At 28.8% G+C, this 288,358-nt stretch overlaps 3 protein-coding genes and 2 long non-coding RNA genes across 9 annotated transcripts; 4 read left to right on the top strand and 1 right to left on the bottom strand.

Annotated features, from left to right (window-relative positions):
* Positions 1-113,769: 113,769 nt before the first annotated feature.
* LOC147812734 (uncharacterized) lies at positions 113,770-130,635 on the top strand. Its single transcript, XM_087158517.1, has 8 exons — positions 113,770-113,795; positions 114,608-114,668; positions 114,763-114,843; positions 121,232-121,294; positions 126,496-126,613; positions 127,098-127,173; positions 128,651-128,713; positions 130,565-130,635. Exons 1-6 carry the CDS (start codon positions 113,770-113,772, stop codon positions 127,148-127,150), a joined length of 402 nt encoding a protein of 133 aa, XP_087014643.1. The 3' UTR covers positions 127,151-127,173; positions 128,651-128,713; positions 130,565-130,635.
* Positions 130,636-144,921: 14,286 nt separating this feature from the next.
* LOC122268433 (uncharacterized) lies at positions 144,922-163,915 on the top strand. Of its 3 annotated transcripts, none has more exons than XM_087158694.1 (6): positions 144,922-144,985; positions 147,850-148,042; positions 156,157-156,375; positions 159,530-159,671; positions 160,541-160,665; positions 163,545-163,915. In XM_087158694.1, exons 1-6 carry the CDS (start codon positions 144,930-144,932, stop codon positions 163,887-163,889), a joined length of 1,080 nt encoding a protein of 359 aa, XP_087014820.1. In that variant the 5' UTR covers positions 144,922-144,929; the 3' UTR covers positions 163,890-163,915. The 3 variants fall into 3 exon arrangements, with proteins under 3 accessions (XP_087014820.1, XP_087014821.1, XP_087014822.1); XM_087158695.1 differs by lacking the exon at positions 144,922-144,985 and adding an exon at positions 145,086-145,336; XM_087158696.1 differs by lacking the exons at positions 144,922-144,985; positions 147,850-148,042 and adding an exon at positions 154,308-154,423.
* Positions 163,916-163,965: 50 nt separating this feature from the next.
* Positions 163,966-257,014, top strand: LOC107451974 (ubiquitin carboxyl-terminal hydrolase 34). Of its 3 annotated transcripts, XR_015432388.1 has the most exons (20): positions 164,154-164,294; positions 171,502-171,630; positions 171,719-171,800; positions 174,568-174,657; positions 179,518-179,600; positions 181,584-181,738; positions 183,241-183,357; positions 185,099-185,198; positions 187,379-187,464; positions 190,342-190,416; positions 191,987-192,049; positions 195,533-195,650; positions 197,493-197,581; positions 200,222-200,320; positions 207,022-207,157; positions 216,335-216,509; positions 226,228-226,439; positions 237,396-237,524; positions 242,639-242,853; positions 256,788-257,014. It is a non-coding gene; the product is annotated as a ubiquitin carboxyl-terminal hydrolase 34 (long non-coding RNA). The 3 variants fall into 3 exon arrangements; XR_015432387.1 differs by lacking the exons at positions 171,502-171,630; positions 171,719-171,800 and adding an exon at positions 254,627-254,734 and having other exon boundaries at positions 163,966-164,294; XR_015432386.1 differs by lacking the exons at positions 171,502-171,630; positions 171,719-171,800 and having other exon boundaries at positions 163,966-164,294.
* Positions 208,557-209,590, bottom strand: LOC147812733 (uncharacterized). The gene has a single exon (XM_087158456.1). It carries the CDS (start codon positions 209,588-209,590, stop codon positions 208,829-208,831), a length of 762 nt encoding a protein of 253 aa, XP_087014582.1. The 3' UTR covers positions 208,557-208,828.
* Positions 257,015-261,838: 4,824 nt separating the features above from the next.
* Positions 261,839-262,057, top strand: LOC147812732 (uncharacterized). The gene is made up of 2 exons (XR_015432256.1): positions 261,839-261,938; positions 261,978-262,057. It is a non-coding gene; the product is annotated as an uncharacterized LOC147812732 (long non-coding RNA).
* Positions 262,058-288,358: the final 26,301 nt, after the last annotated feature.

Raw genomic sequence — 288,358 nt, 5'->3', positions numbered from 1 at the left:
GCCATTTTATTTTAATTTTTATTCCATTATGCGTTCTTTCACCAAGAAAGACACTTGAATTTAAGCATGGAACACATTTCGAATGCCAAACTATCGTGAAAATAATGTAAAAGGAGTTTAAAAAAATAATATAATAAAAATAAACTATTTTTACAGGATTTTTCCTGTTTTTAAGCATTATTTGAAATTTCCCGAATAAAAAAAAATATTTTTTACATATAGGATCCTTTATTATATCGAAAAACACATTAAATAAATAGTATAATGCAAAAAAAAGAAAAGAAAAAAATATAAAAAATTTTAAAAATTGACCTCTGCCGGGGTTCGAACCTGCACCCCCTCGCTTAAGGCGTATGTCACTAGCACGTGGTCTTAGCCGTTGAACCACGTTTATACGGTGATCGGGCTACTACATAGATTCAAGTACCTTCTCCCGGTAAGCTAAGCAAAAACCTTAATGGGCGTTTGCAGCCCCCCTAATAGGTCTATAAAAATTTTTCTTTGCAGGGTCGTTCGACTCATAGAGGCGAACTTTCCGTCCGAGTTTGAAAATTATAACTTAATATTAGAGGGAGTTAGACGGACTTCAAATTTGAACCTTTTTCCCGCCATTTTATTTTATTTTTTATTCCATTATGCGCTCTTTCACCAAGAAAGACACTTGAATTTAAGCATGGAACACATTTCGAATGCTAAACTATCGTGAAAATAATGTAAAAGGAGTTTAAAAAAATAAAATAACAAAAATAAACTATTTTTACAGGATTTTTCCTGTTTTTAAGCATTATTTGAAATTTCCCGAATAAAAAAAATTAATTTTTACATATAGGATCCTTTAATATATCGAAAACACATTAAATAAATAGTATAATGTAAAAAAAAGAAAAGAAAAAAATATAAAAAATTTTAAAAATTGTTCCAGCCGGGGTTCGAACCTGCACCCCCTCGCTTAAGGCGTATGTCACTAGCACGTGGTCATAGCCGTTGAACCACGTTTATACGGAGATCGGGCTACTACATAGATTCAAGTACCTTCTCCCGGTAAGCTAAGCTGAAAACTTAAGGGGCGTTTGCAGCCCCCCTAATAGGTCTATAAAAATTTTTCTTTGCAGGGTCGCTCGACTCATACAGGCAAACTTTCCGTCCGAGTTTGAAAATTATAACTTAATATTAGAGGGAGTTAGACGGACTTCAAATTTGAACCTTTTTCCCGCCATTTTATTTTATTTTTTATTCCATTATGCGTTCTTTTACCAAGAAAGACACTTGAATTTAAGCATGGAACACATTTCGAATGCTAAACTATCGTGAAAATAATGTAAAAGGAGTTTAAAAAAATAATATAATAAAAATAAACTATTTTTACAGGATTTTTCCTGTTTTTAAGCATTATTTGAAATTTCCCGAATAATAAAAATAATTTTTTACATATAGGATCCTTTAATATATCGAAAAACACATTAAATAAATAGTATAATGTAAAAAAAGGAAAAGAAAAAAATATAAAAAATTTTGAAAATTGACCTCAGCCGGGGTTCGAACCTACACCCCCTCGCTTAAGGCGTATGTCACTAGCACGCGGTCTTAGCCGTTGAACCACGTTTATACGGTGATCGGGCTACTACATAGATTCAAATACCTTCTCCCGGTAAGCTAAGCAAAAAACTTAAGGGGCGTTTGCTGCCCCCCTAATAGGTCTATAAAAATGTTTCTTTGCAGGGTCGTTCGACTCATAGAGGCAAACTTTCTGTCCGAGCTTTAAAATTATAACTTAATATTCGAGGGAGTTAGATGGGCTTGAAATTTGAACCTTTTTCCCGCCATTTTATTTTATTTTTTATTCCATTATGCGTTCTTTCACCAAGAAAGACACTTGAATTTAAGCATGGAACACATTTCGAATGCTAAACTATCGTGAAAATAATGTAAAAGGAGTTTAAAAAAATAATATAACAAAAATAAACTAATTTTACAGGATTTTTCCTGATTTTAAGCATTATTTGAAATTTCCCGAATAAAAAAAATTATTTATTACATATAGGATCCTTTAATATATCGAAAAACACATTAAATAAATAGTATAAAGTAAAAAAAAAGAAAATAAAAAAATATAAAAAATTTTAAAAATTGACCTCAGCCGGGGTTCGAACCTGCACCCCCTCGCTTAAGGCGATTGTCACTAGCACGTGGTCTTAGGCGTTGAACCACGTTTATACGGTAATCGGGCTACTTCATAGATTCAAGTACCTTCTCCCGGTAAGCAAAGCAAAAAACTTAAGGGGCGTTTGCAGCCCCCTAATAGGTCTATAAAAATTTTTCTTTGCAGGGTTGTTCGACTCATAGAGGCAAACTTTCCGTCCGAGTTTGAAAATTATAACTTAATATTAGAAGGAGTTAGACGGACTTCAAATTTGAACCTTTTTCCCGCCATTTTATTTTATTTTTTATTCCATTATGCGTTCTTTCACCAAGAAAGACACTTGAATTTAAGCATGGAACACATTTCGAATGCCAAACTATCGTGAAAATAATGTAAAAGGAGTTTAAAAAAATAATATAATAAAAATAAACTATTTTTACAGGATTTTTCCTGTTTTTAAGCATTATTTGAAATTTCCCGAATAAAAAAAAATATTTTTTACATATAGGATCCTTTATTATATCGAAAAACACATTAAATAAATAGTATAATGCAAAAAAAAGAAAAGAAAAAAATATAAAAAATTTTAAAAATTGACCTCTGCCGGGGTTCGAACCTGCACCCCCTCGCTTAAGGCGTATGTCACTAGCACGTGGTCTTAGCCGTTGAACCACGTTTATACGGTGATCGGGCTACTACATAGATTCAAGTACCTTCTCCCGGTAAGCTAAGCAAAAACCTTAAGGGGCGTTTGCAGCCCCCCTAATAGGTCTATAAAAATTTTTCTTTGCAGGGTCGTTCGACTCATAGAGGCGAACTTTCCGTCCGAGTTTGAAAATTATAACTTAATATTAGAGGGAGTTAGACGGACTTCAAATTTGAACCTTTTTCCCGCCATTTTATTTTATTTTTTATTCCATTATGCGCTCTTTCACCAAGAAAGACACTTGAATTTAAGCATGGAACACATTTCGAATGCTAAACTATCGTGAAAATAATGTAAAAGGAGTTTAAAAAAATAAAATAACAAAAATAAACTATTTTTACAGGATTTTTCCTGTTTTTAAGCATTATTTGAAATTTCCCGAATAAAAAAAATTAATTTTTACATATAGGATCCTTTAATATATCGAAAACACATTAAATAAATAGTATAATGTAAAAAAAAGAAAAGAAAAAAATATAAAAAATTTTAAAAATTGTTCCAGCCGGGGTTCGAACCTGCACCCCCTCGCTTAAGGCGTATGTCACTAGCACGTGGTCATAGCCGTTGAACCACGTTTATACGGAGATCGGGCTACTACATAGATTCAAGTACCTTCTCCCGGTAAGCTAAGCTGAAAACTTAAGGGGCGTTTGCAGCCCCCCTAATAGGTCTATAAAAATTTTTCTTTGCAGGGTCGCTCGACTCATACAGGCAAACTTTCCGTCCGAGTTTGAAAATTATAACTTAATATTAGAGGGAGTTAGACGGACTTCAAATTTGAACCTTTTTCCCGCCATTTTATTTTATTTTTTATTCCATTATGCGTTCTTTTACCAAGAAAGACACTTGAATTTAAGCATGGAACACATTTCGAATGCTAAACTATCGTGAAAATAATGTAAAAGGAGTTTAAAAAAATAATATAATAAAAATAAACTATTTTTACAGGATTTTTCCTGTTTTTAAGCATTATTTGAAATTTCCCGAATAATAAAAATAATTTTTTACATATAGGATCCTTTAATATATCGAAAAACACATTAAATAAATAGTATAATGTAAAAAAAGGAAAAGAAAAAAATATAAAAAATTTTGAAAATTGACCTCAGCCGGGGTTCGAACCTACACCCCCTCGCTTAAGGCGTATGTCACTAGCACGCGGTCTTAGCCGTTGAACCACGTTTATACGGTGATCGGGCTACTACATAGATTCAAATACCTTCTCCCGGTAAGCTAAGCAAAAAACTTAAGGGGCGTTTGCTGCCCCCCTAATAGGTCTATAAAAATGTTTCTTTGCAGGGTCGTTCGACTCATAGAGGCAAACTTTCTGTCCGAGCTTGAAAATTATAACTTAATATTCGAGGGAGTTAGATGGGCTTGAAATTTGAACCTTTTTCCCGCCATTTTATTTTATTTTTTATTCCATTATGCGTTCTTTCACCAAGAAAGACACTTGAATTTAAGCATGGAACACATTTCGAATGCTAAACTATCGTGAAAATAATGTAAAAGGAGTTTAAAAAAATAATATAATAAAAATAAACTATTTTTACAGGATTTTTCCTGTTTTTAAGCATTATTTGAAATTTCCCGAATAAAAAAAAATATTTTTTACATATAGGATCCTTTAATATATCGAAAAACACATTAAATAAATAGTATAATGTAAAAAAAGGAAAAGAAAAAAATATAAAAAATTTTGAAAATTGACCTCAGCCGGGGTTCGAACCTGCTCCCCCTCGCTTAAGGCGTATGTCACTAGCACGTGGTCTTAGCCGTTGAACCACGTTTATACGGTGATCGGGCTACTACATAGATTCAAGTACCTTCTCCCGGTAAGCTAAGCAAAAAACTTAAGGGGCGTTTGCAGCCCCCCTAATAGGTTTATAAAAAATTTTCTTTGCAGGGTCGTTCGACTCATAGAGGCAAACTTTCCGCCCGAGTTTGAAAATTATAACTTAATATTAGAGGGAGTTAGACGGACTTCACATTTGACCCTTTTCCGGCAATTTCTTTTATTTTTTATTCCATTATGCGTTCTTTCACCAAGAAAGACACTTGAATTTAAGCATGGAACACATTTCGAATGCCAAACTATCGTGAAAATAATGTAAAAGGAGTTTAAAAAAAATATATAATAAAAATAAACTCTTTTTACAGGATTTTTCCTGTTTTTAAGCATTATTTGAAATTTCCCGAATAAAAAAAATTATTTATTACATATAGGATCCTTTAATATATCGAAAAACACATTAAATAAATAGTATAAAGTAAAAAAAAAGAAAAGAAAAAAATATAAAAAATTTTAAAAATTGACCTCAGCCGGGGTTCGAACCTGCACCCCCTCGCTTAAGGCGATTGTCACTAGCACGTGGTCTTAGGCGTTGAACCACGTTTATACGGTAATCGGGCTACTACATAGATTCAAGTACCTTCTCCCGGTAAGCAAAGCAAAAAACTTAAGGGGCGTTTGCAGCCCCCTAATAGGTCTATAAAAATTTTTCTTTGCAGGGTTGTTCGACTCATAGAGGCAAACTTTCCGTCCGAGTTTGAAAATTATAACTTAATATTAGAAGGAGTTAGACGGACTTCAAATTTGAACCTTTTTCCCGCCATTTTATTTTATTTTTTATTCCATTATGCGTTCTTTCACCAAGAAAGACACTTGAATTTAAGCATGGAACACATTTCGAATGCTAAACTATCGTGAAAATAATGTAAAAGGAGTTTGAAAAAATAATATAATAAAAATAAACTATTTTTACAGGATTTTTCCTGTTTTTAAGCATTATTTGAAATTTCCCGAATAAAAAAAATTATTTTTAACATATAGGATCCTTTAATATATCGAAAAACACATTAAATAAATAGTATAATGTAAAAAAAGGAAAAGAAAAAAATATAAAAAATTTTGAAAATTGACCTCAGCCGGGGTTCGAACCTGCACCCCCTCGCTTAAGGCGTATGTTACTAGCACGTGGTCCTAGCCGTTGAACCACGTTTATACGGTGATCGGGCTACTACATAGATTCAAGTACCTTCTCCCGGTAAGCTAAGCAAAAAACTTAAGGGGCGTTTGCAGCCCCCCTAATAGGTCTATAAAAAATTTTCTTTGCAGGGTCGTTCGACTCATAGAGGCAAACTTTCCGCCCGAGTTTGAAAACTATAACTTAATATTAGAGGGAGTTAGACGGACTTCAAATTTGACCCTTTTCCGGCAATTTCTTTTATTTTTTATTCCATTATGCGTTCTTTCACCAAGAAAGACACTTGAATTTAAGCATGGAACACATTTCGAATGCTAAACTATCGTGAAAATAATGTAAAAGGAGTTTAAAAAAATAATATAATAAAAATAAACTATTTTTACAGGATTTTTCCTGTTTTTAAGCATTATTTGAAATTTCCCGAATAAAAAAAAATATTTTTTACATATAGGATCCTTTATTATATCGAAAAACACATTAAATAAATAGTATAATGTAAAAAAAAGAAAAGAAAAAAATATAAAAAATTTTAAAAATTGACCTCTGCCGGGGTTCGAACCTGCACCCCCTCGCTTAAGGCGTATGTCACTAGCACGTGGTCTTAGCCGTTGAACCACGTTTATACGGTGATCGGGCTACTACATAGATTCAAGTACCTTCTCCCGGTAAGCTAAGCAAAAACCTTAAGGGGCGTTTGCAGCCCCCCTAATAGGTCTATAAAAATTTTTCTTTGCAGGGTCGTTCGACTCATAGAGGCAAACTTTCCTTCCGAGTTTGAAAATTATAACTTAATATTAGAGGGAGTTAGACGGACTTCAAATTTGAACCTTTTTCCCGCCATTTTATTTTATTTTTTATTCCATTATGCGCTCTTTCACCAAGAAAGACACTTGAATTTAAGCATGGAACACATTTCGAATGCTAAACTATCGTGAAAATAATGTAAAAGGAGTTTAAAAAAATAAAATAACAAAAATAAACTATTTTTACAGGATTTTTCCTGTTTTTAAGCATTATTTGAAATTTCCCGAATAAAAAAAATTAATTTTTACATATAGGATCCTTTAATATATCGAAAACACATTAAATAAATAGTATAATGTAAAAAAAAGAAAAGAAAAAAATATAAAAAATTTTAAAAATTGACCTCAGCCGGGGTTCGAACCTGCACCCCCTCGCTTAAGGCGTATGTCACTAGCACGTGGTCATAGCCGTTGAACCACGTTTATACGGTGATCGGGCTACTACATAGATTCAAGTACCTTCTCCCGGTAAGCTAAGCAGAAAACTTAAGGGGCGTTTGCAGCCCCCCTAATAGGTCTATAAAAATTTTTCTTTGCAGGGTCGTTCGACTCATAGAGGCAAACTTTCCGTCCGAGTTTGAAAATTATAACTTAATATTAGAGGGAGTTAGACGGACTTCAAATTTGAACCTTTTTCCCGCCATTTTATTTTATTTTTTATTCCATTATGCGTTCTTTTACCAAGAAAGACACTTGAATTTAAGCATGGAACACATTTCGAATGCTAAACTATCGTGAAAATAATGTAAAAGGAGTTTAAAAAAATAATATAATAAAAATAAACTATTTTTGCAGGATTTTTCCTGTTTTTAAGCATTATTTGAAATTTCCCGAATAAAAAAAATAATTTTTTTCATATAGGATCCTTTAATATATCGAAAAACACATTAAATAAATAATATAATGTAAAAAAAGGAAAGAAAAAAATATAAAAAATTTTAAAAATAGACCTCAGCTGGGGTTCGAACCTGCACCCCCTCGCTTAAGGCGTACGTCACTAGCACGCGGTCTTAGCCGTTGAACCACGTTTATACGGTGATCGGGCTACTACATAGATTCAAGTACCTTCTCCCGGTAAGCTAAGCAAAAAACTTAAGGGGCGTTTGCAGCCCCCCTAATAGGTCTATAAAAATTTTTCTTTGCAGGGTCGTTCGACTCATAGAGGCGAACTTTCCGTCCGAGTTTGAAAATTATAACTTAATATTAGAGGGAGTTAGACGGACTTCAAATTTGAACCTTTTTCCCGCCATTTTATTTTATTTTTTATTCCATTATGCGTTCTTTCACCAAGAAAGTCACTTGAATTTAAGCATGGAACACATTTCGAATGCTAAACTATCGTGAAAATAATGTAAAAGGAGTTTAAAAAAATCAAATAACAAAAATAAACTATTTTTACAAGATTTTTCCTGTTTTTAAGCATTATTTGAAATTTCCCGAATAAAAAAATTATTTTTAACATATAGGATCCTTTAATATATCGAAAAACACATTAAATAAATAGTATAAAGTAAAAAAAAAGAAAAGAAAAAAATATAAAAAATTTTAAAAATTGACCTCAGCCGGGGTTCGAACCTGCACCCCCTCGCTTAAGGCGTATGTCACTAGCACGCGGTCTTAGCCGTTGAACCACGTTTATACGGTGATCGGGCTACTACATAGATTCAAATACCTTCTCCCGGTAAGCTAAGCAAAAAACTTAAGGGGCGTTTGCTGCCCCCCTAATAGGTCTATAAAAATGTTTCTTTGCAGGGTCGTTCGACTCATAGAGGCAAACTTTCTGTCCGAGCTTGAAAATTATAACTTAATATTCGAGGGAGTTAGATGGGCTTGAAATTTGAACCTTTTTCCCGCCATTTTATTTTATTTTTTATTCCATTATGCGTTCTTTCACCAAGAAAGACACTTGAATTTAAGCATGGAACACTTTTCGAATGCCAAACTATCGTGAAAATAATGTAAAAGGAGTTTAAAAAAATAATATAATAAAAATAAACTATTTTTACAGGATTTTTCCTGTTTTTAAGCATTATTTGAAATTTCCCGAATAAAAAAAAATATTTTTTACATATAGGATCCTTTATTATATCGAAAAACACATTAAATAAATAGTATAATGTAAAAAAAAGAAAATAAAAAAAATATAAAAAATTTTAAAAATTGACCTCTGCCGGGGTTCGAACCTGCAACCCCTCGCTTAAGGCGTATGTCACTAGCACGTGGTCTTAGCCGTTGAACCACGTTTATACGGTGATCGGGCTACTACATAGATTCAAGTACCTTCTCCCGGTAAGCTAAGCAAAAACCTTAAGGGGCGTTTGCAGCCCCCCTAATAGGTCTATAAAAATTTTTCTTTGCAGGGTCGTTCGACTCATAGAGGCAAACTTTCCGTCCGAGTTTGAAAATTATAACTTAATATTAGAGGGAGTTAGACGGACTTCAAATTTGAACCTTTTTCCCGCCATTTTATTTTATTTTTTATTCCATTATGCGTTCTTTTACCAAGAAAGACACTTGAATTTAAGCATGGAACACATTTCGAATGCTAAACTATCGTGAAAATAATGTAAAAGGAGTTTAAAATAATAATATAATAAAAATAAACTATTTTTACAGGAATTTTCCTGTTTTTAAGCATTATTTGAAATTTCCCGAATAATAAAAATAATTTTTTACATATAGGATCCTTTAATATATCGAAAAACACATTAAATAAATAGTATAATGTAAAAAAAGGAAAAGAAAAAAATATAAAAAATTTTGAAAATTGACCTCAGCCGGGGTTCGAACCTGCACCCCCTCGCTTAAGGCGTATGTCACTAGCACGCGGTCTTAGCCGTTGAACCACGTTTATACGGTGATCGGGCTACTACATAGATTCAAATACCTTCTCCCGGTAAGCTAAGCAAAAAACTTAAGGGGCGTTTGCTGCCAACCTAATAGGTCTATAAAAATCTTTCTTTGCAGGGTCGTTCGACTCATAGAGGCAAACTTTCTGTCCGAGCTTGAAAATTATAACTTAATATTCGAGGGAGTTAGATGGGCTTGAAATTTGAACCTTTTTCCCGCCATTTTATTTTATTTTTTATTCCATTATGCGTTCTTTCACCAAGAAAGACACTTGATTTTAAGCATGGAACACATTTCGAATGCTAAACTATCGTGAAAATATTGTAAAAGGAGTATAAAAAAATAATATAATAAAATTAAACTAATTTTCCTGGATTTTTCCTGTTTTTAAGCATTATTTGAAATTTCCCGAATAAAATTTTTTTTTTTTACATATGGGATCCTTTAATATATCGATAATTACATTAAATATATAATATAATGTACAATAAAGCAAAAGAAAAAAATTAAAAATTTTAAACTTTAACCTTAGCCGGGGTTCGAACCCGCACCCATTCGCTTTATGCGTAAGTTGCTAACACGCAGTCTTAACCGTTGAACCACGCTTATACGGTGATAGGGCTACTACATAGATTCAAGTACCTTCTCCCGGTAAGCTAAGCAAAGAACTTAAGGGGCGCTTGCAGCCCCCCTGATAGGTCTATAAAAATTTTTCTTTGCAGGGTCGTTCGACTCATAGAGGCGAACTTTCCGTCCGAGTTTGAAAATTATAACTTAATATTAGAGGGAGTTAGACGGACTTCAAATTTGAACCTTTTTCCCGCCATTTTATTTTATTTTTTATTCCATTATGCGTTCTTTCACCAAGAAAGACACTTGAATTTAAGCATGGAACACATTTCGAATGCAAAACTATCGTGAAAATAATGTAAAAGGAGTTTAAAAAAATAATATAATAAAAATAAACTATTTTTACAGGATTTTTCCTGTTTTTAAGCATTATTTGAAATTTCCCGAATAAAAACAATAATTTTTTTCATATAGGATCCTTTAATATATCGAAAAACACATTAAATAAATAATATAATGTAAAAAAAGGAAAGAAAAAAATATAAAAAATTTTAAAAATTGACCTCAGCTGGGGTTCGAACCTGCACCCCCTCGCTTAAGGCGTACGTCACTAGCACGCGGTCTTAGCCGTTGAACCACGTTTATACGGTGATCGGGCTACTACATAGATTCAAGTACCTTCTCCCGGTAAGCTAAGCAAAAAACTTAAGGGGCGTTTGCAGCCCCCCTAATAGGTCTATAAAAATTTTTCTTTGCAGGGTCGTTCGACTCATAGAGGCGAACTTTCCGTCCGAGTTTGAAAATTATAACTTAATATTAGAGGGAGTTAGACGGACTTCAAATTTGAACCTTTTTCCAGCCATTTTATTTTATTTTTTATTCCATTATGCGTTCTTTCATCAAGAAAGACACTTGAATTTTAGCATGGAACACATTTCGAATGCTAAACTATCGTGAAAATAATGTAAAAGGAGTTTAAAAAAATAAAATAACAAAAATAAACTATTTTTACAAGATTTTTCCTGTTTTTAAGCATTATTTGAAATTTCCCGAATAAAAAAATTATTTTTAACATATAGGATCCTTTAATATATCGAAAAACACATTAAATAAATAGTATAAAGTAAAAAAAAAGAAAAGAAAAAAATATAAAAAATTTTAAAAATTGACCTCAGCCGGGGTTCGAACCTGCACCCCCTCGCTTAAGGCGCATGTCACTAGCACGCGGTCTTAGCCGTTGAACCACGTTTATACGGTGATCGGGTTACTAGATTCAAGTACCTTCTCCCGGTAAGCTAAGCAAAAAACTTAAGGGGCGTTTTCAGCCCCCCTAATAGGTCTATAAAAATTTATCTTTGCAGGGTCGTTCGACTCATAAAGGCGAACTTTGCGTCCGAGTTTGAAAATTATAGCTTAATATTTGAGGGAGTTAGACGGACTACAAATTTGAACCTTTTCCCGCCATTTTATTTTATTTTTTATTCCATTATGCGCTCTTTCACCAAGAAAGACACTTGAATTTAAGCATGGAACACATTTCGAATGCTAAACTATCGTGAAAATAATGTAAAAGGAGTTTAAAAAAATAATATAATAAAAATAAACTATTTTTACAGGATTTTTCCTGTTTTTAAGCATTATTTGAAATTTCCCGAATAAAAAAAATTATTTTTTACATATAGGATCCTTTAATGTATCGAAAAACACATTAAATAAATACTATAATGTAAAAAAAAGAAAAGAAAAAAATATATAAAATTTTAAAAATTGACCTCAGCCGGGGTTCGAACCTGCACCCCCTCGCTTGAGGCGTATGTCACTAGCACGTGGTCTTAGCCGTTGAACCACGCTTATACGGTGATAGGGCTACTACATAGATTCAAGTACCTTCTCCCGGTAAGCTAAGCAAAGAACTTAAGGGGCGTTTGCAGCCCCCCTGATAGGTCTATAAAAATTTTTCTTTGCAGGGTCGTTCGACTCATAGAGGCGAACTTTCCGTCCGAGTTTGAAAATTATAACTTAATATTAGAGGGAGTTAGACGGACTTCAAATTTGAACCTTTTTCCCGCCATTTTATTTTATTTTTTATACCATTATGCGTTCTTTCACCAAGAAAGACACTTGAATTTAAGCATGGAACACATTTCGAATGCTAAACTATCGTGAAAATAATGTAAAAGGAGTTTAAAAAAATAAAATAACAAAAATAAACTATTTTTACAGGATTTTTCCTGTTTTTAAGCATTATTTGAAATTTCCCGAATAAAAAAAATTAATTTTTACATATAGGATCCTTTAATATATCGAAAACACATTAAATAAATAGTATAATGTAAAAAAAAGAAAAGAAAAAAATATAAAAAATTTTAAAAATTGACCTCAGCCGGGGTTCGAACCTGCACCCCCTCGCTTAAGGCGTATGTCACTAGCACGTGGTCATAGCCGTTGAACCACGTTTATACGGTGATCGGGCTACTACATAGATTCAAGTACCTTCTCCCGGTAAGCTAAGCAGAAAACTTAAGGGGCGTTTGCAGCCCCCCTAATAGGTCTATAAAAATTTTTCTTTGCAGGGTCGTTCGACTCATAGAGGCAAACTTTCCGTCCGAGTTTGAATATTATAACTTAATATTAGAGGGAGTTAGACGGACTTCAAATTTGAACCTTTTTCCCGCCATTTTATTTTATTTTTTATTCCATTATGCGTTCTTTTACCAAGAAAGACACTTGAATTTAAGCATGGAACACATTTCGAATGCTAAACTATCGTGAAAATAATGTAAAAGGAGTTTAAAAAAATAATATAATAAAAATAAACTATTTTTACAGGATTTTTCCTGTTTTTAAGCATTATTTGAAATTTCCCGAATAATAAAAATAATTTTTTACATATAGGATCCTTTAATATATCGAAAAACACATTAAATAAATAGTATAATGTAAAAAAAAGAAAAGAAAAAAATATATAAAATTTTAAAATTTGACCTCAGCCGGGGTTCGAACCTGCACCCCCTCGCTTGAGGCGTATGTCACTAGCACGTGGTCTTAGCCGTTGAACCACGCTTATACGGTGATAGGGCTACTACATAGATTCAAGTACCTTCTCCCGGTAAGCTAAGCAAAGAACTTAAGGGGCGTTTGCAGCCCCCCTGATAGGTCTATAAAAATTTTTCTTTGCAGGGTCGTTCGACTCATAGAGGCGAACTTTCCGTCCGAGTTTGAAAATTATAACTTAATATTAGAGGGAGTTAGACGGACTTCAAATTTGAACCTTTTTCCCGCCATTTTATTTTATTTTTTATTCCATTATGCGTTCTTTCACCAAGAAAGACACTTGAATTTAAGCATGGAACACATTTCGAATGCTAAACTATCGTGAAAATAATGTAAAAGGAGTTTAAAAAAATAAAATAACAAAAATAAACTATTTTTACAGGATTTTTCCTGTTTTTAAGCATTATTTGAAATTTCCCGAATAAAAAAAATTAATTTTTACATATAGGATCCTTTAATATATCGAAAACACATTAAATAAATAGTATAATGTAAAAAAAAGAAAAGAAAAAAATATAAAAAATTTTAAAAATTGACCTCAGCCGGGGTTCGAACCTGCACCCCCTCGCTTAAGGCGTATGTCACTAGCACGTGGTCATAGCCGTTGAACCACGTTTATACGGTGATCGGGCTACTACATAGATTCAAGTACCTTCTCCCGGTAAGCTAAGCAGAAAACTTAAGGGGCGTTTGCAGCCCCCCTAATAGGTCTATAAAAATTTTTCTTTGCAGGGTCGTTCGACTCATAGAGGCAAACTTTCCGTCCGAGTTTGAATATTATAACTTAATATTAGAGGGAGTTAGACGGACTTCAAATTTGAACCTTTTTCCCGCCATTTTATTTTATTTTTTATTCCATTATGCGTTCTTTTACCAAGAAAGACACTTGAATTTAAGCATGGAACACATTTCGAATGCTAAACTATCGTGAAAATAATGTAAAAGGAGTTTAAAAAAATAATATAATAAAAATAAACTATTTTTACTGGAATTTTCCTGTTTTTAAGCATTATTTGAAATTTCCCGAATAATAAAAATAATTTTTTACATATAGGATCCTTTAATATATCGAAAAACACATTAAATAAATAGTATAATGTAAAAAAAGGAAAAGAAAAAAATATAAAAAATTTTGAAAATTGACCTCAGCCGGGGTTCGAACCTGCACCCCCTCGCTTAAGGCGTATGTCACTAGCACGCGGTCTTAGCCGTTGAACCACGTTTATACGGTGCGGTGATCGGGCTACTACATAGATTCAAATACCTTCTCCCGGTAAGCTAAGCAAAAAACTTAAGGGGCGTTTGCTGCCCCCCTAATAGGTCTATAAAAATGTTTCTTTGCAGGGTCGTTCGACTCATAGAGGCAAACTTTCTGTCCGAGCTTGAAAATTATAACTTAATATTCGAGGGAGTTAGATGGGCTTGAAATTTGAACCTTTTTCCCGCCATTTTATTTTATTTTTTATTCCATTATGCGTTCTTTCACCAAGAAAGACACTTGATTTTAAGCATGGAACACATTTCGAATGCTAAACTATCGTGAAAATATTGTAAAAGGAGTATAAAAAAATAATATAATAAAATTAAACTAATTTTCCTGGATTTTTCCTGTTTTTAAGCATTATTTGAAATTTCCCGAATAAAATTTTTTTTTTTTTACATATGGGATCCTTTAATATATCGATAATTACATTAAATATATAATATAATGTACAATAAAGCAAAAGAAAAAAATTAAAAATTTTAAACTTTAACCTTAGCCGGGGTTCGAACCCGCACCCATTCGCTTTATGCGTAAGTCGCTAACACGCAGTCTTAACCGTTGAACCACGCTTATACGGTGATAGGGCTACTACATAGATTCAAGTACCTTCTCCCGGTAAGCTAAGCAAAGAACTTAAGGGGCGTTTGCAGCCCCCCTGATAGGTCTATAAAAATTTTTCTTTGCAGGGTCGTTCGACTCATAGAGGCGAACTTTTCGTCCGAGTTTGAAAATTATAACTTAATATTAGAGGGAGTTAGACGGACTTCAAATTTGAACCTTTTTCCCGCCATTTTATTTTATTTTTTATTCCATTATGCGTTCTTTCACCAAGAAAGACACTTGAATTTAAGCATGGAACACATTTCGAATGCTAAACTATCGTGAAAATAATGTAAAAGGAGTTTAAAAAAATAAAATAACAAAAATAAACTATTTTTACAGGATTTTTCCTGTTTTTAAGCATTATTTGAAATTTCCCGAATAAAAAAAATTAATTTTTACATATAGGATCCTTTAATATATCGAAAACACATTAAATAAATAGTATAATGTAAAAAAAAGAAAAGAAAAAAATATAAAAAATTTTAAAAATTCACCTCAGCCGGGGTTCGAACCTGCACCCCCTCGCTTAAGGCGTATGTCACTAGCACGTTTTCTTTGCAGGGTCGTTCGACTCATAGAGGCAAACTTTCCGTCCGAGTTTGAATATTATAACTTAATATTAGAGGGAGTTAGACGGACTTCAAATTTGAACCTTTTTCCCGCCATTTTATTTTATTTTTTATTCCATTATGCGTTCTTTTACCAAGAAAGACACTTGAATTTAAGCATGGAACACATTTCGAATGCTAAACTATCGTGAAAATAATGTAAAAGGAGTTTAAAAAAATAATATAATAAAAATAAACTATTTTTACAGGAATTTTCCTGTTTTTAAGCATTATTTGAAATTTCCCGAATAATAAAAATAATTTTTTACATATAGGATCCTTTAATATATCGAAAAACACATTAAATAAATAGTATAATGTAAAAAAAGGAAAAGAAAAAAATATAAAAAATTTTGAAAATTGACCTCAGCCGGGGTTCGAACCTGCACCCCCTCGCTTAAGGCGTATGTCACTAGCACGCGGTCTTAGCCGTTGAACCACGTTTATACGGTGATCGGGCTACTACATAGATTCAAATACCTTCTCCCGGTAAGCTAAGCAAAAAACTTAAGGGGCGTTTGCTGCCCCCCTAATAGGTCTATAAAAATGTTTCTTTGCAGGGTCGTTTGACTCATAGAGGCAAACTTTCTGTCCGAGCTTGAAAATTATAACTTAATATTCGAGGGAGTTAGATGGGCTTGAAATTTGAACCTTTTTCCCGCCATTTTATTTTATTTTTTATTCCATTATGCGTTCTTTCACCAAGAAAGACACTTGATTTTAAGCATAGAACACATTTCGAATGCTAAACTATCGTGAAAATATTGTAAAAGGAGTATAAAAAAATAATATAATAAAATTAAACTAATTTTCCTGGATTTTTCCTGTTTTTAAGCATTATTTGAAATTTTCCGAATAAAATTTTTTTTTTTTTACATATGGGATCCTTTAATATATCGATAATTACATTAAATATATAATATAATGTACAATAAAGCAAAAGAAAAAAATTAAAAATTTTAAACTTTAACCTTAGCCGGGGTTCGAACCCGCACCCATTCGCTTTATGCGTAAGTCGCTAACACGCAGTCTTAACCGTTGAACCACGCTTATACGGTGATAGGGCTACTACATAGATTCAAGTACCTTCTCCCGGTAAGCTAAGCAAAGAACTTAAGGGGCGTTTGCAGCCCCCCTGATAGGTCTATAAAAATTTTTCTTTGCAGGGTCGTTCGACTCATAGAGGCGAACTTTTCGTCCGAGTTTGAAAATTATAACTTAATATTAGAGGGAGTTAGACGGACTTCAAATTTGAACCTTTTTCCCGCCATTTTATTTTATTTTTTATTCCATTATGCGTTCTTTCACCAAGAAAGACACTTGAATTTAAGCATGGAACACATTTCGAATGCTAAACTATCGTGAAAATAATGTAAAAGGAGTTTAAAAAAATAAAATAACAAAAATAAACTATTTTTACAGGATTTTTCCTGTTTTTAAGCATTATTTGAAATTTCCCGAATAAAAAAAATTAATTTTTACATATAGGATCCTTTAATATATCGAAAACACATTAAATAAATAGTATAATGTAAAAAAAAGAAAAGAAAAAAATATAAAAAATTTTAAAAATTGACCTCAGCCGGGGTTCGAACCTGCACCCCCTCGCTTAAGGCGTATGTCACTAGCACGTGGTCATAGCCGTTGAACCACGTTTATACGGTGATCGGGCTACTACATAGATTCAAGTACCTTCTCCCGGTAAGCTAAGCAGAAAACTTAAGGGGCGTTTGCAGCCCCCCTAATAGGTCTATAAAAATTTTTCTTTCCAGGGTCGTTCGACTCATAGAGGCAAACTTTCCGTCCGAGTTTGAATATTATAACTTAATATTAGAGGGAGTTAGACGGACTTCAAATTTGAACCTTTTTCCCGCCATTTTATTTTATTTTTTATTCCATTATGCGTTCTTTTACCAAGAAAGACACTTGAATTTAAGCATGGAACACATTTCGAATGCTAAACTATCGTGAAAATAATGTAAAAGGAGTTTAAAAAAATAATATAATAAAAATAAACTATTTTTACAGGATTTTTCCTGTTTTTAAGCATTATTTGAAATTTCCCGAATAATAAAAATAATTTTTTACATATAGGATCCTTTAATATATCGAAAAACACATTAAATAAATAGTATAATGTAAAAAAAGGAAAAGAAAAAAATATAAAAAATTTTGAAAATTGACCTCAGCCGGGGTTCGAACCTGCACCCCCTCGCTTAAGGCGTATGTCACTAGCACGCGGTCTTAGCCGTTGAACCACGTTTATACGGTGATCGGGCTACTACATAGATTCAAATACCTTCTCCCGGTAAGCTAAGCAAAAAACTTAAGGGGCGTTTGCTGCCCCCCTAATAGGTCTATAAAAATGTTTCTTTGCAGGGTCGTTCGACTCATAGAGGCAAACTTTCTGTCCGAGCTTGAAAATTATAACTTAATATTCGAGGGAGTTAGATGGGCTTGACATTTGAACCTTTTTCCCGCCATTTTATTTTATTTTTTATTCCATTATGCGTTCTTTCACCAAGAAAGACACTTGATTTTAAGCATGGAACACATTTCGAATGCTAAACTATCGTGAAAATATTGTAAAAGGAGTATAAAAAAATAATATAATAAAATTAAACTAATTTTCCTGGATTTTTCCTGTTTTTAAGCATTATTTGAAATTTCCCGAATAAAATTTTTTTTTTTACATATGGTATCCTTTAATATATCGATAATTACATTAAATATATAATATAATGTACAATAAAGCAAAAGAAAAAAATTAAAAATTTTAAACTTTAACCTTAGCCGGGGTTCGAACCCGCACCCATTCGCTTTATGCGTAAGTCGCTAACACGCAGTCTTAACCGTTGAGCCACGTTTATACGGTGATCGGGCTACTACATATATTCAAGTACCTTCTCCCGGTAAGCTAAACAAAATACTTAAGGGGCGTTTGCAGCCCCCCTAATAGGTCTATAAAACTTTTTCTTTGTAGGGTCGTTCGGCTCATAGAGGCCAACTTTCCGTCCGAGTTTGAAATTTATAACTTAATAATAAAGGGAGTTAGATGGGCTTGAAATTTGAACCTTTTTCCCGCCATTTTATTTTATTTTTTATTCCATTATGCGTTCTTTCACCTAGAAAGACACTTGATTTTAACCATGGAATACATTTCGAATGCTAATCTTTCTAATAGATTATCTTTAGTTAATATATTTTTATCTTTAGTTAATAAATATATTTTTAGATTATTCTTTACCTTCAGTCATATACTTATTTTAAATTATTCAAATAAATTACCTTTAAGTTTTTCATATATTTAATAACATAATATAGCTTTTTGCAATTTACATTTAATATGTATATTTTACAACGGAGAAAACGAAATTTAATATAAAAGTAAAAATAAACAGAAATAATAAAATTTAGGAGTTTGATAATTTTTTGCACCAAATTAATGCAATTACAATTATTTTTTTTATGTTGACTTTAAGTCTTTGAAAAATTATTAGAATAGTTCTTTAGAGTTCGATAAGTATTATTATATATAACTTTAGTGAAATACTCTAGTTTGAAAAAAATTGTGCTATTTATAAAAAATTAAAAGTTTATGTGAAGCTGAATTTAAAAAAAATAGAAAGCTATTAAACGGCACTATTTTGTTTAACATGAATAACACAAACTATTTAAAACTTAGGAAAAACAGGAACTGATAAAAGTGAACAATTTATTCCAAAAGAAATGTAAAAGCAGTTTCGATTAAATTTTTATGAGCTCTTAAATGATGTTTCCTGTGGTGGCGAAATGTTACATTCCAAATGTTCTCATTTTTCTTCAAGAGCTCAATAATTTCCATGCTTCATTTAAAAGTTTCCCCAACAGGAGCTTGTTCAAAATTTTGACTCATCTTTGCTGCAATAAAAGTAAAAAATTTTATTAAGAAAGGTGAACAAGTGTATTTAAGGCAAGAGACAATAAGGAACAGTCATTAAAAATAAAATAATACCAACCAATTAATTCTGCAGCATATTGTTAAGGTATGAGTAAGTCTTTTATAATCAGTAAAAACTGAAATAAATTTTTAATGATCTTCCATGTTTTTATAAGATTAATAGAAAGTGAAATTAAAATTATGCATAATTACATGGAGTATCAGTGTTACTTGTCCCATTTTTTCAAATATTTAACCTTAAGAAAAAGACTTCATTTTTAGATAAATAATTTGAACTTTTCCTTTAATTTCAAAAAATAAATTAATCTATTAAATTATGAAAAAAGCAGATATAAAAAGTACCTACATATTAGTATATTTAAAGTTAAACGTGAGTTAATACTTTTTTATTAAAAATATTACCTTGAAAAAACTTGTTAAGTGCTTTAACAACAACAACAACATTTTAGTAATAAAATAAAGATTAATTCTACTTATTACGGCAAACGATTAAAACAGTAAATGCAAACGATTGTATATGCAATGGATAGGCAAACGATTCAAACTAGTATATTAAAAATTGGATTTATTATGTTTAATACAAAAGCAAGGTTTTAAAAATTGACAATATAGTAGTATTTATTTAGAAAATCGTGATGTATGTAAAAGTATCTGTTATAATAAAATGCATTAATTTTTTTCATCAATGTGATTAAAATGAGTAATTAAGTATTTCGTTCTCGAATCTAGGTAATCGAATTCATGTTTAATAAAACATTTCACAACTTTGTTTTAAACATACTTGAAGAAAATTTATAGTTAAAAACTCCATGTAAAATTTAGTTGAAACCTTTTTAATCAGTGAATTTTGAATTGGCGACTTACTAGGAAGCCAACTAGGAAGAAATAAAATCAGATTATAGCAACCTTTGAAAACCTAACTAGTATTCTCTTTCTTCGAGCGCAGTAATAGCGTGTTTTAAATTGTTTCTTGTAGTAACTCAATATATTGTCTGTCAAATCCGTGTTATTTTTAATAAGACTGAAAATCGAGTTGCGATCTATCAAGTAAGTTTCCACTTTCTTTGCCGCATTTATTGCAGATTTATATATATTTATAATGTATAATCCTTTATTTTATAGCTGTTTAAGTTGATAATTGTGATTGCATTGATTTTTTTTTTAAAATTTATATTAACTTATTGTTGAAGTTAAAGTATTGAATGTTAGTATTATCAAGTTTTTATAAGTATATTTAAGGAAATATAGATGATTAAACATACATGTTTAAATTTCATAAATACATCATAAACTCAAATCGAAAATGCTGTGAACAAAATTGTTTTGTGTTTCAAATACAGGATCATAAAAATGTTATAGGGGCTAGTTCTAATTTTGCCTGAGTAATAATTCCGAGTAATCAATTTAGACTTGTTTTTTTAATGTAATCAGTCGGACTTCTATTTAACAAACTTCCATTTGGCGAATTTTTTCGGGGAACCAAGAACATTTGGAAATTTCTTCGTAAAATAACTTCCAAATAGCGAATCGAATTTTCTATTTAACGAACTTTTTTTTGAGATCCACTTTCCCTATTTCCCAAATTATTTCAGAACATTTTAGATTTGTTAACCCATTTTATGGGGGGATATGACCGAGAATTGATTTTCAAAGCCACTTAATTTTTAGAGAAAGCAGTAAAATCCCTTTCCTTTTTTGTTTGCATTTCAAACGAAGAACTCAGACAAAATGAGTGGATTTTATCAGTAGAAATTAAACTTAAGAACGCATGTGGTAATGTATGTTTAAAATTACTTTTATAATAAATGCAGCTATAATTTTATGCATAAATTTAGCTTTCGTTAGTACAAAATATATGTAGCATGATAGTGTAACACTGGATAATGTTTTGCTCTATTATTGCTTTTCACGCAAATTTCTTTTATGGTTAAGATTTAAAAAATAAATCGTAGATACTACTTTGCAAGATAAAGGTGTATCAATTGATATTTTAATTATGTCTAGTGTTCATGAATTTAAAACTTGCTTGTGTTAAGTATTTCAAAAGGCTATTTTCTTTTTAACGAATTTTCCATATAACGAAGTTATTATCGGGATTTAGAGACTTCGTTAACTGGAGGTCCGACTTCTTTCAGTGTATATTAATTTTTAACTTAATACCTTTAATTCTTTATTGAATAGCAAATTTTTGATCTAATCTATTAATATTGTATACCAATATAGATTTAAGTATAATGTGCCTTAAAATTACACTATTTTGAATTTTGTAAACGTTTACTGTATAGTGTATACATTTTTATGTTATTGTTGTTAATTCTATTTAACTGTGATTATCGATTGCTAGTTCGGATAGTTGGTGCCGCTGCTTACGTAAGAATTTTTCAGGGGTTTTGTTTAGTATTCAAATTCTAGGATTAAATTCAAATACAAGATTTAACTTTGTTAAAAACGAAATATATTTTAGTTCATTTTTTAAAATTTTGAGTTTAATATTTCTTCATGTTTAATATTTCTTTATTTTTTGTGTATTTCTTTTGTGTTCATTCTTCTTGAAACTGAAACTTTACGCAAAAATTCTTTTCCAATTTTTTCTCTACCCAAATTCAAATTTAATGCCAAATTTGAAAGTTTTCCATACGTAATTTTTTGTTACAGTTTTTATTTTGCTTTTCAATTTTTTTTAAAGTAACAGAATTTTAACACCTGAAATATTTATTAAAAACAAATTATAACGAATTTCTTTACACAGATGTTTTACTATAAAATGAATTTACCGGTGATTTTAATTTCAAAATTTATAGCCTTCGGTATGTGAAGAGCAATTTGGCGATTAAGCAAGTTTAAATTTGTTCGCTGCGTTGCTATGGCGACCACTGATGTTTTTCTCTTCATTTTCACTAGCAGGCATTTTTAATGTATTTACATAATAATAATTTAGAGTATTTTTATATTCTTTTTATTATTAAAGTATAATTAATGACTTGACTGTGATTTCAATATAAATATGAATACTGAAGAAGGAAAAATATTTTGTGACATCTTGAAACGCGTACATAGGCAGGATTTGAAAACCAATCCAACGACAAACATCGAGACAGTTTTTGCAACCCATGATTTGAAATATTGTGGCATTTAACGGAGTCAATCCAGAAAGAAAAACCATTTAATAACTGTTTTTTTTTTAATTTTTCTTACCACTCATATTTAAAACATGTTCAGATTATATGCTACGCAAAGAAATGCTTTTTTAATATCGTCGCATCTTAATGAAACCACCCCTTATTCTACACGAACTGCTTCCAAATTTGAAACTAAATTCGAAATATTTTCCGTAAATTTTTTGATTTCCTTCTTTCATGAAACAAAGAAATTGAAAATTAGACTTCAACTTGTAAAATCCAGCTTGAATGGTAGCTTTGCGTATTAAGCTATAAAACGAATAGAAAGAACTAGAACGAATTAAAAAAATATCGCAACCAAATGCAAAAATTTTAATATTTTTTTTCATCTAGTTTAACTGTGACTTAAAATCTAAATATACTTTATACATTTTTTGGAATAGTATGTTATTTCGTGTGTCGAAATCTAAGTTTTAATAAATTGTTATTAAATTGTTATTAAATTATTATTAAATTAATATTAACTGTTATTAATTTTATTAAATTATTTTGATCACTATTGATGAAGTAAATGAATTAAGCATTAATTTAGTGTAATTTATCTTTTCATTAAAAGAAAAATGCTTAATATATTAAAAATCGATTTTGTTACAACAATTGACTACCCAGCTATTGTAATTAGTTAATCGATGGAATTAACTAGGCTAACAGTACCTTATTTTTTATTAGAAAATATTACCCTGATTTCTGTAGACACACCTAAGTATCTCTTAAAAAAAGTGATTTGATTCAACAACAAAATGTAGTTTAAGATTGTTATGGAAGAAATATAAAACTGCTGTTTTATAAATTTGCTTGATTTGAAAACTAATGGAGGACTTTTGGCTTTTGCATATTAAACTATAAAACTAATAAAAAAACAGAAAAAATTAAAAAAATATTATCACCGATTAAAACATTAATTTGCATCTAAATTTAATTTAGAGTCAAAAAATTAAATTTTTTTCCACTCTAGTTTAACTATGATTGAAAATCCAAATAAATTTATAAATTTTTTTACAGTAGTATGTGATTTTGAGTGCCGAAATCTAAATTTTAAATAAGTTGATTCCAGAAAAATGCATGAACTTTTTATTTTATTTCTCAAGTTCTGTCGATATTGTGGTTTTTTTCATTTAAAATTCATTACCGAAGCATTTTAATTATTTTGATTACTATTACTGAAATATATGAATTAAACATTAACTTATTTGATAAAAATTATCATTTTGTAAAAAATCGAATTTTTTTTAAACAATTGATTACCTATTGGTTAATCGATGGCAATAACTAGGGTAACATTATTTTTTTTAATAAGAAAATGTTATTTAGACTTGTCAACAGAAATAGTGTATCTCTTAAAAGTGTGATTTAATTCAACAACAAAACGAAGTTTAAGAATGTTATGGACGGAATACAAAACTGTGATTTTATAAATTTGCTTGATTTGAAAAGTAATATAACTTTTTAATCATATAAAGAGCCCTATTTTGGGTATAAATTATTTTTGAATTTGCAAATTTCGAAAATGTTTGAAGTATGATTGTTTTAGTAACTTATATCAAAACGTTAATTTAAAATTGACTTTTTTTTATCATTGTTATAAAGATTAATCTTCTTAAAAATCAACTGAAAAATCCTGAAATTAAGTTGAAAGCACTCAAATGTTACAACACATAGTTTACGTAGAAGTAGCGACCCGCAAATTAGAAAAAAAAAATTCTAGTTTTATTTTTCATTTCAAATGTTCCGTTGAAGATCGGCAAATTGATGCACGTGAGTTTATTTTTATTCACTTCGGAAAACTCAAAACGGCGTTTGTGAATTTTCCTCTTTCTTTTTTTCTTTCTTCATAGCTATTTTGTTTATTTGCTTTTTTACTTCAATACGAATTTAAAGTTTTAAATTAAGTATGTTATTTATTTCAGATGTAGTATGCGTGTTTTTAATAAATTACGTACTTATTTGCTGTAGCATTGCAAGAATACCAATTTGATTTTTCATTACCGTCAGTTTCACGTTGCTTTCGATTATTTTAAATGTATCCGTTTAATTTTACAGTAAATGCTTTGTTGAGTTTCTTACATAATTATAAAACATTGTAAATAATTCCTGAATACAATAAATGTTTTCATATGAGCTGAAGTAATTATGCTCTATCGATAGCTTGATTTGGAAAGAAATTAAAAAATGTTCAGTCTAGCACAATCTCTAGCCAAATTATTAGACGGATTATAAGATTTTATATAAAATCGTAATTATCAGGTTGATAACATACAGCTTTATTGTTTTTTGCGTGACTGAAACTGGTTTGCATTTGTTAATATTCGTGTATCAGTTGGTTACGCTAAAAATAAATACAAGTAGGAAGTATATAAAAAATCTCCTTAATAAAACCAATTACATGTATATTTAAGTATAAAAGTATTGCAAGCTCCTTGTGTAAAAAAGTATTACATACAAACATATTGGGTCTAATTATTATAATATACTAATATAATGCTTAATATAATGAATATTCTATATTTATATAATATATCGTCTAATTTATCTAATCGTCGAATATCTTATTTATTTTTTAATTTAACCAATTGATACACAAAGGTAAACAAGTGCAAACCGGTTTCGGTCACGTAAGGACAATAAAACTGCTGATAATTAAGATTTCACATAGAATCTTATAGTGCGTCTAATAATTCGACCAGGGAGTGGTATAACAATCACTTTATTTTTCAGTTATGATTAATACAAGACAATTACAATTTGTTGCAGATGTACTAGAAGAATATATGCAGATTCTTATAACTTCAATGGACGATTAAGATATGCTAAATATATTATTTTTTTAACAAAATAGTTTGTAATTTTTAATTGATGCCGTTTTAATTTAAAACTAAAACTAATTTCAGTTTGCAATTTTAGCTAATTAAATTCACTCTAAGCTTTTTTAAAAGCTTTTTTTAACTTAAATATTTCAGGAAATATGAACATTTTTATTTAAAAAAAAACTAATTTTTTTTATCTTATGTTTTTTTGCTGTGACGTTGAAAATATTCAGTAAAATTAAGCAAATCATTTGGAGCGACTTAAAATTAATGGCAAAATTATTGTTCCAAAATTTGAAGAGAAAGTTCTGGAAAATGTGCAAAGTATTTAAAGCAGATTTTTTAAACTGCACATGCGTGTAAAAAAATTAAAATTATTGTTTCATAATTTAGTAATTAGAACCATACTTGGCAACTAATGGAAAAAATATTGATTTAAATATCTTACAATTGTAAAAAGTTTCAAGCCATTTTCTAAAAAGTTTTTGTATTTTTTAAGAGAAATCTCAAAATAGTAAGGGTTTTTTCACATATTAAATTTGGTTCATGTTGTCCAGTAATTCCAATGTAGTTTAATTTGCAATACTGCACAGTAAAATTTGCGAAAACTCCCTGATCATTTAGAGCTTTCTTTTAAAAAGTACAAAATAAGCTTAGAAAATTATTTGAAACGTTTTAAGTCTTTAAGAGAGTTAAATCAGATTTTTCCATTAGTTTTCAAATATGATTCACTACAAAATTATGAAAAAATAATTTAAAATTTTTTCCACGCATTCGCAGTTTAAAAAAAACTACTTTTAATACTTATATCTTGCTCACTTTCCTTCAATTTCTTTTCTAACTGTAAAACAGTATTTTTGTAATTAATTTTAAATCGCTTCAAAAGTTTTGTTTAATTTCGCAGATTTCAAAGTTATAGCAACAAAAAAAAAGCATAAGACAAGACAAAAAAATGAATTTTTTATAAAAACGTTCTTATTTTCTTAAATATATAAACTAGATTTACTAAATGTTATGCAGTTATTACAAACAAGAACCAAAGTAGTATATATCTACGCTGCAAGTTACTTGCTTGATTTTTTGCTTTAGGGCGTTCAAAAATACTTATTTTCTTTTGTCAAGCATTGCCAGTCCATCAAATTTCTGAAAGATTTAAAATGTACTGCAAAGTATGAATCAAAGTACTGACGTAAAATAACCTTAGTGGTAGACAGATCATGGGTTAGTTCCCTTGCAGTTAGGCTAATCACGGGAGACTTTCGTGGTTTTCCTCGCCATGTAACTCAAATGCGGATTGGTTGTTTCCCAAAGTGCTCCACGAAGGCAAAATTTTTCCAGGCAAAAATTTTTCCACGAAGACATTGAAATTTGAACACTTTAGCTAGATGAAAAGTGGTCGCAATTTTGTTTCGTAATAATTTTTTTTTGGCAATATAATTGTAGTGATATTTATTTATCGCTTTCAGGAAGCTATTTAACACATGTGTTGTCTTTTTTTGCACAAAACTCAAGTTGAGATTTGTATGCTCTGGCTTGTCGGAAAGTTTGTCTAAATTTCGATTGACGATAAATGCTGCTTTTAGCGATCAGAAAAAAATTATAGAAACTTTGCCATTCCGATCCATTGTGATGGCTTAAGGGATAGAGCCTTTGCCTTTAAATGATTTGAACCTGGTTCGAATCCCAGGGAGGGCTGGTCGATACGAATTCCGCATCTGGCTTGCACCGACCACAGTGCTGACGTAAAATATTATCAGAGGTAGACGGATCATGGGTTAGAGTCCCCTTGCTGTTAGGCTAACAGTGGGAGGTTTTCGGGGTTTTCCTCTCCACGTAACGCAAATGTAGGTTAGCTCCATCACAAAGTCAAATTTCTTCCGATACTTGATCCAGGAGTTCTCTTGTCTTCTGGATTGGGTTCAAAATTGCAAGGCTATGGAGTGGAACATTGGTAGCAATAAACTGAAAATTCAGTCTGCTGTTCAGCGACAGTTATAAAAAAAATCAATAAAAAAATCGCATGAACACTTTCAAAGTAATCCTCTAAGTATTTCTTGAGAAATCATAAAAAAAATATGAAAAACTGAAAGTGTCATTTTCTTTATTGTAAGATAGTGTAGATTTTGATTTTGGCTTAATCAAGCAGTAAATAATCACTGATATCCTATGTTTCAATTGTGAAAACGTTTTGATATTTTTGTAGAAATTAAAAGCCTTTGCTGCAACTAGCTGTGTGTCTTGACGGAACTTGGTGTAGCGTCCTAAAGAACTTGCCATGGCGCTTTACGTAACTAGCCATGACGTCGGGTGGAGCTTGTCATGGCATCAAATGGAACTTGTCATGCCATCTGGTGAAACTTGTCATACCGTCGGATTGAAACTTGTCATGTCACTTGGTAAAACCCACCTTCGGCACCAGATTGAACTTGCTACGGAGTATGCTGGGCACTGCATGTAAGTACTCATATTGATTTATTAATTATCATTGTTTCCTTTTTTAAATAAAAATATTGGTAGATAGGTTTTAAATCTAAGTGTAAAAATGGCATTATTATTCTATATTGTGGTTTTTATTACCTTTTTTGTCAAAATTAACTTTTTTAACCAATTTTTTAAAAATTGAAAAAAAAAATTTAAAAAAAATTGTGATCGCCATATTACGATCACTGGTTACCCATTGGTCAAATGCTTTTTTCCTTCTCAACTGACTCCGTTAAACGCCACTACATATCAAATCATGGGTTGCAGAAACTGTCTCAATTGATGTTTGTCGTCGGATTAGTTTTCAAATTCTGCCTATGTACAGTCCGCAAAAAAAAAAAAGATATCACCTTGAATAACTTTCGTTCTAATGATCGGATTTTCACGAACTAAGTGTCAATCTTAATGGTTCCTGGGGGTGACCTCAAATATGCTAATTAATTCATGCTAACTATTAATTAAGTTACGAAATCAGACACAAAAACGTACTTTCTCTGATAAAACATATATTTTTTTTTACATATTTGGATTTTTAATCTTCAAAATATAGGGGGTAGCCGCAATCTGGGAAATGTAGTTCCCATAGTTTGGCCAGGAGAGCGATTCAAAGCTCGAGCCCCTTTATGTTAATTTCGCTTTTTGCGTTTTCAGTCACATTTTCAAAACTAATGAAGCAATTCAAAAAAAAATTGCACCCACTCATAAAACTCATTTACCCAAAGATAATTTCATGAAGAAAATAATTTTTAATAATTATTTATTATTTTTTATTATTTAATTAAAGTGAGGATAAAAAAAAGTTGAATTATAAGGTATGAATTTTTTTATACCATTTTAATCAACATATTTTATTGAAAATCTAAAGTTTCAACTGTTTTTATTTATTAGAAGATGAGAAAAATTAAAATTAATTATTTAAAAAAAATAATTTGGCGACAATGAAGAAATGATTAAGTGGGGCGATAAATATTAAAATGTGAAAAAATTACGAGGAAATTAACTTAGCGTGCGTAGCGAAAATTTCATTCATATCTTTTTCGCTAATAATCGTTTGCAAATCTTTTTATTTTTATTTTTTTAAAACTATAAAATACGATGTTTTTTTTTTAATAGTCTAAAATTCTATTTGCAATTTAGTAAAGAAATTTGAATAAAACATCTTATTGAATAAAAAACATTTTATTCAACGAATGTCGAGTTTTATAAAAGCATGCTTCTGATAGAATATGATTATACACCAGATTGTGCTTATTTAATGTGATTATTTTTCAGTTTTTAGTTTTTTCTTCTCAATAACTGATACAATTTCAATAATATACATACGTATGAATAGATTTGGAATGAAATATTTATCAATTTCTTGAACATATTTTTTATAAATATTATAAAAAATATAAAATATTTTTTATAAAAAATATTTTATATTTTTTATAAATACGTAGTAAACATATTTAAGCATACTTCACATCATCCCAAATTTCTCAACATCTTATATATCGTTATATAATTTTTTAATCAACTGTCCGGAAGTGTTTCGCAGAACTATTTTACCAACTATTTAATTAAATTTTAACATTTTTAAAAATCTTATTCTTTACCCTACTACGTTTATTATTTCCTCATTAATATACTAATCAATTTTTTAGTACTTTAATTTAGGTTTTCTTTGAAGTGAAGTTTCTTTTTAAATTATCTGACCACGCGTGATTGAATAATTATTTCATTATCTTTTACTCTTTCTTTATGATTACATGTAGATTTTTTTTCCGGATAATATGCTAAACTATTTTGTTTAATTTTTTTCTTTAGCACGATTCCCAAAATATTGTTGTAGTATAATTTGTTATCAGGAGAAATGCCTTATTTTGTTAAACAGGAAATAATAAAAATTGAAATTTGTAATAAGATTCCGAAGCCGTGCCAATTTTAGAACCATCTGATTTTTAAAAAAAAATTTCATTGAAAATACGCAATTTCCGATCTTATTTTGATTAAAAATAAAAAAAAAATTAAAATAAAAAAAAACGTGGCAAGGAAGCTAACATACTTTTTACAGAAACTGTGAAAACCAATTTTTCTTATATTTCGTCAAAAGAGGATAAGAATGATATTGCTCCAAGGGACCTACTCAATAATTTCGCTATTTCCAGAATGAAATCTGTTTGATCGAAACATATTTCCTTGAAAATTAAAACGAGAAAACAATTTTATTATTTATCTAAGCTCATTCCATTTATTTAATGATAGCGATATCAAGGTTAAGGATATGCGATGGAAGCCCCGTTTACTATTATACTATAAATGCATTAAATCACGTAGCTTGAATATTTTATTTTAAGCAAATTATTTAATAATTTTAAGCAAATAAGGGTGTAAAAATAAACTCGATCAAAATACTCCGAAAGTATACCCTAAAATATATGTAGAATAAACTTTGGAATCTATATATAAAAAATACCTTTTCAAACAACTTCGAGTACGACGGAAACGCAAACTTTTTTGAAATAGTTGTCCTTGATATTATTTAATTTCGATTCCTGGTGCTAGGGGACATTCTATTTTCACATTAGACTTTTAAAATTTAAGGCTTGCAGCAAAAAAAAAGAAGAAAAAAATGCATTGATTTTTTTACAAAGTAGTGAATTATTATTTTTTTCAATCAAAGAACCTGTGCCTATAGCTTATTTTAATATCGAGTGAAATAATTTAATATGATGTGTAACTAAATAGATAATCGTAAGAAACTGAATCGAAAATATAAAAACTTCATTGATTTAAAAAAACATCTCCGAGGGTCTAATGAGAGGGTTGATTGAGAAGGCCAGGGCCCACCCGGGCTGCCGTGCCATTGAGGAAGGAAGGATTGATTTAAAAAATAATAGATGATAATAAAAATAGACATGTTTTGAGTGTCCAATAATAAAAGTCACAAGTTATTCAAGCTTGACAAGTTTTGAGAATGGGCGATTATATTTGAACATTCAGAAATTCCTTGAGTTATAGAAAAAAGAAATATCGTAAATTATAGAAAACCTTGTGAATGTGTATTAGAATTACTATACAATCTACATTTTATTTTTCAAGCATTTTTTGTTTCTTCAAACTTTCTTGCCTAGAAGACTCGATTAAATCTGTAAAGATGATTATCCCTAAAATTTTGTATATAGCTATAATAAGTTATGTCAATTTGATTTTAGTAAGAAATCCTCGAATAAATATAGCAAAAACAACATATCTAAATAATATCAGATAAAAAGTTCATGTATTTAAATTCTAAAATCTTAAAAAAATCATAAATAATTTATAAATCAATTCAAATTTTCTTTTCAAAGGAGATTTTTAAAAAAAAATTTTTTTTTTTTGCTTTTTGGACAGAAATCAGCTTAAAAATTGTCTATTGCCTAGAAACTTCGAGATATTTTCTATTAACAATTAATTAAACCTCTCCCAGCAATCACAGAACATTATTTGATTTTTTTTTTACATTCAGAGATCTTTTACTAGGTTGCCTAGCAACCTAGTAAAATTAAGCATTAGGTTTTTGAATTAGTCAATGGGTTATCTTAAAATATTCATTTGCGCTGGCGACTTTTTTTGGCGGCTTTCTGGACTATCACTAAATATATAAACCTATTTTGCTACCCAATTTACGACCCAATTTTTTCAAACTTTTGCCTAATTCAAGTGTCTAGATTCCAAATACGTAAAAAAAATATATATGTTTTATCAGAGAAAGTACGTTTTGTGTCTGATTTCGTAACTTAATTAATAGTTAGCACTAATTAATTAGCATATTTGAGTTCACCCCCGGGAACCATTAAGATTGACACTTAGTTCGTGAAAATCCGATCATTAGAACGAAAGTTATTCAGGGTGATATCTTTTTTTTTTTGCGGACTGTACGTGTTTCAAATACTTTTCTTTCTTCAGCATTCATATTGAAATCACCGTCAAGCCAGTAATGATACGTTAATAATAAAAAGAATGTAAAAATATATTAAATTATTATTATGTAAATACATCGAAAATGCCTGCTAGTGAAAATAAAAAGGAAGATAACAACGGTCGCCTTAGCAACGCATGCAATGACGACGCATGCGCACGGTTTACTATTACTCTTGAACGCAGTTTAAAAGCGTGTGGACGCCATTAAATCCAAATCAGAACTCAATTTGCCAATGGCGTTTAACACTAAAAATACCAACACTTAATTCATATCTACTTCTACCATAGCCGGTCAAAATAAAGGATTTTATGTTTCTTAATTGAATGAATGAAATATGGATGTGAGTAAGAAAATAAACAAAAAAAGAATTCATTATAATGAAACAAAATTGTATATTGCCAATTTTTATGCATTACAAACACAAGGAATAAGAATTTTTAATTTATTGCTCAACGCATTTTTTACTTCTACAGTCCTCAAAAAAAAAAAAAAAAAAAAAAAAAAAAGCGAATCACCTTGGATTTTCACGAATTAAGTGTCAATCTTAATGGTTTCTGGGGGTGACCTCAAATATGCTAATTAATTAGTGCTAACTATTAATTAAGTTACGAAAACGGACACAAAAACGTACTTTCTCTGAATAAACATATATTTCTTTTTACATATTTGGAATCCTGACCCTTAAAATAGGGGGGTAGACAAAATTTCGAAAAATTTGGATTGTAAATTGGGTCGCAATAAAGATTTATATATATTTGGCGATAGTCCCTGAAAACAACCAAGTAAAGTCGCCACCGCAAATGATTATTTTAAGATAACCCATAGTCCCATGATATAACCCATGGTTCAAGAGTGGAATACTTAATTTTACTCGGTTGCTAAGCAACGAATTTTAATGTTTTGTGATAAAATAATGTTCTGTGATTACTCTGAGAGATTTAATTAATTATAGTTAATAGAAAATATCTCGAAGTTTCTAGGCAATAGAAAATTTTTAAGCTGATTTCTGTCCGAGAAGTAAAGATTTCTTTTCTTTTTTATCACCTTTGAAAGGAAAATTTGAATAGATGTATAAATTATTTATGATTTTCTAAGTTTTAGAATTTGAATACATAAATTTTTTATGACTTTATTTGGTTTTTTTTAATGCTGTTTTTACTTTATTTATACTAGGATTTCAGACTATAATCAAATTTGCATAACTTATTATAACTAAATACAAAATTTTAGGGATAATCATTTTTACTGTTCGAGTCTTCTAGGCAAGAAAGTTTGAAGAAACAAAAAAAAAGTGCCTGAAAAGTAAAATGTAGATTGTATAGTAATTCTAATGCACATTCACAAAGTTTTATATAATTTACGATATTTCTTTTTTTTCTATAACTGAAGGAATTGTTGAATGTTAAGTGGCATTTTAAAAACAGTGAAATATGCTATGTTTAAGAATAACATATTGAAATACTATGTTGCAAATTGTATGAGTAATTGCTTAAAAAAATCGTTTCATTCTGCCTGATATTTAGGTTACGTGGCTTTCTTTAGATAAAGATGATTTGCAAATAACATTCGATATATTTTGATTAGCATCACATTCTTCTCGATACATTTTGAAACTTATTTTCGCAAATTCACCATAAAATGTCTCACAACATGTTCTTCAATTACGATAAGCTTCATTCATCACCAAATGCCGCTACTGTGATTTCTTTGTTTTCTTATAAATATATCTCATATGATACTCTCTTTTTAAACAGAATTCGTAAGGTTCTTAAGATACTGAAATGGAGGCACAAAAACTTAAAAGATAAAATATTCAATTTCCTTAACTCAAAATTTCTGATCTCAAAATTTTAAAGTTAAAGATAACTTTTATAGTTACAATATGGGTGCTACGGTTCTCTTACATTTTTAGAGACCACCTGTTAAAATATTAAAATGCATATGTTTACTTTCACGAGCATAAAATCCTTAGCAAAATAATAATAAAGACCCAAATGTAAAACAGTATAATTGATGAAAAAAAACTGTTTCAAAATATATGGAGTAAATATATGGACTGGTTTCAAAATATATGGAGAGGGAAATAAAAGTTGACATGTTTCAAGAGTTCAAATATAAGCGCCCATTCTCAAGACTCGTCGGGTGTGAATGACTTGTGACTTTAGTTATTGGACTCTCAAAACATGTCTATTTTTATTATCATCAATTAAGTTTTATATCAATGAAGAATTTTTATCTTTCCGATTCAGTTTCTTGGGATTATTAATTTAGTAACACAGTATATTAAATTACTTCACTCGATATTAAAAACGTTTTATGTAAATAAGCATTGATTCTTAGATTAAAAAAATAATAATTGGTCACCAATTTCTAAAAAAATCAATGGCGTATTTTTTTTATTTATTTTTGAATTTGTTTTGAAATTGTTTAAAGAGCTATTTTTTATTTATCGAGTCCAAAGTTTATTCTACATATATTTTAGGGTAGATTTTAGGCGTATTTCGTACGATTTTATTTTCACACCTTTATTTGCTGAAAAGCATCAAATAATTTATCTAAAATAAATTATTCAAGATATATGATTTAATGCATTTATAGTAAACGGGGTTTTCATCGCATATCCTTCACCTTGTTACCACTAATGAGTTAAATGAATGGAATAAGCTTAGATAAATAATAATAAATAAAAAATTTACTCGTTTTAATTTTCAAGGAATAATATGTTTTATCCAATCAGATTTTGGAATTTCAACTCTGGAAAAAATGAAATTTATTGAGTAGGTTTCTTGGAGCAATGTTACTCTTATCCTCTTATGACAAAATATATAGGAAAAAAATTGGTTTTCACAGTTTCTGTAAAAAGTATACTAACCTTCTCTCCGCGTATTTGTTATTATTTTTTTTATCAAAATAAGTTTGGAAATCGTGTATTCCTTATTGCAATTTTTTAAAAAATCAGATGAGGATTCTAAAATTGGCATGCTTTCAGAATCTTTTTACAAATTTCAATATTTAATATTCGCTGTTTAACAAAAGAAGGCATTTTTCCTAATAACAAATTATGCTATAATAACATCTTGGAAATCGTACTTGGGTTGAAAAATAATTTTAATAGAAGTAAATTTTTTCAACATATTTTTTCAAAAGAGCAACTTTCTTAAAATTAACTGCTTAATATATAAGTTTAAGCGTCAAAAAAAAATTGCAGTCCAAATTTGTTTGCTTAAAAAATAAAGCAAAATGTTGTGGTTTTTGGAGTTGCACTAATATGTATTTACTTCTTACAAACTAAACAAATAAGAAACAATAAAGTAAATAATTTGTTTGTTCAATCTTAAAGAAAGGTGTGCACTTCTTTACTGCGATCAGTCAGACGTTTTGCACTGACTAATTTTAACATAGAAATTGTTTTTAAAATCTTATTAGCTAACTGGCTACAGTTCAGATATAAAAAAAGCTTAGCAAGCGCTTACAACGAGTAATAATTTAAAGAAAACCTTTAATTAGCAATAAAAATTAAACAAAATAATTTAGTATATTATCAAGGAAAATACAGGGTGTTTATAAAGTCCCGAACCCATTTTGATGTTTAATAACTCATAAAATAATAAAGATGGATTAAAATTAATAACATAAATGGTTAGATAGACTCAAAAAGTTTCATGACCCTTGTCAATGAACTTCCACGTGTGCCCCCTTCGTCGAACGGAAAATATCAAGTCGGTAGTCAATTTCACGCCAGGTAGCGGCAAGCATGTCGGCATCCACAGAGGCTGTTGCGGTTCTAATTCTGACTTTTAGGTCATCAATGTTCGACACGATCCTCCAGTAAACATTGTCCTTTATAAATCCCCAGAGAAAAAAGTCCAGCGGCGCTATATCAGGTGATCTGGGTGGCCAAGGAATTGGACCTCCTCGCCCAATCCATCTTCCTGGAAAATGGTCATTCAAAGAACTACGATACCACAATAAGGTGGTGCACCATCTTGTTACAAAAAGACATGTGGCTGAAGCTCTTCTAGTTGTGAAAATACGAAGTTTTCCAACATGTCTAAGTATACGACTGAAGAGACCGTCTTTTGTGTAAAAAAGAAAGGCCCAATGACTCAGTCGTGCATTAGTCCACACCACACATTAACCATTGGGGAATCCCTTTGTGTCTCAAGGTATTCATAGGGGTTTTTTCAGATCTCCATATGCGCACATTATGGCGATTAACAATGCCAGAAATATGAAAGGATGATTCGTCGTTGAACATTATGCACTTCAGAAAACCGCAATAGCCTCTGAGGATGCCGACATGCTTGCCGCTACTTGGCGTGAAATTGACTATCGACTTGATATTCTCCGTACGACGAAGGGGGCACACGTGGAAGTTCATTGACAAGGGTCATGAAACTTATTGAGTCTATCTAACCATTTATGTTATTAATTTTAATTTATCTTCATTATTTTATAAGTTATTAAACATCAAAATGGGCCCGGGACTTAATAAACACCCTGTATTTGCGTGGTAGCATATTATCAAGGAAAATATATACGTGGTAGCATAAAGAAAAAGTAAAAGGTATAATGAAAAATAAATAATTAGTTGGATAGTTCTGTAAATCACACGCGGCTAAGAAATTAAAAACTTAATTTCACAATTAAGATGTTAGTACGACATTTGAGAAACTGAGATATTTTAACAGGCTTAAAAATTTTGGCTACACATTCGACAACTTTTTTTGTTCGGTATATTTATACTATTTGTAGTGACTTATAAAACATCAGAACTATTTTAGATAACCTATATTGTAGTCACCAGAAGAAAAAAATCAACAATTTATCTTTATTTTTCGAAAAAATAGTAGGGGAGAGTGGGGTCAATTGTAACAGGGTACGATTGTAACAGAGCAAAAATTTCGAGTGTCGGGTTCTAAATTTGGTTCCTAGGTGGCGCACAAGGTGTATTTAATAAATCTACATGTACACACCTGCTGGCAACCATTTTTATGTAATTTTGAAAGAGTTAGATCACAAAAGATATTTTCACGCTACGTAAGTACTTTTTTTGGTATTAGAATATTATATTGTAACAAAGTAATTTTGTTTAAACAAATAAAAATTATTAACCGAATATGTAAGTGGACACCTTAATTAACATTTCAAAAAAAATTATTAGCTTTGTTAATTAACTAGCATTGTTTTTAACAAATGAAGCTGAAATGGCGCCTTGGGGACGATTGTAACAATAAGTAAAGGGGCGATTGAAACAGCTGAAAATAAAATTCATAATTTCAATTGCAATTGTTTAACCCCTTAGGCCCCATTTCTTATGTTTACAAACCATTACTTAACTCTTTAAGAACCACCAATAGTTTCCTGTATCATTTATATTATGTTGCATGTGCATTATTTTATTTGTCACCTTTCACAGCATAAATTGAAATTTTTAACCCCTGAAAGTAAAAAGTTTAACCCATTAGGTCTCTGCTCATTATTATTTTTACTCCTAAAATATCACTGATCAATAAAAAAATATATCACAACTATGATAATATGTATAATTAACTATGTTTTACTTGAATTTATGAACTGTTACAATTGACCCCGTAAGTGGGGACAATTGTAACAAGTGCACGACTGTCAAAAATTGTTAATAACTAATATAATAACATTTAAAATAAGGTTTTTATTATTTTCTTCTAGTAGAGGATAGTCTACTTTACTCGTCTGTCAATTAATACTAATAATATATTGGATTTTTTGTTAGTTAAAAATAGCTAAGTAAAAAGTGTTACAATTGACCCCACTCTCCCCTATACTTAGTAAATGGTCAGCTGTTTTGCATCAAATAAATTTAAACAGGAGAATGTTTTTAATCTTTTAACAAGATTTTATTCTTAGCTAGCAGGCAAGTTTTCTTTGAATCTAAACTTGACAATAATTTAAAAAGGAACTTTAATTTTAATGAAAACCTAAATTAAAGTATTAAAAAAATTTATTAGTATATTAATTAAAAATTAATATGCGTGATATCGTAAAGAATATGATTTTTTAAACTGTTAAAATTTAATTAAATAGTTGGTAAAACAGTTATGCGCGGGTGATTAAAAAATTTATTTTAAGACTAAGACGATATATTAGATGATGAGAAATTTTAAGATGCTTAAAAACGTGTACTACGTATTCGTATTAATAACTATAAAATGTATATTGAAGAAATTGATAAATACTAGTGGGCTGCTCCCCCTGCTCGCTAACGCTCGCCAACCCCCGAAAATTGCCACGCAATCTTATATGATTTGCTTTGCAAACCAAGCTCGCTTCGCTCGCTATTAACTTGAGTACATTGCAAATTCACAAAATTCTAAAAATTCAAAACAATCATTCAAATCCATATAAAAACTTTAAAAAAAAAAAATTACATCTTTTAAGTAAATACTAAGTCATTAAAATAAATTTGAATTCAAATAAATGACATGTAATTCGTTTAACCTATTAGAAATGTGCTATAGTATAATTCGTGATATGAATCAAAAATCGTCCAAAAAATTCGTAATATATAAATTCGTGTAAAAAAAGCGCTTTCGACAAAATACTAAAATAGAGATCTATCGATAAAGACTACTCACTTCTGCCTAGCTTATTAGTATGAGATTGCCGCAGCTGATGCTCTTTGGTTATTTCAGTTTCAGTTTTTGAAAGCGCTATATGTTGAGTCACCTCAGCTAGATTTGGCATGTGACATTTTTAGCTGTAATCATTGGTCGATTTGCGTGTAAGAGAAATAGTAACGTAAACAAAACAAAGCAAAGGTTGCCACCGGCGGAAAAGAAATACAGCCAAAATTTTGGAGCCACGTAAGAGAATTATATATATTAGATATTATTCCAAATCTATGCATACGTATGTATTGAAACTGTATCAATTATTGAAAAAAAAGGTTAAAAGATTAAATATAATCACATAAAAATATAAGCGCAATCTGATGTATAATCATATTCTATATCAGAAGCATGCTTTTATAAAACTAGTCAATAAATAAAATGTTTTATTCAAATAATAAAATGTTTGAATGTTTAAATGTTGAATAAAATGTTTTATTCAAATTTCTTTACTAAATTGCGAATAAAATTTTAGACGACTAAAAAAGAAACATCGTATTTTAGAATTAAAAAATAAATTTTAAAAAAATAAGCAATCGGTTACTAGCAAAAAAAATATGAATGAAATTTTACCCTACCCGCGTGAAGTCAAGTTCCTCATAAGTTAACCACATTTTAGTATTAATCGCCCCATTTAAATATATCTTCATTGTCGCCAAATTAATTTTTTAAAAATAATAAATTTTAATTTTCTCAGCTTCTACTGAATATAAAAAAGTTGAATCTTAAGATTTCTCAATAGAAAAAAATGTAGATTAATATGGCATTACAAAATCCACACCTCATAATTCAAAATGTTTTCATCTCTAATTAAATTAAATGATAAAAAATGATAATTATTAAAAATTATTTTTTATATGAAATTATCTTTGGGTGAAAGAGTTTTATTAGTGGGTGGAATTTTTTTTGAATTGCTTAATTAGTTTTGAAAATATGACTGAAAACACAAAAAGTGAAATTAACATTAAGGGGTCCGAACTTAGGATCGCTCTTCTCACCAAACTATGGGGACCATGTTTCTCAGATTGCGGCTACCCCCTATATTTTGAAGGTTAAAAATCCAAATATGTAAAAAAAATATATGTTTATTCAGAGCGTTTTTGTGTCTGATTTCGTAACTTAATTAATAGTTACCACTAATATAAATTAGCATATTTGAGGTCACCCCCAGGAACCATTAAGATTGACATTTAGTTCGCGAAAATTCGATCATTAGAACGAAAATTATTCAGGGTGATTCTATTTTTTAAGACTGTACATTGTGTTCCAATTGTACATTTTCCGCAAACATATTTCGTTTGATTATTATTATTTCTATAATTCTTATGATTATTCCTATAATTATAAATATTAATTATAAGGATTTTATTTTATTAATTATAAGGATAATTATAAGAATTATAAGTATTATAATTCTTATAATTATCCTTATAATTGATATTGTTTCTTCAAAGAACTTGTGTTGTCTTGATTGTTTCGACATTTTTCTGGGTAAAAACTATCAGTTAGTTAGAAATGAAGTAAAGCTATCAAAATTAAATAGAAGCTACTTATCAAAACATTTAGTTTTTGTCGCTTTTTTTTACATAAAAATGCCAATCTAAAATTTTAGGTGCTTACTTGAAATTTGAATTCACAGTTATTCTGATTGAACTAACTACGCAACAGTTTTGCAAAAATGTGCAACTAATCGAATGCAATACGTTGAACACGCATTACATAGTAATATCTGATCCGATCGCCTTATAAAGCAATAAATTGTTCTTCCTGTCAAATTATCGGCTGTTTAACGACGATTATAAAATAATGTAAGAAAGCATAATTAAACTTTAGTTTTAAAATATTTTTGCTTTCAGATTCTTTTTTTTTTTTTTTTTTTTTTTTTTTTTTTGAAGCATGAGTTTTAATGCTTACTCTACATTAATAGTACCTACTGTTACATAAGTTTAAAATTAAGGCAATCTTAGCTATAAGTTTTTTTATTGAATACTATAAAATTAATATTACAATCTAGCAGTTTATTTTATATAACGTAGATATTGTATTTTCTTTTTTTAGAATTTTTCACTTTGTAAGTAAACGTAGAAAAGAAGAAAAAAAATATGGAAAACAATAAAGAACATGATTCAAACTTTCATTTAAAATAAATTATGGCTAGGAGTATTTCAATTTTATGAAGCAATGATAAAATTACTTTTTCCTGTGAAAGCTGTTAGATTCAAAAGTACATACTCAGGTTGATGTGCCATGTTTTGCTTTTTTTACTCGTGATTCAGCTCTTTTTTTCCTTTAAAAAAATTCACGGAATTCAGGCAATTTAAATCACGATTTTCTTAACAAAATTATAATGACAGAAATTTCTAGGTAAAAAAGTAGAAGTTTCTTTTATCACTTATTACTTTTTGAATTCAAATCAATAAAAAATTATAGCTACGCATAACTGAGATTTTATTTACCTTTCATGTATTTAACTTTACTTAACTCCAAATAGATATATTTAGAATTCTTTTTTTCATTTTAATTTTTGCTACGCATCAAGTTGTTGAGTTTATTTTTGAGGTATGGAACCAAGGAGATTCTATGAACTGTTTCTTGTGTTGTGAATAAAAGAGAATTTCATCAATTGAACGATGTTTTCGTTTTGCATTGTTTTAATTAAGGATCAGAAACTCTAACCTACAGTTCAATCTGTTTTAAATCTTTTTTTTTTCGTTTAATATCCAAGAGTTATGAAATTTTGTTGTGCTCAACTAATCAACGATAATTTTTTTTACTCTTTAAACAATTCGGAAAACAATAAATAAAAAAGGATATCACAGAAAGAAGAAATAAAATAAGCAAAGAAAAAAGTTTTTTTAAAAGTTATATTTTGAGTTGGGTTAGAATCCAAGCTTAGCTTGAAATTAAAGATGTCAAAATTTATATGAACTTGAAAAAAAATTGTTTTCTCTTATACAATCTTATCTCTATGTTCATGAGAAATACATGTCAGTTATTCTATCTAGATATTATACGTTTGCATTACCTTTAAAAATACTTTATACTTATAAAAGAAAAATATGCTGATTAGACAACTGTTTAACTTTAAGTATTGTTTGCTACATGTATCTGGCATACACGCCTTTGTATGTATTTGGCTGGAATCATGAAAACTTTCAAACCTATCTTTGACGATCTAGAGGACTAAAATTTTAGCTGGAACTGTTATATAACAGTCGTTGAACTGCCAACCCATTTTTCGGGTTTACGACTACTTATATTAAACTCAGTAGTCTTGTAATTTTAAACCATATCCAGAAGACAAGGGAACTCCCGGATCAAGCATTGGGAGAAATTTTGCTTTCGCGGAGGACTTTTTTATGGAACTATAACTGGCATTAGCGTTACACGGGGAAGAAAACTTCGAAAACTTTCCACGATTAGCCTGACGGCAAGGAGACTCTAACCCATGATACGTCTACTACTGGGGATATTTTACGTCAGTATTGTGGTCGGTCACCTCATTTAAAGGAAAAAGCTCTATCCCTTGAGCCATCACGGCTCAGTTGGAACTATTGGCGGAATGACAAATTTCTATTATTTTTCTGATCTCTAAAAGCAGCATTTATCGTCAATCGAAATTTCCACAAATTTCCGACTAGCCAGAGCATTCAAATCTCAACTTCAGCTTTCTGCAAGAAAAGACAGTACATGTGTTAAAAGCTTCCTAAAAGCGATAAATAAATATCATTACACTTATATTGCCAAACGAATTTTATTACCGAAAAAATAGCGACCTCTTTTTGTCTAGCTAGAGTGTTCAAATTTCAAATGGTGCTTTGACCTTGGCTACAACAAGTTACTATTGTTTTTGTAAAAGTTCAAAGCTAAAATTTGTTTCCATTTTTAATTCCAATCGAAAATCAGACCACTTTCTGGCTTAAACTTAGACAATAACAAAAAAGAAAATAATAAAATGAAATAACATTTTTTAAAAGCTTTTTTATTTCGATGAAAAGGAGAAAATAATCCTATCTGTAATGGCTGATAATACCGACCATCTTTCAAACGTATTTATCGTATACCGTTTACCTTACCTTTATCATTTTTTATGACAAAAAAAAATTATGTCTACTTTACTGTTTACTTGTACTTAAAAAAGTTGTATTTAAAATTTTAATTTATGTTAAATTCATTTTCTATGTGTCCAAGCATAGTACATTTGTCTAAAAATGCTGCTATATATTTTTAAATATTGTTCCCATTGTAGTACTCAAATTTAAAACATAAATTCTTTACTTTTCCTATCTGCTTAATTTATGTTTTTTCTCTTCTGACGCATAGAAAATTTTCTTTTGGTAATACATTGTTTTGAGAAATTTAGATTTTTTTAAATATAAATAGCATAATAAATAAATACAAAAGGACAAAAAAAACCGAAGAAAATTAAGAAAGGCAAGATAGATAGATAGATAGATAGATAGATAGATAAATAGATAAATAAATAAATAAAAGCTTGGAGCATTCCACTGATTTCTTGCAGAAAATATAACTTCTAAGTTTTCATATCCTTTTGTTGTGATTAGCATGTTCTTTAGTTCTGATTTTCGCAATCTGTACGCTGCGTGACGTCATGAGGTGTGGATTCGTAGACCTTATTCTGCCAGAACTGTTTCCAAATCTAAAACTTAATCTGAAATATTTTCTGTAAAGATTTTGATTTAGATTTCTTTTTTTTAATGAAACAAAGAAAGTGATGAATCTGCTTCCAACATGTGGAATCTAGCTTGAAAGTTAGTGGCAGGAGGAAGTGTATGAAAGATTTTTTACTTCTGCGTATTAAACTATAAAACTAATATCTAAAAATAGAACGAATTAAAAAATGTGAAACATTAATGTACATCGAAATTTAATGCAAAAAAATTTTTTTTTCTCACTCTAGTTTAACTCTGATTGAAAATCAAAATATAATTTATATATTTTTTTAGAGTAGTATGTGATTTTGAATGCCGAAATTAAAATGTTAAATAAGTTGATTCCAGAACAATACATGAAATTTTTAATAATTAAGTTTTTTTCGATATAGTGGATTTTTCATTTAAAATACTTTACCGAAGCATTTTTATTATTTTGATTCTTATTACTAAAATATATAAATTGAACATAAACTTATTTGATGAAAATTATCTTTTTGTTAAAAATTGATTTTGTTATAACAATCGATTACCTAGCTATCGGTTAATCGATGGCAATAACTAGCCTAACATTATTTTATTTTTTATAAGAAGATGTTATTTAGATTAGTCGACAAAAATCAGCTAATCTCTTAAAAAAATAATTTGATTCAGCAACAAAAAATAGTTTAAGACTGTTATAGACGGAATACAAGACTGCGATTTTATAAATTTGCCTGATTTAATTACTTATTGAAATCTTTAATTTCATAAATAATCTTTTTTATGATTAATTTATTTTTAGTTTTGTAAATTTTGAAATGTTTGAAATATGATTATTTTAAGTTACTTATACCAAAACGTTAATGTAAAATCCATTTTTTTTATTATTGTTATAAATATTAAGCTTCTTAAATATCATCTGAAAAAATCCAGAAATTAAGAGCACACATAGAGATTACAACGCTTAGTTTACACAGATATAGCAATCCGCTAATTCGAAGAGTTGAAGAAAAATTTTAGTTATATTTTTCATTTCAAATGCTCAGTTGAAGAACGGGTAGTTCCAGGTGAATTTTTTTCGTCACATCGGAAAACTCAAAACTGCTTTTGTATATTTGTTTCTTTACTTAAATGGCAATTTAAAGTTTTAAATTAACTATGTTATTTATTTCTAATGTTCTTTTTCAGCTAATGTTTTTGTTATTTTTAATAATAAGTTACGTATATATTTTCTGTAACACTACAAGCTTACCAACTTAATTTTTCATTACAGTCAATTTCACGCTCTTATTTACTTTTTTCCCTTTTAGTTTTACAGTAAATATTTGTTGAATTTCTTACATTATTATAAAACATTTGAAAAGATTTTCTGAATTTAAAGAATGTTTTCGTTGAAGTAATTACGTTCTATTGACAACTAAATTCAGAAATAAGCTAAAAATGTTGAGTCCAATATTACAATTAGTTTATTTTTCGGAAATGGTTAATATGTGAATTTGTTTGCTATAAATGTACTTTACAAATATGCAGATTAATATTCTTATAATACCAATGACGATTAAGATGTGCCAAACATGTTATTTTTTTAACAGTAGAGTTTGTAATTTTTAATTGCTGCCGTTATTATTTAAAACTAAAACTAATTTTTAATACTCCCTCTTCTTTGAGTACTCTTTGATTATGATGTTGACCATTTTCGCCAAACCCGATAGTATCACCAAAAGGTAGCTTCTGCGCCAATAAACTCTAATTTTATCTTTTTTACTGTCTAATCCTTGACTGCGTTAGTTTTCTTTAGCGGGGAAAAATAGAGGTTTTTATTTTGTTCTTATTCTTTTTTTATACTTTTTTCTAACGTATTTGTGCACTAAGTTTTTGTTATTATTTTATCATTTGATAAATTTAATGTGCTTTGAATGTTTGGAAATTGCTTTTCATTATGATGGCGCCAAGGGACTTTGCGCATTCCTGTTGACAGGTAGACGAGTTAATCCCAAAGAATATTTTTAATTTACAATTTAATCTAATTAAATTCAATATAAGCTTTATAAATTTAAAATTGATATTTAGCTCATTATCGATAAAAGCAATCGAAGTTTTACTTAAATTTTTCTCCATGTGTTTAGATCTAAAATAAGATTGTGTCTGACACTATAAATATCTTTTTTGTTTCCTGTAACAAATAGCAAAATAAAATTGTACCAAACCATCTTTAGTTGACTAACCTAGATTTATGATAAAAAAAAAAGCTTCATTTTGACCTTTTAATATTTCCAAAGAAAAAGACATTTTTAAAACAGTTATTCAAAGTCTCAACAAATCAAGATCGAGAATTGAAAAAAAATTGCTTTATTACAACTTCATATTTGTTACTACTGAATTATTTAAATTAAATGAACATAAAACGATTGAAATTGAACTCTTTATCTTGCAATCAATTTAAAAAAAAACAACTTACAACAACTTGAATTTTGTTCACTTCAAGTGGAAAAACGTGGTTTTTGTGTTTTAAATTAGACTGTGTGAACTTTGTCTTTATTGATGTTTTTTCAAGAATGATTTTATAACTGTTTCCAGATTACAGGGATGTAACAGATTATGTCTATTTATGTTTTTACAAATATAACGACAGCCCAGAGTGGGTCAACGCCTACAGTTGAGGATTTTGCCCGGGAAACTTATTCTTTGACCCTGGACTGCCAATTGTTTACCCCTATCACTCTAAAATATGATTCCACAGAATCAAGCCACCGTTGTTTTAGGTCTTCTTCTTATATATTTCCATATATGTAGTTTATTTAGAAACCCTTCGCCCTTTAAATGACTTGTATATTCCCTTATATTTTGAGTTAGTTTTATCATGGATTAAATAATCGCTGATATCTTACGTTTCAATTGTAACGATGCTTTATTTTTATATTTATTTATTATTATTTTTTTAGAAATTAACACCTTTGTTGGAACTCGGTGTGGGGCCTGATGGAAGTAGCAGGGGCCATTGAACCCTGATTGAACTATCAATAATATCTGGGATTAGTTCACTGGGCACTGTAAGTACTCGTATTGATTTATTAATCATTATTGTGGTCTTTTTTTAATTTTATTTGATCTCATTTTTTAAATTTTGTTTTATCTCACCGAATTTTTGGGTTAACGACTACTAATGTTTAACTCCGCAGACTTGTAATTTTGTACCCAATACGGAAGACAAGAGAACTGAATCAAATATTGGGAGAAATTTTCTTTTGTGGAGGAGTTTCTGATGGAACTAAGTCGCATTTGCCTCTCAAGGAGTGAAAAACTACGAAAAACTCCAACGGTTAGCTTGACAGCAAAGGGACTTTAACCCATGATCCGTCTACCACTGAGGATATTTTACATCAGCTCTGTGATAGGTGTGGTTGCTCTATCCCGTGAACCATCACTGCTAAGTCTTTTCTAATTAAAAATATTCGTATATAGAGTTTTTAATCTAAGTCTAAATATTATAATTTTTTTTACCCTATTTGTCAAATTTGCCTTTTTTCAGCCCATTTTTTCTAAAAAAAGTAATATTTCAAAATAAAAGTTAGAAAATGAAAAGCATCTTGCGTTTTAAGAATGTTCCTGTACTATATTTTTTCTCTCTCTCTAACGTTATAACCCTTAATTACTATTACTAACTCGCTTAATCTTATGTTTTTTAGTCCCGCAGTGGACTGATTGTAAAGACACGGTTTGCAATAGAACACCGAAGCCTTACTGGTCGTGGGTGGGTGGCCATTTTGATCAACCAGCGTAGAGACCGAGAGTGCACGGTATCGGTTTCGTTAAGCTGTTCTATCATAAAATGCTCGACTTCACGCGCAGGTTATCAGGCTACCAAAGCGAAGGAGCCATCCCCACTGCAGAAGTTTCAAATTAAGATGGCAAATCTTGGGATGCTCTTTAGGGATGTTTCCCAGACCGTTATCTGTTGCCCATTGTGCAGAGCTCTAATGTGAAGCAAATAAAGTACCTTGTGTTTTTCAATACTTTTTTCTCATAAACTTTAATTTCATGTTAGTTTAAAAGAATTAAAAAAAACATTCGTTTTTATTTATATAAGTGGAAAATAGCTTTCCTTTGAGCTATCCCAGCTAAAAATGAACTGCAGTTTTTCTACAGAACTAAAGTAATTTTGTAGTTTTTTTAGAGTTAACTCCAGATTTTCTGTAGTACAATCTTAGCTCTAAAAACACTACAGTTATTTTGCAGCTAATGGGAAGTAATTTATTTCGAAAAAACTTTTAGCTATTGTCAACAAAATTACTGTAGTTTAAGTGAGGTCACTTTAAAATCACAAACTTACGAAAAACTGAAACTTTAAATCCATGGTTATTCTGCAGTAAATTTGAATTAATTATGCAGTCATTGTTTCAGAAGTATACTTCTGAATCTGCAGAAAAACTGCAGTTACTTTGTATTGATGTAAAATTGAAAGAGTTTGATATCTTCAATCTTGCTTTCCTGGTTGGTACATCAACTTTTTATAATGCTTATGTCTTTTTTTTTTTCCCTTCTTTTTTTTTGATTATATATTAATTTCTTATAATTAGGTAAAAATTCTAAACATGCATATTGATAACGGAAATAACGAACACTGTCTATATTCAAAAAAATTAAAATTCATAAAATACACACTTGTTTTAATTGTAATTATTTATAATTTAGAAGTGTCAAAAACTTTTATGTAAGATTCTGACACAATTTAATTGGTTTAAAATATGCCTAAAATTAAGTATTTAAATATTTCTGTATTTTAGTAATTTTATCACAAATTTTATTTTTATTAATTTTTATTATTTGTTTCCTTTTGACTTAAGAACACTATGTTTGCGCAAAGTTTATGGTAAAAACAATATTAAAGTAAAGGCAAGTAGTTAATGTTAATTAGTTATTTTTTTTGTCTCGAATTCATACAATGCTAGGATTATTGCTAAACAAAAATTATGCATATTTTGTCGAATCAAAACAAAACTTCAGTTTGGATTTTAAGCAAATTTATATCAAAAGAGTTTACAGAATTGTATTTGAAAATGGATATTTAATCCAGATTTTTTAGCTTCAAACCTCTCCATCAAAAATTTATTAATTTGACCCTGTGTCAGAAATTTATCTTGAATAAATTTAGACAATTTGAAACAATATACCTTTTTTATTGCTTGAAAATAAAGCTTTATAATTTGAAAAAAAAAAAAAAATAGTGCGTGCAGTCCCTCCGCGCGGAAGAAGTGAAACTTCGTAATGTGGAAATGAAAATAGGAAGGGGTAGAAATTGATTTTTAGTGAAATCATACTGTTTCTTTTAGACAAACTTCATTAGCATTGCTTACAATTCACAATTGATCGCATCTTTTAATTATCATTTTCGAGTGAAGAAATATCCAAATCTATAACATTTGCAATGGGATTATGATAACTGAAGTAAGATACGAAATGTTTGAGTTCTATTTTTTCAATATTTCTTGCAAAAACTGCATCAATGGTAGTTACCCCTTTGGCTGTTGGATCATTCCTACCACTTATCATTTTCAATCCAAATTTGTCTTTAAGGAAGGTTAATAATGTTTCAGCTTCAGGTAACGAGAAATTCACATCAAAATCTCCTGCAAGGATCACAGGCCGCTCACAATAATAAATTTCTTCACCGTCTGCCAGAGCTTGTGAACCTGCAGTGGATAGTGGCAATAAAGATTTTGCAATAAATAATTTAATATCCCTCATGGCTGCATTTGGTGAAATATAAATGACAATTAGATTCAATTTCTTCGGATTATTTTCGCTGTGGTTGACTATGCACTCTACAGCACATATGTCTCCAATTCTTTTTGACGTTGAAATTGTCACATGAGGGTTACCTGAGTAAGGAGCTTTTATATCTAAATGCGGAGTCACAATATGACATCTATTTTTCTGATTGTGATAGATAGCAACCCCTGCATTCCGAATTTCGTTACGTTGAAATCTTACAATGAAATCAAAATTTGGTATGAGAACAGGAGGTTCATTATCGCCCATAAACGTTTCTGATAACACTAAAATGTTCGATTTTTCAAAAACTCTATCCGTCAAATCATTGGCGTGTGCACGAACACCTTGACAATTGAATGCTACGATTGATAAGTTTCTTTTCCAGTTGATAAATTTACATAGTTCTTCATCCAAGGTGGAAAGTGGATTTTGACGCAATTTCATCATCTCATTCCGTTAAGCGACACACGAGCGGTCGTTACTCCCGTTCCCATGGTAAAATTTCTTATGTTTGTTGACTGGGATAATACACAAGCCCTCAATTGAAACCGCTCTCGACATGGCAACGTAAACCAGCTGTTGAGATTGAAATTTTTTCATAATAATAAACCACCTCATTGAAAGTTCCCCCTTTGCGACTTATGAATCGTCAATCCACAGGCTGGTGGAAAATGATTTCTCTTAGCTGAGATACTTCTTTGTCTATTAAGATAGATTGTAGCATTTCGTCGACCGACGGGACAGCTAAAAGATTAAGATTATTAGCGATTGTTATTGAGATTATTATTTCTTCGATGTTACTGAGCCTGCGACGTTAATTGTAGAAGAATCAGCAGCAGTAGAAGGATCACTAGTTCTATTCAACGACTCTTTTTCCTGTTCCTCTCGCTTCCGTGCTCTGTAATCCCGGTAATATTGTGAATTTTTCCCTCGTGGACCTCTTGAACCAGTGGAAGTGCTTGTGGTTGCCTCATCGTCTCACCCTGGAAAATGTATTTGTATTAATAATGTGTGTGAATGCGTCATAATGTAATTTCAAAAGAGAAAACCTAACAATCAATTGATATTCACAAGAGACGTACCTTGACATAACCTTAAATCCGTCGCATTGTCCATAGGATTGTCTTCACTCATTTTTTACAATTGTTATCCACTGAATTTGAAAATAAAAAATACTACCCTATTAAATTATGTGTATCAAATCAAACTAAAAAAAAACAAGTAAATGAAATAATTAATATTATAAATTAAAATAGAACAATAATATAGATCAACAAGTACGTATTTCAGCTAATTTCACGACGCTCACACTGTTTACTTCGTTGCATAGCAAGAATACCACGCGCATGTGCTTGTGATCTACCGACTCACTCTCTTTCTCTCTCCTACTTTCTACCTTTCTTTCTCTCTCTCCCTCTTGCGTTGGAATATCGGACGCTACTCGTTGCTAACGCTCGCGCTCTGGTCTGTAACAGGTATACGACGCGCATGCGTTCGAGTGCCACGCATTCACTCTCGCTCTGTCTCTTTCTATTCCCCCTCCCCAGGAGCGTTGAACGTTAAACGCAACAGTGCTTTCATACCCCCTCCATGGTAGCGTTAAACGCTTTACGCAACCTTGTTGGAAGTTGCATTAGAAGTTTCACTTCAACAAATAACTTTATTTGAAAAAGAAATAACTCACAGTATTTTCAATTGAACCTAAATGAGCATAAGATTTATAAAACTGTCTATTTTGAAAATTCGTTTAGAACTCCTTGCTTTTAAAAATTAAACTTAAAAGAAAATTAACAAAACTTAGGGGGGGGGGGGGAACCAAATCTACACTGTTAGGAATTTTTCATGAAAAACACTCTTAAGTAATAATTCATTTAATTGTTACCGAATACAATCAAAATAATTAAATAACCATAAAATGACGCTATCTTTCAGAGAATTTATTAACTGTGTTTTATGGTTTGACAAACAAAAACTTTATCCTTGGCAACAAGACCTAGCTCATGAAATTATTTAGTTCGTTGCAGCCGTGTTGACACAGGGCTATAGCCGAGAGGGCTAATCGGTCAACTTCACGCCAGGCGTGATGGGAGTTCGAACAACACCTCCTAGAAGAAGGAAGGCCTCGGCACGAATGAATTTAGTAGTCCGATCAAACGAAGTTAACTGCGCAGTAGATGAAAAATAAGAAAGATGTCATTTCGTTAAGGGTACTAGGCTGCGCAGTGGTTGAAAATACGAAATATGTTATTACGTTTGGACTACTAAAGGATATATAGGGTAACCCGTTTTGAGGCCTGCTCTTATCTAGGAGGTGTTGGTTCGAATCCCAGGCTATAATGTATCGACATATTCACAACGAAAAATTTCGCAAGTACTATACTCCCTAATTAGAGAATTAAATAGAGAATAGATAAAATTTAAAAAAAAAATTTTTTTTTATCAAAAACTTTTTTTTAAAGGGAATTTTTTTAACAGAAACATTTTTTAACAAAAAAAAAAATTTAACGGAAATTTTTCGGTTTTTTATTTTGTATACTAACAGTAAAAATTTTAAAGTTGGTACTACTAAATTAAAGCAGTTTACTAACTGCAGTAATTTTGTAGTGTTTCGACTTCGAAAATTCTGTAGCGGAATTGGCCAAATCACCACAGTCTTCAAACTGCATTTTTTTTTTGTAGATTTTCTGCAGTTTATTTTTAGCTGGGATATCTTGTAAAATATTGGTTCAATAGAAAATTATACGATTTTTATATTGTTTTGCATAAATGTTTTAATACCCGGCTGAGTAACCGGAACTTACGAGATGATAAATCCGAATTTGCCTGGTTACCCGGAATCGCCTGGGTAGCAGATAAAATCTTTGCCGATTACCTGGAAGGGTGGAAGATTCAATGTAACAGGTAACCCAGACCCATCAAAATTTTAGTGACCCTCAGTACATCTCTAGAAAAAAGTAGCATTAACTTCTACAAGTTTGTCCTTTTTGTTGATAACTTCAGTTTTTCACAAGTTTATTGTTCACAGTTTTCAAGCTTAACTATCCAAATTATTTCATAATGTGTGTTCAAATCCCCCAAATTTAATTAAAATCGAGGGGGGGGGAACTAAAAGTGATCGTTATAACGCGGAATTATTCTGTTTATTGTTTGCGATTTATTCTATTGTATATGAAAATTGTTTATTCAAAAAATTACGAAAGGCTTTTCTGAATTCCTTTTTCAACGATTTAGATATTTAAGTTCAGGACAGAAAATGTTATTTAATCCCTAGTCTTAAATATCCCAAATGGAAACCCTACTTTAAAAAAATGGATTTCGTTATTTTTTTTCTGTAAAGTTAATATTTTTGTTGTTATATTTGATTTTTTGTCTTTCAGACAAGAACGGCAAGACTGACTTTAAGACGTTGCGGACAGGGCCGGAAATGGATAAGTACATTTTCAAACTATTTTTTAAAAATTATTTTATGATTGATTCCCGTATGTATGTATCATGTCGAAATGATCGTAGCTCATGTGTCCACTCAACCCTGCCTAATCTGATCAATATGTCTTGATCCATGTATTCGATCATCTTGGTTGCTCCCATTTTGCCAAACAGGCATCATCAAGACCATGATCACATATATCTCCCTTTTACGACCTACGGTATTTTTTTTTAAAATATATATAATGTTATGGCTTTAAAGGCTAGATGATTTAAGAGACTTAGACCGCTACAGATAAAGAGGCATTTTATTACGTGATATTGAGTATTGAAAACAGTGTTTGTTGGCTATGTACAAGGATGTTTCCCCATTGCAGGGATTGTATGCAGTTGGCCCAGATTTATTTAGCCATAGAAATATGAAGAAAAAAAACACGCATTTTTGCCTGTCCCTAGCTTTTAAAGTGAGGTTCTGAAAGGGAGTGGTTGCAAGAATCGACTTATCTTCATGCAACGTCATTCAATTGATAAAATTTAGTGATTTTGATTCGCTAAAAGGATATCGCCACTCTGACGGTGGGAAATTTTTAGGACTATCTGAATGCGTACTTTATCTACGAATTATTGCCCATTAACTTCAGAAAATAATCTTCTATCTTGCCTTATCTGGTTCATCTTGACTTTTTATGGCTCTTTGTGAGAGACCGACTTCTACATCGTAAACTTGATAAGAAACTTATGTTTTAAGCTTATCAGTTAATACAGAAAGACTCGCATGAGAAATATATATATATCGGGTTGAGTAAAAAGTTTTCCGCCACGGGGAAATACCTCCGTGCCATCAGCAGCCATTAACCTTTTCTGAAACGGGCTTTTACATTTTAAAGCTGAAAGTTGAAACTACACAACTGTGTAATTTGTTTGTCAAAACTTTATCATCTTGTGCACCAAAAAAGTGTTTAAAATGGAGCTATCACGTAAGCAGATCAGAACGATTATGTACTATGAGTTTCGAAATAAACACAGTGTTACTGAATGCCACAAGAAAATCTGTGAAAGTTTAGGTTTCAATACTGTTTCTTATAATACGGTAGAAGTTTGGTTTCGACAGTTTAATAGTGGGAATTTCAACATTGAAGATGAACCACGTTCTGGCCGCCCTATTGAGGTTGATAGTGACTAGGACTGGGCGATATAAGAAATTTTATATCGTGATGCATCGTCAGTTTTGCATAGCGATGTATCGCAATATAGTATTTTTGAAATTCATTTACTTGTAAGGAGCAGAAAATCTGATTTCTATCAAAACTTCATACTCTGATTGATTTAAATCAATTTATGAATTTGATTGTATGTTTTGCTTAAGGAAGATATTAATGTTATATTTTCTAAAAATGATTGCGCAAATAACGAAAGATTTCTTAGTTTAAAGATAAATGATAAAAAAATAAATAAAATTGAAATTTATCAATATATTTACCTAACAATATGGAAAGAAAATTTAAAAAATAAGTTTGATAAAAATTATTTGTATGCTTAAAACAAAGTGCTAAATAAATTAATCAACAACAACAAAAAAACACTTTTAAAACAACACTATTTTTTATCATTATTATTTCACATAAATAATAAAGTTAAATTGAATAATTACCGAATTCTGAACGAAAAAACAAAGTAAGGTTTAATTTCTTAAAAATAAAAACAAAAGAATTATGATATTCGATAATATATTCAACTGACAATATTGAAAGAAAATTAAAAAACACGATTATACTCTTTAATAAAACGAAGTGCCTAATGATTTTAAAAAAAAGAAGTCGCAATCACAAACCAGGGTTGTGTTTTTGCCGTCAAAAACTGGTTTTTGACATTATAGTGGTAAAAACCATGTTTTTACCGGTAAAAACCGTCAAAAACCTACTGTTTTCTTTAATTTATGGCATATAGCGGACAATATATTATTTTCACTTAATTGCCTTTATAAATGAATGTTGTAAATGATTGCTATTGATTTTGCACCTATATACATGTATTCTTATAGAAGGATATACATTCATACAGAAATATTGTAATATACTTATTGAAAATAGTAATACTTAACTTTTATCATAATAGCTTGATTTGCAAAGGATTCAAAATTTTGCACTTCTTAATTATTAGAAATAAACAAACAAACAAAAAAACTTGGAACTATTAATAAATTCAAGAACTAAAAAGAAGAATTTAAAATTTGGCATTTCTTAAATATTAGAAATAAGCTAAACGAAACTTTCAAAACTTGTAACTACTAACAAACTCTAAGTCAGGAATGACTTGACATTCTTCAGTAATGTAATATGCCAAACAAAATTATGCTTGGAAATGTTGAAAATTTTGTTAAGTATCCTAATATTTTACTTCAAATAGTATGATTTGATATAATCATGTTGGCAAAGTGTAAAATTCTGTTCTTAAATATCCTTTAACAACTTTTTTTCTAATTTTATTGCCTAAAAAAGAATTAATTTTAAATCACAACCAGTTAAACTCAAATTAAAATACAGTTTTATCAAAACTATGGGTTTTTGACAGTTTCTGACGTTTTTGACAGAGGGGTTTTCGGCATGACGGTAAAAACCATGGTATAAAGCCGTAAAAACCGTCATGTGTCAAAAACGTGCCAACCCTGTCGCAAACATTACTAATTTTTTTGAATAAACAAAGTTGATTGATTTATGTCCAAATCCAAAAGAGGAAAAATAAGTTTTGTTATAATTTTATTTATAAAAATGAAACCAACTAAAGATTTATAAATTTAAAATCAGTAATTAGAACCCATTAAATTATTATTTTATCCAAAAAGTTTTTAATAAATTAAAATAAAGTAAAAAATAGCCTAACAAATTTAATTACTTTTTAATTTAATTCTTTATGGGCACCTTAAGTTAGATTTCCTTCTGCAATAAATTCAATAAAGTAAAATAATATTTAAACATATAATATCAAAATTTATTTTCACATTTAAAAATAAAGAAAGTTTTGTCTCAAATTTTTTTTTACCTAATTAAGAAACACTTCCTTATAAATTCTTTTCAATAATAGAACAGCGTTCAGAACAAGGTAACGACGACGATCACAAAGTCAGTCCCACTGAAAATAATCTACAAGAAACGATATCAAGTCGCGACAAAGAAGTAAAAAAAAACTAAGAGATGCGGAAACGAACATGCGAGATCACGATATACGTTCCCAAAACTGATTCTGATTCTGCCTCTCATCAATCAAGGCCGTTTCAATATAACGATACGAACATATTCTTCCCCAGCGCGAGTTGGCATCGGAATGTAAGAGATCCTTGCGTGTCTTGTATCCGATACAGGCGTTAAATCGATATGTCGCGATTTATCAATTTGTAGCCCAATCCTAATTGTGACCAATTAAAGCAAATTATTGATCAAGACAGAAATGTTTCTACACAAACCATTGCATTAGAGCTTGACGTTTGCCAAAAAAATAGGACGTTTGTCCTATGTATTTATCATTTTTACAGGATTGTTTTTTTTGGCGGGAAACTTTTTACTCAACCCGTTATATATATATATATATATATATATATATATATATATATATATATATATATATATATATATATATATATATGAAACGAGCCTTTTTGACTCCAGCGGCTCAAGATCAAACAGACGTGATACTAATTCCTTACTCTCGTATAAAAAATAACTATCGAGAAAACTATCGCCAAATGACGTGACATTTCGCATTGCAAACTAAAATTAACCGTTCATTGTGAGTAATTATTCATTGTTATATTTGAAGGGATAACTTTTCATATATTGCTCAAATTCGGTTAAATAATATGAGGGTAAAGATTCAATTTTGGGGTACCTTCTGATAGTTGAAGGTTGTCGGAAGATCTTTCTCCACACTCTAACTGTAGTTCTTCATTTGGAATTTACTATTCATATGAAAAAGTTATCCCAGAAGTGTGACTTTATTTTGTCTTTATTTTTTTTAAATCTTATTATACACTACCTTTCATGATTTTCAATACATCTCCATTCATTAACAAGAAAAATGGGGTACTTTCAATACCGTATTATGTCCTGTAGCTTACGTATTAAGACAAAGCCCATTTCCCGTAAAGTCCGCTAGCCACACATTTCTGGGCTTTTACAGTGCACAAAATGAAAGATATCACCCGGAATAACTTTTGTTCTAATGATCAGATTTTCGCGAATTAAGTGCCGATTTTATTGGATGAAAGGAACTACCTCAAGGAACTATCTCAAATATCTAATTAAGAATAAGAATCAGACATAAAAATGCACTTTCTCTGAATAAACATGTGAGAAATAATTACTGAGAAACGTTGTTTATAACGAACTTATTAAAATAAGAATGATTAGAATTTGAAATTACTTGTGTATTTTTTGTAAATGTTGGAAGAGTAATTAAATCAAATTAATCGAAACTAATAGTAATTATAAGTATTACTTTAATTAGTAACGTGGATAAAATAGAAGTAAGGCATAAGTTTACACTTTTTTCATGGCATAACCCAGCCAATCCATCGCAATCAGTCAATTGATCTACTGCGTTAAGAAAAAACTAATTAATGACTCCCCAAAGTTTTAGATAATACGACCATGGATATGTATTATTTTTAATTCGACCACGTAATACTCTCGAGAAACCTAATAAAATGGATACAAAGCTACTCATTTCATTTCCAAAAGTAGTCGACGTCTGGAGAAGCTGATTAATAGTAAATTTATGACAACCAAAATAAAATAATTTATCTCTCTGCAAAATTTATTTTAAAAAAAACTGATAAAATAACGCCAAAAGCATCGTTTTGTACGAAATTCAAAACAAGAAAAATTAGCATTTAAATTTTGTTGCAAATTTATCCAGATTACAAAATAAGCGAAGAAGGAAAAGTTATTTTTAAGTAACAAAATGTATTGAAAATTTTACAGTTTAAGTATGTTTTAAAATAAAATAAGTTGATCGTAAAGAAAATTACAAACAAATTTCGAAGTCTGGGAAAGGCACCAAGAACATACATTAAATTGGCTCATAACTTATAACAAATTACATCAATTAATAAATTTAAGTAAAGGCGAATATAAAACTTTGTGTATCCGCGAGTTATAATGCAAAATTCAATATTTAAGAAATATTTGAATAACTGTTTTTATTTGTATTCATAATTTGTCCTTTATTCCGGTTAATTCTACCATTTACTGAAAATCAGAAAATTGCTAGTATTAATAATTATTTTCCCCAATGATTTTCAGACATAAGACATATTTTACAGTCCACATCAAATTTATTTAAATCAATACAATAATTATTCAAATGACCTGATTTCTTATACCAGGCATTTCTCTTTATAAACATTAACTAAAGTTTATTTCCGAATAATAATAGGATTGAATATTACCCATAATCATCCTGAACTAAATCTCTCAGATCAAAATATTTACCCATCTTGAATAGAACAAGCTTTTAGTTTTCGACGAAAACTTATTCGATTATTACATAAGAAAAAAGGTGGAACAGTTGGCAGAATTAATTTAAATATCTTTGAATGATCGATGCCAAACTTTAAGGATTAATATTCTAAATGGAAAGCAATGTATTTTAAAATGAAATAAAATTTACCTAATAAAGATCCCTGCCCCAATTTTGAGGGTCAGAAATCTAAATTCATTTTAAAAGTATGCTTATTCAGAGACATAGTGTTTTTGTGTTTGATTCTGTAACTTAATAATTAGCTGTAACTTGTTAGCTTACTTGAAATCACATCATTGAACCTCGTTCTTGGAGCTTAGGTTTTGAACATCCGATTAAAAAAAAGTTATTCCATGTGATAAAATAGGCAAAACTTTACTTTTTATGAACATGCCCTGAAATGAAAATTTCAAAAGAAAAGTGTATTTGATAACTGAAACATATGCAGAATTGTTGTGGTAAGTTATTTGACGTAAGGTTTTTAGAATGTCCTTCGGTTGTTTAGGTTTGAAATGATAATAGTAGTATTTAATTTACGTCGGAAAACTAGATAGTAATAGTACTTTTACATACGTCGCACTAGGACTGCACAATGAGATATTGGAGACGAACTAAATATTACTATTATCTAGTAGTATTAATATTACTATAACATAATCTCAAGGATATAACTAGATATTAGTATGGACTGCGTTTGAAAATTTGCAGTAAATAGAATTTGTTCTTTTTTAAAAGAAGATTTTTCGTTCCTGTGAAGTTGAATTAATTTAAAACTGACATCAATAGAATGGAGTTACGTAATTAGATTGATTCTCAAATCGATTTCGACAGCGCCTTCAATAGAGAAGTGTGCAGGCTATAGGATGTTTCTATGTTAAGTGTTGTCATCAATTGGAAATTCAGGAATCATGTAAAGTGTATCTTATTAAAAAAGTCAAGTTTGGGGAAAAAAGCGAATATAAATATTGCATCAAGCAATACAAGCATTGTATGAATAAATCTTACTGATTATTGCTTCTTGAAAGAAGTTTTCCGATATTCTCTTAAAAGAACTATCAAGAGCCATTAACTGCCGGAACATTAACATCTTCCGCAAAACCTCACACCAGGAAAATGTTTATAAGAGGGATATCCAAAAGAAATGGATTCAGAACGTCCCCATATGACAAGGTTGAAGCCAAGGTGGAAGCGATGGAAACTGTAGTGTATCGATATATACAGTCGAAAGTCGCCACTGAACCTTGAGGTTTCAGGTCTGTGTGTCAGCAAGAAAATTGCTTCTAATACAGACGAATAAAAGGAAACCCCTTCGTTATGATCCACGCGCCCACGTGTGTACGGTAGCCGTAATTAGCAGTCGTGATACCGTTTGGTAACAGTCTCAATCTGCTAACATTGAACCTATTTATTGGCAATATTCCTTTAAACTATATAGGATTAATACCATTAACCTATACATATTGAGTTCGCTTAGCTAAATATTATAAGAAATTATAACATGCAGCACGTCACACCATTTAGTGTTGTTACCTCAGCAAAGTGGAATGCCGTAACGTTAGGGTTATCTGGACTAATGAATACATGGATATTGCACCAGAGATCTGCTGGAGAAAGCTACACTGACGAATAATATCTGGTTCTGAAAAGGTTTAGTTTGTGCTATAGACCATTTCATCAGCTGGTATCCAACCTACTATCAAGCATTTAGAGGATTTTATTATAATAATAGAAGAAGCAGCTTTTCTCTAGAACTAGGTGGGATCGTGGATGCCAGATTATTTTTTACTATTGATCTGTGGTTCAATCTACTGATAAACTTCATTCTTTTAGTGCAACTGATATGTGAAGAAAGTTAGGAATGTGAAGAAAAATGTTTCAAAGAATTCAGAAGAATGAAGACGAGCGAGATCTCAAAGTATGATTTGGTCTCCTCCTACGTTCACACTACTGCTCTCTTGGGCGACTTTAAAAAAATTTGAATAGTCGCTTCAAAATTATAAAGATTGAAACTTAAATCGTGTAGGTGTAAACTCAATGTAATTGGAATAATATAAAATTTTTTAAAAGCTAATGAACTACGGTAGTGACCAATGACAGAAACCGCTACTTTAATAAAGGAAGATTCAAGAGAAATTTCCATTGAGCATATTATATTATGTAATTCTTTCATTTTTGAATAAAATATTATATTTATAATTTTTTGTTCTTTGTATTTCGAAAAAAAAGGAAACACAAAAATAAAGAGATGTATTGAAATATTATGAGTGGTAGTGATATATTTGTGTGACAGTTTATAACAAGTAAAAAGTAGACACTTTAGTAAAAGAGTTTTACATTTTGAATAAAAATTCATTTTTTAACTAAAAGTGAAATAACTTCTTAATCTGTTATATGCATTTTCAATTGTATTTCCATTCCTCACAATCTTTAATCTTATACTGTCCTGTGATTTATTTTCTCCAACCATGAATTTTTTTAAATTGCATTTACGCTCGCGCTTAGGGCAATTTACGTAGTATTCAATGTCTAAATAAATTTTTTTTTTTGATAGTAATTGCAAGATTGAGAAATTCCATCTCATCATTCAAAAAGAAATGGAATTTTTCAGGGAATGAGGAGGAAAAAGGTTACCCCTTCATCTCTGGTTGAAAAAAATTTTGTAGGGAGAAAAAGTGATGCGTATTGCACCCACACAAAATAAAATTTTTTAAAAATGTTTCGTCTCTGAGCCACAAATACTTCATTTCCAAACTTATATGAAGCTTGATAAATGTCTGTAAAATACTATTCTTTCAAGGTTAAAGGGTTGCATATATTTCCCAAACAAAAAACAAAGTGTTTTGAAAAATGCGGCAAACATATTTTATGAAACAAAATCGTTGAAACAAAAGTAAGATGCATCTATTAGGACGAATGGTACTTAAAATTATGTTCCGCTGCATGCAACAACTTATGGTCCCAGGAAAATGACCTAATATCCATATTTCAAATGGCACAATTATTAATATATTCTATTAGAAAAAAAATATTAGTAAGCAAATTCTACCGAATTTTGGGCTAAATTTTCAACCCAAAAAAATTAGCTTTCTATTAATTGTGAAATATCGAATTTAAACTTAAAGGAAAAGTAATTAAGTACGAAATAAGACATTTCTAAACAAAATAAATAAACATAAATCGGACTATGGAAGCTGAAAAAAGTTCATCACAGATTTGTTTTAAAACATGTTTTGGTTGAAATTGAATTAATCAGTATCACGTACTATAGTATTTATTCTAAGCTGCATTAGTGCCCATTATTTTTTGACAAATGGCCTCCCTAAAATAGCACAAATTATCAGAAATTAAGTTTTGGCATTAATTCTTTTTAGCAATTTTTTCTTCACATTTTACAATTTTATCAATGAGAAACGGCGGATAAAGCTACTGACAGAGATGGACTTTCAAATTGTCTGTTCATTAGAAGTTAAATTGTCGTAATTAAATATCAAAATACTAATGATTAATAAAAATAACAAAACCATTTAAATACTACCTTATCAAAAAAAGATATACATGAAAAAATGAAAGTGTTAAATTATAAATATATAATTTTCAGAAATTTCTATTCTAATTTGTTGAAATTCTGAGTAACAGCTTATGGAATAATTTATTTTTTATATCTTTCTTAATTTTATTTCATTTCGACAACTGGTAAAGCTCTTTAATGTAATGGATTTTTCAAATAAAACACAGTTTTCCGCACAGATCCTTTCAGACTAAATTTTCAAACGATTTTAGGACATCTAATGTATATCAAATGTTATTTGGAAATTGCAACTAAATCGTAAATGAATTATGGTGGAACAAATTCAATACGCATCACTTCATCTATGAAATTATACTTAATCTCAATAAAATACAATTTTTTTGCAATAAAGTGTCAGAATAGTGAAATAGTTAAATGAATAATTTAGAAATAAATGGACACTACGCAATGGAGCTTACATTTTTGAAGCAGATATTTATATTTTCAGCTTTACATTTATTCTGTAATTTATGTCACTTTGATCTTTCCCTGCACCTATAATAAGGTTATAAAGAATTTTAAACGTCCATTTACTTCTGGGTTGTATTTAAAAAAAATATGAAACTGGAGTATTGCAGGCATATGTTCTGGGGATGCTGAAAAGGGTTAAGGAGAAGGCAGAAAGAGTTAAAACAAGGAAGGGGTTCCGAACCACGTGTTATAAACCCTAATTGTAAGGCTTATTGTGAAACAAAGAAAACGAAAAAAAGAGAATTTTTTTTTAACCCTTAACGGACAGTCATTTAAACGGCACTTTTACTTATAGGGAGTCTGCAATCTCTTTATTATTTTTATCACACTTATTGTTGTCATGATTGCAACAATTTAACTCCAATTAATTACATAACTATGATTAATTATAATTACTATGATTAATTATATGGTAGGAAGTAAACTTCATATACTTCCAGACCGTTAAGGGTTAAAAAATTAAAAAATAACTTCTGTAGATTTCACATTTTTCTTGATTTCTGTTTAAGTACTATAATCATTTTGAATTATATTCAATAAAATTACTTAAAGGGCCTCAATTTTTTTTGTGAAAATGTGGCTTTATACATTAGAACTACTAAAAATCTATTTCTCATTGGAATTTAAGTTATCTTCTTGTGACAGCGTTTCACAATAAGTTCCTACAATGACATCACGCAACTCGTAGAGCGATTTTGCCACAGTCCAAAATAGTGTTTTTATCTTAAAGTTTTTAACTTGCAAATTTTGAAGTTGGAAATTCATTTAAAAACAAAGTACACTTCTACCATTTAGTAGTCAAAACCTTTTTGTGGTGTATTGGTTGCGGACATGCTGAGAGTGTGGTGCCCTACGAGTGTGATGCCTTATTTTTTCTATTCGAAGCAAGCTCAGCAGGAGAAGATAAATGGAGTAACAGTTCTTTGTAGCTTTGTTTTGAGTCTATGTCCATTAAAGCAGAGGTGCCATCAATTACAATTTGTCCTCAATCATTACGCTTTAATTGTCAAGATTACTATTTACTTTCAAATAATAAAAATTATACTTTTTAAGAATTTCCGTAATAAGCTGTTTAAAATAAGTTTATTTTCCTCTCCATTACCAAGAGTTACGAAATTTGGTGGGCTGCAACTAATCTGAGATTTTTTTTCTACTCCTCAAACAATTCTAGAAATTAAAAAACAATGTTTTGATAGAAACAAATAAAAAAAGGAAAGAAACTTTATATATTTTTCCTTCCAGCAAACTAATCTTCTCTCCTTATGGAAGAGCATATTAGAATATTAACTAAAACTGATGCTGTGAGCATAAGTCTTTTGAGGTTCAAGTGCAAGATGACAAAAAAAGCCATGAAGGCTAGTTTTTGACTAAGACCTTGAAAATTCATTCCATTTAATTTTATCATCTTATAAAGTTTCAACGTTGTATAATTTTTAAATTAAATGCTACTTTTATGCTTAATAGTAAATCCGTGTATATTTTTATTAAAATTATATACCTATATCAAATTAGGTTGTATATACACCTTAAAATTGCTCTAATTTATATTCCGTTTATATTTTGGTGCTCTGATTTCTGATAGCTAAATAGGAAAGTTGGCACCTCTGCTAAAGTCAGCATTTTGAAATATGAAACTCTAGGGTAAAGTCTTGATTAGAATATTAAAAAGGCACGGAAGAAAATTGAGATTTCGGAGGTGGAATATAATATTTAAATTTTAAAAAACAAAATTAAGTCAAAAATAAGCTATCGATGTTTTGTGATAGATGAAACAATTTGGTGAGAAAACAATTTGATTTAATAGAAAGCTCCTCTATACTTATGCCAAAATGAATAACTAACTTTAACAAATCCATTTACATATGTTTAAAAATGGTTACTTTTTTTCAAAAAAAGAAAAGTTTTTTGTGTGTACGACCAGAATGTGAGTGTTGAAAAGTTTCAGGCACACAATTGTGTGTTATTTTACATCTACAAATTCCTTAAATTTCCCCCTACAGATATGAACTGCAAGATTAAAAGCTCTCTTGCTATTTGAGTAAAAAGTTCGTTTTAATGCAATTTAATTTTGCAAGCTCTTGGGTGCGTAATGCCATATGAGTTTGCTACTGTGTAGTCGCTTTTGAATCTTTTAACTATATGGTCGGTATTAAATTTGATTATAAGATGAAAATGGTGAAAATGATGAAAATGGTGTCCTCTAAGGCTTAACCGCCTTCCTGAGAAAATTTGAAAAATATTTACTTAAAAACTAAACATTGAAGAAAAATATTTTAGAATTTTTATTGGTAGCTTCATTTACACGTGATTAAATATTTCATGGTAGTATCTGTTATCAAATAAAAATCTTGTTTTAAGCTCTTCATATGCTTCAGACGCGTATAAATGTTTACGATTTATGGAACATTTAATAATTTTTTCTTATTTAAAACAAAATTGCTTTTTAATTTTGAATTTTATTTATAAAGCTAGAAACAAAATATTTTTAAGGCTTTTGAATGATTATATTTAAAAAAAACTTTCGATATCAAAACTAAACTTTAGTTTAACCTATTAACTACTACTGCAATTGGCATTTTGAACTACTGCTGCAAACTGGCATGAAGACATTTTCGTTATGCAAATTGCTTGAGGTGTGATTATATCATTTATAACTATGACGAAGATAATCTTCATTGTGAAATGAATTGAACAAAAGTTTATTCCTCTTTTAACAGAGCTTTCTTGTCCATGGTTAGACTTTATCCAAGTTAGATAACTTACCCTGAAAAGTAGGTTATATACAGCTAAGCTTATGTCGTTTATATAAAAAATAGGAACGACACTACAGGTGAATACTATTCAGCTTCAAAGTTAAAAGCATTGTGCATTAATTTGGTAGTAAATGTCGCGGATGAATGTTATCGGAAAAATTATCAAATAAAGCATATTTTATGTTCACTTTCTCTCCTCCGGACGAATATTGTGGATACCGGCCTGGTACGTTTTCTGGTAAAATATTGATAGATTTCGAAGAAATATTTTTTCCACTATACATTAAAAAAATTTAATCTTCGAAGAAGGGTTTCATAATGTAATCAAACTTAAGAGATATTTTACTTTCTAATATGACCTCTAATAATAAGAATAAAAGTTTATGGCTAACAGCAGAAATATTTTGCATTAAGAAATTTTTTTTTAAACAGAAGTTTCTGATTTGTACAGTTTGCTGACAATGTCTTTAGAAGAAAATGTTCTCATTGCTTAATTAATAACTTGTCAGCCTTTTTTTTTGTTTTCTATGAAACGAAAAATTAATAATGAATTACAGTAAACTGTAATAATTAGAACACACATTTATACTTGTCACTGAATTTTGTTTCTATAATATATTTTACTAGAAAGACAAATAGAATTAAATGATGAGCAACCAAAAATTTGTTTAGAAATGTTAAAATTTTTATTATTTTTTGATGTAACTAGATATATTTTCTATCTGTCATTTATCTCCTGAATATTATTTGCTGCGCGATACAGAAAATAATGCCCTCAATTTTATGGCGCTGATTACTTTTGAAAACTCTTAAATATTTCAAATTTTTAATTCGTCAAATTCTCGAAATATGAAGGCCTTGAATTTCTGAAAGCGTTTCGCCAAGAAGTGCACAATTAAAAAAAAATGGAACATTAATTTTTATAAAAACTTGCATCCAGCTGTAATTGGGGAAAAATTAAAAATTTTAGGATTTAATTTTATCTAAGAATTCGAAATAGCATTCTTAATTGAGACTAATGATAGAAGCCTTGTTATTAATATTATCTTTAGACGCTAAAGACAGTAGCTTTCTCAGGAAAAAAAACACCCTTTTAGTTTAATCTTAGTCATAGTCAGCTATCCGCAAGCACAGCAAAGAACCAAAGTGATGTAAGAGTATTGAACAATTATTCATTTAGCTTGATAGGCTTTGGAAATATCTGAGAGTTAAAATTATTTACAAATTGCGTTTGAAGTGTGATCACGTTTATAAGGTTTTTTTTTTATATTTATTGTTCAAACATTAAATTTATTCAACGAAAACTAATTCCGACCAGTATGACAAAATCTAATACATGAATCGTGAATATAATACATGAAACGTGTCAGTTTAAGTAAAACGTTTTCTTTTAAACATGCCCTGTTTATTTTATTATACATTCTTTCCAGAATGTAATCATAAGCCCTTAAGAAATATTTCATTATAAAAGCTCTATCAGAACGTAATAAATAGCTGAAAACAAATTTGTTATTTTCTATTGCACAATTTCATACAATTTAATAAGCTACAATTTTATGGGCTCAGACGTAGAATAGTAATCGTTCTCAACTTTTTTTGGTGTTCAAGACTTGGTTTTTAAGACTGTTTGATTTTGTTGCATTGATAACTTAATAAGGTTTGCGATAAACTCAGTAGCTGCTTCCTCGCGCCGTTTGCTATTAAACTATACATTCAATTTATCAATCCATTCACTTAATGGATTTGTAGTGATGTCAACTCCTTATCTTTTGATATCTTGAACTCAGTTTACAATGTTGGGACTCCTGATAGATACTCATATAAGCACACGTTTATGGGATAGTTTTTAATTATTAATCCACACTTGGCTACATATAAAAGAAAACTAAGAGACTCTGTGGCTGTTAGCCCGATATTAATTCTGTTGGTTTTTTATTAAAAAAAAGTGGAAAAAATTTTCAAGCTTGTTGGAAAATATTATTAAAATGTGAAACGTAATTCTTTTGTAGGTGTCATTGTTTATAGTTTCTGCAGAAATTAGTATTCATGATTGTAAATTCGTTAGCAAATATTACAAATAATGATGGTTGCAGATTTGACCAGGTCTTAATTAGTAAAAAGTGTTAGCTACCTTATTGTCTTTAAAAAATATAGAATTTCGTTTAGACATCGTGGTGAAAGTATAGTTGTTAAAAAAGAAAAAAACAAACACAAGTCTTCACTTTGATGCGAACTTGAGAGTTTGTTTCAGAAGTGATGAATTTAAACATCAAATACTTTATGCTGGTGTTTTTGTTTCATTAGAATTATATTTGTATTATATTCATTTTACATTTATATTTGTGGTTATTTCATTCAACGGAATGTCATAAAATTAGTTTAAGCACTGAAAAATTACTTCAAAACTAAAAAGGCGGCTGAAAAAATCTCTTGAAAATTATTTTTTTGTTAAAAAAAAATAAATGTCTCCAGTTATTTAATAAATTACTAAATGTTTTCAAACTTTATTTAAAAAATGCATTTCTATAACATAATGGCAGTTTCCACTAGTTCATTATTTGCTATTAGTCATCATATAAAATGCAGCATAAGCTTTACAAAAAGTTTTTTGATAATTATATTAAATGAAGGTCACAGTTTATAGTAGTTTTAGCGGCTTTAGTTTGTCGAACGAAGGTTCTTGAAAACACAAATGGTTTTAATTATTGCAGAAAAAGTTCTAGATAGTGTTATATTTTTTCTTTCCACTTGATAATTTTCTTATTTTTATGCTTATTTTGATTTAAATTAAAAAAATTTCTTTCACCGTAATCTAAATTTTCTATGATTGAAATCTGTTGCATTTTTTTCTTTAAAATTTACATTGCCATACAACATGTGGTAGTATAAACTTTTTCTATTACTATTTTTATAATTCCAGAAAGGCAAACTCTTTATTTTCATTTATTCTTCGGTGCTCATCAAATTCGCATCGTGTTTTCAAGTTAACATTGGTACCACAATCAACTAGGTGTGCCCTAGGTGGTGCTTTCTCCCCCTCCCTCCCCAAAAAATTATAAATAATTAGTTAATTATTAATTATAAAAACTGGTTTCTCGATCACGAAATATCTTAGTTTCATTTCATTTCGCTTTGTTTTCTGTCCCATTTACTGTTGCGTCAGGTCTATTTTTCCACACCATTTGAAATTATTAACTTGTATTTCTTCTGGGTCTGCTGTATAAGTTTATTGCACCGGATCCTAAGTATATTTCACCCTACCATAAAATTCCTAAATCATTCTCTTTATGTTAATAGTTTTGAGACATGTATGGATTTCTCTCTAATGCATCATAAAAAGTAATTTTTTTAAAAAATCAATTGAAATTATAAATTAAGCAAGAATGAAGCAAAAATTGAAATGGAACAATTTCCATATTTTTGAGTCATCATTAAACACTTTCTATATTTAAAGTATTTTTCTGCTAATTAAGAAATTTATATCTAAAATTCTGATTTTAAAAAAATGTATGTTTAGAAAATTTCAATTCTTATGCATAATTTTTTTGTCATATTGGTTTCTTTTTGAAGTACTAAAAATATTCACTTGATTTTAGATTATTGATCAAAGCAAGGTTTCTGTTCTCAAATAAAAACATGAATGTTCAAGTATAAATATTGATTTTCTGAGTTGCATTCTAAAATTTCAAAAATATGGATAGATGTTTGAGGAATCCGCCGGTGCCGTTTTGTAATTTTGACTAATTAAAATATATATATTTTTTAAGAGGGGTATATTATATATATTAAACAGGGGAAGAATGTTTGCTATCTAAAATGACTAGGCATTTTATGTATGAAACTTGTATTACTAAAAAATGAACTAAGTGTTTAACAAATATTTCAGAAATAAGTTTAAAAAATTAATAAATTGTTCCTATAGTCGATTACTGTGCATATCAAAGTTGTGATCTTAGTACATCTTTGCACTGTATTTATTTTGTTTTTCACTTCAAATCAGCATTAGTTATTAATGCCAGTGTTCTTGATTATACCGTTAACAACTTACAACACACAAAATTATTTATTTCACAGTTATGTTTACAAAAAATATAAAATACTAGCTTCCTCAATAAAACTTGAAACAAAATGGCGTAAATATAAATATATTAATGCTAAAAAATAAATATATATAAACTAAAGTTGATTTTGTTTCTTCTACACAAAAAAGAACAAACAAGCTTAAAAAAAGCAAAACAAACCGTTAATATAGAAACCTCCTTTTATGAATTACATCAAAATTAAAGATTAAACGAACGATAATTCATAACAGTATTGCTTTATTTTTTACCTGTTGCACAAAATTATTCTAATATCAGTGCTTCTTTCTATCATGAAAGCTAACTTTTTATCAAACAAATAACTGTTTAGTTAGCATTAATAATACCTACATACAACCTAATACAGCTTCCTACAGCCATGAATTATAACTTATCTAAACACTGTATTGATATTTAAGCATTACTTTTGCATGAATAGTTAAGATGAATTTTTAAAAGCAAGGAAAAAATGAATAACTAATAACATTGAGATTCCGAATACTTTACATTGTGTCAATTAGAAATTTTTTGTTTCTGGTGGTTCTCAGCAAAAAGCAGTTCTTTACACGCCTTAACTTTCTACGTTAGATAGAGAATAACCAAGTAGTTTTAAACTCTATTGGGAAAAACTATGAATTGATTTAAACAATCAGTAAATGATTAGTCGTCTCGGAATGGAAAAACGTCATAAGTGTAAAGATGATTTGGGAAATAAATCAGGCAATGATTTCTAAAAAATTGCTGTTACCTTTCTTTAGTTTTTAATATTTTTTTTAATTAAATACTTTTGTGGAAAAAACCGAAACACGAATTAAATAAATTTCGTGAAAGCATCAATTCGACAACCATAAGCTTCGAAAGAAGTATTAGTTATTTTTTCTATTTGTTTTAAAAGATGGAAAATATGTGGATAACTCTATGTTCTGTGCAACTAATGCTAAAAAAGGTAACAAATGAAATGTTTCAAAAAGTAATTTAGTTTATTATCTTAGACGTGTAGCTATGTCTCAAAATATTTCCTAACTCATGCATAAAATTTAACAATTTCAATATCTTCCTGTTCATCACACATATGCGTTTCTTCAGGACATGAATTTCATCATAGAAAAATGAAACTAATCAAACTTTAATAATTTAGTATGTTTTTTCCCTTGTAAAATTAACTTAGATTCCTTATATCGTAAGAAATATGAAAATTTAGCTGCTTTAAATATTTTTTTATCAAACTTACTCAATAATGAAGCAAAACTATTTTGAATAATATTAATTGTACCAAAAAGTGATTAACAAGGTAAATGTCATTTCCAGAAGAATTTTGAAATTAGAATTATGGCTTTTGGAAAGAAATAAGTAGCATGGTATTATATTAAGTAATTATTAATGCTCCCAGCTATATCTTCAGTTCCAATTGATCATATATTAAATGTTTGAAACTATGCGGAAAACTTCATAGACGTCAATAATTCTTAATTTCTTTTTCATTTGGTTTGTAAAACAGTAATTGCGCACGGATGCACAATATAACATTTATTTACATATTCATGAGAAATGCTGTTTAAAGCTCCATAATAAAAATTTCTGGCAAAATTATTTCGGAATTTCAAGATAACAAAAGAGACGAAAACATTTTCTGCCCTAAGGAGATTTCTTTAGCTTCTAATTCACAGCAACAGGCTGTTTTTGTCAGATAAAATTTTCTATTATAGGATGATATTTGTATAGTACGAGTTCTCTGTTATTTAATATGAGTTTTAAACTTTAGTAGCGTATCATTAGTAGTTATAAAAATAAAATATAAAAAATTTCAAATGGCAAAGCTTATGAAAATGTGCAATTTTGTTGTACATTTTAGCAATCCTTTGAACCAAACTAATTACTTTATTATAAAATTTGCTATTTTTCTGTTGCGCACAATACCAACTCTTCTAAATGGTTACCTTAATATTAAAACGATCGTTAATGAAAAACCTCCTTTCCTGACACAAAATAATTTTCAAATATGTGTAAACTTTTAAAACTTATTAGCCTGTCATGTGTCTTCATGCGTTGAAAAAATTTTCCTATGGCTCGTGATAAAAGATGTCATATCTAACCATACTCAATTTATGTATTAGTTTGAGTATTTTTATGCATCTCCTTGCGATATCTTTGCAATTATGTATTTTTCTTCCGAGTTATTTTTTATTTTAAGTAAATGTATATTTTTAAGGAATAGATTGGATTTTAATGGTTCCGCTGCTCTTTTTAAATTGCGATCTTATCACGTTTTAAGATGTTTTCTTAAAATAAAAACGAAGTATCACTTTGTAGTGAGTAGTTGGAAAGTTTTGGATATTCATAATTTTTCATCGACTTCCCGTTTGTGAATGTTTGTATCGATCGAGGTATATAAATTTTTTATTGAATTTGATATTTTTACAAGACTTTGAAAGTTTTGTAAACCTGCTTCTTATTTTAAAAAAGCATAACTCTTTTTAAGAATTGTTTTTTTTAAACTTATTTTGTTTCCGTTGTTTTTTCTGAACGGAATGTTTCGCCCCGAGTAATTCTTTTAAGTTAAAAATAATTCGAAAATATTTATTTTTTGAAAGGTTTATAATAAATTTCAACTGTATCCACGTAATTTCCTCTTAATATAATGACGGCACTGTTGATAAAGTGGTGGCATTTTTTTTTTTAAAATTTTGAAATGAATTTGCTTAGAGGTGTTAATTTGTCTCAAAAATAGTTCAGTGAAATTATTAGCGCATTAAATTACATTAAGTAACTTGTAACTTATTACTTGAATTTTAGTACTTGTTGATTGAAGTACAAAAAAAAAATTTTAGGAAAAAAGTGACTCATGCAAAGGTTTATTAAACAGAAAAAAATTCGAATATAAGGCAAACATTTTTTTAAAATCCTAGAGCGATTTTTCTAAATAAATATTACAGATAATATTGGAAAATTGTCAAATGTTGAGCAGTTTTAAAAAAAAAGTTTTAATGTTACTTTTCTCTTTACTTTTTGTTTAACGACACTTTTTTAATTAAAAAAATTACTATTTTGAAACAGTTTTATAAAACTAAATATTCTTTGAATGTATCAGTACATGATTAGTCGTCTCAAAACTTGAAGAAATGGAGAAAAATAAAAGTTTACGGAAATGTGATATCAAAGTTAAATCTCTAGAGGAAACTAAGAAATCCTCGTAACCTTTCTATTAATTAAAAGTATCAATAAATCATTTCATTAAAAAACTGATAATTTACTTAAACCTAAATCATCTTAATCTTATGAAAAAAAATCTAACATTTCTACAACTATGAACTACCATAGAAGTAATAAGGTAGCGAGCGACTCCTTGTAATCTGCAACCAAATTTGTTGATGTTATCAATAATTATAAATGCATTGTTTAAAAATATAAATAAATTTGTATCTAGATTGCTGTTCCCAAAATGTTATTTCTTAATTTGATGCTTAAAATTGAACAATCTTCGTAGCTATCCGTGTGCATAACACACAAATTAAGAATTTCTAAGCCCTTGCTTGCTTGTTTTTTAAATGCTTGAAATTCATCTTAGTATTTCAGATTTGTGGGAAAATCAATTTATTTTAGTGATTTCATATATTTCAAATATTTTTTTTATTTTACAAAAAAAAGGAACTGGTGTTGTCAAACGTTAATGAAGTTTGATACAAGGGATTTAATTTATTTTATTAAATAGAAATTTATAGAAATAGAAATAAAAATCTTTTCCAGTAAGATAACGTTAATAAAGCTCCGCAATAAAAAGTTCTTTTGACGTTTTACTGTGTAAGGTTGTTTAACAAAAAGCAAAAACATTTTCTGCCAATTTCTAATGGACAGCAGCAGTCCGTTTAAAAATGACTGTTCTCAGTTACATCAATCATCTATGATCAAAGTCTTTGTCGGGAAACGTTTTATTATACACAATCAGTAAGACTTTTATTTTACTCGATATGTGTTTTAAACTTAGTAGCTTGTTAATTATAAGAAAAAGTTATAGAACGGCAATACGCAGTTTAAAATGGCAAATCTTTGTAAATTTCAGTTTTGCTTCATAGTTTGAAAATATTTTATGCCTCTGAAACTTCTCAAAAACCCCTTTTTTTAAAACACACAATACTCATAGTACCTAATGGTTGCATTAATATTTAAACGATCGCTAACGTAAAACCTTCTTTCATACCACAATCTGTTCCATGATGACGAATGCTAACTGAATGAGTGGCGTAAATTCTCAACATTTATTTCCCTGTCCATGTGTTGAACAAGTTTTTCGATTACTCGTGATAAGACTGGTATGCCTAACTACATTAATCTTATGCAGGAATTTGAGTGTACATTCATCACCCCCCAACCCTTTTTTTTTAAGGAAAGATACTATCTTAACATTTTTTCAAAAAAAAAAAACGAAGTATCAATTTGTAGTAGGTAAATTATGGATATTTTTTGATGGCTTCTCGTTCGTAAACGTGTGTATCGATCGAGGTATAAGGAAAATTTTAAAAAAATGCAATTATTTTTACAAGACTTTGAAAGTTTTGTAAATTTGCTTTTTACTTTAAAAAGCAAACTCTTTTAATAATTTCCATTTTAATTAAGATGCTTTATATGAATCTTCGCCCCGAGTAATTCTTTTTAGATAAAAAATAATTGGAAAATAATTATTTTTTGTTAGGGTTAGATAGGGTTTTAACTGTATCCTCATAACGTCCTCTGAATACAATGTATGATGCTGCAGAGTATAGAAATACCGACAAAGCATGTCAGCGTTGCCGACATGTATATCAAAACTCTATTTTAAAATTTGAGAAGTATTGTCACTCAATATTTAGAACTCTAGTTTCATTTCTTGTTTGTTTAATATATAAAAATGTTGCAAAAGTAAAATCACCTATGCAAAGATTTATTATTATCTAAATGTTTTTTTTTTTAATTTTTGTTTTTTAAATAGTTTTAAGCATATTGCATCTTCTTAAAAATTACAAAGACGTAGTTTGAGTTTATAGATAAATAAAAATGAACTGTTCTCTTATAAGATTTTAATAATATTTATCTTTTGCTAGCTCTAAACCTTTTTAACTTTAATTTTTTGCCCAAATAAAAATTAATGAATTTCTTGTTTTAACGATGAGTTGTTTTGCATGTTTAAAAGCTTTTTTTGATTATTTTAAACATTTTCAAATTCAGAATGATTTTTATTTAATTTACTTGAAAATTTCTCTAGAAAATTCATTTTTTCAAAGTAACTTTTTCATTTCTAAGATTAGACCTTAGCTTTATGAGCTTAACGAATTATTATTATTAAACAATGCCTGAAGTTTGAAAAATATAACAAGCTTTAAAATCGTGTTAATTTTTGTTTCAAATGTATTTGTTTATACTGGTTATTAGTAATTTTTTGATCTCTAAAACTTTTTTCTTTATGATATTATTTTAAAAGCTAATTTTATTTACGTGTGTATATTTGAATGTAGTTATAATTATTTTAGTTGAAAGAGCATATATTTTAATTGTATTGTGTATTATAAGTAAAAGATTACTAAACGTTAAACAAAACTAGATGCAATAGAAAATATTTGAAGCAGACATTTTCAGAAAAAATGATCACCCCCCCCCCTCACACTGATTAAAAAGTTAAATACACTGAGTTGGATCAATAAGCTGGATTTTATTACGAAACAAACTATTTTTAGTGTTTTTTAAAACTGCTACAAACTTCGATCAAACGTTTGGAATTCCAAGAATAGTGCAAACTCTGTTCGTAAACTCGCTGAATGAGAGCTCGAAATTGAGTAGCTTCTTGAACAGTGTGTTAAAAGATATGCAGAATCAACTGGAAATATTGAATCTCTGAGAACTGAATTGACGTAAAAATAAAAGAAATCGAAAATCCAAACGTTCTGGAATATAAACAGCTAGAAAGTAACTTAGTTAAATAAGTTTTAGAGGAAAGATTTGAAAGCTTCAAATATAGAATTCACCATTTTAAACACAACATTTAGACTTTTAATTCGAAAATCGAGAAGTGTTACAAAAACTGTAAGCATGTTATATGGATTGTAATTATTTGACAACCTAAATCTATTAGGCCATCTAAATTGTCAGATAAATGCCTGAATAGTCACGTGCGACAAGCTCAATGATTGCGCTTACAAAAAAGCAGTTTACTCAAATTGCTTAAATTGAGCTTTGAACACTTCAGAGAACACTTCTCAATTCTTAGGAATGGCTCAAAAATCTGGGCTTGTGATTCGTTTTAAAATAACGAGTGATATCAACAAAAGTTTAAAGCTTATGAGGAAGCCTGATAGAAATTATCAAAAATCTTATTTATAAGAAGTTAAACTGATTAGCTTAAACGATCAGTTCATTAGGATTAAAGAAACCATTTTTTAGTAACCAGTTCAAATTTATGCATTTTGGCTCATAAAAAGCAAAACTGATGAGACAAACTTCAATTTCAAGGCTCTAATGATAGTGGTCGATGTCAAAAAATTGTTGACCAACTTACTTTTGAAGAAAAAATACAACATTCGCACAGAATTTGCCCTGAAAATTGAAACTTCAATCTCAAATGTCAAGCATATGTGCCAGTAACTGACTCGCAAAAAAAAATTGAAAGCGAAATTATTAGTAAATACAGGTTAAATGAAACAAAATGAAGTAACTGATTATTTGAAGTTTCAGAAGCTTGTATGGTAAAATTATTCTTTAAGCGGTATCTACCAGAGCTCAAATTTTCGTTACACATGGATTTTTTTAAAAAAAAAAAATAAAAATTAAGCGAAAATGGTAGGAAAATTCCTTTTTATCTTTTAAAGAAAGTGGATGGGCATTGATTTTAAATAAAAAAAGGAGGAGAGTATCTAAAGTGTTGATGTTGCTTTAATCTGCACATAACCAATTTGGAAGAGTGTTGTACTACTCTTCACTGATTGACGACATTTTGATTTATGTTTTGGCTATCGAACTTACATTTCGAGATGGTCTGGCCTGTCTGTAAAAATAATACAAGTAAGAGTCAATTAAGAAGATATTAGATTATAATAGTTGCGAAGATATAAATGGATTAGTACATAGTCAACATTGCCAGTAATTAAGGAACCAGAATTGATCTGGGCAATCCAAGATATATGCAGGATAAGGGAATTGGAACAGATGCCGACAGGGAGATCGACTCAAGCCTTTGACTAGTGAGGACGTGTTTTTTCTCTGATCGACCAATGCCGTATCACAGAACAGCGCGCGGCGGAAAGGTTTTCCCTTCCGGCCGCTCCCAAGTACTGCCATTTGATAAGTCATCGTTAGATGATATGCTTGCTAACTGCGGGATTCCCCCGCAATATAATTCATCTGGAAACTTAGAGAAGTCTGAAATTGAAGCCTTCTACCTACAATTTCCCCTAGAGGAACTGTACAAAATTGATGACTCTTTCCGATATTTCTACAGAAAGTATCCTACTTTTGATGGATCTCATCGACTTTACATCACTCAAAGGAGTGAAATTGCCCACTACATCATGCACAGAATAAGCAGACAGAAACGGGAGGAGATGGAATTAGCAAAGAAAGAAGGCCCAGTTCCCGCTCCAGTTCCCATAGCTCAAACAACTGAGAAATTGGTCACAACCAATACTACTGAACCTGACCAATATTTGGAACCTAGTGAGGAGCCTTCGGTCTCTGAGACAAAACCCCAGACAGAAAATCCTAAGGAACCACCTATCAGAAAGAGAAAGAGGAATAATAAGAAGAACTCAACTAATGTAGACTCAAAAAAGCCTACTAACTGTTCTTCTGACCCTCTAAATTCGCCACCGAAACCGACTCCAGTCCCGATGGAAACTCCGAAGGAGAGCACAGAAAAAGCCCCAGAGCCATTCACAAATGTTCATAAAGCTCAACCACCCAAGAACCTAAAAGTTCTCATCCGAGGGCTTCCTTTGCACGGACTTTAGTACGGATAATATTTCCTTTGAAATAGGGAAACAGAATTTAGAAATACTGAAAGTTGTTCAGTTCAAAAAGAAAGTGGGCGGGGCCTATAGGCCACTCCCACTGTTCCTCATCATCATACCAGAGATAGAGAGCTACATGAAGATCTGCCATATCGAATTCATTAAGGACTTTCCGATTTGTGTAGAGAAATTTCATGGCGGCCGGGGGCCGATACAGTGTTTTAGATGTCAAGGCTTCGGACACTCTCAGCGTACCTGCACTTCCGATCCAAGATGTATGAAGTGTGCCGGAGGGCACTACTCTTTCCAATGCAAAAAAAGCAAGGACATACCGCCTACCTGCTGTTGCAGTAAGGATTGCAATTGCAATTGCAGTAAGGATCATACCTCGGACTTTTCTGGGTGCGAGGTCAGGCCCCAGGAGAAAAAGATTCAACAACAAAGCCTCAACTACAGCTACCTTAGCTCATCGTTTGGTTACTCTAATGAAAGAGTTACAAGAACTTTTGAAAAATCAGGAGCCACTCAGCGTTCTTCAGACACTTCTTCAGGGTAATACCCCATCCTAATGATGATTTTCTTCAGTGCAACGCAGGCCCAACATCTGCAATGAACTTATATTGTGTCCATTATTTGTATCTTACGAATATCTTGTGAACTTAGGACATTATAATTTAGGACTTACTAGATTCGATGAATCGGTTAGAAGCGTTTCGTGCTTAATGCCGAGATAACACCTATTTCCAGCATTCCAGCATGGAACAGATGCCCATTGAATGGGATGATGGTTTTATCTGCCTAATCAACAAAAAAGGAGATTTGATGGATTGTAAAAGTTATAAGGGGATCACCTTCTTGAATACAGCATACAAGATTTTCTCCAATGTATTATATAAAAGACTTTTACCACACGTGGAGAAGTTGGTGTGGTTTACAAAGAGAAAAATCTACAACCGATTTAATACAAGTTTTAAGACAAATTATTGAGAAGACAAACGAATTTAATGTTGAGACTTTTCCTATTTTTATTGACTTTAAGGCAGCATACCACAGTATCAAGAGAAATAAGTTGTATGAAGCAATGGAGGAATTTGGTATTCCCCTTATTAACTTGACAGAGGCAACACTCAGAAGAGTCAAGTGCAGAGGTAAATTGCAAAGTTAACTCTCCGAGCTCTTCTACACTGATGGTGGTCTGAGGCAGGGCATACACTTGCCTGCCTTTTATTTAACATCGCACTTGAAAAAGTAAATCAGAGCATCTGAAATAAATGTAAGAGGCAGTATCTTTCAAAGATCTACACAAATTCTTGCTTATGCAGATGATCTTGATATTATAGGAAGATCTAGACAATCAGTAGTGGAGAACTCCAAAGCTCTTGAAGTAGCAGCCAGTGAAATGGGACTACTAATCATTAATGCTGACAGAACTAAATACATGGAGATAAACAGAGGGCTCACTAAGGCAATGAATGCCCTTTCATGTGAATGATTATGACTTTGAAGCTGTTGATGAATTTAAATATCTTGGGACTACTGTTACCTGCAAAAATGACACAAATACTGAAATCAATAGCCGTTTAGCAATGGCAAACAAGTGCTACTTTGGTTTAAAACGCCAACTAAAAAGTGAATTTCTTAAAAGACAAAAACTAACATATACAAAACACTCTTACGGCCTGTGATCCTATATGGTAGTGAGTGCTGGACTCTTAATAAAAAAGAGAACAAATTGCTGATATTTGAGAGAGGGATACTAAGAAGATTATTTGGTCCAGTCTATGAGAATAACAAATGGTGCACCCTTCACAATCATGAGTTATATAAAAAGTATAAACAACTAGACATAGTTCGTGTTATTCAGGCCAGTCGTATTCGATGTCTGGGACACCTTTATAGATCTAAAGACCAAAACCCCGCAAAAAAGTTTAAAAAAACTTTTTTAACCATATTTACCAACCTTTTTTTAACCTGGTTTAAAAAAGAAACTTTTTTTAAATTAGAAGGTACAAGAAAAAGGGGTCGTCCACCGACTAGGTGGCTGGAACCAGTTGAGAGGGACCTAAAGATAAAAGGAATAACTAACTGGAAGACCATGGCACAGAATATATTAAGATGCCAAAACTTATTGGGACAGCCTTGGCCTGCCATAGGCTGTAGTGCCCAAGAAAAAGAAGACGAATCAACTTGGTGTGAAAACTGGGAAGTATATGAAAAAAGTGGACTAATGGGAAACAAGATCACATATCTGTTTAGTAACTGGACTATTTCTTCATTTAAATTTGATGTATCCCAACAGTAAAATGACACTCAGTTCTGATGCATACATTACACCATATCAACAAGTGTATGGACAGCTGCTTAACAATTCCGTAGAGAAAATAACTGTCAAGAATTAATACTGAAACTGTGCATACTGTGCACAAAATATACACAAAAACCTTTCGATTGTCTGATAAAAGCAGCTTTGACACAACTAACATATAACTTTAGTTTTTCTTCTATTTAAGCTAAATAATAGTGTAGAACATCGAACAACAGAAACAAGGAAATGGGGGTGATTGAAAATAAACAAACGTACTGAAGAAAGATGTTTAAGTTTATTTATTACGTTCCTATTTGTTTTAAAAGCTTGTGATTATTTGCTAATTTTTCTTGAAGTATTTTTGTGTAAGTGTCATGAAAACTTTGTTAAACTTGCTGTTTTTATGGAGGCTTGAGCTAAAAGTGTTTTATTGTCAATTTACATGCATACTTCATCTATAATATTCTTATTTTGATAAATAATATATTAACATTATTCTTTTAGCTGCAAAATAACTTTATTATTTAAAGTAAAATATATTGATAGATAAACATTTTAAGAAATGTATATAGTTCAATCTTTACTTAGTTCAAAATCTGCAGTCAGTTACGTCATTATGTAGGTCAAATGTTTCATAGTTTTAATAATTTTAAAAAAAATAAAATCCATTTCCCCCCATCGTAACCAATTACTTGAAAAATCCAATTTGACATTATATATAACATACATCCAACCAATTTAAGCCTCCATGAAACACTTGCAAATCCAATGCTTACTTGATTCTAATCTTTTGAACCTATGTATTATGTAAATAATCTTAACAGTTTGCTAAAAAAAAAAAAAAAAAAAAAAAGACATTAAAAAGTATAGAGAGTAAGAAATATTAAAAAAAAAATATTTAAAAAAATATAAAATAAAAAAATATCAAAAAATTTAAAAAATATATAAAAAAAGAAAATACAGAAAAAAGAAAAAATATAAAAAAAGAAAAAAAAAGGAGAAAAAAAGAAAAAATATAATATTAAAAATATGAAAAAAGAAAAAAAAAAGAAAATGGAAATATAAAAAAAAAATTAAAGAAAGCAAACTGTGGTAATAGTATTTAATATAATATTTTTGTGCAAATGTATGTTTTATGTTTTGTGTAATATGTACTTAAAATTTTTAGTACTATTTATCTAGAAAAGTTAAAAAATTAATATTATGTATGCTTTTTTGTTTTTAGTGTTCTATTTATTGAAAAATTGTTCTCATCATTTTATTTATCTATAAACATAGACAATTTTTTTTAATTACATTAATTTCATTCCTTGCATTTAAAGTTTCCATTTTTCAATATCTTTCTTTTTTTTTGTTTAATTATAGGCTATTTGTAAAATATAATAATTTTTTAAAAACTTTTTTAACTGAATCATTTTATTAAATTAAAGAAAATTAAATCTTTGCATCAGTGCTTCATACTTTTTCATGCATTACTTTTTTATAACTTGAGTGAATTGATATTATATTTTAATTTCGGAATTGTTGAAATCCTCCAGTAAAAAGTTATATTTTTACAAATTAAATTTTAAATACAGAGTAGAGTTTGTAAGAATGAATCTAAATCATTCGAAAGAAGCAAAATTTTTTTCAATTTTTGAGTATCTTTAAAGTAATAGATTCGAATCAATTAATAGAATCCTCAAAAACATTGAATCAAACCAAAGACTCGTGAATATTTCTACTCGGAGCTTCGACTCAATATTTAACTATAATCGGCAGCATCATAAGTTGATATTTAAAGGACGTTTTTACAAAGTTGAGCCTGTTATTTTCTTGTCTTAAATATTTACTATGAAATCAATAAAAAATTTTATGAAACAGGGCGAAGCTACCTCTCGTTGCAACTATCGTTCTAACGACTTGAAGCCAGTCAAAGAATTATCAAATCCCTTCAAGTGTAAAGTCTATTAAAATAATTATGTAACTTCTATTTGTTGAGCTGAACTTAAATGAAATTTTGAACTATTTCTATTGAAATTTTTTAACTAAAAGAATCATTTACTAAAAATTTTCAAATTTTTGTTTCGATTTTTATGTGTGCAAAATTTTCATAATATTAAAAAAATGCATTAAAATTTTTTAATTGCATTTTTATTTCTTTCCGTCTAAAAATTAAGGTCTGAAAATAAATAAAAGGTTAAAAACCAAAACAGTACGATGATTAAAATACACATTGACTTTTTAGCCCTAATAAGTTATGGAAGTCATGGAAGTGAATCATTTTTAGTAGAATTTTTCAATTGTATTTGTAGTGGTCTTTAATCCAATTAAAAGTTCAACCTTTAACTTTACGCTTTGTGATAAATCCGCCCTACAATTTTACTATTGAATATTGAATATATTCAATACTTAGTATTCAATGGTTTACCTATTGAATATTTAAAATTTCTGTCTTCGCAGAAAAATTTCTTCACCGATGCAAAGCAATTTGTACAAGGTATGGCAGGAAATGTTTTGTCGCTTTCTGTATATCAGCCGCAACTGTGATTAATGATTTTTTGCAAACTGAAGAGCAGTAAATTGCTATAAATATAAAACTTAACATATTCTATGTCAGTTATTAAGAACTCAACAAAGGAGACTAGGGCAGTTACGAAGTTAAATAGCTAGCTACATTTACCTGTGTCTTCGATGGAGATAGTTTTTTTTTAAAAAAAAAAACATTTTGCTGTTAGCGTGAGAATTATGGAACTGTAAAATAATGATCCATATATCCTCTGGGGAAATTTTATTCCTGCCCTGTATTCTGTGTGGGTTAGGATAAGAAATTTAATTAAATACTGCTATGGAACCGAGACTTGCATTTAGATTCTATTAACGGATCGAAATATGTAGCAGCGTTTTCTTATTACTACTAAAATATCAATTAAAGGAAGCAAAGTGTCATTTTTAATGAATCAATTTCAAGCATATATAAATAAGTTCATTTATTAAAAATTGAATTTACGGAGTTGTTAATAATTTCAAATTCTAATGAATAAGAAATATCAGTTTCAAAATATTTATACATGTACTTAAATCGTTTATCTAAAATGTTTTCAAATTGTGACAAATTATGTGCGTCTATTGGTAAATGCAAAAAAAAAATAAAAAAAAAAAATAAATAAAAAAAATAAGTGAAAAAAAAAGTACTTTATACTTTACTTTTATTTATTAACGTATCATTTCCACTTTTCATGCATGCCTTTTTTATGATTTTAATGACAAAGGATATATTCAATATAAGTAAAATAAAACCATATGCTTAAAAAAATTTTACAAAAATGCAACTTGCGCATAGTTGTTAAGAAGCCTTATTATTAACTCTGAAACTTTTTAGTCAGAAAACAGGGATTTTCATATCAACAAATTATTTTTCTGATTGTTTAATTGCAAACTAGTCATGTACTGTTAGATTCGTCAAGTTTACTGTTACTTGAAGAGTTTTATTGGTAAATAATTGTCTGTGAATATTTATGTTAACTTCAGTAATTAATTTTAATATATAATTAGATTTTTTTAATCTTATTAAAAAACTTGCTTTTTTAAGAAAATATGTTAATTACTTTACCACGAACGATATTTTATAAGCATTATTTAAAAAAATTCAAACTTTAAAGCACTTTTTTTCTAGATTTTAACTTTCTTCTGTACATTGTCAGGCTTTTAAGCCCGTGTTTATGCTTCAAATTTAAGAAAAAATTTATTTGATTGCATTGGTTGTCAGATCACTAAACATATTTTTTAAGATATATTATTTTAAAAAGCTAACTTTTTTGTAACTGTATATTTGAGAATGGAAATATTTTCTGAATTGAAAATAATATAAAAAAAATTATTGTATTTTAAATGTTATAGTTAAAAATAGTCTCACTGATTTTTATTATAAAGCACAATCTATATTTTTTCTTTTCTGTAAACTTTTGTGAAAAACAAAATTGTATGAAATTCAGGATCACCCACTTGCAAATATGGCAATTTTTTAAATTAATAGCAGTTTAGCTGGGCCATTGAGTTATGGATATTAAATAAAAATGTAACTTTGTACAGAGGATGTCAACCTACGATTCGTATGACGAGGAATTATTAGGAGAACTAAAATCCAGCCATGAGTGATAATCAAAAATGTAATAAATTATAAATAGTGTGACTTTAAAATATTTCGAATCAAAATATGTAGAATTTAGGAAGGGAGCATGAAATTGAGCAACTTCTTGAAAAAGATGATCTCAAGGTCAAACATGTCTGAACAGGAAATTCTGAAATGCAAGAACAAAAGCAGGTTGCAAAAAAAAAAAAAAAATTCTAATTGTCAGGAAACGTTATAATTTGAAAGAAGTTTAATTAAACAAGATACAACGAAAATATTTAAGTTTCAAAGATATTATTCCTAATGCAGAATATTTACCTGTATTTATAAAAATAAATACTATCATATTCCAGAAGATTAGGATGATGCCGATTACAAATTAGCTGAAAACTGATGAAAAATAAAGAATTGAACTGATATGCTTAAAAACTGGTTTCCGAGAACTTTACAGACAATGTTGCTGCCAACTAGCAAATGTTTACAGTTTCTTGTGTTTTTCTGATAAAATGCGAAGTTGTTTGAATAAACTACAAGTTCAAGTCTTGAATGATAAATTTAAAAAGGTAGACGAATCTTACAAAAATTAACCAAAAGAATATGCCAAAATATTTTTGAAGACCAATTTATTTTTACAGAATATGGACTCAAAAGTACTGGGAATTTCCCTATTGATGATAAGTAATTTTAAAAGAGTTTATAAGGCAGAAAACCATTTCCAAAATGAAGTTTTGACAACTAAGACATTAGCATTTTCAGTTTAAATTAGAAGGAAACAAAATGAAGTAATTGATAATCAGAAGATAGAAAAAGCTGAGTGGTAAAAAATTTCTTAAAAAAAAAAAAAAAAAACTCTTAAACAAACTAGTCGACTCCAAACAAACTAGACGAATCCAAATTTCAGTTATGCATGAAGAAGTTGACGAATTTGATTCCACAAAAAAACGAAGATATTTGCTAAATGATTTTTGTGCACGTAAGCAACTTGAAAAAGTTTTTGAGCCATCCTTTGGTGTACTGTGAATAAAAAAAAATAATTTCAGACGACGTTTTGAATCGTTCCATTTTATTAGCTTTTGAACTTTATCAAAAAGATATCCTATATTTAGAAATGATGCAACTAAGAATCTGCTAAGAAAATTTTTTATTTTAATTTTATAAAAAATAGATAAAAGTAGTATCCACACAACCAGTAATACCGCCTGAGAGCGAGCAAAGAATTTTATCATATATTTTTAAAGGGAAAAAAATAACATCAAGAATTTATGTCTCCTTTTTATTAATGATAAGGACTGAAATAGACTTGTTACTCATAAGATCAGAGCAATCCCATGAAAGTTGTTAACGAGACAAAATAACATTGACTGATAGACATGAACATTCCCTGCCTTTTTAATGGTTTGTTAAATAATTCAAATTTGATGCATGCATCTTAGTAAAGTGCTACGCAGTTCTACACATATTACACGATACCAACAAGTATATGGACAGTTAATTGTTCTATAAGGCAATAAATGCCAAAAATTCATTCTTCTTTTGATCAATAATAAAGACTGAAATAGATACATTGTGTGAAAGATGCAATATTAAATGAAACTACGAAAATCGCCTACCTGTTCTATGATTGAACTTTGCATCATCCTTATTCATCTTGCAATTTTTATAGTTATATATTGCCAATAACTATATAAACTATTATCTAAAATTCCTATAAAAAATTATAATTTTTGCTAAAAATTATTCCTATTTTGTGAAATATTTTTCCCCTTACATGTCTGATGATAAAGAATCTCTTCGAAAACGATTTGGAAACAGATAAAAGCGGACAATTAGTGGAACTTATACTGAGTTTGACCATTCAGATATTATCTCACTTCCTTTTTGAACCATGATCTAAATAGTGTGACATCTCCCCGTGTATAGTAGTGTGACATCTCTCCGTTTATAGTAGTGTGACTTCTCGCCGTGGAGCACAGTGAGACAGTTCCTAGTATGACATAGTGAGAAAAATCTCCCAGTGACATTTGTTCTACTCATACGCAGAAATTTTATTCAGGACTAACATGCATGAGATCTCGACATTATTGTTCTATATTGCAACAATCAACATTACTTGAGCTTTATCAAGTGGTGGAGCTAAAATTTACTCTGCAGGATAGACATTTTGGTGAAACAACAGATATGCGTGTTCTGGTTTATGTTTGGTACTGCTTGATAAAAAGAGCTTTGACTCTACTCCCGCGCAACGTTTTCACATAATAACTATATTATTATTGTTGAACTATTTATTCAAAGAGTGTTAATTTCTATGATATTTATGCCTATAAACAAAGGCAACAAACTAAATAAAATGGGGGTGACTGAAGAAATAAGTGTTTTGATAATCTTAATAAACATTTATAATCTTAATTAACATTATAGTATTAAATGCAGGTTTACATATTTTAAGCTATCTGTACAACCTCTATGAAAAATTCGCAAATTCATTTTTAATTTATGTAATGCTTACCAGACTGTAATTTATTGTAAAGTATAATGTAAACCACCACACAGTTTGCTTTTAAAAAAAAATAATAATAAATAAAAAAAAAATACAGAAAAAAAAAAGAAAAAAATATTAAAAAAAATGCAAAAAAAAATATATAAAACATACTTAAAAAAAAAAAAAAAAAAAAAACATATTAAAAAAAATGAAGAAATAAATAAATAAAAAGAATAAAAAAATGTTAAAAAAAAAAGAAGAAAATAAAAAGAATGAAAAAATGTAAAAAAAAAATGAAGAAATAAATAAATAAAAAGAATAAAAAAATGTTAAAAAAAAAAAAAGAAAAAAAAGAAGAAAATAAAAAGAATGAAAAAATGTAAAAAAAAAAAAAAAAAAAAAAATATTAGGAAAAGCAAACTGTGGATATATTTTATGTATCATTATTTTATATATTTATCTTTTAAATTGCATGTAAAATTATTTTTGTATTATTCTACTGAAAAAATGAACAAATTAATGTTTCGTATGCTTTTTTTAATTTTAGTGGTTTGTGTATTAAATTGCTCTTACTATTTTATTTAATTATGAATATTGACAATTTTCCATAATTATAGTAATTTAATCTATTACTTCAAGAATTTAACATTCAGTTATATTAAAATTTTGTATTTTTTGAAACCTTTTAAAATTTTTCTTTTTCTAATTATAGGCTAATTGTGAAATAAATTAATTGTGTTGAACTCTTAGAACTGAAAAAAAGTTAAGTATTATAAATTAGAAATATTTGCATCAGTGTTTTACTCTTTTCCCCCCAATATTCCTTTTAAAATGGGTAAGATACATTGTTTTATACATTGTGAAAACCTTCAGTACGAGAATTAAAATTTTAAACGATGAACAGAATTAAGTATTCCGAACTAAAAAATTTATTTTCAATTTTTGAATATCTTGAAGCTAATAGATTTGAATCGATTAATGAAATCCTCAAAAGCATTAAATCAAATGGACGATTCATCAACTGTTTCTATTCAGATCATCAACTTAATGTTTCACTCCAATCAGCAGTACTATAAATTGATATTAAGAGGATGTTTTTCAAAAGTTGAACCTGTTATTTTAAATATTAACAATGAAATAAAAAAAATATTTTTAAAACAGGGCGAAGCCATACCTCTAATTTTACTTATCATTCGAATTACTGGAAGCCGGAAATTATGAAATTAAGAGTATTTTTAAAAGCAGAGCGAAGCAAAATCGTTCGTTTTGAACTGTTCGTTCCATTCACAGAAAATTAATAAGATTTTGCGCACACTTTCTTAACTTACGTCCGTGAAATATAATTCGTAAGTGCAAACTTTTTTTTAAAAAAGTTAGAAGATTTCGTTTAGCTTAAACCTAATCTTTTTTTTTTCTAGTTTTTTTTCATTGTGGTGATATTTATATTCATGCTTAAATGATTGTATGTAAGTGAATGGCAAGCTTTATTACGATACCCTCTTACATGAATTCCAGATGTTCTTAGAGTAAATAAATAATAATTTAATTACTCTTTCCAGATTTCAATTAAAAATCTTGTTTTATTTTCATTGTAACATTTCATCTGAAGCACCAATTTGCTAAAAAAAAAATTTCTAAAAAAAATTTTTTTATAGAAAATTTTTATGTGCGAAACTTTTATGCTATGCAGCAAAAACCTGAATTTTGTACAAATATTTTAATTAAAATTATAATTTTTTGTCATACAAATTAAAATAATACAGAAATCAACAGTTTAAAATTGTTATGCCATTGTGTTTAGCCATAAACAAAAATATAGTAACTTGAAAGATTTTTTTAATAATTTAGCAAATTTTGGTATTGTGCATGTAGTTACCTCTAATCGAATTAATAAAGCCAACATTTATAAATGTTTCAATAGTTCTTTGCTTTAAATTTTTTTCTGTCATAGCAAAGAGATTTCTTCTATTTTATGCAATGTTATTAGTACGAGACACTGGCAGAAAATGTTACGTTTCTTTCTGTTTATCAGCCAAAATACAGGGAATTATTATTAAAAAAAAATTTTATTATACAAAAAAGCCACGATAATCATGTTGAGTAAGTAAATATTTATTAGTAGTTATTATGTACCTTTGTTATTTTTTAAAAAATAATTTTCGTTTTTAATTGGTGTTTATGACTTTCTGTAAAAGGCCAATAGACTTATTGATCTACAACATTTAGGCGACCATCTTATTTTAGTTTCGATTTCTTTTTATTGAAATGGGGCATGATTAAAGGAAATGGAACAAATAACTAGCTGTATATACAAGTAGCATCGAAGAAGATTCTTTTAGAGAAACCTTTCACTCTTTGCGTGAGAGTACTTTTAAAATAATGATCCATATACCCAGGAGGGAATTTTATTCATGCCCTATTTTTCGTGTGGGTCAGGATAAGGAATCTTAGCGAAATCTACTATGGAACCAGGAATTGCATTTCGATTCTATTAATGGATTGAGATAGTTTAGGTATTTTTTTATCACTACCAAATTATTAATTAAGAGGACATAGTTTTGTTTGATGTATTTCAAAAATACTTGCATTTATTATTTTTTTATTTTAAAAGTTTATTTCAATTTGAGATGAACAGGAAGCATTAAAAGATCTGTGCAGTAATAAAGTGTTAACAGTTTCTCTAATGTGCTTTGAATTTGTTTCAGTTATACGAATAAATTTACAAAAATGGGTGAAACGTTTACATTCTAAAACTGTGTTTTTGGTTTACTTTATTTATGAAATGTTTTTAGTATTATTGAGACAGACATTTTCATTACTTTAACGAGGAAAAATATGTTCAATATAAATAAAAAATGATGTTCGTAATGTTTAAAAAAAGTACTTCAACATAAAACTATTGTAATTTTTTAAAATTTTTAAAGGTCTTTAGTCAGTCATAAGCTTTCAGAAACAAAATATTTTTTATAAAAAAAAATAACTAATCATGCACTGTTATTTTTGTAACTTATTTTGTACTTTGTAACTAAATAGTTGGCGGTAAATGTATAAATTATCTGCAGTAATTAATAACTACACTTAGCTTGCATTTTTTAAAAAACAATGTCACACAGTTTTATTTTTGAAGTACATTTTTAAAAATTTTGTTAATGAGCTTTACTTCTCGATGAAAGATATTTTTATGATTTTTTATGTTTAGTGCAAATTTTAAAACTCAGTTTTCGAAATATTTATTTGGAAAATAATTTTGGTTAAAGAAATATATTTTCTTAAAATTATGTGACTGAAATATCTATGCACATACTACTAACTCTGCATAGAAGGAATTCACTTGGAAGGAGTGGTTAAGTGCGATGCGTAAAAAAAATTTAAATACAAAAAGCAATTTATTCTCAGTTTGGCAATTGGTATATTACAAATTTATTATTAATGGGTTAACTTATAATTTCTAAATATTTTTAATTACATGACTCGTCAATTTTAAAAGTCACGTATCTTAAAGTGAATCAGTTTCTAAATATAACTTTTTACTTGTTTAAACGTGCTTCCCCTGTTTGATTTTTATCAATTGCCCGTTCGTTTCCAATATTAATTTTTTAACTATTTTCAAACTAGAAAAACTGCCAGAAAAAAAGAACAAGTATCCTGAATTTTTAATGTTAATGTGCCCATTGCTTTCTTTTGAATATTTAACCAGTGATTATAATAGTAATTAATTTTCTATGCAAAACATTGGCATTAATTACCACTTAAAAATATATATACACTGTAACATTTTTAGTTTAAACAAAAATATTATCCCTATTGTTTTGTATTTTACCAATATATAAACTGCAGCGATGAACACGCATTCTTTCTTAAACTTCTGCAAATTTGGTAGAGTTTCAAGTCTTTGGTAGGTTAATTATAATGTCAAAAAGAAGCCAATATATCATGGAAGAAATTTTTTATGTTTAAATTTATGGTGCAAAATCCTTTTTATGCTCTTAATAGTATTTAAATCAGTATTTTTGCAGTTTAAATGCAGTAAAAACTGATTGCATTAAAAAAAAAAAAACGAACTTAAAATTCTCGCTCAACTTTAGTCTTGTAAGTCAGTTATGTTGTCAAAAATTATCTTGCATACATCCGTTTTTTTAAAGAAAATTTTATTATGCTTTTGTTCCTTTATGGTCAACAGTTGACAGCGAAACTGTGAATTAGCTTTTTTTTCCTTTATAGTTCAGCCCTGAGATAAGAGATGTACTCAGGTTTTTTTAAAATAAAAATAGAGAATCAAAGAAATTGCCAATATGTTTTTTTAACCATTAGATTTTACTAAGCCTGTTGTAAGAAAGAAATATTTAAAGAAAAACATATAATTATTAATATTGATATTTTTTCTAATTAATATTTTTAATGATATTAATATTAATGTTCTTAATATTTTTTCCTATTCAAAAATGTATAAAACCACTTATATATTTGTATTACAGAATATACTCAAATTTAATAACTTTTTTTTAAAAATTCATTTTGAGGTTGTGAGTATTTTTCTCTGCTGGTGGCGTGATCGAATGAACTCACTTTTCTGACTGACCTTTCAAAGTTCTTTGATTTTGTTTGAGATTTTGGATATTTAAGATTTAATGAAATGTCGGTTGAAAGCGGAAATCTTCCCTGTTTTATTTGTATTTCAATACTTTATCTTTTATCTACTTTAGTATAATAACCGTATTAAGAAGTCTCAAATAGTAACTAATAGGTCAAACTAGACAAATGTTATAATCCCCCTTTTTTTTAAAAAAAATTTATTACAATCTTAAAATAAAATAATTTTATTTAAATTCATTTTTGTTTCATAAACTTAAATGTTTCATGACAGTTTATTTTAAGATTTTCTACATAAAAATTGTGATTAGAAACTATAAAATAGCTTAGAGGAAATGTTACTTTATTAAAGGATTTTTAATTACATTAAGATATGCCTGTTTTCAAACATTATTTTTTTATTCAACAAATTGCAATTATTAAAATAGTTTTCTGAATAAAGTTGAAATTTGCCAAATTGCATTTGAAAAGGAAAATGATATTAAGAGGTGAAATGTATGAGGAAGAATATGCTAGAAAATTATATTTATTTTATTTATACTGTTAATTTATATTTTTGATAAAACAGTGTAGTTTATATGATTATTTATTTTTAAAATATTCGATCTAGTTTGAAATTTAATTCGGTGCGTTGTCTAATAGCCAATCTCAAAGCAGTATCATAGACGCAATTGCTTTCCGCAGTTTCATACGCACTATAGATATGCCCTTTTCTTTATTTTCTCGTCATGAAATGCATAAAAGAAATTAAATTGAATAAATGATTAAGAGATTTAATTTCTTTAAAAGAATTAATAGTATAACATTGATCGGCCAAGCTCTCTGTTTTCCAAAATACAGTATTATATGTATCAACTGATAAGAACTGTGCGCTGTTATTTTGAATATTTTATTTAGCCGTACTTTAATAATTTTTATTTTATTTTAGCAGTTACTAAACTTTTTTCTTCCTTAAAAGTTGAAATGATATTTTCCCCACTAATGATTAATTAAATGTTGCCTATCATTAATTAATCAATTCTTTGCTGTTGAATGTAGTGTTTAAGAGCACAGCAGACTCCTTTACTGCTCCAAGCATCGCTAACACCTATTCAATTTAATGAAATCAAACAGTGATATAAAACCAGTTTGATGCAAAAATAAGAGGGATAAAATAATTTGTAATTATGCTTCTTTTGAGTAAAAAATATAAGTTTGAATTTGTTATTCAATGTATATATTTTTTTTTAATTTTCCTCCATATAAAATAAACTCTAATTCTTCTAAATCAAATAATCTTGGACCTGCATTCACTACATTTTTTAATTATTAGAATTTTTTTAATTTAAAGCTATGGTCTTGGTCAATGTTTAAATTTGCATCTTAACAGATCTTTAATAGCTTTTAAATAACAAGAAACTGAATAGTTTTTTTTAACGTTAATAGTTTTTTTTTGAAAAAGAATAAAGCAAAGATTGAATTTTTAAGAGCTTATAAAGGACAATAACGTCCTTCCTTAGATAATAATTAATGACAAGTGCTCTATCAAGCAAGGTATGGATTAAAATTTTAATTAAAATTTAAGCATTAAAAATTTATTTATTGTTATTAAAAGGAATTACATGTAAAGTAAAAAGATATTCTCAAAATTAAAATAATGTTTTCAAAATATTACCGAAAAAGAAAATTTTATTAATTGTATTTAACTTACAATTTCTTTCAAAGATTTTTTATAAAATAATATAGAAAACTAAATAAAAAGTAATTTCATTTAATAAAAAAACAACTTAACTATTTAACAAATTAAGATTTTATTATTAAATTACTTACACAAATTTAAATTTGTGATCACAATATTCTGTAAAAACTTCAGATTGATGGGATAAAAATAGTACTATTTTGTATTTTAAATGACCATTGTCCACTTCCATACCATTTACTTAATCACTTTGCTTTATGCGTATACGAAAAAGATAAACATTAAAAACACCCTATCACAGAAACCAAAGACTTTGTGCACTTTTATGTGCTATTATCATTTTTAAAAAAATAAAAATAAAATATCCTCTGACACTTATTTTACTGGTCCACCTAATTAGTAAAAAAACATTTATGTTGAGATTCATATTTTTTTTAAGATAAACAGTTTTACTAAATTTCTAGATTATTAAAATAATTTTTCGACTGTTTGCATTTATCTCTTGTCCAAAACTATATAGTTGTTTCTTAAAAGGCAAACATTTATTAATGAAAAAAATTGTCATTTTTTCATTCAAGTTTTTTTTAACCTATCGGTTTTCAGAAAGGTTGTCTTATTACATAAAATCGTCAACTGAATAAAACAACGATGGCTAAAATTAATAATGGCAGTGTTTGCTGACAGTTTTGATACTTTAAAAATATCAGTACTTTTTTTAAAAAATTTGATTTTTCGAAATTTTTGTTCTAAAATTATCATTGAAATAATAACAAACCAAAGTTTAAAATTTTGAATGGTTGCTCATCTATTTCTCTAAAGTAGATATTTTGTGATTTACGGTGAAGTAGAATATTTTGGATTTTTATATTTTTCAAATTGTTACTGCTTCTTATTAAAGTGGTCACAAAATATGTTTAAAAAGTTTCAATGATAACGAATTGCACGAAATAAAATTCAGTTATACGAAAGTATAGTTCATTATGTAAACTTAAACATTATTTTGATATTCATCTTTACTTAGTCCTGTTGAAAAGAATATAATTCAAAAGAGTACAAAAAAATCTAAATTCCATATACATACTAAAAAATCATTGATTAAAATTACATCATATAAAATATTTGAAATATTGAAATAGAGGTTAAAATGACAAATTTAGATTTCGATATAGCTGGATCAATATTTTCTAATTTATCTTCTTTTCAATAGTTTCATCCATCTTCACAATTGATACTAATTCCCACGTTTAGTGGGGGAAAATGCACCTTAAAGTTCTTTCTAATTGCTCTAGTTAATTTTTTTCTATTAACAGTTTATTAATTGATACATGAACAGAAATTTATATCTAATGTTTGTACACACGTATCAGTATCCGTATCAGTAACTACACACTGGCTTTGTTGCGTGTCTTTCTTTTAAATATAATTTACTAAAGACAGTTAAATATTTCATAAGTATAAATTGTAATTATATTTGGCCTCGGAAACTTTAATTTTTTTTTTAAATTAAAAATAAATCTGCTAAATTTTTTAAATAAAAGTTTAAAGTATAAAAAGTCAGTTTTGATAAGCAATATTGATTTCGAAAATAAAAAAGCAAAATAAAACAGTTCTGAAATTTTCTACATTTATTGATAAATTATTTTGATTTTGAGATCCTTTAACAGTACTAAATAGTACTTGCGTTTTTGTTGGTAAAATCAGTTACCTCTATTCGTTGAATGGTAGGATTTCCATATAGGTAATTACATTAAAATAATCTTGAAGGTTTTTGCTACTTCTGCACAATGGTCCACGAGAAACTTCAAAATAAATAATTAGCAGCAGATAATCACCTCGTATAACTGCAGAAAAACGTAAGAGTTGGACTAATGTCATATCACCACCAATTCTTTTGTTTTTACTTGTTCAATTGCTGAATTATTGACGTACCTTTGGCATGAAATGAAGCACTTTTTAATTAATCTGCAAGTGATCTAGCTTGGATAAATTCTCAATAGTTAACAGTCAATTACGATACATTTTAATTTCTTTCCGTGGTTCATGATATTATATAGTAGATAAAAATCAAGCTTTAATTCTCGAAACAAGCTTAAAAGTTCTTACAAACCTTCTGTTTCAAAATAAATGCGCAAATATAAGTAAATTGTTTCAAAAGCTATTTCCTAGTAAACTTGGCAGCAGAAACAATGCAGCATGGTCAAGGGCTCTGCAGATTTTTTTTATTATTTCTTGGGTGAAATAGAAAAAAAAATTTGAAGATAAAACTTTCAACATAAAATTGTCAAGCTAAGCATTTATATATATATATATATATATATATATATATATATATATATATATATATATATATATATATATATATATATATATATATATATATATATATATATATATATATATATATATATATATATATATATATATATATATATATATATATATATATATATATATATATATATATATATATATATATATATATATATATATATATATATATATATATATATATATATATATATATATATATATATATATATATATATATATATATATATATATATATATATATATATATATATATATATATATATATATATATATATATATATATATATATATATATATATATATATATATATATATATATATATATATATATATATATATATATATATATATATATATATATATATATATATATATATATATATATATATATATATATATATATATATATATATATATATATATATATATATATATATATATATATATATATATATATATATATATATATATATATATATATATATATATATATATATATATATATATATTGCTTTAATACTAATTTTGCTTTCAATGGGCTTGGCGTAAACATCTACTAGACCAGAGTTATTCATTTTTGACTATGCCATATTTTAAAAACATCTTTAAACTTATTTTCAATCAAAAATATATAGCTGAATAGACAGAACATCAAGAATAAATTCTTTGTTAAAGTAAAACTAAAGACAAACATTCGAGATAATTTTGCATATCTTAAAATGTTTAGAAACTTCAATTTTATATGTTGGAAAATAAAGAAAAAATAATTGTAGGAAAATGGGAAACGATTAAGTGCAGCAGATGGAGAAAGAATTACAATTACTCCCTTCGTGTATTCAAAATATTCTTGCTTATTTTCCATTTATTATTGATAAATAAAAGGTATCCATTCTGTTGAGGAAATAAAACATCAAATAATTTATGAACATCTATCAATCTCAATAACATAAATAATTCATTAATCATATATCAACTACTGTAAACATTTAAAAGTTTGCTTATTGCAGCTGATGAATATTACTGAAAAGCTGTTATGAAAATCTTTTGCTTATTAATTATACAGTAAATCATTTTATCATTCATAGCTTATATATTCTCCAATCTCACACTTACGGAGTGTGTTAATATGAATATAGTAAACACCATTTTCATTTTTATTCAGTTCAAATCAGTAAATGATAGAAATCAGAATCGAATTTTTTCAACAAATTTTTTATTTTATAACCGTTGTTAAACAGCCGACCCAATTTTTGGTTTTCGACTGCTAATGTTCCACTCAGTAGCTTTGAAACTTTGAGCCCAATCACGAACACAAGGGAACTCCTGGATCAAGTATTGGGTGAAATGATCCCGCGTGGAAATTTTTTTGATGGAAGTAACACACATTTGCGTTTCATGGAGAGGAAAACCATAAAAAACTCCCACCAATAGCCTGACTGCATGGGGTTTCTAACTTGTGATCCGTCTACCACTGAGGATATTTCACGTCAGCACTGTAGTCGGTGCGAGCCGGGTGCGGAATTCATGTCACCTAGCCGTCACTGGGATTCGAACCCGGTACACCTCATTGAAAGGTGAACTCTATATCCTCTGAGCTACCGCGGCTCTTTCAACAAGTACTGTTATTAATAATATTTTTACCACAATTATTGCATTGGATATTTACCTTCTTGTGCAATATAATACAAAAGAGTGTCACCAACGCAAGCGCTCATGTTAAGGTTTCTTACATTATCCAAGAGAAAGAATTTTAAAGTTCGACATTATTCCTGACTTTATGTTGGATATGTAATGGATTGTTGTTTAAATTTATGATAAATTTTTATGGTTAAAATCTAAAATTATATTTTGTTACGATGTTTTAGGATATAATGAGAGAGAAAAAAAAATTGTAGTAAAAGAGCTAAATCTAGAAGAGTTTAACCCTTTCTCACCAAATTGTTTTCGTTTTGAAACGTTGGTAAAATAGAGAGAAAAAAAAGAAACCTTGAAAATGTAAGGAAATTCCATAAATTTGAGGACAACTAAGAAAATTCAGGGAAAAATATTTTCACCTTCAATATTTATTATCATAAGGATAAAAATTTTCTCGCTTATTTATCCCCTTCTCTGTTATACATATAAGGTAGTTTCCTACTACCGTATATGTATCATACATGAATATCTAGTTTCCGACTACAAATTATTTGGAACAGTTGACTGTGCTCGAATGGTGACCCCTATACATAAAAAGACTGACTAAGGTCTTAAAGTCTGGGCCCGTGTGAAAATCAAATTGTGAGTACAAAGGAAAGTATTTTGAATAAAGATGGAATCTTTTTGGATTGCTTGAAATTTATTGTAAGAAATAACTAGACTTCTTAATTTAATTATTTTGTATAGTTTTAATATGTAAAATTAATATATTCTTATCACTTGCTAAATAAGTTACACTTGGTGTATGCTAATAATCAAATTTTAGATGTCAATTCCTGCCTTCCTTCATTTGTTTAGCAGTGAAAAGCTTAAGAATTGATATGATAAAGTGGTTGGCATAAAACAGTGGGTCTAAAAAAGGAAAAAGTAAGATGTTGCAACAGGGGATAAAAAAATGATAGAAACCAATTGAAGTGTTTTTGTCTTTGATGGTGTAAGGGATAATCGAAATAAAAATGTTTGATGGAGAATTATAGCTTGCTTTGAATGACTAGAAAAAATAAGGAGGGTTTCTAACACGAATTTAAAACGTGCCCCTGAAAAATTCCATTTTTCCAACAATGAATGATGTTATGGATTTTCTCGGTCTTCGCAATGAACTCGAAAAAAAAAATATTTAGACATTAAATACAATGTGAATTCCCCTTTTTGTTGTTTTTTCCCCTTGAAATTGGATTTAAAATTCATGGTTTGCAAAAAGGAAGTAAACAAAAATAAATCAAAAAGTAAGGACAATTTCGTATTTTTGCATTATTGTGTTATCTGAAGTCACCACATATATGCTCTGAGTGAAGTTGGAATATCCATTCATCTAATGGAATGTCGGAGACAAATTTATGGATGTACTACTCCATGAGTGCATCATTGAGTATCCCTTCGATTTATAGGATGTAACACTACATCACAGTTTACTCGATGGTACTTTCATTGAGCAGTGCTTTCATACGTATGACCTTCGACATTCCATTGGTACATGGGCTGTAATAGATATATCAACCACACTCATAGCTTATATGTTAGGACAACAGTGTTTTTTTTTTACACTTTTTTTTCCTTGCAAAAATACGAAATTTAACTTTTTGAGTTATTTTTATATTAATGCGTAATTCAAAATGGGAGGGTGGGCCAAATTTTAAATATATATTCTTAAATTTCCTGCACATTTACTTCTTTTTGCATATTTCATTTACATTTAATGTTTTCCTCCTTTTGCATGTTTTTTTAAACTCCTTTTCCTTTAATCTTTTAATTTATTTTTCTGCTTTTATTTTCATGTTATTCCATATTATTTCCTTAAATGTTTTTTTTTTAATTTTATTTTTAATAATCATTATTTTTCCTCCCTTTACCTTTAACCCATAATTGCCTTTTACCTTTTTGTTCCTAGATTTTGTTTGCTTCTAATAACTAAATTCTATGTGTGCATTATAATACTACCAATCTTACTTTTTATTTTTTATGTACGATTTAACAATTTATTATTTCTCTTGAGTTATCAAGGCAGTGCTTGAAATTTTGTTGAAAATGCATAATTACTTTATAGTCTATTTTGAAATTTGATATTAAAAATAATTTTGGAAAATAAATTACAAACTGATTGAAAATTTTCAATTAATTGTTTTTGTGAATTGTTAATGTTTTAATGTAGTTTTTAGTTTAAAGCTTGCGTCTTACAAAACAGTTCCAAAGTTCAATTCTGAAATTTGCATGATTTATTGAAAATTAAAAATGCGAGCTTGTGACAAATTACACACGCAACGAATTGCATTCACAATACTTTTTACGACATGCAATCTCACATAGCGACCTATATAGATTTTTACGTATTGTGTATAAGTCCTCGTGATTTTGAACTGAACTCAGAAGGCAAAGAAACTTTATATCAAAAAAGGAATATGAAAGAGACAATAGAAAAATCTAGATAAGATTTTAATTCATGATGTGGTTTTTTTATTATTGACATTTTTTTTAATTAAACGGCTGACAATTAAACATAATGCTATCGCAGCTCCCAAAATCGGAATGCAAACATCAGAACAAGAGTTCAATGTTCAATTCTTGATTTTTTTTTTACTGAAAGTTTTGGTTGATTCGGATAATTGATATTTTTTCTCTTTAACTGAATTGAAATTTCCCCCCAGGGGGTTTGCTTAACCCTACAATAAGAATTTACTTTATCCTTAATTCTGACTATTTTTAAATTCATATTTTGTATAGCTTTTATTCGTGTATATTTCTTTTGGAAAAAAAATCGCATATAAAAGTTTAACTATTTTTTTTTATAAAAATTAAAAGTAAGCATTTCTATTTCTTTAAATGTAATTTTTAAAAATGCATTTTTTTAGACTTTTAACGTTTTAAAAATTTTTCAATTTTAATAGTCAAAAAAACGTATGTGAAAGGGAAAATGGAAAATCAATAGTGAAGAACGGCTTATATCAATTTGTTAACAGAAATGACGATTGGTTCGTAAATTTTGAGAGTTGCTAAGTTTTGAAAAATCATTAACGTAAAAAATCTTTTTGAAATTTTGTTGAAAATGCATAGTTACTTTATAGTCTATTTTGAAATTCTGTAAGTTTAACGTGAAAAATCTCCTAAAAATCTTCTTTTACACAATTATGATAGGCAGTGCCTGAAATGGTTCCTGTCCAATCATCGATACTAAGAAAAGTATAGCGAATAGGACAATACTTGTAAGGGAACATTTATGGGAAAAAAGTTTTGAGGGAAAAAAGTCTATTTTCCAATCAGATTTTCAAGTTTATAATTTCCTGAACAGCCAGCTATTTAAATACAATTATCAATATCAAGAATTATAAATTTCGTTTTGAAATTCTAAGGGACGCAGATAAATGCTTGTGATATTCGTATACATTTTTTACTTTTACGATTACAATGATCCTGAAAACTCTCAAACCCAGAACCAGCTTTCACGAATATAAATCTCCCCTCTTGATTTTCAGTTGTTATTTCATCAAATTGTAGGGTTTAGCAAATACGGGTTTCACTTACCCGGGGCCCCAGTGACGTCCATCTTCATTTACATCCTGTAATTTTTGGCTTAAATCATGCTTGATGCATTTTTTTAATATTAACTTCTAATGACTGGAATCTTATTTCCTAAAAGAATGATTTTCATATAAGTAACCGCAAAACAAAATTTTAAGACTCACTTGCTAAAATTATGCATTTTAAATAGTTAAAAAATTGTTTGGAATAAATTCAATCATGTCTAATATCTCTACAATAAATTCGCATTTTCTCCAGAAAAATGAAGATGGACGGTCGGATAGAGTATTTTCGTTTTAGGTAATTTTTCAACATTGTTCTAGGCGTTTTTTTTAGATATTATGATTTAATAGAATTACAAAATGTTTCCTCCTAAAATTTAAGAGTATCAATCGGACTTGTTCACAGAAATTTATACATCTTATTGTTTAACGGAAAAATATTTTTCATTTTGGACAGATAGAAAATAATAGGAATTAAGAGAATTGTTTCATTATCCAGTTTTACTTATAAAGAAAAGAATATTTAATTAGTATTGATTAAAATACTTTTTAGAAAAAATAAAGTTTCAAGTGACTTAACAGAAAGGAATTCTGTAAGTTTAAATAGAAGTAAGCTTGCTTATAATAGTAAGTTTGAATAGAAAAAGAGAGGAATTCTATAAGCTGAATTCATAGGTTTGAAATTCTAGAGCTTTCTATTTACTTTTAACTAAACTGTTAGATTTAAGATATTTTTAATGCATGGAAAAACAAATGCTCCCAGAGGGAAATATTTTCAAAAAAGTTTCAATATTAACAATTTGAGTGCTTGTTTTTAATGGATTTTCTTAATGATAATTGGTTTTTAAACCAAACATCCCACGTGTAATCAATTCATCTAAAAAAAATTACACCGCTTTTAATTCTTTTCTATGATTGTGATTAAAGAATAAAATGGGATATTCTCCTAATTCAAATACATTTGTTTTTCCAAATAGAAAAGTTTCTGTTCTAATTTTAAAGAAGTGTTGCAAATGTTTTAAATCACAACTAATAAAAACCTATTTGTTCAAAAAATTGTATTTTGATTCCTAGAAAGATTATAAAACTCGCATTTATTAAAACTATAAATCCCACTATCACATACATTATTACATATGATTAAAACTATGAATAAATATTTAACGATATTAATAAACTTTTTTTGAAGAAAGAAAAGGTAAAAAACATGTCTGTTTTCCGGAAAGCAAAACTTTTTCTGGGAACCGATCCAATGAAAATAGCTTCTTTAAGTACAGAAACTTTTCATTTATCATTTTTGATTGCATGTATTTTACATAGTTCTATACTTTGAAGTTCTTGATAAATCTTTTCTGTACTGTTGTAATTTTTCAGGAAAAAAAAAAAAAGATCAATTAATAGAACAAAATTTCTTAAAAAAACTTAAATGCAAATTAGTTTTTATAAAAAAAAGTAGATTATCCATTTCAAATAATCTCTATATTAAATTCATTCACAATGCTCATTGTTTTCCTATTGGGGGGGGGTAAAAAAATTTTAGTCATTTGTTTTTTTAAGGCATGGGATTCTCTAAAAATAATAAAGTTTTTATTTTGTGAAGTATGAAAGTTGAATAGGTATTCAATTATCGCACTTGAGCTCAGAATTGCTTGATTCAGATAACTCCAGTAAAACCTCTCGGGAGCGACCACTCTTCTGTTCCACATTAAAATGGAAGTTGGTTGTTCTTAGAGGTTACCTCCATTGACTTCAAACTTGGAATGGAAGGTTCATGATTTTTTCGCAAGCGTTTTTAATTTTTTTTCTGAGTCATTTTCTTGGTGCGGAAGTACCACTTCTGTTGATGTCATAAAAAGACGTCTGGATGAATAAAATGTAGCGTTCATAAAAATGATCCCAACTGATATTATTAAGTATAAAAAAAAGTTTTCCAAATATGAATGATAAAGATATTTTAAATAAATGAACAATAATGCTTTTTTTTTCTTTAATTTTAAATTTAATTTCATATCACAAAAATCAGTTAGCTTTAAAAGATGAGAAAAGATTTGTTTGTGTGAAATGTTTTTTTTTTCCAAAGTAACTTTTTCTCTCACATTTAACTATCAAATCTATAAGATAATGATTGACAGCATCTTCTTTAGTGTACTCTGACTGCAACATGAGGTTGTATCGTCAAAAGAGCTTTAGCCAAAATAAGCATGAAAAGTATTTTATATGAAAAAAAATATAAGAGCTGCTGCTTTCCTAGATTTTAAAGCTACAGCCAAGCATTAAAAAGTAAAGGTTTTCACATTTTGTTTATTGTTAAATTCTTGTATATACATTATGATGATTTGGATAAATTTTTTTTATTTCATTTACTATATTGCATGCGTCTTACTAAGTTTAGGACACTTTAATAGGAAATTTTTTAATAATTGAATGAATTTTTTAGGTGAACACAGTTTAGTTAGCCAAACTGTGGTTACTTGAACCAACCCTTTTTGTAATTCGTGTATTTATAATATTTATACATAAATGTTTGAGTGTATTTGATGGAGAAAAATATTCTCTTGTATTAAAATGTTATTTTTAAATAGAAAGTTTCATAATTTAAAAAATCGGAAAAGGAAAAACAAAGTGGTAGTTTGATATTTAACCTATATTTGTTTAACGTAATGTTTTGTTGTTTTAGTTAGTAATTATTTCAATAAGAAAATATATATATAAATGATATTTTTTCAGTTCTAAACATAGATTTTTAAGTTATCAATTTATGGGTAGCATATTTTTTCAGTTAAATGAAATGCAATTATACTTCTTAACATTTTCAGTATTTACGATTTTTCCTATTTTATTTAATTTAATTAGACAAAAATGAAATATTTTTAAGATTTTCTGACAATTAAGAAGTCTACATTTTGTTTTCAGAATGTAAAAAAATTCTTTGATTCATTAGTGATGCGAACTTGCTTTATATTTTGAAACTTTCTATTTATTCTTCTTTTTAAAGAGGTGCCAACTGTTACGGTTTGTCTGTAATTTTCAGTTTATTATTTAATAATAAATTCCTTCACAGTAATAGTGAACATATAAGCATATATTTTAATATTAGTATTACTGTATATAATTATATATTATTAGACATAGACTATATAAAATTAAGTAGATTATTTGGAAATTTCTATATATTATATATGTTACAGTGAAAGATTGAAATAAAGAGAATGTCGACTTTCTCTGGTGAATGTCCGAAATATTTCTTATATCCTATTTGATATTAATTTATACATTATTCGATTATTACATTTATTCGATATTTTAATATCTGATAAGAATAGATTAAAAGAAACATCAGTGTTCGGAGTTCCATTCTGGGAAGTGGCACTTGACCTTAAAAAACATTAGTGTAGGGTATACCGGGCAAATGTACACCAAGCACTTAACTATACCTAGTATATATTTCGGACATTTACCGAAGCGACTATTTGATTGTCAAAATTCCCCGGTGTAAGTCAACAACCTAAAATTTCGGTCATTCACAGAAACATATATATTATTGTGATACTTCTAATTACTGATATCTAGTTAGGAAAGTTGGCGCCCCTCTTCTATAGATTTTAAGTTTTCTTTACTCTATTCAAAAATATTAATTTATTTTTACTTTGTTTTATTTCTTATAAATGTGTTCTGGTTTTTAATATTATGGCTCTTGATACTATGGATTTTTTAAAGTGTTTTCTTGAGATCAAAGCTATGCAAATCAGGATTAATAATTGTTAATCTATTATTATTGAGCTATTATTATATTCTTGCAGTGTTTATAATTTATATTATATTTACATTATAGTTATCTTCTCAAATACGTTTGTAATATTTATTAATTTTTTTTAAATAGAAAGCTTCTAGAAAATGTGATTGTTGGCTAAACATTCAAATTAAGAGTTCATTACTACTCATAGACTAATAAAATCGGATTAGACTGTTACCCTAATCGTAAAACCCACTTCCTACTCTTGAAATTAACTTCCCTTAAGAACTCACTTCCCCCCTGATCACATTAAATTAATCAAAACTGATTCCTTAAAGAATTAATTATAAGAGTGATTTATTGGTTTTCAATTGGTTTGGTGAAAATGCTAAAAACAATAGTTTTATGTAGGCTACATTAACACAGTTTTATGCAGCATAAAAAATATGGAAAAGCTGAAGTACATAAAGAAAGAAATAATTGCCAACTATTTTTCACAATTTAAAGATTTTATTACGTTATTATATTTTTTCTTGTGCAACTAGCCAACTTACATAGTTCTAAACTAAGTTCTAATTGAGCATATATAGTTCTAATTGAAAGAGTTGAGTAGAGTAAACTTCCTGCGCAACAAATGAAATTATATAGTTTTCAATTAAGTTTTGAAAGAGTTTAGTAAACTTGCTACCCACGATGATAAGTTTACTTAAGCTAAAATGTCGAAATTTTCTGGCAGAAAAATGTCAAGTTGTGAATAAGGAAATTTACGCAGAACAAAATATAATTTACACATTGAAAAACAAATATACAACTTCAAAGAGTTTGTTCCAAGTGTTTTTTCTAATCAATAATTCAAAAAATTTAATGTCAATCGAATTTGAATTTAATTGTAAAATATTTTTAGGATAAAATCATTTTCTTGTTACAGTTACGTGTTTTTTAAAATAAATTTTAAATTGACGTTTCATGTCTTGAAAGTTTGAATGAATATTTGTTTACATTCATCTACATCTCTAATCAGTAAATTTTTAATTATAACAACATTTAACGAAATCAAGCAAAGCTAACAAAAGTTTTCATCCATTAGCAAACAAATGAATTGATATATAAATTCGTTATCTGTCTTTAATTAAAACAAAATATTGATCTAAAATTTACAAGTTAGCACAATAATTTTGTACAAATATTTCTAATTAATTCAAGAACAAAATTATTAAAAATTTAGGTCTTATTCAACTTTAACATTTTTAAATTCTTATTCTTTATTGTTCTTAAGGAAAGAATCAACAAAATTATTTTGGGCTCAATGAAATGATTATTAAAAATACATTGAAAAATAAATTTAAATCACTAATCATTTATTTTATAGACGCACAATTAAACATTCATTAAATTTTTCAATCATAAATAAGTTTGCGAAATATCATTAAAGTTAATTTGATTTATTTAGTGATTATTTTAGATAAAGTATTGCAACCTAAAAAATTTTTTAAGAAGAAAATACTGCTCTTTTTTTAAATTTTGCTCTTGTGTTGAGTTCAATTAACAATGTGTAATCAAAGAATTGGTAAAGAACAGTAATAAGTCCAGACATAACATGCAGGAAAGGTAAAATAGACAAATATTTTTTCTAGAATTTTATACGAAATCAAAAATGAATTTTTTGCCTTTTTTATTTGGCGTTCCTTTGCGATTGCCTGGGTTCCCCAAATGATAAGTCCAGCCCTGTTCAAATACAGCAAGGATTTGCCATTTTGCTCATAAGATTCTTCCTAGCTGCCTATTGGCAATCATAGATGAGCAGTCTACCTATATTATTAGTCTACGAAAGAACTCTTCTGTATGTATAGCTAACTTAATTTATTCTGTTTTGTGCCATACATAAAACAGAAGGTAAGGTAGAAGGTAATATTTTAAGTAAATAATGGATAATGGAAAAATTTTAGTGCCTTCTGAGTTTGGAATTCAAAAAATAAAAATAATAGAACACGCAATAAGTAGATAAGCTGATTATCAAAGGTTATTAAAAAATAAACATTTAATCGCATACGTTTAGCAAAATCGAATTAAAGAATAGCGATTTGTCTTCGAAATTTGAATTTATTTTTACAAATATGTTATATTTAATTTGCAGTGTTATCAACTGCCACAGACAACGCTTAGAAATACTTAATTGAATGAATTTCTTATTCTCAAAATTTAAGGTAGAATAATTGTTGTTGACTATCATATTCACGACGCCGGTAGTCATACGTCTACTTTTTACTCTTTAAAAAACTGTTGCGCAATATTTACTATGTAGATTTGTTTTTAATCAACTATTTCTTTTCAGGTGAAACTAATACGTATTTTAGATTTTTTAGTATAGAAGTTTATTGTCTTGTGTTCTCCGATTTTATTCGACTGGATGAATGACTTTTTGTATGCATACACAAAGATGAAGACAGCAGGAAATATTTAGAAAATTTTGCAAGATCGTCTTTTTGGGTAAGTTTAACAATTATATTATAATGAATTTATAATGATTTGAAAATATTTTCCTTGAAAGTTGATGATGGCCTAGAGGACAGAGCGTTTGCATTCCAATGAGATGAACCGAGTTCGAACAACAGCGATGGCTGGTCGATGAGAATTCCTCATCTGGCTAGCATCGACCACAGTTCTGACGTAAAATATCCTCAGTGGTAGACGGATCATGGGTTAGAGTCCCCTTGCCGTCAACGCTAACTGTGGAAGGTTCTCGTGGTCTTCCCTTCCATGCAACGCAAATGCGGGTTAGTTCCGCCTGAAAAATTCTTTACGAAGGCAATTTTTTCCTAATACTTGATCCAGGAGTTTCCTTGTCTTCTGGGTTGGGTTTAAAATTACAAGACTACGGAGTTGAACATCAGTAGTTGTGAACCCAAAAATTTTGGATCGGCTGTTCAAGGGCGGTGATAAAATAAAATAACTAAGAGGAATTTTTATTTACTATTCGAATAAAATCTGTGTTTTAAAGCATTCTCTGGATAGACGTGAAGCACAATGCGAAAAATAAATTTAGACTTAACCTTCTGAATAAGTTTAGAGTTTATGATCGGTTTTTCACATTGTGCGACTCAGTCTTAAAGCATGGTGCGTAGCGTTTTTAAAAAGTGCTTAATTTTTCCTTTTCAAAAATGAGATTTTTTTTCTTAACTATGTCGATTTTTGCCACGTATTATGCAAAATCGTGCTTTTCACATTATTCTATTCAACGTTTTCACAATTCATTCAACCACAATCTATTTTGGCGCACCGTCGGTCCATAGTGTATGAAAGCGCTAATCATTTTGCAGGTTTGAAAAAATACTTCCGCATGTGCGTCTAGTGAGCAGGATTTGATGATATTATTGCACCCTCATGAGCAACTCTGTTGCATTTTGCAAAATATTATCATTTTCTGGCTTGATTTTCCACTCTCCGATGTCAAACCGAAAAAATCTCCCGATCATTCTATAATGGTTAATATAATCAAGAAAATAGTTATTTGTCAGAAACTAGTTATTTTATCATGATCATGTAAAGTCTTTGAAAATTATTTTGCATTTCGCTAATGTATGTAGTGATTAAAAAAAACTGCTTAAAAAGTACTTAAAAGGTGCTTCTTTTTTGTTATAAAATATCGCTACGCACCCTGTAATGGTTCGAGAATAAAACTACATATATATATATATATGCTAAGTAATTAATGCAAATGATATATTAGTTACGAATGAAATACGAAAACGTATTTTCTTTGAATAAAAATGCCTTTTTTTCATTACGGATTTGGATTTCTGACTCTCAAAATAGAGTGGGGGGGGCAAGAGAAACCAACCTTAAAGAACACAGGGACTAACCATACTTGTGTTCATAGACTAAAGCCCTGATAGAGTTATCCAAATGAATATCTTCCACAGGACATCTGAAGAAAAAAAAAGACTGCTAGCCGCTGTTCTCAAGGAGGTGTTTTATGACCATTACTTTGGAGTCGGGCATTAAACAGCCTAATAAAACATTTCAGCTACTTTACTCAGGGATATGCAAATGACATTGTCATACTCATCAAGTCGAAATTTTTGATGGTTTCCCATTGATGGACCGACATAATCTTGATAGTAACCATCAATAATTCCATCATGAACCATTATATTTTTGATGTTAACCAACATAAGTGATCATCACTTATGTTGGTTAATTTGGACCAACATAAGTGGTTTTGGATCAGGAATTTGGACTGATTTATGATGATCCAACATAAGAATAGCAACTTGTTTTGATGGTTTGTTCAGGTTGAACCATCGGAAATTTCGAACATAGTTGTTGGAACGATCATGAAGCACAATCACCTCAATGTAGGAATTTGGACTGACTTATGATCGGCCAACATGGAAGAAAAAAAAACAAATGGTATATTCCTAAGAACTAACACGAATTTCCATTTAACGATCATAGAAATGTATAGTTGGAACTATTATGGACCATCACGGTTCATCATGGATGTTGATTCATGAGAATTAAACTTCTCTTCATGATTAACCATCATAGTATGAAAGTAATATTTTCCATCATGAAATGATGGAAGTTTGTTTTCATATCAAACACAGAATGGAACACGTTGGATGATGGTGACCTTCAAATGATTTTGGACCATCATGAATCGCACTGAAACCAACATAAATCATCGAAACTCTTCAAATTGGTCATCAATTAATATTTTTCAAGTAAGGTAAAGATTTTCACATAACTTGCAAAATGCTATGTAAGCAAACGGTGCATTGAAAGGAATCTTGAGTATAAATCCACAGTTGACCACTCTCGTACCATGCACTCACAAAATAAAAAGGGATTGTTTTTTCACCTAAAAAACTGCCAAAAGTCCAAATCAACATTGCCTCTACAGGGAAATTTTTTTTGCCTAATCCTTGACCAAAATTCAACCTAGAACAAACCTGTTGGTTACAAAATTAATCAAACCAAAGAATGTATCTTGATGTGTCAGGAGCGTGCTTATAACTGAAACAACAGCGGTTTATAACCGAAAATTATGAAGCAAAAAAAATAAACGAACCATCCCGAATAGTTTTTAAGAAATCGAATTAAAAAAGAGTCGTATTTTAAAAATTTGATTTCTCGGGAACTATTTGACCTATTTCATTCAAGTTTTGTATTTTGCCGTGTAAAATTATATTTTCTTTATAATAATGTAAAAAATGTTTGCAATATAAATTTTCTTCGACTAATATTAAATAAATAATAAAATATAATAAATATTTATTATAAGTTATATTTTGCATAGAATTATCTTTGTATAAATGAATTTTATAATTGTTTGGTAAAGATTTCTAATTGTCTTTTAAATTTCTCGAGATATGGATAAACGCTCAAAAAGTAAAATAAACATTAAGGGGTCTAAATTTTGGAGCACTCTCCTGGCCGAACTATTGGGACCCTATTCCTAGATTGCGACTATCCCCGTTAGCTGAGACGCGATGGCTCAGGAAATAGAGCGTTCGCCTTCCAATGAGGTGAACCAGGTTCTAATCCCAGCGATGGTAGGAAGGTACGAATTCATATCCGGCTTGAAACCGACCACAGTGCTGATCTGAAATATCCTCAGTGGTAAACGGATTATGGGTTAGAGTCCCTTTGCCGTCAGGCTAACTGTGGGAGGTTCTCGTGGTCTTCCTCTCCATGTACCGCGAATGCGGCTTAGTTCCATCAAAATGTCCTCCACGAAGGTAAATTTCTCCCAATACTTGGTCCAGGAGTTCCCTTGTCTTCTGGATTGGGTTCAACATTACAAGGCTACGGAGTTGACACCAGTAGTCGTAAACCCAAAAATAGGGCCTGCTGTTCAATGACGTTTATAAAATAATATAAAATAAAATTATCCCCGCTAATTTGGAGGTCAGAATTTCAGGGGGAAAAAATATGTTTCTTCAGCGAAAGTAGGTTTTTGTGTCTAATTTCTTATCTTAAAATATCGTCTGCACTAATTAATTAGCATGTTTGAGATAACACCCTCGAACCATTAAGATTGAGTCCTAGAATGCGATGATCCGATCATTTGATCAGAAGTTATTCAGGATGGTCCGTTTTTTTATTTTGCGCACTGTACACATCAATAGTCAGGCCTACTATCACTTGCGCTTCTGTGATTCGGTGGTGCAAAGTGGAGCAGAACTAAATTTGTAGTGGTGCCTGAATACAAGTGGTTTTTTAAATATACACTGAGTGGCCAAATTATTATGACCACCCCTTCAGTCGCCTGCTTCCATACCCTATACGGCGCAATGTGCGTCGAACAGTACGTTCAGAGACGTTCACAGTTGCTCCTTGATTAAGATCACTTGCAATTTGTCGCACTGTTGCTCTCCTGTTGCGCTGCACAACCCTGGCCAGCCTTCTCTCTGATCGAGCATTCAGTACCCTGTGACGACCACAAGTCTGACGTTGAGATCCGGTTTTTTGCTTGATTGTCCATTCTTTGTACACATTAACAACTGCTGCTCTAGAACACTTCACAAGTGCAGCCGTTTTGCTGATACTCGTTCCGACACATCTCGCACCCACAATCATTCCACGATGAAATTCAGTTAAATCACTTTTCTTTCCCATATCTGAGCAAGCAACCCAGTATAACTGATGACTCACTTGTCCAGCATTCCCGTGTTATGGTTATCTTGCCCTCTAGCGACAATGCTGTGACGCAATAACTCATTTGCATAAAACTCTGAGGTGGTCATAATAATTTGGCCACTCAGTGTAAATGTTTTTCTTCAGTTCTATATTTTATCAACAAGATGGTACTCTTTTCTTTGGTTAAACTATGTTGGCAGCTCTGCTATGAGAATATAGTTGAAGATAAATGATTTCTTTGGATATATTTAACAATTAAAATTTAAGACAATGGAAGCTTATTTAAAGATTTTATTTTGCACTTCAGTATTAAGGTTCCAACTCAAAACACTAAAGTACTGAATAGTTTCACAACTATGATAATACATAGCAATAGACTACATTTTTCAACTTATTGTAAGTGTGTCTACCACTACAAAAATACAATAGCAATTCAATAGTATATAAGACATTTAAACCCAATTCTATGTTGGGGTACCTTTACATACATGAAGGCTGACATTGTTGGTAACTCCTTTCCCCACATTGGTGACCTTCGGGTTTGATTTGAACATGCCTACCTTGACAGTAACGGCCACTTCGATCTGAACACGCCTTCTTCGATGGATGGTTCACATTGAACAGTTGGACTTGTTAGTTATGACTCTCTCCATTGCTACTCAGTCTCAATCGCTCACACCGTATACACTCGACTGCTAAAGGCGACACAGGAGCGACCACTACAGTCAACTTAATACAGCTCTCATGATCAGCTCAAAAGTACTGTGATCTTAATACAGCTCTCCCGGCCTTTCACAAAACAGCGATAAATCAACTAGTGGTATCCATTCATTGAATTCTATCACAGCTATAATTCTGGTGGGGGAGTTCTGCAGTGTGTCTATCACTACAAAAATACAATTCACTAATATATAAGACATGTTAACTCGATTATATGTTGGGGTACCCTTTCGTAGATGAAGGTTGACATTGTCGATAACTCCTCTCCACACAGTATGTTTTAAAACAATCTGATTGCTTTTCTCTTTAATTTTTAAATAAAGAATGTTCTGAATAAGGAACTATTTTTCTTAAAGATCGAAAAAGGAACGAATATTAATGTATGAAAGCAGTGCAATCTTTCTATTTCCCATTACGAATTGAGTTTAATTTTCTTTTCTTTCTAGAATCTGAAGAAAAAGATTACCAGTAAGTACTCATCTGACATTCATGAATGAAATCAGTGAAGAGTTAGTGAGTATTGTAGGTAAGTTTTAATTAAATTGAAGAGATATTTTACGTGACGATCACAAAATGGCTGCGTACTTTTCTACATTAATAGGTAAGCTCACTCTTGTAAGGTAAGGCACTTATTTATTTTACATGGTACAATACTGGAAGTAAACTCATTTATTACTGAAAAGAGGTAATGCATTTTTTCTTTGAATAGAAAAAACAAATTTAATTAAAATGTTTTTTTTTCTTCGTCGGTTTGCCGTCGGCTCGCAACATGCGCTCGAGGTTTTCCCGCTTTTAAATCACGCGCGACGAATTTCGATCGGTCGGTTTTATCATTATTTCATCATAAAGCGTTTTCCGCCTCTTTTTTTGCTTTTAACTAATTATAATTTTTTTCATTGTAGTTTTTAGTTTAAATTTTTTTTTCTTTTGATTTTTATTTCGTATGTTTGTTTCAAACTTTTTCTTCATATGTTTATGTTCCAAATTTTTTTTATCCAGTATTTATGTTCGTACATTTTTTGTTCTATGTTCCTGTTGCGAAATTTTTCGTTCTGTCTTTGTTTTCCAAATTTTTTCATTCTGTATTGGCGTTACAAGTTTTTCCACCTTGTGTTAGTGTTCCTAATTTGTTAATTCAGTGTTTGTGTTCCGCATATTTTTCAGCCATTGTTTGTGATCCTTATTTTTTCACGATGTGTTAGTGATCCAAATTTATTCATCCCACTATTTTATATTTCTGTATTGTATTCTATATTTTTTTGTGTACTATTTGTGTTCCAATTAATTCCTTCCAATATGTGTTTTTTAATTTTTCCCTGAGTGCTTTATGTGATGTTTAAATGTTTTGAATGTTTTCTGTGGTATTTTCAAAGTGTTATTCGATTGGTAAATTTTTTGTTCTAGTACATTCAATCCAATTTTTTTTTCAGAGGGACCATCTTTATGTATTTTTACGTGCTCAATTCTATTTCATATTTTCAATTTTGTTTACATTTGATGTTTAATTTTTCCAACTTTTGTTTTTGATTTTTTTCCAGTTTTTAATTCTGTTTTCATGTTTTCGATTATTTTTTTAATTGGCTTTCTATTTTATTCATTGCGTACCAACTTTTTATTCTTTTTTTTAAATGTAGATACTATTTTATTCTACATGATTTGTTTTTATTTCCAGCATGTGTTGTTTTTTTTTATTTTCATTTCGTGTAAGTTTTTATTTACAATGTATTTTTCAAATTTCCCTTTCCAATGTTGTTCTAACTTTCATTTTTAAGTGTGCAGTTCAAATTTTTTCTCTCAATATGTATTTCAATTTTTCTGTTTTCAATACTCGGTCCTAATTTTATTTTCCAGTGTGTCCAAAAATTTTTTTCCCCTTGCTTATGTTCCAAATTTTTTCATCCCGTGTTTGTGTTCCAAATACTTTCGTTTTGTTTTTGTGTTCCTAATTTTTTGAACCTATGTTCATGTTCCAAATTTTTTTGTCATGTGTTTCTTCCAAACTTTTCCTTCAGTGTTGTGTTTAAATTAGTTTCTAGTGTGTGTTAAATTTTTTTTCGCTGTATGCTTTAAGTGTGCTTTGCATTTTTTCAATGTTTTTCTGCATTGTTTTGAGGGTGTTTTTTGATTAGTATAATTTTTGTTCAAGTATTTTCTTTTTTAATATGTGTTCCACTTTTCAGTTTTAATATGCATTTAATTTATTTTTCTTTCAATGTGGGTTTCATTTTTTTTTCTTTCAATGTGTTTTAAATTTTTTTTTCTTTCAACGTGTGTGTCATATTGTTTGCTCAACGTGTTTGTGTTCCAAATTTTTTCATCCAATGTTTATGTTTCAAAATTTTTCGTTCCAATCTTTGTATTTGAAATTTTTTCGTACTTCTTTTGTTCTTCAATTTTTATCGTTCTGTGTTTGTGTTCCAACTTTTTTCGTCCTGTTCCAAATAATTTCGTACAGTGTTTGTGCTCCAATTTGCTTGTCCTGTGTTCCTGTTTCGATTTTTTTCAAACTGTGTTCGTTTTTTAAATTGCTTCATCTAATGTTTGTGTTTACTATTTTTTCATCAGGCATTATGTTTTGATTTTTTTTATCCTGTAGTAGAGTTTCAAAATTTTTCATCTTATTTTTGTTTTCCAAATTTTTTCGTTCAGTGTTTGTGTTTCAATTCATTTTTTCCAATGTACGTGTTTTTTAAGTGTATTTTGTATTTTTCAAATGTTTTCCTGTGTTTTTTTCAGAGTGTTTTTCAAAGGGTAATATTTTCGGGATGATCAAATAAATTCATCTCTGTTTTTGGCACTTTTTTCGTTGCGTCCATTATCTTTTTGTACAAATCGTTTTGTTTTCAGAGTTTTGTATTTTTCGCTTCAGTTTTTTTTTTTTCCTTTTTTTTTCGTAATTATCATTTCTAATTTTGATTTCTTCATATTTTTCCACTGTTTTCAAATGCTTTCCACTCTTATTCTTCATAGTGTTCCAGCTTTTCATCTTTTTTCTAATGCACCCTCTGTTTCTTTTCAATGTGTAATATTATATATATATATATATATATATATATATATATATATATATATATATATTTAATATATATATATATATTAATATATATATATATATATATATATATAATAAATATATATATATATATATTTATTATTAAATCTGTGTTTTCTTATCCTATGTGTGTTCTATTTTCGTTTCCTATGTATGTGTGTATATCCTTTTTTGGAGTTTTTTTTTCTCGATGTTTTTTTCCGTTTATCTTCCAATGGCTTTTTTTTCAGTGCTTTTGTTTCATATTTTTGAATGGATGTTTTTCGTATTGGTGCACCACTTTTGTTCCATGTCTCTTCTATTTTTTTGCAATGCGGGCTCTAATTTTTTTTGCTTTATAAAATTTTCGTTTATGTACATCTGATCAAATCCATTCTTGTTCATCGCCTTATTTCATTTTTCATATTATCCATCTTTGTTTACGGTGCGATATTATTCTTATACAGATTTAACTTTATTTATTATTCATTATTTAATCTGAGTATATCCATTTTTATCCCTTTTTTCAAGATTTTCATTATTTTAATTATTTTATTCTTATGTTTTTCTCATTTTATGATTTGACCAATTTTTTTAAATGATTTAAAAAAAATGTTCTTGTTTTGTTTTTTTGTAAGGTTCCAGATTTTAATATGCATTTTTTTTTTTTTTTTTCTTTTTAACAATTTTGTTCCTCGTTTCTTTTCAAGTGTGTCTGATAGATGTAATGTGATCAGATGTAAATTAGTGTTTCATTTTAAGTACTTTTTAGCTTTTTTTTTTTCTCTCTGTTTGTAAGTATATTGATTGTTTCCGGCCATTTTCCTTGTGGTGTGTTTCCATTGCTTTTAATATCGTTAACTTAAACTTTTTTTTAATAAAAATTTTTTTAATGTTTTCTTGAGACCTTTAATTCTTTTGGTAATAATCCTGTCTCTCTAACAGAATGTAATTTAGCTTTGTAGGATATTTTCTGCTTAATAGGGTGACAAATAAGGAGCAACCGGACAAAGTGGGATCTGTTTTGCTGATTGCAACTTCATCTGTAAGTATAGTTTAATATACTTAGTAAACTATTTCAAATCTTGTAATTAATTTCAAATTGCAATTGTTTTTATTAAATTCAACAATGTTTGTAGGATATATTTCAGCTAAGTTGTGCGACAAATAAGGAACAACTAGATAAAGTGGAATCTATTTTGCTGATTGCAACTTCATCTGTAAGTAAAATTCAATCTACTTTGTAAACTATTTCAAATCTTGTAATTATTTTCAAACACACTTCTTGCTAAAGTTTTTTTTCCTTCGTTAACAGGCAATTTCTGGCTGTTTAAGCAAAGAGTTATAAATTATATAATATGTGATTTCAATACAAATTCTAGTACAAGGAATAATACAATATATTAAGATACATATGTATGGTGCTCAGTATAGAAAATGGTCCACCCTGAATTACTTTTAGTCCAATGATCATATATTCAAAATCTTAGTAGTGAAAGGGGGTGACCCAAAATATGTTATAATTAAATGCAGACGATATTTTAAGTTACGAAGTCAAACGCAAAAACATACTTTCTCTGAATACGCGTAGCTTTTTTCCTCCGGGGAATTCGGTTTTCTGACCGCCAAAATCTAAGAGGAATAATTTTGGGAAAAAACATAATTTTATTTTATAAACTCCCTAGCTTTTTAATTTTGAACCCAATCCAGAAGACAAAGGAGCTTCTGGATCAAGTATTGGAAGAAATTTGCCTTAGTAGAGGATTTTTTTGACAGAACTAACCCGTATTTGCATTACATGGAGGGGAAAACCATGAAAACCTCCCACGGTAAGCCTGACGGCAAGGGCTCCCGTGATCCATCTACCACAGAGGATATTTTACGTCAGCACTGTAGTCAGCTCAAGTTGTAGAATCGACCAGCCATCGCTGGGATTCTAACCCTATTCAACTCATTGGAAGGCGAGAAATATGGTCCCAATAGTTTGATCACGAAAGTGGTATTATTTAATAATAGTCGAAATAATTTCGATTTGTAAGGTATAAAAATTTTTACATCTTTTTAAAGAATGTAATTTTACAAAGCAAAATATGACATTTAAGAGAAATCGGTCAACTAGTTCTTGAGAAATAGAATTTTAAAATAGTTGTATTTTTAAAACTCGCTTTTTCAGGAACTATTCTACTACTTCTCTCAAATTTTGCCTTTTGATATGTGAAATTGCATTCTTTATAATGATGTAAAAAAATTATACCTTACAATTTAAAATTTTTTGACTATTAATAACCAAAATAAGAAATAATAAATATTTACTAAAATTTATTTTTTTGTATCTTTAGACAAAAGAATTTTATTATCATGTGCAATTTTTTTTTCAATTTACTTAAAAATTTCTCTAGACACTGCAAAATATGCTTAAAGTAAATTAATAATTGCTTCAAACTGTGTACCGTTCTCTTGGCCAAACTATCAGGACAAATTTTTTTCCAGATTGCAGCTAATCCCTATATTTTAGGAAATAGATATCCGATTCCGTTGTTCATTCAGAAAAATTACTTTTTTTGTCTCTTGTCTGATTTCCTAATATAAAATATCGTCTGCACTAATTAGTAAAAATCCGATGATTAGATCAAAAGTTATTAAGAGTGGCGCTCTTTTTCTTTGGTCACTGTACCTGCGCTCACAAAAATAAGCGAGTTCTAATACGACAAAAAGTTAAAACTAGTTTTAAGCCATTTATGATCTAGAACTTAACCTCCTTTCCCCTTTTAACTGGTTGAATCATCCGGATTGAGCCATGGTGGCTCAGAGGATAGAACGCTCGCTTCCAATGAAGTGACTCTGGTTTAATCCCAGTGATAACTGGTCGATTCGAATTCTGCTTAGTCGGCACGCACAAACGTCAGGGCTGCCGGAAAATATCCTCAGTGGTAGACGGATCATAGGTTAGAGTTTCCTGCTGTCAAGCAAACCGTGGAATGTTTTTGCGTTTTTCCTTTCCATGTAACGCAAATGTGGATTAGTTGCATCAAAAAGTCCTCCACAAAGACAAATTTCTCCAAATACTTGATCCAAGAGTTCCCTTGTCTTCTGATTCAGGTTCAAGATTACAAGGCTACGGAGTTGAAGATTAGTAGCAGAAACCCTTAATTGGGTTGGCTGCTTAACGACGGTTATAAAATCATTCGGACTGGCCATAGACCTGAAAAAGCACCCGGGGCCCCAGCCAAGGTCTTCCTTTAAAGAGGGGCCGTTTGACTCCCTGCTCTTAAGAACAAAAAAACAACAACAACAAAATGAAGCTTTTTAAATATTCAGTATAATTTTAAAACACATTTTGTCGTAATTTTTTTTGATATTATGAATATAATATTTAAAATATTATTATTTAAAAAATGAAATACTTTTTTAGAATTTTACTTAATAACTAAGTTGAAGGCTACGTTGTGCGTCACTGTTTTAATAAATATAGGGAATTTCATCTTCAGCCTAATGCACGTGCATGAAATTCTGAGTTAACAATCATTTGAGTGTACAAACCGGGGTCTCACGTACAAAAGTTTGAAACCAAAGTTAGTAAATATCCGTAGAAATCAAAGCAATAAACTATTACGTAGTTCTTCCTCCCTTTCTTACGATTCAAAACTTTCCTCACTTGTTCCTTTTTGGTCAATGCCAAGGTTGTTAACGCCTTTTCAAAAAAGATAATGAAATTGGGGAGTTGTCACTGTGAATCTTGGAATTATGGTCCCCTTAGATTAATACATTATCTGATCAGATCAAATTCCAAAATCTGTTTAATTCGAACTTGCAATGTTTTATTAATATTATTGAATTTTCTCACACAAAGTGTGCACTTACTTTGAAGATAAAATGCATGGAATATGTTGGGGGCTCCACAGATTTCCTGGACTTATTGTCATTAATTATGACACCTGTACAGCTAAAAATTATATTTTAGTTGAGAACTGTTTTCATTTAAGACTTTAGACAACGTCGGTTTAAACTCATAACAATGTATGTCTTACTGTGAATGACAGAGATTGGTGGTCGTTGACTTAAATTAGTGAATGTTGACAATCACCTAGTCCAGGGATGGCGAACCAATGGCACGCGTGCCATTTGTGGCGCGCGACACAATATTTTGGGCACGCCACCGATCACAAAGTTCACTATGAAGCATATTAACAATTAAATTAAAATTCACAAAAAATTAACAGAAAAATGAACAATTCCAAAAAAGCAATTAATAACCATAAAAAAACAAGCTAACAATAAATAACTAGCAAAAAATTAACAGTTCTGCTTAAACTAACATCTTATAACCCTAATATAAGTTATTTGTCATCTAATCTGCAACAACAGAAATCACACTGATGTTATTTTAAGTTGAATTATGCGTTTAATTGAGACATTGCAAAAAAAAATTTTTTTTTTCGTTGTAAATAAAGAGTTTTGAGTTGATAGTATTTAGTATTATTATTTACCCAATAATCATGAAGTCAAAACTATTTGTCGGCACGTCTATGACCTCATTAAAAAAATTTGTAGAAAAAATGGCACGTTGGTGCATAAAGGTTCGCCACCCCTGACCTAGTCTATCTTGTTAAATGATACTACCCGGTATACATTTGCCCGCTTTATATCCTACAATCCTACATCAATGTTTTTTTTTTTAAGTTTCAATGTCACGGTCCGGTATACATTTACCCGATATACCCTACACTCATGTTTTCTTAAGTTTCAGTGTCACTGTTCGATATGTATTTTACCGGTAATCCGAACACTGATGTTTCTCCTTATCTATCTTCAAAAGATGTTAAAATATCGTATAAATATAATAATATCAAAGAATAAATATAAAATAGGATGTAATTAATATTTCGGCCATTCTCCAATGTGACTAAGTGATTGTTGACATTCACCGTTGAAAGTTGACATTCTCATCATTACGACGGTAACAACTTGATTTCGACGATTTTTCATTCATGGTAACAACTACATTTCGAAAATACTTTGTAAAAAAAGTAGTTGCAGTTAACTATAATTTATTTTATAACCATCGCTGAAAAGCTGACCCGATTTTTGGATTTACTATTACTATTGTTCAACTGCGTAACCTTGTAATTTTTTAATCCAATACAGAAGACAAGGGAGCTCCTGTATCTAGAACTGGGGGAAATTTGATCTCGTGGAGGATGTTTTGATGGAACTAACCCGCATTTGCATTACATGGTGAGGAAGACCACGAGAACCTTCCACGGTTAGCCTTTCGGCAAGGGGATCTGTCTACCACTAAGGTAGGTTGACAGTCACCGGTGAAAGATGACATTTTCCTCATTTCGGTGACTAACAGTAATATATGCATTTCAATTTTTTTTTCTGATTCAGAAGATCATTGATTTTATTGAGCTATAAATTTTTAAAAAAAATTTCTTTCCCGCATCAGTTTCTAAATGTTAAAATGCATCACTCAGTGGAAAATTTATGATATACGTTTTTGTTTCATTTGTTGCCTAACAATATAGGCAAACATTTTGTTTTTCTGTAAAGTTGGCATATTGATTGAGTAAAAATGCGTTAAGAAATTCTTTGGTTTACAATAGTTTAGGTTGTTCAAACAGTTTTAAATGTCACTTAAAGTTGAGAAAAAATAAAAAATAATTTTGAAATCAAAATAAACTATGTAGTTATTGGTACTAGTTAAATTCAGGACTAAAAAATTTCATATATTTTAATTTTCTTACAATAAATTCTAAAATCAACTATGTTGACTGATAAGTAAGTGCTTGAAATTTAAATATAAAATATTTAGCTCCCTAAAGAGTGTTTAATATTTCTTATAAAATTTGAAATTGAGTTACGAAGCGGAAGTAATAAGGCAGTATTAACTAACTGTGAGAGGTCTTCTTCTCCATGTAACACAAATGCTGGTTAGCTCCATCAAAAAGTCCTCCACGAAATCAAGTTTCTCCCAGTACATTATCCAGGATTTCCCTTGTCTTCTGGATTGGGTTCAAAATTACAAGGCTAAGGAGTTGAACATTAGTAGTCGTAAACCCGAAAATTGGGACAGTTATTTAAAAAAAAAGAAAGTGTAGTACTAAATCACTGTTTAATACTGTAATTTTATACTTTAATTTCTTTATATTTGTTATTTTTTTACTGTTTATTTGTCTGTCTTGAGATTTTCTAAAATTTATTTTAATTTTGTCTGCAAAATTCGCAGTGGATGCAGCTTAAAATTTCTTGTAACCTTAATCATGCAATAATGTAAATATTTTTCACAACCTAAAAGTGGACAAAGGTATAGTATTAAATTACTTTAAGAAAATGCTGCTCACAGTTAATTAGCTTAGGTCTACGTATTGATGTAATTTTTTCAGAAAAATGCATTGACCTTCTAGAATATTGACTGTAAAATGTCTCCTTTTTATAATTTAGTGTAGTTTTGGAAGAAAAATTTTATATTAGTCAGGATGATTATTGATAATTATTTAGATTTTATTTAAAACCGATTGACAAAAATTGGAGTGGAAGGTTTTGTTTTTGATTTTCATTCAATTATATTTTCTATGTAAGGACTTTAAGTTTGAAAAGAAAGCACGTCAATCATCTTCAGGTTGGCCAAGTTGTTGTTTATTAGTTTGCTTTATTGAATTAAAGGATGTAAAATATTTTATTAGCTATACCATGCAGAGTAGAATAAGAAAATACTTTAAAGTTCTATTTCAGTTTGTTTTATAAGTTCGTTTTTGCATTTTATTAAAAGTTTTGAGTTCTTATTTTCTGCAGTAAACTATATTTTTCTTTCTTATTTTTTAAATTTGTGAAACACTAATTGAAAGATATTGTTGCACATTTTTTTTTAAATTTTCTAGTCACAAATTTTTAAGGTTTTATTGCAATGTTTTACTCTAAATTATGCAATACATATGACAAATTAAAAATTGAATTAAAATTGCTTTGTGGATTGTGGATTAAAATTCCTTTGCCAAAATTTTATTAGCTACGCGTTATAAAATTTTTTTACCCTACAAAGCGGTAGGATGTGTAATTATTGAATAATAAAAAATTCAAGTACGTTACTCTTTGAAATCGATTTATTGTTCTGAGAACTTCCTTTTAAAGATTACTCCTCTTTAGTTAAAAAAAAAAAAATTCAAAAAGCTCTAAAATTATAATTTTAGGTAATATTAGTTCACTATAATATTCCTAGTACTTTGTTTTTATTGTAACAATGCTTAACTTTCCCTTTTTTTTTAATAAACTCATCTGTTACTTAAACTCTTAAAATAGTTTTAGCATTTATTATTATTATTATTATTTTTAGCAAATGGAAAAGTTATATTATTGTTAATTGGAGTTTGACTTAAACATTTTAATGTGTTAACTGTTCCAAATAAAAAACAACTAATTTCATGTAAAAATTAATAATTTTTTAAGTAAAAATTAAAGAAGGCAGAAAATAGTGGATATTCAGCAAAATGAAGTATTGAGGAAAGTGCATGCTATATCACAGAGTTATTTAAAAGCATTTCTTGTTTATTTATTTAGTTTTTTTCCTTGCACCAATAAGTTAAATTTAGCTGAATTTTTCATTTGTAGAACTTGAAGAATGAAGTGTTTGTTGATGTTATTGAAAAAATAGTTTTCCATCTTTCCAAAGAGGTAATAAATTATTCGATTGCAAAACATAGTTAGGTTTAAAAATGTCTTAGCTAATTTATCCATTTTATATGCTATATATATATATATATATATATATATATATAATTTTTCTTTGTTTTATTCTTCATTTTGAACTATATATATATATATATATATATATATATATATATATATATACTAAATAATGCATTTTTATTTTTTTGCAGATTCTTAAAATACAGTTCTTTCTTTAAAAAATGGCTTTTAAATTTTTATTCTATCCAAATTAAAAGTATTTTTAAAAATTTTTTAAAAATAGTAAACAAGCTTTCAAATCGAAACTGCCATGCCCGCCCAAACCGAAACTAAAACTTGGATTCTTCTCATTTCCTTGAAAATAAGTTTAGGTCAGCTTTAAACTCAAATAGAATTAAATTTATTATTTTATTGATCGATTGATTGCTTCTTTTCACGAGGTTCGAAATTTTGTTTTCTGAAATTTGCTTCTAACTGCAATTTTTTCAGATTATTTTCGTATTAATTTCAACTTTTTGCATTCATATTTATCTTATTTATTAACTATTTAGTTATAAACATGAAGCGGCCAACGAGTGTTTAAAAAAATGAAAGCGTTTTGGTATTCATTGCAAAACAGCTTGTTCATCTACAAGCATTGAGTTGAATGAATCGGCGTTAAAAATCAAACTGGATAAACATGTAAATGATTATGAATCATTTCTGAATAATATTTATGCAAATGAAATAATTAATTTAAATTTATTATCTTATTGTTTGAATGATTCTGTGTTATGCTCCACTTGCAAAAACAAAAGCATAAAACTGAAGTTTTCCATTCAAGTTTTCCATCAAAATTCAAAGACATGCATCTGAGCATGTCTTTGAATTTTTTAAAATTCCAATTAAAAATTCAAATTGAAAAGTATCTGGTTAAAATGTTAGAAATATTGCATGAAATAATTATAAAAAAATATGAAAAGTTAAATAGGTTTTTGTAAAGATGTATCAAAGTGAAGATCTTACTTACATTTGAACCGTAACGACTGCCTGTAATGTGTTCATTTAAGACCAGATAATTGAATTTTTTAAAAAAAACTAGAAAAGATAGAGTTTTCAAATACCAGATATATATTATTCAAAACGCATTCTTGTTGCTTATTTTTAAAATCTAATATAAATTGATGTCAGGAGTTAAATATTAATACTTTTTTTACTAAATGTTGTTTTTCTCAAAACCATGATTTTTCGCATATAATGTACCTTTTCTCAAAAACTACTCATCCTAATGTGATTAAATTTTACACACTGTTTCTCCATGTATATATAAACATTTTAACCAAGGGAATTTTGATTATATACATTAACTTATATTTTGTGGTTGCATGTGTAGTAAAATTTTTATGAAAATCCTGTATGAATGTGGATTTTATTTTTTTAAAAAATAATGAAAACTTTAAATTACAAAAGCTCTGGTTAAAGTGTGTAGAAGAGTGCATATAATGAATAGAAAAAAAATTATTTTAAAAATGTTTAATAGTTTTTTAGAAAAGGTACATCTAAATTGGGTAATTTTAACATTATTGAGATAGGATTTCTTCTACATGCACCTACCCCCTTAACATAAAAAAATTTACATGTTCCCCATTCTATGTAATGAAATGATAGTAGAAAAAATTTTTTGCATGAAACATTTTTTTATGTATGTATTAAAATTGTTTCCTTATTAAGAGTGTAGAAAATTTTACTTTAAAGCCCATTTAGTTTAGAAACATAAAAATTTATTATTTCGTAAGAGCTTTGAATATTGTTACAAATTTTGTTGCTTCAGTAACCCTAAAAATAGTCTTATTTTTCTTTCTACAATTTTTTTCCTTCTACAAATACTTTGAATAAGAGAAATATAGAAAGAATAGTCTTATTTTTATTTCTACAAATACTTTTTTTTAATGCAAGGAATATTCGTGCGTATTTTATTTTTTCATGTATGTATTAAAATTGTTTTTATTTACAATGTAAAAAATAATTATTTTAAAGCACATTTTCTTTAAAAACATAAAAATATATTATTTTGTTAGAGCTTTGAACATTGTTACAAGTTTCATTGCTTTAGCAACCCCAAAAATAGTCTTATTTTTCTTTCTACAAAAAAACCTTGCTGGAATTTTTTTTAAAATTCTGCAAGCGAGCGTTAAACTGCATGTGACTTTGCTAGAAACACTTTTTTTTATCAATATCTTTTTGATAAGCTAAATAAATTGCCAATTTAGTTTCAGTCGCTATAAGCAACCAAGTTGTTTTAAACTTATGATTTTTATACTAAAGATAAAGTTGATTCTCTGACTTAGAATTTTCTATGTTAAGTTTTGGACATTAACAGAGAATGTTTTAAAAAACATGCTTAAAATAAGTGTTTTGTTTAATGTAAAAAGCAAGTGCCTTAAAGGGATAGTCTGGTTATCAGTGTGCAGGACTCTTGTTTGTGAAAACTGGGTCTGGGTGTGGCAGAAGTCAAATTCTTGGTCATAGACAGTGCCACTGGAAAACAATAGCAATCACACCCTAATGGCCAACAACAACAATAAGTGTTTTAAACATAACTCTGATTTTTAAAAACACCAATTATCACCAAGCCAATTCCTACCAATTCTTTAAGAAGTGGTGGCTATGGGGATAGAGCGCTCGCCTCTCGATGAGGTGAGCTAGGTTCGGTCCTAGTGTTGACTGATTGATTCGAATTCTACCAGCGGCTACGGAGTTGAACGCTAGTAGTCATAAATCCAAAAATTGGGTCGGCTGTTCAATGATGGTTATGAAATATAAAAAATTCTTGATGAAAATATAAAGTTTTTATAAATATATAGTTATAATAATAATTATTATTATTTATATAATTATTATATATAATTTCATATTGAATTTTTTTCTTCCTTTTACGATACTTGTGGCTAATTTTAAGAATTACATTTATTTTGAATTACATTCTATGTGCATAGAATTTCAAGCAACTTAAATTTTAAATTACAAAAATTATGGATTAAATTATTTATGATTTTTAATTTTAAAAAAAGTAATTGTTTAATAGTTTATGGATTGGTATATCAGTTCATGATAAAAATATGTGCTAACTAGAGAACATATTTTTTTTTTTGTTCAAAGATTTAGAGATTTAGATTAGATTTTAGTTAGTCGAGAAAATGCATGTGAGTACAGTACCACTCCCAAATTGAAAATTTTTAAAAGCATACTTTATTTCTTAACTACATAATCCTTGCATAATTGTTTTAACATTATGTATCTAAATTTATACTTAAGTGCTGTTTATGGCTGCATAGTTTTTAAAATTATATTAGGAGACCTTGGAACTTATTGCTTCCTTTATTGGAATGCGACCAAATTCAAAACCTCTTGATTTGGTATTTTTACATAAATTATTCCTTACCTAGAAATTTTCTGAATGTCATTTCTTCATCTATTTTCCTGAAAGTGCAATTCCATCAATTTTTAGATAGTCATAAAACATTGTTAAGTAATTTCAAAATGTTTTGTGGTAAAGGGAGATAGCTCAAACAATTTGAGGCTATTTTCTTTTTAATTCAAAATTATTTTTTGTTCAATTTATTGTTTTGTTTTCCATTCCATGTAGTTTTCTTTGCGGAAAATAACTATTTAAATATTTTTTTATTAAAAAGATTGAGAATTACCTCTGTAAATACCGTCTGAAATAACATTTTGCACTGATAAGTAAATTTTTTTTGTAGTTAACTATTTTCCTTAAAAAAATTTTTCAGGATGTGCTCTGTAAGATCAGTATTTCTTTAAATTTATTTCTCTCTAAGCAGAAAACTTTCAAGAATAAAGAAAATTTGAAGATTATTGCTTAAGACTAAAGTGACAAAGAATTATCAATCTAAATGGCTAGCAGCTCTTTGTCAATTCTTTGGGTGCTCTAATTAATAAAGTTTTGATATATTGCATATTTTGTTAAGTTATATCTATACAGTCGACCATTATTTAGGGATGGCACTAAATCCCGGTAATAAATTCGATATATGGAAAATTCGTTAAAAAGAGAACACCTTTTTAAATACTTAAACAACACAAAGCAGGTTTTAAATTCATAAACCCTAGACATAATTAAAAGTCGCAATTGACACACCTTTATCTTGTAAACTAGTATCTACTTTTTATTTTATAAATCTTAACCCTAAAATAAATCTTAACCCTAAAATAAACCAAGAATAGAGCAAAACATTATTTAGTGTTACACTATCATTACATACATTTTCAACTAAAAATTATAGCTGCTTTTATTATTAAAGTAATTTTAAACATACATTTCCACATGCGTTCTTAAGTTTATTTGCTACACTTAAAATCTATTCATTTTGTATGAGTTTTTCGTTTGAAATACAAGCAAAAAAGGAAAGGGATTTTAACTGCTTTCACTAAAAGTGGCTTCGAAAATCAATATAAAGTCATTTCCCCCATAACATGCATCCACAAGTTTGAAATATTTTGGGAAATAGGGAAAGTGCATCTCAACGAAAAATACATTAATTAGAAATTTTACTTCGCTATTTGAAAGTTATTTTACGAAGAAATTTCCAAAATGTTCTTGGTTCCTTGAAAAGAATTGCAAAATAGAAAAATTCGCAAAGTGGAAGTTCGTTAAATAGTAGCTGTATAAAATATTAAACAGCTTTTTTTAAAAAATGGTTTATATTTTGTAATTTTTGCTTAAAAATTATTTCTTCTTAGGAAAATAGTTTGAAAGACAGATAAAGTCTAAAACAATATTGCATGACATTTTATAAGACTAAAAAGGATATTTTTGAAGTAGCTTCTTCAGTATCTGCGCCATATCAGATGAGTTCTATAAAATTGTCTTTGTAAAGTTCAAAAGTTAGTTAATTTAATATGAAAATTTTCTTTCTTTCTAAAAAAAAAAATTGTGCGCTGCTTCTGTAGAAATTTTTTTTCTGACCTTGGATCAACTATTTTAAGTAAGATATCATCTCTTAACTTTATAAATGCAATTTAATTTGAGTTAATCTGGAAACTTTTCATTTTTTTGGATATAATGTTTGTAGTTTTAATTTAAAAAAAAGTAATTTTGATTTATTTTACTTATTGTTAAATATGATTCGTTTTTTTAAGGACAGCTTGATGAATTTCTTACCATTTTGAAATTTATTAATTTTCAGGGAATAATTCAAAAGTGCCAACTGCATGGAATGATACTCATGAAAAGCTTCTTACCTATGAGTCATAAAATAATTGTGAATTCAGAAGATAATTTAAAACAAGATGACGTAATGAAAGGTAATTTTTATTTTTAGCAAAATTTTTTAATTTGAAATTTTTTTATTTTTTAAAAATTTTGGAAGGTTGATTATTTTTATTGACTGATATTCTTATTTATTTACTGTTTTATTACTTATAAGTAACAAATTTTTAAAAAAATAAATAAATGTGTAATATCTTATTTTCATAGTTCGTATCTGTATCAAGTTATAAATAACAATAATTAATTCCTTAACATTAACATTTGTTTTAGATTAATTTAAGGTGAGAAGTAAGTTAGTAATGGCAGTATAAATCAAATTCTAAGCAATTTATTCAATAGTTCAAGATCAAGTGCTAATTTAGGAAGTTCTTACCTTATTGAAATTGATAATTTGCTAAGAATGAATTGTAAAACATAAAATTATCAAGGTACTCAGTTTATTAACATGTTAAATTATCATAGTTTGGTAAATGAAAGAAATAAAAATTCATATTCAAATTTATTCTTTCTTTTTTTTAGTTTGGGCTGGAAAAAAAATTTTCTTCCTAATCTGGCTGCAGGAAGACCATTAGTAAAATCTAGATCTGAGCTGGTGGTATTTTTTGTTTTATGTATATTTTTATATTAGATTCTTTATTAAATAAATATAATTTACGCAATCTTTAAAGAAAGAAACATCAGTTAAGGCGTGATTTTTTTTATGCAAATCTACTTATTAAGTACAGTGCATCAAGTTCAAAAAGGGCATACGCAAGAAGTAAAATTAACATTAAAGAACCAAACATTCAACTGCTTTCTATTGAGATCAAATTTAAGAGATGTCCTCCTTGAGTGTTAAGATAGAAAGATTATTTAAAGACGTTTTCGTGACTGAATTTTCTGTTTAAATATCGTCTATACAAATTTCTTAGAATAATTTAGATCGTTAATAATGTTAGTTATTCTAAAGTTATTAACATTTTATGTTAGTACTGAAAATCCAATCATTAGGTCAAACATTTTTTAGCTGTTACTTTCTTTCTTGGGCCCATTAAAACTTTTAGCGCTGTAACTTTTGTTTTAGATTTGTTATATTTGTTTACAGTGAATAAATAAGATTTTGAAAATAGAAAAGTATTTAGTTAAAATTTCAAATTAATCGTTTTCTAGTTTTTGAATAATTTGTTTTATTTGTTTATAACAGGCATAATAAAGTAAGAAAAAGTAATAGTAAAATAAGAATCTATTTCAGTTTGTTTTATAAATTTGTTTTTACATTTTATTAAAACTTTAAACTCTTATTATCTGCTGTAAACTATATTTTTCAGTCTTATCTTTTAGATTTGTAAAAAACGCACTTTTATTGATAGATATTTTTACTCAATTATCTGCTGACAAATTTGTAAGGTGTTATTGCACTGCTTCAGTCTATATCATGCAATATATACGACAGATTAAAACTTGAATCAAACTCACTTTCTGAATTATGGATTAAAATTCATTTACAAAAATTTTATTAGAAAGACCTTGTAAAAAAGTTTTACGCAACAAAACTGTAGGATGTGTAATTATTGAATAATAAAAAATTCAAGTACATAAACTATTTGAAAATGAGTAATTGTTCTGTGAACTTCTTTTTAAAGATTATTCCACTTTAGTTGAAAACAAGTTCAGAAAGCTCTAAAATTATAATACAAGTAATATTAATTCACTATAGTATTCCTAGCATTTTATTTTTCTAATAACTTAAATTTCCTTCTTTTTTTTAATAAACTCATGAACTCTTAAAACAGTTTTGGCATTCATAATTTTTTTTAGCAAATAGAAAAGTTATTTTATACTTAAGAAAAATTAACTAGAAAATTTTAATGTTTTAACTGATCAAAACAAAATACAACTAATTTCATGTAAAAATTAATCATTTTTCATATAAACATTAAAGAAGACCGAAATCAGTGGATAGGAAACAATTTTAAGTATCGAAGAAAGTGCATACTGTATCACAGAGTTATTTAAAAGCATTTCTTGTTTATTTATTTAGTTTTTTTTCCTTGCACCAAAAAGATAAATTTAGCTGAATTTTTCCTTTATAGAACCTGAAGACTGAAGTGTTTGTTGATGTTATTGAAAAAGTAGTGGTCCATATTTCTAAAGAGGTAATAAATTATTCTATAACAAAAGTAGTTAGTTTAAAATTTTACAACATGTTAGTTAATTTATCAATTTTATATGAAGTAGCATTAAAAAAATTAATAGAAGATCTATGAACTTATTACTTTCTTTATTATAATGTTACCACCTTTAAAACCTTTTGATTTGTTGAATTTGATATTTTTACAATTTTACAAATTATTCCTTTCCTGGACATTTTCTGAATATCATTTCCTAAAAGTGCAATGCCATCATTTCTTAGATATTCATAAAACAATGTTGAGTTATTTCAAAATATTTTGTTGTACTGGGGGATTGTTGAAACAAATTGAGGCTCTATTCTTTTTAATTCAAAATTATTTTCTGCCCAATTTATGGTTTTGTTTTCCCTTCAAGTGTACATATAAATTTTTTGAAAATAATTATTTAAATCTTTTTTTATTAAAAAAATTGAAAATTACCACTGTAAATAATGTCTGAAGAATATTTTAAACTGATAGGTAAATTTTTTTGTAGTTGACTGCTTTCTTAAAGAAATGCTTCAGGGTGTGTTTTGTTAGATTGGTAATTCTTTAAATGTATTTCTGTCTAAAAGGAAAACTTTCAAGAATGAAGAAAAATTTGAAGATTATTACTTAAGACTGAAGTGACTAAGAATTATCAATCTAAATAATCTTTTTGTTAATTAAGTTTGGGTGCTCCAGTTAATAAAGTTTTGTTATATTGTAAAGTTACACACGCACACACACACACATATATATAGCACAATAAATAAAAAGGAGAAAAACAAGGGAAATTAAGAAAATCAGTAAGTTTTATTTACTGAGCCTAATCTGCAAGTACATACAACTCATAAAATAAGTTCAAAATGTAGAGAAAACATGGAAAAAAATTACAGAATAAAGAAAAAAATATTTAAAAGAAATTAATAAAAGTTCAGGGGAATCAAGATATAATCTCTTCATCAGCTACGACGATTATATCCACGAAAAGGAGTGTTTTCTAATATTGTATCAATATAGTCTATGCAAATACATCAATACAGTAGTGTGAGGAGCACTAAAGAAATAGCGGATATAGTCATGTGACTGTATCTGTCATTCTATACTTCATTTTTTTACCCCCTGATTTTTATTAATTTTTTTCTAATTTTTTCTTTAAAGTAATTTTCTTTTTTCATTATTCTGTAATCTTTTCCATGTTTTCTCTATATTTTGAACTTTGAGCAAAAATTACTAAATGTAAACTAATTTTTAAGAATAGCTCTTAATATATATATATGTATATATACACACATATATTAATTGGTATATATTGGTTTATATTTTGTAATTTGTCAAAATCAAAATATGTCAAATCAATTAATCAAAATATAAACCAAAATTGGTTTATATTTTGTAATTTTTAGATTACAGTTATTCTTCTTAGAAAAATAATATGAATCGCAGATAAAGTCTTAAAAAATATTGCATGATATTTCATACGGGGGAAATCATCATTGCAAGTAGTTTCTTTTGTAACTGCACCATATCAGTTGAGTTCTATAAAGTTGTCTTTTTATAGTTCAAAATTTAGTACATATAATATTAAATCCTCCTGTTTTTAAAATTGTGTTCTATTTTTTATATAACCTTGGATCAGCTATTTTAAGTAAAATATGATCTTTTAACTTTATAAATTTAATTTATTTTGAGTTAATTTGGAAACTTTTCATCGTATTTTTTCTTTTTTCTGAAATAATGTTTGTAGTAGTTTTTAATTTAAAAAAGTATTATAGCTTTATTTTACTTATTATTAAATGTATCATTCGTTCTTAAGCATAACATTATATGATTTTAAAACTTATTTATTTTCAGGGAATAATTCAAAAATGCAAACTGCATGGAATGATACTCATGAAAAGCTTCTTACCAGTGAGTCATAAAATAATTGCGAATTCAGACGTAATGAAAGGTAATTTTTATTTTAGCAAAGTGTTTTTAACTGGTTGTTTCTTTATTTTTAAAAATTTAGAAGATTGATTATTTTTATTGACTGATATTCTTATTTGTTTAATACTTTATTATTTCTAAGTAAAAACCCCTAAAAGAGAAGCCGTGTGTAGCATCTTATTTTCTTAGTTTGTATCTGTATGAAGTTATAAATAACAATAATTAATTCCTTAACTGTTTTATATTTGTTTCAGGTTAATTTAAGTGTTTTTTATGAATGAATAATTATTTTCCCCATGGTGTGTAGTTTTCTTAAGAAGTACTTATTTTCAATTTACGCTTTTTAAATTTTTAAAAACCTTTAAAGATGATTTTTTTATTGGGTGTTTTTAAAAAGTGCTTCATTTTCCTTTTTAAAATGAGATTTTTTTCTTTGCCTTGTTGATTTTCATCACTTGATATGCAAAAGAGTGGTTTTCACGTTCTTTTCGACGTTTTCACTATTCGTTCAAACGCAATGCATTTTGCCGTACCGTTGGTCAGTGGTGTATGAAAGCGCCAATCATTTTACATACTTGACGAAATAGTTGCAGGTCCACATGTGCATATACTGAGCTTGGGTTTGGTGAGATTCTTTGACTCTCATGTGCAACTCTTTGCCAGATATTCTTAATTTCAGTCTTCATTTTTCACCCCTGAAATGAAACTGAAAAATCCCTCTATCTTTTTATGGTGGCTAATATAATTAAAAAAAAGAAAGAGTTCTTTGTCAGAAACTGGTTATTTTATCATGATCATTTAAAGTATTTGAAAATTATTTTGCATTATTATATTACTGTACATAGTGCTTAAAAAGTACTTAAAGATGCTTATTTTTTGTTGAAAGATTTGGCTACACACCCTGTTTCCTCATCACTTTAATCTTTTTAGTGTTTCTGATGTTTAGTTAGTTATAGTTGAGGCTTTTGATAGAATATGTAAAATAGGTTACTTTTGTTTTGTTTTTTATTTCTTTCTAATTTTATTCTTTGACCCTATACATTTTATCAAGAGTAGCTCTATAAGTTTGAATCTCTATCTATTTACCAGGTCTTTTATCTATAGTGTCTTTTTTCTTTTTAAAATTCATTCTCCTAAATTTTTTTTTTCGTCTTTTTGTGTAGAAGCATTTTATACGTTTTATATAAATGTTAGGCTCGGTATTGTTATGTTTTCACATGGCTAATTACCTTTAACTTCTTCATAAAGATGGACTCTGGTCATTAGATCTATGGATAAAGCAAGAAAATGTTTATTGTTCTCCATAGATCTGTGCTAAAATTATTAAATAAAAAATTATCTGTTCTATTATTTAATTAAATGTATATAAATTTCATTTTAATTTTTATATTCAAATAATATTTTTCTGTTAATTTTTTCTCTCTTGGAAATTTTAATGGAAATACATGAAAAATTAAGTCTGATTTTATTTGGGATTTCTTATTATTAACCTATTATTATTTTTTTTTTTATCTACATGGGCTCATCTTTTCATTGATTCATAGTTTTATTCAGAGCCACGAAACTGTGGATCAGATTCACCATTCTCTATTTCATTATTTTTTTATTAACTTTTTTTCCCTATTTATTCTTAGTTTCTCTTCTTAGTTTCTATAGTTTCCTTCTTGATGCTAAGGCCGCTGACCAGACTTAGATCAAATTGATATTTATTTTAAAGTCTTACTTAAATGTAATATTAAAAAGCTAAATCAGTTTATCGACATTAAAACTTCCTCAATATTTAATCAAAAATAGCAATAATTTTGTTTTTAAGATACTGAAATTATGAATTAAAATGGTAGTTAACATTAAAACAAAATTTTAATGAAGAGTAAATATTGATACTACATGCATTTAAATCGTATTGTTAAATGTAGAGAAAAAGTATTTCTTTACTCAAACTTTTTCTGTTATTATTATTTCCCTATTTATTTTTTTCCTATTTATTCTTCGTTTCTATTTAGTTTCATTCTTGATACTGAGGCCACTGTACAGATCAGAATTAGATCAAATTGATTAAATGTATTTGAAAATTTTACTTTGATGTATTTTTTAAAAGCTCAATATTTAATTAAAAAAAGTACTGATTGTATTTTAATGATACTCAAATTATGAATTAAAATAAGAGTAAACATTAAAACTAAATTTTAAGGAAGAATAAATAATAATACTACATGTATTTATTTTTATAGTTAAAAAGTATTAGCACATTAGTTAATAGCAAAGAAAACATATTTTTTTAAAATTCAATTTGTTTTTAATTTCATATATATATGTATGTATGTATGTATATGTATGTATATGTATATGTATGTATATATATATGTATGTATATATATATGTATGTATATATATATGTATGTATATATATATGTATGTATATATATATGTATGTATGTATGTATATATGTATGTATGTATATATGTATGTATATATGTATGTATATATGTATGTATGTATATATATATGTATGTATATATGTATGTATGTATATATATATGTATGTATATATATGTATGTATATATATATATATATATGTATATATATGTATATATATATGTATGTATATATATGTATGTATATATATATATATATGTATATATGTATATATATGTATATGTATATATATATGTGTATATGTATATATGTATATATATATATATGTATATAAAAAATGCTAAGGCTAATGAAACAATAATGAACAAAGATGAAATAATGAAAAAAGAGAAGAAAAAAATAATTGAAAATAATATAAAAAATTAATGAAAATCCGAAAAGAAAAGATATAAGCTTTTCATTAGCTCACAAGTATATACAATACAATATTAGAAAGCACTCCGTTTTTGCTGATATAATCGTGTGAGCTGATGAAAAGATTATATCTTGTATTTTCCGGATTTTAACCCCTTAACTGCCGCGGGCGTATATATACGTCTCGGCCAGACGATGTGTTAACTGCCGCAGGCGTATATATACGCTTTCCCGAAGTACGATGCTTTGCATTGCGCTGCTATAAATAGAACTACACCCCTACTTCAGAATGCAGTAAAATGACCTTGAAAGTGTTTGCTTTGCAAATACGTATATTACTAATTTCGGAGGAGGGGGAATGGGAAAAGGATGTTATGGAAAAGTGATATCGTATTAATCGTTTGCTTGTCTCTTTTTGAGTAAGGTCGGGTTTATTCTTTTTTCGATTTCATTTCCCGTGTGTATTTGGTGCTTTTTATTCTTTCCATCAACGTCTTCAAATGCATCGCGAAAATGTGCTGTTTGTTCAAGAAAAAAATTCGTCGTGAATCCCGCTATCAGTGCAATGAATGTGATGTTGGTTTATGCGTACAACCATGTTTCAGGATTTATCATAGAACAGCTAAATTTTAACATCTTTTATATTGTATTTTCATTATTTAATTTAAATTTTGTATTTTCTTTCTTTCCTTTTTCTTGTCTTTTAAAAGTAAACTGTTTTTGAATTGCAACGCGTGCATCATTTTACCCCACCAAAACACAGCGTAAGAAAGTTCACTTGAGCGAAAAACGGTGGCACTGGGGAGTGAATCACGTAAATTTTACTCGGCAGTTAAGGGGTTAATAAATATTTTCTCCTTTATTTCGGATTTTTTATTTATTCTTAATTATTTTTTTTTATTTTTTCGTTATTCTCTCTATATATATTTAAATTTTGTTGTAGCACTGATTTTTGGGCAACATCATTTTAGCAGTTGCGTCAATGACAAAAACTTTGAGAAACACTGATCTTTTGTTGTAACACAGTCCCAAGGTGAGGTTAGTAAGTTTTATGTTCTATATTGTTTTTAATTATTTTTGTTACTGTGTGCAAACTATTATTATATTCTTTGTTTTAACTAATATTCTTCTAAATAAGGAAGAATATTGAAGCTGTTTACTTCATTATTTCTTTTGATAGAACATTTTTGTTTGGTTTTTATTTAAAAGCTTTAGTTTATTTACCATTTTTTTAATATTCGTATATCCCACTTTTCATCAAAGTGATTTTTAACCCAACACATGCAACTTTTTAGTGTTCACGTTTCGCAATTTTTGCAAACACTCTTAAACTTTTTTCGCATTGAACATGTTATCAAGAATGTAGAAAGGTAAATAAAATAAATAAATAAGTGGTTCCCCTATTGATGCTGTTTTACATAACATTTTTAGTGTTCCAAAGCAGACAAAAATCCCCAAGTTTATTCTATCTAACACATTCTTTCTCTTCATGTGTTTCCATTTTTGCAAAAAGACAAAATTATTTTTTGAGCTTTAGAATACCACACCTGTTTTCCCCTTATTGACAGTTCGGGTGAGACAATGGTTGAATCACTAATATTAATACAAATGTACTCCTGATTGTGCTTCCGGAAAAATAAGAATTTCCGTATTTTTTGCTAATTGCGAGAAATCCATGGCCCAGAAGTTTTAGGAAATCATCGATTACATTTATGCATAAAAACTCTTGTATATTTTATTTAGAAATATTAAAACTAGAATTTATGCTTGACCTATTTTTCTTTTGTAAAAATTTTTTCTGGTAGAATAATAAATGTGATTAGAGATAAAAATAAATTTATACATAATTATTTATTTAAATTGTGCTACATGTAATTTACTTAGAATTTCATGTTTTGAAAATATCAGTCGCTTAAATTTATAGAGACATTAATTTTTTGAATTGTGTCAATGATTTTACTCAAGAAATTTTCAGGATTTTTGAGTTGGGCTCGTGATCACCACTGATGTACTTCTGATTGTTTTCCTATAACTTCTGCTTGATCCGGATTAAAAAATATTAGGAAATATTGACATTCATTATTTCATTAGTTTGTACGTTGCAGTGCGTCTACCACTACAAAAATACAATTCCAATTCACTAATATATGACATGTTAACGTGATTCTATGGTGGGGTACATTTTCATAGATAAAGGTTGACATTGTCGACAACTCCTCTCCTCACTTTGGTGACCTTTGGACGCGATGAGAACATGCCGACCTTGGCAGAAACTTCCACTTTGATTTGAACACGCCTACTTTTATGGATTCCTCATTAAACAGTTGACTTGCCACTTGTGACTGAGACATTAATCACCTCCTCCTGTTGTTACTTCTCAGTCTCGATCACACATAACGTTGGCCTGAACTGCTGATGGCAACACATGAGCGACCTCGATCGTGAACTAAATGGAGCTCTCACAGTCAACACCCCAAAAGTATGGTGATCTTAATACAGCTCTCCTGACTTCTCACAAAACAGCATTGAATCTACCAGTGGTATCCATTTATTGAATTCTATCTCAGATAAAATTCTGGTGGGGGTGTACTGTAGTGTATCTACCACTACAAAAGATACAATTCCAATTCACTAATATATGACATGTTAACTCTATACTATGTTGGGGTACCTTTTCATAAATGAAAGTTGGCATTGTCGATAACTGCTATCCCCACATACATTTTTTTTATTTAAAATTCTTAGTTTATTTACCATTTTCATAATATTAATTTTTATAATAATAAATTCCTAATTATATATGTACAACTCCTGTTTATACTTGATTCAAGATGTTAGATTAGGAAATATTGACATCCATTACTTGCTATTTCTTATGATAGTTTTTAATTTTTTCTCATTTAAAGGTTTCTACTTTATTTACTGTTTTCATAACTTGAATATACTGTAAATTCTTGGGGCCCTACCAGGGAATTTGTGGAGTCAAAGTTGAATTTCCTGAAAAAAACCTAAATCTAGAATAGGAGATTCCTCAAGCTTTAGAAATCTAGTTTCCGAAGAAACATGGATTTACCGCTAAACAAAAGATAAGATATTTAAAAGTGGGTGGAGTTTCAGATTTAACCAATCATCAACAGGTTTTAGTGTGTAGTGCGTGGCCAGAAGGAATAGATTCTAATACAAAATACAGAGTGTTAATATTGATCAATTTTGATATTTTCCAGATTTTTTTTAACGGAAATTTGAAAGCGCAATAATGAAATTCATTTTGAAAGTAATATTTGTTTCAGAAATATAATTATTTTAATATATATGTCGTTATATTAATATATCATAAAGATTAATTTTACTTTAATTACCGAATTTATTTAAATGTAAAACGTATTGTATTTTTTATGTTGGAGAATAGAATATTAAAGACTGCTAAAGCATACTGTGTATTTTTAAATGATGATGATATGATTCAATCTAATTTAATACTTGTGGCTTCCAAAATTTTATGTTTACTCTTTGTTTTGTGTTATAACTCATCCATAAAATATGATTAATCAAGGAGCCAATGATACATACTAGTGTATTTAAAGAAGAAAGTTTCGGCTGAAATTGTTATTTTTTTTCTTCAGTAGAAAATCAGTTTGAATTTAATATTGGTTTTATTTTTGTTACATTATGTGTATGAAACTAAAAATATTCCAATGTAAACTTTAAATTGAAATATAAAAATTTTGATATGATTTTAATATTCTCTGTTAGAAATAATATTCTCTGCTAAGAGTTGTATTTAATTTGAATTAAGCTGTTTTTATACTAGGAATGTGACGTGAGGAATAATAAGATAGATTTAATTTTATTTTCACATCTAATAAATTAAATGTTAAGAAATAAAGTATATTTAAGATTAATAACAAATAATATTTCTACAGACAATGAATAATATTTAAATGTACTAAAATGCTGAAGCTTTCATGAAATTCAAAATTTAGCATTCAGCTACATAAACTATTAAATATATTTGAGAATACCATTTATAGTTTCAACTTATTTTTAGTTTCTTTGATTATACAATTGATGGTTTCTACATCAGTGTGTTATAAATCAATTTTACTTAAGGAATATTTTTTAGAAAAAAATTTCTATCTATTTATGTATTTTCTTCTATGTTTTATATATTTTTTTTCCTTAAAATTTCTATATTTTATAATATATTTCTTCTATTTTTTACTGGATTTTGAGTCCCTACCCCTTGCTTGCACCGATTCACAGTCATAATTCTTTTTCTTTGCTTAAAAGTCGGTATACATTATTACTTTTCATTATCAAAGGAAAAAAGATCATCTCTGTTTATAAAATATATAGTTATTGCAATGATATGTATTAATATAATAATATCTCAATCGTAACAATTAGCTGCATTTGAAAATTTCAACTGTACTAGACAAAAATATTTAATCTTAATAATACTAAATGATCAACACAATCAAAAACAGGAAAATATAAGTTATTTTACTTATTAACATAATGTAATGATAACCTTCAGTTCAAATTGAAAAAAACATTTTATGTCTCTTGAATCTTTAATATTTTTAAAAAATTTTAATATCAAACGTTAAGATTTATTTCTGGCAACATCTAACCTTAGTTTTTTTTATGTATTCAATTTTATTTTATTTTTTGTTTATGATATCAGGCACGGTGCAAGCTATAATAAGATAAATATAATTTTTACAATAATGAATAAATAATTATTAATAAAAAATAATAACTGAAAAAAAAAATTTTTTTTTTAAAAATATCCATTTATTTCAAACTTAAATATAATGTTACCTCTATGGTAAAGACACTTTACAAATAACTTAAAAATAAAATGAATCTCAAGGAAATGTGAGTTTAGATTTATTAAGATTCACTCTAAAATTAATGAAATGGTTTGTTCAATTGTTTGTTGAAATTGTTATCAGGCTTTCACCGACCACAGTGCTATAGGTAAATATCCTTAGTGGTAGAGGGATCATGGGTTACAGTTCCTTTGCCGTTAGGCTAACCGTGGGAGGTTCTCGAACTCTTCTCCATGTAATGCAAATGTAGTAAAATTCCGTCAAAATGTCCTCCGCGAAGGCAAATTTCTCTTAATTCTTGATCCGGGAGTTCCCTTGTCTTCTTGATTGGGTTCAAAATTACAAGGCTACGGAGTTGAACATTAGAAGTCGTAAACCAGAAAATTGGATCGGCTATTTAAAGACGGTTATGAAATAAAGTATGCCAATAACATAAAATTTGTATTAAAATGTTTATGGAGTCACATTAACTTAACTGTATGTAATTAGTAAATTATTTGTATGTTATTTTAATAATTTTTTTGCTCCCTTTGATCTTTTTATTACATCGCTGATAATTCTCAACTTTCAATTCCTTATTGTTCCTTTCATTTTTCCAAAGGATTTGATTAACAGCCCGTTTACTTCAGATTTTTTATGTTAATGTGATAGATACCTAACTTACTGCTTTTTTTTAGCTTTCTTTAATATTTTTTTTATTGTTTTTAAGATTTTGTATAAAAATTTTAGTTTTGAAATTTCACAAAAAAACATGGAGATTTCTTGGTATTTTTTTGTTAGAGTCAATAGATGGATATTTAGGTATCAAAGAAAAGTAAGTGAAATTTGATTTTGCTAACATTAAATTTTTTAGACATCTGTATAACCAAAATAATTATTTCTTTCTTAATAAAAAGAGAGATTGAAAATTATGTACAAAGTAGTTAAATACTACAATTCCAAAGGATAGTTGTGAAGTGCAGCAGAAATTCCATAAGAATTTTGAAACCAATAGAAAATTTTAAAAAAAAAACAATAAAAATTTAATTGATGAAAAATTTAAAAATGTCATGTTTATATTTTTCATTGTTTTCTTCTTTTAAATTTTCTATTTATTTCTAATTCCCTTTTGGTCTTAACCCAATTTTGTCAATTTAGTTTTGTAAAAAAGAGTTTGATCTATAATACTATCTTTCCTTAAAAGATTATTCATTCTACCTTTTATGTTATAAACATGTAGCTAATTGTGATTTTACTTTTTATATTTTACTTCTTTGAAGGTTCTTTAATCGACTTAAATTATAATCTTAGAAATTACGGTATTTTCTAGTTATATTGCATTTTTTAGATATCCTGTCTTTTATGTGATGATAATATGTAATGGTATATATATGTTTGAAAACGTTAATGATTATTAATTTTTTTTAAGGTCAACGAAATGACTTATTATTCCACGACTAGTGCATCATTTGTGCCATTTAGACTGCATTCGATTGTTGAAGATGTGGATAAAAACAGGTGACTTTCTTTTTTCTTAACTGCTGAGTATTATTAAATTTGTTATTTAAAAGAGTTTTTTTTTTTTTTTTTTTTTTTTTTTTTTTTTTTTTTTTTTTTTTTGAAATATCAGTTTTTATAATTAATTTTAATTTAAAATTCGGTTTGTAATAACATTGCTTTTTTTATAATAATTATGATCTAAACTGTTTATTAATTTTAAATCCAAAGAAAGAACATGCATTTTATAGCTATTTTTGTTTTTTTCAAGTAAAATTTTTTATTAACTTGTATTGACTATTCATTTTTTATTAACTTGTAAGCTGACTTTAAAAACTTCAGGCTATTTTAGAGCTTAGCAAATATGCCAATTGTAGCATAATTTACAATGCATGTCAATTTGTTTTAAAAATTTATTTTAATAATTAATATTATGGATGTGAGAATAGTCTATTCACAGAGTTTGATATTTTTCTTAATACAAGTATGCAGAATATAAATTGATTTTATGATCTTTTAATTCTTTTTCATATTATTCTGTTGTTACTACTATATTGCAATGAAATGCAATGCAAAAAAACTATTGTTTTTTTGCAAAATTAAATAAAGTAAAATAAGGATTTTTTTAAAGAAATATTTATAAAAATAGCTGTATTTTTTATTAATGTATTTTACTTGCAATAGGTAGGATAAATAATTTATTATTGATAATTCTTCTAATAAGTGATTTATATGTATAAAAAAATGACTGCCTGGTTTCCAAATTCTTCTAAATATTTAAAGTAGCCAAATCGAATCTCATAAAATTCAAGATCAAATATTCCTTAAAACATCCATTACTTAAAACATTCCTTAAACAACAACAACATTTCAATAACATCACAGTTAACTCCCTGAGTAAAATATTATTAATTTTATTAATGGCAGATAAGTTTTTACCTTACAAAAAAAATGAAATTAGTAAGAACAAGCAAAATACAATTGTATTTTGCAGAAGCTTTTCCTCAACTCAGGGTTACAAATTTCAATCAACCTGTAGTTACTTATATTGTTATTGCCTGAAAGATATTTATTAATGTACATGATTGCAATAAATAATATTTATTCTAAAATCTATTAACAATAAGAAATTCTTTTCAATTCATTACTTTGGTTTCATCACAAGTTTTCGTTGCAATATTTTTTAAATACAGTCAGACTTCTTTTTAAAGAACTTATTTTGCGAATTTCTCTATTTTGCGATTTTTTTTCTTCTTCAAGAAAATAAGAACATTTTACAAATTTCATGGTAAAATAACTTTCTAATATAAGTGAATTTTCTATTTAACGAACTTTTCTTTGAGATCCACATGGTTGAAATGTTCTGAAATATTTCCCAAAATATTACAGAACATTTCAAACTTGTTGACTCATTTTGGGAAGGAAATGACCTTGAATTGATTTTTTAAGCCACTCAACTTTTAAAGAAAGCAGTAAGATCCCTTTCCCTTTTTGCTACCATTTCAAAGAAAACTGAGATGAAATTAACTGATTTTATCAGTAGCAATTAAACTTAAGAACGCATGTGGTGATGTATGTTTAAAATTACTTTTATGCTAAATGCAGCTATAATTTTATGCATAAATTTAGCATTTTTTTAGTTGAAAATGTATGTAGCATGTACTGGATAATGTTTTGCTCTATTCTTGCTTTCCATGCAGATTTCTTTTATGCTTAAGATTTATAAAATAAATAGTAGATGCTAGTTTACAAGATAAAGGTGTAGCCATTGGTATTTTAATTATGTCTAGCGTTATTGAATTTGTAACCTGTTTTGTGTTTAACTATTTCAAAAGGTGATTTTCTATTTAGGTAATTTTCCTTGTAACAAATTTATTCTCGGGATTTAGTGACTTTGTTAAATGGAGGGCCAACTGCAATGTAATGATAGTACATACTGATTATGCTTGTCAACCCTTTCAGATTACTTCGCTATTTGAGCTGATTTTACTCGCTCATTAAATACTAGTTCCTTAGAGTACTTTTTTTAAAGTGTAAATTCTTTCTTAGAAATTTTGTAAAACCTTTGATTTCAAACTACTTGGTATACTACTAAGTAATACTGAAATACTACCAAGTGGTTTTTAGAAAAACTACTACTTGGAAATTAGATTTAGACTGGATAATTCATTGAATTTTTCTATGTGACAAAAATATAAATTCAGAGTTTGGAGTTGCAACAGTTTAATATATTGGACACCATATGGCATTGATGAATGCCTCAGCTCATAAATTAAATAAGACAGTGTGACTCTTGTGTGCTACACTGCAATGGTGCCATTGCCTGTGCGAACTATTCATAATAACTTCATTAATAAAATTGCTCTATACTTGTACTTGACGTATTACAGTCCTGTATCCCGACATAAACTTGCTAAATGTAGTATTAATAAAATCCAAAGAAAAATGCTTGAAAAGTTTTAAAATATATATATATGTATACATAGATGATTGATTTATGAGGTTTTTGTTCTTTTGCTATTTTATTAGAATACTTCTCTTTCGTGTACAAACTATTAAGTGATTTGCATAAATTATGGAGCATCATGAAAACAAAAAGAATAGTCTTAATTACAGTGTATCCTGTGTAGATTAAAAAACATAATCAAATACAAAATATAGCTCAACTTGTTGGTTTACATGAACAGTTAGTTTTTAACTTCTGCCTAACTCATAGATCAGTTTTTTTTTTCAGCGTTTCATTGTCAATGCGAAAAAATAAGTCTCATAAACTTAGTGATAACATACATATAGTGTTTTAAATAAATTCTTTCTGTTACACAAGAAAAATTACTTTTGATAATTAAAAAAGCATTAATTTTTTAAAATTGGTTAATCTGATGTTTATTCAATTCATTTTAAATTAATTAATGCTGAAAAAATATATTTGAAATTGTCAGCATACTAATAATTTTTTTTTATAGGGATTGTGATTCAACTTTACAATCGTCTTGTAATTTGCCATCTAACATAGAAGCATTGAATGTTGTACTACATATACCTGTGCCATCTACTACTAGAAAGTACTTATTTGTTAAATATTATAATCTAGACTTTATTTTATAATCCAATAACATCAATTGTACTTTCAAAAGGAACATATATCTTTGTTTTTCCTCCTGATTATTTTATTTTCCTGATTAAGTTAAAATAATTTATTTTTCCACCATCCTAAAGTTTTTTTTTGTTTGCAAAAATTTCAATAATTTACTCTTTTAAGTTACTTATATGCAATATGCTTTAGATTTGTAATTGTTTTCATGAATTAAGATTTTTTTTTTTTTTACTCCAATAGTTTCAATTGTAATTTCAAACTGAACATATATCTTTGTTTTTGTTCCTGATTATATTATTTTTCTAATTGATTAAGTTAAAGTAATTTATTTTACAACTATCCTACTAAAAAAAAAATTTTTTTTAAATCAGTAATTTATATTACAATATGCTTCTGATTTGTATTTATTTTAAAGAATTAAGAACTAAAAATAGAAAAGGTCTCAGAATTGTTTTTAAAATTTTAAAGTATCTATCTTAAACTGCTGTGTTAAAAAAAGAAAAAGAAAAACAATTTGAAAATATTAGAAGTGGCAACTATAGTAGTAACCGCTGAAATAGAGATCGAAAATTCTAATCTATTCTCTTGGTTAGACTTTCCTTTAAATTAATGCATTTTCTATTGTTAGTCATCAATTTTCGAAAAGTGCTAGACATTGATTTACACATTTTGGTTAAAAACATGAAATAGGTCAATGTTATAACAAAATTTCTACATTTTTAAATTATGAGTGTCAAATGAAAGACTGTGCTGGCATCATATCTCTTTTTTTGTAAGGACTACTTGTATGTGTGTTAATTTTGTTTACTTCCCCGTGGCAGAATCGTGGTGACAAGGCGACACTGTTGCTGGACACAAAATTTTTCCTTTGGGAAGTAAAAAATTTTGGTTTTCTTTCCTGCAAAAGTTTTCGATCTATTTTTTTAATGTAGTTATTACTATTGATTTCCACAGTTATTAAGATCCTATATTTTTAATACAATATTATTTATTATAATAACTGAATCTCAAAATGAAAACTCACATTTATTAATCTCTTTTGGAAAAGTCCGATTCGAGTGATTTTGTCGTCAAATTTTTTTTTTTTTTTTTGGTAGTTACTGCAACTGATTTCAGGATTTTTTCTAATGCCATGATTTACAAAATGGGAAGAAGGAAATAATTAGTGTGTTTTCCACCTATAAAATACTAGAATATCAGCAAAAATATTATAAATGTTCAAATAAAGAAGTTATATAATTAAATTTTTAATGGAAGTTTTTTTTTTTGAAGTTTATGATTTTGTTACTTTAAATTAGTAACAGGTATAATTTTTATTTTCAAAACTATCTTGCAGAAAGATATTAGTATGAAGGAGGCATGTTGCAGAAAGCCCCCAAAAAATTTCTGCTACAGGGGTTTACTTATTGATGAAGACATTTATTTTTTATATGTGGTGGGCTTATAAGTTATTTTTAAAAACTTGATTATAAATTTACAACGGAATTTTACTTTCTGAGGCAATTTTAGTATTTAAAGTAAACAATATTTGGTTATTGGTGCTTTTGCACATTTCTTAAAAATGTTTAGTCAGTGCTTAAAAAGTACATAAAAGGTGCTTATTTTTTGTTGAAAGATTTAGCTTTGTACCCTAAATTTATGTTTGAAACAAAAGTAACTGTGATAGAAAAATGTGTTCCTCACTTTCAAAGAGCTATTATTGCACATCTCTTACTTTAGGAAAACTTTTTTTTAAAAAACTATAATGTTAAATTTTGTGATATCACAACGTTACAATAATGTATGTTGTGATTGCAAACCACAATGTTGTTAGAAATAACATTAAAAAGATCTATTTATGTATGAAATTTTTCAGCTTAAATCTTTTCTAGTGCAATCGATAATACTCTTATTGAAATGCCAGCATTGTTTCAGAAACTTTTTACCAAGCTCATTTTCACTGTCATTGAGTAAAAACTTTTAGATGAGATGTTAGTAAAATTTGAATTTAAAGTAAAATATTTAAAGAACATTCCAATAGGAAAATGATATTGTTAGTGTTTTATTTTTCATAATAGACCTATAATGTCTCTTTCTTATAGTTAAAGCTGTGGATGAACATAGGCACCATAATGCAACCTCTAATGCTTGCTCGTTCAGGAGTGATACGGTAAAATATATATATATATTTTAATTGTCTATGTCCAGATGTTTTAATATTTATTTTGTTCTGTTATGAGTAATATAATATTTTACAATGTTAAAATTTTTTAATGTTCATCCCAGTTAGCTGTTGCCTGGGTGGAAGTACTTTGGTTACAGTTTTAACTGTGATATTGCCAAAATTCTCTGAGTATTGATTTTTTTAATAATTAAAAATCAATCTGGTAGCCACACAGTCCACCATAAGTATGAGACATTGTCGACAGCAGAAATATTATTTCCTTCCTTACATATCTCTTGAGCCATAACTTAAGTACAGTATAACAAGGAGCGTAGCATTTTTAAAATGTTTTTAAAGGTGCTTGTTTTTGATATTCTTTTTTTAAAAGCCCTTAAAGGTGCTTTTTTCAGTGACTGTTTTTAAAAACTGTAATTTCCTCCTTTTCCAAAAGGAGATTTTTTTTCTTTGCCATGTCGATTTTCGGCACGTGTTATGCAAAATTATGCTTTTCACATTGTACTACTACTAAACGTTTTCACCAGTCATTCAACTACAATCCATTTCAGTATAGGGTCGGTCATTAGCGTATGAAAGCGCCGTTCATTTTACATGTTTGATGAAATACTTGCAAGTCGGCTTGTGCATCTACTAAGTTGGGTTAGGTGAGATTATTGCACTCCGCTGCATTTTGCAAGATATTTTCAATTTCAGGCTTCATTTTCCACCCTCTGATATTGAACCAAAAAATCTTTTGATCATTTTATAATGGCTAATATAATCAAGAAAAGAGTTCTTTGTCTGAAACTAGTTATTTTATCATGACCATGTAAAATGTTTGAAAATTATTTTATATTTTGTTAATGTATGTAATACTTAAAAATATTCTTTGGGTGCTTTAGAAGTACTAAAAGGTGCTTACTTTTTGTTGAAAGATTTGGCTATGCACCCTGTATAAATATGCTACTGCTCAAAAAAGGCAAGCTCCATTAATAATTAGTATGTCAGTTTGCAACCATTTATGTTTAAAAAATTTCTACTGTATTTTTTGAATGAAGGATTAAAAATAATTCTAAATAATTACTTCATAGCTAAGTTTTTATTTCTATAAAAATACCTAATTATTCTAAATAAATACTTAACATATAATTAAATGTTTAACTCTACTTAAACTATCACTTAACACTACTTAAACTATAACAAAATGAATATAAAGAAATACCTAGTGTATAACTAGTTATTTAACAATACTTAAAGTATTACAATCTATCAAAATGAATTATTATTGTAGATAACTGTAAAGACAATCTATCAAAATGAATTATTGTAGATAACTGTAATGTTTCCAATCTAGATGACAAAATACTTGCATTTTCGGTGCCAAGTAAGCGAAACAAATGTGTAAATTTTCATTTATTTTTTTCACATTATTTTGTACATAAACATTGCGAAGATTAGATAACGCTCTTTGAATGCACATAAATGTACTTTTTCTTTAAAATTTTAATACAATCCTACTGTAATGTTTTACGTAATATTGTCTATAATTTTTTTTGGTCTTAATTCAGGGATGATTGTATTTCAGGTTTTTCTTATCCTTCTGGATCTAAAAAACTATATGCAAGGCATGTGATTTTTCAGTGAATTTCACAGAATTTTCTGAAGTTTTTTGAGTGAATGATAACATAATCAGTAGAGAGGTTGTATAACAATTTACAAGCTAAAGCAGAATTTTTTTTTGTTGCCACTTACCCAGTTTTTACTACTTCAAGCTAAACAGCATAAAAAAAAATTTACCTCATAAAATATCTTTTTTTCCTTTAAAAAAAGTCCTTGTTTTTCAATACAATCTGTTGTTAGAACACATTTGTATTTATTTATACTGTGGTTACTAAAATTTATTTTAAAGATAACATTTAAAAGATACGTTTCCGAGCTATTCACAGTGTTTCTCTGTAATATCTATGGTCAACTACTATAATTGTATGTTGTCAAATTAAAAGAAATTTCTTTTTCTATATGTTAATGTTATTTTACTATTCTCTGAGTTCTATTATTGCCATGGTTAGATATAGACACACAATGTGCATGAATATATTAGTGGTGATTCCCCAATTTTGCAATTACTTTTTCACTATTAATTGTAATATTAAGAAAAAAGTATCCGCATACTCAAAAAAAAGTTTGCAGTGGAAGGGAATATGACGCAGACGGCATGACGATGTGCATGAATATATTGGTGGTGATTCCCCAATTTTGCAATTACTTTTTCACTATTAATTGTAATATTAAGAAAAAAGTATCCGCATACTCAAAAAAAAGTTTGCAGTGGAAGGGAATATGACGCAGACGGCATAACCATGATTTATGCAAGGTAGCAGAAAGTCTGCATTCAGTTGTACGCATGCTGTTTCCAAAGAGAAAAGATGTAACTGCCACTTTAGTCCAAGGATTAGCAGTCAAGCCTGCAACCATTAACAGTCGATATTACAATTTTGTACAACTCAACTTGACTATCGCTTTACAACGGAAATGGACAATTTCAGTGAAAGTAGGAAATCTTTTAATGTTTTTTCGTTTGGAGCAAAATTACTAATATCACTTATTATGATAATTATTTTATATGAATGTAGTTCTATGTATAACTACTAATATTAATTTGCATGTATACATATATATATTTTGTCAAGAATAAATAAAAATATGAAATAGTTAACTGCTTATGTACATTTATTAAAATTATTCTATTATCAAAAATATTATGAGCTTGCAGCTACTTTTGAATTGTCTGCACAGATATTTTATGTTCTTATCTTACTATGATTATTGCCTTTGCTCCCAAAATGTAATCTTTTCACACCATTATTTTACAGATATTTATGTCAAATCAAAGATAGTCATTTAAGAGCAGCTGGCAATCGTAATTTATTTGAATTTATGTGGGCTACAGTGAAGGATCCTCTGGATAACCATACTACTTCTGACAAGGAAGGCATGGACCTTGCTTTCAAGTATTTTAACTGCTGCACTTTGACCATGAGACTTGCTGGGATTGCTCAAATTAATGTATGTATTCTGTTTCTAACTCTTCTCCCTATATAAAAACACATTTTGAGATAACAGGGTGCATAGTGTCTTTAAAAAATACTTAAAGGTGCTTTTTTTTTGCTTTTTTTAGTTTTTTAAAAGCCTTTTCAAGGTGCTTTTTTCATTGGGTATTTTTAAAATTTCCTTAATGTTCCTTTTTCCAAATTATTTTATTATTATTATGTCGGTTTTTGCCACGAATTGTGCAAAAAGTGTTCCATTCTCGCTCCATTCAATGTTTTCGCAATTCATTCAACCACAGTAATAGTATAATTAGGATATATATATTCAAATTATTTTTTTAAGATAATATATTAAAAACTAGCATTTTTAATAAAATACTTAATAATATTGACATTTTTCTGGTACCCATCCTACACTTAATGAGAAAAAATTACAGACTGATCTAAAAATTTTAAGATTTATATCTGGAAAAATCAGGGAAATCTGAAACCTGATTTGAGTGGCCACCCAGATTTTGTTATCCAACCTACCCTTTCACCTCATTAGACAGGGTGGCCACCCACCTTGAAAACCTGGAATTATCAGGGAATTTTTTTATACTGGAAAAATCAGGGAATTTTGAAGAAAAGCTGGAATTTTTTTTCTTAGATATTTTTTTTAATTTCACTTATTTAAATTACTTACTAATTTTCTTAATTTAAATTATTTCATCACATACCCACATTTTTTAGACGGAAATGTGTCTCCAAACAGTTAAAATGTTATCAACTTAGCTATACTTTGCTTGCATCAAAATTTACTCTTTTTTAACCCTGTTAAACTAGAATGCCACATAAAATTCTCCCATAGTTGCTAAACAAATTTAGAAATCTTTGATATCTATGGAGACTATGCGACTGGCAATTCAGGAAACGCAAAGATTGTGGTGGACGTGGAAGAAGGGGTTAGGATATTTGCTTCCATTTTTAAATTCTGTCCGTGGGCAAACCTGAGCCATTTATGGCTCAAGTTTGTTTCGATGCTTTAGTGGTAATTTTTTTCTATTTTGACAAAATGAGTCAAAATGTTTTTGCATTTTTAACTTTATAAAAATATCCAAAAATTAGTTGGGTATAATTAATAATAGATTTTATATTGCACTCTTTCTCTGAAAGCTTTTGTACTCCCATTCAAAGAAATCTGTAAATTAATTTTTTTCACCAAACCAACAAATCAGTTTTTTTACAATTGCTAACATCAATGTTTGTCTACAAATTGTTGCATTATTGCTAATTTTTTCTATTTCATTTTTACCTTTATGACATATTTTAATTTAAAAAAGAAAGATTTTTTTAGAACTAACTATATATTAATATTTAATTTTACTGCTTGTTGATAAATATTTGATTTTTAATTCAAAATTCGAACTGTATACTTATCAGTAAAAAGCTGACAAAGACTAAGAAATGTATAGGAATCATAAAAAATGATGTATAAACATAAAATATAATTTTTTTTATTCATATGTGTTTAGTCGGAAGAAGGAAAACGAAACTTATGTGTTTTAGTTCTGTGCTGTACAAGATTCTTGTTGTTAAAACATAAACAATTAACCATACTAAACTAAAAAACTGTGTGTTTAGATTAGAATTCTTTAAATGTTTTAATTTCAAGTGAGGAAAAAAAATAATAGAAGTGTAAAATTTAAGGAATTTTATCTATTTTCTTTCTTTAGAGTATAGAACAGAAAATTAGACAATTTTGCATTTGTGACATTTATTTTTGTATTTTGAATCTCTGGAAATAAAAATGCTAATTCAGAACAACATTATTAAAAAATTTGTCTTGAGATATTGGTTTAAAGAAAATGTTATCAATGATTTTTTTTGAAATACTGGTAAGATAAAATACAGTATAATGTAGTATACAGTACAGCTTTATATTGAAATGTAATTACAGTGACTCACAAACAAAAGTGTTCGTACACTTATGACTTTCAATGAAATAAGACTATCCATTAATTAAAATGAATATTTCAGAATGATTATTTAATAATAAAAAATGTATTCTAATCTTAACAAAACTGTATGGAATATTTTAAAAACAAAGGAAGAGTTTATTTTGAAGAAATCAATCATCAAAAAGTGACAAAAACTTTATCCCACAAAAGCCATAGTCCACTTTCAAAAAAAAAATCTGTTTTTGTAAATATTCTAATTTTTCATTAAATTAACATTTAGTAGCTACCTTTCGCATCTACTATAGCTTTTATAAGTTTGTAAATATAAACTAGTTTTTTTTTTTGTCGGGAGAATATTTTTTAAAAAATTTTACAGAAATTTTTGCATCACTCTATTGCGAATTTATGAATTTTTCCACAAATTTTATAATTTTAATCTCTGATATGAAGTCCTCCTTTAATGCATTTTATCATATATTGCACAGTGCATACCTCTTATGATGACAAATAATCAAATTTGGTCTATTGTTTTATTAGGACCACGAGCTGTTTTCAAATAATTAAATATTACGAAGTTAGTAAGCAGAAATTAAAATATAATTTTGCTATCGTAAATTTGATACTAAATTGCAAAAAAATAAATAAAAAGTTAAATGAATAATAATTAAATAAAAAAATTAAAGCAATTGAAGATAATTTTAATTCTGAAATCCGAAAACATTTAACTGACCGATGGTTTTCGTCGGGTAAAATGTTTGTTGCTATTTGATTATTGATATCTTAAAAATTAACTTTTGCTTTGTTTTTAAAATATTCCATGCAGTTTTGCTAATAATAGATTACACTTTTTATTATCAAATACCCATTGTTAAGTATTCATTATAATAAATGAATTTTTATTTCCTATTTCAATAAAAGTTATAACTAAGGGAACACTTTTGGGAGCCACAGTAATTATAAAAATTTATTGATATATAATCACCTGAAACGGTTTTCCTTTACTTAATGAAAATATATTAAACAATACTTAAACATGGTTTTATTGGTCATTCTGTTCTTGCCATTTTGTAGGTACACTTTGAGCAAATACTACTTAAAGTAAAACATTAAAAAAAATTTATTCAATAAAAGCTATATATCCTACAAGCTAAGCATATTATTTTCTCCACATGTCTCAATTTTTTTAAAAATTAATGTTGAACCAAAACATTAAAAAACAAAATCTTGTCAAAAAAAAAATTTTTTTTTCAAGATATGTTAAAAAAATGACTTTTTGAATGAAATATTTTATAATAACGACATTTTTCTTGTACATGTCCTATACTTTATAAGCAAAAAAACATGGACCTGGAAATTTTTAAATTTTTACCTGGAAAACCTGGAAATATCAGGGAAATTTGAAATCTGATTTGAGTGGCCACCCTGTTAGAGCATATAGTTGACTGTAATAAGTATTTGATGTTAGAACCGACTATAATACCACTGACCTTAATTTCTACCCATGATGTTGATTAAATATTTAAGTCTGGCAACAGAAAAGCTTCAGAGTGACAAGAAGTACATAGTTTTATCTTTAGTAAAAAATTAAAGACTATAAAAGTTAACGAAATTTTTTGTTCTAAAATTTTTTACGAACTATAAGATTTTGACTTTAAAGAAAGAAAAATATTTACTATTATTTTATTATTATTGTAATAATTGTGATATTTATGGGATATATTATTCCTTGAAACTGTCCTAAATTTAATTTAATTCTCATTAAATTAAATTTAGGACATAAGAGTGTTGTAAACCTTGTAAAAATTTTATTTTTTGAATGTGGTTACATAAATACAGAGCAATATCTTTACTTATATGAAAGCAAAAATCAAATGTCAAATGACAGCCCTTTGTAAATATCTTACATCACAATTTAAATTTGAGTAATATTTATAACAATGAGTAATATTTATTACTGTAAAATTTTAGCAGAAAAAAGGTTATCATGGAAAAAAAACTTCTTGAGAAGGCCAAGACCCACGCTGGGCTGTCGAGCCATTAATAATTATGATGAATATTTATTACTTATTTAATCGCAAACAAGATCGAAAAACGAAGTTCTTACTAGACATTTCTTTGTTAAGAGAAGTGTATAAGAAGTATTTGTTTTATTCAAAACTTTGTTAATGCATTTTTCTCTTGTTTATCAAATTCGTTCATAAAATAATTTGTTCTTAGTTATAATTCATTTTCTTTTTGTAATCTTTTATTTATGGTTTCCATTTTGTAAAAACTAATCCATAATTCAAAATTCTTAGAGTTTTACATCCGTTACACTAGATGTTTCATCCGCAACAAATGAATTTGCATTTTTCAGAAAAATTAAAAGTCTCAATCTTTGAAACTTGAATGTTTTTGAAAATTTTATAATCTTTTGAATTGGAATTAAAAAACTTTTTTTTAAAAATAATTCATGAAATATGCAAACTAATTTCTCTCTATGACATTTGTGTAAGTGATGTCCCTAACAGTCAGTTTTTTTTTTTTTTTTTTTGAAATTCATGAAATCAAAAAGTTTTAGAACAAGTGGAAAGGGCCCAAGAATTATTCCTACAAAATAAAAAATTAAAAGTATTTGAGGAATTTTAATTAAGTTATACAGAAAATAGAGATGTAGCATTTTTGGGCAAATTTATTAAAATTTAAAGTAGTTTTTGTGCTTTTTTTTATGAAAATTGTTGCACACTTTATAAAAGTTTTAGAACAAGTATAGAGGGCCCTAGAATTATTACTCCAAAAAATATTAAAAGTAATTGAAGATTTTTAATTAAGTTATATAAAGTTAAATCGAGATGATTGTGAACCAGAACAAGTCCAGATTTTTTGTTAAAGTTTCAAGAAATCATTGATCACATTTATGTATAAAAAGTCTTGTATATTTTATTTGAAAGTATTAGAACTAGAATTTATACTTGGCATCTCTTTCATTTGTAAATATTTTTTCTGGTAGAATAATAAATGTGATTAGAGATAAAAGTAAACTTAAACATAATTTTTCATTTAAATAATGCTGCATATAATTGATTTAGAATTTCATGTTTTGAAAATTATCAATGATTTAAATTTATAAATACATTAATTTTTTTGAAATGCATCATTAATGATTTTACTCAAGAAAATTTTCCGGATATTTGGGTTCGGCTAACAATTATCCCTGTTTTTATGAAAACTGTTGTACACTTCATTGGGGGTTCGGAGAATTCAGGATACCTGCAAGCATGGGTCTGCAAGAATTCAATATTTATAGGGGCCGATATGTTATGAAATAGAAGGCAGTGTTAAACCTTTTTACTTTTATCCTAAATTTTACATAAGTCTTTGTTATCAGTTTGGATTTTTTTTTTTTTTTTTGGTGTGTTCAGACTGTCTGGAATTTTTAGACATCTGTCAAAGAAAGTAAAATAACCAATATTTTTGTAAAAGAATTTTATAAATGCTTCTAGTTTTAAGCTATTTTTTGTTACTAATCTATAAAAACTTTTTATATTTTCTAATTATAGTCTTTTTTACAGAACCATATCAACATGTTTAATGAACTTCGTCAAAATGAAAGCTTAAGTGATGCTAAAAATATTGGAAGCTCTTTAGCTAACTAGCTTATAGAAAATAAAATTATTGAATGTATATTTGGTCCAAATCTTCATGTTGAGGTGAGTTGTCTTGGGATCATATTTTTTAATTCATTTTAACAGTTACTTTTATTTGATTCAAAAGATTTTTAAAAATTACTAAAACTTCAGTAGACTAAATTTAAAAAGATCATGTATTGTTCACTAAAATGAATAATATGAAATTTGTGTTTAAAGTATTGTTTGTACCAGCATTTATTTTAGATTTTTTATTTAATTTTCTAGAATTTAAAATCTTTAAGGATTTGTAAGGAATTTGTTCGCATGATCCCTTTAAGGGGATCCTATTAATATTTTTAAATTAAAAGAGCAGTATATCAGAGATAAATAATTTTTCCATTGATTCCTTTTTCTTTAAATTTTATTTCAAGTAATGTTTATTTCGAATAATATTTATTTCAAAAAATTCATTATTTGAAATAAATAATATTTATTTCATAATAATATTTATTATTAAATAATATTAATATTATCAAATTTATTTGAATAAATAATATTTATTTCAAATAATGAATAAAATATTTTATTCTTATTTTTTGACGTTTGTTCTGATATTTGTGTGTGCTCAGAATTTTTTATTTTCTATGAATACCAATGTGAATTTTAAAAGAATTGTTGTATGGTATTGAAATATTTGGTTTCTTTGACCGATTATCTTTTATATAATAATGATCAAGGGGTGATAGTATTCCGGGTTTTATGTATCATTCTTCTGGGTCTAAAAGCTACAGAGATGACACTTTGCTTTTGAAAAAATCGGGATTACCGTATTTTTCGCCATCGCAATCTGTAAGTATCTGGAAATCCAAGGTTCAGAAGTTTCAAGAAATCATTGATCACATTTATGTATAAAATTTCTTGTATATTTTATAGAAAAATATTAGAACTAGAATTTATACTTGGCATCTCTTTCATTTGTAAAAATTTTTTTTGGTGGAAAAATAAATGTGATTAGAGATAAAAGTAAACTTATACATTATTATTCATTTAAATTATGCTGTATATAATTTATTTAGAATTTCATGTTTTGAAAATATTAATGATTTAAATTTATAAACAAATTTTATTTTTTTAAAATGGGTCATTAATGATTTTACTCAAGAAATCTTACTTCCTTCAATCTTTACTTTTTGAGTTGAGCTCACTATCGCGTCTGGTAGAGTACTTTTTAAAAAGATCATGTATTTTTCACTATAGTGAATAATAAAAAAAATTTTTCAAGTAGTGTTTATACCAACATTTATTTTAGATTTTTTATTTAATTTTCTAGAATTTAAAATCTTTTAGGATTTATATGGAATTTGGCACGATCACTTTAAGATCCTATTCATATTTTTAAATTAAAAGAGCAGTATATCAAATGGATAAATAATTTTTCCATTGATTCTTTTTTTCTTTAAATTTTATTTGATATTTATTTCAAATGATGAATAAAATAATTTTTTAAAGAATTTCTAAGGTGATTTTTTTCCCTGATTTTTGCCTTTTGTTTTGATATTTGTGTGTGCCTAGTTTTTGTTTTCTATGAATACCAATACGAATCTTAAAAGAATTCTTGTATGGTATCGAAAGATTTATTTATTTTTCTGACCCATTATATTTTATGTAATGATGATCGTGAATATGGTGATTTGATAGTTCTAATTAACGGATTGTCCTCTAATTGTATACATGATTCAGACATTAGCAAGATTTCCCTTTTCATTTTGTTAGAAAAAAGAACTCAATTTTATGTTATTAAATTTTTATGGTGGCATTTATTTAATAATTTCTGCAAATGAGTAAAAAATTTTGTGGGAGAGAGTTTTGTTATCATTAATTACCCATATTTTTTTCCTGTTACTTTAAAAGAGATCTGTCATAATCAGCAATCATAGAATTTTGAAATAAAGTGAGGGTAAACAATTGCTTTTGTACGAAAATGTTTTAAGCAGCATATTCATTGTGTTTTCAGTTTGAGATTATAAAAAGCTTATTCGTAGCTGCCAACTCTACTCGATTTGGCGAGTTTCTCCCGGTTTAATAGAAAGTCTTCTGATTTTTGTACATTTTAGAAAAGTCCTTAAAATTTAGTAAGTTTCCTTTAAAAAATCCTATTGAAATAAATTTTTGCTTGGTTGAATATTTAAGTAAGTGTGACTAATACATAATGACACGGTCCCCATTTATAGAAATCAGTTAACTATCTTTGATGAATTAAATGCCTATTACTGTTCAGAATTACAAATAAACATAATACATAACATTTCAAGTTCATTTATATGTTAATCATAACTGGAAAATATTGAAGTTTTTCTATTTTGATGAGTATAAAAATCCCTGAAATTCCCTGTACATAAAATATTTAGTACCTTCTGCAACAATTGTTATAAAATTTATATTGTTTCATAAAATTTACTGGATTTTTTAATATTATCCATGTTAGCAGCTATGCCTATTATTAATTGAGCTTTAAGGCATTGATTTTGATGTAGCTGTGTTTTTATTATGAGTTAAAGTATTTCTATTTATCTTTGTTATAGTTAATAAAACAGAGCCACATTATTTTAAATTTTCTGGCGATGGAAGGACGCATAACTAATGAACACATCGATACAATTTGGTGTGCTGCTCAGTTGAAACACTGTTCTCAGCAAGTTCTTGATTTGTTACCTCCTCTCATCAAAAATTTGGAAGTTTCTCCTGTTCTCCATTTATACAAATTACTGTGCAATATTGAAACAAAGGAACAAGCAGAACAGGTACTCTGCATTTTATTTCTTTAGGTAAAATTTTAGCTGACATTAAGAAAACACCTATAATAAACTGCTTTTTGCTCTATACTCCTTGAATTTGAAATATTTCATTGTTTTTTCGCATAATTTTTAAAATAATGTGTTTCTAAATCTATAATTATAATAGCTTGACATAGCTCTGTCATTAATTAATTGTTTGCTAATTAAATTTGTGTTATTTTTTATATCTTGAGCTAACTAAAAAATCTGTCATTTTGTAATACATCAGGCAAATTGGAAAAGTCTCCATTATTTTACTCTCAGTCTGAGATTTATTACACTCAATTAGTATGTCTTTAGGCTAATTAAAAATGACTCAATTCAAAGAGTTGCTCAATCAGGCAGACATTGGTGACCCGGACGTGATGTGAACACACCTACCTTGACAGTAACGCCCACTTCGATGGATGGTCCGCATTAAACAGTTGACTTACTACTCGTGACTGCGACATTATCCCCCTCCTTGCGCTGTTGCTACTTAATTTCGATCACACACTACGTAATCACTCGACTACTAAAAGCAACACAAAAGCGACCACGACCGTGAACTTAATATCCCACGACCCTGATAAGTTCTAAAAAACTGCTTAATTTTTCTTTTGGAAAATAAGGGCCCTTAGAAGTACTTTATTTTTGTACAAGGTTTTTAAAAGTCTTTAATTTCAGAAATACTTTTAAATTTTTATTCCTGAGTACTAAATAAGAATGCATGATTTGCTTCTAACAAGAAAGTCAAATCTTTGTTTACTATTTAAAACTTGTTTTATTACAAAATAAATTTTTTTTTAAAGTCTTAGATTGTTACGCTTTTACTTTTTAACTATAAGCAGATTGTTACATAAAATTTTTTATCTACTCAATTAAAAGATCCAAACTTTTTGTTATTATTCTCTATTAGAATAAAATTCAAACTTGGATTTTAATAATCATTTTATTCAGTTAACATTGCAACTTAATATACTGTTTCTTCTTTTTATTCAACTTTTGATTGCTTTAAAATTAGTTCATGTTTTTTGCCAGATTGTTTAGTAATATTATGTAAAGCTCATCATAAAATTAAATGTAACATATTTGCTGTTTAGTAATAATTTCAAAGTGGTTAAGTTACTTCGCATTTTCGATATGTTTTTCATAAACTGTTTCAATATTTTTTATAAAACCTTACCCAATAACAGGGATGTAATTCTTTCGCGGATTTCCGTTTTTTTTTTTTTTTTTTTTCCTTAAGATTTTTCCATTTCATCCGCTAATTTCTGCGGAAAAAAATTTCTGCACAAGGAATTTAATTTTCCGCCGAGCGAAAGTATTGAAGTCCTCATTCCTCCCTCTGAAGTTTCCCTAAAAATCAATTCCTTGGGATAAAACTGGTTGACTTTTATAATCAGGGACGAGATTTTTCCGCTTTTTAGAGGATTTTCGGTTTTGTCTCTCGAATTTCAGCCTTTTTTTTTTTAATCAAAAACTCCAATTCTCTAAAAAAAAAAAATTTTATAAATATCTCGCTTTTTTGTGAAAATTCAGTCATTGAAAAATAAAACAATTATATTTATTTACGATTTTCAAAGATAAACAGAAAATTCAGACTACATCCTAGCTGCTAACCCTTCCACCTTCTACTTATTTTAGCTATTTTCTCCGATTTTACTCACAGAAAATAAGATTTTCCATTTTTTTATCCATTGCATCTTTATTTTCTTTATTTTCCATTGCAAAAGATATCGAGCAAACACTTTTGTTTCAAAGAACATGCTCTTTTTTGTGCAGCCATATCCCTTATTCTTTTTAAATAAATCAACTGAATTGGATCAACATCATTTTGACGTTCTAGGCAATTCATTGCAATATCTAATGAATTGCATGCTTCTTATGAGGAGGTCCACTATCTTGAACTTGATCAAGTACGTCTTTCTCTTAATCTGAGGAGTCCCGATTTTCATTCAAAATTTCAGAAACAATTTCATGATCATTTAAAATTTGAAATCCTGAGTCGTTTTCAGTGTCTCGACACCAGTCTTCTGTTTCTTCTGCTGTATAACCTGGCATATTTTCACACGAAAGATCTACCGATTCACATACTGCAGTTTCGTTTGTTTTTCTGATAAGAATTTTATTCCTAGATTTAAGATTCCAAGCACTGTAATCACTAATCATTAACCGTAAGTGACAACTACCCATCCCCCAGTTGAATTTCAGCACTTATCTATTCATAAACACATTCCGCTTTCCAACAATTGTAGATTGTCAGATTGTCAAAATGAAGCTCGCATTCTTTGATGATAATTTTCAGTTGAAGAGGGCTGAAGGGGTTTGTAGGTTTAACTGTATAACAATACATGTATGTATGGCTACTATAAGAATAAGAAAACTGCTGAAAAAGGTTGCAAATTAAATATGGTCTTCAGATGTAGTGGATATTATCTATTCCTCTAAATTTAGAAAAATTGTCGATAAGTTTAAAAAAAATCTAAATTTAAAAAAGAGAGGAAAAAAGCGAATTCGAACATAGTTCGGATAATAAGGGTTCGGATAATCGGCGCTCTACTGTAATAATAGATAATGATGTTAAGAATGAATTAAGTTAAGCCTATAGAAAAAAAGTAGAATGATTTAAGGTGCTTAGATATTAGTATGGCCTGTTTTTATTTAAAATAGAGCTTAATTTAACATGACATAGTTAAGAAAACTACTATAATAACTTTAATTCAACTTTTTAGTATTAATTTTTTTAATATATGCTCTTATAAATTAAACATTTTATTAATAGAAAAGAAAATTTTTTTCAAGATCGGCCCACAACGTAATATGTTATGCATGCCTAGTAGCTAAATGTAAGAACTTGTAATAATACTTTTTAAATGTTTTTACCACCTTTTTTTTATTTACTCTTTTTTTTAATACATGAAAAATATAGCAAATCCTCCACAGTAACATCTCTCTTGCTATCTTGGATTTAATAATTTCATAATTAGTGTGTAAATGAAGGAATTTTTTTCTTTAAATATTTGTGTTCATATTTTTACCTGCGAAATGTACATAACTTTTTGCCCAACTGACACAGTTTTAATGAAAATGAGCAATTGAGATGCGTTATGTAATGAAATATAAAAATTGTTTGTTTCAGACACTTCTTCTTGCTTCTGCTCTAATCAAATTTATATGGTTGCATGGAAATAGTTCATCTTCTACGATGGCATCAGAATTGAGAGATCATCAAAACGCCAATAGTCCATTCTCAGTTCTTGTAAAGGGATCATTACATATGGGTGAGTTACATGCAGGCTGTTCTGTAATATATTTGCCTCAAAATCAGTTTTAATTTTTACTTGTGGTCTTAAATCACATTTAGGAATATGAAATGTTTTTAACAGTAAAGATAATCTTTTTGTTTCAAAAATGAATGTGAATATTAAACATGGTGCTTAACCTTTATAAAAGGTGCTAAGGTACTTGTTTTCGATTTTCTTTTTTTTTAAATCCTTATAGGTGCTATATTTATTGGGTGTTTTTAAAAAGTGCTTAATTTTCCCCTTTCGAAAATGATAATTTTATTCTTTACCATGTATTTTGCAAAAGCGTACTTTTCACGTTATATTCAAAGTTTTAACAGTTAACCGCAATCCATTTTTGCTTATATTTTGTCTGTAGCATAAAAGCGCCAATCATTTTACATGTTTGATGAAATAATTAGGAGTCCGCATGCACGTAAACTGAGCTGGGTTCTGTAAGATTATTGCACTCGCATGTGTAACTCTGCTGCATTTTGCAAGATATTCTCCATTTCAGGCTTCATTTCCCACCCTCTGATATTGTACCAAATAATCTCTCGGATCATTTTATAATGGCTAATATAATCAAGAAAAGAGTTCTTTGTCAGAAACTAGTTGTTTTATCATGATCACGTAAAGTCTTTGAAAAATTAGTTTGCATTTTATCAACAGTATCTAGCTTACCCTGTATCTAGCTTACATTTAAATTTTCAGAAGCTCATTGTTTTTTCTGGATCCACAATAATTGTAGTGATGAAAATTCATAAATATTTGGTGCTAAAATCTTAACGAACTTTTATATCCATTAAAGTTTTTTCTAAAAATAATTTTATTTAAAGCTTAATTCTGGTTTTATCTGTTTTTAGGTGTAAATAGTGGAGATTTAACAAGGAAACGTGAGCCTAGTAGTAGTGAAAGGAGTGTAAGTATCGAAGCAAGCAATTGTGAAGATGAGCGTAGTGATATCAGACATGTTCGTGTTGTTAATGAGGTCAGTAATAAAATAATAAATCTTGAAATATTCTCCTAATTATTATTAATATTTAATCGAGCACTGGATGTGCTTCTATAAATATAGAAAAATGACCAGTCTTCATAGCTGCCAATTCTACTGGAATTTGCCAGTTTCACATGGTCTACTGGTTTAATAAAAATTCTCCTGGTTTTTGCATACTTTAGTAAATTCCCTAAATCTGAGTAAGTTTCCTTTTAAAAAGAAAAAAACCTTTTGAAACAGAATTTTTACACAATTTATTGCTTGCTTGAATATTTAAACAAATACTACTAATACATGGTGAAACAAGCCTCATTTATAGAAAGCATTTATTAATTTTTATTTTTAGTTTATTTTTATTATTATTTTATTTTATTTTCAATTTATTTTATTCTGAATTCCCTTTCTAAACTAATTAAAAAAAACTTGCAACTAGCAATAAATTGCTTGTTTATTACTATTCAAAATTATGAGCTAAACATAATGGAAAATATTGCAGACCATTTATAGTGTTTAGTGTAATAAACTTCTTGTATTTAGATTGCAATAAAATTCCCTATATGTAAAATATTTAGTGTATATTGCAATAGTTGTCAGGAAATTAGTATTTCGTAAAATCTGCTGGATTTTTTCCTATCCAAGTTGGCAGCTATGGTTCTTAAACTTAACAATAATAGGTAGTTAATCTAGAAAAAAGGATCTTACAAGTCTTTTTTGGCAGAGAGTGCAGTCTCTAAAGAAGAACAAATACAAAGATTTACGAAACTTATGTGGATATAATAGTAATAAATTTATGAAGTTTAACAGAATAAGCTATGCAGAAAATATTTACTATTCAGGTACAATTAGCACAACACATAAGATTTTCAACCATAAACCACTTGCTATAACATTAAAAAAAAAGCATTAATCAATTTGGTATTTGTTTAAAACTTAAAGAAGTGATCTAGAGAAGGCCAGAGTCTATGATGATAAAGTAGACAATGTGGTTTACGTTAAAAATTGATCTACCTGTTCCAATTATTTCTTAAGTACATTTGTCTTAGATGTGGTCAATTTATTATATGAATTATTATATGTGGTTAAATTTATAATTAAATGTATTATTTTATATATATATATATGAAATATTATTTTGCCGTATCACATGAAGCTTTTTAAGCAAATGTGCCTATCAAAAGGTAATTAAAAACAAATTATTAGGAGTTGCTTTTGTAATGAATGTATTCATAAAGGTGTAACTAAAGTGAAATTCTCTTATCCTGTATTCACACTTTCAACCCCTTTATATAGAGCTTAAATACAATTTTTAATAATGTGCTTGCAGACCTATATAAAAGTATCTTTGATTTTAATTAGCTAAATAAGGTTCAAGTGTATGTTTCAATTTGTTTGAGTTCATTCTGAAATGCAACATACCATTTTCAAGACTGGAGTGAGGCCTTGATATCTCCTGATTAAGAGGATGCTTTACCACTTGAGAAACTTTTCGTGACAGATTCTGTTCCATTTTAAATTTAAATTATGAACAAAGTGTGTTCAGTTAAAACCAGAGTTAGCTGTATAAAGTTTCACAAGCACTGATTTTTTTTTCTTTCCCCTTTCAAACTATGAAGATGCGAATAAATCGTGGCAGAATTACTCCTCAATATGCAATCTTGAGTAGTAATTCTATCATAATTTGTTTGCGTTTTGATATTTAGAATTTTTGTTCTTCCACAATTTATAACATGGTTTATTCTGGGTTTATCTGAATTCACTCTTCCTATATACTTTAAGTTTCTAATTATTGTGAAAGAGATTTCACCCACAGTATAGCTACTGCATAGCTGCCAACTCTACAGGATTTTTACAATTTCTCCTGGTCTTCTGGTTTAATTAAAATTCTCCTGGTTTATTTAGATTTTTGCAAATTCCCTAAAATTGAGTAAATTTCCTTAAAAAATCCCATTTAGAATAAAATTTTTGTATAGATTATTGCTTGAATATTTAAATAGGTAATACTAGGGCTGCAGGTCTGTCGTGGCACGAATTTCCGCGAAATTGTCATCTTTTTTCCTAAAATCCGCGAATTTCTCAATATGTCATGACTTGCGCGAAAATTGCTTAAAATTTGATTCTTTTTTTTTTTTTATTATTTTTATAAAACAGAATTTTTTATTTTCCTGAACCTTAAATTTAACATATAAAATTGATTAGATATTTAGGGGAGTGAATCAATAGCAAAGTAACATGAAAATAGTTCAGAGATAAGAATAATCACAATCTTGTCAAGTAAGGTGGTCTTTCTACACTTAGGGAGGGTAATTACCTCCCTGAAGTCAGTAAGAGTACAAAAGAAATTGGAATCACAAAAGAAGGAAAATGTTATAAATCAAATCTTTGACAAAAAAATTGTTATGCATGCTATTGCACTGGGCAATGAAATTTCTACTGTCTTTCTACATGTCCAGTTAATTTTTCCTAGGCGGCTTCTTGTGATTTCTTAAATATGGATCAGTTTCTTAGATGAGGGGGGGGACTAGTAGTTATTAGGGACTTGTAACTAGTAGTTTGAATGTAGAATGTTTGAGTTTTTACGGCAATTACTTCTTACAAAGCAACAGTCAAGGAATTTAGCGTTGGTGAAGGAAAATTGATCGAGTTTTGGAAATCAAAGACCGAACGTTCCGAAAGTGGCAATTCGAAGTTTGTCGGTGTCTAAGAGCAGCATTGGCGCAGAAAGATCGTTCTGGAAAATCTACTGGATTTTTTCCTATCCATGGTCTCAGCTATGCTATTGTATTTCTTATTATTTCATTATAGATCTTATAAACTGTATTTATCCTTGTTTGAAAAAAGGTAATGCTTTAAATGTTTTACATGTGTCTTACTAGATGAATTCTCAAGTAAGTGATCACCCTCGAAGCAGCATTGAAGGCAGTGGAGGCAGTCCACCTAGTAGTCCTTGTGATATTGAGCAGTGCAAACAATCTTCAAACAAGCCATGCCACAGGCATCAGAACGGCAGGAAGTGGCATCCGGTGTGTCCCGGTCACGTTCGACCACCCGTGGTCGTCGCAGGTGCCGTCGGGAACAGTTCGAGCAGTGAGTTGAGCAGCGTAACTGATGATAGCTTGCACAGCGATACGGACGCCGGGGATTGCTCAGAGGATCCCGCCGAGATAGGTAGACCCCCGCTGATGGAGAACTCTGAGGATTCGGGCCGAGAGTGCAAATAAATTGTGCATTATTTGGAGTCAAAAAATAATTAGGAGAAAAGGAGCCAGACTAGTGGCAAGTAAAAAGCAACACATCATGAATAAAAGAGTGACAAAAGCTGAACTTTCCGAGGACAAAAGTGTGGAGAACCCTCATAAGAACCCTGCTATGAAGTGTGTTTCTCCCTCGAAGGATATCGAGGGAGAAAATAAGACATTTATAAATTCTAGGAATCATAAACAAATAAATTCTTTACCTGGAAAGAAATCCATTCATCGGCAGCAAGCACCGGAAATTCTGCCGCAACTTGTTAAAGTTGCTTTGGAGAGGGAAGAAAATGTTGCCGGATTCAGTGACAATATCGATAACAACATGTACGAGTGTGGACAGTACCTTGCTACTCAACGCCATGCTCCACCTTCGGGGTGAGTTTTTCATTCCTTTTACCTTGAAAATTTTTTTTCTTTTTATTGGTGCATATTATAATAGTTAGTTAAATTAATATAAACTTACAGTTTGCATGCTGAGATCAAAAAAGTACTGTATTGAGTGCTAAAGATTTCAGAAATTTGCAGGTTTTAACATGGTGCATAGCATTCCTAAAAAGTGCTTAAAGGTGCTTATTTTCGATTTTTAAAAACCCTTGAAAGTGCTTTTTTCATGGGGTGTATGTAAAAAGTGCTTTTTTTTCTTTACCATGTTGTTTTTTGCCACATATTATGCTAAAGCATGCTTTTCACATTCAATTCGTTCTATTTAACGTTTTCACAATCCATTTCGGTGTAGCGTTGGTCCATAGCGTATGAAAGCAGCAATCATTTTACATGTTTGATGAAATACTTGCGAGTCCGCATGTGCGTCTACTGGGCTGAGTTTGGTGAGATTATTGCATTCTCATGTGCAGCTCTTGCATTTTGCCACATAATCTCAATTTCAGGCTTCATTTTTCCACCTTCTGTTATCGAACCGAAAAATCTCTTGATCATTTTATGATGTCTGATATAATCAAGAAAAGAGTTCTTTGTCAGAAACTAGTTATTTTATCTTGATCATGCAAAGTCTTTGAAAATTAGTTTACATTTTGTTAATGTATGTATACTATTAAAAAATATTTTTTAATGCTTGAAAAGTACTTAAAAGGTGCTTAGTTTTAGTTTAAAGATTTGGCTACGCACCCTGTTATAGTTTGCATGCTAAAAGCGCAAAAGTACATTATTGAGTGCCAAAGAAATCTGCAGGTTTTCAAATGAGCAAACAACATATTTATTAATTTTCTTGCACTATTTTGATTTCCCCTCATGTTTTCTTAGGTTTTATACTACCATCTTCTTTTTTTTTCTGCTAGCAGTAGGGAACAAATATTATTTCTTTAATTTGTTAAGAATTATTGATTGTTTAATTATTGCTTTTGTGATAATTGATTTCCAAGATGTTGGTTTCTTCTAAAAGATCTTTTTTTACTTAATTTTTTTTATTCTGTTCATTTGACAGTCTGTTTTAAGAATTTTTTCCCCCATTAGATCAAACAAAACTAATTTGCACAGTCATTTTAATTTGTTTTCATTATGATAATGAACTAATTCTTTATAAGATGGTCCAGTAAATTTCAGGATTCGTTGATTTAAATCACAATTTCAATCATGATGATTGAAATCAAGTGATTTTTTAAAAAAAAATCATTGATTTAAATCAACTGCTTTTTATGTATGTATATATATTGATTTAAAAAGTTAAAAAACAGTGTTTTAAATTATGGATACTTTTATTATTTCTTTTCTTAGTTTCAAAATTTATTTTAAGTAAATTGCTGCATTAATTAATTTTAACTAATGATATTACTTCCTTTCTTGGTATGTGTTAAATTCCAACACATTTGAAATTACATTTTTAACTATCTTTCAATTCTTACGTACATCAAGTACAGATTAAAGTAAACATTTTAGTATTTTTTTTTCGTAATATATTAACAGTATTTCTGACATAATCAGATTTTTTATGAAAAAAAAAATATATTTTTATAAATTTTTGTTAGCTTTACTTATCTATTTTGATATAGGATTAAAAATGAATATTTTAATATAAAAATATATGCATTAAATATTTATTTATTTTTTGGTGAATGACTGCATTTATAAACCAATCTGTTACATTTATTTTGTCATTTTGAAAATCAAGAGAGAAAAAAAGAAATCACAATTTTAAATTAAAATTATGCTTTTATAACTGAAACTTAGTTTTAATAATTAAAGTATTCTTCAAATTCTCTATTTCATCTAGTCTTTAAATTTCAGTCATGCATTTGTTTCAAAATGGTTGCTATGCATTCAAAGCTATTATAATGAAAAATTGTTTTGCTTCTAAAATATTCTTATAATATAGTTTTAATCTTAATTTAATTTTGATTAAACATTTAAAAAGTTTTTTTAGTCATAAATCAAAGTTTTTACAGTGTGTTTGAATAAAATAAAATCTGATTTAAATCAAATAAGTCTGATTTTTTATTTTTTATTATTTTATTTTTTTTCTTAATTAAAAAAAATTATGAACCCTGGTAAAAATTTACAATACAAAGACAGATCCAGCTTTTCCAACTGTTGGATTAACTGTTACATTTATATAAATTGTCTCTTAATGTCCTTTATTTTTTTATCATTTTGCCCCAAAAGTCCATATTTTGAATTAAATATGTCATTTAATTTCTTGTATTATATTTTTTTTCTCCTTCTGGAAATTACCCTTTAATTTTAAAATTTTTTTTCTTTAAATTTTAAGATTTCCCTCTCAACCAAGAAAATTTATTTTCAAAATTTAGATATTTTTTCAAGATTTTCTTTATTAGTAAGGAACTTTCTCCACTTTTTCTTTAGCTTTAAGTACTTGTATGACAGAAAATGCATGTCCATGGAATAAGAATTTTCCCTTATTTTAATTATCCCTTTTTTTTTCTTCTTTGCAATGGAAAAGTAGGCTCTTTTTTTGTTAATTGTAATGTATGGCTTACAAGGAATGAAGGAAAAATGGATTGAAATAACCTTATTTTTATTAGCAAGGAGTGAAAATTCTGTTTCATAAAATTTTCAGAAATTTCCCATATTAATGTTATAATGGTGTAAAAAAAAATTATTTTTGCCTTTTTCTTTAAAAATTATTTTATTATTTTTTCTATATATTTCTAAATATTTATTTATTCTATTTACAATTTTTTCCTGTTATTTTTAAAATAAATAGACTGTAAGCTCTTTTTATTATTTCATTGTATTAAATAATATAATGCTTTGTGTAAACATTTTTACTCTTTTATCAGGGTGGCCACCCACCTTGAAAACCTGGAATTATCAGGGAATTTTTTTATACTGGAAAAAACCTGGAAAAGTCAGGGAAATTTGGATAAAAACCTGAAAAAAATCAGGGAATTTCAAAGAAAAGCTGGAATTTTTCTCTTAATTTGAATTATTTTACCATCTGTTATATCCACTTTTATTTAGACGTAAATTTATCGTTAAAAAGTTGAAATATCATCAACTCAGCAATAGTTTTCTTGCATTTCTGACACTTAAGTGAAAAATTTCAAATTAATTATGTATCATTTTTCACAAACAATTGCTAAGAATTTTTTATTCAAATGTCAGCTTCAAAATTCAGTCAAGGTTGCATTTAAATTACAAACAAACTCACAGAGTTTAGACAGTTTGTAAATTAGTAATCATTTTTTGCTTTCGTGCGATTAACATCGACAGCAACAATTTAATCCATTTAATTTTAACTTATAATAATCAGTTTTTATAAAACAAATTGTTTTTCAATTGGTTTATTATATGCTAAATTTTTAATGTAAAAATTTGATGATTACAAACTTTTGTTTTATAAGATAGTTTTTCAAAGAAATTAATGTTCATTTTTTTTCCGACAACATGGAATTCTCCAGATGTAAAAACAATTAACTCATCTAAACTAGGAAATCATGATTGGAATTCTTAATATATTCTAATTTCTAATAAGAAAAAAAAATTAAATTTAAAGAATTTTATCTAGCTTTTTTTCTTCTGTGGAGTATGGAACAAGAAATTTGAAAATTTTTCCTTTATGAATACTGAATATCTCTTAAAATAATAGTGCTAATTTGAAACAAACAACATTATTTAAACATTTGACTTATGATATTGGTTTAAAGAAAATTATTTCAATGAATTTTATAAATAGTCTTGTTTGGATAAAATACAGTATGAAATGGCTCTATATTGAAATGTAAATAAATATGAAAATTTATTGGTTTCTAATCACCTGGAATTATTTTCTTTTGCTTATACTATAAATATATTAAAAAGTACTTATCCAAGATTGTTTTGAATCATTGCTATTTGGTACATTTTGTGCAAAAACTATTTAACATTTTTAAAAAAATTTTGTTCATTAAAATCGTTATTTTCTGCAAGCTAAACATATTGTATCCTCCACATCTATTCAAAATGATATATTAAAAAAATAACATTTTAAATGAAATACTACACTATTGACTAATACACTAATATTGACACTTTTCTTGTACCTATGCTACACTTTACCAGAGAGAGAAAGCATGCTGACCTGGAAATTTTCAGATTTTTACTGGAAAAATCAGGGAAATTTGAAACCTGATTTGAGTGGCCACCCTGTTTATATAAATGTCCCTAATTTCTTACTTTTTTAATCCTTTTATTTTTCAGGGGTCTAAGCCGCTATTAACCTTGCTATAAAGCCTTTTAATCTCAATTCAATGATCTAGTACTTGTTTACGCGATGTTACTTTTAATTGTCCACTTATTATTTACACAGTTTTAATAAAATGTTGCATCAATTTCTACACAATTTTAAAATATTTCTATATTTTTGGTAGGCTGATAGTTTTATTCTAGTTATTGTGTTATGATTATCAGTATTTTTGTGCCATCACATGGTGCGTAGAGTTTTTTAAAGGTGCTTATTTTCGTTTTTTAAAAGCCCTTAAATGTGCTTTTTTTAATTCAGGGTTTGTGAAAAGTGCTTCATTTTTTATCTTTTAGATCTTGAAAGATATTTCTTTGCGGTGTCGTCATAAATTACAATGATTTTCACAATTTACTCGGCAATATTTATCAGAAACTAGTTCTTTTATCTAATTATGTAAAGTTTTTGAATTTTATTGATTTTATGTTTATAAATTAAGAACTTTAAAAATATAGGGAAAAAAATAATTTTTATTACCATTACCACACAGATCCTAATTATAAAATTTTTTTCTTTTTGGAAAGTCATTAAAAATATTTTTGAGTGCTTAAAAAATACTTAAAAGGTGCTTATTTTTTGTTAAAAATTCTGGCTAGACTACATTAATTTTTATATTTGCTTGTGGTACTCAAAAAAATATTACAAAACTGCATGATTTATGTTTATCTTAGAAGTGAAATTGTGATACAATTCCTATACACAAGCCTCAAATGTTTATCTGCTTCTGTTTACTTACATCTTAGTATTTCCCTGTGAATTATATCAAAACTGAGCGTATCAGGCTCAATTAATTTTGTAAAAATTATTGGATTTTTCATAAAAGTGGTTTGCATTGGAAAAATGAATTTTTTAAAAACTTAGTTTCAAATGTTATCTTTTCATACATCTCTTATTACTGATTACATTAAATAGCAACTAAATTTATGCTTAACTAACGCTACATAAAATAATGTACTGGATTTTTTAAATTTATAAATAAAAATTTTGTAAAAATAGCATGTTAGGTCTGTTGTTGTAATATCTATATGGTCCCTGTGGCAGAGTTGTGGCGACATTATTGCAGACAGTTACCGAGTTCTCGCGGAAAGATTTTTCCTTTGAAGTTGACACTTCTGTTTCTTTAAATTTGTAGCATGTATATTTGTTATTTTTAAAAGTATCTTGCAGAGAGGTATGTCACAGAAAGCCTGGAAAAATTCTGCCACTGGGTATATGATGTGCTTTTTTTATAGTATAAGACCGATATTTTTTGCATATGATTTTGCCTTCCTATGGTGGGTAAAAGTGTTTTGTAATATACCTGAGAAACATTTATTATGAAATTTTTATCATCATGGAAATTTGATGAAGTCACAGACTGGTATAAATATTTTAATTTAAATCTTCCAGAGACTTTGTTGAGGACATCTTAAGCCCAGACGATGGCAGCTGCAAATGTTCACACGTCAGTAACAAATCTGAGAAGAATCTTGCTGTCTTTGATGGAGAAGAGTCAGGCTGTGAGGATGAACTAGCACAGCTTGCTCAAGTTCAACTTCATCCAATGGCTCAGAGACTCAATAACATGGCCTGCGTGGACTCTCCCCAGATTCATGGTGGGAAATATATTTTAGGTCATTCTTCAAGAGACAACTTGGGAAATCATTTCCAACTGGAGTCTGTGTGTGAATCAGGCCAAACGCTTTTATGGGACATTTTGCAAGACGACAAAATTGTAATTACTCCTTTATTATTATTTTGGATTTTCGTGAAAAGCAAAATAATTGTTGTGATAAAATGCTATGTATTCAAAGTAACAATAGGGAAAGTTATCTTTAGCTTATGATGTTTAACATGCTAAAGCCTGTTATTAGGGTCAACTGCTTGAACTAGTTGTGAACAAAAGATTAAAAGAATTTTTTTTATCTCAAGAGCATAGCTGCTAACTCTACTGCATTTTCCAGTAGACTACTGGATTTTGCTAGTTTCTCCTGGATTTTGTACATTTTAAAAAATTCGCTAAAGTGATTGAGTTTCCTAAAAAAATCCCTATTTATTGAGTTTCCTAAAAATCCCTATTAAAGTAAAAAATTTGCACTAATTTTTGCTTGCTTGAATATTTAAATAAGTATTGCTTATATATAACGAATCTAGCCTCATTTATCGATATCAGTTTTAAACTTATTTTTTGTTCTAAATTGTTCAGTTTAATTTTATTCAGAACTTTTTTGAATTAATTAAAAAAATTCTTTTAACTATATTTGATCTTTTAGCTATAATTCCTATTAATATTCAAAATTATGAGTAAACATAATACAAAGCATTTCAAGCATATTTAATGCCAATCATGACTGCAAAATGTTGCATGTTTTATACTTTTGATGACCATAAAAATCCCTAAAATTCCCTATCTGTAAAATATTTAGTATATTATGCAACAATTATCATTAAAAAAAATTTATTTCGTAAAATCTACTGGATTTTTTCCTATCTATGTTGTTAGCTATGAAAAAGATACATTATTAATTTCGTAAGTGTTAAGTTCAAAGTACTTTTTGAAGTAAAAAATTTTTTGTAGCAAAAGTTTTTAATTGCCATAAAATTTTGAAGCTACTTTTCAATTATTTTTTGTTATCAGTTGAATGAGAATATACACAAATTAAAACAGTCTTTTGCAAATTACACAACTCTTCTTTTAGACAAACATATGTGGAATTCAAACGTATATTTATATAAAAATTGCCGTTATAGGTTAAAATTTTTGAACAATTTCGAGAACTCAAAAAAACTTTTTTCATAAATATTTCCTAATTTAAAAATTCAGTTTCTTTGAATATTTAAATTTCAAGTACCTTTCTAAGTTTCACATGATTTTGAGTTCACCCAGACTTAAATTCTTTTTTTTCTTAGGGTCAGCTAAGTGAGGGTCTTGCAGTTGAAGCAGAAAAAATTAATATGCAATCTCGTTTGTTGGTGTACTGACAAAATGATAAGAATGAAATTCATAGAAGGCTGCCTACAAAATATAGCAAATAATAGGTAAAAATTTATTCAGTTGATAGTTCATAAAATGAATGATAAGTTTTTTCAACCATAACTTTCCTTAACATTTTTATTTTCTCATTAGATCAGTCATCATGTCTATGTGTTTATTACCTAAGCTGTTCTCATCCTTCCAGCAATTCAGAGGATACTCATTCAGTGACATTGTAAGCTTCTTAAACATTTAATAAATTTTGCTATGTAAATTGATTTTTCACAAATATTCAAATTTGATGTATATTGATTATAGAAATTCATTCAACACTTATCCTTTCACTCCATGGCAGAATCACAATGACATTGTCGCAGAACGTTACAGAGTTTCTTGCAGAAAGATTTTTCGTTTGTATTTTTATTATGAGAAATATTAAAAATAAAAGAATTTCAGATTTCTTTTCAGTTGAAATTTACACGTGATATTTGAATCATGCATTTAGATAATCCCTTTTTGGCACGCGATTCGCACCGTTAGTATCGTAAATCGATGTATTGTTTCCATTGTATTTTCGGCAGTTATTGATAATGATTTTCACGTGATTTTTAAATATCGCGATATATTTCAAGCAATATGAAAGATTAGAATCGTGCGTTTGAGTATTTACTTTTTAAGACAATGATTCTATCCCATTTTTGACAGTTATTGCTATTGATTTCTCCATAGTTTCTAAATCAGATATTTTTATACGATTTTATTTATTACAACAACCTAATCTCGAAACAAAACACTCATCTGAGTTACCCTTTTTTGAGGAGTCCGATTCACATGATTTTGTCGCCGACCTTTTTCGGCAATTACTTCATGATTTTTTATTGTAATAATTATTTACAAAACGTGGAGAAGGAAATGATTTGTGCTTCCCCCCGCCCCCAACAATATGCGAGAGTATCACCCATAATATCAGAATGAAAAAATTGTTACATGTTTAATTTTGAAAAAATTATATAGTTTTTCTTTTGTTATTTTAAGTTAGTGACATATATGTTTGTTATTATTAAAAGTATCTTGCAGAAAGATATTAGTGCTAGATAGTCGCAGATAGCTGGAAAAAATTCTGTCACACTGTCCTTTCAGGGGTCATAAAATACCTATTATCATAGCACATATAATTACCGCAATACCCATAGTACATACATAGATCTTTATAAAATAAACCTTGAAATGCAAGAGCATCTTATAGAGTTTTGACTTGTACAAATCATTTAATATATCTTCAAACTTACCAGTTGAACATGGCTGCAATAGTAAAACAGATAAGTCATAAAATGATTTAAATAAATACTTAAAGACATAAAAATTTGCCTTTAAGTATTAGGGTGTGCCGTTATACAATGTTAAAAAATATCCAAAATAAAATAAAGCAATAGTTTAAAAAGTTGCTCTTATATTGCACAAATAAAATGGTATAAAGCCTTTTCTAATTAAAAGAAATCTTGGATGCTGTACTAGAGATTGAAAAATGGAAATCAGGTAGAAAAAAGAACATATTTACAGCTGTATGTAAAGAAGTATATGTACACCCTTGTGCAAATTAATTGAAACAAACTCAATAAATTCAGAAAACTAAGAGAAAATGCTATTTTATTTAAATTTATACAAATTCAAAAATTTTTAGTACATAATATGATCTCCACGACACTTCATTAACATTTGGACACGATTCGGCATGGATTCCACTAATTTTTTACAGTCATTTATAATATTTGTGTCCTTGTACCACACATAAATTAACACCGTGATTAGCTTCTCCATAGTTGTACAGTCCATATTTAATAGGCCATTCTTGCATATGGCCCAGAGATTCTCAATTGGGTTGATATCCGGAGAGTTCCCTGGCCATTCCAATGTCTCAATTTGATTCTCAGGCATGAATTTCTTGACAATTTTGGACGTATGGCAAGGAGCTAAATCCTGTTGAAAAATCCCTGTTCCATCAGGGTATCGTTTCTTCTACTCTGGAACAACTTTTTTACCCAGAATAGTAATGTACTGCTCAGAACGCATCATACCGTCAATAGGCTGCAAAGGTCCAACCCCATTGTAACCTAAACAACCCCAAAACATCTTCTTTAAAAAACACGAAAAAAAGTTTGTTTCAATTAATTTGCACAAGGGTGTATATACACTGATGTAAAGAAAATATCTGCACAGAGAAAAATTGTTTTGTAGAGTAATGAAATTATGGCAATGCGTTTGTCATAGTAACATTTAATTTATCCAAGTTTCAAGATCACAAGTTTAGGCAATCTAGAGAAAAACCATTTTAAATATGAAATAGTGGTACATTAATAACCGATGTAACCACCAAAATTTTGAATGCAAGCAAACGCGCATGTATTCCGGCATATAGATTCCTTATGTCATCAGTCAATACAGGTATAGTTAATGTTGGTTGTGGATGACAACTACCTTTAAATTGTACTTGCAGGGTTGCCACTCCACGAGGAGAGCAGAGACAACCTGCAAAATACAGGGAATTTAAAAATCACCTAAAATAACGGAAAATGCAGGGAATTTTGTTTTTTATTTTTGTCTTTTAAAAAATGGTGACCACTCAAAGCGTAATCTATGGGACATTTAACCATGATATTTCAGCTATACTAAACTTTAATTTACTATAACTTTATGTTCAGCTGTTTTTCTAGCGATTAAAGCTAATAAATATAGTTAGCCAAATATATCTCACACAAGAGCGCAGTAATTGTTGTTTCCTCTTAATATATTGTGTATAGTATGTACATGGAAAACACAAGGAATTTTTTTTTTCAGATTTGACTGGAAACCCTGACTTGGTAACTTTGCACTATTTTTATTTGACTTTTTGTTCTTTAATGTATGAAAAATTTTGATTGATTTAAGAAAAAAGTTTAACCACTGTGTTTTCCAATTTCTGTATTTCGAACTTCAAAACTTTAATCAAATTTTGTTTTCTTTAGGTGGGCAGAGAAAGAACATAAAATGCTGAAGCACTTTTTCAACTATCTCATGACTTATACTTCAAATAGGCATAATAATAAAAACCCAATGTAAGTCAGTTTAACAATTTGTTATTATAATAATGAAAAAAAGGGAATGTAGATGTACTTGCTTTGTTTGTTTTATTCACCCAGGTTTTATACTTTGTATTTTTTCTACTCTATTCTAAATATCCTCACAGTCTTCCTCTCTCTAAGTTCACAATTCTAACAAAATGAACTCTCTTTCTAGGAAATCAGTTTAGGCAATTTCATGGTTACTTGTATTGTTGTGTTGCACATCGATTTGTTTTTACTAATGAGTGTTTTATTTCAAATTGAATAAATTTTTTTTTAGTTGAATAACATGACCTGTAGCATTTTTAAAAAGTGCTTATTTTCATATTTTAAAAGCCCTTGAAGGTGCTTTTTTCCATGGGGTGTTTTTTAAGAATGCTTAATTTTCCCTTTTCAAAAATACTTTTTTTCTTTACCATGTCAATTTTTGCTGCGTATTGTGCAAAAGCATGGTTTTCACATTGTTCTATTAACACTAGATCGCCCAGGAAAATCATTTTGACTGCTTTTTTATTTCAATTAGAAAATCAATGATGTATATAATGACACAATTTCTTAGAATTTTGTGACTTTTTGTACAACATATAATTTTTCTAGTGTTAATATTTACTAATAACTTGTTATATAACTGTAAATAATATTTAAAAAAATATTTAAAATTAATTTTAAACAAATTTCTTTACACACTAGTTATTCTTTCACAATGCAGTTACTTAGACTGCTTTTGGGCACTATAGGTATATACTAAGTTTCAGTCTTTCTAGTATTAAACTTTTTCACAATTCATTCAATCACAAACCATTTTGGCTTACCATCTTGTACTCTCATGTGCAACTTTGCTGCATTTTGCTAGATATTCTCCCTTTCAGGCTTCATTTTCCACCCTCTGAAATCGTACCAAAAAATCTCTCAAATTTTTTATGGTTCCTAATATAATGAAGAAAAGTAATTATTTTATCATAATCATGTAAAGTCTTTGAATATTAGTTTGCATTTTGTTAATGTATATAGTGCTTGCAAATATTTTTTGAGTGCTTAAAAAGTACTTTAAATGTGGTTATTTTTTGTTGAGAGATTTGGCTATGCACCCTGAATAACAATGAACAAACATTCATATTTGTGCTAGAAAACTTGATGAATTTTAATAGTTTTATGCAATGAGGAATCTGAACTATATAATAAAATCTTATTGTAAATAATATCAAGAAAGAAAGGTTAACTTATTAAATTACAGTCATGAAAAAGTTATAAATACAAACAAATTATTTTTTAAGAGAAAAATTCCTGGTTTCTCTTATTACAAAAAAAAATGTTACTCTTCTTACATTCTCTTTAAAAGATTTGATAAGAAATTTATGAAACACATAATAAGTATAAATAAATTTTTATATGTTTGGTGCATTTATTCAATTTCTTTGAAGCAAACTTGATTTTAAGAATTAACAACATATGAAGACTCAAAGTATTTTTACAGTTTTATCTTTTTTATAAAATATTTTATCTCAATTTTTTGGCCATTTCCTGTTTCCCTACTAGAATCATTACATTTATACTGTTATCAAATTTTCAAAGAATTTTCTGTTTCAAATTTGTTTTCTCAAGAACAAATCAACCGATTTTGTCTTAATGTCTTATTTTCCAAATTTCGCACCATGTAAAATTACATTCTTTGAAGTAACATAAAAATTAGTATACTCTACAGTGAAAAAATTTTCAGGTATTTTTAAATAAAGTAACAGAAAATAATATATGTATCAAAAATTATTTTTTGCTTCGGGTAAATGATGCAAAAAATTTTCATTTAGCATTAAGTCTCAAGAAAAGTGTTACTAACATTAAGGATTCCTAAATTAATTGACTGCCTTAAGTTACAACTAACTAAAATAATGCAATTTTTAATTTAATTAGACAGCTTAACAGACCACTTAATTCAATTTATTAAGCGGCCTGTTTGCCCATGTTAATCCTCTGAGGAAAAATAAATGTGAGTTTGCACCGGTAACTGCTGGGTATTAATAAGTAATTAATTAAAAGACAACTGATAAAAACATTTAAAAAAAAAAAGGAATAATGGCCGGGTAAAACGATATAGGTGTACATTTTTAGCGTTGTGCTGCAATTTGCAACCCAGAAGAAAATCAATTTTAAAATTCAAGAGAAGAATACATTTTACAAAAAAGACATACCTCTTCTTCTCCATCACGTTATCTTTCACCTAGAAAAGCAATCCATCAGTATAAATAAAGGAATCCAATTTTGGCACTAACATTTTTTTTTATTGAAGATTTTTAAAACTCTTTAGTACAACATCTTACTATTAGTACAAGAGGCACAGCGTCAAAAATATTGGTACTAGTGGGTAGCTGGAGCAGGAGACTGAACGTTCAGAAAAATCTTGTTATCTAAAAGATCATATAAAATCTAAAAGAACACGGATACGATCTGTGGGTTCCCTAACTCGATGTCAGCAAATCCACATACCACGGTAGGTGTCGACAATCACTCATCATGCTCTTGCATCATGGTGAAGAGGAATAAAAAAAACTACTGGAAAAGGTTCAAACAAAACCATCTTCAAAAAGGAACAGCTGCAAATATTTTTGGAATTTTCTTTAAATTAAGCCAAGAAAAAAAAGGCTAAAAAAATAGCCGTGAAGGAGTCCATCAATGGCGGTGTTGGACGCCATGTAAAATTTTAAACCCTTTCCTCAATTGAGGAGGGAGGTGAAAAAACATGCTCCACGAGGGAGTCCGTACCCTAAGAAGTAACTGAATTCGAATGTGCAGATCGCCTTTCATGCTCTCATTTTTATCTTCTTGCTCAAAGTTAAATTACCTATTTTCAAAAAGTTGAGTTGTTATCTCTATTATTTTACCAGCGTTACGGTTGTGACAAACTAACACTCGTCGAATCCTCATGGACGATGAAAAGAAACCGCAAACAGCTGTTTTCCGAGAAAGGGCAGGGCTAAGGAATGTGAAAGGAATTTCTTGGGGAGGATGTCTTCATTGTGCTAGCGCATTAAGGGGTGAGAAGAATGGGATCAACAACTACAGGAATGGATCAGGAAATACTTAAATGGTATTGGAAATTAACAAATTTGGATAAAGATTCTAAATAAGACTTGTGATTTTAATAAAAAAAACTGTGACTCGCTGTCACAGAGTTATTAGTTAAGCTTTTATTTATTATACAAAAACATCATTATGAGAAAAAGTAAGAAAATAAATATTTTAAACTTTAATTACTCCAAAGCTAATTCAAACTTTAGCAAGATCCTTTTGTCTTTAGACCTAACAGTTTTGCTGCAATTAGTTTGCCCTTTAAATAAAAAATTTTAATTACACCGAAACTATTTTAAGGTAAAACAGACGTTGCTCAACTTTAGGCATTAGTAGTACATGGTTGTGAAAAATCACCATTCTTTTGCTTGTGATAAAATAACTAACCAACTGGAAAAAACCTTAAAACTTGAAATAACTGTAAAACTAATCTACACATGTATAACATTTTCATATTAGAATGTAAATATGAGACATATGCATTCTGTAAAACTTCTTGATTCATCATAAACATATCATTTACTGATTTATGTATGTTATGATTTAATTTGTATGCATTGAAAATCATACTTGAAACAAATAATTCCTTGAATTTCCCTTTAAACACAATTTAGAAATTTCAACATTTTGTGTTCCATTATTTTAAGGCTGATCTTTAGTAGGATGCATCTCTCCTGAGTTAATGAAGTATCTCTGAAATTAAAATATAGCTCTTAATTATTATTGACCCCACTATAACATTTTAACAGAATTTAAAAAAAAAAAGTCAATAGAACAATTTATTTACATGAATTGATTGCTTTTTATTTCTCCAAAGTTTATAGCTCAGTTTGTGTAGTAAGTTAATTGTTTCTCTGGAGAGAAAAGAAATTTCATTCACAAATATGTAATCGTGTGCCTTTAAGCCTTCATACTTGCGACAGCTCACTCGCTTGATACTGTAAAACCTTTGTACAATAATCCCAACAATATTTTGGGGATCAAATAAATATATTGTTGTTGAGAGATATATTGTTATATTGAGGGCCTGCGTACTTTAGGGACACAATAAGACTTTTTTTAATGTTATATATACTAACTATAAATATTTTCATATATTATAAAAAATTAATTTGCAGAGTGTTAATTATGGTTAAATATTAAAAACATTTGAAATAAATTCAGAAAATAAGATCGTAAACATACCTGAAAACCGTTTTTGTTGAAAATAGTCTGATATTTTTGTTTGATTATTATTTCTTTATTGTTAAATCAACCAACAAAGTTATGCCTTGAGTCCAGAATACCAAAATGATTTTCATTTGTGAATGGTGCCCCACAGCTTTTAACATGAAGGAAATGAAATCAGATAAGAATGTTACTTCTGTGATTTCTTAAGAGATAAGTAAAGGCAATTCTAAGAAAGAAAGCTATTGTGCTGGTCAGCAGTGAGTCTTCTCTTTTCAGGAAAAATGGCAAAAGATGATTTAATAAGATTTTTTACATTATTTGAGAACCAATAATAAATAGTAAGGTTAAAGTTTGGAGAAAAAAATTTACAGGGGTTTATTTCTCCAGAGAATATCGTAATATTGAGAGGAGGATAACATTAATTCATATGCAAGTTTGTCGGAACCACTAAACATTATCGTAATAGAGGGAGTTATTGTTGTATCGGATATTGTAGTAGCGAGACTTCACTGTATTTCAGTTCATTGTTAATACAAAGAAACATTTTCATCTGTTTTTTAATCAATATATATATGTTAGTGTTTTATATGTGATATAGATTTTTTTACTCTTTATGCATAGGTATTCTCATAAGGATGCAATTCAGGTTCACTTGCATTTTCTTACAAATGTGTTCTCTACAGCTGGTTCTCCTGAAATATTTCGTAAGTATCAATTGACCTAATTTACCTTCTGAAATTTAAATTAACTAATTATTTTCCTGAAAAGTATGAAAATCAGAACTTTTAGGTGTTTCCTTCGCATCAAATTTTACAGCACTAAATGGTTAGTCAAAAAAAGTGAAGACAAAAATCTAGTGAAACCATTTGGGTCAGTTATCTGAGCAATAAGTGAAGTACTGAGCAATAAGTATAATAAACATCGTTGATTTCATGTATCATTTTAGAGTACCTGTAACATTTTAGTTTTCTAATAATCTTTAATTCTACTCTCTCTCTAATGATCTTCTGTCATGGGCTATTGGTTTTAGTTATTTTTTTTCTTTCTTCTTCATGGTGCATAGCATTATTAAAAGGTGCTTGATTTCGTTTTTTAAATGCCCTTAAAGGGGCTTTTTTTCATGGGGTGTTTTTGCTTATTTTCCCTTTTCAAAAATGAGAATTTTTTTTTCTTTACCATATCGATATTTGCTCTGTATTATGCAAACGCATGGTTTTCACATTATTCTATTCAACGTTTTCACAATTCATTCAACCGCAATCCATTTTGCCATACCGTCGGTCTGTAACGTATGATAGCGCTAATCATGATACATATTTGATTAAATATTTCTACTGAACTGAATTCGATGAGATTCTTACACTCTCATGTGCAACTCTGCTGCATTTTGCAAGATATTCTCAATTTCAGATTTCATTTTCCACCCTCTGAAATTGAACTGAAAAATCTCTTGATCTTTTTATGGTGGCTAATATAATTTAAAAAAAAGAGAGTTCTTTGTCCAAAACTAGTTATTATATCATGATCATGTAAAGTATAAGTGAAAGTTTTGATGTTTCACATATTGACAAAAAGTAAATTTCCTTTCTTGTCTTAGTTATATCACTCATAATTTTAAATTCTTTAGATTCAATTTATACTACTAGTTTAGAGCAAAGGTGTTGACATAGTAAAATTTTTCTTTTTCAATCTTATGTTAAATAAAAAAATTTATTTATTTATCTTGTTTGTTCAGTTATTACCCCTGTGGCAGATTTTTTTTTTTGTGCTTTCTGCAACAAACTTCCCTAGCACTAATATTTTGTTTTTAAATACTTTAAATTATAACAATTACTAATTTAAAGTAGTAGAAACTTTGTTTATTGAAGAAAGTATAGAATAAAATGTATAAAAATTTTAAATTGTGAAAGTAATATTTTTTAATTCTAAAATTGTTGGCGATATTCACAAATTTTGTTAGCATATGATGCAATTTCAAAGTTTGGAAATCATTGCACATATAAAATTCGTAAATAAATTAAAATTCGTATATAAATTAAAATTCGTATATAAATTAAAAATATTAAAATCCGTGCAGAACTCCCAAAATAAAGATGACTTAAATAAGACTCTTTAAAAAAGACATACCCAAATAAGTGTAAGTAAAATATGGTTGCTCTTTAAGAGAAAAAAAAATGGAAGAACATCATTTCTAGACGGAACTATCTTTTAAACTGTCGTGATTTCTGAATTTTTTTATTTTACATTATTAATTTGAAATTTCAGCTAAAGCCAGTTACCAATTTTTTTTTTTTTTTAAAAATCTCAAATGAGAATAGAAAAATCATGATTATTTCTTCCCTCTCTGATGCAAAAGAAAAACATCTTTGAAAAAAATTCTGTAGAAAAAGAAGAAAAACCAAACATTTTCCCTTCTCAAAGGAAAAATCTTTCTGCAAAAATGTGTAACATCGTGCGACAATGTCGCCGCAATTCTGCCCCGGGGGTCGTTACTTATGTTTTCTTTGCATGGAATTAAATGAAATTTATTATTTACATGTGTCTTAATTGTTCGCTAAAGGACTCAAATATAGGAATTGCACATATTTTATTAGGTGACCACATTAAGTTTAAATTATGATGCATAATTGTATAAATTCAATGATTAAAAAATGTTATAATTATTTTTTATGTATATTCATTTCTAGAATTAAGTCATGAACAAGTTGATATATTATGGCAGTGTTTAGCTCAAGATACAGAGTGTGCAGATGAACTTTTTGGTTGGTTTCTCAATCAGGCAAAAGGAAAAGATCAACATGCTGTGAATATTTCTTTGTTTAAGCATGTTCTCCTTGAAAAGGTATGTTATAACACCTTTGTTGCGTAGAGATGGTTAGTACTACTGCAAGGAAGTAACATTGTCATACTATTGTAATGTTAATTAAGTTTAATAGCGTTCTTAAAAAGTGCCAAACGGTGCTTAATTTCAAATTTTTATTTTTTTAAAGCCTTTAAGGAAGCTTTTTCATTGGGTGTTTTAAAAAAGTGCTTAATTTTCCATTTCTAAAATGAGATATTTTTTCTTTACCATGTCTTTTTTTGACACAAATTTTGCAAAAAGACAGTGTTCTATTCAACGTTTTCAGATTTCATTTTCCTCTAATCTATTTTAGTGTACCGTATGTCCGTATGAAAATGCTTTAAGTGTTTGATGAAATACTTGCAGGTCCGTATTTTCATATATAGAGCTGTATTCAGTGGGAAGGATTCTTCGCCTCTCATGTGCAACTCTACTGCATTTTGCTGGAGATTCTCAATTTCAGGCTTCATTTCCATCCTCTGTAATGGAGTCGAAAAATCTTTCAAATTTTCGCTAATTACGGAAACTAACTAAACGTAAAAAAAAAATTCCTGATAGTGATTGAAAATTTTATTTCTCTTGTTAATTTCTGCATTGGAGAAGTGCCATCGTCTTCGTCACTGACAAACTAATGGTCTTCTTGTGATATTCTATTTATAGATCAGTACTATAATCTTCGTACTTGACTTGGGGATCATTCACTAATTCTGTATTTTTATGTAGATCAATACAAATAGGGAATCATTAGGGAAGTGTTACAAATTTTGCATCATAATTTTTATTTCCGTTTCCATGGCTTATTTTTTTGCAGAGCATCTTCTATCTTTTCAGAAATATATAGGAGGAAAAAGTGGAATTTTTTTTTTTAATAATTTTTTTTCTTTTCTACGATTTTTCTCTCCTAATAATTATGTATAAGAAATCTGTTATGTAACAGAATAATTATATAAGAGTGACTTAAAATTAGTTATCCAACTTTTATGCTAAAAAATACTTAATTTAAAAAAACTGCAGAGAAGTATTGTTAATTGTACAAAGTAATAAATGTCAAAGAAAATGACATGAAACATTTAAATTATCTCTTTCTACTAGCTGTAAATAAAATATTGCATTGTTTGATTTAAATTTATTTATTTGATATCAAACCGACAAATTTTGTCTCATTCTTTACAAAGTAATTTAAAATATTTTTCTTGAATATAGCTGCTGAGATTTAATTTCTTCAGTGTCTAGTCTGTAGTAATTCTATTATTGTTTTGAAATAATATGAAGTGTTGTCAACATGTTTCATCAAAGCTTTGATTTGTGTACGAAAAAAAATTTCTAACGAGAATCTAAATTTAAACAATGAAAGTTCAGTTTTATTTGATTTGGGATTTGCCAACCCTGCTGTAAATGATGAATAAAATTTATCATGTTTATTTTATTGGTGATGTATATTTTTGAAAAGTAAACAAACTGTAAATATGAATGTATTAAAACACTTTCTTTTTGTTTTCAAGATGCCTCAGTTGCCACCTGAGTCTACTAGCATGATGGCTTTAAATCTTTTGCAACAACTTAGTAGTCTAGCACATTTAGCAACCGCTTCCTACGACACTCCATCTTCTGCTGCTGATGTAATTATATTCTGATATTATCACATATTTCACTTACAAAAACATCTAACTCGAAAATATTGCTGTATAATCTCAGAAATCGTGATTTCTCTAGAGTTTAGGAAATTCCGTATTTTAGATATTTCATTTAAACTAATAGCAACTTTTGACAACTAAAATTTCTTGGTGAAAAAATTGTCCCACTATATGAAAATTTTTGAAATGAGCTCATATTATTGAAACCACATTTCAAAATTTGATATTTACAAGAAATACAATTACATCATAATTGAGCTTGCGTTTAAATATTTTATAAATTTACTTTTGCAGTTAAATATCACGAGGTTAATACAAAAGCACTTTTATGCTGGTACAAAAAAAAATTTGTAATGCAGAATTAATCCAATAATTTATTGCACAGAATTAATCTTATATCTAAAAATCAAATGTCGCAATTTGTATTTACGAATTTTTTAAAAAATGTTTTTGCTATTTGTATTCACATGTTTTTGAAATTCCATATTTCGATTTGTATTCACACGTATGTTATATCAATTATTGATTTTTGTATTTTTACGTTATTTAAAAGCTACACATTGCGATTCGTATTTACGTGTTTTTAAAATACAATTTCACAATTTGTTTTTACACTTTTTTTAAAATAATTTGCTATTCATTTTCACACGATTTTAAAATCCAATATTGTGGTTCTTATTTACACAATTTTAAAAATCCAACGTCCAGATTCTTGTAAAAAGTAAGATTTTCTTAAATTAATTACTATAAAAGTTTAACATTCTTCGTTGGTAGGTAATTTAATTATAAATCTTATTTTTTTTTTAAAAAAAATATGTTACATACAGGGTATTTGTGCCCCTGGAAAGTCATGAATTTCGGTATTGAACAAAATTTTTCATGATTATGACTATTTTTTTTTAAAAAAAATCATGGTAAGTCATGGATTTAGGTCACTGAAGAATTTTATTTTTAAAATGGAATCCCCCCCCCCCTCAATTTCATGATGTTCTGAATTTGTAACAAAATCCCCACTCAGGGTCATATTTTATTAAAATATAAAATATTTTTATCATGTTCTTTAAAAATTATGGTGTTCTTTAAAAAAATTAAAGAAAAAGCATCGTTTCTGGAGTGAAGCAAGTATCTTTTAAACTTCTGTGATTTCAGAATTATTATTATTTATTTATTTTTGTTTTATCAATAAAAAATTTAGTTGAAGCAAACCAGTCATTGGCAAATTTTTTTATATTCTGAAATGAGAACAGAAAAATCAGGAGTATTTCTTTTCTTTCCGATGAACATAAAAAGTATCTTTAGAATATAATTCTGCAGAAAAAAAGAAGAAAAAATTATTTGCTCAGCTATTTTATTGCTTCAACTCTTTCTTTACTCTGTTTTTTAAAATTTCTAATCAATATATGAAGATGCTGAGTATAACAGTTTTGGTTATACCTATCATTTCAATTAATGTTATTATAATGCCTTTTAAATTTTTTATTCTGTTTTTGTCGGAGAAAATAGTAACTTCGTTAAGTCATGAAAAGTTCTTGGAATTAGTCATGAATTTCAAAATATAAAATGTAGCAGATACCCTGTGCATACGAAACATGTATGACATATGAATTGATATCGATTTTTTGCACATAAAATTTTATCACTCCTGTGTATTAGTATTTCCATTTCACCTGGTATTGAGTGTGTTTCTTTTGTTTTGAATTTTATTCATGGTTTTATTTTTCATCAGGTGAACAGAATGCAACAGCTGTGGGGAATCGCTCTCCGTGCATTGAATACTGATGTGAGTATGGCAGCCATCCAATATCTGAATAACTATTACATTAATGGTAATTTTTGTAGGAATAATTTTCTTTTTTTAATTCCTACTATTAGTTCACACTCTCCCTACACATATCTTGTTCAAATAATTCTATTTCTTTTGAACATGTAGTGGAGGACACTTGATGTTAATGCAGTTTTTTCAAATATTGATTCATTCATTAAATAGGGATGAGCGAAAAACAAAATGGTATTTTCTCATTAGTTAAACCTTAGTCATTGTTTTAAATTTTACTATAAGCAATTCAGTTTTTCACATATTTTAAAGATAACATCGGTAATAATTTCTAACTTACAGCTCTATTTGAACAAAAAAAAATAGTTTATTGCCCACACTTAATTATTTTATATTCGCTGTGTCGGATAAATTCAATAAAGAACATTAGGTGGTAGCACATGTGGTTCACGATGCCAAATTTATACTTTTATAGTTGTGTTTTTTTCTTTCCAAAACCTATTATTAGTTCGCACTCTCCCTGTACATATTTATATATCTTGTACAAATTTCCAATTGTTTAATAAAATAACGGGTGTCTATAAAAGAACTCCGGGGTTTTAAAAATTCATATCTCACTAACTATAAAAGATGGCAAAATTTAGTCGATTTCTCTGAAAAGAGTAGCTCAAAAAGTTTTACTCATACCAATTGGGAATGTTTGTATCAACTGTTGGCGGCGCTGCAGGGTGTTGACCTTGAAATGACGTCACAAAATTTGAAATGATGGCGACTCCGCAACAAAAGGCTCAATGTGTTATTTGGCTCATAGAAACGAAGTCTTTAGTTACCGTACAAAGAAACTTTCGACGTAACTATGGTGTTAACCCGCCTTCTAACAAAACCATTCGTCAATGGTTCAGTGCATTTAAGGAAACAGGAAGTGTTTTGAAGCAAAAGTCGCCGGGTAGGCTGAGTGTGTCTCAAGAGAAAGTGGACAGAATCCGAGCTTCATGCTTTCGAAGCCCTAAGAAATCGTTGACAAGACGCAGCCTGGAGTTGGGGTTACCAAGATCAACTGTCGGTAAGGTACTTCATGAAAGGCTATGTTTAACAGCTTACAAGATTCAACTTGTACACCACATCAAACCAGCAGACAAGGTTAAGAGATGCGACTTTGCTGTTTCAATGCTAGATAAAATTGATGACAATAATGGTTTTTTAAAAAGTGACGAAGCTTCTTTTCATGTGAATGGTCACGTAAACCGGCATAATTGCAGAATTTGGGGTTCTGAGCCGCCCCATGAGTTCGTCGAGTACGAACGCGACACGCCCAAAGTAAATGTTTGGTGTGCGCTTATGCATGACAGATTCATAGGTCCGTTTATTTTTATTGAGAGAAATATCAATGGTGATGTCTACTGTGATATGTTGGAGGAGTATCTTTTTCCTCAGTTAGATGATATTGAGGCGGAGAAGGGTTTAGTTTACTTTCAACAAGATGGGGCCCCGCCACACTTCAGTTTACGTGTGCTTGAGACATTGGACGCTCGGCAACAGGTGGATCGGAAGGGAGGGACCTATTCCATGGCCTCCAAGGAGCCCTGATCTGACTCCGTTGGATTTTTTCTTCTGGGGGCATATCAAGAATCTTGTGTATGCAGAGAAAATTCGTGATGTTCAACATCTCAGGGAACGAATAGTCAATTGTGTGGCAACCGTTCCCCCAGACATGCTCGCCAGGACATGGGAAGAGGTAGAATACCGTTTAGACGTCTGCCGTTCCACTAATGGGGCTCATATAGAACTTTACTAAGTGTGAAAAAAAACTTGAAAATGTAAGCTTTTCAGTCATGTATAAAACATGTATGTATGTTTTTTATTTCATTAAAATATTTTGCCTCAAAACCCCGGAGTTCTTTTATAGACACCCTGTACTTTTTATCCATCCACTCAAGTTCAAATACATTTTTTTAAACTTGTAGTGTATGACACTTTACGTTAATACAGTTTTTTCACATATTAATTCATTTACTGAATTTAATTAATTTTAAATTAGATTTAAAAATAATTTTAGAGAAAACTTTATTATTTAATAAAAAGTAAGTAAAATAAAAAAAAATTTTGTTGACCTTTGTTTGTACTTTGTTTTCTTTGTTAAAGTAGGAATTGACTTTAAAAAACTTTTCTTTTTTATATTATTTATTTTTTCATGCAATTTTGATTGCTAAATAAATTTAATTTCTTCCACAGTTCATCATGGGACACTTGAAAGAGAAGAAGAATTCATTCAACATTGTATGGATAATCTAATGAAGGCATCTGAACAAACTAAAGAAGTAATATATTTTTAAAAAAATATTTTTTTCCTTTGTCCACGCCACTGAAGCATAGTCAAGCACAGAGTACAATTTTTTGAAGCTCTTTATTGAAATATTCATGGTAGGAATGGTATGTAATTTTCATCCCAGTGCAGCACCTGAGCTGGCACCTCTTTCTCTTATAGTTTGTCTAAGGTAAGAACTCCTCTAGACATTCGTCTGGACCCATAGCGGTGACTATGGTAATGAGGTATTACTATTTCAAGTATGGTTGCAGGATCATTGCTTAGGACATGTTTTTGCTCCAGCCGGCAAGAAGAAGGAAATCTTTTTCATCTGTCTATTGCGTTAGACATAGAGTGAAGAGAAGATACCCTCTCTAAAATCTGCTATTCTTATTTCCATAACAGCAGACAGCCTCAGACTTTGTAGCAGGGGGAGTTCTTACCGTAGACAAACTATAACTTCCATACCACAACCCAGAAGATTTTCAGCCTCGATGGGTGTAATCTGCAACTTACTGCAACCACACTGGTCGCTTACTTGACTGCTAGGATTGAACTCACAACCACCAGCAGAGTGAGCGACAGCCTCACAGAAGCTCTTTATGTTTGCCTTTATAATGACTTACAATAGTTTATGATAACTTTTAATTTTAAGCATCTTTTAAAAATTCTGCTGAAATGCGAAATACTTTGCTCTTCATATATTGGTTTATTGAAACAAGATTGCAATTTATATTTTAAAAAAGCATAAAAATTATGTTGAGCTAGTACCATAAAATTTGGATAACTCAAATTATTATCAAAATTGAAAAATCCTGGTGAGTTAACAGTTAATCTGTAACTCAACTTGAACTGTAAGGTATCATAATGATACCTTACAGTTATGATATCTTACTTACTCTCATGTGCAACTGCTGCATTTTGCAAGATATTCTCCATTTCAGGCTTCATTTTCTACCCTCTGATATGGAATCAAAAAATCTCTTGTTTGTTTTATAATGGCTAATATGATCAAGGAAAGAATTCTTTGTCAGAAACTAGTTATTTCATCATGATCGTTTAAATCTTGAAAATATTTTTTTAGTGCTTAAAAAGTACTTAAAAGGTAATTATTTTTTATTGAAAGATTTGGCTATTTGACCTAAAACAGCATTTTATTCGTTAAAAGGCATCATTTCTCTTATTGGAAACAGTTTTTATTCTACACTTTTAAAAATGGCAGGGTGCTAGAAACAGAAAAGGATAGTATTTCCTTCTCAAAAAGGAGCACCTATCACAAAAAAGAATATTGTTCACATATATTTACCAAGCTTTTAGGACTTCCAAAATATCCAAAGCTCTTAATTTTATCATGAAAAAAAAAAATTTTTTTTTAAGAGAATTAGTTTGAACAAAATTAGTTCCTTCTGCTAAATTCATACATTTTATACACATTATTTTTTTATTGACTCATAGTTTTATATTGAACGTAATTCTGGAATTTTGAAAATGGAGTGTGTCAGAAATATGGGTATTTTTAAAAATGTCAAAACGATTGAAAAAATAAGTAATTGTAATAAATGCCGCAATAGAAAATTAATGTGAACTAGTAATGGAATCATTGAGGGAAAAAATAAAAATTGCTACCTGTAATATCCTATTAATTGCATCGGATGCAAATATTTAAGAAACGACAAACAACTACCAAAAAATCGATCCATCCATGACCTGGATTTATGATAGAATTGATCTTAACTGTGCATTTCAAAAATTGACTTTTTAAATCAAATAAAAATGATCAAAATGAGAATAAAACTAGTGGAAATGTCCGAAAATAGCATGGATTTAGGGAGTCATTGCGAATTGAATGTGCCAAAGTGACAACTCAAATTTGAAATTCACATGGCCTAATTATGCATTAAAAATATCAGAGTTTGAAGAACCATGTGAAAAGGACCAAAAATATGATACATAACTATTGAAATAGTATAACTAAATTATGTAAATTTTGGTGGAATCATCACGCATCAAACACCTCAAAAAGTGATAACTCAAATTCCAAATGTGAACGTTATAATAAATTTTTCAAAAATACCATAAAAGTATAAAGATTCATGTATCGCACATCACAATTTGTATTCACGTGATTTATAATTTACGCATCGTGATTTATATTTGTCCGATTTAAAAAATGACTCATGGCGATCTGCATTCAAGTGGTTTTTAAAAAAATCACGCATCACATCTATCTTGGTGCGATTTAAAAATTGCATATCATGATTTGAATTCACTTGAATTTAAAATCACAAAGTGCAATCCGTATTCGTGCAATTTAAAGATTCCTACAATGAGATCCATTTGTGCAATTTAAAAATTGTTAATCATGAAACACATTAGCATGTTTTTAAAAAATTATACGTTATAATCTATATTGGTATGATCAATGTTCGGGTGATTTAAAAATCACATGCGATCCGCATTCGTGTAAATTAAAGAATCACAGAACATGATCAGATTTCATTAGATTTGAAAGTCCCACATCAATATTTTTAATCACGACGTGATTTATATCACAGGATTTAAATATCAAAGTTTGTGCTTTGTATTTAAAGGAATAAATAAATCTCAAATTGGATGTGATTTAAAAATCATATTCACTTGATTTTTTAAAATCTCTCATCATGGTCTATTATAAACAATTCATTATCCTATGTGAAAGTGAAATGTTTAAAACTGTAAAATTTTCTTATTTTTGACTATGCTGATTTTGGTTTAAAAAATTTTCATGTTAATATTTTTTTTCTGTTTAAGAACATAAGTTCAAATATTTTATTTTCTAACAACTTCAATAGAAATAATTTTCTGTTTGATTTTCTGAAACTTATGTTGCTGAAACTTGTGTTGTTTTTAGTTTGATCTGGGAAAAAATTTTATTCTTAATCTGGCTGCAGGAAGACCATTAGTAAAATCTAGATCTCAGCTGATGGTATGTTTTGTTTTATGTATATTTTTATATTAGATTCTTTATTAAATAAATATAATTTATGTAATCTTTAAAAAAAGAAGCATCAGTTAATGCGTGATTTTTTATGCAAAACTACTTATTAAGTACAGTGCATCAAGTTCAAAAAAATACTTTAATAATTTTTGATGCAACTAAATAATAAATAATAGAACAAGAAATAATTTCACAAAATTATGATCTGTATGAAACTCTTTAGATAAACGAGTTTTGTGCAATTTTGTTTTATTTTCTAAAATAGTTCTTAAGACATATGCAAAAAGTAAAATTAACATTAAAGAACCAAACATTTGACTGGTTTCTATTGGGATCAGATTTAAGAGATGTCCTCCTTGAGTGTTAAGATAGACAGGTTATTTGAAAACGTTTTCGTGACTGATTTTTATGTTTAAAATATTGTCTATACAAATTTCTTTGCATAATTTAGACCGTTAATAATTCTAAAGTTATTAACATTTTATATTAGTACTGAAAATCTAATCATTAAGTCAAACATTTTTCAGCTGTTACTTTCTTTCTTTGACTCATTAAAACTTTTAGTATTGTAACTTTTGTTTTAGATTTGTTATATTTGTTTACAGTAAGTAAATAAGATTTTGAGTATTGAAAAGTATTTAGTTAAAATCTTCAAATTCATCATTTTCTAGTTATCATCTTCTGGATAATTTGTTTTATTTGTTTATACCAAGCATAATAAAGTAAGAAAAAATAATAATAAAATAAGAATCTATTTCAGTTTGCTTGATAAATTCGTTTTTTCATTTTATTAAAACTTTAAATTCTGCAGTAAACTATATTTCTCATTCTTATCTTTTAGATTTGTAACCAATGCACTTTTATTGATAGATATTTTTACTAAATTATCTGCTGACAAATTTGTAAGGTGTTATTGCACTGCTTCAGTCTATATCATGCAATATATATGACAGATTAAAACTTGAATCAAAATCGCTTTTTGAATTATTAATTAAAATTCCTTTACTAATATTTTATTAGAAAGACTTTGTAAAAACTTTTCACGCAACAAAACTGTAGGATGTGTAGTTATTGAATAATAAAAAATTCAAGTACGTAAACTATTTGAAAATGAGTTATTGTTCTGTGAACTTTTTTTAAAAGATTATTCCACTTTAGTTGAAAACAAATTCAGAAAGATCTAAATTTATAATGCAAGTAATATTAGTTCACTGTAATTTTCCTTGCATTTTGTTTTTCTAAAAACTTAAATTTCCTTTTTTTAATAAATCATGAACTCTTAAACAGTTTTGGCATTTATAATTTGTTTTCAGCAAAAGGAAATGCTATTTTATTGTTAAAAAAATTTAACTAGAAAATTTTAATATTTTAACTGATACAAATAAAATACAACTAATTTCATGCAAAAATTAGAGAAACTAGTGGATATTAAACAATTTAAAGTATCGAAGAAAGTGCATACTGTATCAGAGAGTGATTTAAAAGCATTGCTTGTTTATTTATTTAGTTTTTTTCCTTGCACCAAAAAGTTAAATTTAACTGAATTTTTCATTTATAGAACTTGGAGAATGAAGTGTTTGTTGATGTTATTGAAAAAATAGTGGTCCATATTTCTAAAGAGGTAATAAATTATTCGATTACAAAACATAGTTAGTTTAAAATTTTGCAACATGTCTTAGTTAGTTTATCCATTTTATATGAATTAACATTAAAAACAAAATTAATATATTTCGCATTCAATGAAATGAAATGATTGTAAAAATAAAAAAAAATGTTTTGCACGAAACATTTTATTACTGCAAGGAATATTCGTGCATATTTTATTCTTTCATGTATGTATTAAAATTTTTTTTATTTATATTGTGAAAGAAGTTTATTTTAAAGCTCATTTGTTTTAGTAATATAAAAATGTATTATTTTGTAAGAACTTTGAATATCGTTGCTTTAACAATCCCCCAAAAGTCCTATTTTTTATTACAAATACTTTGTAGAAAGAAATATTGAAAGAATTGTTATATTTTTTTTCTACAATTATTTTTTTAATCCAAGAAATATTCGTGCATATTTTATATTTTCATGTATGTGTTAAAATTGTTTTTTTATTTTCAATGTGAAAGAAATTTGTTTTAAATCACTTTTACTTTAGAAACATGAAATATTTTATTTCGTAAGAGCTTTGAATATTGTTACAAATTTTGTTGCTTTAGCAACCCACCAATAGTTTTTTTTTTCTACAATTTTTTTCCTTCTACAAATACATTGCATAAAAAAAGAGTAGTCCTATTTTTCTTTCTACAAATACTTTTTTTTTAATGCAAGGAACATTCGTGCAGATTTTATTTTTTCATGTATGCATTAAAATTGTTTTTATTTACAAAGTAAAAGATAATTATTTTAAAACACATTTACTTTAAAAACATAAAAATGTATTATTTTGTAAAATCTTTGAATATTGTTTCAAGTTTTGCTGCTTTAGCAACCCCAAAAGTAGTTGTATTTTTCTTTCTACAAAAAAAAACCTTGTTGGAAATTTTGTGAGCGTTAAACTGCATGAGACTTGCTGGAAACACTTTTTTATCAATATCTTTTTAATGAGCTAAAATAATTGCCAATTTATTTTCATTTGCTGTAAGCAAATAATTTGTTTTAAACTTATGGTTTTTGTTCTAAAGATATAGTTGCTTCTCTGACTTAGAATTTTCTACGTCAATTTTTGAACTTAACAAAGAATAATGTTTAAAAATACATGCTTAAAATAAGTGTTTTGTTTAATGTGAAAAGCAAGTGTTTTAACGGGATATTCTGGTTAGCAGTGTACAGGACTTGTGTTCGTGAAAATGGGGTCTGGGTGTGGCAGAAGTCAAATTCTTGGTTATAGATTGTGCCACTAGAAAACAAATGCAATCACACCCTAATGGCCTACAACAACAATAAGTGTTTTAAACGTAACTCTGATTTTCAAAAATAATTATTACCAAGCCAATTCCTACCCATTCTTCGTGAAACGGTGGCTCAATTTATAAAAGCATAGTTTATTTCTTAACTAAATAATCCTTGCATAATTGTTTTTTCCTTATGAAATCTAAATTTATATTTAAGTACTGCTTATGGGTGTATACTTTTAAAATTATATTAAGAGAAGACCTATGAACTTATTACTTTTTTTTATTATAATGTTACCACGCTTAAAACCTTTTGTTTTGTTGAATTTGATATTTTTACAATTTTACGAATTGTTCCTTACCTGGAAATTTTCTGAATATCATTTCTTTGTTGCTTTTCCTAAAAGTGCAATGCCATCATTTCTTAGATATTCATAAAACAATGTTGAGTTATTTCAAAATGTTTTGTTGTACTGAGGGATTATTGAAATAAATTGAGGCTATATTGTTTTTAATTCAAAATTATTTTCTACTCAATTTATTGCTTTATTTTTCCTTTCTATGTATATTTTTTTTTGGAAAAATAACTATTTAAATTTTTTTTTTTATTGAAACGATTGAGAATTACCAATGTAAATACCATCTGAAATAGCATTTTGAACTGATAAGTAAATTTTTTTGTAGTTATCCATTTTCCTTAAAGAAAATTTTAAAAATCAGGATGTGCTTTTTAATATTGATATTTCTTTAAATTTATTTCTCTCTAAACACAAAACTTTCAAGAATAAAGAAAGATTTGAAGATTATTGCTCAAGACTAAAGTCACTAAGAATTATCAATCTAAATGACTGCAGCTCTTAGTCAATTCTTTGAGTGCTCTAATTAATAAAGTTTCGATATATTGCATATATTGTAAAGTTATATCTATACAATCGAACCTCTATTTAAAGATGACACTAAATCCTGATAATAAATTCGATACATGGAAAATTCCTTAAAGAGGAAATACCTTTTTAAATGCTAACACAAAACAGGTTTTAAATTCATAAGCACTAGACATAATTAAAATAGCAATTGATACACCTTTATCTTGTAAACTAGTATATACTGTTTATTTTTTAAATTGTAAGCAGGAATAGAGGTAAACATTATTCAGTGTTATACTATCATGTTACATACGTTTTCAACTGAAGAAAGTTATATTTATGTATAAAATTATAGCTGCATTTATTATATAATTAATTTTGCACATGCAATACCATCTTATGTTTAATTGCTACTGATCAAATCTGTTAATTTTGTCTGAGTTTTTTGTTAATAATGCAAACAAAAGAGGAAAGGGATTTTACTGCTTTCTCTGAATGTGAAATGGCTTCGAAAATCAATTCGAGGTCATTTTCTCCTTAAAATACATCCACAAGTTTGAAATATTTTGAGAAATAGGGATAGGTGGTTCTCAAAGAAAAATTCATTAAATAGAAGTCTGACTATATATATATATATGTGGGGGGGGGAGTTAGTGCAGCATAGGAGTAAATAACGACGATAATTTAGAAAACATAACAATTTAATAGAAATAAAAAGGATAGAAGGATATAGCAGTTTTATTGACATGACTCGTGAGAGCTGCCTTCGCGCAGAGGTCTCCGGAATGCATGTGAATAAGAAAAAGATTGTTCTATGGTATTGAAACCTACATATATATATTAAACAGCTATTTTTAAAAATTGGTTTATATTTTGTAATTTTTGCTTAAGAATTATTTCTTCTTAGGAAAATAGTTTGAAACACAGATAAAATCTAAAACAATATTGCATGACATTTTATAAGACTAAAAAGGATATTTTTGAAGTAGCTTCTTTAGTATCTGCGCCATATCAGTTGAGTTCTATGAAATTGTCTTTGTAAAGTTCAAGAGTTAGTTAATTTAATATGAAAATTTTCTTTCTTTTCACAAAAAAAAATTGTGTGCTGCTTCTGTAGAAATTTTTTTTCTGACCTTGGATCAACTATTTTAAGTAAGATATATCTTAACTTTATAAATGCAGTTTATTTTTAGTTAATTTGGAAACTTTTCATTTTTTTGGAAATAATGTTTGTAGTAGTTTTAAATTAAAGAAAAGTAGTTTTGCTTTATTTTACTCATTGTTAAATGTGTGATTCGTTTTTTTTAAGGACAGATTGATGAATTTCTTACCATTTTAAAACTTATTAATTTTCAGGGAATAATTCAAAAGTACGAATTGCATGGAATGATACTCTTGAAAATCTTCTCACCGCTTAGTCATAAAATAACTGTGAATTTAGAAGATAATTTAAAACAAGGTGACGTAATGAAAGGTAATTTTTATTTTAGCAAAATTTTTTAGCTTGTTGTTTTTATATTTTTTAAAAATTTTGCAGGATTATTTTTTTTGATTAATATTCTTATTTATTTACTGTTCTATTATTTATAAGTAACAAACTTTTTAAAAAAAAAGAAATTTGTAATTTCTTATATTCATAGTTTGTGTCTGTATGAAATTATAAATAACTATAATTAATTCTTTAACTGTTTAACATTTGTTTTAGATTAATTTAAGTGTTTTTTTATGAATGAATAATTCTTTTCATTGATAAATATTTGAATGCTTGTTTCTTTTGAAGTAAACACTTGTAATAATTTTTTTTGTTTTTAATGCATTATTAATACATTATGGTTATGCACAGGGTGCATAGCGTTTCTAAAAAGGGCTTATTTTTGATTTACGTTTTTTGAAAGCCCTTAAAGGTTCTTTTTTATTCAGGATATGTAAAAAGAGCTTAATTTTCTGTCTTTTAAAAAAGATTTTTTTTTTTTTTTGCCGTGTTGTTTGTCATTCTAAATTGCAAAAATAAATGATTTTTTTTTTTCAATTTTCTCTGCAATATTTATCAGAACCTGGTTATTTTATCATGAAAACCTGGTTATTTTATCATAAACAATAGAAAAAATAATTGTTACTACTGCACAGATCCTAATTATGTTTTTTTTTCTGAAAATGATTAAAAATATTTTTTGAGTGATAAAAAAGTACTTAAAAGGTGTTTATTTTTGCTGAAAAGTGTGACTGCGCACCCTGTATGTCTTCAGCAGAAAATCAGTTTGAATTTTATTTGATTTCGGTTTAATTTTTATTACATTATCTGCACAAAACTAAAAATATTCGAATGTAAAATTCAAATTAAAATATAAAAATTTTGATATCATTTTAATATTCTCTGTTAGAAGTTGTATTAAATTTGAAAAATTGTTTACATTCCTTTGAATTAAGCTGTTTTTATAATAGGAATGTGACATGATGAATAATAAGATAGATTTAATTTTATTTTCACATCTAATAAATTTACTGTTAAAAAATAAAGTATATTAAATTAATAACAAATAATATTTCTACAGCCAATGAATAATATTTAAGTGTACTAAAATACTGAGACTTTCATGAAATTAAAATTTTAGCATGCAGTTTCATAAACTATTAAATATTTTTGAGAATACTATTTATAGTTTCAACTTATTTTTAGTTTCTTTGATTATACTATTGATGATTTCTACATCAGTGCGTTATAAATCAATTTAACATATGGAATATTTTCTTAAATTTTGTTTAATATTTTTTTTTTAAATTTCTATATTTTATAATATATTTCTTCTAACTATTTTTTACTAGACTTTGAGACTTCACCCCTTGCTTATTATAATCATAAACCCCCGAGTTTGATTCGCAGTCATAATTTTTTTTCTCACTAAACATTCACATCAGAATCAACAAGGCACTGTGCCACAATAGAATTAATTTTGCAAACATTTAATATTTTAGTCACCTGTATAACGAAAATAATTATTTGTTTCTTATTCCCTTTTGATCTCTACCTAATTATACCAATTTAGTTTTGTGAAAAAGAGTTTGATCTATAATACTATCTTTCTATAAAAGATTATTCATTCTACCTTTTATGTTATAATCATATAGTTGATTGTGATTTTACTTTTTATATTTTACTTCTATGAAGCTTTTTTAATAGACTTAAATCATAATCTTAAAAATTGCAATATTTTCTAGCTTTATTGCATTATTTAGATATCCTATCTTTTATGTGCTGATAATATGTAATGGTTTATAATTGTTTGAAATTGTTAATGATTGTTAATTTTTTTTTCAGGTCAAAGCAATAACTTATTATTCCACGACTAGTGCATCATTTGTGCCATTTAGACTGCTTTCGATTGTTGAAGATGTGGATAAGAACAGGTGACTTTCTTTTTTCTTAACTGCTGAGTATTATTAAATTTGTTATTTAAAGGAGTTTTTTTTTAAATATGAGTTTCTTATGATAATTTTAATTTAAAATTCGGTTTGTAATAACATTGCTTTTTTTTTTAATAATTATAATCTGAATTGATTATTCATTTTTAATCCAAAAAAGAACATGCATTTTATAACTATTTTTGTTTATACAAGTTAAATGTTTTATTAACTTGGATTATTGCATTGACTATTCATTTTTTATTAACTTGCAAGCTAACTTTAGATACTATAGCCTATTTTAGAGCTTAGCAAATATGCCAATTTTAGCATAATTTACACTGCATGTCAATTTTCTTAAAAATTTATTTTAAGATTTAATATTATGGATGTAAACATAGTCTAGTCACTAATGTTTGATATTTTTCTTAATATAACTATGCAGAATGCAAATTGATTTTATGATCTTTTAATTCTTTTTCATATTATTCTGTAACTACTACTATATTGCAATGCAATACAAAAAAGCTAGCTGTTTTTTTTTGTTTTTTTTTCGAAAATTAAATGAAGTAAAATAAGGATTTTTTTAAAGAAATATTTATAAAAATAGCTGTATTTTTTATTTATGTATTTTACTTGCAATAGGTAAGATAAATAATCTATTATTGATAATTCTTCTAATGAGTGATTTATATGTATAAAAAAATGACTGCCTGGTTTCCAAATCTTTCTAAATATTTAAAGTAGCCAAATCGAATCTCATAAAATTCAAGATCAAATATTCCTTAAAACATTAATATAACATCCAAAATAGACTTCTATACACGCCAATAACATCACAGTTAACTCACTGAGTAAAATATTATTCATTTTATTAATGGCAGGTAAGTTTTTACCTCACAAAAAATGAAATTAGTCGGAACAAGCAAAATACAATTGTATTTTGCAGAAGCTTTTCATCAACTCAGGGTTACAAATTGCAATCAACCTGTAGTTACTCATATTGTTATTGCCTAAAAGAAATTTTTGAATGTACATGATAGCAATAAATAATATATATTCTGAAATCTATTAACAATAAGAAATTCTTTTTAATTCATTATTTTGGTTTTATCACAAGTTTTCATTGCAATATTTTTTAATTACAGTCGGACTTCTTTTTAACGAACTTCCATTTTGCGAATTTCTCTGTTTTGGGATTTTTTTCTTCAAGAAACTAAGAACATTTTGGAAATTTCTTGGTAAAATAACTTCCAAATAGAAGTGAATTTTCTATTTAACGAACTTTTCTTTGAGATCCACGTGTTTGAAATGTTCTGAAATATTCAGAACATTTCAAACTTGTTCACGCATTTTATGAAGGAAATGACCTTGAATTGATTTTCGCAGCCACATAACTTTTAGAAAAAGCAGCAAAATCCCTTTTTGTTTGCATTTCAAGCAAAAAACTCAGACTAGATTAACGGGTTTTATCAGTATTAAACTTAAGAACGCATGTGGTGATGTATGTTTAAAATTACTTTTATAATAAATGCAGCTATAATTTTATACATAAATTTAGCATTTTTTTTAGTTGAAAATGTATGTAGCATGTACTGAATAATGCTTTGCTCTATTCTTGCTTTCATGCAGATTTCTTTTATGCTGAAGATTTATAAAATAAATAGTAGATACTAGTTTACAAGATAAAGGTGTGGCCATTTCTATTTTAATTTAGTGTTTATGATTTTATAACCTGTTTTGTGCTGTTTATGTATTTCAAAAGGTGATTATCTATTTAGCTAATTTTCCTTGTATTAAATTTATTCTCGGGATTTAGCGACTTTGTTAAATAGAGGTCCGACTGTAATGTAATGATAGTACACACTGATTGTGCTTGTTAACCCTTTCAGATTGCTTCGCTATTTGAGCTGATTTTACTCGCTCATTAAATACTAGTTCCTTGTAGTACTTTTTAATTCTTTCTTAGAAATTTTGTAAAAGCTTTAATTTCCAACTTCTTGGTAAACTACTTAGTGGTACTGAAATACTACCAAGTAGTTTTTCCGTACTACTACTTGGGAATTAGATTTGGACTGGATAATTCAATGAATTTTTCTATGTACACAAAAATTAAAATTCAATGTTTGGAGTTGCAACAGATTAACATATTGGACACCGTATGGCATTGATGAATACCTCAGCTCATAGATTAAATAAGACAGTGTGACTCTTTATTAGAATATTTTTCTTTCGTGTACAAACTATTAAGTGATCTGCATAGATTATGCAGCATCATGAAGACTCAAAGAAAAGTCTTAATTATATTGTAACCTGTGTATATTAGGAAACAAAATTAAAACACAAGTATAGCTCAGTTTGCTGGTTTACATTGAAAGTTAGCTTTTAACTTTTTACTTCTTCCCAACTATAGATCAGTTTCTTTCAGTGTTTTGTTGCCAATGAGAAAAAAGTTTCATGAACTTAGTGATAGCATGCATGTAGTGTTATAAATAAATTATTTCTGTCATACAAGAAAAATTACCTTTGATTAACTAAACATTAAATTTTGAAAGTTGGTTAATCTGATGTTTATTCGATTCATTTTAAATTAATTAATACAAAAAAATATATATTTGAAATTGTAAACATATTTTTTTTCTATAGGGATTGTGATTTAACTCTACAATTGTCTTGTCATTTGCCATCTAACATGGAAGCATTGAATGCTGTACTACATATACCTGTGCCATCTACTACTAGAAAGTATTTATTTGTTAAATATTAATAATCTATAATTTATATCATAATCCAATAGCTTCAATTGTAATTTCAAAATGAACATATATCTCTGTCTTTGTTCCTTATTATTTTATTTTCCTGATTAAGTTAAAATAATTTATTTTACCACTATCTTACTAACTTAATTTTTTTCAATCAATAATTTATATTACTTTTAAATTACTTATATACAATATGCTTCTGATTTGTAATTATTTTAATAAATTAAGATCTAAAAATAGACAAGGTTTAAAGTACTCATAATTTTTTCTTTAATTTTAAAGTATTTATCTTAAACTGCTGTGTTTAAGAAAAAAAAACAAAAAAACAATTGGAGTATATTGGAAGTGACAACTATAGTAACAGCTGAAATAGAGATCGAAAGTTCTAATCTATTCAGTTGGTTGACTTTCTTTTAAATTAATGCATTTTCTATTGTTAGTCATCAATTTTCGAAAAGTGCTAGACATTGATTTACACATTTTGGTTGAAAACATGAAATAGGTCAAAGTAATAACAAGATTTCTACATTTTTAAATTATGAGTGTCAAATGAAAGATTGTGATGGCATCATATGATCTCTTTTTTTTGTAAGGAGAACTTGTATGTGTGTTAATTTTGTTTACTTCCCCGTGGCAGAATCGAGGTGACAAGGCGACACTGTCGTTGGACACAAAATTTTTCCTTTGGGAAGTAAAAAATTTTCGTTTTCTTTCCTGCAAAAATTTTCGATCAATTTTTTTTAATGTAGTTATTACTATCGATTTCCACAGTTATTAAAATCCTATATTTTTAATACGATATTATTTATTACAACAACTGAATCTCAAAATAAAATATTCGCCTTTAGTAACCTCTTTTTGAAGAGTCTGATTCAAGTGATTTTGTCATAAATTTTTTTTTGGTAGTTACTGCAACTGATTTCACGATTATTCTAATGTCATGATTTACAAAATGCAAAAGGAAATAATTGGTGTGTTTTCCCAATACAAAATCCTAGAATTTCATCTAAAATATTAAATGTTCAAATAAAAAGTTATGTAATTTTATTTTTACCAGAAGTTTTTTTTTGTTGAAGTTGATGATTTTGTTACTTTAAATTAGTAACATGTATATTTTTTATTTTTAAAAGTATCTTGCAGAAAGATATTAGTATTATAGAGGAATGTTGCAAAAAAACCCCAAAAAATTCTGCCACAGGGGTTTACTTATTGATGAAGACATTTTTTTAAATATATAGTGAGCTTGTAATTTATTTTTAAAAACTTGATTATAAATTTGCAAAGGAATTTTGCTATCTGATGCAATCTTAGTATTTAAAGTAAACAATATTGGATTATTGGTGCTTTTGCACATTTCTTCCCCTCCAATTTTTATTTAGCAAATAATTGCACGATGAATCTATTAAGACATAAAATGTATTGCACTTGTCGGAAGCAGCGCACCATATCTAGTGAAACTACTGTAGTCGCTAAATTTTTTTTGTAGTTTGTTGTGTAGTGTGATACTGTTATACAAAAGTAGGATAGTGACATGGTACATAGCGTTTTTAAAAAGTACTTAAAGGTGCTTATTTTTTATTTTCGTTACCTAAAACCCCTTAAGGGTGCTTTTGTCATTGGGTGTTTTTAAAAAGTGCTTAACTTTCCCTTTTCGAAAATGAGACCATCGGTCCATAGCGTATGAAAGCGCCAATCATTTTACATGTTTTATGTAATACTTGAGGGTCTGCATGTGTGTCTACTGAGCTAGGATCGGTGAGATTATTGCACTCTCGTTTGCAACTCTTTGCAAGATATTCTTAATTTCAGTCTTCATTTTTCACCCTCTGATATCGTACCGAAAAATATCTCGATCATTTTATAATAGCTAATAAAATCAAGAAAAGAGTTCTTTGTCAGAAACTAGTTATTTTATCATGATCATCTTAAGTCTTTGAAAATTATTTTGCATTTTGTTACCTAATGCAATTAGTGCTTTAAAATATTTTTGAGTTCTTAAAAAGTACTTGAAAGGTGCTTATTTTTTGTTGAAATACTTGGCTACGAACCCTGAGTGAGTAATGCGATACAAAAAAAAAGTAATTTGTTGCGATTCTTGGCAACTACTTTTAATGTTAGTTTAGAAAAGAAACACAGTTCAAATGTTACTGGTTTTTCAAATTTATGGTGGCAAATCTTAACAGGTTAATCAATGGATGCAAAGAAAATGACCCTGTGGCTGCAGCTGAGCGTTAACATTGATTTAAGCTTGCCATTACGAAAAATAGATAGTTAATCACAACTTCATAAGCGAATGCATACTCGTAAAGCATTGATAATATTTTAAACAAACAGAACGTATTTTCGATGTACCTAATTTCTTAGATGAAATAAAATAGCCTAGAACAATTAAAAAACTGATAATTTCGCATATCTTAAATTAAATATTCGCTGTCGGAAAAGGATAAAATATTGAAACGAACAATTTTGATAAAAGTGTTTTGGAATAACAAACTCGCTCTTGTAACAGTTTTTGATTGACTGAACAAATTTTTAAACTTAATTTACGAATTTCGTTACGAACTATTAGCTTATTGTGGGGATTTAATCTCTCATGTCAACACGACAAAAAATTTCGTTAGTCCACCCATAAAAAATGGGAAAAGAGCCTCAACAGAAACAGGTTTCAACTGATTTTTGTCCTAAGAACCAAAAGTTTAAATGTTAATCAGCCAAAAAATAGTTATGGTCCAGTTGTGTTTCTAGTTAAATTATGATGTAAAACACCCTATGCTATTCCACCATATTTAAGATTATTGTAGGAAATCGTTAACCTTCCGAACAATTTTTAATCCAAAACGAATTTGGGCTAAAATGTAAAGTGGGCAAATACAAAATTAAATTTTGCTTCAAAACATTGCCCATTTAAGGAAATTGTTAGCTCGCGTTGACATCAAAACTTTTAACTAACTTATTACTAAAGCAAAATTAATGATCAAAATAGGTTTTAGATAATTTTTAGCCCAATTTAGAAAGTCATTAGCCCAACAAAAAGTTTTATAAATCACCCAACAAAAAAAGAATTATGACTGAAATGAGTTCTTGAATCAGAAGTTGTAATTATGCATCTCGAAAATCGTGAATTAATTACAAATTTTCGTAAGTGCGTTCGTCTGTAAAAGTTATGTTAAATATTTGTAAATCTAAGTTGAAAGTTTTGAAGATGTTCATCAATGATTTTGTTTGTTAAAATAAGTTCATTACAAAGTAGCTATAAGAAAGTAACACACATTCCTTAGCTGAACAAACAAAGATATTGAAAGGAATATTGGTATGAGTTCTGCCACTCTACGCGTGGTGCATGCTGACCACCTGCGGGTTTACTCATCAAAAAAAAATTTCTTGACCGTTGAAAAATAAGTGAGAAGCTTTATCTGATTTCTGACCAAATAACAAGTTTGAATTTAAGCTCAAAACTTTAGTCTAATTTTGGGAACTCGTTTGCTCAAAACAATATTTTCGTTAGCCCTTCCACCAAAAAAAAGTTACGTCTTAAAAAGGTTTTAGCCAATTTCTTTGAAAAGAAAAATAACCGAATTTTGCCTTCAAACATTATCTTATTGATGAACGTCGTAAACACCTCTAAACTTATATTTTAACCTCTCTCCAATATATGAATTTTGCCTTCTTAATTTGTGTTATAGCTTTAAGCTTAATGAATGAATGGGGAACTTTGATGTTGAAAAATTGACCCTTATTAAATGCCGCTTTAGCTAAGTTATCAGCTTTTTCGTTTCCATCGTTATTATGTACTTTAATCCATGAGATTTGGAGGCCATTAGTAATATTAAGTAGATTTTGGATGTCCTGTATAATTTGATGAGTGTTGTTATAATTCTTAAGTGCTATTATTGTGTTGAAATGCTGTCTGACCATATTGTAGTTTGACTTGCGATTTGTTGTTTTATGGCGTGAGTGATGGCTTCCTTTAATGCTATTGCTTCAACCTGGAATATAGCGTTGTAGTAATTAAATTTCAAATGTGTGGTTGATGTGATTATGCCATCTTCATATTGGTACAGTTGCAGCACCCATTCCATCACTCTTCTTGGATCCATCTGTGAATATATTTATTTTTCTTGCTAATCGGGCTTGTTTAATGAAAATTAAGTTTATAAAAATGAGAGTCAAACCTCTCATGATGGTTAACCATATAGTATTAAAGTAGCACTTTCCATCATGGAATGATGGAAGTTTGCTGGCATATCAAAAACCATGAACGCACAATGGAAAATGTTGGATGATGGTGACCATCGAATGATGTTGGACCCTCATGAATCGCACTGAACCCAGCAAAAACCATCAAAATGTTTTGATAGGACCATCAATAATTTTGACTTGGGGTATGAATAGATTTTTGAAGGTCAGACTCTTGAATTTTAACTAATGTTCATCTCTAAACATTTGGCGAATGAAACAGGTTTAAAATTAGAGTTTTAGCAACCCTATATAGTTATAGCAACCCTTAAAGATTAAACCACCACATGTAGTCAATATTAGCAACCTCGTGTGCTTTATATTGTAATAAAATAAAGGAGAGAACTTTCCATGATTTGAAGTTCGGCAAAAAAATCTAGAACATAATAAATATTTCTATTACTTGTATTCATACTTAAAAAACAATAAGACAGCTAGTATTTGTATCTGTAGAAAAAACAGTTAGTAATGAAAATTTGATACACAATCTGATTTTAATGGTGATGAATTCAAGTTCATGTACTCATTTATTATTTTCAGAAAATCCAGCAACAAATCATGTAGGTTGAATTTCGTAGTTTCACTACTATCGTTTCTTAGTGTTTTAAAAATAATAGGTTACAATCAATACAGTAATCATATCATGAAATTTTTGAATGGCAAATCGGGAGGGATCATTTAGCAACTTACAATTTTTTATTTCCATTTCTTTAATATTATTGAAATCCTACTTTACTGTTATTTGACATAGAAATTCTCGAAATAAATTAAAAATCTTAATAAAATATGATTGCTATTACAAAAGAATTCTGACTAACTGATGCTTTTTAATTTTTTTTTAATACAACACTACTATTTATTGATATTAATCTATTAGGAATTGTTTAGTGTTGTATTAATTAAATTGTGATAAAAACTTTTAAGTCTGTGTTCTAAATAAAATAACTAGGAAATGAAAAATAGCATATTATAAGTATATAATAGTATATTATTCTCAAGAAACAGTGTCCCAGACCCCTATCTTGAAATAGATTCTTATAAATTCGAAACAGTAAGGAGTTTTACTTACTTAGGATCAATTATTACTATTGACAATAGAATGACTCCTGAAATAAAAAACCGTCTCGATCTGGCCAATAATCAAAATTCTTAACATAATGCAGCTACTAATACTACTTGCAGTTACTAATTACATTATACTGGGCGGTGTAAATAAAAGCAATAACTGGAGAAGGAGAACTTTGAACTGTACAAGATTTATAAACTTCCTGGTATTATTAAATGCATAAAAGTAAATTGAGTTGAATTGTATGGCCCTTATGATGCGAATGAGTGATGACAATACAATAAAAAAGATATTGCTTTTTAGACCCACTGGAACAGGAAAGCGGGGAAGACGTATTTTGAGATGGGCTGATGCGGTGGAGTCTGATTTTCTTGCAATTAATGAAAAGAATTGGAGATCGAAAATTAATCGGAAGTCGATATGGAGAAATCTTCAGAGGAAGGCATTGGCCCACATTGGGCTGTCTGGCCAACTATGATGATGATAGTATATTAGAGTATACTATGAGGATCACTATTGCGTGATTGCGGCTACCCCCCAGATTTTAAGAGAAAAATTCTTTTATGTAAAAAAATCCATGTTTATTCATACGTTATAAAGTGCGTTTTTGTGTTTGATTTCGTAACTTAACAGTTAGCCCTAATTAGCGAAGTTGTTCATTAGAGCGAAAGTTATACAGGTTGTATTTTTGCTCACTGTGCATACATCTGTTTGAGTTGTTTATATGTAGAGGTAGACAAATTTATTACATTTTTTAGCGTAGCATAAGCTGTTCAATTTTTTTTTCCGTTTGTAATTTATTGTCAGTCCCACAAACCTCAAAGTTTAAACTTCATTTATATGTATGAGAAATTGCATGTTCTAAAGACATCTCAATTTATAAGCTGATACTTTAAATATTTTTTGATTAATATCAAAAAAATGCATTAGTATCAAAGTGTTTTCATTATTTTGTCCAGCCCCTGTACTTAATGTAATCTATTTATTAAACATTTTTGTTACTATCAAAAAAAAAATTTTTCTGAAAACACAGAATTTCTCTAGTAACTGGAGGATATGCTTATAATGTACAAAAAAATTTGAAGGTCCTACTGTTTCAATGCTCAGTTCCTGTAAATAATAACTTCTGAAAAAGCGCAATTTAATGAATTATTTCAATCAATATAATTCAAAAAACATAAATGATATTTCTACACACAATTCCTATTTGAAAGGCAAAGCCATGATAGTTCCAAGTTTATTTTTAATATTAAATTTTAGTACAATTTGTCAATTACTTAATTATTAAAATATTTTGCAATGAAAAATAATAGTTGGAATAAAGTATGTGTTTTTTAAAGTAATGTGAATAATATAGCAACAAGGTGTTTGCTTATTTCTAGGTTTTCGAAGAAGTCCAATAAGTTCTTATTATTTGTATGATTGTGTGACAACAGCCTCGGCGGTGGTCTACTCAGTGCCAAAAACTCCTTGAATCCGGACAGCAGGCATCTGATCTGTGACTTCGGAAAGCTTTCGGTACGTCCTCTTAACTCTCAGATTTAGGATCAGCGGTCAGAAAAACTATATTATTTTTGTAGTTTATCAGAACTGCGCCTACTTTGTTGCAAATGTAGTTAACTACAACAATTTTTTTTTAAATGTAGTGACTACAAAGTACTTTTAAATTGTAGTAACTACTTCACTACTTTAAGGATACGAATTTTCCTAGAGAACTTAATATACACCTATATTTAAAATGGTTTTGAATAACAAATTGGCTTATGGGTGATTCTTTGGAAACATGACTATTCGGAGAAAAAAAAAATTCTTCAAATTTAAAGTCTTCAAAATAATCTAATTTTTCTTTTGTATATTTATTTAGTTACATTTATTAATATCTTGCATACAGCTGTGTAGTTAATTGACATTTGCTCAAGAAGAAAAAAATAGAAATTTACCAAATTTTGAATGCCAGGTAAATGACATATTAACTTAGAAGTTAATAAAACAGTCATTTTGAGCTAATAGTAAGTAACTCAACTTACGAAACTAAAAAACAACAAAGTTGAGATGTTAATTTTAACATTTTATGTAAATAAATTCAAAAAATAATTATTGTGAAGAATTTGAAGTAAGCGAAATATTTTATATGCTCTTCTTCTTAATTGAATATTTCTTAATTGAAATATTTTATATGCTCTTCGGGAGATTCGGAAGCTATTAATATATCGTCTATGAAAGCGTAAACGCCTTCCAAGCCTCTAGTTACTTCGTCAATAAAGCGTTGGAAAGTACTGGCTGCATTGCAAAGTCCGAATTGCATACGAGTACTTTCGAATAATCCGAAAGGAGTTATTATTGCAGTTTTATGTACATCTTCATGGGCTATAGGTATTTGATGGAAAGCTCGAATTAAATCAATGTGAGAAAATATTTTAGTTCCATGTAGTTCACTAGTAAAATCCATAATATTTGGAATTGGATATTTATCTTTAACAGTTTGAGCGTTTAAAGCTCGATAATCACCTACTGGACGCCAGTCCAAACTATTTTTCTTGGGAACTAAATGTAAAGGTGATGAAAAATTACTTTTGGAAGGGCGCATGTGGCCTAAATCTAACATATGTTGAAATTCCATTTTTGCTATTTTTAGCCTATCGGGCGCTAGACGCCGAGGTTTAGCAAAAACTGGGGAACCAAAAGTTTCTATATGATGTACAACATTATGCTTAACAATTTGGTCTGAGCAAATAGGTTTCGTTATTTCAGGATATTCGTTTAACAATTTTTCATAAAAATTTTCACCAAGAACAGTTTTAATTGAAATAATGTCAGAAGTTTTAAAAATACAATGAGAATTTAAATTAGTAGTAATATCATTTAAGCAACGTTTTATAATATTAGGTTTAAGATTGAAATAGTATAAAAAATCTGCACCTATAATATGATTAGTTATATCACAAATATAAAATGGAAAATTAAACTTTCGTCTAAGACCGAAGTCTAAAGTTAACAATTTCTTACCGTATACTTTTATGATGGTATTGTTCGCAGCTTTAAAAGTCTGAATCGGAGAAAGAGTTTTTTCTTTTTTATTTGCTGGAATAATTGAGCAGTCACTTCCGGTATCCACTAGAAATTGTTTGTTAGATTGTCTATCTCTAACAAAAAGGCGACAATTTGTTGGAGGCAAGATGTTAGTCGCATTCACTCTTGCCTTTCTTGGTTTTTCTGGTAGATGCAGGGTTTGACACACTTTCTAGCATCAGATTTAAATTTCCGATGATAAAAGCACATTTTGGAGTTTCGATGTGGAGATGAGGATTGGCTTTGACGATTACGAAACTGTGCATAATTCCGGTTGCGAGACCTGCTGCGTGTCCGCAAAGCTGCTACTTCCTTTCGTAGAGCTCTAACTTCTTCTAAAAGTTCAAAGGTGCATTGTTGGTTTGAAGAAACTACGCTAACTTCACTTGAAGTTGACACTTCCATTACTTTATCAGCGATTTCTGCTGCTCTAGTTGAACTTAGTGAAGGGATTGCGGCCAATATCGACTGAACATGCTGCGGTAGCTGATTTAGAAATAGTTCCAAAAGTAGAGAATCTGAGATTTCGTGGGATTCAGCTCTTCTCTGCATAGTGCGCAAGAGTTCACTAGGCTTTCTATCTCCTAGTTGCTCTCCGGAGAGTAAACGTCGAATTTCCTGGGACTTTGTTTCCCCGCAGCGTGCAATAATTTCTTCTTTCAGCTTTTTGAAAGGATCGTCTACGTCAGGAGTTATAATGACGTCCCTTACAACTGCGGCTACTTCAGGAGGTAGATGGGCGAGGCAGTAGTTAAACTTTGTTTTGCTTTCCGTAATCGGCTTCGGTGTCGCAAGCTGGAAAGTTGCTTCGACCATATGGAACCACAGGTGTGGATCAGAAATATTGAAGATGGGAATTTTTACTGCAGACGATTCCGCCATAGTTGCAGTTTCCTATTAATCCAAGAACCAAAAATAAAAGTTACTTGTATCGTCAGACGTCCGGGTCACCACCGGGCGACTAATTTTAACAAATTAGTTAAGTAAAATGAAAGTGAAAGAGTAACACACACATACAATGAGATAGTTTTTAAATTTACCACACTTTAATTTGAAAAGAAGTAGATAAAACAAAGAAAACAATTTTTTTAAAATTTCATTAATCTTGAAACTTTCAGAGGAAGCAAAATGCCTGGAAGATATTGGGTAAGGAGCAGACATTTTTGAATTTGAGATATTCTAAGAAATTTTGTCTTTTACACTTTTGTTTTTTGTCACTTAAAGTAATTAGCAGTCTGTTTGCCAGCACGAATAATAAAGTTAATTTTAATAGTAATAGAACGACCTCAAAAGCTTCTACAATGAAAATGATAATCTTAGGAATTTTTCAATTAGTTTTATAAAAATTTACATTAATTTTATAATAATTAACATCTGAAATTGTTTTATAATATTATTTAAATTTAAAATATTTAAATCATTTTATTTAACAACTTTATTACATTCCTTAATTTATACACCCAGGCAGCGTTTAAAGACTATGACAGAATTAAATTGTACAGTGATGCTCCTAGTTTATCCCTTTTATTTTTAACTATCTGTGTTTTTAAAACGAAAACCTAACGCCTTTGCGTTAGATGGACCATGATTTGTTTAAATTAATTCTTTTATTCACTGTAGAAAGAATCAAAAATGTTTTTGTTTGTTAATGTGTACAGAATAAAATTGTGTATAATAATTAAACATTAAATAAATAAATAACTTTAATTACATACGAGCATATCACAATCTTTCATTAAATTGGGTATTCGGTTAATATTTGCTTTCCCTCTTTACCCTATAGTGGATAAAAATGTTTCTTAAAACTGTGTTAATGTCCTGGAATTTATAAGCCAGGAAAATGACAGCCAGGATAATGACAATTTTGCCATTTTACAGCATTTAACATATTTTTAACAAAGTTTTTGGAAATAATACCCTCTGCATATATTTTAGAAATGTTTACAGTTTTTGGAATATAAAAAAAAAATTAGATATTGAAAAATTTATGGGAAGTTTTGAAGCTAGTAATTTTTGGAAATATTGTTTGTGACATGTCAAGAAAATGACATTTTGAAATTCAATTAAATTTTTTAAATATACAGAACAGTCAATGTTAATGCAAAGTCATTTAAAATGCTAATAGCAATGCTATTTATTAATTTTTTTAAAAAAAAAATTCTTTTCGTAGTGTAGTATTAGCAGTATCATAGTAGGAGCAAAAGACTCAATTGTCGTATTTTGTGAGAATTACCCTACTATCAATACACTAATCATATCATGGAATTTTTGAATGGGGAATTAAAAGATCATTTAGTAATTTAAATTTTTTTTTTCTTTTCATTTCTTTTTTGCTTTAATATTATTGAAATCCTTCTTTTATATTATTTGACTAAGAAACTCTTGAACTGTATTAAAAATCTTAATCAAATATGATAGCTATTACGAAAGAATACTGACTAACTGATGCTGCTTATTCTTTTTATGCAACATTACTATATTCTATATATTGATCTTAATCTATTAGGAATTGTTTAGTTAGCTATTATTTAAATTGTGCTAAAAACTTGAAAGACTATGTTCTAAATAAAAATAACTATGAATTGAAAAATAGTATGTAGTAAGTATATTATAGTATATTGTAGTATACTATAAGGACCCCAATTTCTAGATTGCAGCTACCTTCCCAGACTTTAAGAGTAAAAAATCCATGTTCATTCCGAGACATTACATTTTAGTGTTTGATTTAGCAACTTAATTAATAATTAGGACTAATTACTAATTAATAGTTAGCACTACTTAATAGTTAGCACTTCTCATAATTATTAGTGTAAAAAGTTACATTGAAAAATTATCTTTTAGATAAATTGATTCGATATTAAAGCTAATTAAGTGAAATTTTTTTATTTAAGATTAGTGGTGGTTAAAACTACATTATTTTTGTAGTTTATTACAAAATACTGTACAATTACAAATACTGTAACTACAACTACTTTTTTTTTTTAAATGCAGTGACTACAAACTACTTTGAAATTATAGTAACTACTTCTACTTTAAGAGTATACCATACCATGGACGAAAAGTTTTATCGAAAATTCCTTTTCTCCTTCATTTAAAGTGCAGAAAAAGTGAGTTCTGATAAATCTTGATTAAGTTATGAACTTTCAATTGCGGAAAAAAATACTTCGAAACATTAAAATGCAAGCGAATTATTAAAAGAGAACTTAACCGCTGCATAATCCTAAGTTATCGTCTCATCATTTAGTTTCATTTGTATATTTCAAGATTTTCATTTCAGTATTTGAAACTTCGTGGCTTTCTCTAGGTTTGTCTGAACTCACTTTTTCTACACTTTAAATTTTAAACTAGTAATGAATCAGAAATAGAATTTGCAAGGGAAATTTTCTTCCTCGGTATGGTGCCCTCTTGAGGAGAGGAATCTTGCTGGAGAACTCAATTTACACCTATGCCAGGGCTGATTGTGCTCCGGAAAAAATCCGGATTTGTCGCTAGCAGTGATCCGGAAGTTTCCGGAGATCGAAGGTCCAGACGTTTAAAAAAATCATTGATCGCAGAAGTTTCCGAAAATCAAATTTTCAAAGGTGGAACTTAAAAACACAAGTTATTTGTTTGTAAGGGAGAGCCAGATACTTTATAAGCTTATATTCCTGATTAATATTTATTTTTTATCAGTAATTAGTTGTTATAATCATCAACTCAAGAAAGAAAGACATATTTGTAAATTTTAATTACTTCTCCAGGTCATCATAGGTATATGTAAATGGTATAGGTATGTGTAAAATTTTAAACATATTTTAAGTAAACCAAGAAATATTGAGAAAAAGGGAAAAAAACACTTGCTTAAAATTTTTTCTAATTTTTCAATTTAAACTGATTTTTTTTTTTTTTTAACTCAAGAAATTTTCCGGAATTTTGACTTGGGCTCACAATCACCCCTGCCTATGCTCAAAATGGTTTTGAATAACAAATTGGCTTACATTAAGTATAAGGGAATAATTAAGAGATATTTGTGTTTACAAGAGTGAGTTTGTTTTTCGAAAATATTTTTTTTACAATTTATTCATTTAACCTTTATACCTATTTCGGTAGTAAATATTTAAGAAACTCGAAGTTATCAAATAATTGCATCTTTTCAACTGTCTAATGCTCTTTTATTTCCTCTTAAAAATTAAGTACATCGAAAATATGTTCCGTTTCTTTTGAAATAACATCAGTGTTTCACACGTGTGTATTCATATGTGAAAGTATGACCAAAGTGATTATCTATTTTACGTAATTTCCATTTTAAATGTTAGTTATACGCATGGATGCCACTCTTCCGTCCTGAGGACTGAAATCAGTTTTGAGAAAAATCAATAAACTAATAAATTCTATCAAATTTTTTAAAAAATTTCGTTAGGAATGTAAAAACATTTTTGGACAAAATAAAAAAATATTATATCTTAATGAAAACTCATGATATGGTAATGATGTCAGGACTTTTATTAATCTTCTTTTTGTCAGCTTCACTAAATCTTGCTCTTAAAGTCTTGACAAATGGGTAATTGTGTAATTAAATTTGTACTATTGCTGAATCTAAATCTGCTCGAGTTTGCTTCCCCTACCCCAACCTATTGTCATGCTGACCAAAGTTAAATCAAGATTATTTTTTTTAAAAATAATAAATAAATTATAGTGCTAGAACAAAAAATAAATAACGGTGAAGTAAAAAATAGAGATATGAATGGTTTCAGTTTGTTCAGTAATAGTTGTAAAAAAATATACAAGGTTAGCTGTTATTTTCCTTTTGCTTGCTAAAAAAACATTAAAAAAAATTTAGAAAAAATAATCAAATGATTGATTTAATGTGTAGGCTATTATGAAGGAAAGGTAAATTTTGGTGTCAGTGAGCTATAAATTTCTAAAAGTTTGGTTAACAATGATAGACAGTATTATTTGGTGAAAAAATAAGTTCAGTCTTGAAATTTTTTCAGAGTGGCACCCCTGGTTATACGTGATTTTAAATACATACATAATATCTATTAAAGCTCAGCTGCAGCCACAGGGGCATTTTCATGGCATCCACTGACTGACCCGCGAAGATTTGCACCCATCAAATTCGAAAAATGAAATGCGTTAGAACCGTAATTCTTTTCTCAACTGACGATAAGAAGTAGTTGGCAGGAATTGCTACAAACTACTGTTTTTTTTTATCTCCATACACTCCTTTTTTTTAAAAAAAAAAAAAGAAAAAGTAGCACACTACAAACTACGAAAAAAGTAGCGATTACAGTAGTTTCACTACTTGTAACGCGCTACTTCTAACTACTGTTTAAGATAATTCTTTTATCTAAAACGTAAATATAATCTCTTATTAATATTTTTAAATTGTGTGAATAGTTTATTATTATAGGCATTTTTTTACACTATCTAAGACCAAATTAATATTTTTTTAAATAATTAATAATATAAATATTTGTATACCATAGCTTCAAAAAAACTTTGCCAAAATTTTTTCCTGGTTTTTGTTTATTTTCAAAGAAATCTATCTTAAATTATTGTACCAGTCATTATGGGCGTATTTACTCAGCCCATTATTTATTAGGGAATTTAAATTATTAATAAATAATGAAGTTAATACCTTTTACATCAATGTTTTAATAAATTAAAAGTATACTAAAGTTTTTTTGTTAGCAGTTAGGATTAGTGTTGAAGGGTAATTTATTTATCACAGCTGTTTGCTGAATTGTTAAATTAAAAATGTATGTTTCGTTTAAATTGTTTGTTTGATACATTTTGAATTAGCATATATTTTATTGATAAATAGAGTCAAATCTTGATACCACAAACTCGAATAGTGACATAAAAATTCCTTAATATTGAGAATCAAGAACCAAATATTTTTAAAATGGTAATCAAACTAATAACTATACGAACATTTTGAAAGTTGAAGTACATTTACTTCAAAAAGCCTTTACTTGAAACAGGGTTATCTTTGGTTCTTCATTTGATTTTATGCTTTGCTGAAATGTTTCTGTTCTTCAAGAAAAGTCTTTGACTTCAAGAAAACGTTTTGAATTCCTCAGAAATTTTTTAAAAAAATTATTTTTTTATTTTGAGTGATCAAAAATATTTTGTGAGATCAAGGATCATCCAGAAATATATCCAGCTAAAACAGGTTTTTTCTATTATCATAATAGCAAATGATAGTGTTCCCCCTAAGAGTTTTTAGATGGTTAACCCTCCCTACCTGCCCTTATTTAAAGGTACATGCACCCTCCTTACCCCTTATGTTGTCCACCTTTCATTTAGAAAAAAATGCTCTTTCCTATTCTAAGAAGAAGAAAAAGCAATTAGCAGAAATGTAGAACTTCAGATTACCATTACTAGTGGGAATTATATTTAGGCTATGGCAATATAAAATATTATTTTTCATATTTGTTTTATTATTTTTAGTTTTGTTTTAAAGGGCACATGTCTAACAAAATATAATTAATATATTTAGCAAGATTAGAGCCCGTCAAAACTGAAGATGCCCTTGATTTTGAAAAAGCACCCTGCAAATACATAAGGAATTCAGAATTTATTAAAAAAAAATTCATATTTTTGAGTTAATTCTGCACTATTATTTCATATGTGTACTGACATATTTTAAAAATTAATGAAAACATTACAATAGTATGCATCTTTAATGTTAGAGGGTAAAAAAGATTAAATTTTCCTTAAATGTTAGACAGTTTAACAAATATTTAGAATTGCTAAATTTTTATTTCATTGCTTAATATAATAGCAAAATTACTTGACAACTTGAAATTTGACTTATTCATTCAGCATTCACGGTATTTCATATCTACCAAGTCTCCTGTTTTTAACAAAGACTCTGGTATTTTATGATCATATCCTGTTTACCTGTATATTCTCAAAATTCCACGCATTTGTTCAAGAAATTTTTAAAAAAAATTGATGATAAAATATTCAGTTTCTCAGATTATTCAGAATTATTCTTATTCCTCAACAGAAGGTGCTATTGCCAGTACTGATGTTGAGTGTTAATGTTGATGTTGAGTGTCGAACCATGATGGCTCGGGGGATAGTATGTTTGTCTTCTAATGAAGTGAACCCAGGTTCGAATCCCAGCGACCGATGACTGGTACATACGAATTCTGCATCGGGCTTGCACCGACCACAGTGCTGACGTTAAATATCCTCAATGGTAAACGTATCAAGGTTAGAGTCCCCTTGTCGTCAGGCTAAGTGTGGGAGGTTTTCGTGGTTTTCCACTCTTTGTAAATCAAATGCGGATTAGTTCCATCAAAAAATCAAATTTCTCCCAATACTTGATCCAGGAGTTCCTTGTTTTCTGAATGGGGCTCAAAATTACAAGGCTGGAGTTGGACATCAGTAATCGTAAACCCAAAATTGGGTCGGTTAGTAAAATCTCCGTAATTTTTATTTCTCCAATGTTGGCATGTATGCTATTTAAATAACCTTTATTTTAAAAATAGCTAAATAAAAAAAAATTTCAAGAAAAAAAGCTCTTACAAATTTATGTGGGACTCATTGTAAATGCAATGTATTATTTATTTGAAAGAAATTTAATTTCCATGCTCTTGAATGTGTAGTAAAGTCTAACATAATCTTTTTTAGAGACCAATATTCTAAACATTTGTCACGTAACAAGATTTACAACAAGACACCTCCAGATTCAGCTATTGATGATAGACAACAAATCCATTCAACAAATGGGTTGTCACCTCAAAAGGAAGACTATTCTGATACTTTGAAGCAAATGCAGAGAGCCTCTAATCATCGTAATGGAAAGGTTTGATATTTTTATTTACCTTTTGATGGATATATTATTCTCACTAAGTAATTTTTCTTTCACTACTAATATGTTCTATTTCTTTTCTTTCTTTTTTTTTTTTTTTTTTTTTTTTTTTTGCAGTTTTGTTCAAATTTGTTCTTAAAACTCATATTTGACGTTTAGTTTATTGGGGTGTACAAATAAGTTTCTGCTGTTTTCTATAAAAAAAAATTAGCATTTTATTCTGAATAAAAGTACATTATCTTTTATTCAAAGTATTCTCCATTACTAGACACTGCTTTTTCCCATCTTTCCGGGAGCATTCGGATACCACGTTGGAAGAACTCTTCATCTTTTGAGAATATCCAAGAATCAACCCATTTCCTTGGTTTCTTCAAATGATGTAAACTTCTGCTCAAACAGACCATCTGCCATCGACTAGAATAGGTGATAATCCGAAAAGGCGAGGTCTGGCGAATACGGCGTGGGGAGTGCAACTTCCCATTGAAGTGTTTCCAAACAACAAAATCAATTTTCACGCAAAATCGAAGTTAAATGCCGCTTGGTTTCAGATTGTATGGAACCAGCTTCCTTGTTTTTGGATCATTTCCAGCGATTTTAAACGATGTGAAAATACTTGCTGAGTCACTTGTAATGTAAGAGCAAGTTCTTTTTGCATTCGAGATGAATCTTCTTCCAATAATTCTTCCACGGCCTTGTCTTCGTTCAATTTCAACATTCCGCTGTGTTTTTTTTCTTCTACATCGAATTCGGCATTTTTAAACTTCTGAAACCACTTACGATAACATCTCGCACTTAAAGCAGCCTCACCATATGCTTCTCCAAGCAATTGATGAGCCTAAGCTGCAGATTTCTTCAAATTAAAGAAGTAAATCAAAAGTCCCCGCAAATGATGCTTATTTGGCACATTTTTGCACGAAAACAATTACGTAATGCAAATACGGAATCACCAAAACTTGAAGGTTATGTTGTTAACAGATGAACAATTTTACAATAAGACATTTAATATCAGTCAATTTCTACGTAACTTTCTAGTAGTGCCATCATGTGATGAACGGCAGGAACTTATTTGTACACCCAATATTTTTATTTTTTTTTTATGTTCAATTGTGTGTCTGTTTTAAAAACAGTAAAGCATACATTTATTTATTTGAGAAAGATACAGCAGATTGGAATTAAATATTCTGGAATGGAATTTGCTTTGCCGAAATTAAAATCGTGAAGTGGCTTATTCCCAAACCATAATTTATTCATCAACTTGTATTCTTTTAAAGACCACGTGAACCTTTAAGCGTTTTTAAAAAGTGCTTATTTTCATTTTTTCATTGGGGTTTTCTAAGATGTGCTTAATTTCTCCTTTTCTAAAATGAGATTCTTATGTTTATCATGTAGATTTTTGCCTCGAATTACGCAAAAACGTGGTTTTCATATTGTTAATTTCAACATTTTCACAATTCATTCAACCGCAATCAATTTTGTCGTATTGTTATGAAAGAGCCAATCATTTTATGTGTTTGACGAAATACTTGTGGATTAGGGTGGAACGGAATATTTTTTCGATAATTAAAAAGCACCCATTCCCCAAGATTTGAATATTGAATAGTATATCACACTTGTATCTTTTCAGACTATTTTATGCATCATCTTCAATCCCTGCAAAAGCCTTAAAATTCTTCAAATATACCAAGTTTTTGTAAATTTTTAAAATCTTCAACAATTGTCATATGAAAACAAATTAGCTCTCAAAAGTTGTGTATTGAATGAAGTAGTATTCGCGAATTTTCCAGAATTTTTTAACAATATTACTTTTTGAAACTGCTATGAAAATTATAAAATTTCACCAAAAGTACAGAATTTTTAAAAAATCACCAAATTTTTAAAATTGACAAGAAAATAAAACACCTTGCAAACATTTTGTATTTACTAATATATTACTCATGAATTGTTCTGATATTTTTCGGTTCATTTTCCTCTTTACTATACACTGGTGTAGATAACTCCTCAAAATTTCCATCTCCTTTTTATTCATTAAATTTAATAAAGATAAGAATTAATTGAGATTCTTAACCTTGAGGGGTCATCTACTAATTGCATGACATTTTTTAAGCATTTTAATGTGCTTTACTTTTTATTGTACTTTTGTGAAAAAAAACTCAATAATATTTAAAGGCAAGATTTTAAGAAAAAGAGTGAAGTGTTTTCACTATTTTTACACAGGGTTCATACTCCTCCTGAAATTCCTGAAAAACTCCTGAAATTAGCTTTTTTTTTCTAAGGGCCCTTATAACTCCTGAAATTGGTGTTTTAACTCCTGAAAATTAAGTTTTATCTCCTGAAAAAATTTTTACAAAAATAAAAAACGATTCTTATACGGAGAAAATAATTAATCATCCCTTCCGTCTTCCCATCTCTTTTGTCCCTGGCTAGCAAATGAACTGTATAAAGATTGCCTGCTAAGTGTTGTTACTGTGCCGGTTTATAATTTGAATCGAGCAATTCATTTGAATAGCCTCAAGGCTGAAATTTTATGGACTTTTAAGGTGTTAAGCTCACATTATTCCTACAAATCTTGTGAAAATGCAAATTTTCTTTTTAAAGCTATGTTTTCTGATAGTGAGATAGCAAGCAATTTCAGTTGTGGTGAGAAAAAAACTGCCTACCTCTCAGTTTTTAGTATAGCGCCATATTTTTTGTCTCTACTTAAGTCAAGAGTGAAAGAGGAAACCAATTATGTACTGCTTTTTGATGAAAGTCTAAATGATGTTAATCAATTCAAAAACTGTATTGTCATGTAAGATTTTGGAATGGTAACCACATAAATATGCGCTACTATTCTTCAGACTTTCTAGGCCATGCCACATCTGAACTTTTATTTGAAAAAATAACTGAGAAATGCTTTGCATAAATACTAAAAGTTTACTGCAATTATCTATGGATGGCCCGAATGTCAACCTAAAAGTGCTAGACATAATGATGGAAAAAATGAAGAATGGACAAAATGTGAGTTTCTTGAATGTAAGTTCATGTGGACTGCACATAGTGCATAATACCTTTAAGGGTGGTTGCTCTATTGCTTTTCCAAAAGTAGAGCATGCTGCATCATCTGTTTACCAATTTTTTAAAGACTCTCCTGCTCGAAGAGAAGATTTTGAATCTGTAAATCCTGAATTTGTAAAATTCCCTTCAAAATTTTGCAAGCACAGGTGGGTGGAGAATAAAAAAGTTTTAGTTTGACTTTTAGAAATTTTGCCTGATGTTAAAACTTATTTGAAGGAGATAGAAAACAAAAAGTTTTCTCGGCCAAACATTAAATCGTATACAATCTTACAGAACGTGGTTAAAGATGAACTATTTATTGCCAAATGTAATTTCATTTTATCTGTTGTGAAAGATGTTGAATCTTTCTTAAAATTGTATCAAACTGATAAGCCTGCGTTACCATTTTTAAATGGTGATCTCTACTTGCTATTGCTGAACAGATTTATAAAAGAAGAAAAGCTTCCAGCATCATAATCGATTTATACTTAATACAATGTGTTAAGTATAAATCTCGAAGATAAAGAAATTTGTAAAGAGGCAACCAAAATTGATGTTGGCTTTGTTGCCAGAAAAGAGTTCATAAAGAAGAAAATTTTGAAGGATGAAGAGAAAACAATGGAATTTTATTTGAATTGCAGGCAATTTTTATTGAAGTTGTCAAAAAAGCTAATTGAAAAGTGACCACTGAATTTCTCTTTAGTGTGAAATGTATCGTGCATTGATCCTTGTACAATGCATGTTAATAAAGAAGCAAATTTAAACAAGCTTTGAAAAATATTATTTCATTTGACCAGTGCAGGTAGAGTAAAAGAAGATTGTGATAGCATTCTGAAGGAATATGTTCAATTTGTTGAAGATTTTAACAACATGGATACTAGGACAAAATTTAGGCACTGCATTGGCGATAATTTTGATCCTAGCGTAGATCGACTAGATGTGTTATACTGTGAGTTCTTGTCAAGTTCACAATATCCCAATTTGTGGAACGTAATTAAACCTCTACTTCTGCTTTCTCATGGCCAGGCAACTGGTGAGAGAGGGTTTTCGGTCAATTGGTTGAAAATCTGGCAAACCAAACAATTGTGGCTAAAAGAATAATTGATGACCATCTACGATTTGTTGGTGGACTTGAAAAAGTCATTATTTCAAAAGAACTCATTGTTTCAGCTACAGTTGCACTTCAAAGATATCTTGCACATTTGGAAGAAGAGAAAGTAATTACAAATAATAAAGCTAAGGGTGAAAAAAGAATCATTTGGAGGATGATATACAAGAACTTAATAAAACTTCTGATGATTATTCTGATCAGACAGAAAAAAATGTGATCTCTCATTAATTTCAAAAGCAAATGCCTTAAGGCGTCATGCTAAAGAGAAAATATCTAAGCTTAAAATATGTGAAGAACTGAATAAGACATATATGTCTTTAAAAAGTGTTTAAAATAAATAATATTTTAAGATCCTTTTTTTATTAATTTACTATTTTGTGGTTTTTTTTGCAATGTTGTAAATTTAATTTTATAAATAGCTATATTAAAATTATACAAAGTATATAATTTTCCCTCGCACCTCCTGAATTTATTGTATTGTACTCCTGAAAAACTCCTTAGAAACTCCTGAAATTTACTTTCTTAGAAAGAGTATGAACCCTGAAAGTTTATTCATTTCTAGATCTTTTAATAATTTATTAAAGACTCTCCTTAATAAACTATTAAGTTGTATTACTAATGATTGATTAAACATTAAGGAGACCAAACTTTCATCCGTTTCGGCTTTACTATAAGAACTACAGAGATGTGATGGTTCAAGCGGTACAGTGGTTGCCTTCCAACGAGGTGCCCTGCATTCGAATACCAGCGATAGCTGGTCGATAATAATGCTGCATCCGTCTTGCATCGACCACAGTGTTACCGCAAAATATCATCATGGGTTAGAATCCCCTTGCCATCAGACTAACCGTGGAAGGTTTTCGTCATTTTTCTCTCCATGTAATGCAAACGTGGGTTCGTTACATCCAAAACAGTGCTCCACGAAGGCAAATTTCTCCCAATACTTGATCCAGGAGCTCCCTAGTCTTCTGGGTTGGGTTCAAAAATACAAGAATACGGAGTTGAACATTAATAGTCGTAAACCTCCCCCCCCCCAAAAAAAAAGAAAAAACTTTTTTTTTCGGTGTTCAACGACGGTTATAAAAGAAATCTATATAAATACGAACCACAATTCCTAGATTGCAGCTGCCCCCCCCCCTTCCCGATTCCAAGAATCCAAATATGTGAAAAAAGGTTTATTCAGAAAAAGAACGCTCTTGTGTTTGATTTCGTAACTTAATTAATAGTTAACAATAATTAATTAGCATATTTGAAGTCACCTATTAAGATTGAAACTCTTAATGGGTGTCTTCATCTGACGTAACCATTAAGATTTACACTTTGTTTGTGAAAATCAGATTGTTAGAACGAAAGTTATTAAGGGTGATGTCTTTTCGCGTTGTACTGTTTAAATTGTTCATATGTAATGGTGGAAAAAATTCTATTTAATGTAATGTATTTATACATAATTTTTGTTACTACTGAGAAAGAAAAATATATTCTGAAAATGCAGACATTCTCTAATAACAGGAGGTTATGTTTATAATATACAATAAAATGTGATGGCCGTCCTGTTTCAATGCTTAATACCCGTTCAGTTGTAAAAAAGAATATGTTTTTTGATCAGTGGTCGGAAAGAGCGAGCTACAAGTAGTGAAACTACTATAGTTTGTAGCGATTCCAGGCAACTATTTTTAACGTTAGTTAAAAACAGAAATAAAGTTCAAACCCAAAATTTTTTATCGAATTTGATTGGTGCACATTCTTCATAGACTCGTAAACGTAAGCAATGATAATGCCTCTGTGACAGAGCGTTAATAAGATCTACTTCTGTTGGTTGGAAAAATCGATGCGAATTGATCCTGAGAAATCGAATTTTTAATATCTGACTTTTTTAAAATTCGATTTCAGAAGAACTATAAAGTATGTTTGTGTGTCTGATTTAGTTTCTTAAAATATCCTCTGCATTAATTAATTAGCATATTTGTGGTCACCCTCTCAGACAATTAAGATTGTGTCCTAGAACATGAAGATCCGATCATTAGATCAAAAGTTATTCAGGGTAGTCCATTCTTTGTTTTTCGCACTGTGCTTTATTTATTTTAGGATATAAAAAAGCATTGATCACTTAAATCACAAATATTTGATAATTTCCAAAAATTTCTTAAACCACTGTTGAGAAAAGCATAAAGTCTTGTGATGCCACAATGGCATTACATATATTTCCTAACTTTTAAAATATCTTTAATTACTTAAACTTATTTTTTCTAATCAATATTAATCGCAGGGGTAGCAGCAAAGTTTTTTGAAATTTTAGGGTAATTTTAGGAACTTTTTTCAAAAAATTTTAGGTAAATTTTAGGGGTAATATATGATTTTGCTAGGATAAAAACAGATCACACGGTAGTTTATTACATAACAGAAGATTATTACAATTCATCCACACATATCATAAATAATTGCAAGCCATAAAATAAAGCTCTGAAATTTATTAAGTCAAGAATGAAATCTCTAAAGTGTAAAAATGAAATTTCAACTTTACATATTACCTATCAGAAATTAAGTGCATAATTCAGGAACAGGCAAAAGTGAGAATAAATCAAGAGAAAAAATAAATTAACACCAACTTGGATTTTTATTTAATTTTTACTTTCTTAATCAAAACTTGATTATTACCCTTTACCTTACTTTACTAAGAAAAACTATTGTGTGATATTATTAGATCTCAAATCAGCAATTTATATTAGAAGTTAGAGAAAAACAAATTAATCATGATCATTTTTCTAAAATATTCTTGATATATGATTTGTGAGATTCTTTTACTGCCCTCAATAGTGTTGTGGTGATCTTCAACACTCCTCCATAATTTCGAATGGTATCTTTGATTAGTCTAAGAGACATAATAGTATTCTCATGGTGACTCACATTAAGCATTGCTTTATTTATCGAAAAACCTCACTCAGGATCAGAATTCCCTTCCCATGTGCGTGATTATTGCTTTTTTATTTATATTTAACCTATAACTCTAATTTTTTAGGAACACCAACAAAATTTTATCAGATTTTTAGGAATTTTAGGGTTTGCACATACTTTTAGGAATTTTATGAATTTTAGGGGGAATGCGACCCCTGTAATCGAATCATGTTTAAATTAAATCAATGAGTTAATCTTATAACAGCGAGCACATTGATTTAATTTGAATATAATTCGATTAATGTGACCATTAACATTTTTACTAGATCAGTACAACTACTTGCATATGCTGATGATGTTGATATAATTGCTCGTTCCCTTCCTGCGCTGAAAGAGTCATTTCTTGCCCTTGAGGTGGGTGCAAGGCAAATGGACTTGGTCATAAATGTAGAAAAAACAAAATATATGTTATTCTCGAGAAACAGAGTCCCGGACCCCTATTTTAAAATAAATTCTTATAAATTTGAAACAATAAGGAGTTTTACTTACTTAGGATCAATTATTACCATTGAGAACAGAATTACTCCTGAAATAAAAAAACCGACTCTATCTGGCGAATGGGGCTGTCTATGGGCTAAGAAGATTTATTAAATCTAGGTTTCTTTCTAGAAAAACAAAGTTCTTAATGTACAAAACTCTTGTCCGGCCAGTCTTGAAATTCGCTTCTGAAGCTTGGACAATGACAAAACTGGAGGAAAATTGTATCACAATATTTGAGAGAAAGATTTTGCGGGGTATACTTGGTGGAGTAAATTAAAACAATAACTGGAGGAGGAGATTTAACTTTGAACTGTACAAGATTTATAAACAACCTGATATTATTAAATACATAAAAATAAATAGACTGAATTGGATCTCCCACGTGATTCGAATGAGTGACGACAATACAATAAAAAAGATACTGCTTTTTAGACCCACTGGAAAAAGAAAGCGGGAAAGGCCACGGTTGAGATGGGCTAACTTGATGGAGTCTGATTTTCTTGCAATCAATGAAGGGAATTGGAGATCAAAGATAAATCGGAAGTCATCACGGAGAAATCTTCTGAGGAAGGCATTGGCTCACATTGGGCTGGCTGGCCAACTATGATGATGATGATAATTCGATTAATAATGATTAGAAAAAATAAGTTTAAGTAATTAAAGGTATTTTAAAAGTTAGGAAATATGTAATGCCAATTATGGCATCACAAGTTTGAAAGTTGAAAGAACAAATTCGTAAAAAGTGCATTAGAATTAAAAACTATTTCATTTAAACATGAATTAAAACTTCTTAATATATCCTCATGATTAATCAAGCTAATCTTTTATTCAAAATAATTTTGAATGTTGGTGAAAATTAAGTTCTCCAGTTAAATTTGTCTTCTAAAAGTAGCGAAGTAGTGACTACAATTCGGAAGTAGTTTGCAGTCGTTACATTTAAAAAAGAAGTAATTGTAGTTAACTGCAAAAAAACTTAGATTTTCCAACCACTGCTTTTGATAAATCGTAATTTAATGAACTATTTTAATCAATATAACTAAAAAGAAAGTAATAATAATTTTTTTGCACACAATTCCTATTTGAAAGGCAAAACCCAGTTACCCAGTTTGTTTTTAATGTTTAAAAAAAATTTAATACTTAATTATTAAAATATTTTGATATGAAAAATAATATTCGATAATAATAGATTCAATCAAAAATAATAACTCTACTCAATCTAGAGATACTTTTTAATAGATGAAGGTTAGCATTGTCGATATTACGTTCCCCACATTGACCTAAGGACGTAATATGAACTTAGTTACATCGAATTCAACGACCACATCGATGGATGATCCACACTGAACTGTTGACTTGCTATTTGTGATTGCGTCATCGTCCTCCTCGCGCAATTGCTTTTCTGTCTCATTTACACATATTCGACTACTAATAGCAGCACAGGAGAGACTGCATACACAACCGTAAACTTAATACAGCTCTCACTACAAACGATCAGAACTCTGTGAACTTGATACAGCTCTTTCCACAAGCGCTCAAATTCCTGTGATCTTTATACAGCTCTTCCTGTCTTTCGCAAAATATGCAACTAGTGGCATTCATTCATCGAATTCTATCTCTGATAAAATTCTGGTGGAGGAGTATTGTGACGTAACTACCACTACGATTATTAAACATCAATTGACTAGTATATAAGTTTGATTCGAAAGCAAACTTTATTTTAAGAATTAGTGTGTACATGCAATTTAAATTAATGATTTTTATTTTATATTATTTGCTAATTTAAAAAGGGGACCAGGAGAAAAATGGCAAAATCCAGTAGTCGACTGGTAAATCCAGGAGAATTGGCAGCTATATGTATCATTTATTACTGAAATTTTAAATTTTCGTGTTTAATACCAAAACGGTGGCAGCTACTTTAACAACCAAGTAGTTTAAAAGGACATATTTGGTGTTTCAATATTTTAGAAATTATTCTTGGCTCTTTGGGTAACAAAACGCTTAAGTACGAAGAGTTGTGTATAGTGTTTCACTTTGGTCTAAAATAGTTCCCACCGTTTTCGGTGCTGACATACATTAATAATTTTTGCAGAGTAATTGTTGCTCAAAAGTTGTATCATAAAAATATGTCTCTTGCAGGATTGGTTGTTGCAGTTGGAGGGGAAAGGTGACAAAATTTGTCCACCACAGTGTTTTGATCCAGTGAGTAAGAAGTGTTTAACTCTAAGATGTTTACTTTTTGCTATTGGTGATCGAAATGGACTACAGGTGGCGTAGAGAAGATCTCTCTACCTATGGCAACACTTCGCATGTTTTCACCACTAGCGTGTGGAGAGTCATAGGAGAAGGAAGTACGTTAGTTTCTATCTTGATTTTCGTATAGATTAAAAACTTTCAAGTTAGGAAGCTATATAGAACTACATTAAATGTAGTTCTAAAAGTAAGCGTCATGGAAATTTTAAAATATATTTTTGATAATTAATTACGAAAAATGTTAAGAAAGGAGAAAATATCTTAGTACATTCCTATACGATTGAGAAGGAGAGGGAAGGGGGGTCAAGACTAATAAAATGAAGAAAAATAAATATTTCCTTCTAAGAAAAAATGGGTATATTGCAAGTCATTGATATAAAACCCTTAATTCCGATATAATACCCTATCTGTACCCCTTGAGTATAATTAAAAAATTGTTTTACCTAATATAAAATTGTTGAGCTTAAAACATTTATTAAACTGCTCTTAAACTTTTTTTTCTCTTGTAACAGTTTTATAAAAACCTTGTAGTACTAGAAGATATAACAATTTAAGTTCAGTGTAGGCTTTTTTTTGGTGGGGCACACTTGAATATTATTAAGAAATTGTTTTTTTGCTAAAGTAAAAATGTTGAGCTTAAAACATTTATTATACTGCTCTTAAAAATGTCTCTTCATATAAGAGCTTTATAAGAACTCAATAGTAGTAGAAGATATTACAATATAGTTTGCCAATATTTTGAAGATTCTCCATGTGCAGGTTACTACACGCATTTATTGTGTCTAATTAATATTATGTTTAAGAAATAAATTAATACTTTTTGATAATTTAACAAAAATACGTAATGACAATATAAATTAAAATATTTAAAAAAAAGTACCCAAAATTATCACTTTTTATTTATGCTTTGAAACATTTATTATATTCCTTGCCAATTTAAGCATAATTTAAAAATAGCTTTTTAAATATAGCATAAAAACGGTTTTAGTCAATATGAAAGCTAACTTTAGAATACAAATAATTAAATAATTTAAATGTATTACAGAAATTATTACTTCTGAACATCGGAGTCCACGAAAAAAAATTTAAATAGCGTGGTAAAAACTTAATTTGTTGACTTAATTTGATCTTGAAACTCGAAATCAACTAAATGGCGAAAAATAATATTGACAGAAATTCAGCAGTTTTAAATCGAAAGCCAACAAGAATACACTGACCTTGTGTCTCAAATAAGTTTATTAAATAAAAACATTAAAATGTACTTAAGTAATTACCAATTTTTTAAACTCATTTACCAATAATGTAATTCATAAGCACCTCATATAAAAGGAATCCTTCTGATAAAATTGATCTAATGGCTCTAAGAAAAAATTTGATTTCCCGCAAATACTGAAAAGGAGGAAAAGTGGAGTCAAATGGATACAAATGTTTCATAAATAAAGAATTTTTATATTTGATTCATGCTAGTTCAAATGATTGCCAATTGTTTAGTGTTAATTGCTTTTTAATAGGTTGCCAATTCCCTTTTTACTTTCAGTAATTTTAAGCAGATTTAATACATTTCAATGGCTACTCTAACAATTTAAAGATATTTATCAGTCTTTTCAGTTATAGGTCAGCCGATCTGCTAATTTTACTTACATATAGATGGCAACGAATGCTTCATCAGCAACAAGAATTCGTATTTATTAGGTTCTTTGATTGTTTTAATAATATTAAATTAATCAAACTTCCACTTTTTCATATAACCTCTTAGCCATTGTGATACAAAAGAATCTTTGTTTATAATCCCTGTATTGTACCACAATGTTGCCCAGGGAACGCCAAATGTGGAGGCGAGGTTATTTTATTCTGACTTCTTAAGCACTAGCAACAATATTTGATATGTACAAAAGGTCAATTTTTTTCTATATCATCAGCATTTATAAAATAGACAACTTTTGAAGTTTCGTTATAGAACACAAAATCAATCACATGTGTACTAATTCTCCCCTCTTTTTTTTGCCACATTGGAAACGCAATGGTTACCTATGGAAGAAGTAGTCGCTGGATCTTATAGAGCTGTTATCATTTTAGTGTTAGTGTTTAGCAATCAAAATAGTTCCCCAAGAGGGCTGTCAGATACATTTATAAGTAGCCAGAACATGAGCAACAGCCCCCCGAGGAGTAAAAGAATCGTTAATTCCGTATATTCCATGAAAATATATTTTTACAGGGAAGATCTATGAATTCTGCCACAATCAAATAACAATGTAAATGAAAATAACAAAATAAATACAGTAGCATAAATAACTACTGAACACATAATTTTGATAACCAGAATGCCAAATGAAACGTAGATATTTTAATGCAAAACAATATGAAGCAAAAGCCGAAATGATGTCAGGGTAAATTTTGCTTCAATACTAAACTTATAATGATAAACTTATCTAGTACTTAAAACTACACATGCACATATGCAAGTTGTTCTTTCCAAGAATTTTGAATTCAAGAGTGCCAAAGGAAGAATTGCATAAATTAACTCCGAAGAGACATAAAGACATGGAAATGACAGAATCGCCAATTTTTTCTCATACTCCTCTAAATATTTTTGAAAAGGTGGAATAGCAAAGCAATTGACTTAAATATTAATTTAATATCTATTAGTTTAAATATTTGTTAAAGCTAAACTTATTTGTTTATTTTTCAGAATGTAAGTTTGATCTACGAATTAAATCTCTTACTTCATTATAATTTAAATAAAAATCATGTACAATTTTGTACAATCTGTTAAAAAGACGTAAGCATTTAATTCATTTACAAATTCGATAAATTAATCATAAAATAGAATGAAGGTATAAAATAAAAAGATGACAAAATTATTTGTCTTATAATTTTTGAGAAACGGCATAAGCATGTAAGGTAAACATCTAATACAAGTCACTTAAAAAATTAAAATGGGACATTATATTTCATTCAACTTTAAATGAGGCTTTTACAGCTAAGAATACTAAATGTGCCAACAATTATTTTGAATGAAAATAGTGTGGTACTACAGAAGTATATGATACTTTTGGCAAGTTTAGCTGAGGTTTGAACTTTTTGGTTACTAAGTAGGCTTACCTAAAAGTGTACAAGCAATAAAGCCAATAATTTTTATTAAAAATGTTTTACTACAGCGGAATGCAAACTTTTTGGGGAGTTTAGTGATCATATGAACTATTTGTTATCAAAGGCGCTTGACGTAAAGTGTACTAGCAATCATTTTAATTAAAAATATACTGTACTACTGTAGCAGGCAATATTTTTGGCAAGTTTAACTAGGTACAATGTGAAATATTTGGTAACTAAATCAGTTCGTCGTAAAACGTACTATTGATAATTATAAAAAATTATAAATTAATATGGTACTACTATGATATAAAATCCTTTTTGGTGAACTTAAATAGGAAATGAATTTTTCGATTATTAAATCAGTTTGCCTTATAATGTACTATTATTAATTTTAATCTGGTAATGACTACTTTGGTCCAAAATACTTTCAGTTAGTTTTAAATCAATAATTGTTTTTGGTTATGAAGATTTTGGTTGCTAAATTGTCTTACCATACAAGACACATTTTTCAATGAAGAGAGATATAAAATAAAGTATAAAAAACATACAGTTAAAACTTAAAAATGTACAATATTAAACTATAATAAGAAAAATACTATCAAAATTAATCTAATTGCAATTTAGCTATTTTAAATACATGAAATCATGTTTAGAGTAAAATAAATCTCGAAACACTAAGATTTTGTATATCTTATAAGTTCATTCTCTGAATTAATTTTTTAATATAAGCATAAGTATGAAAATCTAAAGGAAACTGTATTTTATCTACTGTAGTTTAGATTAAAGTTGTTTACAAATACTATTTATTTACTTATTATTTATTTATTTTTAGTTTGTTTGTTTTTTAGTTTCATGATTCGATTAGTGGAAAGTTTTAAAGATACATACCGATTTATCAATAAAATTTTTACTATGTGATTGACTTTACTATTCCAGTTCGAACTAATTTTCATTTTAGTTTAAATGTTACCTAAAAAGAAAATACTTATTAAACATACATAATCAGCAAAAACATTAGTATTCAAAATCCTGAATAAGAAACAGTTGGAAAATTGCGAAAACGAAAAATACAAGACTCATTTAATTGCTTGTAAGTTCATCAACTTTAACATGAGCTAATCCAATTGATTGGCAACGACTAATGAATGATTCCAAATAATTTAGTATTTAATCAAAATGAAATCCGGTCACTGAAAAATGAACTAAAGATTTAAAAGAATCCAAATTGGATCTATGATTTGTGAATAGTTTTGTACGAACTGGAATAAAAAATTTATTCTGAAGGAGGAATTAGGAAAATGAAAGTTTAAGATTAATTTAATTGCTTAAAAGTTTACCGTCTTTCAAATAAGGAAATCTAATAGATCGACAAAAGCCAGTATACGATTCTAAATATTTTAAGAATTAATAGGAATGATATTGAGACATCGAAAAATGAATTGATTATAATAATTACACACTAAACAAATGATGTAACAAAACATTGAATAAAAATATCTATGGAACAAAGTAGGAACAGAAATCCAGAGCAGTGTAGAGTTCATAAAAGGACATTAAAACAGGAAACTGAGTACACTTTGTAAACAAGGTAAAGAAACCAGTAAAAAACCTTTAACTCGTTAAAGATCAAATTTAACCTTTGAAATAAATCTCTCTCTGTTTTAAAACCATTCAACTTCCAAGTGTACTTAGTGAAAACATAAATCCAGAAGAAGAGATCGTAAAAGCATTTTAGCTGAAAAAATAAATCACAGTCACAAAAAGATGAATACTTTAACCAGCAGAGAGAGTAAAAAACCATGGAAATAAAGTACAAAGCGTTGAAAAAGCAATTTTTTTAATCACTTTGAGTCGCAATAAAACTTGTAAAGTTTCAACGTCAGTGTCTCCAGTTGAAAAGAAAGAATCTATAGTATTAGAATTCTATCATGTGATCAGTTTCCAACATTTTCATTCGGCGAGGCACATGAGGTGACTTTCCAATATTCTGATTGGTCAAAGCAAATTGTATGAAATTTTAAAAAGTGGGGCTAACATAAGCACAAAATTATTATATGACATGAAATCACTATGCTTTAATAACTATAAATATTTCATTGTGATTTTTGATTAAAGGATAATACTTCTTTTAAAGTTCTAAACTTCCAAAATTACAGCAAAAATACTGCAAACCTTTTACTGAAAACAAAAGGTATCGCATTCATTTTCTTAATTAAAATCCTCTGCAAACTCACTTTTTTTGTTTTATTCAAAGTTATGCCTTTTTATTTGTTATTCTCAATTCAAATATTTCGACTTTTTATAAACCCATGAAGTTGAAACTTGGTAATAGGTTTTAGTGTGGCATGCTACTTAAATTCGTTTTAGCACTTCAATATTGGTTAATATTTTATTTTATTTATTTACTTTTTTTGGAGTAAAATACTTTTTTTCCAGCAAAATACAAAAACTCAGGTTTTTTAATTTAAAAAAACTTTTTATTTCTTCAATTTCTATGTGCATTCTTTTTATTTCTTCAATTTCTATTAAGGTTGTAAAAATACTATTTTTGATTGCCTATAAAAAGTTATTTTAAATCATTTTCATGATTTTATTTTCAGTATGCCGTAGTATTGTTTTTATATAAATTTTAACTTTCCTGGAATTAATAAAATTAAATTATAAAAGTTCTTTGAGATATATCACCAAAATATTTGCATCTAAATAATATCTGTGCTTTTGGTAAACTATCGTGGAAAATTATGATTCTTAAGTTAAATTTGAGATAAGTTAGAGAATTTTTTTTTTTAAAAAAAGTTATACATTGATCTTTTTTCGATGAAATCAAAACCCTTTAATTTCTAAATTTCAACTTATTATTACTGTTATCTTTGATGTCAAAAGTTATTGCAGATTATTTATTTTCTTCCTGCACAAATTTGTTACGACTCGCAAACTTGTTGATCAAACATTTCATTAAATCAAATTTATTTCTTTTGATAAGCACAGAGCTCTTTAATTCAGTCTACAATCTGTAGATAAATGCTAGATATATATTTTAAATCGAAATATAATAAAGAAAATTTGTTCCAAATAGTTTAAAAAGGAAAACCTTCGAGCTTTTTACGGTTGATTTTACTTTTTGCTTCCAAATCTTTAGATTTTAGAACTATTTAAACAAATCTGAAAACATTAGTACAGAATTAAAAAATATCATTTGTTTGAAAGTAATTTATAATAACTGGAACATTTTTAACTTATAAAGATAAGCAAATTCCTGCATTACAACTTGTATGAGATGATTCCTTCTTTATTTAAATCCATTTTTAAAAATTGCAAACAAATATTTTCAAAATTAACATTTGAAATTTTAACCACATTTAAATTTGACATCTACATTAACTTGTGAAAAATATTCTTTCCTCACCAAATAGAAATAGCTTGCAACGTTTTTAAAAAATTTTTGTAAATTATTTTCAAAATTTCACACATTATCATCATTTATAAACTTAGTTTTCTAATTATCTAAACCCATAGTTGTACAAAAAGAACAACTTAGTAATAGAAGGATTATGAAAATTTTCGCAAAATTTTATATGAAATGAGACATTTCAACTGTCACGGAATGTTAATAATTTAACTGGAAACAATTTTATTTTTAAATTTAAGAGAAATTTAAAGAAAAGGGCCGTTCATATGTTACTTAAACATACTTCTCCCCTATTTTGATATACCCTCTCAGCAAAGAAAAATGGTAGCAAACAATTTTTCGTGCTTACATTGACTGTAATAATGTAATTTTAGAAATAAATTTAAATAAACAATACAATAACTTTATTATTAAACTAAATTTACATTTAAGATTATTTTTCAAATTTTTAAGTTAAATATTCTTTAAGGGTTTTTTTTTTTGTGTGAGTTTTTTCCGTAGTTAAATGTCTTGACCTCTAAAATATATTAATTATTTTTTTTCAACTTTTTCCTCAAAATTTAACTTTAACTGCAATTATGAAATTGTCTAATTTTTCCCCACATTTTTTTGTTATATCTTTTGCGTTAAGAAAAATTGAAAATAGGGAATTATGTCGTCTTGTGCATGTAGCTTCGCCCCTTATAAATGACAATAAGCAAATCACAAACCTTCGATGTTTTCCCGATATTTTATCAGCTACAAATTGAATATTTAGTTAGCTTTTGTAGAAAATGCAAGCTTCTTGTCTTCGCAAATAGATCGTGAATCATCGAATCCACAAGAAATTGTGCTTGCGGCAAATTTTGAAAAATATAAATTGTAACCGAGATAAATTTTGCTTGCAACCAGTGGTCCCTACGATAAATTGTCACTGCAACGACATTAGAATAGAACTAAAAAGAAAAAAATGTAAGAGCTAAAATAAGTAATTATCGACTAAAACATCACAAATTTGAATTTAATCTTCAATTTGTCCTTTGAATTTAAGTTCATCCAGTAAAACAAATTTATAGTTTTAAACAACCTTGGGCTAATTTTTGGCCTAGAAATCACAAATTCAACTTTGCGTTTAAATGTTACCTCTTTGAAAGAAATTATTAGACTACTCTTGCTCACCAAGCATTTTCGTAGTCTGCTTATCCACCAAAAATAAATCATTGCAAAAACATTTAACAGATTTCTAACAAAAAAGCTTTAAGCTTAAATTTCGCACATAATTAAAGCTTAGTATAGAAATAATTATCCCCTTCAAAGCTTGTTGGCGGAAAAAAATGTCAAAAATGAATTAGGACTAAATTATTAAGGAAGTACCAGAAAAGTTAATTTCGTCAACAAACCAATAGTAGAAATTGGCTATCCAACCCTCAAAAATCAGTTTTCGCTATAAATTTGCATTACCTAAGTTCTGATTTTAAAAAAAAGTTTACATTTTGCTAGCTAGTAATAGCGTACCAGAACAAATTGTTAGCTCACATTTAAGTGCGCCAAACGCTTTTAATGACCCATTCTTAAAAGACAGTTATAGCTAAAATATGATTTTGCTTGAACTTTAAAAATATATCATTCGTAGGAATTTTGTTTCAAATTTTAAGCTAATCAAAGGAAATCGTTAACCCACCAAATAGTATTAAGTAAACACGTCAATGAAAAATTAAGCAAAAATTAGCTTTGCCCTTTGACACAGATGAGACATTGGTGTCCCTTAGAAATATTTTTTTCGATGTTTTAATTACAAGCAAAAACATATTCTGGTATTTTTTTAATTCAAAAGCAGTTTAATAGCTACTAAAAAAACTGTCGAACTATCGAACAATTTATATATTTGTACTAAAATATAAAATTTTTAAAAAAAAGTATGCACTCAGATTCCAAAATTCATCCACTGATTTTGTAAATTATTGAAGGATCAATGATTAATTACTGTTTCTCTAAATAAGGTGATTTTAAGGTCCTAAGCAAACGTTGCTCATAACTCTCCACCTCACTCTCTCATTAATGCCGTAGTGGCTCAGGGGATAGAGCAGGGATGGGCAAACTACGGCCCGCGGGCCAACTGTGGCCCGCCGGAAGATTTTATCCGGCCCGCGGAGAGAATTTTTACTTTCTCTATTTTTGTTCTACAAAACATAAATAAATTAAAATAGTTAGCATTAACAGCTTCAATTGATAAAATGTTGAAAGCACAAGTCCCTTATAGAACAGCCGTAGATTAGCTCCAACTAGTATTTGTCTTTCTCGAGGAGCAGACATATGAAATCTAATATAGGTGAATTGTACTTCACATGAGGCTTATTACGCATTTTAAGTTCCAACGAGCGGATTTTTCTTCCGGCGTGAGTTCTAACATAATTTACTGTGTATGGAAAGGCTGCACGCATACAACGTCAATGTAAATAATGGTGAAATTATTAAATGTATGAAATGGCTACTGCCTTTTTGAGTTATTTGTAAACATTTTTAATCCCAAAATGGCAACCAAAAAATGCAAAGTTGATGTAGAGTGCCATGCGTTCAATGATGAATTGACTTTATTTTATTTCAGAAGTTAGAATTTTTATTTTAGAAGTTTTTACTAGGCCCACCAAACTTTTTTTTCCAGATTTTTGGCCCACGACCAAAAAAGTTTGCCCATCCCTGGGATAGAGCATTAAGCCTCCCAATAAGAACTGAGTTCGAATCCCAGCAATGGTTCGTCGATACGAATTGCGCACCTGGCTTGCACCGATGAAGGTGTCACCGCAAAATTTCTTCATGTGTTAGGCTAACCGTGGGAGGGTCTGTGGTTTTCTCCCTCCATGTAATGCAAATGCTTGTCCATTCCATCAAAACAGTGCTCCACGAAGGCAAATTTCTCCCAATCCAAGAGCTCTCTTATCTTCTGGATTGGGTTCAAAATTACAAGGTTACGGAGTTGACCATCAGTAGTCTTAAAGCCAAAAAAATATCCTCGGTGTTCAACGACGGTCATAAAAAAATTTGAATATGAGAACCACACTTCCTAGATTGCGGCCCCATCACCCCAGATTTCAAGAGTCAACAATCCAAGTATGTAAAAAATAAAAATTGAGTCAGAAAAAGTCCGTTTTTGTATTTAATTTCGTAACTTGGTAACACTCATTTATTAGCACATTTTGTGTCAATCATTAAGATTTGAACTTTTATGGGTGACTTCATCTGATGTAAGCATTAAGATTGACACTTAGGGAAAATCAAATCATTAGAGCGAAAATTATTAAGGGTGATATCTTTTAGAATTGTAATGGTGCGCAAAATTCTATTTCATGCAATGTATTAATACATAATTTTTTTAAGACTTAGAAAGAAAAATATTTTTTGAAAATAAAGAAATTCTCTAGTAACAGGAGGATATGTTTTTATCATGTACAAAAAATCGTCATGGCCCTCCTGTTTCAATGCTTAGTACTCGTTCAGTTGTAAAAAATCAGTGGTCGGAGGCAGCGTGCTACAAGTAGCGAAACTACTGTATACTACTAAAACTACTGTAGTTTGTAGTGGTTCCTTGCAACTATTTTTAACTTTAGTAAAGTTCAAACGCAAAAAAATCTGGTCAGCGTACGCAATGAGAATGCCTCTGTGGCCGAGAGTTAATAAGATCTACGTCTGATGCTCGGAAAAATCGGTGAGCAACAATCCTGGGAAATCGAATTCTAAATATCTGACTTTTTTTTAATTAGATTTCAGAAAAAATTTAAAGTACGTTTTTGCTCCTCATCTTGTTACTTAAAATATCCTCTGCTTTAATTAATTAGCATATTTGCTGTCACCCCCTCAAACCATTAAGATTGAGTGCTAGAACGTGAAGATACAATCGTTAGATCAAAAGTTATTCAGGGTGGTTCTTTCTTTTTTTCATTTTCGCACTGTGCTTTATTTCTTAGAGGATATAAAAAAGTATTGATCAAGTAAATCACAAATATTTGATAATTGCCATCCATTTCTTAAATCACTGTCAAGAAAAGCATAGAGTTCGAAAGAACAAATTCGTAAAAAGTACCTTAGAATAAAAAACTATTTCATTTAAGCATGAATTAAAACTTCCTAATATGTATCTTTACATTTAATCAAGCTAATCTTTTATTCAAAATCATTTTGAATCTTGGTGAAAATTAAATTCTCCAGTTAAACTTGTAGTCACTACGTCGCTATTTATCGAAGACATTTTCAAAGTAGTTTGTTGTCGTTACATTTACGAAAAAAAAATTTGTAGTTAACAACAAAAAACTTAGTTTTTCTGACCATTGCTTTTGATAAATCGTTATTTAATGAATTATTGTAATAAGTATAATTAAAAAATAAATAAATATTTTTTTCACACAATTCCTATATGAAAGGCAAAACCATAGTAGTTCCCAGTTTGTTTTAGATGTATGAAAAAATTTAATAATATTTTGATTAGAAAAATAATAAAGGGAATAATAATAATGCATTTTAAGCAATATGTTTTATATTTTAAAATTATTTAAATTATAAAAAGTGTGCACATTTCTAGGTTTCAGAAGAAGTCCGATGAGTTATTATTTGTATGACTGTGTGGCAACACTCCCGGCAGTGGTCCTGCTCTGTGCCTAAAACTCCTTACTTCCGGACTGCAAGCATCTTTGACCTCAAAGAGATTTCGGTACGTCTTCTTAAATCTCAGATAATTTTATAACAGAAGCCCAAAAATATTGTAATATAATATTTTCAAAACTTAGTACATACCTTAATTGTTAGATTAAAAAATTATATCAAGTTAGAAAAAATTATATTTTTTGATGAATTGATTCGGTATCAAGATCAATAAGGTGAAAGATTGTATAATCCTTCCCATTAATAGTATATCCCCTTTGCATGATTTTGAAGCAAACAGTCATAAAAATTTTATTCAAGAAAATTACGCAAAACTAACTGTTGATACAATACATATATACTCATTTTTGAGTTAAGTTGTAGTTTATATGCTGTCATCTAGTTTAAATAAACTATCTCTAAACACATGGCAAATAGTCTGGTACTATTATCTGGTGTACAGACTGAAAAATATACATGATTCAGGGCATAATAAATAAGATTACTTTAATCTTACTGGCACGTTACTCTTATAAAAAACATCATCCTAGAAATATCACATGCAAGAGTAATGGAGGATGGAACATCACTAAGGATATATTTTGACGGGAGCAAAAAGGTGCGGGTTAAGTAATTCTTTTATTTGAAACATAATATTCTCTTGATAAAAATATTTTTTACTCGTGTGAATTGTTTATTATTATCGGTATTTTTTGCATTTCCTAATACCACATTAATATTTTTTTTAAATAATTAATTAATGTAAATATGTGTATATCATAGATTCAAAACATTTTGCTGAATTTTGTCATAAATTCTCCTGGATTTTGTTTGCTGAGTTGTATCCTGTTAAAAAAAAGCTTGTTCTTTCAATATATATATATATATATTGATACTTCAATAGCAATTAAAAGTGTTTAAAAATGTATACTACCAGTTAAAAATAATGAAATTATACCATTACCTAGTATTATACCTACTATCCACTAGAATTCACTCATATAAAATGCTGGCTTAGTATAATCCTGTTAAAAAAAGTGATTTTTTTTTAAATATTCTTATTCATTTTTAATCACAATTAAAAATGTGTGCAAGTAATGAAATTTAATCATTAAGAAAACTAAGAGGAAAGCCAAGAAATTTTTTTCTGAATGTTAGTGGGCAGCCTGATACATTATCTGGACTACAGTGATTCTGGGCACTTTCAATTTATGCAATCTTAAAAGAAATACTTACACATTTTTCCGCATTTATGTAAAATGTGTGTTACCTCTGTGTTAAAAAAGTATTTATTTACTAAGGGCTTAAGTAGTCAAGGAAAAATTAAAAAGGTATATTTCCCCATATTATACGACATAAAAATACAAGCAAGTATTTTACATATGTATTTCAAAATGTTCTAAACTCTTCATCCTGCAGAAAAATTTTATTGCTTTTGTGGAACATTTATTGGGCCATATTTTATTGGTTAAACTTTTTCACTGTTGCAATTGTCGACATTATACGACATAAAAATACAAGCAAGTATTTTACATATGTATTTCAAAATGTTCTAAACTCTTCATCCTGCAGAAAAATTTTATTGCTTTTGTGGAACATTTATTAGGCCATATTTTATTGGTTAAACTTTTTCACTGTTGCAATTGTCGAATTTTTTTAAGACATTTCAGCAGAACTTCTACAAGACCCTTGCCCCTTATTGTTGAAAATTATTTAGTTCAGGATACTTATCTTATGATTCTGCGAAATTTCAAAACTATTTCAGATTATTTCCATTTTTGTAACAATTATTATGGAACTGTGTACATTTATGGAACTTCTAATATCATTTGTGCTTTTAATTATCATCAGGAGTGCTCAAAATGTGTACTACTATTTAATAAACTGTACTATTTTAGAAAATTGGCATAAAACTGTCTATACTATTAACAAAAATTTATGATATTTTACCAGACCAGGTGGCGACTTTACACATTGTCGACTCCCGGGCACCTCCACTCGCCGCGGTTTTATTTGTCAACTGTTTCACCGCCTTATCTAGTAACCCTCACTCAGAGGCAACCCTACGCTCGCCTCAATACAGCACTCGCAAAAGTCATAAATGAATCTTCGCGCTCATGGATATTTTTAAAAGTTGCTTGTTGAATTAAGTTAAAATTTTATCCTCGTTTAAGACTAGAAAAATTCAAATAACGAGAACAAAATACTTCGTTCTTCTTAAAAGAAAGAGGAAGAAAAATTTACATACACACAATTATTTCAGTTAATTACATACATATTTCGATTAAAAAAAAATTTCAAATAGAAACTATTCTTGTAAATTAAATAAAAATCTGGAGTAATAAAATAGTCAATTATTCAGAATAATAAATTTCTTTTGCATATCTTACTTAATAAACAAAGTTTAAAAAAATAATTCCCTATATAAATCATCACATTATTAAGTGTACATATTTTTAAAGATAAAAGTATTAAAAAAAATTTTACTCAGTTTGAAAAATAATTATTTTCATTTCCTTCATTTTTACCAGGTTTTATCAATTATTTCTATTTTGGAAAAAATATGTATTCTTCAAAATGCTTACAATATCTTAAAAAAATTGCATATATTTTATACTGAACAACTTTTGATTGACAGTATTTTCTTCATAAGAGAGTCTTTAAAAAAATTTGAAAATATTTTCATTAAATTTGTTCAAATATTTTCTGTAAAATGCGTGCTATTAGGAAAACAAGAAGAAAAAATATTTTTAGTGAAGCCATGACATAAAGAAACAAATCTATGACATATTCACTACTATTTTCGTATAGTTAATTTATTTTTTATGATATCAAATCACATTTATTGAAACTTAAAGTTGTGGCTGCTTAACTTTTTTTAATGTTTCTTAAATTCGTCAGGGAAAATTCCGATATTTTCCATTTTTCCTGCTTCTATCACTATTATTTGTATATATCTGAAATTACTCACCTTCGTTTTAATTGTTTCCTAATTAATTTTATCATATATTTTACTATATATATTTATCCTTTCATTCTATGCTTCATTAATTTCATAACATATCCATCTTGTAACTTTTTATTCATAATTTTATAACAACTTCAGCTTATTAGATTCTATAACTCAACAATTGGTCTATATATTTTATAATTTTTTTTATTCAATTTTTGGGCTTCTAAATAAGATATGGAAAAAATACTATGAAAATTATTACATTTATTATCAATCTAAAATTCGGCCTTTTTTTCCTCCTAAGTGTGAAAACACATTTACTAACTTAAGGTAACGTAATTTAACACGATTCATCTATTTTAATAAGAAAGATTCAGAGAAAAAAGCAGGATCAGAAAAAGTGAGATGTGTATTTTAATTTATATTCTGCTTCAAAAGAGACACAGAAAACTTTTCTGTTATTATTTAATAGTCTTCATTAGTCTTTAAAATTCCGAAAGAATTTTTCAGTTGCTGGAATCATATAATAGTCTCATTTGTAACAAATTGTTTTTTAATTTTTTTTTTACACAATAGCTTTTATTGTATGCAATTTGCTTTAAAAGTTCAAATATTTATTCTTGGATTGTCATGCAGTCTCTGTGTCTAGAAACTGTATGACCTATTTTATTTTATTTGTTCCTTGCAGAATGGTAATAATTGTTTCTTATTTGATAATAAAAATCTTACTTTTGCTGAGATAGCTGATCGCAGGAGTTTTGTTTTATTATCATAACATCGATTAATTTTTTTGAGAAAAGTGTAAGTCCTCAGCCTTTCAACCCAATTGCTTTAAAACTACTTTCTTTATTTAAAGAAAATTATTAAATTTAAAAATTGTTAAGATTCTCTTATTTGACTCAATATCTTGTCTTTAATGAATCAGAAATAAATAAACAGATTGTCCTTATATTGTTATACAGTTATGATATGAGAATGTCAAAGTTGATGCTTACTGTTTACATTATATTTTTATTTTACGAATCATAAAAAGTTTTCTTTAATCAAAATTGTGTTCACCTCATAAATATACTTTAACTGCTACAAATTTTTCAGTCTTTGCTACCAAAGCTGTGGAGTTGGCTAATACGTATGAAGGAATTTATCGTTTGGGACATAACATTTACAAAAGAGTGTCAAATCTAAGTACAATTGTTTGGACGCAAATATTGTTGGCACTGCAAATGGGAATCATTACATCAAATTTAATCATAGATATCAATGTCAGAAAAGTAAAAAAGAATAAATTCATGTATAAAGCTGACAGCAACAATCTCCTCATCATTACACGTATATAGAGAGAAAATGCTTAAAACTCATAAATTGTGTAGTTACTTAAATTAAAGGTTCTAAAAACTAAACAATAAGGTACAAAACCCTGCTGCATTATAGAATATTGTGTCCACATACTTGGTAAAGACACCATAAATTATTTGCTATAATTTTATAAAAATAATTAAAAAGCTATACAGTACTCATATATCCTACACCCACAACAAAACTTTATCCTAAAAAGGAAATAAAAAAGTAAGAAATAAATATGTGTTTCAGGAAGTCCGAATAAAAAGAGAATGATAATACACAAAATTTTTTAAAGCAGCTAAATTTATTCACACCTCATGTTCACTCATGCGTTTTTTAAATCGTATGTCGCAAGTAACACATGCGCGAATTAATATTCGAAGATTTTCGCGAGAAAATTTTAAACCCGACTTGGCGAATGTAAGATGGGCGAATTTCAAAATACGGTGCCAAAGAAGTGCCCGGGAGTCGACAATGTGTAAAGTCGCGACCAGGTGATTAGACCAGGAGAAAATGGCAAAATCCAGTAGTCTACTGGTAAATCCAGTAGAGTTGGCAACTATGTGTATCATATACTAATGAAATTTTAAATTTTAGTGTTGTTGAATAGCAAAATGGTGGCAGCTACTTTAACAACCTGGTATTTTAAAACTACATTTTCGGTGTTGCACTATTTCAGGAATTGTTTTTTTTAGGGGGGAAACAAAACACTTAAATACGAAGAGTTCTGTGGTCCAGTGAGTGAGAAGTGCTTGACTCTAGAATGTTTACAGTTATGCATGGTGTTTCACTTTGGTGTAAAATAGTTGCCACCATTTTCGATGTTGAGATACATTTTTACAGAGTAATTGTTGCTCAAAACTTGTATTCAAAAAATATGTCTCTTGCAGGAGAAATGGTTGTTGCAGTTGGAAGAGAAGTATCCCAAAATTTGCCCCCTGCTGTGTTTTGATCCAGTGAGTGAGAAGTGCTTGACTCTAGAATGTTTACAGTTTGTTAGTGAAGATCGAAACGGACTACAGGTGGCGTAGAGCAGCACTCTCTACATATGGCAATACTTTACATGTTTTCACCATTCTCGTGTGGAGAGTCATAGGAGAAGGAAGTACGTTAGTTTATGTTTTGATTTTCAATTAGATTAAAAGGTTTTAAACTAGGAAACTATCTGGAACTTAAAACTTCATTAAGCAAATTTATTTAAAAAAATGTCGTAGAAATTTCTAAAAAAATTGTCGTTCTAAAAAAGGGGGGAATATACTATCACATCTGAGAAGAGGAGAGGGTCAAGACAAGGAACAGGTCTTCTCCGCAGATGGCGTACTCGAGCTTTGCGATCGCGAATCAGCACGAACGGTGTAGTCGTCAAAGGCATGTACGTATGTCACAAAATAAATCTTTTTATTTTTTTAATATTTTTCAGTTTAAGCTTGTTGATAGAAACGTTCAGGATCTTGAAATATTTTAATTTGGTGTATTCATGGGCGTCACTCTTCAGTCTTCAGGACTGAAATTAGTCTTGGAAACAAAATCAGTAGTCTAAATTCGGTCCTTCAATTAAAATCTATTTTCTAATTATTCAAAAACTTCCTTTTATCTTATTTTTCTTTAAAAAAAAATTTTAAGATATATTCTCAGTTAAAATTAAATAAAATTACTCATTTTCATAATTATTGCTGTATTTTCCTTCTGATGTTTTAAAATGCTAGGGAAAGTTAAATTAAGATTTTTTTAAATGAAATAAATAGAATTGTGACATAGTCGCATAGTCACATATAATGTAAGAGCCATTCTTGTGGAAAGATACAGTCAGTAATCTATCAACTTCTGGAAATTCTGGTAAACAATGCTAGATCGTGTGAATTAGTCAAGAAAGTTCAGTGTTGAAATTTTGTTTTTGGAGTAGGTACCCCATGACTATAATTAAAAATTTGTTTTTGCTAATGCAAAAATGTTTAGTTTAAAACATTTATTAAGCTGCTCTTAAAAAGCTCTTTCTATTCATATAAGAGCTTTATAAGAACCTTATAGTACTAGCAGATAATATAATTTTCTAATATTTTTAAGATTCATGTGCAGGTTACTACAGGCATTTATTGTAAGCGTCTAATTAATATTATGTTTAAGAAATAAATTCATACTACTTGATGCTTTAAGAAAACTTTGTTATGACAATATAAAAAAAATTTCACAAAAATACAATATGTAACAAAAGATAGTCACTTTTTCATTTATGTTTTGCAATATTTATATTCTTTGTTAATTTAAGCCTAACTTAAATATAGTTTTTAATCTGTTTATAAGCAAAATTATTAAGGGAGAGGGAAGTTAGTGTGGATATTGGGCTAGAATAGACATCTTAAATTTCTTTATTTTATTTATAAGTCAAATTTTTTTATGTGAGGTATCATAGGTTGGCAACATGAATGTACTGTCCATAAAAAAAAATTTTTTTAATAAGGACTACTCTGAATAACTTTTGATCTGATGACATTCTAGGATCCAGTCTTAATAGTTTAAAAGGGTGACCTTAAATATGCTCATTAATTAGTGCAGAGGTCGCCAAAGTGGTCTATATAGACCCCCAGGGGTCTATTTAACAAAAGCGGGGGTCGATCTGAGATAGGGGGGCGAATGGGGGGTCGATCCGAATCGGAAGGGTCGATTGTGGGTCGAGAAAAAAAACAGTTCTCAATACGCAAATCACACATACCTAATTAAGTGCCGTGAACCGGGGCGAGTCACCCCATTTTAGTTTTACTTAATTTTCACTATTTTAAATTGCAAATAAAAAAAATTTTACCAACAGAGGACTTAGTTCAGACTCTAAGGAAGATGGCGCTGTAGTAGTTTGATCTGTTTTTATTTATTTGGTGTCTTTTTTACCGACCTGTTCAAACGTCTTCTGAGAGATTTGTATTGAAAATCAGCAAAATTTTAGTTGGTGCTCCGTGAGTATATTATTATTATTACTATTTTCACTTTGGTTAAGTGATAAACTTATCTAAGACTAAGATTATATTAATTCTATATGAAAAAAAGCAAAAAGAATGTAAGTTTTGCTGTTGTAAAAAAAAAGGCAAAATTCGCGGGGCGAGTCTACCCATTCGTATTTAGTTTTAATAAAGCATAATAATATAATTTAGAACTTTGTTTACATTAAAATTAAGTCATTTTAAATGAATTTGAGTATATTATTTTAATTCTGCATTGATAAATTTATCATTAATAAGAAAATTTATAGGTTAAATATAAATATAAAATATATTTATTTTACCTATTTTTTCAATTTTTATATTACAAAATTAACTTTTTTTATTTAATGCACGTTAAATAAATTATTATTTATTATTACAGATGGTTCGGAATTATATTCGCAAAACAAATGGATTTAAATGTTACAACAAAATGCCGTGATTTTGTTAATAATCTTTAATTATTATTATTTATTAATTATTTAATTGTAAATTTATATTAATTTTAATTTATTTTTATCAACAATAATCAGAAAAAAAATGTTATTTTATAATGTTAATGATTATAAAAACAAAACTGTGATCAAAATGTGATAATCGATCAAATACTCAATTTGTGTTATTTTATGAATAAAAAAATGGAATATATAAAGTTATGAATTTTACTTCATAAATTTCCTATATAGTAACTAAAATAATAATTTAATAGTAAAATTTGATTATTTACAATGTTAACATTCATTTTAGTAGAATGGGTAGACTCGCCCCATACGAGAGATTTGTCAGCAGCTCTATAAAAATATACAGTAACAGCGTAACTGTTAATATTTTCTAAAATCGTTTTCACAGCTTTAAAGAGGGATAAATAGCGATTCCGAAACACCTATTAAAAGCCTCTTTTTTTAAATATTTACAAAGTTTGACCACTTAAAAGTTGACAAACTGAAAAAATGGGTAGACTCGCCCCGGTTTACGGTATGTAAAATTTGTGAATTTTTTTTTATAATTGACTGAATATCAGTTTCGTTTCAAAACATAAATTAATAAACGTATATTTATTGGGGTGAAACAAGTATTTACGTACCACAGCACAGTGGCACGAACTCAGGGCAGTTTATAAGTCATATGCATATGTGTGCTTGTCCAAATGTCACGTGTGACGAGCATTGACGTTACAAATGCAAATATCATATGCAGTTTCAGCTATCTTTGAAAACTGTGCTGAATATTTGCAGTGTCATTATTCAAACTTTTGTAGTTTTGGATAATTAGTTATTGTTTCGATAAAACCATTCGTTTGGTTTAGATATCAATTTTAATTATCAATGCACAAAAAAGAAGGTAAGCATTCATAATATGGATTAGTACAGCCCGCGACAAAACTATAGCACACTTTGTATTTTTTAAAGAAAATTATAAAATTGACCAATTTTGACGAAAATTAAAATTGACCAATTTTGAACCCAATATAGCGAACCTTGCAAAAAAACACCAGGCACACCCATCTCATTGATCAAGAAGCACCTTAGTTACTTTACTTATTATATCTACTTATGCATAATTACTTATTATTTAATAATAAGGTATTTAAATTTCAATATTAATATATTTCTCATAAAACTATTGTTACACAATGTACTATTACTTTAATAAATGTTTAAAATCATAAAATAAATGTACAAATACAGTATCTAATAGAGTTTTATTTTAATTAATAGAAAATTACTTTTGTGAGGGTCGATGGAGATTTCGAAAAATTATATAGGGGTCGATGATCATAAAAGTTTAGCGACCCCTGAATTAGTGCATACGATATTTAAGTTACAGTTATAAAATTCATCTATCCAAAAATAATTCCATTTAGAAAATAACTTTTTGTAAATATTTATAATTTGTTATTTAATTTAATAAAAGTCAAAGATTTTAAATTGCAAACTATGCCATTTATACAGTTACTTTAAATGATGAAATTTTACCTGGCAAAATATGAAATGTGAGCAAAATTGGTCGAATAGTTCTTCAAAATTGAATTTTAAAAATACAACTTTTGTAAAAGTCGATTTCTCAGAAACTATTAGAGGATTTTTTGCATAGCCGTTAAAAATAGTTATGGTCAAATTAAGTTTTAACTAACTTATGATCTAAAAATCTCTAACACTATAAGCCATTCAACCAACATTGTCTACCGTCAAATTAGTAAGCCCGTTGTAGAAACTCATTAAACGTATAAAGCAATGCGTGTTCGATCACTGTTTAAGTTATGTTCTGCCTAACTAAAACATTGTACTGATATTTTTAAAATTTCTGCATGCACTTCAAGTGAATGTACATTTTTTTAAATTACATATCTATTATGCACCCTTAAGGAATCTCGAGGATTTTACATAAAAAAGATTTCGACTTTTGAAAGAAGAATAAAAATGCGTGCTGTAACATGTTTTATGCTGAGCATTTAAATACCAAATATATAATACTTCTTCTAAAACTCTAAGCTTCTAAAATTACAGCAAAATATTGCAACCCTTTTACTGAAAACAAAAGGTATTACATTTATTTTCTTAATTGAAATCATCTGCAAACTCACATATTTTGTTTGTTATGCCTTTTATCTGTTTTTGCTCAATTCAAATATTTCAACTTTTAATAAACCAATTAATTTAAAACTTGGTTTAAGTATAACATGTTGGTTTAAATTTTTTCTAGCACTTGAATATTGAAAAATATTTTATTCTATTTATTTACTGTTTTCGGAGCAAAATATATTTCTTAGCAGCAAAATCCAAAATCTTAAGTTTTTTAATTTAAAAAATACTTTTTTTTTTCCAATTTCTATGCGCTTGTATTGTTGTAAAAAAAAGATTTTTGATTGCTTATTTCTTATTGCTTGAAAGTTATTTCAAATCATTTTCATGATTTTGCTTCAATATGCCAAATTATTTTTTTTATATATATAAATTTTAAATGAAAAGAAAATTAATTTATAAAAGTTCTTCGCTATGCATCACAAAAATAAATGCGCATAAAAAATGTCATTGCTTTTGTTGAACTATCGTAGAAAACTAAGAATCTTAAGCTATATTTCAGATAAGTTATATAATTTTTTTTTAAAAAAAAAAAGGTTATACATTGATGCAGGGCTCGAAAAACTGCCAGTCCGCCCGTCCTCGGCGGTCAAAAATTCCCCGCGGACAACGAATTTCTCGAATCAGACATCCGCGCGGACGGCCATTTTCCCGTTAATGTTCATGATACATTTTAAATTTTTGTTATCTTACAAGAGTCTAGCGCCTTACTTCTAAAATGACCCTCGAATCTAGAAATACAGTAACATACTGCGCATGGGAGAATTGATGTTTTCTCTGTCTGGGAGTACTGCAGCGGTTGAAAGGGGCTTTTCAGCAATGAACTTACAAAAAAACACATTACGTTCTGGTCTTAAACAAGAAGCGTTAAACGCAATTATGAACATCTTCCTAAATGGAAAACCCTTTTCAGATTTCTGTGTAGAAACCTTTGTAAATAATTGGCTTGATTGTGGAACTGGCAAACATTATATTTGATTCATTTAAAAAACGCAGTACCCTCGGATAAATTGACTTTGCAGATAACTTGACCTTTGTCATTTAAATTATTTCATAAAAAAAAATTATTTTCATAAAAGAAATACTAGGTCATATTAAGGTAAATATTAGTAAGCTAGTACTTCTTTTATTACTGTATAATGTAATCCTAGTATTTGAAATTCTAGTAACTACTAATTCATTGTGCAATTTATATAAATGTTTGTAATAAATAAGAGAAAATTATATTTTTATTTATTTAGAAGCTACGGGTTAGTTTCAAAGAAGGACGTGTACATTGTTGGACAAGCCGCCCTCGGGAACGGGTAAAATTTCCGAGTTTTTCGAGCCCTGCATTGATGCTTTTTCGATGAAACCAAACCCTTTAATTCCTAAATTACAACTTATTATTAAAATTAACATTTACTGTTAGCTATGATGTCAAAAGTTATTGGACATTATTTATTTTCTTCCTGCAAAAATTTTTTGCGACTTGCTAATTGTTGGTTAAACATTTCGGTAAGTTAAGTTTAGTTTACCCCGACCTTCCCTTATTAAGGGCATATGTGAAATTTATATTGATCAGTCGCCGTTACAAACATTTCGGTAAATCGAATTTCTTTCTTTTGATAAGTACAGAGCTCTTTAATTCAGTCTACAATCTGTAGATAATTGCTAGATATGGGTGATACTCACGAAATAAGACAATTTACAGTGTCTTGCTTCCAAATCTAATACTATACTACTAAAAGAACTTTTATTTTTTAATTTTAATAAATAGAATTGCTGTTAGTGTTTTAAAATGACCTTGTACTAGCATTGGCTGTTTTGTATATTTAAAAAATTTAATTGAATTTCAAAATGTCACGTTCCTGGTATGTCACAAACAATATTTCCAATAATAACTAGTTTCAAAACACCCCATATATTTATCAATATTTAATTTTTTTTATTCCAGCCGTTATAAGCATTTCTAGAATATATGCGGAGGGTATTATTTACAAGAGCATTGTTGAAAATAATTTTTTCTGTCAATAATTTGCTTGTCACAAGAAAATCTGTCATTTTCCTGGCTACTTTTCTTTAGTGATTTATAACTAAAATAAACTCTATAACAAAAAAATCGACGCACCAAGAAGGAGTTGTCCGATTGAAACGAAAATTGGGGGATAGGAAGACAGTGTGCAGAATAGTAAATGATTAAAATTTCAGAACAATTGAATAATTTATTGCAGAGTTACAGTAACAAATTCAATAAGATGTTGACCCGCCTCTAGCCTGGATACAAGCTGCCACACGGCATGGCATAGACCGATAAAGCTCCCGGATGGTCTCTTGCGGTATTTCCTACCAAATTCGATCCAATTGTCGAACGAGGTCATGAACATTCCGTGCCAGATGCAATCGCCTTCCCATCATATCCCAGACATGCTCGATGGGAGAGAGATCTGGTGATCTGGCAGACCAAGGAAGAGTTTGACAAGCTTGCAGACAGTTCATAGCAACACGTGCCATATGTGGTCTGGCATTGTCCTGCTGAAAAACCAGCCCAGTGCGCTGCAAAAGGAATGGTAGCGAAACTGGTTTTAGGATGTCGTCGACGTACCGCTGTGCAGTAAGTGTGCCTCTAATGACGACCAAAGGGGTCCGGCTGTCAAAGAAAATGGCACCCCAGACCATAATGCCTTGTTGAGGGCCGGTGTGGCGTGCAATAGTGAAGGCAGGATCCCCCGTCTGCCCTGTGCGTCTCCTAACACGTCTTCGATGATCGTCAGGACACAGTTGGAAGCGGGATTCGTCGCTAAAGACTATACGTCCCCAGTCGGCATCATTCCAGCCTGATCGAGCGTCGATTTTGCTCGTCTTAGTGCGTTCTTGGTGCATCGATTTTTTTTTTGTTATAGAGTGTATATAGCGCCAGGAATCAATGTCTTATGTTAATAGATTGATTAGAATACCATCCTATCTGAACATGTCTTTGCATGAATAAAATGCCGACTTTCTGGTTCAAAACATATTTAAAAAATTTTTCAAGATTAATTGGTTTTTGTGTTGTTCCTATTTTCCTGGCTTCTTGAAATCATTAATAACATAAACTACATAGATTTACCTGAATTATTTCAAGAAATCCTGTTGTTTTCTGCTGAGTGTAAACATCTTAGGAAGAAATGTTAAATTGAAGTAAAGTTAAATGCTATATAATGGCAAATTGACATTTTCCTGACTTATCTATGTCAGGACATTGAAACAGTTGCTAGAAAAATTTTTAAACAGTTGAATGTAAAGAGAGAAAGCAAATATTAACATAATACCAAGTTTATGTAAGATTGTTATATGCTTGAAAATATATAATCAGTAATTTTTTTTATTTAATGATTGATTATTATACACATTTTTATTCTGTACATATCAGCAGCAAAAACATTTTTGATTCTTTCTACAGTAGATAAAAGAATAAATTTAAGCAATTCATGGCCATCTAACGCAAAGGCTTAAGTTTAGTTACTTACTATTAGCTTTAAATGACTGTTTGTTTTTTTTAACTTCTAAGCTAATATGCCATTTTCCTCGCATTCAAAATTTGGTGAATTTCTATTTTTTTTTTTTTTTTTTTCTTAAGCAAATGTCAATAAACTGCTCTGCTTTCTGTAAGATATTTACACATGTAAGTAAATTAATACACAAATAAAAAATTTGATTATTTTTAAGACTTTAAATTTGAAGAAATTTTCTGTTCGGAATTGTCATGTTTTCAAAGTATCACCCATATGTATTTTAAATTGAAATATAATAAAAGAAAATTTGTTCCTAATAGTTTAAATAGGAAAACCCTCGAGCCTTTTACGGTTAATTTTGCTTTTTTGCTTCCAAATCCCCAATATTTAAACGAATTTACAGAATTAAACAATTCATTTGTTTGAAAGTAATTTGAAATAATAACTAGGACATTTTAAACTTTGAAAAGCAAATTCTTGAATTGCAAATTGTACAAGATGATTCCTTCTTTATTCAAATCCTTTTTTAAGAATTCCAAACAAATATTTTAAAAATTATTAATAACGTTTAAAATTTTAACCACATTCAAATTCGAGATCCACATTAACTTGTGGGACAAACATTTTTATGCACCTACGCTATTTAAATCTACTATTTCAAATAGAAATAGCTTTCTATTTTTAAAATTTGTTAGCTACTTATTTTCTAAATTTCGCATTTTTTCATCATTTTTAAACTTAGTTTTTTTAATTATCTAAACCCAGAGTTGTATAAAAAAAAATAGTGATAGAAGTATTATGAAAAGTTTTGCAAATTTTTGTATCAAGTGAGAAATTTTAACTGCCACGGAATGTTACAAATTAAGTAAAAAATATGTAGTTCTAAATATGTAAACAGTTTATTTTTTTATTCAAGAGAAATTTAAAAGAGGGCCGTTCATATGTTACGCAAACATGTTTCACCCAATTTCGGTATTCCCTCTCAGTAAAGAAAGATAATTACAAAAAGTTTTTCGTGCATATATAAGAAATTCTCATCCTTTTTTCTTTTTTTTTTTTTTTTTGCAATGTAATTTTAGTGATAAATTTACATAAATAATAAAATAACTTTGCATAAAACTAAATGTATATTTTAGTCTATTTTGTAAATTTTTAAATTAAATATTCTTTTCTAAGAGTTTTTTCGTAATTTTTTTTCCATAGTGAAATCTCTTGACCTCAAAAATTTATTAAGGACCAAATTTAACTTTAGTTAAAACTTTAGTTAGAAACTAACTCTACCCTTTGAAGGGACATCGGTGTTCCTTTTAAATATTTTTTCTGATGTTTCATTTACAAGCAAAAATATATTCTGTTATTAGTAGTTACAAAAAAAAATATCAGACAGTTTTTATATATTTGTACTAAAATATAAAATTAATGTATTACTTCACTCATATTCAAAAACTTATCCACTGATTTTGTATATTATCGAAATATCAATGATGAATAACAGTTTCTCTAAATAACTACATATTCCCATATCTGTGTCGCTGATACATCACTACTAAAACTGAGACTAAATGAAGAAAAAATTAAAAAAGAAATTTTGCTTAAAATATGTTTTAGATAATTATTAAGCTTAAAATAATGAAATGTGAGCAATCTGAAATATTTTCAATGGAAAGGACGGTGGGTAAAAATTCATATTTTTCGTGACTAATATGTTAGAACGCATATAAATCTTATACTTAACCAAGATAAATGAGAATTTTAAAAAAAATACATTACGACCAATATAACTATTTTTCCAAAAATTATTATGTTAGGAGCTCAAATCTAGTTACTATAATTACTAGTATTTTTAAAGAAAAAATTAAAATAAGGAGATTTTAAGGTCCTAAGCAACCATTGCTCATAACTCTCTATTCCACTTACTCTTTGAAACCGTGGTGGCTCAGGGCGTAGAGCACTCGCCTCCCAATGACATGAACTGGTCGATACGAATTCCGCACTCGGATCGCACCGACTACAGTGCTGACGTAACATATTCTCAGTGGTAAACGGACCATAGGTTAGAGTCCCCTTGCCATAAGGATAATCGGGGGGGGAGTTTTCGTGGTTTTCCTCTTAATGTGACGAAAATGCGAGTCCCATCAAAAAACTCCTCCACGAAAGTAAATTTCTCCCAATATTTAATCCATGAGTTTCCTTGTCTTCTGGATTGTGTTAAAAATTACAAGGCTACGGAGTTGAACATTAGTAGTCGTAAACCCTAAATTGGGTCAGCTGTTCAACGACAGTTATAAAATAAAATAACCCTCCATCCCCTTGTAAGTAACAATAAGCAAATCATTAAGTTGTTCATTAGTCAGTTATATTGGTATTTAACAAATTACAGATATATATTAAGGTTTATATTACAGATAAGTAAAGCCTGGATTTTAATAACATCTGCATATTTAGACACTTTTGCTAGTTTAGGGAGAAAACTTTTTTTAAATAGAAGTAAATTATTTTTACAACTTTCACTCATTTTAACACTAGTAGACTGTTCTAGTTGCAAATAACTTAGAGCCTTATTTGATTTACAGCTGGAACTGGAGTGCAATTTCTTTAGTAAAAAAAAAAATTTTAAAAAAATCTGAATTCGATTTGACAGTGCATCAAACGAGTTTTCCTTTCATCTTTTGAATTAGTGAAAATTAAGTTTTATATTCTCTTATTAAAAATGTTTTAATACAATTGCATGCTATATTAAATTTCAGAAAAGATGTGTTTCAGATTTAATTCTTGTATTAATACAAGGGACTTTTTTTCCTCGTAGTGGTATTTTTTGCTATTTTTAAAGGTATGTTTTGCTATTTTTTGGAGATTTCTTGGGTCTTCAAAATCCGGGCTTTACGAATCAGGAATAGAAAACTAACACATATTCCTAGACTGATAAAAAAATGAGAAAAAAAATTTATAGAACCTTTAACTTTTAATATTAGTATGGATTCTCTAACCACTTAACTATTTTCGCGTGTCATAAGTTGGCCCGATTTGATCACCTCTACGTTAAGCCATCTGAAAAAATAGTTTCAAAACCACAAAAAAATTTTTGCAAAAAAAAAAAAGAAAGAAAAAAAAAAAAAAAAAAAAAAAAAGTTACATCTAATTTTTGACATTAAAATCACACGTTTGAATTTTGTCTCCAAATTTATGACCGTTTTAATACATCGTTAGTTCATACATCAAACTATAAAAAAAAGAAAAATGTTTACAAACAATTTAATGGTCATATCAGAAGTTAACTATTTATTGAGCTACAGTGTTGAGAGCTTTGACCTAGAATTTTGACCACAACGATGACACATTTTCGAAAATTATTAACCGTAAAAAATCGTTAACCAGAAATTTTTTTTAAACAAAAATAAGAATTGCGGCTAAAACGGCTATTTAAAACTTTTAAAAAAATATCTGTCCGTTTTCAACGAAGTATAAAATTTTATACCGTGTTTGCTTCTAAGGAAAAGCTACAGAAAAAGCTTTTTTTGCGTGCTAAAAATTTCCGTTTGTCAACTTTTTACAAAACAGCTTCTTGTTCAAAACACCTAATTTTTGAGCAAAATTTACGAATTTTGTTTGCTCATAGAGCTCTCCTGCTTAACAGCTGAAAACATTTTCTTAACTGATCCATCAAATATAAAGTTACGGCAAAACAGGTTTAAACTAATTTTTGGCCAAAAAAAAATCAAATAAAATTCTGAATTTTCTCACAAAAAGTTAGCTTATTGTAAGATCGTGAACTCACTTTCACCCACCAAAGCTTTTAAAACAAGCAAAAGTTATAATAATTTTTTTTTATTTATTTATTTATTTATTTTTAGATTAACAAAGAGAGAGAGAGAAACAGTTATCCTGGGGACTGCCGAGGGCCGATCAGAATTCCTTACGAAAATATATTCATTAATGTTCTTTTTCTTTCAAAGAAAATGGTAAATAATTTCTTTTTATTTATACAAAAACTACAATTTAGTGTGAAATCTTTGAAATTTAACAAATTATGAAAACTTTCTGAACTAGGAAATGGGGGTTGGTAGGAAGGGTTTAGGAAAACCTAAAGCCCAATGAAAAAATATTTGCAAATAGCTAAATGAATAAAAATAATATGCATCGATATTCTTGTAAGAGAGAAATCCTAATTTTCGAGAAATTGGTCTACTAAATTTAATGATATGCACAGTCTATCTAATATGAATAGTCTATTTAAACTTTACATCCCAGAATTTTCAATATCAAATTAATTCAAACATTAAAGTATGTAAAGTATATATATACGTATAATCTTATATCATTTAATTTTAAAAAACAAGTTTTTTTTAACAGTTTTTATAGAAAAGTTTAAATTTGAAACTTAATAACAGATTAGCTGAATTTTAGTTGAAATTGATCATTCAAATTTAAAAATACTTACCAAGAAAATTTATAAATTATCAATACAAATATACTATATTAAGTAAAACTGATGATCCTTTACTATTGTTTTCTGAATTATATATATTCAGTAATATATACTATTCTATAAAGAATAAGAATGTTAAAAAAAAACTGTTCTACACGTTCTAAATCACATTTATTCATTGAGATTAAGTCGGCAAGAGACTTAAATATCTTCATTTTAATTTACACTGAATTGAACAGTAAAAAACTTATCTTACCGTATCCATAATAGCATGCGATAATGAAATCGAAAGTTCTCAGTTCACCGAAATAATGTTGGAAGTTCGTTGATAAGGAAAGCATTAATGTAAAAAAAATGTTTTGAAATGCTGTTTACGTTCTGTTAAAAAAAGATTTACAGATGTTCTAGATTGGTTTGTCAAGTTTTTCAGCTTTTTTCTTAGAGAAATTTTGCTTCCCATTTACTGGTGGGAAAAAACAAGTCCTACCTATGAACATATTCTGATGTTACTGAATGAAAACTTGATAAATAGTAGCCTGAAAATTTCTGCCCCGCTAGAGGGTATATTCACACGTTGCGATTGCGAATTTTTTTTAAAAAATATTTTAGCAATTGGTTATTTTATTTTATAACCGTCGTTGAACAGCCGACTCCATTTTGGGTTTACTACTATTAATGTTAAACTTCGTAGCCTTAAAATTTTGAACCCACTCCAGAAGACTAGGGAACTCCAGGATCAATTATGGGGAGAAATTTGCCTCCGAGGAAACTTTGATGTAACTAACCCGCATTTGCTTTACATGGACGTTATAGGAAGACCGAGAAACACTCCCACAGTTAGCCTAACGACAAGGGAACGTTAACCCACCATTCGTCTACAAGAATTATGATATGAATGAAATTTTACGCTAAGGGTGCGTAAGTCAAGTTTGTCTCGTGAGCTAACCACATTTTAATATTAATCGCCCCATTTAAATAATTCTTCATGTCCCTAAATTATTGTTTTAAAAATAATCCATTTAAATTTTTCCCGGCTTCTACTAAATAAAAGCAGTTGAAACTAGATTTCATAATATAAATATACGTAGATTAATATGGTATAAAAAATTTATACCTTAATTAAATTTTTTTCCATCCACAATGAAATAATAAAAATTAATAAATAATTATTAAAAATTATTGTTTTTGCATGAAATGATCTTTGGGTAAATGAGTTTTATGAGTGTGTAAAATCTAATTAGAAATTGCTAAATTAGTCTATAAAGCATGATTAAAAACGCTAAAAGTGAAAATAATGTAAAGGGGACCAAATTTTCATCCGTTCCCTATTAGAGCCACAAAATCTATATTGCGGCATATTTAGAAGGTTAGGAATTCAAATATGCAAAAAAATTATATGTGTATTCAGAGAAAGTACATTTTTGTGCCCGATTTCGAGAAAGTCCGATCATTTAGAACAAAATATATTCAGAGTGATTTTTTTTTGCTCACGGTACACATTTATATTGTATAACAAGAAAGTCATGAATTTATTAATGTTTCTTTAATTTTGTGATTTGATTGCTATTTCTTATTTTTAATTTCAGGTGGTCACCTTTAATTTTCTGGTAGAGAGTTACAGGTCCTCCTTTGGCAAGATCGAGGTGAAACAACTAAGGCTACTATTTTTAGGGTTAAAGAGAGAATAGAAGGGCTAGGTCACACTCCTTTGAAGAGACTCGTGCCGCTCCAATCTTCTGATTTCACCAGTGACGTCTCGGCGGCGAAAGTCTCAACTTCTCGCTTTACAAATAAATTGTTTCGCATCTAATAAGCGTCTTTTTTAAACTTATTTCAAAACATTCATTGTTTTCTATATTTTTTTTAAATATTTATTTTAAAGGTTATTTTCTTCACACCTGTTTGCAAAAATTTAACAGTAGTAGCCAATAACATCTCGCGCGATAGCGACCGGCAAGAATTATTATAAAACACAAAATGAGAAACAATTTCGAGGAACGATCTGGAACATAGAATTTTCTATGTTTTATTCCAGAAAATATAAAGGTGTCATCAAATGAGGTATAAAATATACTGGAAGAATTTATTCTGCTGTGAATAAAAGTATTATATTTCATGTTTTTTGTTTAGACGTTTAAGGATAACTTTAAACAGAAAAGAAAACAAATTCTGAACATCAAAGAAAAAAAATCCTGGTCAAAGAATATTAAATCCTGAACTTCAAAAATTTTCATATCCTCTAGTTCTGATTTTTGAGATCTGTGTGCGGCGTGACGTCATGAGATGGGGAATCATAGCTTCAGCTTTGAGTATGAAATGAACCAGCCCTTCTTCATCTTCTCTTTAGCCCTAACTATTTTTATTTTACAAAAAATAGCCAAAAGTGACCTTTTCACTAAAAAATTATACTCATTTTAGAAATATACGACGGTTGTAAATAATATATAATTACCAAACTGTCGAGTAGCGTCAAATCTAATTATCAAATTCAAATAGAAATATCAGAACTCAAAACACCTTGCGAGAAAAGCCGAAAAACAATAAATAAAAGCTCAGGAAACCTATATGAATTTGTAATACAGCCGTCGGAACCGACATTTTTAAGTGAAAATTAATTGTTCTAATCGCGTTTCGTTATTCGCAAACGCAACGACCTATAGAAGGCATTGTTATTTGAGAGGATTGGCTGCTATAAGAATAACACGTTCAGCTAGTTGCACTAGGGATTTTTCCAATGTGGCATGATTACGTCCCTTATATATAATGATTTACTAAATTTGAAAAAAAAATTTTATTCCTTCTTATGCAGTTGACAAATCTCGAAATAGAATCTATATTTTTTAAAGAAAGAATAAATAAAAAAATTTGTATTGATATTCTTGTAAGAGAGAAATCCTAAATCTTGAGAAAGTGGTCTACTAAATTTCATGATAAGAATAGTCTATTTAAACTTTACATCCCATAATTTTCTGGATCGAATTACTTCAAATATTACTTAAGCCTGTAATTATTTAAAGCATGTAAAGTATACATAAACTATAATCTTACGGTATTTAATTTTTAAAAAAAAGTTTTTTGACAATTTTTGTAGAAAATTTAAATTTTTAATAAAAAAAAATATTACTTATAAACTGAAAAGCGTTTAATAAAGTTTAAAAAAAATTGAAATATATTGAAATTAAAGCTTTGCACATTGAGTTGATTTTTTTCTTTTAAAGTTCTTTATCAGACCTAGAAAACCATTCTGCAAAAAACTATCATGAAATTAAAAGAAAAAATTGTTTACAAATAAGTTTTCTTATTATAAAATCATAACACTTACCTGCTTTTTAAATCCAGAGAATCCCAAAATAAAATGTTCGTTGATTTAAAAATTTTATTCTCCAATATATACCTCGAATATCACTTCATAACTTTAAGATGACATATACTATAAAATGTTATAATTGTTAGGTCTCGATATGAATTTCATTATGTAACTTAAAAACAGATTAGCTGAATTCCAGTTGAAAGTGATCATTCAAAATTAAAAAGTACTTACCAAGAAAACATTAAAATTGTAGTAATAATCCACATAAATGTACTACTTCAAGTAAATCTGCTGATCCTTTACGGTTTTTCGATTTATATGTATGTTATTCCATAAGGAAGAATGTTCAAGAACTGTTTTACACGCTCAAGTCAAAATTCTTGATGGTCCATTGAAACTTTTTTGATGGTTTATGCTCGTTTCAGAGCGATTCTTGATGGTCACCATCATCCTATATTTTCCATTTCGTTTTCATGGTTTGTTTTCATTTTCCATATGCTAACAAACTTGTATCATTCCATGATGGAAAATGCTACTTTTATACTATTATGGTTAACTAACTATAAACCGTGATAGTTTCAACTATACATTTTCATGATGGCTTAGTGGGAATCCTTATTGGTTCTCAGGAATAAACCACATCAAAACAATTACTTTTTTTTTATGGTGAACCATCATGAATCAGTCCAAATTCCTACATTGGGTTGATGGTTGTTCATGATCATTACAACTTTTGACTTCTTAGGAACTACGACGGAAATTTCTGATGGTTTAACATGAACAAACCATCAAAACAAGTTGTTAATATGTTGGACCATCATAAATCAGTCCGCATTACTACATTGAAGGTAACCAACATAAGTAACCTTCACATCAAGATTATGTTGGTCCATCAGTGGTAAACCATTAAAACTTTTGACTTGGGGGGGGGGGGGTCCTGAAATCCCATTTATTCATTGAGATAAAGTAGGCAAGGGACTTCAATATCTTCATTTTAATATAAATTGAATTGAACATTAAGAAATTTATTTTGCCGTAATATACTTCAGTAATAGTATGTCATCACTAGAGCCCGGATTTTGATGACCTAAAAAAACTCAATTAATGCCCTTAAAAAGTGCAAAAAATGCCCTTAAAAGTGCAAAAAATGCCCTTAAAATGCGAAAATTGCGCTAAAAATGTCTTATGACATGACTTAAATAGAAGTAAAAATATTGAACTAAAACAATGTTTTACTCTTTAAAATTATTATGAGTCGTTTCAAAAAATATAAAGCAATGCAATACTTGTTCTACGTTCATTAAAGTTTGACAAATATGTTTTATATCCTAAAATAACAAAAAAAAAAGGAAAATATATTGACTCCAAAACATTTTCATTTTGTATAGAAACTTAAATGAATATAACAACTTCCATTTCATAATAGTATTACTAAATATCAGAATTACAGTGGATTATTAAATTTTTTTTTAATATTTTGAAATGTAAATGAGCGTTTCTTGTCTGAAAGCAAATTTTTATACCAGGAGAAGCTTCTTTCAATGTCTACTGATGTTATTGGTGCGTACTTGAAAAGAACGGTCACATTTACTGACAATTCTTCTTCAACTTGAAAAGATGTTGCTTCACCTTTTAATATCCTAGAGATTTTTTTCATTGTTTGGAAGCCAGTATAATAATAAAAATTAGAAAAAAATTAACAAAAAATCTAAGAAATGCTTTAAAATGCAAAATACGCCCCAAAATTTAAAGAAAATGCCCTATAAATCTCAATAAATGCTCTAAAGGACAAAAAATGTCCAAAAATGCAAATGTCATCAAAATCCAGGCCTTAGTCATCACGAATGCAAAAGTTCCCATTTCACTGAAATGATGTTTGTTGATCAAAAAAGCATTAATGGAAAAATGTTCTTGAAGTGTTACTTGCGTTCTGTTTCAAAAAGATTTACCGATGTTCTTCTAGATGTCAAGTTCATCAGCTTTTTTCTTAGGGAAATTTTGTTTCCTCTTTGCTGATGGAAAAAAACGTCCTACCTATACAGTTATTCTGAAGGTACTGAATGAAAATCTAATAAATAATAGTCTGAAAATTTGCGCCCAGATAGAGGGTGCATTCATGCGTTGCAATCACGAATAACATATATCAGAATCTTAAAATTTAGAAATAAATAAATAGGGATTTGACCGGACGAAAAAAAAACGATTGGTAAACAAAGCTGATTTAGTATGGAATGCGGCATAGCAAGTACGTCAAAATATGATTATAATTTAAAATTCTTGTGTCGTTATGTCACATAAAAAAATATTGGAATTTGAAAATCTAATAGGAAATGATCAGAAAAGCATCACGATTGTACACTTGCTAATTAAGCGCGTCTAAGAATGATTTGGTTACTGTAACAGCTCAAAGTTAGGTTAATCTTAGGATTTAACGGTAAAACCTAATATTCACCAAAGTAACTCATTAAAAGCCCTAAGTCTGCTGTAATATAATTCGGACTGTTACCAAGGATTCTGATAAAACCTAAGATTATCCGGTTAAAGCACAAAAGTAGTTATACCTGAAGATAGAACTTTTCATTCGCAGATATATTGGGTACTGTTTCGTTATAGGGTATCGCTACATCATGGTGAACGAATTCAAGACCACAAACGCAACCCTTCACTTCGATGGGCAGTATTGGGAACAGCAGGAGCAATGGTACTATAATTTTTAAAAGAATCAGTGTTAGGCATACCGGACAAACGTATACAGATCTGTAATTCTTAACTTTAAAAAATAATAATAAATCAATGAGTGGCGTCTATCTATATATTCATCTAAAGTCGTTGCCGAGAGGAAGGATAAAAACAGGCAATGCACAATATTTACTTAATACGAAAGAGAACAATCATCCAGAAAATCAAAGTGTTCTTCAATTTAATAGTTAGGGAAAGTCTTGCAAAATAAATCCGTAGAAATTTTCGTTTTAGGGGACTATAGGAAATGTTGAAAATTCTAATTGGTCAATTACATAGGTCAAGGGATAAAAGCCTTTCTTACGAGTTAGCGAAAGGAAAAAACGATAAAATGTTAATCAATGTATGACTTGAAGACAGGATGTGAATATTAATGTGTGAGAAAGAGCGTTTTGTATAGAATAATAAATTAAGAAAATTATTTAGGTAAAGGAATTACTAAGATTATTATTATGTTTTATATATAGATAGATACAGGGCTAAAAGGACTTTAAATTATTACCAGTAAACTACACTGCTGGACAATTGCTAAGGACGGATAACTCTATCATCCATGGCAACCACAAAATGAAAGGCAGCAATGTGAAAAATTAGAATAAGTGCGGGATATAGTAAGAAGAGATATGAGTATGCAAATTTTTTTTCCACGTCCGTTCATCACGTGATAGCGCTGATAAGAGCTTTAAAGGTTTTGACGCGTGTGGAGAGTTGTTGTTTCAAGTTAAAGTTTTACAAGAACGATTTAGTTGACGAACTTGAAATTTTCGGCATGTCTTCCCGATATCACGTAGATGATTTTAAGCGTGGTCGAATTATTGGAAAGATCGAAGAAGGGCGAAAAATAACAGATGTGGCCAGGGAGTTCGACATCGCTCACAGCGTTGTTTCACGGCTGTGGAAATCATTTAAAACTACTGGAATGTGCAGTAGGCGGCACAGGGGAGGTCGTGTTAGAAGTACGACGCCTGCAGAAGACAGACATCGTTCTATCAGCAAAAAGGAACAGGAGCACCATAGCTCAGCAGGTGGCAAATCTCCCGAAAAACTATTGCCAGACGTTTGAGGGGAGGAGGACTATATGTCCGCATACCTGTTGTGTGTGTTCCATTGACCAGACAGCACCGTACTGCCCGTTTGCAACGGTGTCGTGAGCATCACAATTGGACTGAACAGGACAGGGCATGCGTACTATTCTCAGATGAGAGTAGGTTCAGTCTGTCATCGGATTGTAGACGCCAACTGATCTGGCGCGAGAGTGGTACTGGTTATCGTTCAGAAAATATCCAGGAAAGGGACCGATATCTGACATGCAGTGTCATGTTGGGGGCCGTTTCATGATCAATGGCCGCATGCGCCTACATGTGGTTGCGAATGGGACTATGACGGGCCAACGATACATTGATGAAGTTCTACTTCCTCTTGTTCGTCTTTTCCGTGGTGCTGTAGGTGATAAATTTGTTTTTATGGACGACAACGCAACATGTCATCGAACACTCGCTGTGCAGGATTGTCTAGACAGCGAGGGTATTCAACGTCTCGTATGGCCATCACGTTCTCCGGATCTAAACCCCATTGAAAATGCTTAGGATGCTTTGGGGAGGCAACTTGCTGGTCAAAACTATCCTCCGACAAACAAGAACACCCTCATTCGTGCACTGACAGAGGAATGGGATAAATTGCCTCAACAGCTGCTGGTTAATGTTGTGCAAAGTATGATACGACGTGTAGAATGCTGCATCACACTCCACGGTGAACATATCCCGTACTGACACCTTTCTTCAAGCTGCCTGCTGACATTTAGATGCATTGTTCCATTTTTCCGTACACAGCATCAAATGAACATTTTTTTTCTTTCAGATGTTTCATAGCTTTTGTACTTTCCAGAACAATTAGTATTCTTTATTCTAATGTCTGAACAGTGTGGCAACTATATTTTATCCTACTAGGCCTCATGTCTCGCTTAATGTTATGCTATATTGCAATTTGTGATCCGTCCTTAGCAATTGTCCAGCAGTGTAGTTGAATATCAAAAGACTTAGCCAAATTTCAAAATTCTTAGTCAAAGGCTAATCTTAACACTGTTTTATGATTGATTTTTCCCCACAGAAAACTTAAAGTCAAACTACTGTAAATTGAAATATTTTATAAAATGCGTTTTGCCGTTGGGGAGGAGGAGTAAATGAGCAATGAATAGGCGAGAGAATAATATGTAAATGATCTTAATTGTAAAATATCAAATGTAACTGCAGTGCAATTAAATCACCTTAGGTTGAGTTTAGCTAATTCTAGATTTAACCTAGAAAGAATATAAAAATTTCGTTTTATTTTTCATAAAATAGAGGTTTTATTAGTTAAATGACGTCATTAGTTATTTTCACCACTATTTTCTGCAGAAACAAAAAAGCAGAGCAAGTGAAGATGGAGAGCATCTCCGTTCGGCGGAGAGGGATATAAATGAATTAGCGGTAGTTTGCTGTGACTTAGACACGTTTAAGGGAAACAGGGACACTCGAGGTCTGCAAACTGAGTTAAATACATCCTTCGCACCATCAGTAAATCTTTTGTTTGGAAGTTCTTAAGGGGTGTAATGAAATTTTTCTCGTGTTGTTCTGGGCAACCCCACTCTGCCGATGAATCTTCAGTTTTTTTTTCTCTCCAAGGACACACAATAACACATGGATTCAATGGAAAATAATTTAGCTTGAAAAAGGCTATGAAAAGTGAGAAGAAATTCTACAGTAATGTCGAAGATAAGTTGTTTTCGAATCCCATTCAGGAACCCTACCATGAGCTCCATGGAATGAAATTCCATCTGGGAATGACGTCACGTTCCAACGGGAATTATTTTTCCCCACCACGAACACCTTGGAAAGAGTTTCTTGGCTGGAATTGGAACCGGTTTCATTCCAACCAGTCTCCGGCACCTGGAATCGTCGTTCCAAGGAGGGAATGATGAATTTTTAAGGACAAAATACGATATTTCGTCGATGAATGTCTTAATTTTTTTCTATTTCATAAGAAAAGATAACAAAATTTCTAAAAGATAAACTTGCCCGAGCCATTTTCAAGACGATAATTAAAAGAGAAATGTTTTGTTTCATTAGTATGTGTGAACGAAAAGATACTTTCCGAGTTAACTAAGAAATTACGGCAAACTAAAAATAATTATGCTTTCATATGATAATTGTTACTATTTCTATGTTATTATTACGGGATATATTACTTGGCCAATAACTTTTTTTGAAGTTCCACTCATTTCTTTTTTTAATTTTCTTTCGATGAACTTTTAGTTGAACAATGTTTAACTTCCTTTCGAACGATAGTTCTTTATATTATACACCAATGGCAGCACATTTTAAAGAATTTGTAATATATTTGTATAATAAGAAATACAAAAAAAAAAAGTTTCAGAAAATATTTATGAAATTTGTATTTATTTCTTCTTTTACTCATTTTCAAAATTTTTATTCTCATTCTTCCATTAAAATATATACTATAAAAGCTGCGGAAGTAGTTCCCTGAACTATAATTTTTAAGTATTTCATACGTAAAATGATTTTACAAATCACGAAAAAAATTTTACGCAGTTCTATAAATTAATTTCTTGTGAACATATTTATTTAACTATCAGTAAAAACAGTCACTTTTATAATGTAACAAATAAACCAAAGTAATAAGCAAAGCAGTAAATTCAGTCATTCATACTGTTACAAATTTAATTGAAAACTAATGAACTTTTCTGAAATTAAATTAATTTCAAAGAGATCAAGGCAAACGTTAATTTTTTTGTCTGATAAAATTTGAATTCTTTCTGGCAATTAGTTTGGATTTAAAAACTAGTATAATTAGTAATCTATCTACATGCAGTTCTCAGGCACGAAATTTTGACTCTTAATTCATTAAAATATGATCATTATTTTAAGAGTTGTACTTTTTAAAAAATATTTAAAATAAGTAATGAAGCGTATTAAGGATGGGATATATCAGAAATATTTATTATGAAAAAATGATTTTATTTTATGAGTTATACATGATAAATATGACAGTTTTTAATTAATAAAACTATATGTATAATAAATTAAAGAATATTTCAAAGTATTCGCAGTTCATGTTTTTTTAGTCTAATGAAAACAAAAAACATTATAAAAAGAAAACAATAAGTAGTCAAAAATATTATCCAAATAGCAGAAGCTCGTTTCGTTTTACTCATGCTAATGTTGCCAGACTCAAAAAGAAAATCTAAAGTAAATTGTGTGATTGGTTAAATTTTAGCCACGCCCTGAGAGCGAGTTATCGTGGAATGTCTGATTCCAAGGGAGTGTTCATGGTGCGGTATTGAACATTCATGGAACCAAACTTTCCCAGTTTCACTTTCCAGCCGGGAATCTTCATTCCATTCCCGGTAGCTCATGGTAGGGCCCCAGGAAAAACCTGGAGGGAATTTTTCTTTCGTATTGTTTACTATGATGTTGTATAGTGTATGCTATAATGTATGTTGATGTAAGTAAAATATATTTTGTGTGGGTGTCTTCTTTCACAACGAAAACAGGAATTCTTAGGTAGGTAGGAAAATAAGTGGCTAAGTAGGTAATTATCTTCAGTGACACATTCTAAGTTATTACAAAGAAATTTTCTCAAAGATTTCCAATTCTTTCACTAAATATTTACTCAGAGACATAACACGATTACTGGTTCGATCGTTCTTTCTTCAATGGTATACCTGCAAGTGACGTAGTGTGGGTATCTTGATCCTGATTGATTATCGAAGCGTGGAATTTTATCGAATAACTGAACTTCATCAAGTATCAATTCTAAGTTCATTCACAAAGATTTCAATTCTTTCACACAGAAATCTAACACAAAGACAGGCATGTAGAACGTAAACAGACTTATCAGAGTTGCCAGATATACAAAACACAAATATATCATGGTTATAATAAAATACATAAACAAATAATAAATGAATATAAATAAAAGAAGTAAACGAGAAAGAAATATATTTCTACGTGCAATACGGTTCGGTAGATAATTAACATTCTCACTTATGTAGAGAAACTTATGCTCATTAAGATTTGTTAGCGCTCATGTCATTAGTTCACATGTGTGTATGTTGGGTCTTCTTGTAGTACAAGTACTCAATTGATCAATGGTTCGACAATGAACATATGATAGTAGGTTTGAGTAGTGATAAACGATTAATGAGATTAAGAAAGTGATTTAACAGAGTTCAAAAAGTTAACAAACGAGGTTTAAATAATGATCGTATAATGTATGTCAGGTTACTAATTGATAGTAGTTGCAGCAACCGTTAAAAAAATTAATCGGTTTGAGTATCTAACAAAAAAGATAATAGGTACAAATAATAGATTGGTCGAGCTTTGCTTTGATATTAGACATGAATAGAAATCTGGAGTTTATCTAAATTGTTTCAGAAAATTTTTCACATGATAATAAGAACTATTAACGTTCGATTGATCATATGTGAGCGAGATAAAGTATTAATAAATAGTTATTTGGTTAGAGTTTAACAAGTGAGACTCATTAGTATTTAGAGTGGTTTAATGAATTTTCAAAATTACAGTAGACACAAAAAATGATGAAATTAATAATCAAATAATTGAGTACAGATCAAGTATTGTTGAATAATAGGATGCATCATTATGGATTATAGGGAACGAGTGATGCGCACAGGTAAGTTAAACACGTACAAATTGATAATAATAACAAGTAATGTTCATACAATAGTAAGATCGAATCTTGTGATAGATAGTTCGATTTTGATCATATGTGAGCGGGTGGGAGTAACTATAAATAATTCTAGTTTCACGTTTAACGAAGATCAGTAGTTCAGAAAAGTTTTTAAAATATAGCAGGCTCGAATAATGATCAAATTATAGGTAATCATATAGTAATATACAAATAATAACGGGCCGCATAATTTATTAAATGAAAGTAGGTTCGATCTGTAATTAAATAATGTTACAAATGGGTAGTACGCTCAAGTATAAAATTAGAAACGTGTTCAAATGATTAGTCTATCGAATATATTCAAATGCGCGTGAGTGCGATTATTGAACTCAAGATGGTAAGTTAGAAAACTCTTATTGGTTTAACAAAAGAAAGTATTATGTAGATAAATGTAATAACAGAGAGATCGAGTAAGATACCATGGATAGTAAACTAGATTACGGATCAAATAATAGTGCGTTCCTGTACTGTTGAAATGTTAGCGGATTAAAATGAAGGAGTTCAAGAAACAATAAAGGGAATGATATTGAGTAATGAACACTATTGAGGCAGTTCAAAAATTTATAATTCGTTCGAAATTCGATAAAAAGATCGTCTGTTCGAATACCAGTAGGAAAATTATAAAGTTGATTAGTGATTGAGAACTGATGATAATACAGTGGATCCGAGTAACGATTAAAAAACAGAACAGGGGAAAAAAATGAGTCTTAGTATACTGACTAAAAGGTAAAGCACTGATTAAATGACCCATCATATTTTAATCGGTTCTTGAACTCACTGTTTTAAGTCAATGCTATAAACCAACCATTCTTTTATAGGATTTCCAATCGATTTTCATTTCTTTTTTACTCAAACCTACGACTAACTGTATTTATTGGTACTGCAGGCCACCATCTGACCAGTACTTATACCAACTATCATTTAATATATTTCAGAACAGACTCAATTTTTCCAGAATTTTGTCGGACCCCCTACATTTCGATGAATTCTAACTCGTAATCACTCTCTTTTGACTCTACAATTAATTTTTGATTAACATTAGAGACTACTATCATTTGAACAGTACTCGTTATCGCAAACATTTGAACTCTTTTATGTTAAATACTCGAACAGCTCGACAATTGATGAATTACCATTAGATTTCTATTAATAATTATAGCATATACTCGTCCCGCTATAATTCCTTCCGCGTCATTCGTATCTATATTTTTATCGGTACGCGAACCCACGATCATTAAATCAATAATAGAACCTCACCTTTTGCTGCTGTCATTTTAACAATTTTCAAATAGACTCTCTTGGGATCGATCAAAACTCAAATTCTCTGTCTACTTATTGGGAAAGTAAAACATTTTTTTTTATATCGGTTCCCAAACCCTCTATTCTTAATCGCTCCTCGAAACTACTCTGTTTTGATCAACTCGCCATCTTTTTAAACGTTTACGAATCGATTTCACTGTTTCTCAAGAATTGAACCCAATATTTTAATCAGTACACGCATCCACTACAGTTTGTGCTTACTTCATTTGTTCGTAAAATAGTTTGGGCTAGAATCTTCTACCATTTGGTCACTCTACGAACAGACTATTGTTTTTGTTCAAAATTCAAGCCCACATTTTTATCGATACCCACCATCTTTCGATATTTGATCAAGAAATAGCGCGTTCGAGAACCTATTAAAACATTGTGGGTTCAATAATTTATTTCAATGCTAGAATCCACTATCATTTGATCAGAGTAAAACATGATGGGTTCGAGAACCGATTGAAATGTAATGAATTTGAGAAGCGATCAAATAATAGCAAATTCGAAAACAAATGAAAAATAGTGGTTAGGAGAATTGATGAAATGACATAGGCTTTGAGAGCGAATGAAAAGTTTGATGGTTCGAGAGCTAATAAAAAGAAAGCGGTTTCAAATAATGATTAAACAGTAGGTGAAAATACTGATCAAATGCTAGTGGGTTCCAGCATTAATAAAATAAGGTTCGAAACGAGTTCAATTAAGAAAGGGTCCTTGTATTAACCAAAAAGAGAATGGGACTAATTTATGATCAAATGATTAAACCAACTGCCTTTTAAACAATTCTCATTTCAATGATCGAAAACAAACGCCATTATTATTTCATCATTACTTGCACTAATCAAATGTTAGCGACCGATAAAAAGGAAGTGGGTTCGAGTATTGAATGAAATATAATGCGGTCGATTAATGATAGCATGTTAGTAAGTTCAATTGCTGATTAAATTATAATTTCTTCGATTCGCAATCAAATTATAGTAGGTTTAAGAACCTATAAGAAGGCAGCGTGTATAGATCAAAACAGAGTGCATAGAGTACAAACAGGGTTGATTGTGCTCCGGATTTTTTGCTAACTGTGATCCGGAAGTTTCCGGAGATGGAAGGTTCAGACATTTCAAAAAATCATTGATCGCAAAAGTTTCCGGAAATCAAATTTTCAAAGATGGAACTTAAAAACACAGTTTATTTTATTTGTGAGGGAGAGCCAGATACTTTATAAGCTTCAAGATTAATATTCATTTTTTATTAATAAATAGTTATTATAGTCATAAACTCAAGAAAAAAAGACATATTTATAAATTTTAATTACTTCTCCAGGTCGACATAGGTATGTGTAAACTTTTAAATATATTTTAAGTAAACTAAGAAATATTGAGAAAAAGCAACCTTGTTTAAATTTTTTTCGATTTAAACTTTTTTTTTTTACTCAAGAAATTTTCCGGAATTTTGACTTGGGCTCACAATCACCCCTGGTACAAATTACAAGAAAGCTCGATTATTGATGAAATGATAGTGGATTAGAGAACGGATTAAAAGATATTGAGTTCGAGGACCAATTGAAAGTAAATAGATTGAATACTGGTCAAATAATAGCGAGTTCGATAACCTATTGATAGTTATTAGTTCTATTATTGAAGAAATGATAATGCATTAGTATACCAATAAAGAATGAGGAACGGATTCTAGCGTGTTCTAGTATCGATAAAAAGAGAGTGAGATTGAATATTAAATAAATGAGGTTTGAAATAAGTTCAAATGATGGTGGGTAGGAGTATTAGTTATTAGAGAATGGGTTCGAGTACAGATGAAAAGAGGTGCTTCAAATGGACGTAGGTTTGAATTATGCAGCAATGAGGGAAGTTTCATGTATTTATTAAGTGATTGCGGGTCCTTCTGAGGTTAAAAAATAGTGGGATCGAATATTGATTAAATTCTAGTTGGTTTGAGAGATGATAAAAAGAGAATCCGTTCAGAAATTGAGTAAAAGATAGTAGATTCCAGTAATGATATAAAATTTCATTGATATGTGTCTTGTTTAAAGAGGTAAATCCTTTGAAACATCAATATCTTTTTTCAAAATATATAAATGTGGAGGCACAAGCTGCCATTATAGTTTATTTCGAAGGCTGCATAAAATGTAGCAAGCCAAACCCGATATAATTAATAGCTGGTAATAATAAAGCTAACAATTAAATGTGCATTTACATAAATTTTTAGCGAGCTGCGCAGACTCCGTGGCGCGATTGGTTAACTCGTTCGGCTGTTAACCGCAGTGGCGTAGCGAGCTTAACTCGCGCCCGGGACACAATTCGAAAACCATACAATATAATATGTTAAATATACTCGCAAATTAATAAATAAAGTCATAGGCTCAAGCTAGGCTTTAAATTTGAGACAAAAGTGTAGTTGAGAAAACAAGACTAGATTTTGAAATGTATATGGTAATCTAGAATTAGTTCAAAAGATACCTATTATTTAGTTTTCATATTTATAAAGAAATATTTTAAAAACACGCAGCTTTAAAAAAGTAAATATTTATTATCTCTAAGGAGATACATATATTTAAATAATTATAATACATTAATAAAACTAATTACTATGCATAAATTTTCCTTTCTTTTGATGAAGCAAATTTATCAATAATATCATCAAAGCTGATAATTTCCAATTTTTCTCTTTCCACACTTAAAAATGCTAGGTCACTTAGGTGATCTTGTCCCATCGTTGATCAAAATCTGAAACTAAGCGCTTTTAGGATGAGTGTTTAAAACAAAGTTCCCAGACAGAATGACCGAAAAAATTGCCAAGGAAGTTTTATGTCCTGAAAAGGTTAACATGTATATGCAGTCCTAGAAATCCAAGAGAATTCTTTGTTTGAGGCATGCATTTTATGACCGTAAATAGTATCTGTGTATAACCGATATTTTAAAAAGTAGATGAGATAAGGCTGAAAACTAGCTGCTTTTGCTTTCCTCAGTGAAATAGATATCCCACAATTACAAATTGATAATTTGTAAGCTACAAATCGTTTGCGGTCGCCCCCTTTTACATGGTGGACGCTAGAAGAAGGGGGTTTGAACGGCGAGAAGACCACTCGTCTGGTCAGCAGAAGGGGAGATAAGGAGTAATAGATTTATGAGGAATTAGAATGCAGAACGCCTTATCTTAACAATTTGTTCTTGTGGAATATAACATTTCTTTCAATTTGTTTTTGTGGGACGAAAAAGTTTCTACTTGCGACCTTGCTCTCAGAACTCATTGGAAGAAACGAAGAACATTTTCCTAAATGGGCTGGCTACTTTTCTGAGGGGAGAAACTTTGTGGGTGGTAAATCAATGAGGAAAGGGATGCTATCTAATTTAATCACTGAAGAAAAGCGCGTTTATTGCTCTTTTGATGAATGGGTAGCGAAGAAGCAGTAGTGATTATTTTATTTCTGTTACAGACTAATAAAAGCCTCAAAATAAAATGTCATGAAAATTTTCCATTTTTTTTTCAGTTTCTAAAATTAAGGAAAAATAACAATAGTATTAATAAAAAAAAAGGAAAATTGTCTTGTACAATGGGGAGTGTTTGAACACCCCCCTTACCTACGTCCCTGTTGCTTACCTGCAACGTGAAAGATTTATGTCTTAATATCCTACAAAAATTTGATGTAGAAATTCCTATTTCATTCTCTTATGATTGATTTGAAAAATAGCAAAATTAAATCAACTACAATAATTAAATAAATTAAACAATTAGGCTAATTGAAACATTTAGAATGATTAAAGGCAAAAAAAAAGCTTTTATAATAAATTAGAAAAAATATCTAAATTTTGTAAGAGAGAAAAGTTCGAAATGAACGAGTCCCAATTTAAAGAAACTATGGAAATCTCAAGACAGATTCTAACAAGTCCCTCCTATTTACAGCAGCCCTAGATATGTTTTCTTCTTAGAAATTTATGACCAGAAATCAAACAAAAGGGTGTTTCTGTGGATATCTGATATTTCCGAAGTTAGGAAAAAAGAGCCCGTAGGCAATATCAAGAAGCTAAAAACATTTTCTCAGAGTGAGGAGGCTACTTGACAACTCTGTGGGTGGTAGCTACGAAAGGGGGGATATTTTCATCAGTGGAAAAAGCGTTTTATTGCTCTTTTCAGTGGCGTGCCAACTTTTTTTTGACTGGGGGGGCGAGCCAATGCAAAGTCATAAGCTTTGCTTGATTTAATATTTTAAAGTTAGTTGTATTATTTTAATATTGTAATTTGTCTAATTGTAATTATCTAAACTATTTCCGCTGTTTATGACGACGATGATTTAACTATTACATCCACACCAATTTAGTTAACAAAAAATGATTTATCAATCCGAAACTAATTAAAAAGTAAAAAAGTGTATTAAAATGTAAAAAATTTAATTAATGAATTTTGTAATTTTACTCCTTTAAACTTGTTAATGCTGAGCAATACATTTTGTCGATACATTTTAATCATAATGACATAGAATGGTTTTTCGCTCCTCGAAAACATATTGAATTAAAAATAACTTGTTATTTAAATTTTGATTCTAGCATAGATTTGAATTTAATCATGAATATAAATTTTCAGTTTACAAAAAAATGGAAAATTAACTTCATCATAATTTTAATGATAAGCACACGATATAAAAACATTAAAATAAATGAAGGAGTAAAAGAGATTGATTTCTAAAATTAAATCTTATTTTAAAATGACTTTGAATTTTAACAAGTCTTCTGATTTTTCTGGTTAATTCCAAGGTAAAGCTTAAAATGTATACAAAGAAAAAAAAATACAATTTTAAACATTTAAATATGCAGTAATTTAATGAAGTAGAATTAACTTTATCATATTAAGTTTTCATGATAAAGGACTAGGGATGAAAAAATTAAAACAAATGAAGGAATTAATTTCCAGCTCGCCATATTTAAATATGTTTCTTATTTACAAAAGTATAATCTAAACACATTATAAAATTATAACCAAAAATTTTATTGTATATTAGAGGCTACGTGCTTTTTTAACTTAACAATGCAATATTATTTTTTGAATTATAGCTATTCGAAACAAAATTGTAGAGCGAAAAAGACTAATGGAAATTTGAAAGAATCTTTCGAAAAACCAAATGATATTGGGAAAGTATGTTATATACTTTTAAAATATTTAAAAATTTTCAAGTATAAATTGAATGATATATATTTAAAGAATTTAAAATGTTCTAACAAAATATAGAGAAAACAATTAACAAAAATATCATTAACATAAGCGTAAAAGCAAAAATCCGATAAAATTGAAATCTAAAAAAATTATTACAACTAAACAAAGACTAAATCTGAAAAATTTGCTGTACTTATTAAAAATTTGTTGTATTATTACATAGTTTTTATTAAGACTTATTATTTTATTAATGAGAATAAAGAGTTACTGGTCACAAAATTAATCACAAAAATTCCCATTTAGCTTAAAAATGTTTGAAAAATAACAAGGACAGAGGAATAGAAATTATTATAGAGAAAATAAAAATCCGAAAAAAAATTATTTTTAAAAATAACTGACAAATAATCAAAGTAAACGACGAAGTTTGAAAATTAAAATGTTCGGAAAAAGCATTTCAATAATACATGACTAAATATAGAAAGTAAATAATGTCAGACAAAAATCGTAATTACTGAGCCAGGTATACCTGCAAAAAATGCATTAAACTATGTCTGACGCACAAAAAAAAAAAGGAATAAATTAAAAGATTACTGATCATCACTGAACAACCTTAGAATCGTCGGCCCTGTGTATAACAAAAATATTCAAATCGCAAACATAAAAAGGCTCTAACTGCTCTGACTAAATTGTCGAACTGTTTTTTTTCCTTTCAGATTACAGCTATCCCATTATTTTAAGTGTCAAGAATCTGCATACGTTGATTGAAAAAGTTTATTCAAAGCAAGTACGTTTTCGTGGGGGAAATTTCCTGACTCTTAAAATCGTTTACCCTTACACTAATTATTTCGCATATTTAAAGTCAGGTTCCCGAACTATCCGAATTGAGTCCTATGAAAATGCGATTGTTTGATCTAAAAGTGCTCGCTTTGTTTATTTATTTATTTACGCTCAATACATTGTTTTATTTTGCTACAAAATAGAAAACTTTAGCCTCTTGCTAGTTCACGTACATAAATAATTATTACCTGCACTGCACAGAATCAAAAATTAAAAGTGCGTGAGCATGCGAGATATTACAAGAAAGTGCTAAACCTCACCACTCAAGTAACGAAATAACTTTTAAATTTGAACAAAATAATAATTTGTGTTTGCACGGTTTAGCCGTTTCTGTACATGTTCCGCAAATTTTCACATTTAACTGACCAATTAGAATATGAAAAGACAATAGCTTTCTTTTATCTTTGTTTTTATCGCTTTTCTAGTAAAAATAATGTGATGCAAAAGAAAACTAAATATAATTTACTACTAAATGGATATTCAATTATTTTAATAATTCTTTATAAAATTGAGCAATGTTTTAAACTTTTTTTTAAGATTTGGGTGTCAATGTCGACGATGAATATGTGTTTGCTTCTTCTAAATGCTACAATTAATAATTTTAGTTGAGATTCCTCAAAATTGTCAGGAAATCGCATGAACAATTGGAACTTAAGCGAAGATTTTCGTTTTAAGAGATCCTGAAAATTGATTAGTAGAAGAGAAATTGACGTTGAATATATTAACTATAAAATCGCTGATGGCTCCCGATTTCTACTTTGCCCAGTGACTTCTTTTTTCTCTTTCAGACGAAATCTTAAAATAAATTATCCCATTTTTTTCTTTGGTGCATACTTCTATATTCATTTTTGCATATTTTTAGCTTTCTGTAATTATTTTATAAGAAATAACTTTTTTTTTTGTACATAAATTTCAAAATTCTAAAAAAATTTCTGAAGTTAATTTTTAATTCGGATTATTATTATTATCCGGTATACAGAAAGACAGGTATGATGGAATTAACAGGTCAGACACTGAAAATTGTATTTCGAAGGTTTTATAAAATGAAAAAATGGATTTTATATAAAATGTAAACTTTGAAGAAAGTATAGCTCTGTCTATATATAATATGGTTACCATATGACGTATTAGATTAAATGATATTGTAAAATTAAAAAAAAGAATAATAACAGTTGGAGCTAATTTAATTAACTAAGTTATTACTTTATTATTATTTTTAAACTTAATTTTTCAGACAATTTTAGTAAATATCTGTATTGTTGTATAAATTAAGTTTATAAAACTGGCGCATATATCACTTATGGGCAATGGAAGCTCATAACTTAAAATTAAATAAATAAAGTAATCATAAAAAGTCTTAAATAAAGTATCCCTAGTCAACAAGCTAATTATAATGCAAGTCATGAAGTGTCAATTTCATAAAACTTCTTGAATCTGTTTAATATATAGTTATAAAAAATGAAATTACTTATTGATTTCAAATTAAAAATTTTCAACACGTTTTATAGAAATTGGATGGAATTTTACGGTTTTATGTATCACATATGCTCTCCTTTTAAAAAGCCACTATAAAAAAAATATTCAGCAGTTATATAATTAACATCGAGCTAAAAATAAAGTTACGTTACTCCAGTGTGTACAGGGACCTAAAAATATGGCTATATTTTAAAGAAGATTCTTTTTTGAATAATTTGCCTATTGAAACTTCTGATCAGAAAGGCATGTAAATATATATATTCGCGACGTCATATATGAGTAAACAATCATGACAGGGAACTATTTATTTATTTGAAATTCCAAAGCAAATATAATACCAAAGAAAAAGGTTATACAGCTTTTTTCCTAAATAAAAAATTCTTTTTAATGGCTTGTCTTGACAATGAATTTTATTTGCTTCGGATTTTTAAAGAGAAAAATAAAATAAACAAAAATATAACACAATAACATATATATAACACATAATACATATATAACATATAATATAACACAAAATGCGGAAAAATAAATGAAATTTAAGTAGTTTTATGTGTAGTATTTTTCTCATATTGTTCCAGTTTAATTTATCTGGATTTAAGTCGTAATTGTCATGTTTAAAACGGAAAATAAAAATATTCAATTGATAAAGAGAAATATTCCCATTTTTAAGAAATGATGAATTACAATAGTATTGATCGCATTAATTTTTTAATCTCCATCAACAGCATTTATAATTTCAGCATTAAAATTTTTGAAAATTAATACTTTAAATTCAGAAGAAATATTCATGAAAAAAGCTTTCACAAAGTTAATTAACACAATTTTAGCATCCTATGAAATTATGATTAAAAAAAAAAAGACTACAAAAATTACGCGGATAATTTTTTCCCCTCCAATGTTACGGAATGTGTTTTACCCTCCAATATTGCCCCATTCTTAAAAATAAGTTTTTTGTTTAATTAAAGTTTTTATTACTGAGAATAATAAAATATTATGAAAATTTTTAATGAACCTTTTTTAAAGAATAATTTTTTAACATTTTTATTGTTAAAAATAAAAATGGTAGTTAATTTGCTTGTATTAAAATAAAAATTATCATTATTTAAACAAATTATCCTTATTTATACAAATTATTGTTGGTGTATAATGTTTTTTTTTAATTGGTTTATTTCACATGAGAGAGAGAGTAAATGTATAACAGATTTGGTGTTAGAGTTCTGCTCTACATAATCATATGATATACATAATATAATAATAGTTATCATATAAGATAAAAATAAAATAGTAAATTTAAAAAATTAGAAAAAGGAAAAAGAAAAACACCTTTCAAAGCTGATATGATGCATCCTCAATCGTGTTATTTTCCTGTTTTTAGAATCAATAGTTTTTCGGTCATTTTTATTTATTTATTTTTAGTATATTAATCTGCAATGAATATCACTTTTGTGCCAAAAGAGCAGAAGAAAATTAATTTCAATAAAATAAAGACATTGATGATCTTAAGGAACCGATATTAAAATGTACCTCCTAAAAGTTGAAAGGATAATCGAAAATACGAAAAAAAATTTTTTATTTCAAGGTACTTTATTTATTATTTTTTTATTGACTAGGATTTTCTTCAAAAATTAAAGGTTGAATTTCATTTTCGAATAAAAACAAAGTTTTTAAAATTAAAAAGAATTCAAAATATTATTTAACAATTAAAAAAAATTAAGTTCGTAACATAAACTAATCCATACACCAACTACAAACGGTAAAATCATGAACTAATGTACTATTTAAATGTATTTGATATACGAACAACTATATGAAACAATTCAAATAGTACATAAATGCATAATTATTAAAGCATTAAATAATTTAATGAAATGAAAACATTTGCTTACCTCCTTCGATATCTATTTTACGTTTCCTTGTTATTTAATTTATCAAACTGATGAAAAAAATTAACGACAACAACAACAAAAAACAACCAAATAATTTAAAACAATTAAACAAAATAAAAAAATATGCTTTCTTTTGAAATTGATAACTTAAATTATGTAATTAAAAGAGCTAAAAATTTTTTTTTAACAGAGAGCGTTTATTTACGTTAGTCTAAGAAATGTCTCATCACAAAAAGACCAGACCAGAGAAAATGTCAACAAGTCCTCCCCAGTTTAGATCCCTTAAAAGCTTAATACACCTGTTTTCTCAGAAAATCTAGATAATTGCTTGTTTGAGACGATTTACGAAGAGATATCCAAATAAGATATGTTTCTGTGGATATCTGACATTTTAAAAAGAGGACAAAGGAGCAAAAGGCCATAAAAATGAAAATTTAAGAAGCAAAGTACTTTTACCCACAGTGTGTAACATGAGGTGGCTGTTTTTGAGGAGTCAAATAACTGTCTTTGTGGGGGGTTTGGCCACCAGAATTATATGCCAAAGTGGGTGGAAAGAAAATTGTTGAAAGTCAGGGGTGGCTTTGAAACCAATTTTTATCAGTGAAGGTTGCATTTTATTACTCTTTCCGCCAGGGAAGGGCAAAAGAGATGAAGTTGGGATGAGAATTTCTTTTAATTATATAGAAAGTTATACGTGAAAAAAAAAGTCTTTGTCTTAAGAAAGTTTTTTGGACAGTTTTTTTTTCTGAAATTACCAATTTAACTTAATTTTATTTTCACGAATGTTTAAATTTCAATAAGGGCAAAGCAAATTATTCGCCTTTCAATTAAAATTCAGAGGAAAATAAAAGTTTTAATTTCAAAAATAGCTTTAAAGTAGAAAAAAAACAGTACTTTTTTTCAAAAGTTACGAATTTCCGAATTTCAGAAGTGGCTAAGAACACTATTCGCCCCCTCAATTAAATTTCAGAGGAAAAATTTAAAAAAAAAAAAAACTTTAAAGTTGAAAATTTTTTTCTTCTAAAATTACCAATTTAACTTTATTTTCACGAAAGGCTAAATTTCAGAAGGGGCGAAGTACATTTTTCTCTCCCTTAATTTAAATTCCCAGTAAAATAAAGTTTTTGATTTCGAAAATAACTTTAAAGTAGAAAAAAAATAGGGCTTTTTTTCTAAAGTTATCAATTTAACTTGACGTTATTTTCACGAATGGCTAAATTTCAGAAGGGGCGAAGCACATTTTTCACCCTTCAATTAAATTTCAGAGGTAAATAAAGTTTTTTACTTAGAAAATAGCTTTAAAGGGGAAAAAATAGTGCTTTTTACCTAAAGTTATCAATTTAACTTGACTTCATTCTCATGAATGTCTAAATATTAAAAGGGGTCTAATGTCTAAATATCACTCAATTAAACTTCAGAAGAAAATAGTGCTTTAAAAAAAAACAACTAAAGTTGAAAAAGGGTTCTTTTTTTTCCTTCTAAAATTGCCAATTTAACTTAACTTTATTTTCACGAATGGCAAAATTTCAGAAGGGGTGAAGCACATTATTCGCCCCCTCAATTTCAATTCACAGTAAAATAAAGTTTTTAATTTCGAAGATAGCTTTAAAGTAGAAAAAGAAATGGATCTTTTTTTCTGAAGTTACCAATTGAACTTGACTTCATTCTCACGAATATCTAAATTTTATAAAGGGCTAAGTACACTATTCGCCTCTTCAATTAAATTTAAGACAAAAAAAATGTTATTTTATTTTTTTTTTAAAGTTTTTTTTTTCTTCTAAATTACCAACTTAATTTTATTTTCACGAATGGCTTAATTTTAGAAGGGGCGAAGCACACCATTCGCCCCCTCAATTGAATTTCAAAAGAAAATAGTGTTTTTTTTCTTACATTTTTTTATAAAAACTTCAAAGTTGAGAAAAAGTTCTTTTTCGTCTTCTGAAATTACGAATTGAACTTAACTATGTTTTTAAGAATGGCTAAATTTCAGAAAGGGCGAAGCACGTTATTCGCCCCCTCAATTTAAATTCACAGTAAAATAAGTAATTTTTGATTTCCAAAATAACCTTAAAGTTGAAAAAGAAATGGTTATTTTTATTCTAAAGTTATCAATTTAACTTGACATTATTATCACGAATGGCAAAATTTCAAGAGGGGCGAAGTACATTACTCACCCCTCATTTAAATTTCAGAATTAAATAAAGTTTTTTTCTTAGAAAATCGCTTCAAAGTTGAAAAAAGTTTTTTTCTTCCTTTAAGTTTACTAATTTAAATTGACTTTATTTTTGTGAATGTCTAAATTTCAGAAGGGGCGAAACGCAATATAGGCCCTTTTATTAAATTTCAGAAGACAATAAGGTATTCTTTTTGAAAAATAGCTTCAAAATTGAAAAAAAAAATTGTTTTTTCTTAAAATTACCAATTTTACCTAAATTTATTTCTTGCCTTCATATTTATTATAACCTCTTACTTTAATTTCAGAGGAAAATTAGGTTTTTTACTTGGAAAATAGCTACAAAGTTCAACTAAAAAGTTACTTTTTTCTAAAATTTTACTTTTTGACTATTTTTTACTCGGAATTTTACTTGATTTTATTTTCTCGAATGTTTAAATTTCAGGAGGGGCAAAATATATTGTTTGCCCCCTCACTAAAATTTCAGAGGGGGCGATTGCCCCCCCGGCTGGCACGCCACTGGCTCTTTTAATTAGAAAAGTGAAGAATAACAATTATTTTATATTTGTAAACATTTCGATTAGATTTTGAAAAGCATCCGACTATGTAAAAAAGAAAAAAATAATCTGAATAAAACTTAAAAAAAGAGGGGGCCCTCTTGAGTTACAAATAATACATGAGTTAGAATTAAAAAAAATTCAATGAGATTTTAGACTTTCCGGGGCCCCATCAGAACTCGAGGCACTGGGCCCATCCTTAAAAACGGCTCTGATTTGATGTCACGCTCTCGTACCATTAAAAATGAGTTCTAGAACAAGAAGAACCGAACTTAAGATTAAAATTTATTCCGGTGGGTCCATTTATTTTTCTGCGCTTTGTACATTCATTTGAAGTATAAGTCAATATTGCTGATAATAGCAAAATAATTTTTCATTTTTATATAGAAAGGTAATTTAGCTGGTGGCTATCCATAAATATATGCTTTGATAATTTTAAGGATTATGATTGAAAGAGGAAAATAAGGTGAAATTATGTTCACTTTCAATATTAATATCAAATATAAATAAATAAAAATGTCTTTCATTTTGTCCTCTTTTGTTAATTGCATAGTAATAGCTTCAAAATAATAGCTCAATGATAATTATGATAGTATCTCAATCTCGTCATATCTCAAGAACGTTTTGATTGAATCGAAAAAATTTTCATACAATTGCAAAAATTCGTTTTTCCAAAGGTAATGCCATGCAAAAAATATAGTTTTAAATAGCTATAAAATATTTTTTACTTATAATATGCGTTGGAAAAATTCTGAATCCCGATTTTTGAAATCATCGTGTAGTAAATAGCGACTCTAATGCACGTTAAATGTGTCGAGTCGCAAAGTCCTCCATGTTCCCATAACAAATCAAAACCTCTGGGGGTACTTATCCAGGAGTTTCCTTGTCTTCTGGATTAGTTCAAAATTACAAGGCTACGGAGTTGAACATTAGTAGTCGTAAACCCGAAAATTGGGTCGGTTATTCAACGACGGATAAAATAAAATAGCAAGATATACACATTTTTATATAATTTTATGGAAGGTAATTTTAAATTGTAAAATACAAAATTTGAATGAAATCGGTTGAATAATTCGAGATAAATAAAATTTTAAGCAAACTGACTTTTTCAAAATTTGATTACTCAGAAACTAATTGATCGATTGCACTGAAAGTTTGTATTTTGAAATTAAAAGGATGTAAAAATATGTAGAACATACAATTAATAAACAAATAATTATTTAAAATTAATTTTGCTTAAAAATTTTTGTGTAAAATTTTTTTCGTAATTTTATGCAAACATTTTTCAATACACTCAAAAAGTTCTCGAGATAATAGGCTATAATCGAAGAGTGAAGTTAAAATTAAAGGAAAATTTAAAACCTAAAACTATGGACAAACTTGTAAGTTTATCCTGAACAGAATGTGCTTTTCTGTTCATTTTTGTAACTTAAAATATGGCATTGACTCTTTGTACTTGAAAATATGATTAAATCAAAAGTTAATCAAGGTGTTCCCTTTTTCCATTTCATACACTGTACATAAAATAAGTCAATGAGATTCTTATGTTGATTAATATATATTTAAAGATATTGAATACGAGCAGTTTAATTGTTTTTCTGAATCAATCAACAATCTTTTTACTACTAAGACAATGATAAAAAAAATAATAAATGAAAAAAAATTTGTTACTGTTTTTCTTTTTTTCCGACTGCATATTTATTGCGTTCATTAAAATATAAACCTTGAATCCGAATAAGTTAATGATTTTCCTCATTTAAAAGTATTAAAATTTTTTTTTAAAAATTGGAAATTTTTTTTTTTTATACTTTCATTTTACTTGAAAATTTCAAAAAGCAATTATGTGATCCCATAAACCAGTGGTGGGGAAACTTTTTTTAAGACGGGCCATTTGTAATAACTAGACAATCGTAGACGGCGAAAGAATAATGCTTAATCGTTAAAAAATTTATGTGTTCTATAAACATATATTATTACATACACTTATTATTTTAATAGTAAAAAAGCAAAAGGTAAGAAAATTATAAGCACAAAATATAAAATGAATTTAGTGTAGTTCCTCCAGTGTTTTCACTACAGCGCGAGAACGCGAGAATCTCGCATATTTTTTTCGTTTCTCGCATTAAAAAATGATTACCGCGAGAAATTCGCGAATTCTATAAATCAATTTCAAAATTCGCGAATTGCTCGCATTTCTGAAAAAGCTTCGCATTTCGCCATTTAGAATAAAATCCGTTTCACTTTTCTTCCTGGATCTTTCATTATTTTCAACATCTGCCACGTTATCTAGCTTCCCAATTTACCAGTATTGTTCAGAACCTTTTCGAACAACAGAACACTACCCTTCCGAACCACGAAACCCCTTCCAGAACACATTTCTCTGCAACCACGTGTTTACCGTAGGTAAGGTTACTTCATGTAAGACGTTCAAATTTTTTATGCACCAATGTAAGATGGAAAAATACCTTATAAAGGCAAAATATTCTATGATGATTCAGCAAATATCATATGATGAGGCAGCAAAAATATTCAATGCTTTAAAAAATAGAAGACGTTTAAAATTTATTATAATTAAAGAAATGATTTTTTTTTCAAGTCTATTTGTGTTTTTTTAATTTTTAGAAATCTCACTTAACTTTTTGAAATCTCACCCAGTTTTTGAGAAAGGGTGAGAAATTCTCACCCATTTTTTTTCCTATGATGAAAACACTGTAATTATCACTTAATTTTCTGGTGTCATTACTGGTTGATGGTGCATGAGAAAAATGAAATTGAGACTGTTTCTTCAAAATTTCATCATAGTCCGGTTCCATTTGCGAAGCAGAAATTCTTAAAACTGATGAAAGGTGCTCATCTGTAATTCTGTTTCTTAAAGAAGTTTTCCTAAGCTTCATTGTTGAAAAGATTTGTTCGCATATATAAGATGAGCCGAACATTGCCATTATTTTCTTTGCATGAGTAATTAGATTTGGGAAATTATCTGGACTTAAATTTTCGTGAAATTCTAGTAATGGTACTGTATGAAAAGTTTGTTTCAGGAGAGTATTACAGTTCAGTTCTATTAACTCAAGTTGAAATTTTGCATCAACTTCTTCGTAATTAACATTGAATGGGGTCGCAAAAATACTAAACTCTGGTTCCATTTTTCTAAAGTCCTGAAATCTCCTTTCAAACTCCGAAGATAGTTTTCTCAAATTACTTTCGTATTTTTTAATCTTATTGTTTGATATAGTGAATTTTAAAGATTGTATTCTTGGAAAATGAGAAAAATCCGATTTAGAGATCTGATTAGCAAATAATAATAACTGTAATTTGAAACTTTTCAGGTATTGCCAAATATCGTGAAGAAACTGATTTTTCCCTTGGAATTTGAGATTAAGTATATTCATGTGTACGAGGAGGTCTGTGAAAAAAGCGAAATCAGAAAGCCACGTTTCGTTTTCTAAGACGTCAAATTGATTATAAATGTCTTTATCAAGAAGAAAATTCACAATATCGTCTTTTAAATCCCAAATTCTTTCAAATACTTTTCCAGTATTTAACCAACGAACTTTTGAATAATACAGGATATCGGAATGCTCAGCATGTACGGACTCCAAAAACTGTTGAAATTGGTGATGTAATAATCCTCTGGAACGAATCATATTTACTAGTTTTACAACAATATTAAGTATATGGTCAATATCTAAAGCCGATTTACAGAGAGCATCCTGATGTATAAGGCAATGCAAAAAAACAACATCATTTTCCGGATACTTAGAATTAAATTTCCCAACAAATCCTTGATTGAGCCCAACCATATTAGGAACACCATCTGTAGTTACATTACATAACTTATCAATAGGTAAACGAAGTTTATCGATGCAATTTTCAAATTCACAAAATATATCGGCACCAGTCGTTGTTCCTTTCATTGACTGCAGCCCTGCAAGTTCTTCTGTAATTTCAAAGTGGGCGTTGATTCCTCTTACAAATATGAGTTACTGTGCAGTATCGCTGATATCAGTACTTTCATCCATGGTAATTGAATAAAAAATAAATTTTTGAGTTTTTGTAGTCAGTTGTGAAATTAGATTTTTATCAATATTTTCAATTCTCTCGGTGATTGGTCTGTGGGAAAGGATTTCTAAGTGACTTCGAAAAGTCGCCAATTTCACCCATGTCTGATCGCATCCGGTCTCTAGTTTTACAATGTATGGGCAAAGTTACAAGTAGTGCAGTGAAAATTACAATTACATAGAATTTACAATATATTTTACTAATTTTTGTTACTAATTCTTAAAAATAAAAAAATGTGACCAGACTATTTTCCCGACGAGACTCTAAAATTTTCCCGATGGGGAAATGCCCGACAGGGGCGCAATTGCCCCCTACTGGCGCCGCCCTTGATTGATCGTAGATATGTCAAAATTAATTTTAAATTGCTGAATGAATTGCTGAAGTACCACTCTCAGGTTTGGAAAATCATCTTCTCCATACGAGATTATAAAAGTAAGAAATTCTAATGGAGTTTTAGGTAACATTTTGCAGTCACATATTTCGATGACGAGTTCTATTCCATTGAAATCTGCATCATAAAATTCACCCAAATTTTTAAAATTTTTTTCAAGGTCGTTATCAACATTACCCTTGTTTAATAAATTTTCAACGTTAGTAGAAATGCAAATTTGAAATTAAGGTCACTTAATCGTGTACATATTTCTTGTTGGAGACGATCAAGCACGCTTTCCATAACGCGAGAAATTTCACTTTCTGCAGAAATACCAACATCTCTAGCCAATTCTCCGGGCATTTTGCGGCGTTTTCTTACACGCATTGTTGTATCAATATCCCATTTTTCACAGAGACTTCGCTTTTTCTAATGCCTCTTCACAGAGCTTGTCTCGAATTTCGGCTAGTTCAGTGATTCAAGATCATGGAACGCTTCTCTAAAATTCATTCTAGGATCTTGTAATCTGAGCTGCGCGCGAAATCCTCCTTAAGATTTCACACCAGAAATGAACTTAAGTTATGAAACTAAAAGTTAGTATATTTTGCAACAGAATTGTAACTTCACTTCTGGTGTCACTTGTAGTGGTAGTGTCCTCTGCTAATTTTTCTAATAGTTCTACTATATTCTCTAGCCAATCGACGATAATGCTAACCGCTTGTATTCTGGAGCTCCATCGTCACGTTGAACGCGAGAAAAATAGATATATGTTTTCAATTATTCCAAAACATGTCACAACGATTGGATCTTGTTTAGCTGCAGTAACACCTACTGATTATTTTTCCATTATTCATTGTTGAACGCCAGATGTGTGACCTGCCATCTCGGCAGCATTATCGTAACATTGTAATCTGCAGTTTGTTAATGAAATTTCATCGGAATTTAATTTTTCTAAAATTGTATTTTCGATCGAGGCTGCATCTTTATCGTGTATTTCAATAATACCCAAAAAAGATTCTTTGATGGAAACTTTTTTATGGATAAAATCAACATCTACATACCTAGCGACTTGGGACATTTGTTCTCGATGAGAGATATCAGGAGTTAAATCAAACAAAAGTCCGTAATATTTATTTCTTTTGATATCGTTTATTAGTTGATTTCGAATTGTAGATGCCAGAAGATGAATGAATTCATTTTGAATCTAATCTGTGGGGACAAATATGAGATAGTTTTTGGAGTTCCTGTGGCATGTTTAAGATGATTTGCTAGTAGCGGATCAAACTGAGCTACAAATCTAAATAAAGATAATAGGTTTCCTACATTTGTACCATCTTGAAGTGTTAGTTTTTCAACATGGCCCGTAGAGGAAGATTTTGTATAATTAAATACCTCAAGCAAGCTAATATTCTTTTAAATATATTTCGCTACCGTTCTTTCTAGGACTGAATGTTCGCTTCTAATGATACATCATTTCCCGTTCTACTTATTAATCTTCGTTCTGTTTCTTTCCAAGCCGTAAGTGATTTGGACTTCTTTCATGGCTAATCAATTCATCTCTTTTCTTCCATTTATTAAAACCAACAGATGTTACGAAAGATGATTGTGTAGCGGAATTTGATGTAATAAACAGTAAGTAACAAAAGCAGTACGCTGCATTATTTTTTGGTGAATATAATACCAGGATCGGTTAACTTCAGTTCCTTCTTCTTCATTAACGTCCCGTCGAGAAAACCAAGATTTTGTCATTAGACGATTAGTTGACCGTGACTGTACATGTAAGTACATTAGAGTGTTGTTGTTACTGTTTTAAAATTACAAGCATAAGCTACATTGCGTTTATAGAAATAAAAAAAAAATAGTGTTCTGAAAGGAAGAATGTTTGTACTTTGTACACTGCAAATATTTATTGTAACCACACAGCGTAGATGCCATAAGGAAGTGCTGACAGACACAGGTCGAGTCAGCCCTGCCAGTAGAAAAGACGTGCCATTTCTATTATGAATATATTATTACAGTTTGATTTAGACTATTAGTGTTCCTTTTTTTTTACGAATTAACATTAATTATATTACACTGGCTCTAAATTTAAAATATATTTTCTGGAAATCAATTATAATGAAAATAAAAATTATCCAGCAATTTTTTGTTTTGCGGACCATTTGGCGTCCCTTTGTGAGTAGCGCCCGGGGCATGATGCCCCCCCCCCTCTCGCTACGCCACTGGTTAACCGACAGGTTGGTGGTCCGAGCCCACCCGGGGGCGGTGTGTGTTTTGTAGTTTATAGAGACATATAGTCATGTAAATCTTTGAAACATCAATTTCTTTCTTTTAAATAAAGGGAGCTTTTTTTCTTCTTCAAAATAAATAAATGTGCAGGCACAAGCTTTTATTATTATTTATTTCGAAGCTTGCATAAAATGAAGTAATCCAAACCAGATATAATTAATAGCTGATAATAATAAACCTTCAAGGATTATGGTACTGATCTATAAATAGAAGAGCGCGGGAAAGCCATTAGCTTGCCAGCGGCGAAGACGACGATGAAATTAACAAGAGAAATAAAATTTTCTGTCACAAGGCGAAATTTAAAAAAAAATAATTTGTTAATGTTTAGTTGGTCCCTGTGATCAACAGAAATTACCCGAAGAACTAACCCGCATTTGCGCTACACGGAGAGGAAAAGCACCCACGATTAGCCCGTCGCAAAGCGACTCTATCCAATGATCCGTCTACCACTGAGGATATTTTATGTCAACACTGTGGTCGGAGCGAACCGGGAGTGGAATTCATATCGAATTCATTCGAACCCGGTACAATTCAATGAAGGGCGAAAGCTCTATGCCCTGAGCCATCACGGCTCTGGTTGAATTGTGAAAAAGTTAAATAGAACAATGTGAAAACCACGCTTTTGCATAATTTATGACGAAAATCGACAAGGTAAAGAAAAAAAATCCAGCACCGAATACACTGCTGATTTGAAATATCTTCAGTGGTAGATGGATCATGGGTTAGAGTCCTCTTGCCGTCAGGCTAACAGTGGGAGGTTCTCGTGATCCTCTCTACGTAACGCAAATGCGAGTTAGTTCCATCAAAAAGTCTTCCACGAAGGCAAATTTCTCCCAATACTTGATCTAGGAGTTCCCTTTGTCTTCTGGATTGAGTTCAAAATTACAAAAGGCCACAGAGTTGAACATTAACAGTCGTAAACCCTAGTAATTGGGTCAGCTGTTCAACAACGGTTATAAAAAAATATGAATTGCCTATTCGAATGCAATTTTATTTAGTTTTTTTTTTAATTTTATTATAGTAATTTTAGAATTAAGTAATAGAATCTTATCTCTAATATTAATAATAGAGCTAAGTATAACTTCATATTTTCAATGTAAAATTAGATCTAAACTTTTACACAATTTATTCTATAAATATTGCATGTGAGATTAAGTTTCATACGCAAAAATTTTTTTTTTTTAATTCTCAGGATATTGGAATAAACTAAAGACAAAAAAAAAATTGGACGAATGTTATTTTGTAGGTGTTAGT

The sequence above is a fragment of the Parasteatoda tepidariorum genome, chromosome 3 (assembly GCF_982258835.1).
Source record: "Parasteatoda tepidariorum strain Cologne lab strain chromosome 3, Ptep-v5.0, whole genome shotgun sequence".
In the NCBI taxonomy this organism is placed as follows: domain Eukaryota; kingdom Metazoa; phylum Arthropoda; class Arachnida; order Araneae; family Theridiidae; genus Parasteatoda; species Parasteatoda tepidariorum.
Note: the sequence above shows the minus strand (reverse complement) of the source record. Positions and strands in the feature narration are given on the sequence as shown.

Bases quoted from the DNA above. Each gene is read 5' to 3' on its own strand.
- LOC147812734 (XM_087158517.1), top strand. From the start codon at position 113,770: ATGTGTGTTCTATTTTCGTTTCCTAT. The intron at 114,669-114,762 runs GTAAGTATAGTT...CAATGTTTGTAG, and splicing joins TGCTGATTGCAACTTCATCT to GATATATTTCAGCTAAGTTG. The intron at 121,295-126,495 runs GTAATAAATTAT...ATTAATTTTCAG, and splicing joins TTTTCCATCTTTCCAAAGAG to GGAATAATTCAAAAGTGCCA.
- LOC122268433 (XM_087158694.1), top strand. From the start codon at position 144,930: ATGAACATAGGCACCATAATGCAACCTCTAATGCTTGCTCGTTCAGGA. The intron at 148,043-156,156 runs GTATGTATTCTG...TCTTTGTTATAG, and splicing joins CTGGGATTGCTCAAATTAAT to TTAATAAAACAGAGCCACAT. The intron at 159,672-160,540 runs GTGAGTTACATG...ATCTGTTTTTAG, and splicing joins AAAGGGATCATTACATATGG to GTGTAAATAGTGGAGATTTA.
- LOC147812733 (XM_087158456.1), bottom strand. From the start codon at position 209,590: ATGGCGGAATCGTCTGCAGTAAAAATTCCCATCTTCAATATTTCTGAT.